The sequence below is a fragment of the Nannobrachium achirus genome, assembly GCF_963921795.1.
Source record: "Nannobrachium achirus genome assembly, chromosome: 2".
Classification (NCBI taxonomy): Eukaryota; Metazoa; Chordata; class Actinopteri; order Myctophiformes; family Myctophidae; genus Nannobrachium; species Nannobrachium achirus.
In genome coordinates this window covers 63,925,854-64,214,211 of record NC_137811.1, presented here as the reverse complement: position 1 = coordinate 64,214,211, position 288,358 = coordinate 63,925,854, and the positions used below count along the sequence as shown (strand labels likewise).

Sequence of the window (288,358 nt, the reverse complement as noted above, 5' to 3'; positions counted from 1 at the left end):
GAACAATAAAAAAAGAAAATATACATAAAGTGTCAAAAAGGCTATCACAACAAAAGAAGAATATTTACATAACGTGTCAAAAAAATACATTCAACGCTCATAAGTGTCACATCACACACAAATAGCAATACTTAAAGCACAACTAAACAATGCAGGGCCAAACAAAAGTGTTCATAACAGTCAATGCTAGTCAGTGCAACACAAGTATCTCACCGCCATGCCAACACAGCAATAGTACTCAATACTGTCAGCATCCCGGTGTTGGCTGACCTGTAAAAAAGAAATCCCTCTCGCCGCAGGCTGCGCGCAGAACGGCGCCTCGCCTGGCCAGCGCAGGTCGTGCTTGCCCGCGCCGTGCCCCAACACCAGCACGGTCAGCCTGTGGAACATACTGAAGAACAACATTGGCAAGGACCTGTCCAAGGTTGCCATGCCAGTTCAGCTTAACGAGCCGCTCAACACCCTGCAGAGACTGTGTGAGGAGCTGGAGTACAGCGAGCTGCTGGACCGCGCGGCCCACACCACCGACCCCTTTGAACGCATGGTGAGAGCACTGCTGACACACACACACACGCACGCACGCACGCACGCACGCACGCACGCACGCACGCACGCACGCACGCGCGCACGCACGCACGCACACGCATACACACACACACACACACACACACACACACACGCACACGCAGGTTTGCAATTACTACTTTGTGGGGACATTACACATAGTCTACTATATTTGTGGAGACATTCCATTCATTTTTAACCCTAATCCTAACCCTAACCCTTAACCTAACCCCTAAACACCTTGTGGGACACTAAAATTTGTCCCCACAAGGTTTTTTTCTCCGATTGTACTATCTTTGTGGGGACATGAGGTCCCCACAAAGTAGTAATTCCCTGTCCACACACACACACACACACACACACACACACACACACACACACACACACACACACACACACACGCGCACACACACGAGGCTATTTGAAAATAGCAGGTCTAAGTGCTAACAGGGCATTGGATCGTAATGTGTTGTGAGCATTTCGATCTTCAATTGTTTTTAACTAATTTACCGCCATGGCCCGAGGAACCCGAAAAAACACAGCTGTCACTCTTCGCCAGGCCCGAGGAAGCCGGAGATTTTATATGATTTAATCGCTAAAAAACAATTATTAGAAGTGTGATCGCCGATCCGCCGTTTTTTTGCTGCCTGGCGCAGACATGCACGCATGGATTATCATGAGGACTCGAAAGCTGATCACGGGATGCTCGCAGAGCGTGCGCGATCCGTGAACCGCCGTGCACGACGGACACGCCCACGTTAAAAGGTAAGGACATCGTGGCAGCAAATGACATACTGTAGGATGACTTTTTAATAGCAGTAAATGAGTTAATAGCCAAAATGGTTATATAAACCACCAATTTAGCTAGGAAACCCTTCAAGGAGCCCTGGGGGTCCCCGGAGCCCAAGTTGAGAACCCCGGCTGTAATGAAAGGGTTGCGAGAGGACAGATACTGGCTGCTAATGGTTTTGAAACATTTTCATGTCAAGGGCCCCCATAATCGAACCTCATTAGACCTCTTCGGTTTCGGTCGCCGACGTTTCGGTCAGCAAGGCCTTCTTCAAGAGGCGTGCTTGAAGAATGAAGGTCTTGGTGACCTGAAACGTTGCCATTAATAAAGTTCTTGTACTGTGCAAGTTCGGGCAGTGTGCAGGTGCCTCCGTTCATTAATGTGTGCTTCACCTACACACCTGTCACAAAGTCGACATATTATTGCCTCGTTTGCGAAAGCCTTGTAACAGTTCTACAGTAGGTCTGTCTGTCTGTCTGTCTGTCTGTCTGTCTCTGTCTTTCTGTCCGTCCGTCTACAAGTGTACACATTCACATCACTGTTGCTGAGGGCAGCAAATCAACCTCTATCAAATGGCTGGAAAATATTGCAGACTGTGAGTTTTGATAAGGTATCCCGCAGCCAGATAAAGGTCAGGCTATATAAGCCGCGAGGAGACAGACGCAAAATGAGCTTATCTGTTAAAAGTCAATGGCGTGTTGACGCGAGGTCTGCAGTCCATGGGATGGAATAGAGGCCAGGGCTTATGTGAGGCCATTAGAAATAAAGAGCTGGAGTAAATGGTCGATTCGGTTCCCTCCCTTCCTGCGCTGCTCCCAAGCCTCCTCCAAAAGCCATCAGAAATAGATTGCTCTGTTGCCAAATGTATTAGCATCCCAGATTTATCCTCCCACTCTTAAAGGGGTATTATACTCTGAAACACTTCTGGGGTCATTTTAAAGTTACTCTGGCTTTTTGCTTGATAGATATTTGATACTAAGTACTTGAAGCTATTACAAAGTGGTAATCCGTATTACTACAGAGCTGTCGGCAGTTTTAGACAGTTTTAGACGTTTTACACCAAAACTATCAATAATGGTTATTCAAAATTACATTCGAAATTAAGGCATCTAGCAGAACAAATCAAACATTTAATTGCCAGGTTGTTGTAAGTACCATGAATGATTTTCAAACAACAACAACAACAACAACAACAACAACAACAACAACAACAACAACAACAACAGGGCAAGTGGCTGAGGGATTAGTTATTAGGCAGTGGTTCCCAAACCTTTCAGGTCGAGACCCAAAAGAGAGATTAGACGTTTACCTGAGACCCAAAATTAGTGAAGATAGCAGATCTACAAGCGCACAATGGGTCGCGTCGCACTGCGTTGCGAGTTTGCAGATCGGCTATTTTCACTACTTCTTAAACAGTATGTCTTCATGATGAGTTAGAGTGCTGAGTAGTATCTTGTAGGACAGGGGTTTTCAAAGTGGGTGACGGGGCACCCTGGGGTGCCATGACGGCAGTCCAGGGGTGCCGCGAGATCATTTGATAATATTTGGAATTTATTTGGACACTTATTGGAAAAACAAATATTTAGTATCATTTTTTCAGTACAAAGTTATTTTCAGTCAGTTCTAACCAAAATGGCTATTATCTCAATGTTTTCCTCGTAACATAATCACTAAAACATTGTCACAGTCGGGCAGAAACCTTGTATTTCCAAGTTACAGGACCGTCGCACAAAACTAGTGAAAACAGCCGATCTACAAGCACAAGCACACAACGCCTCGTGCTTGTAGATCTGCTGTTTTCACTAGTTGCTTTAGCACATATTTTAGATGATAAATACAAAACGAACGGTTTCCACCCGACAATGACGATATGCTATAAATATAAGCTGCTGGGAGTGAAAACTATAATGTAGGGGTGCCTCGGATTAAAAAAAAATATTTATGCGGTGCCCTGATTCAAAAAAGTTTGGGAACCCCGGTTATAGGAGAAGTAAACAGAACACCTAGAGTAGCATAAACAGACAAGACAGTGAGAAGCATAAAGAAACTCTTTGTATTCAGGCTCAAGCCCTTCATTCTGTGTGTGCATGGAGTCTCAGGCAGGAAGGTGACACCACTATATTTTGACAAATGGAGTACATGTGTAAGCCGGGTCATGTTTCACATCTGCTCTCACTTCTGAAAATAGATTTGATCGATGCAATGGGAGCGGACGCAGAGAGGGTCCAATTCCAGATGCCAGGATTCACTGCTACCTACTGTACAGTAGCTGCTAACTGCCTTTTCTTCTAACATCTAAAACTAAGGCTCTTCCATCATTCTAAATAGCACAAGGTGTGGTCACATCATATCCTTGGTTAATGTCTCCTCTACTGTAGAGCAGTGGTTCTCAACCTGTGGGTCGGGATTATTTTGGGGGGTCCACGGATGATTCACTTAATGTGCAACATTGTTTTCTCACTCGACAGTAAACAAACTAATATAAAGTTTGAGTTTAATTGTGAAAATAGCCTATCTACATGCTCACAACGCCTCAGGCGTTGTGAGCATGTAGATCTGCATGTAGATCTGCTAGTCCCCAGTTAAAATATGATTATTTTGGGGGTCGCGGCCTGAAACCACTGCTGTAGAGCAGTGGTTCTCAACCTTTTCAGGCCGCGACCCCACAACCCACACTCTGCACAGTATATTTTGGAGCACACATCTTTGAACGGGTAAGGTCTAGTTCTATATTAATTTGTCATTTTAGAGGTACTAAAAAACTCCTTAAATTCTCACTTAAGAAATGTGCAGCTAGCCTCTATAATCTTAAACTTTATGTTGGTTTGTTTACTGTTGAGTGAAAAAAACAATGTTGCACATTAAGTTTATCATCTGGGGACCCCACCAAAATAATTTGGCGACCCCCCCCTGGGGGTCCCGACCCACAGGTTGAGATCCACTGCTGTAGAGTACTGTGGGTGACTCTCTTTGAGGCAATGCATCTAGAGGGAAATCCAACCAGAGCCTTATATTCAGAAAGAGAGTCGCGTCACTCCCGTTAACTTCATGGGGCCAGGTCTTCTACATACACATCTATTGGCGCATAGTGACAAAGTGCTGAACCAGAAGTTTACAGAATGCATTGGAGTGACATTTCGAGTTACATGAACCACTTGACTGGCGTTGTTTCTGACCCCTCATTAGCAGAACTCTCTATACAAGGCTCTGGGACCAACTATGTGAAGATAGATTGACAATGGATGAAGTCGTCCTTTAAGTGAACATTTTAACACAAATCTTCACTTCTGGGGGTCCCTGGCACAAAATATTTTGAGATGGGCGTCTGCGGACAAATACGTACAGTATCATTTTGGGGGTCCTTGACATGAAAACATTTGAGAACCACTCTGCTAGACCGAGCTGTGCCTTATTAAAAGTAATCAATAAAAGGGGGGCACGGTGGCGCAGTGGTTAGCGCTTCGCCTCACATCTAGAAGGTCCTGGATTCGATTCCCGCCGGGGGACGCTGTGGGTGCTGGGGGCGTGTTTCTCCCTCCGCGTCATCAGCGCCCACACCCTAGGTGGGGTCGGCGATAGGGCCTTTCTGTGTGGAGTTTGCATGTTCTCCCCGTGTCTCCTAGGGTTGATACCCTCACAAAAACATGCAGTAATCTTGGTCTCAATAATGCCTCCCCCTGGCCAGCCGGGGCGCTTGATGGAGGGGAAAGGAACTGGTTGGAATAACGTGTTCCTTCCACGCGCTACGTCCATCCCGGGGAAATCCCCCCTGTCAGTTGAAAAGAAACAACTTGGACTCCTCATGCATTGAAGGAAGTATGAGGTAAGTCCGTTGTCTCCCCAGGTGCGGCAGAGGGAGAGCAGAGCCCAGGATTACATTGGCAATTGGCACTGGGCGAAAATGGGTTGCAAAATCGTGGGATAAAAATTATAATAATAAAAAAAAAAAAGTAATCAATAAAATATTTAAATCAGGTAACCAGTTAGGGCTGAAATGATTGCGATGTGCTCTGCTCTCTTAGTTTCATTTAACAGCCTGGCTGCTGCATTCTGAACTAATTGGTGACGTTTTTTCTCTTCAACAATACGGAGCTGCAGTAATCTAGACAGGAGGAGATGTTTTACAGTATGTGTGGGAGGTGGAGAAATGTGTAGCCTGAGGAGGCGTCTGGTTGTAAAATAACTGTGTTGTTAACCCTTTTAGGTCGGGTACGCATTAATACTTTAACCATTATTTTATGCTTTAACTATTGTCAGTTTGTGCAAGTCTTATTTTGACCCGATTCTATAGGACCCCTAAGTGTCTTCTAAATCCTTCTAAGGTTTTTAGAAAAACCTATGTTTCTATGTCAGTGGTGCTCAAACCTTTTCATCTCTAAATATTAGTTCCAAGGACCCCCAGAAGCAAAACTTTAGTTACAAATGTTCGCTTTAAAAATACATATATTCAAAGATTTGCTAAGAAAATCTTACCTTTTCAAAAAGCTCACAAGCTCACAAGCTTGTATATCTGCTATTTTTCAATAGCTAAAGAGTTAAGAATGGGTTAAGAAGGAGAATCAGAAGCAAGCAGGGGCCTGTGCACATTGTGGAAGTTATGATGAGTGCTCAGACTGCTCACTGCTCCTGCACAGCGGGAGTGTAAAAAACAGGATCCTCACGGTGCCATTTTTATACTCCCAGAGATCAATTCAAACTCTGTATTTTACTGTGTGCACCATGACCATTACGAAAGCACCCAGACTGAAGAACTCTTCACTCATATCAGCCATCGCTTACTCCATTACACACAAGAGGAGAGGAAATTACAACTGCAGGCAATTAAAAGAGATTCCACACTTGGTGATTAGTGGATTTTTATTTGAGTTTTATGGGACTTAAAGTTCTTTGGGACTCATAATATGGGCATGCAAACCCCTCAGTTTTTAATGAGAACACAAATCCTGTCCAATTTGTTAGTTTATTTGTTGGGGGGGGGGGGGGGGGGTGCCTAGAGCAGGGGTCTTCAACAGTGGGGTTTCCCAGAGTTACTACAGGGGGTCCACCAAATCTTTGAGTGATAGCAACTTTTTTTCTCCTTTTTTATAATTAACCACTTGAACCCTAATGTCCATTTTCTGAGAACTTTAGCCAAAAATTGAAGATCTACAAGCTATTTTTGGCAAAGAGCTTTGGTGTAGAGGGGAAAAAGAGAACACTAAGTGCAGAGTGAAAGGTCAAGTTTATTAAGTATTGACAGTTCAAGTGGTTAAATATCTGAAAACACAAATTGACATGAATCCAAAATACACTGATGATTGTGCTGTCAACAATGCTAAGCTATATGGAATCTATGAACAGGTTGTGGGGGTCCCTGCTTCATCTCTCTCTCTCTCTCTCTCCCTGAAAACGTTGAAGACCCCTGGCCTAGAGGGGTCTGGGCTAGGGGTGTGTATGTAGAAGTGTATATGGTAAATGAATACACTGCTGTTTCTTTCTTTTCTGTCAAAGGAAAAATAATCTGACCAAAAAGGTGTATGTAGGCTGAAGCCTAAGTTTATTGTCTGGATGGGTACACTGTCATTATGATATATGATTATGATTATGATATCATACACTTCCTATGCCTACTCAAAACTAAAGAGTGATGTGTGTTTGGCTACGCGGCATGAATCAACTGTCAACAAAAGCGGACCCTAAGGTTAACGAGAATGAATCATTGAGGAGAAAATGATACATTGGTAATAGAGCAGGTGGATGCAGGGATTAAGTACAGCATGGAGCTGGTCATGGATGAAATTGGATGATGAAATTGATGTTATAGGACATACGTTTTCAAGAAAATCCACAATAAATAGTCACACAAGTGGTAATGCTGTTATTTTTAAGTGTGAGTCCTTATGTTTGTCCATGCTGAACCAAGTGTTCTCTGTGTGCAGGTATACATAGCTACGTTCGCCGTATCGGAGTATGCAGCCAGCTACTACAGAGCGGGAGGCAAACCCTTCAATCCCGTCCTGGGAGAGACCTATGAATGTGATCGGCCGGATAAGGGGTTCCGCTGTATCGCAGAGCAGGTGTGTATACGGGGCCAGTCACCGCTTATCATCGCACACACAGAACTGATTTAATTCCCTTTCTCCCAAATTGAATTCCTCTTTCATCCGCAGGTCAGCCATCATCCGCCTATCTCAGCATGCCATGCAGAATCTAAAAACTTCACGTTATGGCAAGGTAGGCAAACTCGGAAATCCTCCGTAAAGGAGTTTTGGAACGGAGCACCACGGTAGTTCAAGCGGGCATGAAAGTCGAGCCGGTCCCACTAACGGCCACGGTTCGAAATGGTTCAATCTATTTGCTCTATTTAAGCAGACCTGATCTATTTAAAGGAGTAGTTCACCCCCAAAATGACTTTTTTTCTATTGATTACTCACGCCATGGAGACTTGAGTTCATTGTTATTTCTTGTTTTTGTCGCATTCCTAAGCCAATTATTTGATTATAATAAATTTACCCCAATTGATTCCGGTAGGGGACCCAAAGTGTCTTTGGGTCCCCTACCGGAATCAGGCTTTATTGGTTTAGGAATGTGACAAAAACAAAAAAATATCCATGAATTCATGTCTCCATGGCGTCAGTGTTGTTTTTGACACCAAATCTTGATTTAGTTTTAGTCATAGTCTTTTGAATAAAATGCTATTTAGTTTTAGTCATAATTTAGTCACCTAAAAAGTTTTAGTTTTAGTCTAATTTTATTCGACTAAATATTACCAGTAAGACTCCCTAATCGGGAGATAAGCGACCGTTGGTCGCTTATCTCCACAAATATAACTGACGAATCTCACTAAGTCTGACCTCACAAGCCCCATATTTGGACACGAACAACATATAACTCCATATATAGAGACATAGCTGCTGACATCAGTATGACATCACACTGCTGACATCAGTATGACATCACACCGTACACAAATGACCCTTATATAAGACCGGCATTATCTACCGACAGATTAGATGCAAGCAGGATCTCGACTCTGACACAACTCATCGGCTCATAAGCTGGTTCTCCCTCCATATATGGAGATAACCGACGAATCTCACTAAGTCTGACCTCACAAGCCCCATATTTGGACACGAACAACATATAACATATATAGAGACATAGCTGCTGACATCAGTATGACATCACACTGCTGACATCAGTATGACATCACACCGTACACAAACAAAGGTGTGACGTGTGACGTGTGACCGACCGACGGCCGGACGGCCGGTGGAGGTTTTGATACTAAACTGCGACCTAACGGTCGCAATAAGATTTTAGTCGACTAAATCTACAGTTGATTTAGTCAACTGAAATGTATTTTGGTAGGCCTTGATGGCATCGTAATGAATGATTTTACACTTGGTTGCATGCTGAAAATAGCAGATCTACAAGCTCACAACGCGTCGCAGCGCGACGCCTTGTGAGCTTGTAGATCGGCTATTTTCAGCATGCAACACCTGAGAGCAACCAAACATAAAATGACTCTTCTCCACTAGTCCCTCCCTAACGTTTTAGTCTAGTTTTTATTTTGTTGACGAAATTGTCAATATATTTAGTCTTAGTTTTAGTCATCACAGCTTACTTTTTATTTAGTTTTTATCAGTGAAAAAAACACAGTCGACAAAATCAACACTGCATGGCGTGAGTAATCAATAGGGGGAAAAAAGCCATTTTGGGGGTGAACTACGCCTTCAAGCAGAATGCCCGCTACACTCCAAATGAAATAAGTCTTGATCGCAAAAATATTATGGGGACAAGAAAACAACCAGCACTCAATGAATGTCCATTTGTTATGCCTCACCCAGACAGAGCAACGGACACGCTTCAACCTATTGGTCTTCCTCCGCGTATATTTAAGCAGACATTCACGACACTATTCTCATGTTCATCATCTCTTGCTGCTGCCACAATGACAGCTCATCAGCGTTCAAACTCCCTCCATCTCCTCCGCCTGCTCCTGTAGCACTTAGGTTTCATGTTGGCAGCATTATGTCATTCAATGCGGGTTCAGTATGTATCGTATCATATTCTTTTAATGTCTGTGTTGGTTTAGGTTCTGCCATAAGAGGGGGGGTTTTATGTCTATTGTTATATGTCATGGCAATAACTGTCGGCTTTGCTTCAGTGGGGTTTGTGATCTCAGCCGTACTTGCTCTGTTTATTCGGTAATACCACACCGACAAAGACAATGCAATATCTTTGCAATAAATTGCTTTCATCTTGTGATGAGTGTCTGACTGAACCCATTTACTGGCCTGAGAAAGAGAGTTGCACCAATTTATGCGTCCAAATGAAAACACTTCACTGTTAAGTATCTGATTCATTCATACAACAAGCTATTTGCTCAAACTGTAAACTGGTCTGTCAGGGCGGATTTTAAAGCTACAATCTGGTACCTATTTGGATGAAAGATTACCCAATCTATTCTGTATGGTAGTCTTTCTATGTTAGTGATTGAAGGTGGTCTCCCTACTCTTGCTCTGAGATATTCTGACACTGGTGTACCGTAGGTTGGTAGGACAACCACTGGCTGACACAGTTAGTTCCCTGTATGTTAAATTGCAGGCTGTGCAGACAGCTGAATAATTGACGACTAGACAAGTCAATGGAGCAGTCTTTTAAAACGGCTTCCCTCAAGAATAGCAGCGCTGCAACTATCGATTATGTTCTTATAGTGATTATTCTATTGATTGTTTTATTGATTATTTTCGACTAATAGAGAAGCACTTTTCTTTTTATATAATTATATTTTTTTTTACATACACAACAAATCTATCAAAATTATGATCTGCATGTTTAGTTCCATTGATCCACCTTGGATCAGTGGAACTAACGTGTATTACTTTAAGTTCTGGTATACATTCGTAGTGTTTTGCCAATTGTGTGGGGGCACACTTGCAGTACCCTCGCGGCCCACAGTGTGGTAAACCAGTGGTTAAACCAGTGGTTCTCAACCTGTGGATCGGGACCCCCAGGGGGGTCCCCAGATGATTAACTTAATGTGCAACATTGTTTTCTCTCTCAACAGTAAACAAACCAACGTAAAGTTTGAGTGTATAGAGGGTATCTGCACATTTCTAAAGTGACAATTTAAGGACTTTTTAATACTTCTAAAATGACAAATTAAACATTGGTCAAACGATCAAAGGCAGAAATTGTGAAAATAGACGATCTACAACACGAGGCGTTGTGAGCATGTAGATCTGCTATTTTCACATAGAACCGTGTTATACAAAATGTACTCAGGGTAGCGGGGTCCCCAGTTAAAATATGATTATTTTGGGGGTCGCGGCCTGAAAAGGTTGAGAACCACTGTGGTAAAGCATGCTGATCATTGTGATGTCCTGGTTGTTGTGCAGACATGAGGTGGAAGAACAAGTTCTGGGGGAAGTCCATGGAGATCGTTCCTGTGGGCACCACTCATGTCACGCTGCCCGGGTGAGTCCATCGTTACACCTCAGTCTCTACAGCAGGGTTCCCCAATAGGCGGCCCGTGGGCCATTTGCGGCCCGCGGGGGGCTACTGTCTGGCCCCCACCAACCCCAGTAATAATGGTGGTATAAGAGCAGCAACAACACTAGTATATTGTTGTTGTTTGGTGGAAACCTCTTATCTCAAAATGTGTACGTTCTTTCACAAAGTAAAGCCCTGCTTCATCATACGAGGCCGTCGCACAAAAGTAGTGAAAACAGCAGATCTACAAGCACTCAACGCCTCGCACCGCGAGGCGTTGGGTGCTTGTAGATCGGCTGTTTTCACTAGTTTAAATAGTTTTTAAAATGATAAATGCAAAACGAACGGTTTTGGACATACAAGATTTTCACCCGACAACGACGATATCTGAACTGTCACTGGAGTAGCGGGAACACCACTGTCTCCCCCTGCAATGTTGTGGCCCTCGGCTTGGTACCCTAGACATAGTTCGGCCCTTGGGGAAAACTAATCGGGGAACCCTGCTCTACAGTGTAGGACACATTCTTTTTTTGTATATCAACTGATTGATTGATTGATTTTCATTATCGACTAAGGCGCTGTTCACAACGCCGTTTCCATGAGAAAACGCACAAATAAAATGTCAGATATGCCTTCCGTTCAGACGACAAATACTTCAAATGCTGATCTACATCTGCACGTTGTGAGCTTGCAGATCAGCTATTTGAAATATAAAAAAACATATGTCTATATAAAAAAAGGCAAAGAAGTTAAGGCATAAGGCATAAGAACTGGATCATAATAGAGCCCTAGGACTCTAGGTGGTTAAAGTGAAGTGGTATTGATGAAGTCCAAATATGATCAAAGTATTCTGAGGCACCCCTGGTGACTAGGGATGGAGCTTGTTAATTTTTATTGATAATGAGCACCTTATCGATCCTGCTTATTGAGCCAGGCTTTTATCAAGCCCACTATTGAGTGTTTTCTAATATTTTGTGGAAAGATGTGAGACGACAAATTCTGAACAGAACTGGTATCTTTTATTATTGGCCAGTTGTTGTGACTGTCAGTTTGTGGCTGACCACCATCCATGAAGATGACAACTGACAAAAGTAACAAATATTATCATTAAATATCATTAAAACAATCATTCATTAGTGTGCAATAAGTGTTAAATGGCTTTATATTATGAATAGTACTGTAATAATGTCTTGATCGCCTCTTGTCTTGATTGTTTAAACATGACGTCATGGGCCGTTATGCTCGATAACCATCTTGATAAGCCCAAAGCTTATTGATTCCGGGTCAGGGGCGTCAATTGGGTATGGCAGGGCCGCAGGGGTATGCAGCTGCCATACCCTGGGTCCAGGGGGGAAAATAAAAGTTACTTTTAAATATAAATACATGAATGTCTCTTTGTCTATCTGTGCTGGTTATTATTTTGTTAAATTACAGTAAAATAACAACAAATGCAAAATTTAACAAAATGGTCACTTTAACAAGGTATTGTGGCACGTTTACTAACATGCCAAGTTTAGCTGCACTTGAACAACGATTCCAGGCTGCCATATCCAGGGAATAGAATGTACTTCTTAAAATAAATGTAGGCTATCAATGCGTCTTGCTACGGTATGGCAACATGACTGGTGTCTTGCACGGCGCGCGTGCAAGACACCAGTCATGTTGCCATACCTTATAGCTTTTTCTGAACTGACGCCACTCTACCGGGTACTCAATAGATCTGTTATCGGGTTATTGAGCTAGTGGAGCTACACTTGTTTAGGGCTCCATCCCTACTGGTGACTGGCATCACGGCACCCACTTTGGGAAACCCTGATTCTAGTGTAATCCCAGCACAAAGAGACCAGCGGGTGCTGTGTTGTCCCTACAGATCAGGAGATCACTACGAGTGGAACAAGGTGACGTCCTGCATCCACAACATCCTGAGCGGCCAGCGCTGGATAGAGCACTACGGAGAGATCTGCATCAAGAACTCCAGCAGTGATATCTGTCAGTGCAAGATCACCTTCGTCAAGGTGAGGAGCATTTGAGCATCTCTCTCTCTCTCTCTCTCTCTCTCTCTCTCTCTCTCTCTCTCTCTCTCTCTCTCTGCTGGGGACTAGAGCCGGGATACCCGACCGAAAACCTGTGGGGCCTGACAGCCCGACGGGTTCGAGCTCGGGCTCGGGGCGGACACATTTTCATAATTAATTGTCGGACGTCGATTCAGGTCGGACATATTGTTGGTATAGCAAATTGTATAACCACTTAAAAGAAAGTGACCCAGATGCACTTCATAACAAGGCACTCACACACAGAGAAACCCTAGAGAGATGCCCCCTCAGCCAACTGGCCCGGGAACTCTGTACACAAACAGAATATGACCAATGATGAAAAACTCCCATACCCGTGGGTGAAGTAAAACAATGTGCAAACACAGCAGCAAGATTCGTGAGCTGCTGTGATAGGAGAAGGATATCAAATGGAACCCAACCACCTTAAAACACATTGTATATATCCCTGCTGTGATGCATGAAAACTGTTTTCACCTGTACATATTTTGTTCTGATTGTATTGTGAATTGAATTGAATTGAATTGTGTGTGGCACTGTGTGTGTGTGCTGCTCGCGCTAATGCTGCAGCCACGGAGATATAACTCTGAGCATGGAGAAAAGTCCCACGCTGAGGTAAACGCGTTGTTGTGGTTTGATTGGAAGTTGCGTGCCGCTGAATGGAGCTCCTAGCTTGTGTTCCCACTCCTGTCCATTGCATTGGATGTTTATTTTCAGGCCAAAGGTGGTACTGCAGCTGAAATGCTCTGAGAGCCATTCAAAAAAAGAGAGGCTCTCTATTCAGGAGTGGTAATTTAGCCTCAAACCTTTTGAAAAACGTTTTTGGGACATAAACAATATGACATAAATACTTTTTAAATGCATGGTGTATCACCTTTAACGTCTAATATTAATTCAGTGTGTGTGTGTCTCTTTCTCTCTCAAACGCATTCACACACACACACACACACACACACACACACACACACACACACACACACACACACACACACACACACACACACACACACAATCCTCACGACTCCTCAGTCCATGTGGTCTCTGTAGTCCAGACACAACCATGCATAAAGCTCATAACTCATACGCACGCACGCATGACGAACGCACATACAATGAATGAACACATGGGACTTACAGCATTATGCCGTGCGCGCGTTACCAAGTTCCTTCTGCCTGTTGCCTTCCTATTATTTCCGCAGTATGGAAGAATAGAATACAGTACACAATTACCACAAGAGCGGGAAGGAGAGCCCACGGGGGCATTCACGCTCGTACCACTTACAGTAATACATAATGACACTACATCAACAGACGAACATGACGCAAATAATCAATTGACTATTCTAAGCAGGGTCTTTTTGCCTGTTCTAACGGTGCTTCTTGTAAGTTATACGGTTATAATAATTTATGGTTATATTAGCCCTTGGTGATTGGCTTGGATCATTTTGATGCCCCCCTTGGTAACGTGGTGCCCTAGTGCCCTACCCACGTGCGTGGTCTGCATGTGCGTATAGCGGCGTCACTGGACGAGAGTGAGATTGTGCTTGTGTGTTTGTGTGTGTGTGTGTGAGAGAGAGAGAGAGAGGAGAGAGAGAGAGATGGTTTCAAGCACCATTCAGACCAAGTCTGTGATGCGTGTGTGAACGCACGCATCCCATTCATTTCCAATGGCGTTATAGTCCATCTAGTGCGATACGGCCAAATTCATGCTGATTGCAAGCATCAGATGGACTGACAAGGACAGATCTAATTTGAATGAAGTTCATCTCAACCGACTTTATTCAAATCTTGTGCGTACGTGAGCTTGTGAAGCTTAGATTATCTTTGGACGAACACACACAAGCACACACACACACACACACACACACACACACACACACACACACACGCACACACACACACACACACACACACACACACACACACACACACACACACACACACACACACACACACACACACACACACACAGGTTTGCAATTACTACTTTGTGGGGACATTACACATAGTCTACTATATTTGTGGGGACATTCCATTCATTTTTAACCCTAACCCTAACCCTAACCCTAACCCTTAACCTAACCCCTAAACACCTTGTGGGACACTAAAATGTGTCCCCACAAGGTTTTCCCCCCCGATTGTACTATCTTTGTGGGGACATGAGGTCCCCACAAAGTAGTAATTCCCTGTCCACACACACACACACACACACACACACACACACACACACACACACACACACACACACACAGGGTAAGCCTCATCTGTTGCCTTCGGCCTGGCAGAGATAACAGAGCAGACATTTGAGCACATATCGTGCTTTCTGCAGTGCACCAAAGGCCAGCGTGTCCACTAGCGAACCATAGCCATTTACCATCCGTCCAAATAAACCTAGCAGTAAGTCGAGTCGTGACACAGCACAGACATATACAGTATCGTCACTTTCGGGCAGAAACCTCTTATCTCCATCTATACTATAATTTTGCGAATGTCTGAGTGAGTGAGTGAGTGAGTGAGTGAGTGAGTGTCTGTCTGTCACAGCGTTTCTCCTCAGTGGCTGGAGCAATTGATCTGAAATCGCATCACCATAAGCATATGAACACACCTGACATAACTGTGAAGCCCGTTTGTCACTTTCACAAATCGTATGCTGTATATTAGCATTTTTATGGTGTATCTATATCTATTTAGCCTACAGTACCTTTTGTGACCACACATGTTAAGGGAGGGGCGCTGTTGTTCAGGCCATGCACAATCACACACAAACCCCCACACACACACACACACACACACACACACACACACACACACACACGGGGGGGGGGGGGGGGGGGGGGAGTGTGTGTGTGTGTGCAGGCGGGCGGGCGGGCGGGGGGGGGGGGGTTCTGGCCCTGTTACAGATGTTGTCCAAAAATCATGCAGATCGGTACACAGTATCTCTGTAGCCGTTAAATGGAACGGGTATTTCTTACATTGATGCTCCTACATATTAGCATGCAAGCACCAGTTAAAGTTACTTTCCATCCCTCATATACTGTGTGCACAGTGCACACCCCATAACCCACACACTGCACATCATTTCGGAGCTCATATCTTTGAACGGGTAAGGGCTAGTATTCTAAAATGATTTAAAGTAGTGAAAACAGCCGATCTACAAGCACACAACGCCTCGCGGTGCGAGATTTCCACCCGACAACGACGATATACCAGTGTTGTTGCTGCTCTTATACCACCATTATTACTGGGGTTGGTGTGGGCCAGACAGGGTTGGTGTGGGCCAGACAGTAGCCCTGGGGAACCCTGCCCTACTTGATCATACTAGTGTCACACAAAAGCTAAAACTTATTTTTATTATTATAATTTTTTTGCTTTTGTGTGACAGACACTGTGCAGATCCACAAGCCTGTAGTGTAGCCAGGATTTACATTTTGGTGGGGGTTCACGCAACGGGCACAGGCTGCTGCTACTAGCAATTTTCTTTATTCAAACCCTGAAAACTAACAGCTTTGGACATACGTATGAGTTTTCCACCCGACGGATCAGTGTGGGTTTCAATAAAAGCATTACGTTGTCCTCGTTAGCCTGCTATGCGGTCTCAGTGGAATATATTGAACACACAGACATGCAGACAGAGTTGTTGTCCTCCCTGCCTGGAGAGAACGGCAGCCTCCATCTGTTCTGCTCCGTCTGTGATGTCTGAGGGCCTAATGATGGTGCTAGCTGTCCTCTGGAGGAGTGGCTTCATTAGCCGTAGCGTGTGAGCAATGAAAAGGCCTTCAGAGGCTGTGCACTGTGTGCAGGGCTGCAGGGTTGCAGGTCAAGGCACGTCAGAGATTGTTAAGCATCCGCCTCCCACACACACACACACACACACACACACACACACACACACACACACACACACACACGACACACACACACACACACACACACACACACACACACACACACACACACACACACACACACACACACACACACACACACACACACACACACACACACACACACACACACACACACATTTGTATTAATCTACTTGTGAGGACATCAACATCTTAAGACAGGGGTCTTCAACATTTTCAGGCCAAGGACCCCTTAGTTGAGAGAGAGATGAAGCAGGGACCCCCACAACATTTCCATAGATTCCATATAGTTTCATCATTTGACAGCACAATCATCAGTGTATTTTGGATTCATGTCAAATTGTGTTTTCAGATATTTAACCACTTGAGCCGTCGTTACCTAATAAACTTGACCTTTTACTCTGTACTTAGTGTGCTCTTTTTCCCCTCTACACCCAACCTCTTTGCCGAAAATAGACGATCTACGAGCGTGTATAGATCTGCCATTTTTGGCTACAGTTGTCAGAATATGGACACTAGATTCTAGTTGTTAATATAAAAAGGATTGGAAGATTTGGAGGACCCCCTGTAGTAACTCTGAGGACCCCCTAGGGGTCCCGGACCCCCTGTTGAAGACGTCTGTCTTAAGACGCTCATTTTATGATTGCCATTTTTATCATTTCTTGCCATTTTTAACCCTCAAAGTAAAGCCAAAAAATCACTCAAACGTGTAGCAGCAGCGCAACACCTCTATCCTACAGCAGTGTTTCTCAAATGGGGTACACAGAGGTACTGCAGGGCGTACGCGATAGATACTGTAGATAGATAAATAGAAGTATAAATCATGATAATGTTATTCATAGTTAAATAATGAACTACTGTTGAATTAGAAGGAGAAAAAACATTTACTGTTATGTTTAATGATGACACGTGGAGAAACTTGTTGTGAGCCTGATAGATGCTAACCCAAATTATATGGTACCAGGCAACTGGGACGTGTTTGAATGTTGTTGTCTCCACCAGCCGAAGGCATGGGGGGAGTATGTTTTCGCCCCTGTCCGTCCGTCCGTCCGTCCGTCCGTCCGTCCGTCCGTCCGTCCGTCCGTCCGTCCGTCCGTCCGTGCGTGCATGCGTGCGTGCGTGCGTCCCTCCAGTTTGTTACCAGCTAATCTCCGGCACCGTTGGCCCGGTCGCTGTCAAAATGAGCACACACACTCCCTGGATGGCAATTCAGAACCTCTGCCCCACATTTTTCAAATGGCCCTGTTCTAGCGCCACCATGAGGCCGATGTTTGCAAAACACATTTCTGTACACTACTCTTAGAGATTTTGTCCACAAATCCTACAAATCGGTAGACAGTATCTCTACAGTCATGTGATCAACATGGATCTGTCTGATTTTCCATATTCCATCCTGATTGGCTACAATTGGCTTCCAAAGTTTGCAAGATTGCTCTGTTTTGAACAAAATGCCTCAAATCATGAACACAGCGTGCAATCTCGGTGAAATTGGGCGCGCACGTTCCCACTATAGGTCGAGGAAGAAATGCCACTTCAAATTTCTCAAATCAGCCTCATGGTGGCGCTATAACAGGGCAATTTGTGTTTTTACCTTTAACTCCACCGATAAGTGGAAAACTTTGTATGCGCACTCCCTAGAGGCTAAGGATAAATCTTTGCCCTGCATTTTTCACATTTGCCTTTTATAGCGCCACCAGGAGGACTATGTAAAACACATTCTTTCCTATTACTCCATAAAATTTTCTCCAACAATCATGAAAATTGGTACACAGTATACTATAGTACACTATAGTCAGTCGTTGGCTAATATTGGCTTCCAAAGTTTGCCGGATTGCTCAGTTTTTGAACGAATGCCTCAAATCATCAACGCAGCTTGCGATTACCATGACATTTGCCACATATATTCCCACTACGTCAAGGAACAAATGCTACCCTTTTCACATTGGCCTGTTATAGCGCCACCAGCAGGTACACTTTAGCAAAACACATTTTTGGAACACAATGACTCAAATCATGCATGCAGCGTCCGACTGCCATGAAAGGTCTAAGTAAGTTTGACATGAAAACTGGACTGAAATGTTATGGCCACGGTGTTGAAAATAAATCTGTTCAGGAGGCACCCTTTGAAACTCTCACTCCCTTTATTATTTTTTTGTGATGTTATATTCTTGAAAAGGGGGGTTAACATAGTATCATATAGCACTAGTTATGGTTTTAATTACAGTTGTATAAGGAAAATGTTGTTGTCGGGTAAAAGGGGTGCATGGATTCAAAGATCAGGGAAAGGGCCAAAGGGGTACTTGAGCCAAAAAAAAAAAGATTGAGAAACACACATAGTCCTACAGTATGCGCCTATACCAGTGGTATTTTTCAGCCAAGGACCCCTAAGCTGACAGAGAGAGGAAGCAGGGACCCCCAATATATATTGTTTTGCTGTACTTAAACACCAGTTTCATATACTTGTTTGACAGCACTATCATGTTGTATTCATGTTATTGTGAATTTTCAGACATTTAACCACTTAAACCCTCAATACTTAGTAAACTTGACCTTTACATAAACTCACTCTTTACATTACGAAAATAGCTGATCTACAAGCTGCGAGGCGTTGTGACCTTGTAGATCGACTATTTTGGGCTAAAGTTCTCCTCCAAATAGGGATGCTAAGGTTAATGTAAAAGAAATAAAATAAAGAAAAAAGGTTGCAATCACACAAAGATTTGGTGGCCCCCCTGGAGTAACTTCGAGGACCCCCTAGGGGTCCCGGACCCCCTGTTGAAGACCCCTGGCCTATACGATAGGATAGAGGTTGGGTTGTGCAGGAGAAGTAAAAAGAACAAAGGATACAAACAGCTCAAATCATCAATGATATACATGGCAAGTGTATGTACAGTATGTAAATGATGACCTGGTGTCTAAATAGCTAAAACCAACTCCACCCAACCTAGTATTTTCCTAATTGTAAGCCTAACTTCCCAACATATTTTAAAACCACTAATTATGTGAGGAAATATTTTGGAATGAAGTCATAAAGTGTATGTCAGGAATCTTTAAAATTACCGTTCCACTAAGTGCTAAGCTCTGTATGCTTGGAATCCACCCAAGGAACTTTATACATTCAGCAAAGCAAACTAAAATCTTTGACTTTGGACTTCTCCAAGCTAGAAGAGCATTATGCTGGAAAAGTGTTGAAGCCCAAACATTGAGGATGTGGCATAGGGAGCTCATGAATTCTATCGGGCTGGAGAGGCTAAGCTATGTGGTTAGAGGTAGACAGAGTGACTTTGACCGGCTATGGGATATGTATATGAACGCCTCCATGGAAACCAGAACCTAAAGGAAATAATGATGTGTGGCTAAAGAGAAAGAGAGAACAGTAGGAGGAAAGGAAAAGAAATGAGAAGGATGATGTGAACAATGTCATTTGATAGACATGTGCAGGTGGTATGTGTATGTGTGTGTGGAATGTGAGTGAATGTGTGTGATTATATGTATTGTGTTGTGTGTAAAAAAAAAAACTATAAAAAAATATATATATAAAAAAAGAATTGTGAGGAGCAGGACGTTTGTTTACCAAATTCTACTATACTTGTGGGGACATTTGGCCCTCACAAAAATACACACTGAGACACACATGCACAACTCAGTTACTCAGGCACTCAATACATACAGTACAAGAGGCAGGCAGCAGACTCCTTCAGTAGAAGGATTACCCACCAGTGCCACCTGCTGGTTGACAGCGGACGTTCACCTTGCCTCTCTTGGTGCATCTCTATCATTGGCTTCCTGTCAGAACATGTCCTTCACACTCCTTATGACACTGTTTCTAAAACACACCCATTTGTGGGTCCCAGACCCGTTTTTATGGGTCCCTTCATTTTTTGGAAAATTAAAGAAATTCTATAAATGAGAAAAAGAAATGTTTAAGAAGTAGGCCTAGAGAAAATAGGCGATCTACAAACTCTCTTTTGGGTCTTGAGCAAAAAGAAAAAAAAACTTGACTGTTGGATGTCTTTCCCCAAGAAATAGTTAGGTTCTCATCTATACAGACTTACTTGACTTTCCATTTATATGCTGATATACGCAACTCAACACAACACAACACAACACACGTGTGACAACCACAGACCACACGTTGCAACAACTAAACCATACTAAGAGATCCAAAATGTTTTTGCATTTATTACATCAGCACTTTGTGTGCACTCGTCTCCCAATACAGGAGGCACATTCTATTTACCCTACAATTGTTTTAGGTAATTACTATTGTAATTTAACATTTTATTTCAATAATTAAAAATAATTTCAAACCTGTGAGCTAAAGCTCTTTTCAACAACCCTCTGCACCAAAAAGAGCTAGCTAGGACAGCGGTTCTCAACCTGTGGGTCGAGACCCCCAGGGGGGTCCCCAAATTATTTTGGGGGGTCCCCAGATGATTAGCTCAATGTGCAATGTTGTTTTCTCACTCAACAGTAAACAAACCAACATAAAGTTTATAGAGGGTATTTCCAAAGTGCCAATTTAAGGACTTTTTAATACCTCTAAAATGACAAATTAAACATTGGCCAAATTGTCAAATATTAGAGGCTGAAATTGTGACAATAGCAGGTGCACTGTTGCGAGGCGTTGTGAGCATGTAGATCGGCTATTTTCACAATAGAACCGTGTTATACAAAATGTAATGCCTCAACTCTTAGTGCTCGTCAGGGTGGGGGAGTCCCCAGTTAAAATATGATTATTTTGTGGGTCGCGGCCTGAAAAGGTTGAGCTAGCTCCCTCGGTGTATAGGAATTTATGGCCAGATAAAGGCAGTAGGAGCGTGATCATTTAGCGACCTCCAAACTGGTCGCAACCTGGTCGGTAGTTTTCACCGACCGGGTCGCTAAATCTACCGACCGGGTCGCTTTTGATTGATTGATTGAAGAATTTATTAGAAGTTTGCAATAGAAAAAAGTACAGTTTCATGACAGTACAAATCACTGGTACAAGGTCAACTAAAAGGAGATCCTAGAAAGCCGAGGCTTATTTCCACAGGAACCACACTTTAAGTATCTCATATAACATTGAAAGACAGACGGATAGAACATAGTACTTTATCTAGGATAATATCAGTTTCAAAAGCATAACATCAAATACAAAAGGCAGAATACAAAGAAAAAGGGGGGGGGGGAGCATGGGGGCTTAGTCTATTTACAAGTCACGGGTAGCTGCTGTCTGAAGGTGACTTTTCATACCAATTTTGAAGGAGGCTAGGGATTTGCTCTCCTTTAGGGCTTGTGGAAGGGCGTTCCACATGTTGATGGTATAGCTACCAACCGGGCTGAAAACTACCGACCAGGTCGCAACCCGGTTGGAGGTCGCTAAATGATCTTGCCCTCTCTCGCTAAAGGGACGCTACACTATTATTACAGGTATAGGCCTATACCTGTTCTTTCAGAAAAGTTTGAAAACTATGCTGTGATAAGCTGCCTATGATGCTGTTATATCCATTTCACCGCATAAGTACTTTTGATACACTTGTATCCAACGTGGATAGAAACAACAACAAACTGAATCATATTGAGATGAGTTAAAGACGGACAACTGTGTTTTTGTGTGCACACTACATAGGCCAAGTACTGGAACTCCAGTATGAACGAGGTGGAGGGCTCCGTCACGGACCACAAAGGCAAGGTGATCCACAGGCTGTTTGGGAAGTGGCATGAGGGGGTTTACTGCGGAGACCCCCCCTCGGCCACCTGCATCTGGAGAGCAAGTAGGCTGCTTTCACTGGAATCTCTTTCTCTCTCTTTTTTGCATTTTAAAGCTGCAATCCCGACACTGTTAACCCAGGGGTGTCCAAACTTTTAACTTTAGAAAAATATTAAAACACCCAAGGGACTTCTCCTGACAGAATGTACTTTGGGACCATAACAAAGTCACATACTGCACATAATGCATCGCATTTAAATTGTATTTAATATCATCAATATTTCATATCAATGGTGTTTTGTCAGCGATGTGCTCTGAACAAAACACAAATAACTTAATTATTTCACATTACGAAATGCAATCAGATGTGCAAGTTAAAAAAAAAAATGCCTTTCTTTGACCCCTTCAGAATGAGACAACAAGGAACAAGGAATCCTGACAAATGATAATAGTTTTCACCGTCAAACTATACTGTACTGACGGGCCGTTTATAATATAATTTAGGAAAGAAGCCACGGGCCGTATAAAATTCGTTCTCGGGCTGCAATTGGCCCCCGGGCCGCACTTTGGACACCCCTGTGTTAACCACTTAGAGAAACAGACTTGTACTTGGACTGCTTTTTGGGGCGAATGTTCCCCCCTCAAGTGGTTAAAAAAACAAAACATTATTTTGTGTAGGAAATTATCTTTGGTCAACTTTATCTTCACGCGATAAGAAATGCTGCACATGAAACATGAAAGTCTACATTTCCCAATGGAAGAGAGCAGACCTCCTCCAACCACTGTAGATGTGCTAGTTATGTTTGTATTAACACACACTCTACCATATGGAAGTCCCGGATCGCAGCTTTAATGGGTTTTTATTCAAACAGTTACATAATAGGTGACCCCCTTCTGCACAGCAAACTTCTTCATGGTAGTTTACAGTAATACTGAGTGTAAACATAAGTATCGCCACTGTCGGGCTGAAACCTCCTATCTCTAAGTTTCACATTTTGTATGTTTTTTTTTTCGTAAAGTAAAGTTCTCCTTCATCATACCAGACTGTTGCACAAAACTATTGAAAATAGCAGATCTACAAGCACACAACGCCTCGCGGTGCGAGGCGTTGTGTGCTTGTAGATCTGCTATTTTCACTGCTTTTAATCTTTTTAAAACGATAAACACAAAACGAACAGTTTTGGACATACAAGGTTTCCACACGACAACGACAATGTATTTGTGACTGACTAGTCGTGGTGTGCATTGCAGACGCCATGCCAGCCGACCACGAACGCTACTACGGCTTCACCCAGTTTGCCATGGAGTTGAATGAGCTGGACGCGTCGCTGAAGCCGCTGCTACCACCCACCGACACCAGGCTACGACCAGACCAAAGGTGACACGCCGCCACACAACTTCATTTCTACTATTTCAGGCAGACAACTCTTGGATTAATTTGGAATATATGTTATTGAGCATTCACTGAGCAATTACAGAGCATGATATATGAAGCATAGCATGAGCATGATATGAAGCATAGTTTGGCGTCAGGACTCTGTCTCTATTCATTCCCTGTAAGTATAAACATTGTAGATACATTATATAGCAAATAGAATTATTTACCAAATAGAATTACAGGGAATGAATTAAGACCCCAAAGGGGGATCTAGAAACAGAACCTACAGGTGGATGCTGGGGAGGTGGTGGGATTGCAAAACATCAGCAGCAGTAGAGAGCAAGCAGAGCAGCAGCAGGGCAGCTGCACAGCCAGGAGAAAAGACAGAATGAAGAGGTAGGCAGAGGGATTTAAATACCCGCCCTGATCAGGTGAAGAGATCATGTGTCTGATGACCTGATCAGGGAAGCACTAGCTACGCAAGCTGCGCCTCATAAGCTTCAAGCTGTTTTTGCTGAAAACTTTTAATTAAAGAAAGTGTTGTTGTTTTTTGTTTGTTAAAAGGTTAAAGCTCTATATTCTTGATAGTATTCTTTGCTATAGACTAAACTACAGTGTTTCGTAAGAGGAGCTCTCTCCATATCTCCAGTCTCTTTAGTAAATAGAAAATGCTTCTCAGGTCGGGATACTAATTTTATCCAATCGGAAGAGAGAATCCCACAAAAAATAGCAACTTCAGTTTTCAAATGTTCCCATTTCACGTGTTTATCCAGTATACTGAGATTATGAGAGCAGTAGGGATTATGATACAGTACAAGACACCACTAGTATAACACCCCGAACTAATTTCGTCTGAATTTGGCCTATCTAATTAGATTTATTTTCTCAACGTTATTCCTGTATGTATGTGCATGCGTGTGCATGCGTGTGTGTGTGTGTGTGTGTGTGTGTGTGTGTGTGTGTGTGTGTGTGTGTGTGTGTGTGTGTGTGTGTGTGTGTGTGTGTGTGTGTGTGTGTGTCAGACTGCTAGAGGAAGGAGACGTAGAGGGAGCTGAGCAACACAAACAGAGGATTGAACAGCTGCAGAGGGACAGGAGGAGAGTCCAGGAGGAGAACAACCAATCACACGAGGCCAGATTCTTCAGGTATACACTTCATCAGGCTCTGCTGTATTAGCCTGGGTTCCAACCTGACTCAACTCCACCCCCTAGTGGTGGAGACGCAGTGAGGAATTAGTCTGAGCAAGTACCATACCTGTGTGGCTGTGTCTTTATTTCATCCTCACTGCGCTGCTGCCATGACAACTCCATTCGAATAAAGTCTGTCTATCAGTCTGTCTGTCTGTCTGTCTGTCTGCGTAAGAATCCAGAATAGTGGTTCTCCAAAAAATGTTCATGTCAAGGACCCCCAAAATTATTATGCGTTTGGCTGCTGACTGCATTTGGATGCTGAAAAAATATTTTTAGTCTTGCTTGTTTGAGCTCGCTCGCTTTGGTTGTGAGGTTGGAAGATTGGCTATTTTCAAATAGCCGATATATACAGTATATAGGTTTAAAAAGTGCTTAAATAGATTCATTAATGCTAACTCATTTTGCTGGGGACCCACTGGAACCCCCTTGGGGATCCCAGACCTTTGTGTGTGAGCGTCCGGAATGCCAGTACTGTATGTTAACACATTTTTTAAAATACTTTTTGAAATATCTAACTCAGGTTTTGTATCGTTCTTGTTGGCTTTACAGGAAGGCGAGAGATGATACGTGGGTTACCAACAACACTTACTGGGAGCTGCGGAAGGAGCCTGGCTTTGCCCACGTGGACTGTCCTGCACTGTGGTGATCCACGCAGGGGTGTCGCACCAAATTCTGGGCCCTGGGTACAAGGATTCACTGCGGGGCCCCCATGAATCTTCTTCATAGGGGGAGGGGGTTTAACCCATTTAGACTGGGAACGCATTATTTTGTGCTTTAACTATTGAAAAATAGCAGATATACAAGCTCACAGCGCGGCACCGAGTGCCGCGCTGTGAGCTGGTAGATCTGCTGTTTTTGAAAAATCTTGAAAATTTGTGCAAGTCTTTGAATATTTCAAATCCTTCTAAGGTTTTTTGAAAAACCTATGTTTCTATGTCCGTGGTGCTCAAACCTTTTCATGTGAAGGACCCCCAATCAATTCAAAGAACTTTATTTTCCTTTCGGAACTTTGTTTGTGCAGTGGTTAAAAAGACAACATACATTCATGGTACATAAAAACAGAAATGTTGCTACAATAAACAAAATGATATTTATTTGGCCACGGACCCCCATCTCAAAATATTTAGTTCCAGGGACCCCCCACAAGCAAAATTTTAGTTACAAATATTCGCTTAAAAAATACATATATTCAAAGATTTGCACACATTTTCACGACTTTTCAAAAACAGCAGATCTACAAGCTCGCAATGTGCCGCGCTGTGAGCTTGTATATCTGCTATTTCTCAATAGCTAAAGTATAAAATAATTAAGGCCCCTCCACCTTGGGCCCTAGTAACTCAGTCCCACTCCCCCCCCCCCTTGTGACGCCCCTGTATCCACGTGCACACTGTGGTGATCCACGTGCACCGTCCTGCACTGTGGTGAGGTGTGGATGGCAGCTCACAGACATGTTGACCTCCTACTAAGAGACTGTGACCCAGGCTGGCTCTGGGGAAGACTCTTTTCCATAGTGTTGTCATCTGCTGTTCCACGCTTAAGCCCCGAGTTATGCCTCAGCGTACGGCAGTGCCGTGTACCGAAAATAGCCGATCTGCAAGCTCTCATCGCTTGGCGTGGTATTTTTGGCCCACGTGGTGCCCTCGTACAACAGAGTATAATGTTAAGCATTTCTGTACAAGCTTGCTGGTTGTCTTCTTTACTGCAATTCACCCAATTATTGCCTTAAAAGTCGATGCTTATCAAAGTTGCGTGATGTATTTATGCAAGCTTGTAATCTGAATGTTGATCACATTTTTATGCAAAGTTTGTGCAGTTTTTCCGCCTGTTGTGTTAACTTTTACGTACCGATGAGAACAAGCACAGGAAACCGAGTTGGTACAAAAGGACAGAGAAGCTCTTGGAAGAAGAGCCCTTTTGTGTGTGTTTGTTGCTGCTCTACAGTGACACCTGCTGTTCACTGTACATCACTGTCGTCTTATCCACAGACATTCTCTACCTCGGAGATGAAATAGCCTTGTTAAACCATTGATTAGGTGTGTACAGTATGTGTCATATATATATATTTATTCTGCACCTTGTCTGATGCCTTACTGGTTGAAATTACACATTTTAAATGTTTTAAAAAAATGTGTAATTTGTAAAAGAGAAAAGGGAAAAGAAGTAATAGTCTCAGAACATTTGCTTGTTTTATCACAGCAGCTGAGAATGTTACTGTTTGACCAGAGTAATAAACCATTGTTACCAATGGTAACAGGAAAAATGTTGATGGATATCATGGAAGATAAAACAAAGGAACGAAAATCATTTTTTCAAATTCAGTCATATTTCTTAAACATGTTTTACCGGGACATGTTACATGAGCTCCAATAAAATCTTTACTGTTGACTTGTGTGGAGTCACTATAGTAGTTTAACTTAAAGGCCGTTGGGTCTGGTCAGTCTTTCAGTGGTCCAGCAAAATGAGTTAATATAGACAAATAACAAATGGATTAGTTACCGGTAATGCTTTGAGGGGAAGGTTTGTCATTTACCAAAACAGTAAAAGGTGTTGTTGTAAATCCAGCATTTATGTCCGGTAAAGTTAACATCAGACGGTTAACTGTAAATGCATCTTAGATATGAGAAGAATGTTGAGTCAAACATGACAGTCCTGTTAAGAGGAACATTCAAATGAATGTTAGTTGTGTGTGTGTGTGTGTGTGTGTGTGTGTGTGTGTGTGTGTGTGTGTGTGTGTGTGTGTGTGTGAAAGCATCGTAGATGAGATATGATAAAAATGTTGATGAAACAGGACAGTCCTGTTCATGAAATGAATGATTGTGTGTGTGTGTGTGTGTGTGTGTGTGTGTGTGCGTGCGTGCGTGCGTGCGTGCGTGTGCGCGCGTGTGTGTGTGTGCAATGAACACTTTGCACTGATCCATGTCAGACGAAGCTCCACCCTTTACCTGCCTCATCTGAACAGAGGTAATAGCACTCCTTACAGATTAGTGATTAGACATTGCCTGGTTACAGACCCTGTATCACTAGCCACACCCCTTTAAAATGTGTCAATTCAGTGTCAGGCTAGATTAGACACACATTTGTTGGAAGACCAACAACCGGATTCAGTTCATTCTGAAATCAATAATCATTGCCATAGAGTATTTTTTCAGTAACAGGAGTCTCACCATCTCTTATACAGAAAATACATTTTCAGGCAAGACAATACAAAACAGACAATACAGTACAGAACAACACAAACCCAAAAGACAAGTTATCAATACAGAAAGAAATCCATCCATTCCTCCTCGGTGGAAATTCCACCAAGGAGGAACGGAGGAATGGAGGAAAGAACGGCCAATCAGCGTTGATGTTAGGGCCTACTGACCGCACGTTCTTTCCTCTCATCTACTTGGATACAAACAAGGCCTTTTAAAGCAAGGCTTTAAAATGTGTTTTATGCTAGTTGCTAGCTGTCAATACATCACCCTTGACCCTATACTTCATCATCATTCATGACAAATGGCAAAAAGAATGTCCTTTGACACCTTTATGAACATTTTCTGTCTTTCACTGTCCACCTAAATGGAAAAACACTTTCAAACTATGAAAAGAAACCTTAAGGCTTCTGAATTGTATTCTAAAGAACTAGCGGGGCAGTTAAGGAGAACAATACTTCAGTTCTGGAAAGAAGCACCAAAATTTGACAGAGTGTACCTCTTGGGTCATTCTTTAGAGAAATCACATTAGACACTTAATTTTCAAAATGGACGCCAGTTTTAAAGATGGCCGCCTTTTCGGATATGTTTTACAGTACGCCAGCCAGTTAATATCGAATTTTCATAATATTAGAGTTGTTTTGTAGGTTTTAAAACATCCTGAGTTCATTTATTACACTTTTAAAGCAGCCAGAATAACCTTTCTGACTTTTGGTTGGGGTCTTTCCTCACCTGGGACCCCCCAGACAGACCCCTGAGCCTATTTCAGTAATCGCTCTGCTCCTGCTCCAGAACAATGTTAAATTAGATCTGAAGTATGCTCTGAAATCAAAAATGACTGGTAGCAAATAACAGAGGTCTTCCACGGGGGTCCAGGACCCCTGGGGGGGGGGGGGGGGGGGGGGGGGTGCTCAGAGCTACTACAGGGGGCCTGCCAAATCTCGATGAGATCTTTTATTTTTTTATTTTTTTATTTGAAACTTCGAATGTTTTTATGTATCCTGGTTTTATGTATTGTACTTTGATGGTTTATTAGTATTCTCAGTATTATTTATAATGTTTTTGTGTTAAACAGTTATGGTTGACAGCTGTTACTGCAGGGATTGCAATAATGAAGGTATTGCAACATTTCGCAGAACAACATTTCCATTTATTGCACTGCACTCACACTGACCACACACACACACACACACACACACACACACACACACACACACACACACACACACACACACACACACACACACACACCTTTGTTATTGTCACCCCAAAACCCTCACCTTATCCTCTTATAAAGCCCATGGTCAATTACGCCCAAAGAGATTCACTACAATACAGTAATTTCAGACATGCAGGATATATTCGTCTTCATCATCATCATCTTCAATGTCCAACCTAATAGTGTTGACACAGTCTCCACCATAGCATAGAGTGAAAGGCCGGTTATTTGAGCAGCTGCACCGTCCCTTACAACCTGCTTTGCAGACACATTTGATGAGCTCAAGTACTGCCTTTGGAGCAGGGAGAGCAAGAAACCTGACTGGAATATACCCTCCACTCTCTGAATTCCATCTATTTTCTTCGATTGGTGGAAGCACAGGGCAATTTGTCAGGTATGATTTATCCTGCATTGTGACAGAGTTGGCACGGAGGTAATGTGGTAGCAGTGCAGCATGAGTTGGAGGTAGCATCTCACCTCCAAGTTCTTTGACAGAAATAGTTCCCATCTGAGTAATCCCAGGGTTGTTGGACCTTTTGAACTGTAAATATGGCATGCAAAATGTTCCGACTGCAATGTTGATGGAAGCTCACCATTTATAAGCTCAGGAGGAATGGCCAATGACCTTGCCAAGGTCCTTGAAGCAGTTAATGGCTTGGTCATCATCATCAAGCAGGCATTGACCCATGTCTTTTTGGTGATTCCAACAAATGTTCTTCCCCAGTCAGCACCTGAAAAACTATGTACGCAAAGGAACCCTTGACATTTGAAACATCCAATAACTTGAACTCACTCGAATATATCAATTTCCTTTTTTTGTACCGGAGGCAAGGACTTGATAAGGAATCTGGGTATCAGCCTCTTCATGTGTTTGCACTTCCTCAAAATCATGTCCCTTGATGAAGGTATCGTATTATGATGCCTACTTTGTTATACCTGACAAATTGCCCTGAGCTTCCATCAATTGAAAAAAAGAAGATTTTGGAATTTGGAATTCAGAGAGTGGAAGGTATGTTCCCGTCAGGTTTCTTGCCCTCCCTGCTGCAAAGGCAGTACTTGAGGGACGGTGCAGCTGCTCGAACAATAACCTGCCTTGCACTCTCCTCCCTGTAAATGCTATAGTGGAAACTGTCAACACTATTAGGGAGGACATGTATAGTAGTGAATTTCTTTGGGTACAATTGACCGTGAGCTCTTTAAAGGACAACTTTAGTTTTTTACAACAAGGGTTCATATTTTAGATTGTAATTAAAGAATATAAAAGATGAGTGTTAAAATGATTTCATTTACTTTTTTCTATTGTTTTAGAGATTCTTATTTCAGTGGTTGGGGGCATGCGTACAAGTGGCTAAATATGTCATTTTACACAGAATAAGCCCATTCCCAAGATGCAACGCAACCTTTCATGGTTGGATGTGACTTATGGGGGCTAGAAGTGTTACTGTAAACAGCAATAAAGAAACTGCTGGCTTATTGTGTCTAAAAAGACATATTTAGCCACTTGTACGCATGCCCCCATGCGTACGCATGCCCCACATTTTAGCATGGTAAACGTGATAAAACAATAGAACGAAGCAAATGAAAACATTTTAACACTCACTTTTTCTTTTCTCTAATTACAATCTAAAATATGAACCCTTGTTGTAAGAGGATAGGGTGCGGGTTTTGGGGTGACGATAACAAAGAGGTGTGTGTGTTGTGTTGTGTTGTCAGTGTGAGTGCAGTGCAATAAATGGTTAGATAATAAATGTTAGACTGCACGCCCAAAGTGAGAAGTTGCAATACCTTAATTCTTGCAATCCCTGCAGTAACACCTGTGAACCTGTCTGTCTAACACAAAAATGTTATAAATGATACTGAGAATACTAATAAAAACTGTTTCAAATGTAAAAAAAAAAAAAACTTCCCCATCAAGATTCGGCAGGCCCCCTGTAGTAACTCTGAGGACCCCCTAGGGGTCCCGGACCCCCTGTGGAAGACCCCTGGGTATTTGCTACTACTCATTTTTGCTTTCAGAGCCCAGTTACAACAACTTTAATGCTTCAGTTATGATCTAATTTAACATTGCTCTGGAGCAGGAGCAAAGCGATTACTGAGATAGGCTCAGGGGTCTGTTAGGGGGATCCCAGGTGAGGAAAGACCCCAACCAAAAGTCAGAAAGGTTATTCTGACTGCTTTAAAAGTGTAATAAATGAACTCAGGATGTTTTAAAACCTACAAAACAACTCTAATATTATGAAAATCGTACATTAACTGGCTGGCGTACTGTTCAGAGGCAGCCATCTTGGAAACATGGCAGCCATTTTGATTTTTCAGTGTCTAACGTGTTTTATCATAGGAACAACCCCTAAGGAGTACTTGTGAAAAGTTTTAGGTTTCTTTCCACTTGTGAAGTATTTTAGTGCAAAAATGCATTTATCTGCCCCGCTAAACCAAAGGTTGGTGGTTTGAGACCAGTGAAAAGCATTTTTGTTGCAATGGCACAGCGCAGAGGCTTTCCACCGAGGAGGAAAGCGGTGGAAAGCATAGGTGGAAAGCCTCTGCGATGTGCCATTTCCTTGGTCAAGTTTTTTTTTTTTTTTTTTTAATAAAGCTTTATTCAAATTAGGCGTGGCACCAATTTCATCCAATCAGGAGAAAGAACCATTGATTTTATACTAGTATTCCAGTGCCAATTTTGTATGCAAATGTTTTTGTTGCATCACTTCTATATGTCACCTGTTTAACTTGTATCCTGTATTCTGAAACCTTTAGGATATCCAAAGCTTAGCTTATGCATACTTATGTTAGTTTGTGATTTTGGACAAAGCAGGCCCAGTCCGAAATCACATACTAACATTTTAGTATGCCAAATTACTTTTTAGGATGTCCGAAGTGAGAAGTGAAGATAATAGAAGGCTGAAATAGAATACTGTGTACTATGTGGTGACCATACAGTATTCACATGTGTTTTTTTATTGCCTGTAACCACCTCTCCAAGTATGGGCATGTTATTTTTAAATAAGCGTTAAATCCCATATTAAAATTCCCTTTTTTTAATAAATAATTTACACCCCCTTTAAACCGAGACATACGGGAGACAGTTCACCGTATATACGATGCATAATAAGATCTTCAACATGTGTCACAGATGGATTTGATCACTTCAACAAAGCATGTTCATTCAAATGAATGTTGCCGGGTCATGTCCTCTCGCTGATATCTAGTCACTTTCAGATATAAAATAAAGGTGTGCATTTCAGTCTGCTGTTAGTGTAAAATACAGGCCTGTTTTTTTAAGGGTGACAATAAAAGGGGTGTGGCTGACTGTTTGTAAATAATGTACATACTGTACCTTTTTTTAATTGGTCCGGTTTCAAACTTATGACCTTCCACTCACAAGGTAGTCACACTTCCCATTCACCTATACTGTACCATAGGCCAAGCCAACAAAACACTAGGGCAGATTCTTTTTGCGATGTGCAAATAGTCTTTGTACAGCGCAAAATAAATCTCTCCATTTCCTGGTGCCAGAGTCTTTGCCAAAGACTCTGGCACCAGGAAATGGAGAGATTCCTCCCCCCTCTCAGATGATGGCCAAACATTTGAGATACTGTAAATTCCATGTTAGGATGGTGAAGCACAAGATAGCAGTGTTCAGTGTGTTCATAATCAGGTTTTCACCCATAGGCTCAATACTGTTCTGCACACCCACATGCAGGCACGCACACACACATTGGAAAAGTTAAAGGGATATTCCACTTTCAACAGGGAGCAGTGGAAGGGCCTCTCTCCACATACACACCCATTGTAACTTCAAACTCCATTTTAACCATGATAGATTCATTAAAAACACCAGTTATTTTTTCTGGTGACTCATACTACCCTCCTAATATGTGAGCAGGCCGTATTTTTTCGATAACTTTTTTCATTTATTAATAATTATTTGGGAAAATGGAAAAAATGAAATATTTATTAAAAATAAATGAAAAAAGTTAGGAGAGTCTGAATCTATCATGGTTAAAATGAAGTTTGAAGTTATAGAGGAGGAAAAAATCCTAAAAAAGAGCCTTAGTTTTTGAGGTACCCCTACCCGGGGTAGAACAAAACGCGACATAGTTTTTTCATATCTTTAGGATGTCCCCTTCATGAAATGGATTGTCCCAAGTTTTACTTTGACTGCAAAAGTCATGAAATTGATCCATGAAGGGACTCATCACATAGGCAAAAAAACGCCTATCCTGAAAGATGGAGTTCCAAGTCAATCCTTTGTCATTTTCTACCTGCAGGTTGTTTTTACCTCATACTTGCACAGATGGTCCACAGGTAGTGTCCTTACATCCCAGAACAATCAGAATGCAAAAATATGGTTCTGTTTTGAATCTGCAGCCTTTTATATAAGGACTTTCTATAGGCGGAAATTACATTTCTAAGGAATGTTCCCCTGTAAGTCTGGTGATAATCTTCTATAAGGGGTAGAACAAAACGCGACATAGTTTTTTCATATCTTTAGGATGTCCCCTTCATGAAATTTACTGTCCCGAGTTTTACTTTTACTGCCAAAGTCATGAAATTGTTCCATGAAGGGACTCACCACATACTGTAGGCAAAAATCGCCTACCCTGAAAGATGGGGTTCCAATTCAATCCTTTGTCATTTTCTACCTGCAGGTTGCTTTTACCTCATACTTGCACAGATGGTCTACAAGTAGTGTCCTTACATCCCAGAACAATCAGAATGCAAAAATATGGTTCTGTTTTGAATCTGCAGCCTTTAATATAAGGACTTTCTATAGGCGGAAATGACATTCCTAAGGAAGAATCCCCTGTGATCCTGGAGATAATCTTCTAGAAGGGGTAGTATAAACCCTGACAGTGTTTTTACTTGTCCTCTTCATGAAATGGATGGTCAGTAGTTTTACTATTACTGCAGAAGTCATGAAATTGATCCATAAAGGTACCCACCATAAAAAAGCTTACCCTGAAAGATGGAGTTCCAAGTCAATCCTTTGTCATTTTCTACCTGCTGGTTGTTTCATCTCATATTGCACAGATGGTCTACAGGTAGTGTCCCTACATCCCAAGGGGGAGGCTCTCTCCATTCCGACATGTCGCCACTCCGAAATGGACTTCTTATTGTCGGAGTGGCGACACTCCCATGGGCCTAAGGTTTAGGGTTAGGGGTAGAGATAGGGTTAGTGTCGGAATGCAGACATGTCGGAAAGGAGACATGTCGGAGTGGAGAGATGCACCCATCCCAAGGCCTAATTCTCTTCACCTCAAAAGCAGCAAACATATTGTTCTATAAGCAGTCTATGGTATTCAGACTTAAATGCAGTACATTATATATGTAAGCCTATATTCAGTAGAATACACTACACTTTGTGCGCCATTCTTAATGCCAAATAATCAGCAGCCTTTTCTCATTTTCATTTATTTCTTTTTCAATCAACAACTATTTTGAGCAGTGTAAGGGAGACTGACCAATGTTTGATTATTTGGCATGCAGTAAGCCAAAGATTCTCAGATCCTGAAGTTCATGAATGTGCTTCGCCAGCTTGTTGAAAGCTGTATTATTGCTTATTCTGAACAGGCTGCTTGTTGCATTGCATCCAGTCAATGCGTGCCATGCTAGAAGACTCTCACACAAAGCCACTCCCAATGTATTTGTAATATCAGACATTGGGATGTATCGTTGTCTATCCCATGACCAGCATGCATGAAAATGGCAGCTATTCCAAGGAGTTGTTGACTGACATAGTAGGCGAGCAACACAAGTATATCCATAGTACTGTACATATAAATTAGGTCAGGGTCTGAGAACCTTTGGCTTGACAGATAGTCTACCAGAGGCTTCAGGATGTTCAAGACAATATGCCCTCACTCTCTATGGCCTAAAAAAGAAGGCAAAGGGCCAGGTGTGTTCTAGTCTTGATGAGCTCCGTTGTATTCTTGCATCAACGACAGACATGCCAGTCTCACACCTGCCTCCCACTGAGGATATTTTTGAATGTTCAACAGGCTATGTACCAAACTGGTACAGTATATGGTGCCACAATCATGTCCCCAAACCCCTTTTGTGGAATCCAGTTGGGAAGGGTTGGATGCTAAAGGATACATCACTAAAGCCTGTCCTGTTCAAAAAATAGCCTGCACCAAGCAGTAAGAGACCTCACCCAACTCTACTGCTATGATAAGGATTGTTGCAGTCAAAGTAGTACGTGCCTCAATGTCTCTCTGTGGGATTGTGTTGTACATAATATTGCTCCTGTATTTACAGTACATTGCCTGTAAACTAAAATAAACAAGAAATGACACAATCCTTTTATACCAGCTTGTGCCTTGTGGACCAGCCTTGACTGTAGAGCATTGTAGTGGCCCTTGGTTGTAATCCACTGGGAACTGAATTCCTTCTTACCGTTTATATTATAATAATATATACCATCATACCATATTTATTACCATAACATAAATAGTAAGACTGAATTCAATTAATCCATTGACCAGCCATTGACCAATAGATACACAGCCGATTACGTCACGAACAAACTCCTGACAAAATTATGTCTGAATTTGGGAGATCACAGCTTTGTATCCATTGACCAGCTTTGCAAATTGGTCAGTCCCCCTCACACTCAAATTAGTTGTTGATATGAAAATATTGAAAAAGAAATAAACTAAATAAATTAAAATGAGAAAAAGCTGCTGTTTGATTATTTGGCATGCAGTAAGAATGGCACACATATATAGAAAAACTCCTGATTCACAATACAAGCATATTATGACATATTCTTCTGGTTTATTTTTGGTTGTTGGTGTATTCCCTATTGACAATCTGAATGGAGTTTGTTAATTTGTATTGATAATGAGCACCTTATCGATCCTGCTTATTGACCCATGGGCTTTTATCGAGCCCACTGTTGAGCGCTTTATAATATTTTGTGGAAAGATGTGAGATGTGAGATTCTGAACAGAACTGGTATCTTTTTGCATTGGCCAGTTGTTGTGAGTCTGAGTTTGTCTATGAGGATGAGAATTGACAAAAGTAAAAAATATTGTCATTTAATATCTTTAGAAAATCATTCATTAGTGTGCAGTAAGTGTTAAATGGCTATATATTATGAATAGTACTGTAACAATGTATTAATCGCCTCTAGTCTTGATTATTTAAACATGATGTCATGGGCCGCTATGCTTAATAACAAGCTTGATAAGCCCAAAGCTTATTGATACCGGGATATCAAGTTTGTAGTAGGCCCTTGTTTCCAGCTCCTTCCCTACCAGTAAGTGGAAATGGTGTATGATTAACTTGTGGGGATATTTCTGCCCTTTCTTGGTAAATCACTTTTTTGCATTCTGATTATTTTGGGATTTAAGGACGCTACCTGTAGACCATCTGTGCAAGAATGAGGTAAAAACAACCAGCAATAGAAAATTACAAAGGATTGACTTGGAACTCCATCTTTCAGGGTAGGCGTATTTTTTGCCTATGTGGTGAGTCCCTTCATGGATCAATTTCATGACTTTTGCAGTAAAAGCAAAACTACTGACCATCCATTTCATGAAGAGGACAAGTAAAAGTTATGAAAAAACTTTGTCATAGTTTGTACTACCCCTTATAGAAGGATTACAGGGGAATTTTCCTTAGGAATGTCATTTCCGCCTATAGAAGGTCCTTATATAAAAGGCAGCAGATTCAAAACAGAACCATATTTTTGCATTCTGATTGTTCTGGGATGTAAGGACACTACCTGTAGACCTTCTGTGCAAGTATGAGGTGAAAACAACCTGCAGGTAGAAAATGACAAAGGTTTGACTTGGAACTCCATCTTTCAGGATAGGCGTTTTTTTGCTTATGTGGTGAGTCCCTTCATGGATCAATTTCATGACTTTTGCAGTAAAAGCAAAACTCGGGACAATCCATTTCATGAAAGGGACATCCTAAAGATATGAAAAAACTATGTCGCGTTTTGTTCTACCCCGGGTAGGGGTATGGTCAACTTCTGGCCTATTTTTTCCTCTACTATTACAATGAGTGTGTGTGGGGAGAGGTGTGCGTGCGCGGTTTCGTGTGTGCTTTTTCACTGATCGACAACAATCAACTATGTAACCTCCGCCCTACCTGAACAGAGGTGGTACTGTATATAGCACTCCTTACTGATGAGACACACACTCAGTACTCATTGGAAGACCAACAAGAGGATTCACGTCAACACAGATAAACTCCAGTGAGGGAGGAGAGACTGCCTTCACACAACTACAAGAGGGAAATATCCACCAACACTGGAACCTCGACCTGCTCCTGACTTCATCAACTGATCAGACTTTTTCAACAAAGATTGATAGTGAAAGTAAACTTCAGGGAACCTTCTGGAAGAGGGAGTGTTACCAGTCCTGACTTCCTGGTCTCTCTTGTCTTAAGCAATCTGCTCAATTTGCTCAAATTGTTTTGGCTTCACTCGGATAGAGAAAATGGCTTCCCACTCGTCATTTTCAGAAGATGATTTCTCCTGTTCTGTGTGCTGTGACATCTTCAAGGATCCTGTCGTCTTGTCATGTAGCCACAGCTTCTGTAAAGCCTGCCTGCAGAAATGGTGGACGGAGAGACCAGTAAAGATTTGTCCACTCTGTAAGCAAATCTCTTCTCTGCCCACTCATCAAAATCTAGTCCTGAAGAACTTGTGTGAGGCCTTTTCAGAGCAAAGAATTCAGAGTGCTTTAGCAGGGTCTGAGGTTCTCTGCAGTCTGCACGCTGAGAAACTCAAGCTCTTCTGCATGAACGACCTACAGCCAGTGTGTGTTGTGTGCCGTGATTCTAAAAAACACACCAACCACAGATTCAGTCCCATCGATGAAGCTGCACTGGATTACAGAGAGGAGATTCAGAAATCACTGAAGCCCTTACTGGAGAAACTGAAGGTCTTTGGTAAAGTTAAAGTGAACTATGATCAAATGGCAGAACAAATTAAGGTCCAGGCCAGGCAAGCAGAGCTGAAGATTAAGGAACAGTTTAAGAAGTTCCACCACTTCCTAAAAGAGGAAGAGGAGGCGAGGGTTGATGCTCTGTGGAGAGAAGAGAAGAAGAAAAGTCTGATGATGACTGTTAAGATTGAGGAGCTTGACAGAAGCATGGACAACCTTTCACACTCAATCAGAGTCATAGAGGAGCAGCTGAGAGCTGAACACATCTCATTCCTGCAGAACTACAAGACCACAATGGCAAGAGTCCGGCAGGACCAGGTTCTGCAGGACCCACAGCCAGGAGTCTCAGGAGCAATGATGAATGTCACCAAACATCTGGGCAACCTGGCCTACAACATCTGGGGCAGGATGAAGACCATTGTCTCCTACAATCCTGTGATTCTGGACCCCAACACTGCCCACCCACAACTCATTGTGTCTGATGATCTGACCAGTGTGAGACGTGGAGAGAGACAGCAGCTCCCTAGCCTCGGAAACCCAGACTTTTATTTTGGCGATAGGAAGAAAAGCAGCTCCCTGACAATCCAGAGAGGTTTGACCACTGGAACACTATTGTAGCTTCTGAGGGCTTCAACTCTGGAACTCACAGCTGGGATGTCGAGGTTGGAGGAGCCACAACTTGGGAACTGGGAGTGATTGCAGAGTCTCATCCAAAGAAGGGAGCAGGTCATGATTTTTGCTGCTGTATGCTGTACGATAATGGTAAATATGTTGGTGCAAACTCAAGCCACCGGTATACAATTTTAAGGCAGAACCTCCAAAGGATCAGAGTCCTGCTGGATTGCAACAGAGGAATGCTATCATTCCATGATCTTGATACCAACACACAGATAATCAGCATGACATGCACTTTCACAGAGAAACTGTTTCCATATATTGACATCGACTCATGGTCAATATACCAGTATGGAAACCGTTTCATCGACACTGAAAATGTTGTCCCTTTCAAGATGTTACCAGAAAAACTTTCTGTGACATTGGCATGAAAAACATACAGTAGCCTATAGATGAGGAGCAGGATGATGATGATAATACTTCATGTGCATATTAAGTTAGAGGTGTACAATTACATCTCTGTAGTCCAAACATCTTGATATTGTATATAATTCATTCAACGATGAACCAGCTTTATATTGTATATAATTCATTCAACAATGAACCGGTTCATACTGTATATGTATTTGCTGAAATGGCACTTTGGAATGACACAGATTAAAAGAGGTCAGATAAAAGACAAATAACTGCAGTGAATGGTTTTCCTTTATACACTGTTGTAAAATTGATTGAAAATGAAAATAATATTGAATGTACTACAATACAGTCACATTATACTTTGAAAAGATACACTGAACTGCACTGTGTTTTTATTATTGATCACATACAAATATAATAATGTGTTGAGTTGGTTTCAAGTAAGGTGTGAGGTTCGTATATTTGACAATACATTGCTCCAAGCAAATCTCAAAGCACATCTCAGTGCATATACCGTAATTACATTTTACAGATAACACCATCATATGTTATTATTGTGAAATAAGAAAAGGATTGGTGACTTATAAAATTATATCGTTTTTCCACCATATATGTCTTTCTTTTCTTTTCTTTTTTTTCAGGTGATTCACAGTCACTGTATTCAAATTTGTAGAACCCAGACACTTTCAGATATAAACTAAAAGTGTGCATTTCAATTCTGGTGTTAGTGTAAAATACAAGCCTATTTTTTAAGGGTTAAAATAAAAGTGAAGGTAATTATACAAGTCACAAATGAGGGCCTCATGCAGCAACATTCTATTTTCTGTTAAGAGGAAAAAAACAAAGGTCAACTCCAGATTACAAAACATTTTCGAATTCCAAGACTGCTTTTAACCAGGTATGATGAATGATGAGTCCCTGGAGGGGTGTGGCAGATTGTTTGTACATACTGTACATACTGTACAGTAGGCAAAGCCAACTAAACACTAGGGAAGACTGGACGCGGCCGTCAGCGGCTGTCTCTCAGGTTCTTTGCTATGTGCAGACTCTGGCAAAAGGAAATGAAAAAGGCTGTGAGATTGTCCTTTAGATTATAGTTTTGTTCTGTAAAAAAGCCCCCTGTATGTGTTGAGAATTAGCCCTTGTGCTTTAACACTCAAGCAATGCATCTGTCTCTCCAATTTTATTGTGATGTCCATGTCGAACAACATTATAATTATAATTATAGTATTCTTAGTTTCACTATTATTAGACGTATATATTTTAATGGGAGTAGGACACTGGGCTGGGCTAGCAAAATCCAGCAATGGTTGGCCAAACATTTGTGATACTGTAAATGCCATGTTAGGATGGTGAAGCAGTATTAAATCACAATCAATGTTGTGATTGACAGCAGTGTTCAGAGTGTGTTCAGAATCAGTTTTTCACCCATAGGCTTGATACACACACACACACACACACACACACACACACACACACACACACACACACACACACACACACACACACACACACACACACACACACATTGTAAACACTGTAACCTTTCACCTGCATCTGACTTCATCCACTAAGATCGATAGTGAAAGTAAACTTCAGGAAGGAACATTCTAGAAGAGAGAGAGAGCGCTGTTATGTGTCATGCCATGCCCCATGAACAGTCAAAGCTCCACCCCTTTCCTGCCTCACAGGCTCACATGAACAGACAACAGAAGTGGTAGTCGGACTTTACTGATTAGACACACACTTAAAGACCAACAACAGGATTCAGTTCAACACGAACAACCTCCAGGGATATATCCACCAACACTGGACCTCCTGACTTCATCCACAGACCTTTACAAGAACCAGGATTGATAGTGAAACTAAACTTCAGGGAACTTTCTAGAAGAGGGAGTGTTTCTAAGTCCTGATTTCATGGTCTCATCTGCTCAAATAGTTTTGGCTTCACTCGGATAGAGAAAATGGCATCTCAGTTGTCATTTTCAGAAGATGATTTCTCCTGTTCTGTGTGCTGTGACATCTTCAAGGATCCTGTAGTCTTGTCATGTAGCCACAGCTTCTGCAAGGCCTGCCTGCAAAAATGGTGGACGGAGACACCAGTGAAGATCTGTCCACTCTGTAAGAAAATCTCCTCTCTGCCCACTGAAAATCTAGTTCTGAAGAACTTGTGTGAGGCCTTCTCACAGCAGATGAGTCAGAGAGCTTTAGCGGGGCCTGAGGTTCTCTGCAGTCTGCATGCTGAGAAACTCAAGCTCTTCTGTATGAACGACCTACAGCCAGTGTGTGTTGTGTGCCGTGACTCTAAAAAACACACCAACCACAGATTCAGTCCCATCGATGAAGCTGCACTGGATTACAGAGAGGAGATTCAGGAATCACTGGAGCCCTTACAGGAGAAACTGAAGGTCTTTAGTAAAGTTAAAGTCAACTATAATCAAATGGCACAACAAATTAAGGTGCAGGCCAGGCAAGCAGAGCTGAAGATTAAGGAACAGTTTAAGAAGTTCCACCACTTCCTAAAAGAGGAAGAGGAGGCAAGGATTGATGCTTTGTGGGAGGAAGAGAAGAAGAAAGGTCTGATGATGACTGTTAAGATTGAGGAGCTTGACAGAAGCATGGAAAACCTTTCACACTCAATCAGAGTCATAGAGGAGCAGCTGAGAGCTGAACACATCTCATTCCTGCAGAACTACAAGACCACAATGGCAAGAGTCCAGCATGACCAGGTTCTGAAGGACCCACAGCCAGGAGTCTCAGGAGCAATGATGAATGTCACCAAACATCTGGGCAACCTGGCCTACAAAGTCTGGGACAAGATGAAGACCATGGTCTCCTACAATCCTGTGATTCTGGACCCCAACACTGCCCACCCACAACTCATTGTGTCTGATGATCTGACCAGTGTGAGACGTGGACAGAGACAGCAGCTCCCTGACAATCCAGAGAGGTTTGACCACTGGAACATCGTCCTGGCTTCTGAGGGTTTCAACTCTGGAACACACAGCTGGAATGTCGAGGTTGGAGGGGCCACAAGTTGGGAGCTGGGTGTGACAGACCAGTCTTATCCAAAGAAGGGAAAACGTTTTGGTTTTGTACTGAAAATGCAGTGCAGTAATGGTAAATATAAAGCAAACGAACCATGTGGTTTATTCACAGTTCTCCCTTTAAAGCAGAGCCCCCGAAGGATCAGAGTCCTGCTGGAGTGGAACAGAGGAAGGCTATCCTTCTCTGATTTTGATACCAACACACACATACACACCATCACACACACATTCACTGAGGAGATCTTCCCATACATTGAAATAGAAACCGAAAGTTCTGTCCCTTTCAAGCTTTTACCAGCAAAAATCAATGTGACATCATCATAGGAAACATGTACAAGTTGGTGATGATGATGGTAGACTGCCTGAACAACACTACTATCACTACTTAAAAGCAACAGAATTATATAGAGTCCAGCAGGATATAGAGTTATATCTGTGAACCATTTTTGTAAATTTTGTCAGACTATTGAATAATGTATACCGTACCTGCTTGTTTCATAGAGCAAAAGTATTATGTGTTGAAATCATACTAATGCATGTTAAGAGGAATGCAACAGAGAGATACGTGTGTTGAGTGGTTTTCCTTTAGCCTACACAATAATACATAGTTAATTTTTTTCCATAGTGTTGGTGATTTTCAGTTAATCAAATTATATGTAGGCCTATACAATTATTTTGGGACTGTTATGTTGGTATGTTTGTGTTAACTAAGGTGCATTTAATTGACACTGTCTTGTAGATCTATGTAAACACAGTACGGACATATTATAATTACATTTTTGTTGAAGACGAAAACAAGGATTTATGACTAATCAAATTAAATGTTGTAATTTAACCACCACATGTCTGTATTCGTTGGAAAAATAAATTGTGATGAAGAAGAAAAAAAAAGTTATCATTATTATTATTTGGCCTAAGTAGAATTCTCTTAGGGGTCTATAACATATCTCTCTGATTGATTAATTAAAAAAACATGGTTGTTTTTTGTATTGGTCACATCACAAGCCTGTCTCCCCGATGTGGCATGCTTGCCTGGTCTGACTTTAACCTCACAAAATGTTCACCTTTGTTTTCCCTTCACTTGCTTCCAGTTGCTATACAACCAATTCAAAACACTGATGTGAAATACCACAGAGGATCTCAAACATGGTTGTCTCAGGGCACCCCTGTAAATAACTTTTTCAACCATGCACCCTGAATTACATTGTTACTTTACAGTAGCTTACCTTACATTTATGTAAATCTTCCCCCCTAAGATACAGTATAGGCTACGAGGAAATCTTGAGAGTAGGCTATATTTGTTTCCATTAGAACAGATTTGAAAATAACTTTTATAGGCCTACTTAAAACCACAGCATTCTGGGGAAAACATTCACCAAAAATAGGCCATCTACAAGCTCACAACGCATCACAATGCAACATGTGAGCTTGTAGATCGCCTATTTTTTTTTTGGTGAAGAGTTTGGTGTACTGTATGCTGAAAAAGACACACGAATATATATATATATATATATATATATATATATATATATATATATATATATATATAGATCAATCTCGAAAAATTATAATATTGTGTAAAAGTACTAGATACATTGCACATTAAGATAATTATTCCAAACCTTTTTTTTTGTTTTTGTTGTTTTTATAGCTCATTAATATCAAAAGTCCATATTTCAAAATATTACAGTATTTACACGAGACCACTCAAAACAAGGATATAGAGAAATGTCAACCTTCTGAAGTCAGTTGCTTGAAGTCCAGTGCAGTCAGTTATGATGATTTGGGGTGCTACTGTATAGCATCAGCAATGCTTTTTCACAAAATATTCTAATTCTTCGAGATGGATCTGTATAAATTGATGAATTCCAAATAATATCAAAGTATTCTGAGGCACCCCTGGACTTGCATCATGGTACTCACTTTGAGAAACCCTGAACTACAATATAGGCTAAATGTATGAACATTAGGCCTATAGGTCTACAGTTATTTACCATTGTTGATACTTCTTGACTTGTATTTGCTTTGAAGGTGAATGGTGTGTTAACACAGATCCTCAAATTGTAAAACCATTTTCCAGTTTACCACCAGAAAGTTGCAGTGGAACAGCCATCAAGTCACTGGCAATAATGATACCCAAGTTTAGGAGTTTCCTGCAAAGTGTGACCCCTTGTGTGTGCTACAGTTTACTGCACCGGATCCTGTTGTCCCTCTCCACAGTCACACCAGTGTTCATTTTGACAACAGATTTAGTCAGTCTTTGGAACAAATTTCCATTTAGTTTAGAGACTTGGAGAAAGACAGCAGCTCCTTGACATTGGAGGAGCCATCTTGGGAGCTGGGTGTAAGGGAGCGGGTTGTGGGTTTGTCATGCATATGCGGTACAATAATGGACGGTAATGCAAACTCAGTCCAAGGATCATATACCATTTTACCTTTTAAGCAGAAACTCCAAAGGATCCGAGTCTACCTAGACTGGAACAGAGAAATGCTATAATTCTCTGATATCGATACAACACACACATACACACCATCACATGCACTTTCACTGAGAAACTGTTTCCATAAATTGACATTGACACTGAAAATGTCCCTTTCAAGCTGTTACCAGTGCAACTTTCTGTGACGTCGGTTGGCATAACAAACATAGATGATTAGCAGGAGGATAATGATCCATGTGCATATCAAATTATAGGTGTACAATGACATCTCCGCGAACCAAATATCATTCTTGATATTGTTTAGAATTCATTCAAAAATAAACCAGCATGGTTCACATCTGTATTTGCTTTAATGGCACTTTGGAATGCACAGATTAAAAGAGGAGCAACAGAGATAAAATACATACTTTTGGTGAATGTTTGTTCCTTTACATTGTATGTTGTAAAATTGATTGAACATGAAAATAATAGTGTACTACGATACAGTCACATTATACTTTTAAATGAATTCTGAACTGCACTGCATTTTATTATTGATCAAATAAAAATCAAATTTCTGTAATGTCATTTTGTAGTTAAGCAATTATTTTATGACCGTGTTGGTTTCAAGTAAGGTGTAAAGTAAATTTATTATAAGTGAACACAGTGCAGACAATTACATTTATATTACATCATATTTAGTTCTGAAATAAAAGGATTGATGACTTATACAATTATATAATTTAACCATATATTATGTCTATTCATTGTCAAAATAAATAGTGATTAAACAAATGTAAATGTTTAGTTTTTTTATTGAGTAGATAAATGTCACTCTAAGATGGTAAAGAGATGAATGAATGTGTTGGTTAATTCAATTGAAATAGATCAACTTCGTTATATATTTTCACTTTTATATTATCAATTTTGGGTGATTATACAATACAAATATGATATATGGCAGTGGCATACCAAGTGCTATTCTCCACATTTATAAACTCCTCAACCTATGGACAATATCTCACAAGTACCCTGATGGTTTCCCCATCCACTGCCATTCATTTGGGTCCCCAACCAGGGCCATGCATTCGGGTCCCCATCCGGAATCAATGGGGGTAAATTTACTATAACCACATGTTTTGTCTTAGGAATGCGACAAATACAAAAAAATATTATTGAACTCAAGTCTCCATGGCACGCACGCACACACGCACGCACACACGCACACACACACACACACACACACACACACACACACACACACACACACACACACACACACACACACACACACACACACACACACACACACACACACACACACACACACACACACACAAAAGAGAGACAGACAGACTGTGTTCTTCTGTTGGCCATTGTGCTGCTTTGGAACAAATGGACTTTGCTCAACGGCACTCAAGGTTGTTGTACATCCAGTCTTTTGGAATTTGTTCTTCCTATTCAGATAGTGGCAGCATTTATACCATCAGTAAAACTTAACGACAGATGGTTTACTGGCATCTAGATACAGTATGAGAAAGTGTTTTGATTCAAACAGGACAGTCCTGTTCATAAAACGAATGATTCTGATTTTGTGAATAATACTAAATTCTTGATGTTTTTTTGCATACTATTTCCTCATATTCCTTGGAATGTTTATAGATTCTGGTAACAGGCTGAAATAAGGTAGCCTCGTAAACCAGACATAAGGTCCTGTGCGCGTGCGTGGCTGCGTGTGTGCTTGAGGGTGTGTACTGTGTGTGCTTTTCACTGATCGCCTACAGTATGTCAGGATGTAAGCTCCACCCTACCTAAACAGAGGTGATAGCAGGGTTCGAGTTATGTGGGGGCCAATGGGGGCTTAGCCCCCATAGATAAAGTCTGGGACCCCATAGTCAAAAACCCCTATGGGGTCTCTTTTTTTTCTCAAGTGTTTTTTTTTTTCTTTTTCTCCCCTGCGCTCTCTGGCTCTCATCAACACAAACGTAACCTCTCAGTGGCATCTAGGTGCTATTTGGCTACTATTTTCCAGGACAATTTCAAAATAAACATGTTGAATGATCGATTGTATAGATGAAAAAATAAAATAAAGACTCTTGTTTTGAAATGCGCTTCTGTGCAGAGAGGAAATGGCTTTCATAGGACGAGCCTTTAAGGAGCCTTTCCACTCTGTCGTGCGTATCTTGCGCCCTGATGGACTCGTGGTGAAATTAACAACACAGGCATAAAGGAATATAACAGAACACCAAGACAAGACCATGTAGGCTATAAAGGCATTAAACATCGTCCTGCTCGTCTCATCGTCACTCAGTCAACAATTGGTGAGTGAGTCGTGGCTTTAGAGTTGGAGTAATGATGGATGCTATGCTGCTAGCTAACACTGTTTTGGCTAGCGTTGTGGACACATTGTATGGGTCCTGAAAATAGCAGATCTAGAAGTTCACAACGCAGCGCGAAGCGACTCCTTGTGAGCTTGTAGATCGGCTATTTTCACTTCTACTTGTTTGGGTTTAGTTTCTCTTGGTTCACGGGCTAAAACGTTTGGGAAGCATTACCATAATGCTTGCTGTAGTAGAACAGTGGTGTAAAATTAAGTAGATAACTGAAACGCTTTTGGAACTGAATGATTATATGATACTGGTGTTGTCTGTCTGTTGGAGTGTTGGTACCAAGAATTCCATCTACTATAACTATATAGACTATCTTGCTGGCTGGTGCATGTGGAAAGGGGCAAAGGGAAAGTGTAGTGTGCCGTTCCCGATTGTTTAGCAAAAAAAAAACAGCGGAAACCCGAATAAAATGCGATAAAAACACGATCAAAACCACGAAAAACCGCCAATTTTCGGGCGCGAGACGTGCACGCGCGCGAATGTAGGGCCCCCATAGCTCTGGGAGTATAACTCGAACACTGGGTGATAGCACTCCTTACTGATAAGACACACACTTTGTACTCGTTGGGAGACCAACAACAGGTTTCACTAAACTCCAGTGAGGGAGGACCGACTGCCTTCACAAACTACAAGAGGGAAATATCCACCAAAAACTGGAACTTTTAACCTGCTCCTGACTTAATCCACTGATCAGACCTTTACAAGAACAAAGACTGATAGTGAAAGTAAACTTCAGGGAACTTTCTAGAAGAGGGAGCTACCAGTCCTGACTTACTGGGTTCCTGCTTAAGCAATCTGCTCAAATTGTTCTGCCTTCACTCGGATAGAGAAAATGGCTTCTCAGTCATCATTTTCAGAAGATGATTTCTCCTGTTCTGTGTGCTGTGACATCTTCAAGGATCCTGTAGTCTTGTCATGTAGCCACAGCTTCTGCAAGGCCTGCCTGCAGAAATGGTGGACGGAGACACCAGTGAAGATCTGTCCACTCTGTAAGAAAGTCTCTTCTCTGCCCACTGAAAACCTAGTTCTGAAGAACTTGTGTGAGGCCTTCTCACAGCAGATGAGTCAGAGAGCTTTAGCAGGGTCTGAGGTTCTCTGCAGTCTGCACGCTGAGAAACTCAAGCTCTTCTGCATCAACGACCTACAGCCAGTGTGTGTTGTTTGCCGTGACTCTAAAAAACACACCAACCACAGATTCAGTCCCATCGATGAAGCTGCACTGGATCACAGGGAGAAGCTCCAGAAATCAGTGAAGCCCTTACAAGAGAAAATGAAGGTCTTTATTAAAGTTAAAGTGAACTATGATCAAATGGCACAACAAATTAAGGTCCAGGCCCGGCAAGCAGAGCTGAAAATTAAGGAACAGTTTAAGAAGTTCCACCACTTCCTAAAAGAGGAAGAGGAAGCGAGGGTTGATGCTTTGTGGGAGGAAGAGAAGAAGAAAAGTCTGATGATGACTGTTAAGATTGAGGAGCTTGACAGAAACATGGAAAACCTTTCACACTCAATCAGAGTCATAGAGGAGCAGCTGAGAGCTGAACACATCTCATTCTTGCAGAACTACAAGACTACAATGGCAAGAGTCCAGCATGACCAGGTTCTGAAGGACCCACAGCCAGGAGTCTCAGGAGCAATTATGAATGTCACGAAACATCTGGGCAACCTGGCCTACAAAGTCTGGGACAAGATGCAGACCATGGTCTCCTACAATCCTGTGATTCTGGACCCCAACACTGCCCACCCACAACTCATTGTGTCCGATGATCTGACCAGTGTGAGACGTGGGCAGAAACAGCAGCTCCCTGACAACCCAGAGAGGTTTGACTTCTGGAATGGCGTTCTGGCTTCTGAGGGTTTCAACTTTGGAACACACAGCTGGGATGTCGAGGTCGGAGGGGCCACAAGTTGGGAGGTGGGTGTGATGGCAGAGTCTTATCCAAAGAAGGGAAAAGCTGCAGGTTTTGTCAATGTAATACGGTACACTAATGGTAAATATGAAGCAGACAACACCGTTCTCCCTTTGAAGCAGAGTCCCCGAAGGATCAGAGTCCTGCTGGAGTGGAACAAGGGAAGGCTATCATTCTTTGATTTCGATACCAACTCACACATGCACACCTTCACAACCACTTTCACTGCGAAAGTCTTCCCATACATTGAAATAGAAACAGAAAGTTCTGTCCCTTTCAAGCTTTTACCAGCGAAAATCCATGTGACATCAGCATAAGAAACATGTAATTGGTGGTGGTGATGATGATGATGTTAGAATGCCTGAACAACACTACTATCACTACTTAAAAGCAAAAGAATTATATCTGTGGACCAAAAAGCAAGAGTTAGCCTATATCTGTGGACCATTTTTGTAAATTTTGTCAGACTATTGAATAATGTATAGGCCTACCTTGCCTGCTTGTTTCATAGAGCAACATTATTATGTTGAAATCATACTACTGATTAATGCATGAGAGAGGATTGCAACAGAGAGATAATTGTGTTGAGTGGTCTTCCTTTAGCCTACACAATACAATACAATACAATAATAACATTCTTTCCCCAGTGTTGATGATTTTCAGTTAATTAATTATATGTAGGCATATACAATTATTTTGTGACTGTTATGTTGGTATGTTATGTTAACTAAAGTGCATTTAATTGACACTGTCTTGTAGTTCTATGTAAACACAGTAGGGATATATTATAATTAAATTGTTGTTGAAGAAGAAAACAAGGAATTATGACTAATCAAATTAAATGTTGTAATATAACCACCACATGTCTGTATTCGTTGGCAAAATAAATTGTGATGAAGAAAAAAAGTTAGCATTATTATTAGTAGGCTAATTCACTTAGGGTTTTATAACTTATTTCGTGTCTCTCTGATGATTGATAAATTAAAAACATGGTTATTTTTGTATTGGTCACATCACAAGATTTGAAAATAACTTTTATATGCCTACTTAAAACCACAGCATTCTGGGGAAAACGTTCACCAAAAATAGGCGATCTAAAAAATCACAACATGTTTTGTGAGCTTGTAGATCGCCTATTTTTGGTGAAGAGTTTGGTGTACTGTATGCTGAAAAAGACACACCAATATATATATCGTCGTTGTCGGGTGGAAACCTCGTATCTCCAAGTTTAAAATTTGTTCGTTCTTTCGCAAAGTAAAGCCCTGCTTCATCGTACAAGGCTGTCGCACAAAAGTAGTGAAAACAGCAGATCTACAAGCACACAACGCCTCGTGGTGCAAGGCGTTGTGTGGTTGTAGATCATCTGTTTTCACTAGTTTAAATCATTTTCAAAATGAAAAATGCAAAACTAACGGTTTTGGACATACAAGGTTTCCACCCGACAACAACAATATACAGATCCATCTCGAAAAATTTTAATATTGTGTAAAAGTAAATTTATATATTCTAGATACATTGCACATTAAGAGAATTATTCCAAACCTTTTTTGTTTTTGTTGTTTTTATGGCATACAGCTCATTAATATCAAAAGTCCATATGTCAAAATATTACAGTATTTACACGAGACCACTCAAAACAAGGATATAGAGAAATGTCAACCTTCTGAAGTCAGTTGCTTGAAGTCCAGTGCAGTCAGTTATGATGATTTGGGGTGCTATAGCATCAGCAATGCATGCTTTTTCACAAAATATTCTAATTCTTCGAGATGGATCTGTATATGTAATTTATGAATTCCAAATATTATCAAAGTATTCTGAGGCACCCCTGGACTTGCATCATGGCACTCACTTTGATAAACCCTGAACTACAATATAGGCTAAATGTATGAACATTATAATAGGTCTACAGTTATGTACGATTGTTGATATTTCTTGACTTGTATTTGCTTTGAAGGTGAATGGTGTGTTAACACAGATCGTCAAATTGTAAAACCATTTTCCAGTTTACCACCAGAAAGTTGCAGTGGAACAGCCATCAAGTCTGAAATACCAGTGCTACACTGGCAATAATGATACCCAAGTTTAGGAGTTTCCTGCAAAGTGTGACCCCTTGTGTGTGCTACAGTTTACTGCACCGGATCCTGTTGTCCCTCTCCATCCGTCCACACCAGTGTTCATTTTGACAACAGATGTAGTCAGTCTTTGGAACAAATTTCCATTTAGTTTAGAGACTTTAAAGACAGCAGCTCCTTGACATTGGAGGAGCCATCTTGGGAGCTGGGTGTGAGGGAGCAGGTTGTGGGTTTGTCATGCATATGCGGTGTACAATAATGGACGGTCGGTAATGCAAACTCAGTCCAAGGATCATATACCATTTTACCTTTTAAGCAGAAACTCCAAAGGATCCGAGTCTACCTAGACTGGAACAGAGAAATGCTATCATTCTCTGATATCGATACCAACACACACACACACACACACACACACACACACACACACACACACACACACACACACACACACACACACACACACACCATCACACCATCACATGCATTTTCACTGAGAAACTGTTTCCATAAATTGACATTGACACTGAAAATGTCCCTTTCAAGCTGTTACCAGTGCAACTTTCTGTGACGTCGGTTGGCATAACAAACATAGATGATTAGCAGGAGGATGATCCATGTGCATATCAAATTAGAGGTGTACAATGACATCTCCGCGGACCAAACATCATTCTTGATATTGTTTAGAATTCATTCAAAAATAAACCAGCATGGTTCACATCTGTAATTGCTGTAATGGCACTTTGGAATGCACAGATTAAAAGAGGAGCAACAGAGATAAAATACTTTTGGTGAATGTTTGTTCCTTTACATTGTATGTTGTAAAATTGATTGAACATGAAAATAATATATAGTGTACTACAATACAGTCACATTATACTTTTAAATGAATTCTGAACTGCACTGCATTTTATTATTGATCAAATAAAAATCGAATTTCTGTAATGTCATTATTTCATAATGTCACTCACATGCACACAAGCGCACACACACACGCGCGCGCGCGCGCGCGCGCACACACACACACACACACACACACACACACACACACACACACACACTTCTTCTGTTGGCCATTGTGCTGCTTTGGAACAAATGGACTTTGCTCAACAGCACCCAAGGTTGTTGTACATCCAGTCTTTTGGAATTTGTTCTTCCTATTCAGATAGTGGCAGCATTTATACTAATCAGTAAAACGTAATGACAGATGGTTTACTGGCGTCTTAGATACAGTATAAGAAAATGTTTTGATTCAAACAGGACAGTCCTGTTCATAAAATGAATGATTCTGATTTTGTGAATGATACTAAATGCGTGATTGTTTTCTTGCAGACTATTTCCTCATATTCCAGCCATATTCCTTGGAATGTTTATTTAAAGATTCTGGTAACAGGCTGAAATAAGGTAGGCTCGTAAACCAGACATAAGGTCCTGTGCACGTGCGTGGCTGCGTGCGTGCTTGAGGGCAGGGGTGGTCCGTGGGGGGGATGTAAGCTCCACCCTACCTAAACAGAGGTGGTGGTAGCATAGGGGATGGTGTTTTTTACTGGTGTTTCAGTCCGAGTGTGGGGAAAGGGTGCGTTCGGAAATGCGCACCGGACTGCGCGGGCGTTTATCGTGGGCTTGCCCAGGCCTTACGGCCTGGGCATAAATATAACGATTGCATTCACCACGGCTTCGTAACTCGCGCGGCGCTCCGCCGGCCGCGCGGCCCTGGCCCGCTCTTCGCGGCCACTCGCGCCTGCGGCGCTCGGGGGCGAAGAGCAGGACCAAGGTCCGCTGGCCTTCGCGCCGCTTGCAATGTCGTGGACAATAAAACGAGCGCACCCTTTCATACACTCTGACTGAATCACCAGTAAAAAACACTCTCTCGGTAGCATAGCCTCGCAACAGCCAGACTGGGAGTCCTCCGTAGACAATGCATTACGCAATGACGTAGTTACTCACTTTGACTGACAGGTCCAGTCAGTAGTCATCAGCGCATCAAAACATCGTCTTTTCCAGACAGAAATTCCAAAGGTGCAAACTGTTGTTCGTTTTTAAGTTATGAGATGCCGTTGATTTCAGATAAAACTTCGCTTAATGCAGCTTTTATTTGCGTTTTGTGAACTCGCATCGGACATGGGGTCCGCCATGTTTGTTGTCAAAATGCGAGAGCTGTAGCAGCCGCTCGACCAATCAGGAGCGGTGTGAGGCGGGTTCGCTTGAAATGCAGCCTTTTGATTGGCAATTGAGAACCTAATTCTCATAAAGAGACTCTATGGGAGCTGCTCTGTATGGGAGGAGTACCAGACCGAGAAAGGAAGCACATTGGTGATGACGTTGCTCGGGATGGCTTGCGAGGCTAGTGGTAGCACTCCTTACTGATAAGACACACACTTTGTACTCGTTGGAAGACCAACAACAGTATTCACTAAACTCCAGTGAGGGAGGACCGACTGCCTTCACAAACTACAAGAGGGAAATCTCCACCAAAAACTGGAACTTTTAACCTGCTCCTGACTTCATCCACTGATCAGACCTTTACAAGAACAAAGATTGACAGTGAAAGTAAACTTCAGTGAACGTTCTAGAAGAGGGAGCTACCAGTCCTGACTTAAACAATCTGCTAAAATTGTTCTGCCTTCACTCGGATAGAGAAAATGGCTTCTCAGTCATCATTTTCAGAAGAGGATTTCTCCTGTTCTATGTGCTGTGACATCTTCAATGATCCTGTAGTCTTGTCATGTAGCCACAGCTTCTGCAAGGCCTGCCTGGATAAATGTTGGACAGAGACACCAGTAAAGATCTGTCCACTCTGTATGAAAAAATCTTCTCTGCCCACTGATAATCTAGTCCTGAAGAACTTGTGTGAGGCCTTCTCACAGCAGATGAGTCAGAGAGCTTTAGCAGGGTCTGAGGTTCTATGCAGTCTGCATGGTGAGAAACTCATTCTCTTCTGTATGAACGACCTACAGCCAGTGTGTGTTGTGTGTTGTGATTCAAGAAAACACACCAACCACAGATTCAGACCCATCAATGAAGCTGCACTGGATAACAGGGAGAAGCTCCAGAAATCAGCGAAGCCCTTACAGGAGAAACTGAAGGTCTTTGGTAAAGTTAAAGTGAACTATGATCAAATGGCAGAACAAATTAAGGTCCAGGCCAGGCAAGCAGAGCTGAAGATTAAGGAACAGTTTAAGAAGTTCTACCACTTCCTAAAAGAGGAAGAGGAGGCAAGGATTGATGCTTTGTGGGAGGAAGAGAAGAAGAAAAGTATGATGATGACTGTTAAGATTGAGGAGCTTAACAGAAGCATGGAGAACCTTTCACACTCAATCAGAGTCATAGAGGAGCAGCTGAGAGCTGAACACATCTCATTCCTGCAGAACTACAAGACCACAATGGCAAGAGTCCAGCAGGACCAGGTTCTGAAGGACCCACAGCCAGGAGTCTCAAGAGCAATGATGAACGTCACCAAACATCTGGGCAACCTGGCCTACAAAGTCTGGGACAAGATGAAGACCATTGTCTCCTACAATCCTGTGATTCTGGACCCCAACACTGCCCACCCACAACTCATTGTGTCTGATGATCTGACCAGTGTGAGACGTGGAAAAAGACAGCAGCTTCCTGACAACCCAGAGAGGTTTGACCACTGGAACACCGTCCTGGCTTCTGAGGGCTTCAACTCTGGAACACACAGCTGGGATGTCGAGGTTGGAGGGGCCACAAGTTGGGAGCTGGGTGTGATGGCAGGGTCTTATCCAAAGAAGGGAAATCGTTTTGGTTCTGTACTGAAAATGCAGTGCAGTAATGGTAAATATGAAGTAGACGACACCGTTCTCCATTTGAAGCGGAGCCCCCGAGGGATCAGAGTCCTGCTGGAGTGGAACAGAGGAAAACTATCCTTCTCTTATGTTGATACCAACTCACACATACACACCATCACACACACGTTCACTGAGAAAGTCTTCCCATACATTGAAATATTAACAAAAAGTTCTGTCCCTTTCAAGCTTTTACCAGCGAAGATCAATGTGACATCAGCATCTTATGCTGATGCCTAACCCATGTATAAGTTGGTGATGATGATGATGATGATGATGATGGTGGTAGACTGCCTGAACAATACTACTATCACTACATAAAAGCAACAGAATTATATATCTGAGTTATATCTGTGAACCATTTTTGAAAATGTCAGACTATTGAATAATGTATGCCATACCTGCTTTTTTTCATAGAGCAAAATGATTTGTTGAAATCATACTGCTGAAACTGAATAATGTCAACTGCATGTTTATAGCCTAGTAAGCCTACACAATAATACATACAGTAGTTAATTTTTTCCCCAGTGTTGATGATTTTCAGTTAATTAATTATATGTAGGCCTATACAATTATTTTGTGACTGTTATGTTGGTATGTTATGTTAACTAAGGTGCATTTAATTGACACTATTTTATGTAAACACATAATTATTATAATTACATTTTTGTTGAAGAAAACAAGGAATTATGACTAATCAAATTAAATGTTGTAATTTAACCACCATGTCTGTATTCGTTGGCCAAATAAATTGTGAAGAAAAAAAAAAAGTTATTAGTAGGCCCTAAGTAGAATTCACTTAGGGGTCTATAACGTATTTCATGTCTCTCTGATGATTAATAAAAAAAAAAATTGTAAAGTGCTACCTTTTTTTGTATTTGTCACATCACAAGCCTCTAGATGTGGCATGCCTGGTCACAAAATGTTCACTTCTGATTTCCCTTCTCTGGCTTCCAGTTGCTATACATCCTATTCAAAACACTGGTGGTGAACTACAACAGTCAAACATGTTTGTCTCAGGGCACCCATGTAAATAACTTTTTCAACCACAGCACCCCTGAATTACATTGTTACCCCCATATTCGTTTCCATTAGGACAAATTGAAAATAACTTTTATAGGCCTACTTTGTTTACTTAAACCCCTAGCATTCTGGGGAAAACATTCACCAAAATTACAAGCTCACAACGCATCACAATGCAACGTGTTGAGCTTGTAGATCGCCTATTTTTGTTGAAGAGTTTGGTGTACTGTAGACTGAAAAAGATGCACCAATATACATAGACATATTGATGAATTCCACATATTAAAGTATTCTGAGGCACCCACTTTTAGAAACCCTGAACTACAATATAAATGTACGAACATTAGAGTCCTACAGTTTGTACAATTGATATTTCTTGACTTGCTTTGAAGGTGAATGGTGTGTTAACACAAATATTGTCAAATTGTAAAATCATTCATTTTCCAGTTTACCACCAGAAAGTTGCAGTGGCCATCAAGTCTGAAATACCAGTGCTACACTGGCAATAATGATACCCAAGTTTAGGAGTTTCCTGCAAAAGTGTGACCCCTTGTGTGTGCTACAGGTTACTGCACTGGATCCTGTTGTCCCTCTCCATCCGTCCACACCAGTGTTCATTTTGACAACAGATTTAGTCAGTCTTTGGAACAAAATTCAATTTAGTTTGTTAAATCAGAACCCATGTGGTACACGCCTGGACCGCTATAGGCCAGCCCACGCCCTAGTTCATCATATTTTAGTCATTAGAATATTTATTTAGTTTTTAATAAATTTCATACGCTTTTTGCTGACTTTGATGACTAAAGTTTTTTTTGGTGGGCCGTGATGGCATCATAGTTAAGTGCCTGATTTACAAACATACATTTATTTATACATAAATAGCCGATCTACAAGCTGACGTGTCACAGTAAGCATAAAATGACTTGTCTTAGTTCTACTGGATCTCTTCTCCACTAGTCCTCCCTAACATTTTAGTGTAGTTATTATTTGTTGATGAAATTGTCAGTATATTTAGTCATTGTCTTAGTCATCATAGCTTTGCTTAGTTTTCATTTAGTTTGTCAGTGAAAACGGCAGCCTACATGTGTGGTCCACACATGTAGGCTGTTCTTCAAAGCATATCACTACAGCAGAAAACGTTTCAGCTTCAGTATCCCCTTTCCCTGATTTCTGAATGTAAGCAGTATCCCGTATTTACCTGACAACCTTTTGCTTAGGAAACTGCAGGAGAAAACCAGAGCTAGCGTAGTTATTCCATACCCTTGTTTTATTTGATTTGCTTTAACACTTTACAGATCATCAGGTTCACACGATTGTCAATTATTCATCATAAACATAATAGAAAATCATTTTCAGACTGTATAAGTACAGCAGAAGATGACCGACCGAAAGCACCGTTATATAACACACACAGCAACATAGTCTGCAGTCATCGAAGTGTACTTGACAGAAAGATACATGCATAAAAAAATACATACAAAATCTACAGTGTCACAAATGTACATACAGATGAAAGAACAAGGCCAGTCCTTCAGGGCCTCACAACTTCCTGTCCTCGTGTGACATCAGTTCCTGTAACTGAGCCTTTTCCTCTTTGAAAGCCGTGCCCTCCTCCTCCAGCGACTCCTCTCCCTCCTCTTCCTCCTCTCCCTCCTCTTCCTCTCGACCCCCCCGTCGGGACGTGACATCATCACGCTGCGCCAGCAGGAAGGCTCTGGGCGTGACATCGTCATCGATGAGCGGAGCCTTCTTCTTCCTCTTCTTGATGATTTGCTGCTTCCTGTGTTCTGCCAGGACAGACAGCTGCTCCTGAAGAGAGAGAGAGAGAGAGAGAGAGAGAGAGAGAGAGAGACACACACGTTTTATTTAGCCTTTATTTTACTTCCAAGTCAGTGGTTCTCAAAGTGGTGGACTGGTGGTCCAGTCCAGGGGGTCCCCGGTTAATTTGTCACAGTGTTGCAAGATGGGAAAGGTTGAATTATCGTACCAGAGGCTTCAAATTATCGTATTTGGAAGAAAACTATCGTACACAGCAAAAAAAGAGAAATCACACATGTAAATAAGCAATAAAAGAAAATGCTTATTTAGGGCAAAAAACAAGCTTGTTTGAGACTCCTGTGTGAGAAAAACACATCACATATGCTGCGTGGAGGCAGGAAACGTCCTGGACCTTACACAAATAAAAGCCTGAAACTGGACTGGAAAGACACGACCAGTGTTTTCAATGCCCCAGAGTACAGATTTAGGGTCAGATTGACTGATTTCCTACTGACTTTGAGATGCCAAAATGGATCCCAGATCAGCAGCCAGGGAATTCCGTAAATTCACGCTCTTTTTTTGTGATATGCCGAAATGATCGTACGTTTGGGCATTTTTGGAATTATTGATCGTTATCGTACAGAGGGTCAAATTATCGTGCGAATACGATAATTATCGTACATCTGGCAACACTGATTTGTCATCACAATCATTTTAACCACTTTATCCATTTATACGTTGGCTATTCAAAAATAGCAGACGCACAAGCTCACTGGGATTTTTGGATAATATCAAAATTTTTGGGAAAATCTTAAAAAAAAACCTTTTCAGACGTGTGTCCGACAAAGACAGTAATCACAGATCACAGGTTTAAACCTGGTGCGAGCTCAATCTCAAAATGGTGTAAACCGGTTTGCAACGTTTTCCTGGGTGAGAGAATTCTTTTCTTGAAATGGGAGACCTGGGTGTTCCAACCAAGTACAGTTTCTGGTTTCAAATGTTTTGCAACGTTTTATCAGGGCTGAACCCGCCCCTGGTGATACAGTATATTCAGTTTGGGCCTACATACAACCAGTTGAGTCGTTCATACCTTACATTTATTGAGTGACCACTTTCGATCGGTCTTCAGTCAATATCTAAATAACCATGCGCAAAATTAAAACAACACAGACGACAAAGTACAAACCTGGCCTCGTCTGGCTAATATGACACTATTTAACACTTCCCTGACAAGCTCCTACCCCATCCTATGTATTCAAAGTGGTTGTCTCTACCTGTGTAAGTTCAGGGGAAGGGGTCTCTTCAAGCTCCTCCCCTTTGGAACGATGCCGCCACTCAGAGATCTGCCGGTTCAGCACCTCGTGGTCGACACCGAACAATGCCGGTTTGGCCACAGCTGAACTCACTGCGCTGACTGTAGACAGTGGAACATGTCTGTACAAAGAGAGAGAGAGAGACACACACATATACTGTACATAACATGGCAGAAAGGCAGTGGGACTGTCAGGCTTGTGTTCCTTAAAAGTAGGGCAAGAGAATTTGGGGGGTTATACCATGTTTTTGGTTAAAATGTTAAAGCTCTATATTCTGATATTAATCATAGCTATAGTGTTTGTTCAGTAACAGGATCTCTCCATCCCTTTAATAAACAGAACATACATGTTCAGGTAGGTAGGCTAAATCAATCAGCACAGAGTACCCATTTATCAGCTTCATTTTTAAAGTGTTCCAGTTCTATTTTGTCTGCTTATTTCTTTGTGTCATCACTTCTGATTTCACTTGCTTAATCTGTATCCTGTCTGAGTTCTCTATCCTGATTGGATAAAATTGGTATCCTGAATATCAGAATAGTTATTTAACACTTATTTTAACCAAAGAAAATCACTTACACTACCTTAAAGTTGGCCGAATAGACAAGAAAAAAAGAAAACCCTTCATGATTTTTGCCCCATCCTACCTGAAAGTCCTCACCCTCATTGTAGTAATAAGATAAGTTAAGATAAGATGCGTTGGACCAATTGCTGGGGTTAAAGACACCTGATGGTAGTTGTTGACAAAGGAGTTTGTCATTTACCAAAACAATCCTTCTTTCTAGTCAGATAAAAAGTGTGCATTTATGTCAGGTACAGTTAATGACTGACAGAACGTAGCTAACTGCAGCTGCATTTATGTAAGGTCAAATTTATGACAAAATGGCTTACTGTAAACGCACCCAAGATAATAAGAAAAGTGCTGATTCAAACAGAACTGTCTAGCTTATGTAAGTGTGTGTGTGTGTGTGTGTGTGTGTGTGTGTGTGTGTGTGTGTGTGTGTGTGTGTGTGTACTTTGCACTAACGTGGTGGTCAGACAAAGCTCCACCCTTTACCTGCCTTGCCTGAACACAGACGGTAACACTGCTTACCGATTAGACACACACTCGTTGGAACTCAACCTCCAGGGAGGGAGGACAGACTGCAAATTACAAGAGGGAAATATCCACCAACACTGGAACATTTAACCTGCTCTCGACTTCATCCTCTGATTTGACAAGAACCAGGATTGATAGTGGAAACTTCAGGGAACTTTCTAGAAGAGGGAGTGTTACCCGTCCTGACTTCCTGGTCTGTTGTCTTAAGCAATCTGCTCAAACTTCAAGTTTCAGCTTCACTCGGATAGAGAAAATGGCTTCTCAGTCATTTTCAGAACAAGATTTCTCCTGTTCTGTGTGCTGTGACATCTTCAAGGATCCTGTAGTCTTGTCATGCAGCCACAGCTTCTGCAAGGCCTGCCTGCAGAAATGGTGGACGGAGACACCAGTAAAGATTTGTCCACTTTGTAAGGAAGTATCCTCTCTGCCCACTCATCAAAATCTAGTCCTGAAGAACTTGTGTGAGGCCTTTTCACAGCATATGAGTCAGAGAGCTTTAGCAGGGTCTGAGGTTCTCTGCACTCTGCACGCTGAGAAACTCAAGCTCTTCTGTATGAACGACCTACAGCCAGTGTGTGTTGTGTGCCGCGACTCTAAAAAACACACCAACCACAGATTCAGTCCCATCGATGAAGCTGCACTGGATCACAGGGAGAAGCTCCAGAAATCAGTGAAGCCCTTACAAGAGAAACTGAAGATCTTTAGTAAAGTTAAAGTGAACTATAATCAAATGGCACAACAAATTAAGGTCCAGGCCCAGCAAACAGAGCTGAAAATTAAGGAACAGTTTAAGAAGTTCCACCACTTCCTAAAAGAGGAAGAGGAGGCAAGGATTGATGCTTTGTGGGAGGAAGAGAAGAAGAAAAGTCTGATGATGACTGTTAAGATTGAGGAGCTTGACAGAAGCATGGAAAACCTTTCACACTCAATCAGAGTCATAGAGGAGCAGCTGAGAGCTGAACACATCTCATTCCTGCAGAACTACAAGACCACAATGGCCAGAGTCCGGCAGGAACAGCTGCAGGACCCACAGCCAGGAGTCTCAGGAGCAATGATGAATCTCACCAAACACCTGGGCAACCTGGCCTACAAAGTCTGGGACAAGATGAAGACCATTGTCTCCTACAATCCTGTGATTCTGGACCCCAACACTGCCCACCCACAACTCATTGTGTCTGATGATCTGACCAGTGTCAGATGTGGACAGAGACAGCAGCTTCCAGACAACGCAGAGCGGTTTGACAGCAGGAACATCGTTCTGGCTTCTGAGGGCTTCAACTCTGGAATTCACAGCTGGGATGTCGAGGTCGGAGAGGCCACATGTTGGGAGGTGGGTGTAAAAGCAGAGTCTCAACCAAAGAAGGGAAAACATTGCGGCGGCGTCTGGAAAATAGAGCGCAATAATGGTAAATATGCCATTCACGGTGTGAAAATGACCAGTCTCCCTTTGAAGCAGAACCTCCAAAAGATCAGAGTCCAGCTGGACTGGAGCAGAGGACGGCTATCATTCTCTGACCTTGACACCAACACACACATACACACCATCACACACACTTTCACTGAGAAACTCTTTCCATACATTCAAATAGACACTGAGAATACGGTTCCTTTCAAGCTGTTACCAGTGAAATGTATGACAAGGACATCCGTAGACAGCGGCGGAAGCTGTATGCCCAAGCGAACAAATGTACCTTGTGCTCAGTACCTGTGAAGATCTCTCTCTCTTTAGATCATTTTGTACACCACTGTATGCTGCCCACCTTTGGTGTCGCTACAGAAAAGGCAGCATCAGACGACTTACAGTGGCTTATAATGACTATTGAGATGTTTGTTAGTGTCGGGGTACCCACCTGCTCTACTGTGCTACGCAACCTTATGTAACGGTTTATGTGCAGGTTATCTAAATTACGTCAGTAAATGATAGTTATGTCAGGTTCTCCTCTAGACTGTGGAACTATTGGCACACATGTTTGTATGTCAGAAACTGAACAATGTGGGCCGTTTGCATTTTATTTAGCATTTTCCTTTCTGTCATTTTATTGTCTTGTGTGGTGTTGTTAAATTGTGATATGGATCTCCCCGAGTCTGAATTAAAGATTGAAATGATATGACTGATATTGGCATAAAACATTTATAGATGAGGAAGATATGATTTGCTGAAATTAGACTTTGGAACGACATTGAGAGGGGAGCAAAAAAGAGAGATAACTGCGTTGAATGGTTTTACAACGTTGTAAAATGGAATGCAAATAATAGCATTTTCCATATCATAGTTCGTATCATACATAATCCTTTATCACACTGAATAGTTGTATAAGATATATTGTAAGATTAAGTTAAGAAAGGGGAGCACCCCTTAACTAAACAGCACACAACATCATTGCCAAGAAAAGGTTTGAATGAAGACCAAAGATCAATGTAACAAATAATGACAATGATAATATTATGATTAGATTATACTACAGTATACTGTACCAGAGGGATATTTGTTTTCACAGCCTAAAGAAACAGTAGCTTTTACACTATACTCTAATACAGGGTTCCCCAATAGGCGGCCCACGGGGGGCTACTGTCTGGCCCACACCAACCCCAGTAATAATGGTGGTATAAGAGCAGCAACAACACTAGTATATTGCCGTTGTCGGGTGGAAATCTTGTATCTCCAAATGTGTATACGTTCTTTCGCAAACATACAAGGCCGTCGCACAAAAGTAGTGAAAACAGCAGAACTACAAGCACACAACGCCTCGCACCGCAAGGCGTTGTGTGCTTGTAGATCGGCTGTTTTCACTAGTTTAAATCATTTTTAAAATGATAAATTCAAAAACGAACGGTTTTGGACATACAAGATTTTCACCCGACAACGACGAAAACTGTCGCTGGAGTAGCGGGAACGCCGCCGTCGCCCCCTGCAATGCTGTGGCCCTCGGCTTGGTACCCTAGACATAATTCGGCCCTTGGGGGAAACTAATTGGGGAACCCTGCTCTAATAATACCTGTCATCCAGAGAGTCTGGAGGATCAGGACCAAAGTCTGCCTCCTGCAGCAGCTTGTCCACCTGAACACAGAAAGCAACACAGTAATACTTGTAGTAGTGGTAATACAGTAATACTTGTAGTAGTGGTAATAGTAGTAACAGCAGCAGTACTGTAGTAGGGACGGGACGATATGAAAACATCATGTCACGATTATTGTGACCAAAGGAATTGCGATTTATGATATTATCACAATAATCAATATATCCCCAACATCCATTATCCCGGGGCAGAACATTTGCCAAAAAATAGCAGACGTTGTGAGCTTGTAGATCGGCGATTTTTTGGCAAAGAGATTTGGTAGAGATGAGTGGAAAAAAGAGTACATTACTTCCAGGTCTGTTTTACCAATAGAGGGTTTAAATTTACCGGATATGCAGCTTGGCAAATAAAAAGGTGAATTGGTCTCAGTGCATGACGGAGGATAATTTCACGATAAATTAAAATCTCCACGATACGATTATTAATTTGTGAGTGTTTTTTTCATCACGATAAACGATTATCGTCCCATCCCTATACTGTAGTAATAACGGGTACAGTAAACAGTAGTAGAATTAGCAGCAGGATGTTCTCTTTTACTTTTTCTTTTTAAGGAGTGATTCAAGATAGCAATATGGGGGGGAGTGTTGGGGAAAGGGAGAAAAAAGCATATCGTCGTTGTCGGGCGGAAACCTCGTATCTCCAAGTTTCAAATTTGTATGTTCTTTCGCAAAGTAAAGCCGTGCTTCATTAGACAAGGCTGTTTCACAAAAGTAGTGAAAACAGCAGATTTACAAGCAGTAGATCGGCTGTTTTCACTAGTTTAAATCCTTTTTAAAATGATAAATACAAAACGAACGGTTTTGGACATACAAGGTTTCCACCCGACAACAACGATATGTGACACGAATAAAGATATTGAACAAAAAGAAAAATAATTAGCAGCAGTTAGCTGTAATAGTAGTAGTGGTAGTCCTGTAGGTGTAATAGTATCAGTGGTAATGCTGTAGTAACAGTATTGTCGCAGTAACACTGTTAGTATTATGGGATTACCTCCACCATGGCAGCAAGCTGTTTGTCTCTGAGGAACACCAGAGGAGGAACGCCACCCATTATCTGTTGAGACATGATCAGATACCTACACACACACACACACACACACACACACACACACACACACACACACACACACACACACACACACACACACACACACACACACACACACACACACACACACACACACACACACACACACACACACACACACACACACACACACACACACACACACACACACAATCAAAATCGACAAATAAATGTAAAGGTTGGGGAGGGGCTCTTCAGCAATATAGTAATAGCTTGTTGTTTGATAGGCATTGCACAGTATGCTACTGTATGTGTGTAAACTGTAAACCACTTGTCTTGTTTTCATATGCACCTATTAATTAACTTAATTAAACTTCAAAATGAAAGAGTATTGTCTTTTCTTTTTGGGAGCCACATTGTTGTATCATCATATTTTATTAAAGTAAAATACCGGTATATAGAATACAGAATAGCGCACATATCCAACACAAACCGGGTACATGTGCAGGACAAAATCAAATACACACCGAATCGAGCTCCCATAAACTCCAAGGCTGCAACGTTTGGACAAGCATAGCAAACAAACATGTTGGCGGTAATGTTACCCATTATAACCACCCCCCAGCACGCACGCACGCACACAAGTAAAGAACATACTGTACTAACTGTACAAGAACATACAGAACAGAATAGTGGTGTGCCGTTCAGTCATATTAGTCCTCCTCCCAAGGAGCTTGTGTTTGAACAGACAAGTTAAAAGCCATTGTTTCATTATAACACATACTGGATTGCAGAAAGCATTCATGAAACAATCTGTTGTGGTTCTGACCTGATGCTCGGGCCGTTTTTGTCAAATTCACTCTGGATCAGCTGGTCTCTCTCTGACTCCCCGCTGCTCTTCCAGAACACACGACAGCTGGAGAAGTCTGCAGCCAGAGACACCTGGTGGAACGTCATTTAGAGATTAGCAGAAAGTAATATGAGACCCTGCTTATATTACTGATGCAAACTATGTACTACAATGTACCGAGTGAGATGTAATTACCTTAGAGATGCATGCGTGTGAGACAGAGAGAGAGATGTAATTACCTTAGAGATCTCAGGGCTGTAGTTGTACAGATCATGGCTGACCTGAGGACAGATAACAGACTCTTTCTCTGATCATGAAAACGAAACGCTGAGTGTAACGACATTTCACATTTCACTCACAAATTACCTGTCCTGAGGTCAGCAGGTCATTCACAGCCTTGAACAGAAGGGAGTTTAGGACCTTAAAGCGATGGCTGTCCTCCTGGTCCCTTTTCCTGGTTGGTCGCACAGCAGCCCAAGGATTGGACGAACCCGTCTGTCCAATCATTAAACACACAGGCGTTTACTAACTGGAGATGCAGTAGCATGTAAATACGTTCACAGTACAGTACATACCAGGGACGTGCAGAGAATATTAGAGAGGCAGGGGCTGAAATTTATAAAAGGGCCTTTTGGTGAAAATATCGAAAATAGCAGACCTCAGCAGAGGCTATTTTCGATGCTTGATTTTTACACAGAGAGGGCAATTCTTTCAACATAAGATGCTGCATTCAAGTTCAGGAGAGTATGGACAAGGCAATTCTCTTGAATACTGCCTTCAGGTATGGCATGGAAAGAGGGCATTTGCATTTCTTTCAGGATAGTAAAAACTGCATTCATGGTCTGGAGAGGGCACTTTTTTAGAGATGGATAAAAGGGCAGGGGCTCAATCCCCATTTGATGTCTATGTGTGCACGTGCCTGCTACATACTGTACTGCAAGTTAATTTTACTCATTAGTTCTCTGCACATTTGGGATGCACATTTTAGGGAATTTCATTAATAGATAGATTTGAACATTATTAACCGATCATCGACTAATTGATCATTAATTATTTTCAGCAATGCAATATAATATAATGGCCACGCCTGGGGAGCCCCGGCTGGCCAGGGGGAGGCAGTATAGAAACCAGGATTACTGCATGTTTTTGTGAGGGTATCTACCTTAGGAGACACAGGGAGAACATGCAAACTCCACACAGAAAGGCCCTTTTGCCAACCCCACCTAGGGTGTGGGCGCTGATGACACGGAGGAGGAAACACGCCCCAGTGTCCCCCTGGCGGGAATCGAACCCAGGACCTTCTAGCTGTGAAGCGACAGCGCCAACAACTGCGCCCCGTACCCCTTGGTTGAAAGGGTTTAATAAAAATGTTGTGTCACTGACCTGTGGTGGAGTCACGTACCACGTCTTCTTCCTGTAAGAACACACTGGGTTTGTGTTATGCATAAATTATACAGTATGCAGGGCCATATTATGGTGAAAGGTTAGTTAGTATGAATTCAAAAGTTCTGCGATTACAATTTACAGTTTAGGCATTTAGCAGACACTCTTAATCCAGAGCGACTTACAATAAGCAAGTTAATACATCAATACATCAACATCAAATGCATAGAAATATCAATCTAGACGAAATAATGTAGGCAGGTAGAACGAGCACCTAATCTGTAAAAAGCTTTATATAAAACCTAAAAAATGCTATCTAGCTTTCATGTATGGTCATTGGGAGTAGACGTCACTGCTACGGTAAGTGCTATGGGCTTAGGTGGAGTCTTAGGAGGTGAGTCTTCCGGCCACGGCGGAAGCTAGGGAGTGAGTCTGTTGTTGTAAGTGGAGTTTATTCCACAGTTTGGGGGGCCAATGCTCGTGGACTGTACAGTGCATCAGAGGTCTTCATGATGCTGCCTTCTCCTGTTCAATGACTTCCTTGGTGGGCAAGACGTTTTTCTCTTGCGTCTCTGTCTTCTTCAACTGGGCCTTGTCAAATCCAGAGATCTCAGCCATATCTGGTTTGTCAGACATATTTGCAGGCGGTTGAGAGTAGGTGGTCGTGGAGCAGAAAGTCCTGATGTTGAAGATGCACAAGATCCAGGGGCTAGGGCCTGTACACTGTGTCGAGGCCAGGGGCTAGGGCCTGTACACTGTGTCGAGGCCATCGTGGCAGAGTCCGACCACGATTACAAATCGTGTAATCGTGACAGGGGCCCTCTATGATGCCACAATTCATAATTTCATCAATTAATTGACCAACATTGTTGTTGTTGTCTTTTTTCTTATAGGCCCCATCTCTATTTGAGACGTAGCCTTTTTTTAACGTATCAATCCCTGGCCAGAAGAATTATTGAGTAGACAAACGGTGACACGATAGTTAAGTAGCCTGCTATTAGTAGCCTTGGGTCAAGACTATGCAAGGTTACTCAAGACTATCATAGATGTATTTTACTCTGACTTTTACTTTTGTATAAACAGGCCTGTGCAAATGTCAAAATCTATAAAATGATACTATGAGAATATGATAGTCTTGATCCGAGGCTACCTGCTTTAGATTGTAATCGGAAAACACTTTTAATGTATACAGGTATACATTGTATGAATTGAGTACAAAGGGACCCCAATGCAAACAAGCCTATAACAGCTTTCTTGTGGTCTTTATCCTTTCAGTTGACCTTGAATCAGTCAACTGTACTGTCCTGTACTTTTTCCTATCCAAACTTCAATCAGTCAGTCAGTCAGTCAGTCAGTCAGTCAGTCAGTCAGGGTTCTGAAAGGGGCTAAGGAAATCTAGAACTTGTGGGTCAGGGGGGGGGGGGGGGGGTCCCCAGATGATTAGCTTATGTGCAACAAACAAACAAACAAACAAACAAACAAACATAATCTTTAAGCGTATAATGACAAACTAGACATTGGCCAAATTGTCAAATATTAGAGGAAGAAATTGTGAAAATAACAGATCCGTGAGCATGTAGATCTATTATTTTCACAATAGAACCGTGTTATACAAAATGTAATCTCTTAGTGCTAGTGGAGTTCTCCCTGGAATTCTCCCTAGCCAGAGCTAGCTCAGGGTGGGGCGGGGGGTCCCCAGTTAAAATATAGATATAGAATAGAATATTTTGTGTCTCGGAGTGGCCTGAAAAGGTTGAGAACCACTGAAGTAGGCTGCTATATCAGACAATCATCCCTCACCTTCCCAGTTGCCATATTTGTAATATTTTTCCTTTGCTGGACAGACTGAACGTGTCGTCCCACATTATAAAACCTATTGTAGGCACTTCATGAAAACTCACTTGGACTTGTTGAGGAACTTCTTGAGCAGGTTGGTAGCTCTGTGGACGGTGGCGGTGTGGACCAGGCGCCTCTGACCGGCGACGAAGCTGCTGCTCCCGGCTGTCTCTCTGAGTCCTGCCGCCGCCGCGGTGACATGATGCCTACAGCAGGTCAGGACACTCGTCGTCCTGACTCTAAAGACAACCAACATCACCTCGGATAAGCACAAGTGTGTGTACAGCACAGGTACAGCACTGGTGTGTGTTCTGGCTGAACTTGAGCCAACAAGAAACAGCTACTGATCGACAATGCGGGCTCTTCTACTAACGCCTGCGCTCAGTGTCTGCGTGCGTAGTCTGAAGGAATCAACTTCAGCAAAGTCGATTGATATTTGTACTAAAAAACACCTTATTTTCATTTTCCATTTTTAACAAATAAACATAGGCCTACGTGTACATCATTTGAATTCGACATGTACTTATTTTTTAATCTAACTATATTTATTTTATTTTATGTATTTTATTATTTATTACTACTACTACTACTACTACTGTTACTAGGCTACTACTAGGCCTACTACTATTTCTACTACAACTACAACTACTACTACCACAACAATTATTAATTTATTATTAATAACTAGAGAGATACAGGCCCCCTTCACAATTTTACATCTACAGATGATTTACAGATTGCTGCACCAGTGATGAATTTATATGGGTTTATATAAGAAGGGGGGCCTCAAGTATAAAACATAATGATGAATAACATGTTAGGCCTATAGTGAAATCAGAAATACAAAATGTTGACCAATTCTGGGTTAAAATGATAATAGTAGGGTGGATAATTAAAGGACTTCTGTGTAAACAATGTTGTCAGTAATGCCCTCATCATTATCCACAAACAATGAAAAGCTTGACAGCGCTGGCTTTCTTTCCTCTTAAGAATGCTGTTGAGTTGGCCGTGAGGTAAGGAGATGCCAACTGAAGGGTTCCTGAAGGGTTCCCAGTTCGATCCCGGGCTCCCCCTGAGTTAATGTCGAAGGGTCCTTGAGCAAGACTCTGACCCCTAGTTGCTCCCACAGTGAGCAGGTTGGTGCCCTGCATTGTTTCCTCCACCATCGGTGTGTGAATGGGTGAATAGCCTATAATGCACAAATATGTGAAGCGCCTTGGATAAAAGCGCTATATAAATGCACCATTTACCATTTAAGTCGATGACAGTGAATATACAAATGACCATAACTTTTTTTCACGATGTTTCCGGCAGAGCAGGCCTCTCATTCTGTGGGTCTTAATGACCAAACTAATAGATAAAACAGAAATAAAAAGTATGGCATCACAGGTTCAACCCCATTCCTTGAGCTTTTGGGCCTGAGGGTCCCTAACTAATTGGTTTAAAGATGGGGACAAGGGGGAGTTAAGATTTCATAATCTCAACAAAAGACACTGGTGTCTACATAACAAGAAAGAGACACTGGTGTCTACTCTGTCTACTATTGACAAGAAGAGACAGAGGAGAAAGTGGTACTGTCAGCTGGGGCATTAAGGCCACTGTGGCCTCAACACATGCCTTTGGTTTGAGGGGCACAAGGCCAAACTGAGAGGCATACATGTGATTAAAATCACAAACAATCTCCTCATGGCTGCTGATGTAGGCAATCAGCTAAAGCGAGCCCACAATTAACACATAAAAGCACCACTCACTTCACAGTGGGTGTTATTTTTAGATTACAATATTCACTGTAGGTGGAACACCCATGGCAATGTATGCAACGCAAGTGAAATAGTCGTAATAAACATTTCTGTTTAGTCCTAGCCTTAGTTGGAATCTGTAGCCTCAGAATGTTACCTCTTTTGTGTGTTGTGAGAAATTAACACTGGATTTGTGTGTTGCTTAAATTTGGACTTTCGTAGATCTAGTCGCTTGTTTCTCTTGCAAAAGCTGACAACACACTGATTCCCTGCATTACACCTGCAGCCTGCGAGGGAGAAAGTGAAGAGATTGAATGAAGCAGCAGCAGAAAAGGGCAATGGTGCCTACGGTAACAGGCTTTACAGTAACACCTCAACGTCATTTCCCGAAAATGCCTGCCTTCCTCATTTAGTTCCTGGCCCACAGCCCAAACCAGTTACATTGCATTGCTGTGCGTTGATAAACGCACAGAAGTTTAATCCTAAGCAGAATGGCATGAGCACATGCAGGTCTCTGCCAGGAATGGAATGTTTGTTGTGGGAGTGCATTGTTTGGTATTGAGTGAGATTTGAGGTGTGTATGTGTACAAGATGTTGAGTGTTAAATGGTGATGAAGAGTTTGTATAGGAATGAAACGTACTGTATTATCCATAGTTAGTGTGGTTGGCAACTACACTATACATTATTTTTATAATTTTTTCATCTCGATTATTATTATTATTGTTTCTAGAGTAACTCCAAATGTCCAATAAGTTTACTGTAAGTACGTCCCCATCCGTACGTCCCTTTTCTGACAATATAATGGCTTTGAGGATTGGTCAAACTTCATGTGACAATTTTAACTCCACATGGCAGTTAAACCATTGCTTATTGTTTTCTTTTCTCAGCCCCCAATTCTTGTTGCCTCTTGGTGGGGGTATTTTCCCTCAGTCACTTCTAACCAGCGGGGAGGCTGGTTGACAGTCACTCACTCACACTGCCAGACCGGGCGGAGGAGAGGGGGAGTAGGGGCTCTTCAGCTCGAGCAGGGCACGCAAGTTGAAAACGCATCAGGTGACAAGCGGTGGCCTTGTCACAATATATAATAGGCAACCACACTTGCAATTTCCCATGAATTGCACCTTAAACTTTCCAGTTGACTCTGTTTGTTATGTAATATGGAAGAAGCTCGTCTGATTCTTTGAAATCACATGACCTACAAAGGGTTTGGAGGTTTTTGAAGAGGGAGGACCAAGCAAGGCCATACCTTTTACTGTAAAGTAGCACCACCCACTGAAGAGTTGACAGCAGATAGTTGCTACAGTATAAAACATCTGTGGAAACATGACCATTATCATTACACCAGTCTCCTCCTGAAGGACACTCGCCATCTCTGGAACTCAGGTATGCAGAACATTTTCCACATTTTACCATCTTTGTGTCATAGTTATAGAAGCTGGCATAAACTCACAGTTCTCTGATCAAGTTACTTATAAGAATAGAAACGTAACCACATATCTTGTCTCGGTCTCAAAACAGGCCGGATTGGAGGTCTGAACACCCCGTTTGACTGCAACACTGAGATCACCTTTGTAACAGGTATGCTGCTTTACAAACTGTTCTATTTATGATGGCATACATTCCAAATTAAAAATAGAATTCATCATCAAGAGATCCTGAGTCTCTGTGGCTGTAAAGGGTACTCCACATTAATAGTTCTAATTAATAGCTTCCTCTTGAGCTGTATTTGGTTATTTGATGATAATAATAATAAGGACACGTTCAAGTACCGGTATATCTGTATAAAGTCAACCCCCCCATTTCCTGAAAAGTTAATATTTTGGACATACAGTAAGTAGTTGGTTTCTGCCCGACAGCAGATATATAAAGGCTTATATTTCACTTCTCAATACACTCAGTGGACAATAGACACAAGATGATAATTAATATTTATTACTGTTAAGCCCCAGGAGGGTCCAGGGGAAAAACCTGCCTAAAATGTATGCCCAAATTGGAACTGTTGTGGACACAAAACTACCATGATTGTGGCTACTCTTGACTCACCAAATGTCAGCTAACCCCTGAAAATTCACAAATGCAGTGTAAAACATCACATTTCTCTCACCAAACTGTCCTGCTGTGATCATTTACCAAGGAAAAGATGATTGAAAAAGACCTCCGCGTATGGAAAGTTTGCCTTTTGAATAGTGAATGAGCCTCAAGACCTCATTGAAAACACATATAGTGAATAGAGAAATTGTTCACCAAGGTGTCGTCAATTGATAGGCAAAATTGTATGAATATATTCCAAACTATGTAAACTCTACAGATGTTTTAGTGAGAGTAGTGCTGTAATATTAGTAATGTTAGGGTGAAAATGATAAAAACGAGTAACAATAAGTAGTAATAATACTGTAATATGAGTAATGTATGGATGGCAGCTGATTACTATGCTGTAGGACCACTGTACCAATAATCAACAAAGAAATTGTAGTTTGATTTGGTGTCTATTGATTTATTGACATTTATTGACAGCTGTTCAGAGGTGAACAACTTTTGCCCCCGCCGGCGGGGGCAATGGGGTTGAACAGATCATCCAAATAGAGCTTCTACCTCTATTTTGACCTCATCTTCTAACTGTACTTTGTAGCTTGCTGGGGCGACACGTTGGAATTGACTGACGGGAGCAGACCAGACACCACGCAACAATGAGCTTCCTCAGTAATATCGTGAACAGCATCCCAGTCGTCGGGCACGCCAAAGGAGCTGTTCATCATTATAATGGAAATTGTGAAGAGACGAACAAAGCCTACCAGGCTGCCAACAAAACCACATCGTATGCTGTTGGCGCGGGGTTTGGAAGCAGAGTAGGCGGTGCTATGGGAGCAGCAACAATAAGTCATCAAGGACGATGGTACACGAAAGAAGAAGAATTTATAAAAAGAGAAGGCGGATCCGAGCACTCAAAAAATAAAAAGGAGGGGAACGGACGTAAAAGCAGTGTACTTTATTTCAAGACATAATAAAAGCCGACATGTTTCGACCCTCTCGGGGTCTTCATCAGGGCCTATATGCCCTGATGAAGACCCCGAGAGGGTCGAAACATGTCGGCTTTTATTATGTCTTGAAATAAAGTACACTGCTTTTACGTCCGTTCCCCTCCTTTTTATTTTTTGAGTGCTCGGATCCGCCTTCTCTTTTTTCAAGTTTTATCCCACTGATCCTGGTAGCACCCGCCACACATTTTTAACTTTGCTGGTACCTCCTGAGCACCTAGTTTTTCTTGTTCTCTGAAGAAGAATTTATGTTGTGTCTGAGCCTGTGAACGACATTATGAACGATTTTACAGTATGTAGGCCTAAAGAATGAGATGGTCCTGTCCAAGGTAGAAGGTAGAAGGTGTGACCATTGATTAGGAATATATGATGATGCATGCCACTGATGATTAATGTTGTTTCGGGGAGGATATTACCTTTGACTTTCAATATACTTGGTTGATTTTCCTGAACAAATAAGTGATAGGTGATATTGACGATTATGATTTTACAATTTCTTTCTTTTATCATTATTATTCTTTCCTTCTTGAAAATATACTTTAATGCTTGTTGAAGAACATGAGTGTTTTCCCCAATCATTAATTTGACCTGTTTGTCATGCATCAATAATTTGCCCTTTTGCCTTATTTTAACTGCTTTGTTTTTACACAACTGAAGAATACAATTGTTTAATAAAGTTCTTATTAATAGTACTGTTAGTAGTCCTGAGTGTATCTCTATTGATAGACCTACTCAACACCTACTCAACACCATAGACTGTAAAAAGATTTGGACTGTGGTAACGACCCATTAGTTTCTATCAGAGCAAAAATGCAGCATTTCTTCCTCTTGGTCTGGGTGTCGCCATCATTGATTTAATGCGAACAGAGGAATGCTATTGGCTGCCAACGGTCACATGCCACCGCAGGGATACATGCATGGGAATTGTCTTGAGCATGCCGAAAATAAAGCACACGAAGAAGAATCATCACAAGCCTATGATCACAAGCCCCTCCTACAGCATACCCTGCTTTAACATGAATTATAACATAAATTGGACCATATTTTCACAAAACGCATTTCATGGTGATTGAAACGAGGCTTTAAACTAGCAACAGGAACCATAACGTATTCATGAAAATGTTTATTAAGGTAAGAAAATCTAATGTAAAAGTTCGGGGGAATAGTGGAATGGAATGGAACATGTTGCTTCTGCTGCCAAAACAGCGCAACAAGCGGCCTGCTCAACACACATAATCTATAATCTATAATGGTGACGTCACCGAGAATGCTGCTTCCCGATTGGCTTTGAAGTTGACCGTAATGAAATAATGGCCGGACTTGGAACAATAGTCTGGTTGGCCTACTGGCAACCACACTAAATTGAACAGAAATATCTTACCTACTCACGAAAACAAAATACAGAGGCTTCCCCTCCTAACCGAAAACCAATACCAAACAATATAATAACCAAAAGAAAACAGCTCCCCCTTTAGCTGAGAACAATAGGCTAGGGATTGTGTGCTGGTCGGCGGCTATAGCCGAGCTACTAGAGAACACAGTCGCGTTAGTCGCTCATGTTTAATCAAGTGTTTCTCAGATCTCACATTAGACTACATAGTATCTGTTCAGATTCACATGCACTTGGAACTTGGGAGTCCGGAAGGAACGGGTTCGCTGTCACCGGCTCACTTACAGCCTTTTAAAGTTGCCGCTGTCCTCTGGGCACCAACCCGGACCGGCTGCTACTGGCACTCCCCTCCTATAATCATCTAATCAAACTCCCATATGCACATCTCCGCACACACGCACACGCAGACACACGCACACGCAGACACACAAAGGAGAGAGCATTTACCCCAAGGCATAATTCATATTCACAACCTTCATAATCCTAATACCAATGAGGGACCAGCATTCTTGGTGACGTCACCATCAACAAGTGCGATCTGATATAAATAAGCAGGTGCAAGTTGGCACCATGACAATGTTCCAATTAACTTGCCCACCCACATACAACCAGAGAGCACCAAACAGCACCGGTCGCAATACCTGTGGCCATACATGGCCACAAGTGCACAAGAGCCAAGTTGGCACCTCGACAGAGTGCAGTCTAGTTGTGGCACAATTTGCTCTGGCAGGCCGCACCTGGCCAGCGGGTCGCCTATATACATGTAGATCCCTGATGCCATCAATATGACGTCATAGACTGGCCTACTACAAGTATACTATGACAATGGGTTTTGCAGTACTCTCTACATAGACTTCTCTACATATGGTAACGGCTCGTGACGTCACAACACGCTAAGAATGATCTGTATATAGAGCCCCACGACCTCACAGCTTACATACCGACAAAGGATTGAAGATACAGTAAGAGGGAAAGGAGTCGTATGTTTTTCTACTGGTGTTGATTAAAGAATCGATTTCTCAGACTTAATGGCGGATCCGAACTATGGTGGCTGTGAGGGGCCAAATTCCATGTTTGTGAAGTTGGTCTCTTCAGATGGCCATGACTTTATTGTGAAAAGAGAACATGCCTTCATGTCCGCGACCATCCAAGCCACACTGAGTGGGCCTGGAGAGATTGCAGCGGATGCAACCAATGAAGTGCAATTGAGGGAGATCCCCTCTCATATCCTCTCTAGGGTCTGCATGTTCTTCTCCTACAAGGTCCGGTACGCCAACCAGCAAGGCGACGATGCCCCGGAAGCTCCTGAATTTGTCATTGACGAAGACATCGCACTTGAGTTGCTCCAGGCCTCAAACATGTTGGATTGTTAGAAAAGACGAAGAGATAAACTAGAAAGGCGCTGAAATATGTCCAGCTGATGTGGACTTTTTGTTATATTTTTATTCGAATGTAATGTTTTATTTGGACTATTATTTGTTGTATTTTTTAGAGGAGAGGGAACCTTCTTATGTCTTGTAAAAACCAAAGGTTAGATTATTTTGCGCTACGGACGCTTCATATCCAGATCATTTCATACACTTAAGAGAAAAGCACAAAGAAGACGGCACCACTGTCTGTATGTTGCACTTCATATACAGTCAATGAACTTACAGTTGGTAAACGAGAAACTGTTTCATTATCATATCAAGCACCAGGTAGACACAACAGTGAATCAAGCAACGCTTCAGGATTATCATTCGCCAAAGGGAAGCACAGCAACTTCACTCTGTAGTAAGACGGTGTCAAGTTCCAAAAAGAACAGATCTACAAGTCATTGCATCGCAATGCAATGCATTAATAGGCATGTTGAGTTATCCTAGAAATCAGTTCTCCGCCTTTCACCCTATATACTTTGTCGTACAACAAATGCAACATGGTGAGCTCACAGATTGGCTATCTTTGTTATATTTGAAAATCATTTTAGATTATTTTTTGCTGGGATTCCAATATTTAATGTGGTTAAACATTTAGTTTGGTGAAAAAAATGTCATGTTTATGATGACTACTGAGAGCACCATAGTTGCCAGACCCATGAAATGGGTAGGCCTACATAAGCAAATGTCTGTCCGGGTTTTCTATATAAAGGGTATATATGATGATGACATGATGATGACATGCCTACAAAAGGCATGATGTCATAAATGATGATGACAGACAGGGGGTCTGGCACAACCAGGTTGACCTGGTCTAGTTTTTTTTCCACATGGAGCTTGCATTCATGTTTGATTTATTTCACGTTTTATATATTATTATGACTTTAATTTATGATGGAAGTGAATGGCACTAAGGTGACTGTCACAGACTGGCCACATGAAGTCTGTGATCAACATGAAGCCACACACTGTTATTGGACCCTGTCTTGTTTTTAAGGGCCGGGCAGCATGCTAGGCAGTAGTATAGGCCTGTGCTGCAGACAGTCCTTGTGTGGCAGAGAGTCTCGCAGGCCCAGCCTGAAGCCTCAAAGAGTCTAGGATCTCCCCCAGGCCAGATAGATGTCTCTTTGATCTAGTGGGTAAGATGTTAGACTCTCACACGGGAGGCCTGGGTTCGAAGCCCAACCGTTATACTTGTATCCTTCTTTTTTCTTCCAGTCAGGAAATCTGCCTTTCCATGAGATTAAACAAAACTTGGCACAGGTCCAGTCCTATGTCAAAATGTCCTAAACTGTCATCGTGGAATAATAGTTCTAATGGTGGTGCTACAGCAACCCTCCAACGTTTTTTGCTCTCACCCTAATCTATCCCCAACTACAAAGACTGCAGGGGTTAATTGATACATTTTTTCCTTTCTTGACTTCCCAAATATGCCATACATGTACTGTACAACGTGTGTAACTATTCCAAAAATATGACCATGTTATACAATGAAATGCCGTTATATGGGACCTGTCTCCGCATTCATATAATCTGCCTGTAAACAAAGATTTTCTTGTGTTTTGTATAACCTGTCAGACTGAGTTGGTAAATATTAAAGTGAGATGATGTCTGAAAAGTAAACTTTAATTCAAATTATGTTCATCCTACAAAGACAATACAGTAAAATCATATTTCTACGGTACTTAATCTGTTTTTTAATAGTGATTTATAAATATTATATTCCACTCAAATTGTGAAGATAAATTGAGCCCAGATAGTATTTGCAGGTAGGCGTGAAAGCAAACACTATATTATCTCCTCAGATTCAAAGGGTTTTATTTGTCTCACAGGTACAAGCCAAGAAATGCTACTCTGTCATCTCATGCTCTGTCCTGACCTCACTCTTGAACAATACTTGAACTCTTTCATCTGGGGTAAGGCCTGTCCATACTCTCTCCTAAACCGAACTTTTCATCGGAAAGGTTCAACTACAAAATGATGTCACTCGCAACTTCTGAAAAGCATTACCCCGAATTAGAGTTTGGAAAGCTGCACGTCAGTAAGTTGGAACTCTCCGACGAAAAGTTCGATTTCGGAGAGAGTATGGACTGGCCTCCATTCCCTACCTGGAGTGGGAAGCAGGAAACAGGGCACTGGTAAAACTGCATATCACCTGTGCAGTGGATATGTGAGGATTTGTACCTAAACTTTAATGGCAAGGGTTAGGGTTATAGTCCACTTGCCAGAATCTGAACCCTGGCATATTGAGTACACCAATGTTTTATGTTATAAATGTTGAGTAAGGGTCCCCAGCATGTAGAAACTGCCGGATGCTAACTTGCATATGTTGAGCAATTTTCATAATTTGCATAATTCAATTTATTTAGCATAATCCCCCATAATAATGGATAATATGTCAAAAACCGATTGGCCGATTTGAACAATATTGGAGTGGTTTTGGGGGTTATTGAGGATGCTGAATCCATTTCTGACATTTTCTAAATTCAAAATGGCCGTTTTAAACTGGAAATGGCCATATACCAACTGGAAAATCAACAAAAAGTATCAAAATAACCCCACTTTAAGTTGATATAAGGCCATTTCCGGTTTAAAACGGCCATTTTGAATTTAGAAAATGGATTCAGCATCCTCAATAACCCCCAAAACCACTCTAATATTGTTCAAATCGGCCAATCAGTTTTTGACATACCGGTATTATCCATTATTATGGGGGATTATGCTAAATAAATCGAATTGTGCAAATTATGAAAATTGCTCAACATATGCAAGTTAGCATCCGGCAGTTTCTACATGCTGGGGACCCATACTCAGCATTTCTAACATAAAACATTGGTGTACTCAATATGTCCGGGTTCACAATGGGGCTCTATGGGCTGACAAGTAGACTATTAGGGTTGGGGTTAGGGTTTTCCATTCTGGACCTGGGAACAATGTGGTGCATCTGGATGTTGTTCACCACTAAACAGCTGTTCTTCTACTGCACAAAATGTTTGCTGTCTTTTCGTGCACCAGGAGACAAGGTCCTCATCCCATGCCCCAAAGCAGACCGCTCGCCCCGGCGCCATTCAACTCGAGCAGAACATTGGGTAACACTGTTCACAAAATAATTGTTCACTAATGTCAAAAAACTATAGGCCTAAATTACGTCTGTGATTCTCAAAGTGCAATATAATCTTGAAGTGTATCATATCAATAGAAATACGGCTCGCAAAAACTCAAATACTGAGGGATTGAATGGGTCGCTCTTCCTCTCTCTCCAGACTCATTTCCCATTGGAAATGCATTGCTTAGAGTTAAATATGTCAAAAACTACAAAAGATTTCATTTGGGTGTTATTATGTATATCAGGTCGCTCTTGTTGGTGGCCCTGCCTTTGTACAGTACTTGTTGTACCGTATGACTGACGTCTTATGGCCACATGAAGTCATGGAAACACATGACAGCATCATGTTATGGTGACGTAAACAACACGTCACAAATTACCCATACATTTAGCGGCCCCCGACCCCACTGACAACACACCCAGAGCCATAAGCAAAGTAGAATCTCTCTTAATAATATATTGATAATTTACCAACAGATTTCCCAGACGTAATGGAAGGTGTTGTAGAGACTCCCTATGGTGGCTGTGAGGGGCCAGAATCCATGTATGTGAAGTTGACCTCTTCGGATGGCCATGAATTTATCGTGAAGAAAGATTATGCCTTCCTCTCTGCCACCATCAAAGCCATGCTGAGTGGGCCAGGCGAGGTCCCAGACGACGAGGTCAATGAAGTGAACTTGAAGGAGATCCCCTCTCATATCCTGTCCAGGGTCTGCATGTTCTTCTACTACAAGAAGCGCTACTCCAACCAGGTCGGCGATGCCCCGGAAGCTCCTGAATTTGTCATTGCAAAGGAGGTTGCGCTGGACCTGCTCATGGCCTCAAACTTCCTGGATTGTTAAACGAAATGAGGAGAACGTCTACGGGCTACAGTATATCTCTGCTGTTGGACAGAAACCAGCTCACTCCAAAATGTAAAATCTTCTGGAAATGAAAAAACAAAACGAAAGCTCAAGAGGAATTAAGGAGGTTTTTATTTTTTACATCATTGATAAGAACAGCTGAATGAACCTCCAAACTCACAATGAGGTTGCCAGTCAAATGTCTGTGTTGCCTGGAGTTAGCAAAACCAGCTAACTCCACCCCGAGTTAGCTGGTTTAGCAGTACGTTTGAGGATCCAATGGAGTTGGCTGGTTTTGTCAGAAGCGCTTTTTATACTTTTGATTGGTTCGATGTTTCTTTGAACCAACACGGACGTAAAATAAAAGCAATGAAGCAGAGAGGGAGGAGATACAGTATGTTTCCCCACGTTATCATGGGTTAATGGAGGTGAAGAAGAGGAGGAAAGGAGGAAGAGGACGAAGAAGGTGGTGGAGGCCCCACCACATGGACCTATAGGCAGTGTGGGGAGGGCCTGAATCAAAACAGCAACACGGGTAAGGCTCGTTCTAGTAAAGGAGCACTTGTTTTCGGTGGAGACAACGGAGGCGTGCCGTCTCAAGCGGACTTGATCCACGTGAGACACCACCGAGCAAAAGCGAGCAAGTCGCCGTTTAGAGCGTTGCGAAGTCCGCGTGAGATGGCTCAGTGGCGTGAGAAGTTGTAAACCAGGGGGCCAGAATAGTAAACCTCGTCCCCCCGACTTTCAGCACCTCCACACGGTCTAAGTGAACACAGCGGAGCGCTCCCTACCTCTTTTTCAGCCGCGGGCGGGTCTTGCCGTACTCATGTTGCTGTTTTGATACACGCGTGGGGAGGGAAGCAGGAAGAAGCAGATGTCAACCGTTTAATGAATGGGAAACCTCCCTCACAGCGTGGACAAATGAGCTCAGGGTTCTATGAGTAATTTGAGTCCTACTAGAGATCATTGTCAAGAATGGTGGGGTTGCACACAGTTTTTTTTTCTGATAATTTTTTTTTTCTTTGCCCATTTAGTCATTATGCCGCAAGTCACCCATGCGTAATAGTCCCCCATCATGAGGGGAATTGACTCAAAGAACTAGAAAAGCAGTTCCTGCAGAAACTGCGTGGGCTCTCTGAAAACATGCACAAATTATATTATGTACAGTAGAAAATGTACACATCCCTGAATTTCAATTTGGCTCAAGCCCAAGCAGAAATATAAATGGTAAGACGGAATTCATTTCCCAGTGGATTCCTCGCTGTGTGTGTGTGTGTGTGTGTGTCTTTTCAAAAAGTTAAGAAAGTATAAAAATCTGTAAAAAGAAAAGTATATAATCAATAATTACTGCGTAAAGCTGAAGTTTGAACTAAATTTCTAGCACAAAGAATGTGGAAGTAGTATAGATGCCAAAAAAAAGCGGTGGAATAATTAAAGAATTACAAAAACAGCTGGTCAGTGGGGCCCGGGGAACTCCAGGGACCTTGAGGGGGTTCTGAGGGGGTTCCGAGGGGGCCCAGCAAAATGTGTTAATAAAGCATCACAATCAGTTTAACCACTTTAACCCTACATTTGAAAATAGCCGATATACAAGCTCACATATTGTTTTGTGATGCTTGAATAATAAAGACTTTGAACCGCACCGAATATCTTCATATGGGGGTCTGAGGCCGTATACATATGCTGTATTATTTTGGCGGTCCTTGATATGAAAAAGATTACTGATGATTACTAGTGTAGACCAGTGATTCTAAAACTTCTCTTCATATCAAGGACCCCCGTTTACCTTCATTTAGGCTAGTTTTGGCCATGTACCCCCATAACTCCTCTGAGAGAGTAGAAATGCAGACTCTCAGAGTTACCAATCATTTAGCAGGAGACCCTCTGGAACCCTCTCACTCAATCCATCCACAGACCCCACTTTGAGAACCACTGGTGTAGACTGCGCTCTCCGAACCCGGTGGGGATTGGCAAAAAAATAACTTGAGCTTTTTCCTGGAAAACCAGGACCAAGATCAAAGACTAAATGCATTATTTTCCTCCTCTTCTTGATTTTCTCTCTTCAACCCATGATTAGATTATGGGCTTCCATATTCAACTTAATTATGCCTTCATCAATATGAATTATAGGGGGACTATAAAAAAATCATACCTAGTGTGAAGTGAGCGGTGACTTAATGTCGTGCAAAGCTTGGCCAATGTGACCCTGGGTGTAAAACAAACTTTGAGCGATTTGTGCCAAGATGTAGGCCAAATGTAGGCCACGCTTCAGAGCCCAGACAAAGCCAGATGTTGGAGTTTAGCTCCTTCCAGGATCACCGCTCAAAAAAGAAAATGCTAGAAGCTGTGTTCTTCCGAGCACAGGTAAGGTAGGTAATTGTGGCCTCCTGGTGGCGCTATAATAGGCCAAAGTGAAAATGGTGCCATGTCTTCTTCGGCCTTTGACGGAAATCTGACGCTGCATTCATGATTTGAGGCATTTTGTTCCAAAAATGTGTTTTGCGAAAGTCAACCTGTTTCTCGAACTAGTGGGAAATGTGCGTGCAAAGTTTCACGGAAATTGCACGCAACATTCATGATTTTCAAGCATTGTGTTCAAAACGGACCAATCCTGCCAGCCTTGGAAGGGTGTTAGCCAATTAGAATGGAATATTATATGTCCGATATTTCATATCATGAAATATTGGACAGATCTGTCTTGATCAGGAGATCCATCTTGATTAGGGAGAGCGCGGTCTAAACCAGTGGTTCTCAAAGTGAGGTCCGCGGATGGATTGAGTGAGAGGGTTCCAGGGGGTCTCCCTGCTAAATGATTGGTTACTCTGAGAGTCTGCATTTCTACTCTCTCAGATAGATAGATAGATAGATAGATAGATAGATAGATAGATAGATAGATAGATAGATAGATAGATAGATAGATAGATAGATAGATAGATAGATAGATAGATAGATAGATAGATAGATAGATAGATAGATAGATAGATAGATAGATAGATAGATAGATAGATAGATAGATAGATAGATAGATAGATAGATAAACAAAACTTTGAATCCAATTGGTCTGAAGGCACTTTGCATTGCTTCTCAAAATCCAACAATCCTACATCCTTGTTGTGAGAGGTTGAAGTAGGAAATGCTGACTAACAGGGCTCTGGAGGATTATTAGCAGAAAACATGGCACAAGGTGACACATTATCAGAAAGTGTTTAACAACTTTGACCATATTTTATACTTTGGCTTTTCAAAAATAGCCAAATCAATGATTGCGATGCTGTGTTATCTACCCCGGGTCCAGGGACCAGACTTTGGGAACCAATAGATCACTTAGTTATTTAAAATAATTTGTCTACTGATGTCAACAAACTGTAACTTAAGACTTCAGTTGTTCTTAGGATCTTGATGTGTATCTCAAATCTATGTACGTCTATCTGTCTGTCTGTGTGTCTGTTTTTGAGCAGTGGTCACACAGTCTCCATAGCGTGGCCGTCAGGCCGTGTGTATCCGTGTCTGTCTGTATGTAGCCAGGCATGCAATACCTTTGAGTGACCAGAGAGGTGCTGTAGAGCAGCCTTGAAATGTACAAGCATGCACACACACACACACACACACACACACACACACACACACACACACACACACACACACACACACACACACACACACACACACACACACACACACACACACACACACACACACACACACACACACACACACACACACACACACACACACACACACACACACACACACACACACACACACACACACACACACACACACACACAGCCTTGAAATGAATGGACACCACCGCTCCATTAACGCTGGTGTGATTTTCTGCATACAGCTATTTATCCATTCTATAAATAGGCGATATGGTATAACATACTGGTCTCGCCTTTCAGCGAGCCCACAAGTAAAGTTTCCCCAGGACTACAGTGTGTTGCCCTGTTAGGCAACCACACTAACTAGAAAGGTGCAATTCTGGGAAATTCTAAGTGTGGTTGCACTGACACGAGCCGCGGCCCGCGAGGAATCCACTGAGAATGAATTCCGTCCCATATGAAGAAGAACGAATATGTGGTAAGCCATTTGCACACTTAATTCCTACAGTAATTCATGGGCTATAGTGCAAAGTTCTGTTCTTGATTAATTCTGTCTTGCCATTTATATTATATTGTGATGTCACATTATATATCGTATGTATATTGTCCATTATATTCAGAAAGGGGATGGAAAATTGACTTTTGGGGTAACAGAAAAGGTTACAAAAAAACATCCATTGAACTCAATGGGTGAAAAAAAAAGGTTAACAAAAAACAGGTTTGCTTTAGCTGGCATAAAAGTTGTCGGACCTACAGTAGAACAATAGTGTGTTGCCAATAGCAACCACACTAATAAACCAATATTCATGCATCAATGTTGATAGTGTTGAGGCAAGAAATATTCACCATAGATACGTCAGGTGACTGAGGTCATAGCCTGGCCACATGAAGTCTGAGATCACATGAAGCCACGGAATTGTTTTATCACTTTCCATATCGATAGACGATACTTTATGGAAGCACATGACACCATAATGTTATGGTGACGTAAACAACACGTCACACATGACCTGTTCATGTATAAACTTCACCTCAGAGCCATAAGACCGACAACAGACTCAAAGCGATAAGCAAAGTAGTATCTCTCTTAGTAGCGTTAGTTTACAAACAGATTTCTCAGACCTATAATGGACGGCGTTGTAGAGAAACCCTATGGCGGCTGTGAGGGGCCAGAAGCCATGTATGTGAAGTTGATCTCTTCAGATGGCCACGAATTTGTTGTGAAGAAAGAACACGCATTCATCTCTGCCACCATCAAGGCCATGCTAAGTGGGCCAGGTGAGTTTGCAGAGAATGAAACCAATGAAGTGAACTTGAAGGAGATCCCCTCTCATATCCTGTCTAGGGTCTGCATGTTCTTCTCCTACAAGAAGCGTTACTCCAACCAGGTCGGCGATGCCCCGGAAGCTCCTGAATTTGACATTGCCAAGGAAATCGCACTGGACCTGCTCATGGCTTCAAACTTCTTGGATTGTTAAAAAGGTGAAGATAAATTAAACATGTATTTTTTTTAAACATTAATTTCGCACCTTGCTTTCCGTTTTCATTTAAGAATTTCATCATTTTAATATAAACAGATATGTCAGCCTGCGCCAATTACCCCAGAGAGTGACAAATATCATCACCCATACAACGTGCCACCCGTCCATGACAAATATCATCAGCTCGATCATCTTTAATATTTGTCGGGTAGAATAGACCAAGTTGGGAATAAGACGAACTAATTGACAAAGTAGTGTAAATGTACCGGTACTTGATTATTATTTAATTCTTTATTACACAGACTAAGGAAGGGAAGTGGGTCAGTAGTGAGTGTGAGGAGGAAATCTAAACAGGGAGAGGTAGAGGACACTCATCATTAACGTTTTTTTGGTTCTTTGAGCATTGAGATTTTAGTGTTCATCATCATTTAGTTTGGGAAGTACCCTACCTTTAACCCCCTCTTTTTGTTTCTCTTTTTTTTTTTACCACCTTTTCTTTCTTTTTCACATTTTTTTTACAGCATAGCCGTAGAGGATCTGTGTGCGTGTTTGTGTGTGTCTGTTCCAGAGCTAATCTGGCAAACCACTGGACAGATCAGCACCATATTTTGTATGCACGCTGACAGTATGCCACAGACATACCTCCACAACTTTTTTTTACACACGTTTTATACTTTTAGAAATATTTAACTTGATTTTACTTTAATAATACAATAATGTTACATGGAAGACAACGGGGTCATCGCGCTGAAACCTTGCCTATTTTGGAGTCATGTCAGATATAGACAATGCCTTGTAGTTAGAGTGTCCGCCCTGAGACTGGGAGGTCGGGTTTGTTCCCAGGCTATGGGTTGTACTTATACATGACCTGCAAGGCCTACTTACTTACTTATTGGTAAGCACTGGTGACAACTTAGTCCAAGGTCCACATTGGAGCCACACTGTTTCGGCGATCTTGTGGATCCTGAGATCGACAATTTGATTTTTTCCCCCCCAATTGGTCGTTCCATTAGTCGTTATCCAATGGGTCCAGAACCACATGGCCCATCGGTCAGGGAAATAGTGAGGCAGCTTGATCTACCGGACATGACGCTAGTATGCAGCAAGGAACTTTGTTGAGTATCAAGCAGGCAGGCATTGGGTGCCATTTGTATTGTCTTTGGTATATGACTCGACTGGGGAACCCTAGGAAATCGATCAGAAACTCCTGCCGGCCCACCAGGCCAGTGAAGAGGGAAACATCCCTTACAGTATGGACAATAGGCTGAGAACCTTGAACTATTTAGTGGGGTCGTGGAGCTCAATATTGCAATATTGTGAGGAAAATAAGATATCGTTTATTTTATATACTGTACAAAAATTGTAATGATTTATATGACTTAGTTTTTTTTCACCTTTTTTAATGGTGCATTTTATATAGCGCCCATTCACACATTCATACACCGATGATGGCGGAGCAAGGCACCAACCTGCTCACCGGGAGCAACTAGGGGTTCAGTTTTGCTCAAGGACTCTTCGACACTAACTCTTGGGGAGCCCGGGATCGGACTGGGAACCCTTTGGGAACCCTCCGTGTTCTAAGGCGGCAACTCTTCCCCTGAGCCACTGCCAGCTTTTCGTCTCCGCCTGACCATATATTTTTTTATATTAATCCTACAGATTTTGTCAGAATTTCCTATTATTATCATGATTGGTAAACACTGGCCTCCAAAGTTAGCTGGAGTGGTTGGTCTGTTTTGAACAAAATGCCCCATATTATATAATGAATGCAGCGTGTGATTACTGTGAAACGTACACGCGCACATCAGGTCAAAGAAGATATGGCAACCTAAAGTTTTCATATCCTCATGGTGTTGCTATAACATGCCGGTTTAAGTTTGTACCTATAACTGCACTGATTGTGTGAACTGTTGCACACACACTCCTAGAGGCCTCTGCCCTGCATCTTTCAACTTTGCCTTTCTGAGCAGTGCTCCATCTTTCTTTGTCCGGGACGTGAAGCTTGGCCTACATCTGGCCTAAAGTGTTTTTGTATGCCCAGGGTCACATTGTTTATTTATAATAATGATAATAATAATATAATGAAACAGTGTGGGCTCGCTGCTCTTTCATTGGCTAAAGGCCCTGCCGTAGTACCGGTATATAAAGATTTGGGAGAACATACTGGAGCCAATCAGATGTGATATCAAGGTATCGTGATGTCTGATTGAGTGATGAGAAACTCCGACAAGTTCTTCAATGGGAAAACCAGGCTTAGAGGAAAAAATCTACCCAATGTGAAGTGAGTGGTCGTCGTGCTTGCATAACATCTTCAGACTAGGATTTGAGTCTAGGATGTACAGGCTATGCTACACACACACGTTTTGCTATGGCAAAACGCTGAGGAAAAAGGCTACAGACATACGACATATGACATCACTAGACAAACATGATGCTACGTACACACATTTTGCTATGATAAAACGCTGAGGAAAAAGGCTACAGACACACGCACAGCCACTTATAGGAGCGGTTTGTACCGCTCAAAAGGTTACATCAAATGATGAGAAAGCTAGACAAGAACTATAGTGTGGTTACCCTGCGGGGCGACCACACTAACTACAGTCTGACCGTATATGCCTTGATATTATGATCTCACTGCTGTGGTTGCCAATCAGTCAGATAGAGGGGAAAGGATGACATCACGATATCAAGGTATCGTGATGTCTGATTGGGTGAAGGGTTACAGCAGATGATGAGCCACACTAATAATAATGGAAGACAACAGTGCTGAAACCATCAATCATCCAAACCGTAAACTAGAAAAGCAGTTCCTGCAGAAACTGCGTGGGCTCGCTGAAAACATGCACAAAGTATATTATGTACAGTATGTACACATCCCTCCTCAGACGGACTTTAGATTCTGCTCAAGCCTGCAAGCAGTTAAGATTTTTTTCTTTTTTTTTCATTTTATTTCATTTTTCAAAAAGTATAAAGAATTGAAAAGAGAAAATAATAACTGTGTAAAGCTGAACAGGTTGAATTTTGACATTTCTGATATGATCTCAAAGGCTGGTGACACATCCGAGATCCACATTCGAGTCACGCTGTTTATGAGGCCATGTTTCACTTGATTTCCCATTCTCTCTCCATTTAGTTGTTATGAATGTTAGAAACCCCCGGCTTCCTCCCAGGTTCATAAGGTCCCAGACCAGTGTGAGGTAAACAGGACTGTTTGTGGGAAACACCCCTCACAGCATGCATGGACAAGGCTATTCTGTACAGAAATGCTGTGAATTATAATTGTAATAATAAAAGTGTGACTGAGTCTAAAGTGAAACTGAGCGGTATTATATTGTGTAGCCTACTTACTTACTTAGTTCCTCCCGTTCCTTTTGGAACATTGGGCGACCCTGACGACCCTTCTCGACTCCCATCTCACTTAGGTCTTCCTTTAATTGCAATTAATACAATTATTATTCCTATTGAGACAAAAATTAAAATCATAGAGGAGAATCCACTGGGAAATGAATTGTCTTACTGCTTGGGCTTGAGCTGAACTGAAAGTCCGTCTGAGGAGGGATGTGTACATTTTCTACTGTACATAATATACTTCGTGCATGTTTTCAGTGAGCCCATGCAGTTTCAGCAGGAACTGCTTTTCTAGTTTTAATAAGTGCTTTGTGCCAAGATGTTAGGCCTGGACAAAGCCAGATGTTGGAGATTATAGCTCCCTCCAGGAGCACTGCTCAAAAATTATCAGCTGTCATCAAGAGATGTATGTTCTCAGTCTGTTTGTAATATTCATTTATATATATATTTCAAAAAGGGAAAACGATCTGCAATAGTGATAATTGCGACCGTTAGGGAGCAGTTTACTATGAAAACCTCCACCGGCCGTCCGTCCGTCCGTCCGTCCGTCACGTTTTGTGACCATCAACAAACGTCACACGGCACCTTTGTTGATGTTTAAATCGAAGAGTCTTGGTCAAATACTTCTGTTGGTTTCTGCACTGATCATTTATACAATTCAGCTGTGTTTGCTCGTGTCATCATGATGAGGTCATAAATCAGCCATGCCCAAATATAGATTTTACGGGTTTACATGCTTACTCAGTTATTCGTTATGTGAAAGTCCTATGACGTCTATGATATCTGACATCATCATACATACATTCCCTTTTATGCCCATAAATGGAGATCCCCTCTGTAGAACCAGCCACTGACATCACTGTAATGTCAGGGGAACCAAATCCCTTTTATGCCCATATATGGAGATCCCTGTGATGCCAGGGGAACCAAATCCCTTTTATGCCCATATATGGAGATATGGAGATCCTCGTGTTGCCAGGGTAACCAAATCCATTTTATGCCCATATATGGAGATCCCTGTGATGCCAGGGGAACCAAATCCCTTTTACGCCCATATATGGAGATCCCTTATGTCATCAATATTAAGCCCATATCTGTGAATATCTTTGGGTACCAGATGTCTCCATATATGGTTAAATGGTCCGATATACATCACTGGCCAGAAGACCAAGAAATGGTGCAACCTCGCCCTTTGCTTTTCTCCCTTAGGCATCTTACTGGTGGAGATAAGCGACCAACGGTCGCTTATCTCCCGATTAGGGAGTCTTACTGGTCTAATACTTGAAGTGATCTTGTAAGCTCCTGCAGAAACTGCGTGGGCTAGCTGAAAACACACAAAAAGTACATTATGTACAGTAGAAAATGTACACAATTTACTCGCTCACTTCACACTGGGTATGATTTCTTTTTATTGTCTTTGCCAAGCCGGATGGGTGAAGGCCGAAGACTTTGAAGCAAAAAATGTGTATAGAGAATAGTACAAGTAATAATAATATATGCTTAATGCTGAACAAGTTGAAGTTTGAACGCAATTTCTAGCACAAAGAATGTGGAAGTAGTAGGATGCCCAAAAAAGTGGCGGAATAAAGAATATAGATTGGGGATAACTAGTGCGTTCCCATTGGAGTGAGCCCACAATAATAATCATAAAAAATAAAAATAAATTGTCCAAGATTAGTTGACTATACTGCCAACTAGTGGTTATAGTAGTCGACTATTCGGTTAGTTGAAACCCCTAGTGTGGTGTGAGTACGTGTGTGTGTGCGTACATGCAAGTATGCGTGCCTACATGCATGTGTGTGCATTGGTGTGAGCGTGCCATCATTTGTCCTGCATCAGAGCGGTGACGTTGACGTTCCATGCGACGGCGCGCCGGTCGAAGCCGCAGGTGAACAGGTTGGCGTTGCCGCAGGGCCCCGAGCTCTCCTCGCTCCAGGCGGCACAGCAGACCATGCGGCGGTGGCCGGTACTCCCGCCGCGGGGCAGCCTGGCCAGCCGTGCCCCGCCCAGCTCAAACAGCCGTACCTGGCGGTTGTCGTGCGGCAGCGCCATGACCCTCCGGCCCGCCCACACGCCAATCCTGTTGATGGGCGAGTCGGTGTGCACCGTGGCGACGGGCGACCGCATGCTCCTCAGGTCCCACACCGCAGCCGTGCGGTCGTCGCTCCCGGACACGACCGCGTTGTCGTCGCCGCCGCCCGTCACCGAGAAAGTGGCCGACGTCACAGCGCCGCCGTGTCCCTGGAAGACGTGGACCGAGTGGACGCACGGCTCCCGGAAGTCCCACAGGCGGAATGTGGCGTCGCGAGACGCGGTGAGCGCCAGCAGCTGGCCGCCGGGGTGGCAGCAGCAGTGCGTCAGCTCCCGCTCGTGCCCGGCCAGCGCGTGGACCAGCTGGCTGCTCTCCGCCTCATAGAGGCGGGCTGTGAGGTCCCAGGAGGCCGTCAGTGCCTGCCGGCCTCCCGCCAGCCAGTCGGCGGCGATCACCACGCCCCGGTGGCCACTCAGTGTCGCGGCTGCCACGCGGACAGTGGGCACTGCGGCTGCGGCCTCCCCATCCCCCGTCTCCCCCTCATCTCTGTCCGACGCATCCCTGTCGTCGGCGTCGGCGCACGGAGGAGCAGTGTCCGGCGCGGGGGCCGTCGTCTGCAGTGCAGCGTAGCGCCAGACGTGTGCCGTGCCGTCGCCCGAGGCCGTGAGCGCCAGCTGCTCCGCGGCGTCGGGGTGGAATTGGATGGAGTTGACCGAGCCGGCGTGGCCAGTGTACTTAAGCAGGCACCTCCCCGTCTCAGCACTCCACAGCATGGCCGAGTGGTCGGCGGACGCCGTGCCCAGGAGCAACGGCAGCTTCCGCGTGACGGCCAGGTCCCAGATGCCGTCCCTGTGGCCCACGTACTCCCTGACCGGCTGGCACGCCGCCCTGGAGCCGCTGCCACCGCCACTGGCTTTGAAGCTAGACGCGATCCTGCTGGTGGAGGCCTTGTACGTGGTCCTCAGCCTCTGAGACAGGTGGCTGCTGGTGCCGTGGCCGGCTTTGGTCTTCGGAGCCCCCTTCGCGGCGGGGTCTCCTCCTCCTCCTCCGCCTTCGGCACTCTGCCCGTCCCCCGCCGGCGACGCCAGTCGCTCGTTCAGGGCGTCGACCTCCCGCCGCAGCTCCAAGTTCTCGGCGTAGAGGTTCTCGAAGCCGTGTTGGATCTGGCCGAACAGATCCAGGAGGCTGCTCCTCAGGGCCGGGGGAAGCCTGGACGACTCCTGGCCCGCCAGCGTGGCTCTTCTGTGGGCCACGACGCGCAGCCTCTCCTCGCCACCCGCCGGAGCGCCGGACCGACAGGCTGTGGAGCCGGTGCTTCTGCTGGGGAGGACGGGCGACCGGGGCAACGCTGCTGCTTCCTGTTACCTCCAAGGGCATGTCCTCCTCTCTCGACTTCCACTCGCCTCACCTGCCCGAGATCTGAAAGTGTACTGGTAGATCTGTTCGGTTCTTTTCTTCCGTAAAAGGTGATAAAATATCTGAGTTCTATGATCTGATGGCTCAGCTCAAAGCCTGGGTGGGAGTGTACGGCTCAATGGTGCGACGGCGTGGTGATCCACAGTCGACAGAAGTTCACAACCTTTCTATTCGAAAAACATATTACATCATAAAGGATAGGCATGATGAAGGCGCTGAGTTATCCGATTAGAGCTCTCCGCTCGCTTCACAACCTGGTGTGTAACCTTATTTATGAGTTAATTTCATTAAAGTCACGCGAAGCCTGGCCAATTTGACCCTGGGTGGACAACAAACTTTTAGTACTTTGTGCCAGGATGTAGGCCAGATGTAGGCCACGCTTCAGAGCCCGGACACTGTTTTTTTGGCATTTGACATTTTATTGGGCCAGGAATCTTTTCTGGGCCCGGACAAAGCCAGATGGTGGAGCTTAGGGCAAAGGGTGATGTCATAATATTGAGGCATATAAAAGGGCCACGTAGCGTCGTAGCCAATCAGATGGGGATATGTCAGAAAGTTTGAGGATTGGTGGAATGGTGAGCTTCACATGACATTTCATCCAATCGGATTATTATGAATGGGCTTATCTCCTAATTCCATGATGACATCATCACGTGACATCATAATTATCTAAAACAGGCGAAGCAGGCGCAAACCTTTAGTCTAAATAAAAGCTCCTAATAGTGTCAAAAAGGTTTCTTGGGATATAATGGACGGTCTTATAGAGACTCCCTATGGTGGCTGTGAGGGGCCAGATTCCATGTATGTGAAGTTGATCTCTTCAGATGGACACGAATTTGTTGTGAAAAAAGATCACGCCTTTCTCTCTGCCACCATCGAAGACATAATGAGTGGCCCATGCGAGGTCGCAGAGGATGAAGTCAATGAAGTGAACTTGAAGGATATCCCCTCTCATATCCTGTCTAGGGTCTGCATGTTCATGTACTACAAGAAGCACTACTCCAACCAGGTCGGCGGTGCCCCAGAAGCTCCTGAATTTGTGATTTCCAAGAAAGTCGTACTGGGCATGATGATTGCTTCAGACTTCTTACAACTGTGAGTTTGATCCAAACGCACAGCAAGGAGGAGGCAGTAGAAGGTTAAAGCCTACCTGGGCGTGTTTATTAACCATGTCAATTGCACAAGGGGGGCAAAAAGGGAGTGGAAAGGTGAGGATCTGGCACAGAGCTTTGTGCTGGCCAGGTACTTGTAGAGTCAGGAGGTGATTGCAGACTCAGCCCAGGTGTGGAGATTGGCAACGGAAGACATGTGCGCAGATGACTGGAACTCAGAGGTATGCAGTGGTGTGCTGTTCCACGAGAGGCCAGGACGTAACAGTTACGCCCTCCAAGGATCGCCACCTGACGATTTACGGGGATGTCGGGGTGCGCCTGACGTCGGCAACGGCCCTCCGGAGGGGAGGGAACCCATAAGGGATTGGCCCAAAAACCCAGAGTGGGAGAAACTATGCCCCCTGGCATCCGTGGAGAGGACACCTTGGAACGGAGAATGGTACAGGAGTGAAGAGTGTGCGCTGAGGCGGCACAATACAAACAGAGCCTGTGTAGGCTGTGGGCGACGCTCACGCTCAGCTGGAGATAAGTGGCCCCTGAGAGTCACACAGATTCGGCCCAGTTGCATGGAGTCCTCCTCTGTGGAACTGGAGAAGGCAGATGATTTTCGCTCGGGCCAAGTGAGACTGGTGGGGACTGAAGAAATGGGCTTGGAAGCAACGTAATGCTTGGACGCCCTGTCGCGGCTTACGTTCACGGTGTCGCTTGTCAATGGAAATGGCGAGAGAGATGGGACAGAGTAGTGGGTCTCTAAGAGCATCTGCTAAATCCCGGAGGAAGCGCTGAAAAGTGCAGGCTCGTTCCAATCACAACAGGCAGCGATGATGCAGAACTCAGTGGCGTAATCTGCTACTGAGCAGGAGCCCTGCTGGAGAGTAGAGAGAGCTGTGTCGGCTTCCTGCCCCTGATTTCGTGGTCAAACACAGCCTTGAAACAAGTCCTTGTAGTTCTGCATGTAGGCAGGTGAACAGGCTAAGAGCTCTGATAAACTGGGCAAGCTAGTCTGCAACGAGTGGAAATGTGAGGATCTGGCATGGAGCTGTGTGCTGGCCAGGTACTTGTAGAGTCAGGAGTTGATTGCAGACTCAGCCCAGGTGTGGACATTGGCAACGGAAGACAAGTGCGCAGATGACTGGAACGCAGAGGTCTGTAGTGAGCACACCACTGCAGACCTCTGAGTGCCACAAGAGGGTGCCACAGCACAATGTGAAGGCCAGGACGTAACAAAACTTCTTGGATTGTTAAAAAGATGAAAATGAAACACACCATTTCATTTTGCACCTGGCTTTCTGTTATCATTTTAAACATGTCAGGGTCCACCAGCTACCCCAGAAGGTGAAATGTTGTTACCCCATAAATTAACTCTCCCTTTGTTTAGTTTATAAAAGATCATGGCAGAAGAGAAGAAGAAAATAATTGATAATGGAAATGCACTGTCATGGTTACTACCTCAGACAAAATGGAGGTATGGGAGTAGGAGAATGAAGGTCGAAGGAAGAAGGAAAGAAAGAGGAGGACATGGTGACAGGGGAGAACAAGCAGAGCTGAAGAGGGCTTTTAGGGAAGACATGTAGATAACAAAGAGAACATGCTGTTGAGGCAAAAGCTAGCAATGAAGAGAGGAGAAATTGGTGGATGTGGGGGAGGACATCCTGGGCAACCCCTGTCCTGAAACAAGGACTATCAGAAACTTGGAAGCCCACCACATAATAGGGGAGAGGAGATTTGAATCGCCATTTGATCATTAGGCCAATTTCCCCATGTAAGTATTTTCAGACTAGTCAATGTCATAGGGGGAATTGGCAAAACATAAATCAAAGCATATAACAAATAACAAATTGTTTCTACAAAAAGGGTAAAAGAAATCAAAGATGTTTGACGTCATAGACCACATGAGATGAGATCACGCCCTGGAGACTTAAGATATAATATATATATATTAGGGCTGGGATGCGATTAAAAATTGTAATCTAATTAATTACAGGCTCTGTGATTAATTAATCGCAATTAATCGCATTTTAATCGCACATCGATATTTGACCTGAGAAGCTTTTTTTTTCAAGTAAAACACATTTTGTTGTACGAGTGAATCAATGAGTGAGTTTTTTTAATCTAAATTTCGCATCCACTGGGCCAAGCAAAGCGCTCTGATCGGCTACTTCTCCCTTTGCGTTTGTTGTCTCTTCTTGGTTGGTGCATCGCTATGATCAGTATGCCTGAAACTGAAGGTTATGTGGTGTAAAAACTAAGTGCGATTAAAATGAGTAAATTTTTTTAATCGCGTTAATTTTCTGTAATTAATTAATCGCAATTAATCAGTTAAAGTCCTAGCCTTAATATATATATATATATGTCACGTTTTTTTTTGCGTCTCAGAGAATTAGAGAAACGGAGCGCTTGCCGTGCCGCACAGGGCGGAACAAGCGGTCGCCACAACAACGTCCTCCAGGCGGAGCCACTCGATTGTCCACGACATTGCAAGCGGCGCGAAGGCCAGCGGACCTTGGTCCTGCTCTTCGCCCCCGAGCGCCGCAGGCGCGAGTGGCCGCGAAGAGCGGGCCAGGGAGAGTTACGAAGCCGTGGTGAATGCAATCGTTATATTTATGCCCAGGCCGTAAGGCCTGGGCAAGCCCACGATAAACGCCCTGTCCAAGTGACTACAATGGAGCTAATGGCTAAGCTAGGCTAGGCTAGGCTAGGCTAGGCTAGTAAATAAAGAAAGAGAGTCGCAAACGAGTGACGTCAGCGCCTTCACTATTGAATGGCTGCGTCGCCATCTGGTGGTGATTAGTGTGTGGTGAACTACAAAACGAGCGCTCTTACCACAGTCTCCCTGAGTTACCCAAAATGACTGTAACATATATATATATATTCTTTTTTTTTCTTTCTTTTTGCATTCCTAAGAAGAGAATATATATATATATATTACAATAAATGTAACTCCATTGATTCAAATTTACTATAATCAAGGAATGTGAAAAATACAAAAAGATATTAGAAATCATTAGAAAAAAAAAAAGTAATTTGGGGGGTGAACTACTACTTTAAGCTTAAAGCTGCAAACTGTCAGTTTTATGTCCATTCTATCCCTCTCCCAACTGAAAGGTACAGTAGCGGCCGTCTATATTATTATTTCTTAATAGAAGGGAAACCACAGCCAACTTCTGAAGACATTTTATTCATATCCACTTAAACCTCAGCATCCGTATTGTGGGGTGAACTTATGCATAAAATAGATCGGCTATTTTCAGTGAATGTATGTGGAGCAAAAGATAAAGCCTGGAGGGACTCAAACGTAAAGTTTACGTTTATACTTTAAACAAAGTATATGTATATTTAAAGGGATATTTCACTTTAAAAAAAAAAAATGGTCATTTTATCTAGTTAGTCTAATCAGGCTTTTGGGAACACCCCAGACACGTTTTAAGTTGCTTGAGTCAGTATTTAGATATTTGATAATAATTTGATCATAATTTGATCAGACACGCCCCCTTCCTATACAAACACATTGTAACTTAAAACTCTATTTTAACCATGATAGATTAATACAAAACACACATTCTTGGTTCTGGTGACTCCTAATACGTGTGCTGCCTGTGTTTCTTCAATTATTTTTTTCATTTATTTGTTATAATTATTATTAATTATTTATTATATTATTATATCAATACAATAAAAAGTAATTGAAATAACACATAGGAGGGCAGTATGAGACACCAGAACCAAGGACGGGTGTTTTTGATGAATCTATCATGGTTAAAATGGAGTTTGAAGTTACAGTGGGTTAGTATAAAATGAATATTAAATATCTAAATACCGAATCAAGCAACTTAAAAACTGTCTGGGGTTCTCCCAAATGCCTGATTAGACGATAAAATTAGCAAAAGTTTTTATTTTTTGGTGAATTATTCCTTTAAGTGGTTAAGATAACAGTAAGTACCAGATTGTAGCCTTAACTCCAACAGTGGCCAACACCAGAAGACTGTGGTGGTGTACTGTATGTGTGAAGAGGCAGAACATTGCTACATAAGAGATTTCTATTAATTCAACAATACAGTGACACTCAAGAGTCATTTATACTTCACTGTGTTATACCACAAAAACCAAGTATTTTCAACCGAATGCTTGAATAAAGTAAAAAAATTAAAAAATAAAGAAGAGAGAGAAAAAAAGGCCTTATGAATGTAATACAAGGGTACGGTCACACCGATGTTGAATTCTACCTGTGAGGGCGCATTCTGCCAATGCTTTTCAATGGGAAAGGAGGAGTGGTTTCTTGCCATTCTCGGATTTCTGGAAATATATGCTCCGTTCCCATTGAAAATAGCATAGAATTTAACTTGTGTGTGACCACACCCTAAATGTAAATGTATGTGGTACAATATAGGATTTGGGCTTTAAAGAGGTGGTGCCATGTACATACAACCTCATGACTGCTCTGTTGGAAATCACAACGGTTCCTTTTTAACAATGTGCAATATGTTTTTTTTTCATGCTTCCAGCAGGGTCTGCTTATGTTTATTCTAATTGTCCCCAAGTCATCTGTTTAACAGAGTTTGAACACATGCTGTTTGCTACTGAAGCATGTTTTGACAGAAATCAACACAGGAGATCTGGTCTCTTCCTAAATAACAGTAAACTCACAGGTTAGTCTGTCAATCAGTCTGATCTGATCTGACCTCATGCTCCAAATACTGAACACAAAGAAAAGAGAAAAAACAAAACAGCAGCATTGCATGTACCTTTATACCCCATCCCCTTCTATTACAATATAATAATAATAATAATAATATCGATATTCATATATAACTCATTTACTGTCCCAACCCGAGAATCCATAGAAAAAGCCGTTGGTCCTTCCAGGCTGCCCCCGTCCGAGAAACCAGAGAATTTTATTTTGTTTATAAAAATAATCCAAAATCGGATCGCCGCGCTCCACATCTCCTATGCTGGTAACCGGAACCGGATCTGCATTTTTTGGGGGGCAGAACAACCCATTTCCTGCTCCATTTACATTACTTCATGCTCCGAGCTCAGCAATGGTAGCATGGATTAAGATAGCCTCTTTTGTAATCGAGAACGGACCGCAGTGAGCACGCAAATCATGCACGATCTGTGCACCATCGTGCACGATGGACACGCCCACTCTAAAAGGTACGAAAATCGCGTCAGGCAACCCGCGAAAGTTGCAGTTTTTTCTTGGCAGTAAATGAGTTTATCATAATATTGATATAATTATTATTATTAATAATAATAATAGTAATAAATTGAGTGAACCATTCCAGTTCGCTAGCTGTTACAATGGAAGAACCGCTCCAGAGTAAAACCTCTATCAGCTCCCAAACTGAGCAGATATTCTCAAGCTCACTGAAGCATTCTAGTGTTGTGACCTGGCTTTGGACACCAACAGAGAGTGGTTGGGTCCTTTTGTCTCGCCCCGGACTCAGCCTCTCTGCCCAAGGACCTCCTCTTTCGTCTGGATCGGCTGCCGTAAGCCTCTGGTCCAGTTCTGTTTAGTGTCCGGCTGGGTTATATGACTGCTGGGTTCTGGATAGGACCGGACGGGGTCTACTGTCTGTCTTCGTCATTTGGGCGATGAGAGTGTTCTGAACCTCAGTCAGGACAGGAACCGTTCTGGAGCGGTTCCTCCTGTTCCCTTTCCAACTCTGTCTTGATTGTAAGGCGTTCTGACGGGTCCTGGTCCTGGGTACTGTCTGGGCTGTGCTTCCCGGTATGCTCTGCGCTCTGTTCTGGCTCTGGCTCTTCTTTTACTGGTGCTGTCGAAGAGGATTCCTCCGTTTTAATTTGTAAGCCTAAGAACAGGAAACCAGGAGGGGTCAGAGTTGTTGTTATTTTTATTTCTGACTTTACTGTATTTGATAGCACAGTAGAGAGAGACAGTAAACGGGCAGACGGGGATTGACATGCAGCAAAAGGGCCACCGGGCTTGGGAATCGAACCCGGGACACGCTATCGGTCATCGTTTTGTTTTTGTCCGTTTCCACAGTGAGTGGATTTCAGTATAGTTTCAATTAGGGTTGTTCGATTAATCGATTTTTAATCGTAACCCGTTTTTTTTCCTTTGGACGATTTAAAAAAATGGAAATCGTAAAATCGATTTTCACTTTAATTAGGGAAATTCTTACTCATTGGAGCCTTGCACGCGCAAAAAGTACACAGCCCCGTCCTCCTAAAGCAGGACGACAAGGTCCGACACCAAATTAATACTACTTTCTATCTGATGTGTAATTTCTTTGATGCGCGTATAGCGCACGTCAGACTGAGCACAGTTCACCACCGCACTGCGCTCACTCGCGATGGTTCAAGCAGCAAACAGAACAAAACGCTGCTGAGCTGTTAAACTTACTTACTTGTTGTAGTTTGAAAGAAGCTTATTAATTCTGTGTTACCCACCTACTGACTGTAGTCTACTCCTAGTCCTACTGTCCCTGTCACTGTGTTAATTTTGCGTCGGGAAGCGAAGCGCTTCGCCTCCGTTTACAATCAGTCAACATCTCCGTGCATGAGTGGTGCAGGGCAGGGGCGTAGCCAGGAATTACATTTTGGTAGGCGAAATGCCTACCAAAATGCCTCACCAGCCTCCAAGAGCTGGCTTGTTTTGGCTGTTTTGTCACTCACTATTGATAATGAAACACTAAGGACGCTAAGTTGTATGTGATTGTTGCACAACTAAAGTTATTATTATTAATACCCTTATTGTTTTATTGCATTTTGCTATTTGGCTATATAAAAAAAATCAAAAAATTAAACAATGAAAAAAAAAATCATTTCCTTGCATTTTTTAAATGAAAACAAAATAGTTGAAACAATGTATTATTCTTTTAACAAAAAATCGAAATCGAAATCGAAAATCGGGATTTCAGAGAAAATAATCGAGATTTTATTTTTTGGCCATATCGAACAACCCTAGTTTCAATAGTATAGTGTCCAAAAAAGTTCAGTTTAAGTTTAGATTTTATTAGTCCAGTATCAGTTTTAACATATTGTATTATAACCAGTAAGACTCCTAATCGGAAGATAAGCGCCCGTCAGGTCACATACACAAACTGTAGAAGGCAATGGTAGCCAATCAGGAGGGAATATGGGAAATGAAGCGTCAGCGTTAGTTTATGCAGGACATGGGAGTCAAGTCGCCGCAAGCTGTAGTCAGATGTCAGTCAGCTTACTCCAATCAAAGCACTCACTCAGTAAGAAAGCCCCTTTAAATACAGCTCGCTTTCTCTGCTTATGCTTGGTTCTGACACCTTAGAACCATTCACTGCTAACTGCTGCCCTCCTCCACCTTGCACGATCAGTCTGGCTAAGCTCAATACTGTGATTGTCCGATTAAGTTGTCTGTCTGATTAAGTTCATGTCATGCACTGTGAAGCTCAAATTCTGACTGTCTTGTTTCATGTCATGTATACAGTATTTCTTGTCTGCTATTGTCTCCCTATGGGGGGTATTGCTTGCATTCCCTGATTTTGCTTAGCATCCTCAGAAAAGCTTGCACAAAATTACAGGGAGCATCTCCTATCGCAGAGCCCTTTAAACGCCAAGATTAACTGTATTCCATTTATGCAATAAATGGTTAAATCTGCTTATTGTGTATTCCATTTTGCAATAAATGGTAAATGACTTGACGTGAATGTTTCTGACTAAAATGGGACAGATCCTTGTTGATGACATGACTTTAGAGATACTGTGTACCGCTTTGCGAGATTTTAGGGCAAAATCTGTAGGAGCAGTGTCCAAAAATGTGTTTTGCAAGAATCGGCCTCATGGTGGCGCTAGAAGAGGGCCATGTGAGAAACGAGGGGTGGGGGCTGTGGTTTGGCAGCCAAGGAGTGTGTGTGCAAAGTTTGGCATGGATAGGGGCAATGGTGGCAGAGATATGAGTAGGGCAAAAGTGTGGCGTGATGTGTGACGGACAGACTGACTGACAGCCAGTGGAGGTTTTGATAGTAACTGTGACCTGACGGTCGCAATAATAATGTAACCAATATTTGTCAGAGAAAGCGACTATTACAGTAATTGGGACTTATGATCAAAATAAGAACGTTATAATGGTGTGAATGAAATAAAATAAAATTTGCCACGGACAAGACCAAGTCTTTGCACAGACATTTTATCTGTGTACAGACATATGCGTGACGCGTTATTTGGAATTACACATGAGTTCTGGGCGGAGCCGTTTGTTTTCACATCCGTCGGCAGGTTAGTTACTCAGAGCGTTAGTTTCACTGAGGTTAAGGTTAGGGTTAGGCATAGTTTTACTGAGGTTAAGTTTAGGGTTAGGGTTAGGTTTAAGTGATCGCACCTTCGTGCGGTCCAAGCGAACAAAAAGGAGCGCTCCCTAGCGCCAGTTCAGCCAATCAAAAGCTTCCATGGGCGGGGTTTGCCCAGAACTCATGCAATTCCAAATAACACATCAGTGACCCCTGATGATCACCTGAACTGGTGGCTCCCGTGCCAGGCAGGTCCATGTCCACTTTCAGTGCCTGGAGGCGGGTGGTGTCGAACCCCAGGAGGACCCTGAACCGGAGACGCTGACAGTCCTGCACACAGCCTCTCTGTCTGCTGGCCAAGTACGACGTCACCTCTGGACGGCTCAGCTTCAGTCGACTCGCCAGTAACTTAGGAGGACATGATTTCATTGAATTAAACGTGTACGTCTACAGTGCTATCACACCAAAGTGTGTAATAGGATGTCCACTTTGACTTGGCTTAATGGGCTGTATTTTGATTGTCTTAAAGGGCCAGTTCACCTCTGGGACAACCAGATTTTATTTTATTGTTGTTTGGGACACGATCAACACAATCCTGAGTAATTTTTTGTGTTCAATCTGTGTTTTGAGATATTTTAGTATTTCAGCATGAATGATGATGCATTTTGCATCATATGAGTCATCATGCTGCATCATATGATGCAAAATGCATCATCATTCATGCTGAAATACTAAAATATCTCAAAACACAGATTGAACACAAAAAATAACTCATGATTGTGTTGATCGTGTCCCAAACAACAATAAAATTAAATCTGGTTGTCCCAGAGGTGAACTGGCCCTTTAAGACAATCAAAATACAGCCCATTAAGCCGAGCCAAAGTGGACATCCTATTACACACTTTGGTGTGATAGTACTGTAGTAGGTCGCGACCGCGACCACACACACACACACACACACACACACACACACACACACACACACACACACACACACACACACACACACACACACACACACACACACACACACACACACACACACACACACACACACACACACACACACACACACACACACACACACACACCTCTGTCTCTTTGCGGCTGGGGTAAGGCTTCCTGTTGAAGTATTGACCTAGGAAGTACTTCCTCTCTTCTGGAGGTCTCAGCTCCATGCCAGCAGGGGGCTCCAGCAGCAGGATGGTGGAGGGGACACTGCGACCATTACGTCCGCAGGTCGACACGGTCCCTCCATCCCTACGGAGGAAGATAAATGTTGACCTCCTGGAGAAGAGTTGTGTCGACTTCCGACTGAACGGAGCTGAGATTGACTACTTGAAACTAGGGATGGGTCGATCGATCGTTATTATCGTTTATTGAGATAAAAAAAAACAATAATTGTACTGTGTATATTTAAATTTGTCGTGAAATTATCCTCCGTCATGCACTGGGATCAATTCACCTTTTATTTGCCGAGCTGCGTATCCAGTACCATTTAAACCCTCTATAATTGCTAAAACGGACCTGGAAATCACTTTTGATACTTTTTACAATCTCTTTGCCCAAAAAACAGCTGATATACAAGCTCACAAGCTTGTGAGCTTGTAGATAGATTTTTTGGCAAATGTTCCGCTCCAGGATAGTGGATGTTGGGGATATTTTGATTATCGTGATAATTATCATAAATCGCAATTTCTTTGGTCACAATAATCTTGACATGACATTTTCATATCGTCCCGTCCCTACTTGAAACATAACATCACTCTTCTGGGGGGAACAAAATATCATATTACCAGCAACATGTCTATCACATTCACAAGCTTGTAGATCAGTGAAGAGATTTAGTGTAGAGGGAAAAAAGAAAGGACCAAGGCGTTCTGTTTGTAGTGCCCACACACATACTGTAGAACGGCACCGTGTGGCTGCTAATAGTTCTAATGAAAACCTATGCAAAAAAAAAAGTCTAAAGAGAAGGGACTGACTAACACGACTATCAGGTGGGTGGGGCCCATTGGGGCATGGCATTTACAAAGTTCCTGTGTTTTGACAAGAGCAAACATGGTAGTGACTTAACTTAGCGTCAAAGAAAATGATAACTGCACCACATTTTGAATTTGAAGCTGATAAAAGTGAGCTGAAAAACACTGTGTAAACACTGCCTGAAAAAAGCAGACGTATTCTATTTATTATTTTAATGTTAAACTTTACAAGTGTGACCCTGAGTGTTCACACTTTTCAGCCCCCACCACAAAATAATGCTGCCATTGACGGAGACAGCATTGGGCCTATGCTGTCTCCCCCTCAGTTTGACTCAATACACAGAGTCACAGGGTTGCCAACATTGGACTGTCAGAATCCAGGAGATTTGCTTTACTTGCATGGGTTGCTTTACTAGCATGGGTACAATTTCAGCCATTAAAACGCCAAATGTAGGTGTACTGAAATTGATTTGATGCCTGAAGCAACGTAAGTCCTCCCCCAGACATTTTGTTAACATGTAATTTCATGTGTTCTGGAAAATGTTGGTAGTTTGATACCAAATCCAGGAGGAATTCAGAAATGACAATTCAGGAGCCCCGGCTGCACCGCAGGAGATGGGGTCGGAATTCAGGAGACTCCTGCCGGATTCAGGAGGGTTGGCAACCCTGGAATACAAAATGTCTCTGTAATAAATTATAATAATCATAATAATCATTATTAGGGCTGCACGATATGGACAAAATGTCATATCTCTGTCATATTCAATATTTTAAATGTTGCAGAAGTGCAAGCTAAGCACTTGATATTGTAATTGTAGCAAAAGGCAACGATATGGGCAACGATAGGAGCGATATAGGCGCTATGGGCAATATATCGGCCAGGGCTATATATCGCAATATCGTTGCCTTTTACGATACTGATATTGCGCATGGTCATACCTCGATAACAATATATTGTTAGGGGTGGGCGATATGGAAAAATACAATTTCACAATATTCTTCCAAGCTGTATCATGCGATCTTATCACGATTCTTTTTCATGTCGATTGTTATGGTTATTTTTCAAGTTACTTAACAGTACAACCACAAGGTAACAAAAACTAAAAGAAAAAGGAGTAACAGACCATTTAGACCAGTGGTACTCAAAGTGGGGTCCAGGGACTCTCTGGGTTCCTTTTGGGGGGGTCTAAATTGATCCTTACAAGTATGTAACTCTGACAGTATACAAGAGTTGTATCACGATATATACAATATCTCTGAAAAGGAATATCGTGGAGACATTGTATCGTCTCAACGATATTTATCGCCATACCGCCCACCCCTATATATTGTGCGGCACTAATCATAATATAATCACACCCACAGCTATAACACCAGAGGAAGCGTACACAACGACCTGATAATACAGCCATTTGGCACAAATATGGGTAAATTCTCCTTCTACAATACTGCTACTCAGGTGTGGAACTCCTTGACTGTTTCCCTTAAGACATGTAGCTCGCTGGGCCCCTTCAAGGCTGCCCTGAAAATCCACCTATCAGGTGGCCATAGGAGAAGGTAGTCACATATCCGGTGTGAACTTGTGAATTTTACCTGAATTTTATCGTTATTGTACAGTGAATGTAATCTTTACTCCGTACATGGGATGTATTTTTTAGTGCATTGAGTGTTGTGCTAGCACTATTTTACGATGAATTGGTATGAAGGGCTTCCAACGTAAACAAGGCTGTAAGAGGTCTTATTGGGATGTTCCTTTTTGGACTGGATGTTTTAACCTGCCTGTGCTGCACTAATGTGTTGTATGTACTTGTCTATGTTATTCATGTTTTTGTCCAAATAAATAATTCAATCAATCAATCAAAAAACATGCAAACCTTGTTTCACTGAGGTTTTGTGTGTCGGGGTTCAACAGCCTCTCGGCATCCTTGACGCTCCTGGGCGCACAGCGACACCGCTGGACGTGGAGGGAGATGGTCTTCCCACTCAGCTTGTCAGTGTAGACGCCCAGACAGAACACGCACTTGAACGCCGGCGTCTTCAGGATGGCGTGGATGGTGGGCAGCACGTGGTGCTTCTGCCGCAGGTGCTGCTCGTACGCCGCGGGGTTCTGTGGTTTCTCCTTGCAGAACAGACAGCCGTTGGGAGGCAGGGCGGGGGCGGGGGGCTTCCCGGGCTCCTCGCTGAGATGTAGGTAGAGCACCTGGACGAGGAGGAGGAGGAGGAGAGAGAAGGATGAAGATCGGGGATGCGTCTAGCGATTATCTTCTTGGCAATAGTACTATTGATTACTTATTTGATCAGCCCCTTAAAACGTTGGCTGCCACGACCCCGTTAAGACGCTCCCAGATGTCTTACCTGTTTACCATGGTTACCAGGTAAACATGTGCTGCTGCTGCCGCTTGTGAGCGAAAAAACTACATATCCCATGATATGGCACGCTACTATCGACTGAATTTCCTCGTTCACATCTATTCATCTGGGCTCGCTAAAATGGCTGTTTCTTTGTTGTTTTTTCCCCCGTTGCTCGTTTGGTCAAAACAACGCCATGTTGGGCACCCGCTGGCCTACTGGTCCAGGCGAATACCACTTAGGCTTTGCCACATAGGCATGGAAGCCTGGCAGCGTAGCTGGTTCGATTCCGATCCGGACAACCTTTGCCGCGTGTCACTCCCCATCTCTCCCCCATTTCCTGTCAGTCTACTGTCCTATCAATAAAGGCATAAAAAGCCCAAAAGGCGAATCTTAAAAAAAAAAGAAAAAAAAAAAAACTTGACTATAGCTCAATCATGTATACTCGCAGGTGGATTTTTTCTTCTCCGCGTGAAAGAAGACACATACGGCGGCCACGTACAGCAGTGGTCGCATGCACAATGGACACGCGCAGCGTGCACGGAGCGATCGAAAATCAGGTAAATAAAATGGATTTAATAGATGGCATCCAAAGCGAAAGTGGTGTCATTTTAGATTTTTGCGTTGGCCATTCAAAAATGGCACATGTACAATCTCACGGCGCGTCACTTCGTGCCGTGCTGCAAGCTTGTACATACATGTTTTTGAACTTTTTTTGAAGAATCTCAAAAAATATTGAATAATTTAGAATGTTTTAACACAAATCTTCTCTTCTTGGGGTCCCTGGCACTAAACAGATGGGGGTCCGTGGCCAAATACATATCATTTTGGGGGTCCTTGGCACGAAGAGGTTTGAGAACTACTGCTTTAGAAGGCATTTGTAGGGTCAGGTCTTAGTTGATTTAGGCCATTTAGGCCTAGAATTATTTAATGCTTTAACTATTGCAAAATAGCAGAGCGCTGCGAGCTTGTAGATCTGCTATTTTTGAAAAATCAAGATTTATTTTGCAAGTATTTGAATATATCTTTTTAAAAGCGAACATTTGTAACTCAAATATTTGAGTGGTCCCTGGAACAACATATTTGAGAAGAACCACTGATTTAGAAGAAGGATTTGGAAGACATTAATGGAATCGGGTCAAAAATATTCAGACTTGCACAAATGTTCACGATTTAAAAAAATAGCAGATCTACATTCTCGCAGCGTGGCACTCTGTGCCGCGCTGTGAGCTTTTATATCTGCAATTTTTTAATAGTTAAAGCATAAAAATAACGGTTAAAGTGGTTCAATTCTAAAGTGACACAGATTTGCGTTCAGGCCTGAATGGATTTTAACCCATTTAGGCCTACGATTATTGACTGCTTTAACTACTGAAAAATAGCAGATATACAAGCTCACAGCGCGAGCTTGTAGATCTGCTATTTTTGAAAAATGATGATTTTTCTTTGCAAGTCTTTGAATATATCTATTTAAAAGCGAACATTTGTAAATCAAATATTTGCTTCTGGGGGGTCCCTGGAACAACATATTTTGAGATGGGGGTCCGTGGCTAAATACCTGTAATTTTGGGGGTCCTTGACATGAAAAAGTTTGAGAACCACTGATTTAGAGGAAGGATTTAGAAGTCAGGTCAAAGATCGGGTCAAAGATATTCATAGACTTGCACACATTTTCACGATTTTTCAAAAATAGCAGATCTACAAGCTTGCAGCGCGGCACTCGGTGCCGCGCTGTGAGCTTGTATATCTGCTATTTTTCTAAAGTTAAAGCATAAAATAATGGTTAAAGTGGTTAAAATCTAACGCGAATTGGGCGCGTTCCAGGTATTTGAGAGTTAATGGAATAATGGAGAGGGCACCGTGCTGCTGCCTGACAGGGACCACATATTGAACCCACAAAGACAGACTCCCCCATCCTGTGTCAACCCACCTTGTTCCCTCTGCTCTCTGTGATGAGAGCCAGTTCTAGTTTTTTACAGCCCAGCAGGTCTTTGGGAAGGGTAGTCTTCATGCTGAACGCAGGTACGGTCAGCCTCCCGTCATCGGTGGTCTCCAGCAGGTATTCCTTCTTGGCTCGCTGTCTGTTCTGCGGGTCTTTCAGGCTGTGTGCCGCCTCGTTGTGAGCCAGCAGTTGTTTGAGAGAGTAGAAGATCAACGGGCAGAACAAGCACTGCAGGCCGTGGAGCAAATGTTGGAATATCCCTTTGTCGGAAAGCAGGGTTTTGCAGCGCAAGCAGCGCACAAATCCACAGTCGGTCCTCACCTAGGAGAGAACGAAAAACAGCATCAATACTAGGGGTGCCACGGTTCGTGTAGTCCACGGTTCGGTTCGTACCTCGGTTTTGGGGTCACGGTTTCGGTACGGTTCGGTACGTGTTTTCCATAAAAAAAACAAGAAGTTTGACTTTCCAAAAATCTCTTTTTATTTTGCTTCTAAGCAAATTTCTTCACTTTTTCTATTTTAAAACCTTTTTTTGGGGTCCCACTGGCACCTTCTATCCTCACAAAGTCCTATTTCTGACCGTTGTGTCTCTGGTTTTGGGCAGACAGAGATGAAAAGCTTTCCACGGGTTCTCAGAACAGTGCTGTTCTGAGAGTTGACGAGAGTGACGTCACTCTCGGATTCCCGTTTTTTTTTCAGAGTAAAAAAAAAAAATTTTTCAAAAAAAAATTTTTTTTCCAAAAAAATGCAATGCAGTCAAAAAAAAAATCTTTTTTTTCAAAATTTTTTTTTATTTCAAAACCTAAAAAAAATATATATTTTCAAAAAAAAAATTCCCTGTCCTAAGAGGTATATATTTTTTTTTTCAAAAAACTTTTTTTTCAAAAACTTTTTTTTTCAAAAACTTTTTTTTTTCAAAAAACTTTTTTTTTTCTGGAAAAACCCCACTAGATGCGCCCCTGAGCAAACAGAGGCCGTTTTGGTATTGCAGCTGGAGAGCCTCATTATAGTAGAGCTAGAACAAACAAAAAGAATGGTCAGAGTGTTTTTTGAGGGTTAAAACCTGTCTAAGACTCAATTTTGAGCATATATTTATACAAAAAATATAGTTTTAAAAGCATGGTGTAGGCCCTTTAAAGGAGCTATAGTCAACTTTTTCATTGTAGGGCCGACACTTTGTTTACATCCTAGTCTATAGACTAGAATGTAAACAAAGTGTCGGTCTGACCATGGCCAAAATGATTATTTCATCATTGTTTTACGCTTTTTGAGGTCATTTTTGAATAGAAACACATATATGAAGCTTATTTTTTTATAAAATATTTTCGAAACATTTATTTTATTTTAGCATCCGTTTTTCAAGAAAAAGTTGACAATAGCTCCTTTAACGTGGGTTAAAAACAATAACAATATAAAATTAAAATAAAAAGGGGGGAAAAATATTTTCTTTTCTATTATCATTATCATCAATATTGGCCATCGTCTTCAGTTACAAGGTGCTTTATTTATGAACAAATTGTTTTGCACACAACAAGAGATACTATAGTAGGCTTCAAGCTTGAGCAAATAGCCTCTGTAAGTTTTCAGTCATTACTATAAACTAGCCCTTACCCGTTCAAAGATATGAGCTCCAAAATGATGTGCAGTGTGTGGGTTATGGGATGTGCACTGTGCATACAGTATATGAGGGATGGAAAGTAACTTTAACTGGTGCTTGCATGATAATATGTAGGAGCATCAATGTAAGAAATACCCGTTTCGTTTAATGGCTACAGAGATACATCCCCCCCGCCTGCATACACACCCGCCTGCCTGCACACACACACACAGAGCTGGTTAAACATGTTGCCTCATGCTAGATGCAGAATAGATGTGCCTCATGCTAATAGATGCAGAATAGATAGTAGATACACCATAAAATGCTAATATACAGCATATGATTTGTGAAAGTGACAAACGGGCTTCACAGTTATGTCAGGTGTGTTCATATGCTAATGGTGATGCGATTTCAGATCAATTGCTCCAGCCACTGATGAGAAACGCTGTTTCAGACAGACACTCAGACAGACAGACAGACATTCGGAAAATTATATGTTTGATAGACGGGTGTGAGTGTGTTCACTGTGTTGCCAAATTTTGCGAGAGGAATAAGCAACCAGGTCTATGAAAACAAGGCTTAAATAAGTGAATATAGGCCACGTGAGGTCTTTAAACCTATATACGTCGGCTATTTGAAAGTGGCCGAGCCGATCTACAAGCTCACCACCGCATCCACCATTATTTAGCATACAAGCAACTTTACATAAAAACAAGCTCAACGTGGCTTATAATAATCAGACATGGCAGCACACCATGCGTTGTCCTCCACTATGCAGCCACTGAGACAAGCGGGTGTCTGACACTGGCTGGGGGCTACGCTACGTTTGGGTTTGTTGCTTGCAAACGCTGCCTGCTATGGCCAGTCTAAAAACAATCTGTAATGATGTATGGGACTAACAACAACAAGCAGATTTCTCCTGGACTTGTTCTCCATGTTACAACAACTAGCCTACAGTGCGTGCGCTCCGCACTGCACAGCTTAGCAACTAACAAGACTGGCTTCGTTTTGTTTTTCCGTCTCTGTGAGGACTCTCAACTGCTCTGCTCTGCTGCGAGTGTGAATGTCGCTCTTGTGAGTAGGTGGGGGTGAGGGCTACGGTGATTGGACATTAGTGCGTGTTTACTCGCGGAGCGGGGTTTAGTGGAGATTGTCTTGTGCACGATGCACAGTGTCTGTCCAGCTGTAAGAAATTAATTAATTGCAAAACCGAAAGTCCGCGGTTCATAAAGGCGTATTGAACCGTGCAGGGCGTACCGTACGGTTCGGTTTTATACCGTGAACCGTGGCACCCCTAATCAATACAGAATATTGCTGTACAACATATTGGAAATATAATGATATTGCAATTTTTATAAGAATAATCATATCTTGTTTTGGCCAAAGGCAAACAAAGTATTGTGTGTAGAATGAATGATCCCAGGTCAAAATCAAGACAATGCAAATGAATCCCGGGTTCACACAATGCATAGAAACACGCCTATTCAAATGAGGAGCGCATTGCGACCGTGCAGATCCAAGCGAGCACACAGATATAGCCTCACTGAAGCCTTTTTGCTGCTCCACGGGTGGAAAACAACCTTTCGGTAATGCCACCTGCCAAGCTAGCGCTTGCACTGTTAACATCAACTGTGCATAGAATACGTTCAGATCGTTCGCCAGTGCAGCGCTCTCTATTGATGGGACACTTACAATCCATGATTTTGGTTAAACCTTGCCACTCACCTTTTGTATTACTCTGCTGGGAACCGAGCTTCCACTTTGTCCTTATAACTGCTCTGCGTTGTCTATTGCCTGTTTCAGTCTTTTATATGGCTCTCTACATTCCCACATGCATCCTTAGACCCTATTGTCCTGGAAGTGTTTTGAAAGTAGTGAGCATACAGGTGGGTCAAAGGTGCTGAGATATTTTAAATATGATATTTTATGTACTTAAAGGACAACTCTAAATAACATCTAGGCATTTTCCTACTTATTTTGATCCCAAATGACTGTACATTCGGTCAAATGTGATTATTATTTTCATGAATGTGTTACTAGTTGTCATTACAAACACATCCATGCCTTGGTTGTCCCACACAAGCCACACTAGTCTGTTAAACAGGTGTTAGGCTGTAGCATGTAATGAACGTTTAACTAAAAGCATTTTTTCATTACATTCAACCGCAACCAAATGGATTTCTCCCACGACCCAAACTTAGATAGCTGTAGTGTAGATACTCAATGTGTACACCCCTGCTCTAGCTTACCAGGTATTGGCTCTTGGTCGCTAGCTGCTTAGAAGGCTCTGCAGAGTTGTCGTTGGTAGATGCTGATGAGCTTTTCTGCCCGACGACAGCCTGTGTTTGTCCAGGTTGCTGGGGAATGGTGACCAGGATGGATTGTTTGTTGATGTTTGTGGTAGAGACTGCAGTTTGAACGTTTGGAACAGCGACCAGAGTGTAGGTTGGCACACCATTTACCTGTAAGCACAAATGAACACAACACAAGAATTGTCATACAAGAAGCAGGGCGAGAGATGGCAGGAGGAGACTAGTCATATTATTGTCAATTAACCACATAAAACTGTAAGTAAAACATTATTAGTGTGGTTGCCCCTGTACTTGTCTTTATTTCCATCCATCCATCTTTCCAGATGAACGTTTCTTTCGCCACGCTACTCCTCCCACAGTTTTGGTGGCACGCGCTTGGGCCATATGTCAAATCGACCGGCTTCATCGGGACACGCAGGGGTGCTTAAAGATTTTACTTTTCCCAAATATGGAGATGACTGACATCATAGTCCACATGAGACATATTGGCTTAATATTAATGACATCAGGGATCTCCACTATGGGTAAAAGGTACAAGGACTGACACAGAGATCTCCATATATGGTAAGATGGAATTCAACGTCATAGCAGTAAAGCCCATGTGCATGTGTTACATTGTGTTAGAATCCCGTAGGACATGAAAGTTACACATTACAGCTTTAAGCCTCATTTTATACTATTCAAAATTTCACAAAAAAAAATAGACGATCTACATATAAGCTCACAACCCATTGCGAAGCATTGTGAGGTTTTAGACCTGCTATTTTACAGTTGCTTTGTGAAAATGTGGGGACATTTTTGTTATACAATGACCAAATTAGGGACACCAGGTTGAAATTGAAAAGTGTGTCTTTTTCATATCAAAGGGGATGGAACAAATGCAAAGGATGAATTTCCCAACAGCGATCAATAAAGTCAAGTTTAACTTACTTTTCCCACCTAGAGATACACACCTATGCATTATATCAAGAGAGGTCAAAGCAGAAGGGATACTGTGTTAATTTATCTCAGGGTTGAAAAATGGATTTCAAAGGCACACCCAAAACCCTATGGTCAATGCAGTAGCCAGCCAGTAGTTTTTTTAACTCTCAAATACCTGGAACGTGCCCGAGTCGCGTTAGATTTTAACCACTTTAACCATTATTTTATGCTTTAACTTTAGAAAAATAGCAGATATACAAGCTCACAGCGTGGCACCGAGTGCCGTGCTGCGATTTTGTAGATCTGCTATTTTTCAAGGACCCCCAAAATTACAGGTATTTAGCCACGGACCCCCATCTCAAAATATGTTGTTCCAGGGACCCCCCAGAAGCAAATATTTGAGTTACAAATGTTCGCTTTTAAATAGATATATTCAAAGACTTGCAAAGAAAAATCATGATTTTTCAAAAATAGCAGATCTACAAGCTCGCAGCGCTGTGAGCTTGTATATCTGCTATTTTTCAATGGTTAAAGTAGTCAATAATCCTAGGCCTAAATGGGTTAATTGGTTCTTGACGGCAAGCAGCACTGTCCTACTCTGGTGTATAAATTAAACCAGTGGTCCACACAGATAAATAATTGATAGCTTGGATGCAAATGGAACCCTTACAGGTCTATACATTTGGAGCTTTGGAACATAATTTGGTTCCATTTGTACACTCTCAGAGTTAAGGGGGTCCTGGGACTAAAAATGTTAAGGTTTTATGTTTCCTGTCGCTAGGGGGTTGAACTTTACCTGGTTTCCAGTTGCTACGAGTCTGACATTAGACTGCGAGGACAACAGCTGTCCACCAGCTGTCACCACAGACTGAGAAGCGTTCATCTGCAAACACAGGAGACACACATGTTTTCATCCAATTAAGAACCTGGGGCACGCATGCACAGCACTTGCTTTTCTCTCCTCTTGGGTATTGTCGTTTTAATTGAAGATCAGGTAGCAGGTAGACACATGAAGAATTCTATAATCCTACTATAAATGTAAGGACCTCCGTCAGTCACTTCTGTCCGATCCGCAATCTTTTCCTCAGCGGACGGGGTGCAATTGATCTAAACTTCCACAAGGGCATTGACCATTATGTAGATAGTGAGGGAGCCCGTGTTTCACTTCCCCCAAATTTAAGCTGTTTAGTTGAGTTTTTGTCTAATCAGAGCTCCTGCGCATGCGTGGCTATGGGCTCTGTTGTCACGGTCATGGTCCCCGCAGGCTATAGGATTAGTAGAAGTCTACGAGTTACTGAGCACTGGGTGGACTTGGCTTCGGGGCTACAGTTTACACAAACACAGTACACATCAGTGCTACAAAATTTAAAGGACCTTGATTTGGCGCCGGGGTCAATATTTTAAAGGCTGGGTGCTGCTTTGGATATCTTGACCATAGATAGCACTCACGCACATGACACGCTTCAACGCCGGGTTGTAAATAACATGCTGTACTGTACTACACACCACGCGCAAATAGGATGAATACAGCAGCGCCCTATAACTACTGTATGCATACACAGTAACCCTGTATAACAGTTTGGGCGAGCACAATCCCGGGGTATGGACAACTATATATTTCAGAGTATACTGTGTATATATTTAGAGTTTAACTCACCTTCCCTCCAACAGACAGGAATTGGCCAGGTCCCACAGTCCCTACAGAGGAACCTTTAACCTGGGCAAACATGTAGGGCTGATTGGTTCGTTGAGCTTGCTGACCTATCACTGTATGCTGGCTGTGGTTAACCTGGGGAAACCGTCACAAATCACTCAACATGTACCTCAGCTTGTTAAGCCAAAGATTTGCGATGAGTGGCTTGCGACATTATAAAACTGGACAATCCACATCCCTCCGGGCAATGGGACATAAAGAGCAGACAGGACCGTCGCTCCTGGGTACGAGAACAAAAAGATGTGCGACAGTATCTGACAGTGTTTCCCTATATGACATCAATTGTGTTTTGTCCTGTATTGTTTTCCTAACCCCTACATGGCTTAAATGTGTTGTGATGCAATTAGGGTCCTCAGTGATCTGCTTTTGGTAAAGTATTCCTTCAGGACATAGTAACAGTTGCAAATCATAATATGACCATGACGTATATGTTCTGAAACTATCTTTTGTTGCTTGAGATTCGACAAGGCAAAACTCAATCAGCCGGCATCAGGTGACCTGCCAGGTTACAGGGTAATTCGGACTGCTGCAATTCTACACTAAGAATCAGGAGGATAAGCTTGTAGTATCATTGTAATATCACGCCTGAAGAGGCGTGATATTGGTATCATTGTTTAATAAGATCAGAGAGGATATTTCTGTCTCACGCTGTCAATGGAAGAGACTGTGCCTATATTGCATTTTCAAAACAAATATGAAAGAGAGAAACCGGGAATAATTATTTTTGTGTTGATTTCATTTGAAAGCTCTTTCTTGACCTTTGAAATTAATCGTATTATTATTCACTTTCAACAGCCAAGAACTTTACAGCAGCAGCGGCTGACAGGAACGTAATGATAAACATAATAATAAAAGGTCGGGCTTGATGGTCGGACCACACAGTGTGGGCACATAAATCGTGGACAATTTACTTGTGGGAGTAGAAATAAAATAACATTTTCAGAAACAGAAATCGAACAGTGTATGCCCAGCTTAATTTAAAAGTAGCTTAAACTAACTTGATGCTATTAGGAATCAACCAGAAAGAAACAACTGCTCGAATTGTCTTCAAGGGGGCAGCCCAACCATCAACAACCCAACAGAAACAAATGTCAGATCAAGTTGAGCAAGCAAAAAGGAAACGAGCTTCACCCTTACCTTGCCCAGGTTTAAGGTGACTCCTGGGGGCAGGACAAACTGGGGACGAGATACGCGGAAAAGCTTCAGTTAAGGATGTCACAATTACACATTTAAAACCCATTCAAAACGGGTACACATTATTGCGTATCATTATTTTATGCTTTAACTATTGAAAAATAGCAGATATACAAGCTCACAGCGCGGCACCGAGTGCCGCGCTGTGAGCTTGTAGATCTGCTATTTTGTCTTTTGAATCCTTCTAAGATTTTTTTTTTATCAATTGTTTTTTATTTTGTTCAAAACATGAATGAAAAATGTACACAAATAAAACATTGATAAAATAAGAAAAAATTTAAAACACAAGATAAAATAACGAACAAACAACACAAACGACAAGACAAAACAAGAAAAGAAAAGAAGGAAAAACCAAACTCATCCACCCCCTTCCCCCCGGACCAACATGAGATTTACAATGGTGCATGCTTGTGCTAGGCTGTCACCACTATGTAGTGATTTCTTGGATCATATCCTTGAGCTTATCTGCAATATCTGCCCATATAATAATGTTTTCCTCTTTCGCTCCGTGGAATCTTGCTATGGACTGTTCTAAATATACTATATCTAGGAAGGTTAGAGCCCACTGACGAAATGATACGGTATGAGGAGGTTTCCACCTTGTGGCAACCATCTTCTTAGCCGCTGTTAATCCAGCAAAGAAGATGCGTTTGCGTATATTGTTCAGATGCAACTGTGAGACGTCATTTAACAGAAATAAGGAAGGAGAAGATGTGATATTGACTCTAAAAAATATTGAAAGTTTGAGGCCACCATGTTCCAAAATGAGGACACATTGGGGCATTCCCAAACCGTGTGAAGAAAGGTACCAACACTATTTGAAGTGCAGAGAGTGCAGTTGGGATTACTCAAAATCCTCATAGCACACAATCTGCGGGGAGTTAAATAAGTTCGATGTACCAAATTTAAATGAATTTGTTGATTTCTAGAAGATAACCTAATGTTAGACCATACTGTGTCCCAACAAAGGTTAGGGTCCAAATTTGGTACATCATTCCTCCACACAGTATCAACAGATAGGGGCCCATAACTACAGTCTAATAAAAAAACATAAAGGGTGGAAACCAAACCTCTTGATCTGTTAACATCACAGATAAACTCATGAAAAAACCTATGCTTCTATGTCAGCAATCTGGCCAGCCATCGTCAAAGAAAAGGTCCTTTTCACTTAACTGGAGCTCACTTAGTCTGTTCTTGAGAGACTACTATGTCAGTGGTGCTCAAACTTTTTCATGTGAAGGACCCACAAAATGATATATATTTGGCCACGGACCCCCTTCTCAAAATATTTAATTCCAGGGACCCCCCAGAAGCAAAATTTGGGTTACAAACAATCACTTTAAAAATACATATATTCAAAGATTTGGACACATTTTCACAACTTTTTCAAAAATAGCAGATCTACAAGCTCGCAGCGCGGCACTTGGTGCTGCGCTGTGAGCTTGTATATCTGCTATTTTTCAATAGTTAAAGCATTCAATAATTAAATGGGTTAAGGATGTCACAATTACACATTTACGTTTTTGGCATTGAACATTGGAACATATTTAGGCTTCGTTATCAAAAGATTGCACAGATAACTTAAATGTAGAAAGACATATTTAATCATTTTATACTTAAAGGAGTAGTTCACCCCCAAAATGAGTTTTTGTCTATTGATTACTCCGACCATGGAGACTTGAGTTCAATAATTTGTTTTTGTTTTTTGTCGCATACCTAAGACAAAAAAATGATTATAGTTAATTTACGGTCTATAAAGGTGTATTGAACCGTGCAGGGCAAACCGCACCTCTAATGTTCAACAACAAAAACAATTAAATCGTTAATCGCAATTATTTGAGGGACAATTAATCGTCACGTACAATTTCATAATCGTGACAGCCCTAATAATCGCAAAAACAATTATGGAGGAGAGCCTCGCCGCAGCCCTACCTGTTGGCCTTGCATTCCAGGTGGCAGCAGCAGCTGGAAGGGCCCACCAGTCGAGGAAGCTGTGTTGGGATTGGCCAGCAGGATCTGCTGTCCTCCAGTCGCGGAGCACATCAGCGCCGTGGTTTGCTGGGGTGCGGCCAACAGGACCGTACCCTGAGACGGGACGGGCTTTCCATTCTGAGGGGCATGAGGAGGATCTTTAGTTGCTGCGTGATTATTATTACTGGAAACCAAGGACACCACCTGCTGCATGGCACGAGGCGGCAGAGTGGGTACCCGGATATTCTGGGGAAGATATGAAGTCAACATGAAATACCAGCCTGTCATTTATCATTTAACGTGTTGCTGCATTCATATTTAGTTATTGTTATTAACAGTTTAACACATTAACACATTTCTAAAAGGCAATAATGTGGATCTCAGGATCCACAGGTGTGCCTCCAATGTGTCCTGTGTGGCCAGCCTGTGACAACAGCCATCTATGACGTAAGTTGTCTATGTATGACATGTATAGCGAATGACATTTTACATTTGGGCAAGGTTTCAGCCCAATCAGAGCCCCTTGACTTCCATTATAAAAATGTAATATACATTTTATCAAGTATAAAACATGACATAAGAAAGTTTGTGAGATTAGCTCTGAACTAATCTCTCAAGACAGACCCTCTTCTAGACGGCTCACCTCTGAGGAGCCACAGAGTAAAGAAATGATTAAATCAATAAAGTCAAGAGTAGAAGCCAGCTCGTCATCATACATAATATTTGTATAGTATGTATTTTACGCTGACAGGCCTTTACCATAGTGTTGTTCTTCATGCTGATCATGTGCTCCACCAGCATGGGGCTGATGTGAACGTTGAGCTCGCCGTGTTTGTCCGAGCTCAGCAGGTGGTACAGGAGATGTTCTGACGTCTCTGCTGGCATCTCACACCCACGACAGTAGAACTTGGACTGGGCCCCGGGCCTTACGCCCCCGGGTGTGTAGGTCCCTTGAACACAAAAGTCCAACGCACATGTTTTAGTATTGATGTAAACTCTGATTTAGTATTGATGTAAACTCTGAGGACGGGACACGTTTATTTTATTGTTAGTCTCAGTTTCACCTCCTTGTTGGTTGCTGTTGGTTGCGGTGCGTATGCCATAGTAGCTCTGCAGTAGTTCCTCACAGTGGGTGACCAGGACATGCTTCCTCATAGCATACAGCAGGCTGTCATGGAAACCACACCTGGTGCACGAGTACTTGTCCCCACAGATCCCTGGCAAGAACACGCGCTCGCCAACCTGGGAGCAGAACACACAGAATCAGTCAGCGTTGTAACAAAACCATTTTTGAAAAGGATCTTGCTGCATTTAGAATAATTAGAGCTAGCTTAATTAAAGGAATTAAAGGAACAGCATTACGGCATTAAAGGAACGGAGACATTGTCCCATTTTCTGGACTGTCCAGCGAAATGCGGGACGGGTGGTCACCCTAACTGAATCCAAACCAGCCCAACTGTAGCCTGGGATTGCTTTACATTTCGGGATTTGATCTGGTCAGGAGCGGAAACCACTCTACATCATGTTGTAGTCCTAAAAGAACTACACTTTGTCCGGAACTATCAAACCGGATGCAGTTTTAACCCAAAATAATTCCCCTGCGCTCAAGGACATACTTTTAGGGCCTACCTAATAAACCCCTTGATACGGCGTAGTTTTGCTTTTGGAAAATCGTTTTGGTATACGCATCTTTTAGTCCAACTTGTAGCGACTGGCAAGACTACACCAGGCTACTCGAGCATTTTAATAGGGATTGGGGAAACAAACGGGGGGAACCAAAACAAAGCGACGCCGCTTCTCCTGCTTGTGGTTTCCGCCTAGACCGGATCAAACGGCACGTTGAAAACGAATACCAGGCTTCCCTCCAAGAAAGCCTGGTGACGCGAGGTTAGCCCACCTGAGAGTCGGGCGTAGCGCTGCTGCTGCTAAAGGTGCTGCTGCTAATGGTGATGCTGCTCTTGTTGGCGCTGGCGCCCCCTGGAGGGTGATGGGGGTGGAACAGCCTGGTGTGGCATTTGACCAGGGCTGGTTGGGAGATGAAGGCGCAGTAGGAGCAGGACGACAGAGAGGCCAGTTTGCTCTCCTCCTCGTGCACGCGGTGCACGTGATTCTTGAAGGAGTGCCAGGAGTGTGTGGAGAACCAGCACAGGGAGCAGCACAGCGTCTCAGTGCGGTACCACCACTGTGCAGCAAGACGAGAAGAGAGAGAGAGAGTTTAGGGTTCAGAAGCCACGGTGTTCCACCGCATGTGTGTGTGTGTGTGTGTGTGTGTGTGTGTGTGTGTGTGTGTGTGTGTGTGTGTGTGTGTGTGTGTGTGTGTGTGTGTGTGTGTGTGTGCGTGCGTGCGTGTGTGCACACGTGTTGAGTTGAGTGTGTGTGCAGTACTGTGCACACGCGTTGAGTTGAGTGTGTGTGCATGCGTGAAAAACAAAGCATATTTTTATCAACAATCTGGGTGATGTTGGTTATTTCACATTTTCTGATTGAGCTATGTAATTAATTCAGACCATAAATTATGTAAAAATAAGGTAATAAAGGACAACATCATGATAAAGGCTCACCACCAGTTATCTGAACCCAAACCGACATAGAAATTGCTTAATATATTTATACACAGCGGTAAAACAAAATATGTTTCAATTGTAATATGAAACAAACAAACACAAGCGTAAAACTTTTGTGTCATAAATAGCATGTTTAAACACATTATTCTATTAATAAACTATTAATGATTACTTTCATGTGGATAGATAAATTGTTAATGCCCCAATGTATTTACCTTCCTCCTCCTTTTAGACTTCTCATACGAGTCTGTGAGGTCTTCCCACTCAGTGTTATAACTGAGCTCACCAGCATCGAAACGCTTAATCTCCTAGAGAGAGAGAGAGAGAGAGAGAGAGAGAGAGAGAGAGAGAGAGAGAATAGGAGAAGGAGAGAGGAAAAGGGAGAGGGTGAGAGGTTAATGATTTTGTGAATTTCCATCAAATTGAACACAAGCTGAATGCATTACTGTTTACTTCGGTTGAAGTTAAGGGGTGTTCTCACCCCATTCCTGTTGTTAGTTTCTTGGCAAAGTAACTTAACGGATGGGTGGATTTTCATGAAACGTGGTGGGAATGATTCTACCAAGTGCGATGGCTAGCAAGACGATGATTCGCTTTTGGGTCAAAACGCTGCATAGATCCGCTATCGCAACCGCACACAAAGCCCAAGCAATACCGTTACGAAGCTCAAAAACCAGGATCACATTAGTAGTTATAGCAGCAGTAGGAGCAGTAGCAGTAGCAGTAGTTGTAGTAGTAATAGTAGTAGTATTTGTAGTAGCTATAGATTAGTTAGTCCCCCCAGGAATCCGCGGAGAAACATTCTTGATTCCGCGGAGAACAATCCTGATTCTGCGGAATTCTGTGGTGAACAATTCTTGATTCCGCGGACATTAAAAAACAACCTAAAATGACCATTTATCAAGCTAAAAATGATATATTTCTAATAATCAAGTAAAACCCTTCATGAAATAGCTACAATTAATTTTAATTAGTGGTTAGAATAATCAAATAATCATTTTTGAGAATATAAATCTAATATTAAATCTATTCTTTTTTTTAATTGTTATTGTTTTTAATAATTACTTTCTGTTGCAAAGACTATATTGTCATGCAAACCCTGCCCATAGTAACCACATTTTAGAGGATAGCCTACCTACTACCTAGTATGGGTGTAATATTTATTTATTCTCTCATTGTTATTGCCAGGACCATAGACATAGAGGAACTATAGTTCAGGACACAGTTTCTGTCAGGAACGAATGTGGGACCGGACCAATACAGCGTCAGTGCCTTTTATACTCACTCTCTATGGTCAGTGCTAGCAGGAGGGAAGCTAAGCTATTCCCCCAGGCTCTGTATGAGGTGGCCACTGACCAGACCGTGTACACATCGTTTTATAATAGTAGTAATAACTACTCCCACCGCTCTGCTGCCACTCGCGACCGTTATTCCGTGGACGTCAGAAAAGTCCGCGAATGGCCGAGAAATCCGCGGGTGGTCGCGAATTCTGCGATAAATTCCGTTTTCGCGGAATCGCGGATTCCTGGGGGGACTACTTAGTAGTAATAGTAGAAGCTGCAGCAGTGGTAGCAGTATCTTTTTTTTTTTTTTTTTAAGATATTATTTGGGGCTTTTTCTGCCTTTATTGATAGGTGCACAGTAGGCTGACAGGAAACAGGGAGAGAGATGGGGGGGATGACAGGCAGCAAAGGTCGTCAGGATCGGGACTCGAACCCGCGACGCTGCAAGGGCTGGATTACCAGCCTACGTGCCTGGACCACTACCCTGTGGCCCAGGCCTAGTTTTAGTAGCAGTAATACATATTATGAATATGGCGTTTTGCAACCTTTTATATAAAACGATTCGTCAAAAAGTCGGATTAAACCTTCGACTCGACTTCGACTGCATGAGTCCTGAGTCAGGGACCGTCCTAAGCAGCAGTAGTTTTGTTAATTGTGTCAGTAGTGTCATAGTAATAGTGTAGAACAGTGGTTCTCAAAGTGGATTCCAGGGACTTTGTGGGTTCCTTTATGGGGGTCTAAATAGACCCATAAAAGTCTGTAGCTCTGACAGTGTACAAATCAATGGAACCACAGGTAGCAGTAATAACTGTAGCAGCAGTAGTTTTAGTAATGTTGTTAGCAGTAGTCATAGTAATAGTGTAGTATCTATCAGAAGTGAGGCTGGGCAATATATCGAAAATGTACCTATATCAAGGTATCAACACGCAAGGTATACATATTAACGAAGACGGCTTGAAATGAGGTATTGGTTTATGTGTCAAATTAATTAACAGACACACTATGTATGCACGTAGCAAAAAAAAAGCAGTCCATCTGTAACCAGGAGAGGTTATTTAAATAAAACCATTGTTGGAAAATGGAAATAAGGCATTTCATTTCTTTATTATATGTGTACTGTGAAGTATGCATGCATGGATATGCTATGCATTATCTGGATTAGGCAGGCAGTGGACCTAAAGCAGAAAAACATTAAAAGCTATAGTTATCAACAACGTTGATAACTAATATCGCCCAGCCTTAATCAGGAGTAGAAATAGTGTAGTAGTAGTAGTAGTAGTAGTAGTAGTAGTAGTAGTAATAATAATGTACCTTCCATAGGTCCTGGCAGGAGTCCAGTCCTATGTCACTAAGGATCTCCTTGACTCTTTTCCTGGATGTTCTGATGTTGCCCAGCTTCTGGACTGGAACCTGGTACATGTCTGCAGGGTCACAGGTGAAAGGTCAGAGGTTGTAAGTAACAATAATAATATGCATGAATTGGGATATGGAGGGGGGGGGGGACTATTCACTTATGAATAGGGATGGAGCCCTAAACAAGTGTAGCTTGATAACCCAATAACATATTTGAGTACCCAGTGTCAATTAGCCAAAAGCTTATCAAGCTTGTTATCGAGAATAGCAACCCATGATGTCATGTTTAAACAATCAAGACAAGAGGCGATCAATACATTATTACAGTACTATCCATAATATAAAGCCATTTAACACTTTTTAGCACATAATGAATGATTATTTTAATGATATTTAGTGACATTTTAGTGACTCACAGTCACAACAACTTGGCCAACTCGTCTCATATCTTTCCACAAAATATTATGGTTCCCCAAATTATTTTGGGGGGGTCCCCAGATGACTTCATTTTCAACATAGTTTTCCCAATCAACAGAAAGCAAACCAAGTAACCAACATAAAGTGTATAGAGGGTTTATGCACATTTCTAAAGTGACAATTTAAGGTATTTTTAATACCTCAGGCTCTAAAATGACAAATTAATCATTGGCCAAATTGTCAAATATTAGAGAGAGAAATTGAGAAAATAGCTGATCTACAAAAATAAACGCCTCATTGTGAGCATGTAGATCGGCTATTTTCACAATAGAACCGTGTTGTACAAAATGTAATTCCTCAACTCTTTCTGCTTGTCAGGGTGGGAGGGTCCGCAGCAGTTAAAATATGATTATTTTGGGGGTCGTGGAATGAAAAGGAAGGCTCACTAGCAGGCCTCTATCTGGAAAACTACTGGCTGGATTGCCATGGAATTTGCTGTCCACCTTCATGCCCCTGGGTATCCAGAGGACAAAAGCTTAGTTATAACCAAGCTTGTCCAAAATAAAATGTGATGTAAAATAATATATATAAACTTGAACTAAAGAAGATACATGAGCAACACATTTATTTCATTACAAAGATAACACTTACAGTAAATTGGTAGGCTACATGGGTTATCTTTTTTTAATCTATTAGGAGATCTACCAGGCTAAATAAAGACCAATACACTTATTTACAGGTGTGTTATATGTTGGACTAATGTCTTCTCTCTGAAGACCAACTAACCAATCAGAGCGCGACTGTCCCTTCGGGCTATGGGGTGTTCCCATGATATTCCACAACGACAACAACCCATATATTCTATGACAACAACACAGCTAAGCTAACTCCTACTAGTAACAGGGTAACAACAACAACAAGCTAATCACACGCCGCTCCCACAATAATAACCATTAGGCCTACAACAGTTCAACCTCCTCCTAACTTGTTAACTGAACAAACACTGACAATGTACGAGTTAGTCTCAAAGACAAGGCAGCAAGCACAACTTTAAACCAGAGTTAACATCTTTCAGCAACAGGGTATATTATGCGTAAAAGGGAGAGACGTGTGTGTGTGTGTGTGTGTGTGTGTGTGTGTGTGTGTGTGTGTGTGTGTGTGTGTGTGAGAGAGAGTGAGTGAGAGAGAACATGAAAACTGTTATACACTCCTTTCACGTGTACATATTTTGTTCTGATTGTATTGTGTAACACTTCTGCTTTGGCAATGTAAACGTATTATGTTTTATCGTGCCAATAAAGCCCTGTGAATTGAATTGTAATTGAACTGGGCGAACAAGCAGGGCAGAGCATATTATACCGTACCGTAGGCTACATTACATACTTTAACGGCGTCAATGCCCCGCTCTCAGCTGTGCGTGCCCGTGTGTGTGTGTGTGTGTGTGTGTGTGTGTGTGTGTGTGTGTGTGTGTGTGTGTGTGTGTGTGTGTGTGTGTGTGTGAGACTGACTGACTGTGTGCTGTGTCCTCCTCCTCTCCTCGGCTCTCTCTCTGTTTTCACCAATCCGGCGCGAGAAGCGGAGCGACTCCGGCGTCACCGAGGGCGCGCGCGTCCAAAAAAAGATGTTTCCAGCTTCCACACACACACTCACTGTTCCCAGCTCAGTTAAGCTGGAGACAGAGCGGCGGCGCGGCTCTCTAGACGGCTCCAGAGCAAGGAGACGATTGTTTGTGTTTGTTCTGCAGCAGCAGCATCACCAGATCAGCACAGCACTCTCTTTTTACAGGGCAATATGGCGGACAGGAAGTGAGGAAGTGACGTCAGAGGCAGTAGTTTTGTCAGGGTCTGTCTGGCCAATCAGGGGCCAGTTGCCATGGCTACTGATGGAGATTGGCAGGGCTGATGTTAGTTGGGAGCTAGTTGGGAGTCACTGGGAGGTGGGATGGATGGATGGATGGATGGATGGATGGGGGTCACCACACCTGTTGAGCCACTGGCACACCTGTGCACTGTACACACGTACACACGCACACACATGCACACACGCACATGCGTGCGCACACACACACGATGCATGCATGCGCACACGCACACACACACACACACACACACACACACACACACACACACACACACACACACACACACACACACACACACATCTGTAGTGTACAGTGGTCAGTGATGTAAAGGTCAAACACTTGTCAGTCAAGAAGGGACCGAGAGAGGGGGCAGATGCTGGGATGGAGACAGACAGACAGACAGAGAGAGAGTAGCCTAAATGCTGAAACGTGTGTGTGTGTGTGTGTGTGTGTGTGTGTGTGTGTGTGTGTGTGTGTGTGTGTGTGTGTGTGTGTGTGTGTGTGTGTGTGTGCGTGCGTGCGTGCGTGCGTGCGTGTGTGCATGTGCGTGCGCATGTGATGGAGAAAGAGACATGGGAAGGCACTAAAGTGGAGAGAAAAGAGAGAGAGAGAGAGATGAGAGGAGGGGGAACACAGAAAGAAAGTTAGATGATGAAGGAGGGGGAGAAACAGAGAGTGTGAGTATGTAGCCTCGGGATCCAGGCATTTCAGTGTGTATGAGATGCAGTATGGTGTATCAATAATGAATTGCCATGAAACATCTGTGAAGATCAGCTCGCTCAGAGTCCTTGGAGTTTATAAATGTTTCCTGTAGTGAGTGTCTGTCTGTCTGTCCTTACTGTATCACCTCTTGTTGCTTATTTTTCCCTATCCACCTGTTTCCGCGGGAGTTTACTGGAGATTATTAGGACCACACTTCCGGTTTAACAGATGCAGCCCGTTGTGAGCTTGTAAATCACACTCGGCTGCGGCGCCGGAAGCTCGGTACAACGTCTGCGCAATGCACTATGGGGCGTTGGAAACCAGTGGATAGCCTAGATCAGACCTGAGCATTGTGCGGCCCGGGGGCCTCTTTGGTTCATTCTGACCGGCCCTTTTAGGGTTAATGGCAAATGACAAAATAAACACATTTTCTAATTTTACCTCATGCATGGACTGAAGCAGCATTTATTTTATTTTTGTTTTTGATTCACGTACATATGGACGCAATGCGTACATCAGCACGTGTCCGTGATCATTCTCAATAACAAGCAGGTGGTCAGACTGGTCACACGTCAAGACGACCTGCCTTACCTTACCCATCAAAAATGGCTAAAGTGGCTAAAAAATGTTGATGCCGAATGCCGAGTTTTCAACAAAAATTTGACTGCTAAGTATTTATTTACTGAAGTCGGAGGTAAAGCTGTGTCTTTTGGCCCGGCCCTCCACAATATTTTCTGTTGTTCATGTGTCCCCATGGAAAAACGAATTGCCCACCCCTGGCCTAGATTGTCTGTCATGGCAAGTGTCCTCTTTTTTGGTATAACATGCTGGGGTGGCAACAACAGAGCAGGTGACACGTTTAACCTGAACAGACTGGTGAGGAAAGCAGGCTCTGTTGTTGGGTCCTCTCTACAGGGGGTGGAGGAAGTAACCAGGGTGCGTACAGCGAGGAAGCTAGATTCCATTTTGGAGAACTCCTCTCACCCCCTCCATCTGGAGATCACCAGTTACTGGAGTAAGAGAGGAAACGACCGCTTTGCCTACTCAGGACGGAGATGTGAGAGACTTTTGTACCGGAGATGTGAGAGACTTTTGTAGCTCTAACAGAAGCAAAGTTGGGGTCTGGTGTAATAGTGGTTTATTGTTGGCGGCCATTTTTAAAATGGCTATAGATAGAAAATGAAGGGTGATCTAAATTGTCTCTTTGGATACATTGTTTCCTATGGCCCTAAGGTACTTCCATACCAAAGGAAAAGTGAATCAAAGTTTAGGGGGAGGGGTGGGGGGGTAGGTTACCCTGTTAAAACGTGTTATTTTTCATGAAATTTGCATATTTTACCCCCCGCTGTCATGTTAATCAGTGAAGTATTGGGTTTTTTGCTTTGAAACCTATTTAATTGAATTCCTAGACCCCAAAAATGTACACTTTGACACCAATATTATTATTATAGCTCTAACAGAAGCAAATATATGGGGTCTGGTGTAATAGTGGTTTATTGTTGGCGGCCATTTTTAAAATGGCTATAAAAAGAAAATGAAGGGTGATCTAACTTGTCTCTTTGGATAAATTATTTCCAATGGCCCTAAGGTACTTCCATACCAAAGGGTACCTTTGCATCATGACTTGAAGTAAAATGTGTCTTACTGCCTCCACTATTAGAGGAGTTGTGTGGAAATAGGAAAAAGGTTCCCCCTCTTCTGTGTTGCCTAGAACTGGAGGATTGATTTTGGGGTTTGTATTGTAAAGTACAACTTGATGACATCACACATTGTACTTTACAATACAAACCCCAAAATCAATCCTCATGTTCAATATTGAAAATGGGTGGTACAACGAGACACATAACGGACGATTGAAAAGGACTTCCTTCCTAACCTAGACTGACGGAACTATTGCTGTATTGACTTTGACCCCTAAGGACCTTCCAGGGAGAGTGCTCATGTGCGTCTTGCGGTGACACGCTCCCTAGTTTTTCTTCTTCTCTGAGCTGCTTTTTTTTTCTTTTTTTTTTTCGCACTGATTCTTGACTTTGCACTATTAGGTTGTGTTGGTAGTTTCTGAGTATTCTGCTTTGTTTAACAATGTCAGTGAGATACTTGTTGCACTAACTAGCATTGACTGTTACGGTCTCTTTTTGTAAGACACTTTATGTATATATACTTATATATTATTCGCCCCCTCTATTGATGCACCTTCTCTTTATTGGTACTGTACTGCTCTTTTTTTCCTCTTATCTATCTTTTTTTTCTTACTTCTCTGTAACTTTGTAAATACTGTATACTGCTATGCTACAACTGGACAACTGAATTTCCCCCTTGGGATAATAAAGGTATCTATCTATCTATCTATCTATCTATCTATCTATCTATCTAGATGCTGGTTATACAGTAATATGCGGATATGTTGGTTACTTGTTACACACTGTTTTGTTGTCCACTGCGTTATTTATATAGCATGTTGTTTAGATAGATGCCACCACCGTTGTTGTATACCAACTCACCAACTTGTTATCTCTCTTTGTCTGTCTGTCTGTCTGTCTGTATTATCTAATGTTTTAAAAACACCAGTCAAAAAGCAGCATACATCTTTAAAAGAAACAACAGTTTTATTCTCAAAGGCCAGTTGGATTCTGACTGAGGATACCAATGTGGACGTGTGTGTTCATGTTAAGACATGTATTATTATTAACATTTATTTACAGGACAACATACAGTATCAGTTATGTATAGCAGTATGGTCAGTGAGTGAAGTAAAAGACCATTATAAATGTAGTCTTACACACCTCCTCTGTATTCAGCAATAAGGCTGCTATTATACAAATAATCAGATATTCACACAGCAAAATCCACTCCAGCTCTCTTATTGTAGGAGAAAAGTGTAAAAGCAGGCAACATAGACAGGGAATGAAGTCATCAGCCTTGCTGTATGTGCACACTGCATACTACTGCACCTATTGCCCCATGTTTATTTCCACTTTTATGATCTTGTTGGACTTATAAGTATATTTCCATAATAGATTTTCTGTGTAAGTGTTAGATTAGAAACTATACAGTAAGTTAACATTGTATTCCAAGATAAACAGAGAATTGACTATCATAATAATAAACATTTCACAACAAAACAGAGATATAATATTTCACAGAGTCATTGAATCACAGTGTATCCGGATAAATCACATCTAGGGGAGGACGGGATACAAATGCTAATTGGGGCCACACACCTTGAGAGAAGAAAATCAAGTAGAAGGCTGTCTGAAACATTTGTCCTTTCAAAGAAACGGCAGGGCCTTGTGATGATACAGTACAAATTGTAATAATCTGTTTGATTTCAATATATTTGTGATATACAGTGCAATCCCAGCATTGTTCTTGTCAAGGCTTCACCTCATCAGGGGGCGTGTCCCCAGCCAATACTGCAAGGGTATTGGCCACCATCTTCTGTACCATGTGACCTGTGGTCTCCAATGTGTGAGTGCCCATGTGGGGCAAAACAATCACATTAGGCAGAGACAGTAGGGGATGGTCCCTGAAACACACACACACACACACACACACACACACACACACACACACACACACACACACACACACACACACACACACACACACACAGCGAATGAGAGTGTGTGTGTGTGTGTGTGTGTGTGTGTGTGTGTGTGTGTGTGTGTGTGTGTGTGTGTGTGTGTGTGTCACCGTCGATCATTCTATTCTGATTGAAAAACTCAAAGCTATTGGTCTTCTTGATAGCACAGCAGTGAGATGGATGCACTCTTACTTGGTGGGGAGGGAACAGATGGTGGAAGTCAACGGAACCCTGTCCCCCCCCCTCCCAGTAAACTGTGGAGTACCTCAAGGGAGTATACTAGGACCACTGTTGTTCTTAATATACGTAAACGACATGTCATCTGCTTGTGACTGCAATCTGTTTCTGTTCGCGGATGACTCGGCTCTCCTAGTCTCAGGCAGAGACATATTGCAGGTTGAAAAGGCCCTTAACTGTGAACTTAACAAGATCTGCACCTGGCTCAATGACAACAGACTCTCAATTCACCTAGGCAAAACTGAATGTATCCTCTTTGGATCTAGTCAGAAACTTAGCCTAGTTGAGAACTTCACAATTAAAGTAGGTGACACTGTGATAGAAAGAAAAAACCACATCTGCTACCTGGGTTGCATCCTGGAGGCTAACCTATCCAGTGAAAAAATGACCACCAAGGTAATCAATAAAGTCAATCAACGAATTCGCTTCTTGCAAAGAGTTGCCCCGCTGATCAATATTAAATCCCGAAAGACACTAGGAGGTGCTCTTATAGGGCCCCTCATTGATTACGGAGTCCTTGTCTGGTATCGCGACGCCCCAGCTGCCTTAAAGCTAAAGCTCCAAACAGCCCAAAACAAACTAATTAGGGTTGTGCTTGGTCTCCCTCCTCTGACCCACCTTACCGAGCATCACCACGAAAGCGTGTGGTGGCTCAAAGTAGCTGACAGAGTACAGCATCTTGCAATGGGCCTGGTGTACAAGATACACTACACCTCCAAGATTCCCATGTACCTGACAAACTACTTCTTAAAGGTCAAGGATGTTCACGATCATAACACCAGAGGCAGCTCCACTAATCATCATCAGCGTAGATTTAACACTAAACAAGGCGCTAACTCGTTCTCCTGCTATACCATCAACATGTGGAACGCCCTTCCACAAGCCCTAAAGGAGAGCAAATCCCTAGCCTCCTTCAAAATTGGTATGAAAAGTCACCTTCAGACAGCAGCTACCCGTGACTTGTAAATAGACTAAGCCCCCATGCTCCCCCCCCCCCCTCTTTGTATTCTGCCTTTTGTATTTGATGTTATGCTTTTGAAACTGATATTATCCTAGATAAAGTACTATGTTCTATCCGTCTGTCTTTCAATGTTATATGAGATACTTAAAGTGTGGTTCCTGTGGAAATAAGCCTCGGCTTTCTAGGATCTCCTTTTAGTTGACCTTGTACCAGTGATTTGTACTGTCATGAAACTGTACTTTTTTCTATTGCAAACTTCTAATAAATTCTTCAATCAATCAATCAATCAATCAATCAATGTGTGTGTGTTAGTGTGTGTTTGCGTGTGCGTGTGTGTGTACATACCGGGGAAGTGGTTCAGGGTAGGTAACATCCAGAGCTGCAGCTTTGATCTGTTTCTTCTGAAGAGCGTCAACTAATGCCTCCTGATCCACCACCATGCCTACACACATTATTATTATTATTAATAATATAATAATACACTAGGGGTGGGCGATATGGTGATAAATATCATTGAGAAGTTACAATGTCCCCACATATTCCTTTTCAGAGATGTCGTATATATTGTGATACAAAGTTGAAAGTTCATTACAGAATGCATTTTTGTCTAAATCAGTAGTTCTCAAACATTAAAATGTCAAGGTCTCCCCTTAACACTGACAGTATACAAATGAAACGGGTCCATTCGGTTTCATTTGTATACTGTCAGAGTTACAGACTTGTAACTGTAAGGGTCAATTTAGACCTCCCACAAGGAATCCCTGGACCTCACTTTGAGGACCACTGGTCTAAATGGTCTGTTACTCCTTTTTCTTTCAGTTTTTGTCACCTTGTAGTAGGTAGCCTCGGAAACCCAGGCTTCATTTGTCGATCTGAAGAAAATGAAGCCTGGGCGATCGCGTTATGATCACTGTTGGAGGAAGTGCAGAATTTCCCTAACCAATCAGAGTGCAGAGAACGTCACACCGAATGTGTTGACGTCATGACATTCTCTGCGCTGAGCAGAGCAGCAGAGGGGGGAGGAGAACACATGCTATTGGTCGGAGACTTGCGGTGAGTGAGACTCGCCGCGGCCGCCCATCTGCCAACACGAACTGGTCCGCGTTAGCCTAGTGTGCCTTGTAGGTGGTTGTTGTACTGTTAAGTAACTTGAAAAATAACCACCAGTAAGACTCCCTAATCGGGAGATAAGCGACCGTAGGTCGGTTATCTCCACAAATAGGGCAAAAATGTGTTTTTCCAAAATCTTCCTGATCCATGTTGATGACATGAGTGTAGACATACTGTGTAGTGATTTTCATGATTTTAGGGCAAAATCTGTAGGAGCAGTGTCCAAAAATCTGTTTTTAAAAATCGGCCTCAAGGTGGCGCTATATGGGGCAGATTCATGTTGATGGGATGAGTGTAGACATACTGTGTAGCGATTTGCGTGATTTTAGGGCAAAAACTGTAGGAGCAGTGGCCAAAAATGTGTTTTAAAAATGGGCCTGAAGGTGGCGCTAGAAGAGGGCCATGTGAGAAATGAGGGGTGGGGTCTCCGCGTTGCCTTGGCGGACGAATAGGTACCGGCCCCGGCTCTCCCGGACGCTCCCAGCCCGAGTTACGGCATTTTATGTGAGCTGCAGTGGAGGGGGTCCTCCACTGGGGGCGTCACCACTTTTGCATCCATTCTGGAGCACCAGGAGTGGGTGGTCCCCAGGAATTCCCCGTGAGCAGCCCCGTTGGGGTGGTCATTTGGTCATTTTTGCACATTTGGTCATTTTTTACACCTGGGGGTCCCCCAGGGACCTGGGGGTCCCTGGATCTCCGGGGGTCCTTGGAGGTTGTAGTTTGGCAGGTAAGGAGTGTGTGTGCAAAATTTGGCATGGATGGGGGCAACGGTTGTGGAGATATGAGCAGGGCAAAAGTGTGACGTGTGACGTGTGACAGACAGACAGACAGACGGACAGCCCGTGGAGGTTTTGATAGTAAATGCTCCCTACGGTCGCAATAAAAACCAACGTGAAAAATAATCGTGGTAAGATGATGTATCGTGATACAGCTTAGAAGAATATCTTGATATTGTATTTTTCCATATCGCCCACCGACTGCAAGCGTCAGACTCTATCACACACTTCACCACTACCAACAGGGGGTGGTGTTGTGCAGTCTGGTTTATTAACCAGGCTAATAATACACCACCATACCCACGGCACATTAATAATAAAATCCAACATGTGTGTGTGTGTGTGTGTGTGTGTGTGTGTGTGTGCGTGTGTGTGTGCGTGCGTGCGTGCGTGCGTGCGTGCGTGCGTGCGTGCGCACGCACACGTACCTCTGCTGACGTTGACAAGGGTGGCAGTGCATTTCATGGCTGACAGCTGCTCTCGTCCAATCAGATGCGTTGTTTCTTTGCTTAGATTGACCACCACCATGACAAAGTCTGATGCATGGAGCAGATCAGCCAGCAGAGGGCAGTATGTTGCACCCACTGCCTGCTCCTCTTCCACAGACCTGGAATCAGTCACTTTCTCTATTATAAAATGCTTTGTGATTTTAAATGCAGGCTCAAGGCCAAACATTCAAACCAGTGTTTCAACACACTTTTATTGTACAAATAGAACCAAATTGTTTGATTTACTTAAATGCAACTGTTCCTGTTTTTGATTCCTGTTTTATATAATTGATGTTTTTATTTTATTTGGACAGTTTATTTTTCATTTACTTTTTATTTATAATTATTATTTTTAGATGACGTGTAACAGATGTAGAATGGTCTGGGATGGTGTGAGAGCTCTTGTTGTTTTGTCGATGTATTGTGGATTGTTATGTGATTGTTTCATTTCATTGTCATTGTTTGTGTGTTGTGCCTGAGGACACCCTGGAAGACGAGATGATGCATCTCTCAAGGGATTAATCCTCTAATAAAATAAATAAATAAAATGTACCCATTTGGTTCTATTCGTACACTCTCAGAGTTAGACCTGTAGGGTGTGTGCGTATGCGTGTGTGTTACCTGCGGTTTCTGTTGTGATAAAGGATCTTCATATCAAAGGCTGCCGCTCTCTTGGCCACTTTGTAACCAATACGACCCATTCCCAAGATCCCTAGTGTCGCACCGCTCACATCTGTTCCCAGGGGAAGGTTGTCTAAGTCTTCTCCGTCGCCATGACAACGAGAGAAATTATCCCCTGATGAGAGGGGACGAGACCAGACAACACAACACAACACTTATTTGTTGGGGTACTATACAAATAAAGTTATTGCGATCGTATGTCGCTACTTAATTAATTGTGTCCGTAGATCGCAGTTTAGTATGTGAACCGTCACAGCTTGACTGTATCTCTGTCTGTAAAGCCTGACACTCTGGTTCCCCTGACACATCACTGTGACATCTGATCACCACACATGGAGCTAGATAGCATTTTTAGGTTTTAGAAAAGCTTTTTGTACTGATTAGGTGCCTACCTATGATATTGTTTTTCTAGATTGATATTTATATGTATTTGTTGTATTGTTGTTGATGTACTGACATATTAGCTTGCTTATTATATTGATGTATTACCTGCTTATTGTCACTAAGTCACTTTGGATTAAAAGCGTCTGCTAAATGCCTGAATTGTAAATTGTACATCACAGGTGATATTACAGTGATGTCAGATCCTCAAAGCAGGGATCTCCAGATATGGGCATAAAAGGCTGACACATCACTGTGACATCACAGTGATGTCAGATACTCAGAGCAGGGATCTCCATATATGGGCATAAAGGGGATTGTATGTATGATGTCAGACAACCATCCATATGGCCAAGACAGATGGCGCACCCTCGCCCTTAGGCGTCTTACTGGTATGAAAACCTCCAGCTCATGTCTGTCTGTCTGTCCATCACACCTCATGCTCTTCTGACATCACAATGACCTGTTCTGACATCACCTCATCCCAGCTCAGCAGAAGGATATAGATGACCTGTTCTAACATCACAATGATGTTGCAAATGAATTCCGTCCTTGTCCCTTTTATGCCCATATAAGGAGATCCCGGATGTCATCAATATTAAGACCATGTGCGTCACAGTGCGTGACACCTCATCCCAGCTCATCCATATTTGCGAAAATATGGCCATATTTTGTCCAGCTTTAACAAACAACCAGGTCTGTGCATTTCTTTTGGTCAAAGTTGATCCCATGCCAAAGCGCCAGCCCAGCGCTTGACCAGCAGGCTGCTGTCACCCAGGAGGATGCGTGCACGCGCCCCTGAGCCCATGCTTCTCGCCCTTAGGGCGTCTTATTGGTTATTATTATTAGTACTAGTAGCAGTAGTAGTAGTAATGCTATAGTAGTATAGTAATGCTAATACGTACCTTCTATGATTCTTCTGGCGGATGCTAACATCAGTCCCATGGCGAGGTCTGCTGTAGCGTTGTCCACCACATGAGGAGTGTTACACACTTTCACACCAAAGCTGTTGATGAGAGGAATGTCTAAATGATCCACGCCCACACCCCCGTTCGCCACAACCTACAGACAGACAGACGGATGAACAGACAGACAAACAGGCAAACAGATGGACAGGTTGAGAAATAGATAATCACTCACAATCAATCAACATAAATAGTATTTTGCAGTTGGCATTCCACTCCCTATAACACTTCCAGTGCCATTATTTTTGTAATCATCCAAACACAGTGTGCCGCCATTCACTGCGCTTTATCTTGAAGAGCCCCGGAGGCCACGATCGTGTCCAAGTTGTGAAAGTTCACGTCTTGTGATGTGGATCAGGATGTTTACTTTCACAGGGAAATGTGTGAAAGTAATTTATTAGTTAATTAATTTTCTCCATTGACTTGAATGGGGAAAATTCTAATGGTAAGACGAAATTCATGTGCAGAATTCACGTCACAGCAACCACACTGCAATTTCCAGTTGCATCTTTCTAGTTACTGCTATTATCTGCGCGTTACCTTCAGGTTGGGGAGGCTCTGGAGCAGTGTGCGGGTGACAGGTGGGGTGCCGTCCCACACCATGACAGCCTGGATCTTACTGCAGAGCTCTGGCGAGGCTCCGATCTTCTGCGGCTCCACCACTGTGAAATGCTCCTCGATGTGAGCAGAGAAGCTGGTGAACATGGACCCCGGAGAGCCCATGTGCTCTCTGGAGGCCAGCACGCATGGCTTCTCCATCTGGAAATAAAATAAATAAGATGATGATGGGGTGATCTTCTGTCTCTTCTTCAGTAGTATTTATTTTTAAAGGCTGATTGAAAATAGATGATTTGCAAGCTCACAAAGCGTTGCAACGCAAGATCTGATATTTTTTGATACATGTTCTGCCCCAAGAAAATGGATTTTGATTATCTAGATAATATCGTAAATCGTGATTTCTTTTGTGACAATAATCGTGACATCATATGTTCATATCGTCCCATCCCTACTAGTTGCTATAGGCAACACACAATTTTTTTCTGCTCAGAAGAAAGGCCAACTGAAGAGAGGATAGCGCCACCCTGTGGCAACCTCTTCAAAACAACTAAATCACTGTTGGTCACGACCAAGACCGGTTAGTTAGAACCAAGCTATTTATTATTACCCAGTAGCTAGTGTCCTAAATAGGCTACTATGTGTCTGTACTTTGCACCTTGGGTCACTCACCATGCATTCTATTCTATTCTATTCTATTCTATTCTATTCTATTCTACTCTAGTCTATTTTATGCACGTTGTTTCTGCCTTAAAATTAGTTTGTAATACATTAACAGACATGCATAATCTAAATACTGCAGTAAGTATTTGAATAATAAGTATTTTAATAACCATGACGTTAGCCTGATCAATACTGTATATCAATGGTCTCTCAGACTCTGGAGCCGGGCTACCATAGTCATATTTGAGGAGTTTATTGCATGTTAAAACGCATCAATGAAAGCTCCTGGCTTCTAATAGACAGAAGTTGACAGCTAGACTGTTTAACCAACCATTTACTGTGCCTGCCTGTACACTCTGACTTAAATATATAAATGAAAGTTGAAACTTGTTTTACCTGCTGCGAAAAGGAACGCGTGGTTGAGAGAAGTAACGTTACTGCTTTCTTCGATCTTGAGATCAAGGAGAACATACTTCTGTCTTAATGTAAGACTGAGTTAATCAAACACCGAGAGTCTCAAACCAGACCGTTATAAGGGACCTCTGTCAAATATTTACCTGCATGGTGCTGTGTGTGTGTGTGTGTGTGTGTGTGTGTGTGTGTGTGTGTGTGTGTGTGTGTGTGTGTGTGTGTGTGTGTGTGTGTGTGTGTGTGTGTGTGTGTGTGTGTGTGTGTGTGTGTGCGTGTGTACTGTGTAAGCTATTTTCTACAGTCTATGGCTGAAAGAGAGGAGGGATCGAGAGAGAGAGAGAGAGAGAGAGAGAGAGAGAGAGAGAGAGAGAGAGAGAGAGAGAGAGAGATAGGCAAACATCAACCCAGTTTCCAGGCTGAAACTTTGTGTTCTACGAATGTAATTGATTGGTGTCAACTAATTAGGGGTAAAATATTGACTGGAAATATTAAAGTGTTAAGGCATAAGTAAGTAGACCTAATGCTTTCAAGTGTTAGAATATCCTAGATTTATTGTTTTTCTGAATAACCCACCACCACCACCAGGTCCACCACACACCAGACTGAGAAATGTAATCAGGTGGCAACTAAAGAAAGATCAATTCCAAAATATAAGATTCAGACAATAACTTAATCAATAAAGGCAATTAACGTTACAAATGATGTATTAATTATTTTCAAGTCACATTTTAGAGTCTTTTAATTACTTCAATATTATTATGATGTGTTGTCAGACGGTGCCTGCTGGTGTCAGGTGCGTCACATCATTCATCATAGCTAACCACTAAACACACATGGTCGGAAGTGGAGAGATTTTGCCTTCAAAATAATTGAATAAATAATAAAGACTGGATAATAACACATTCTGTCTTAAAAGGATAAATAATTAGGGGGCGTATGTTGGACTGTATGTCGAAAATAGCTGGGACCTATCATGGCTGGCTGAGACACCGATGTCACTTCCCCCGATATCCTTTTATATTATATATTCTAGTATAGAATATCTATTCCATTCTATTCTATTCTATTCTATTCTATTGTCCTATTTCACTTTATTACTATTATTTATTTAATTTTTCCCTTGTTATTTTAAATTCTTATGACTGCTTTCTTATTTCCCCCCCCCCTTTTTTTGATACTAGCAGACAATTCCCTATGGAAAGTAGGCTACTGTGTTCTATCTGTCTGTCTTAAAGGGATCCCTGGCTAATATGACAAATATGCCTTAATACATTATAATTGTCCTCTATAACTACAATGTAAAATTAAAAACACCTTAAATATTTTATTTCTTCTAGAAATAGCTAATCTTTCACTCAATAGGGGAAATGCCCGTCGCAAGTTGATGATGTCATACATGTAATTTGTGATCTATCCCTATGGAATTGATGGCATGCATGTGCAAATAAAAACAAACGTAATACTTCCTATGGTTAATATGAGCATCAAATCAATATTTCAAATGTGTTTGTGTTTTGTTTTTTTGCACATGCATGCCATAAAAATGACACATGACATTTATGACATCATCAACTTGCGAGTTGCGACAGGCATTTCCCCTATTGAGTGAAAGATGAGCTATTTCTAGAAGAAATAAAATATTTAAGGTGTTTTTAATTTGACATTGTAGTTATAGAGGACAATTATAATGTATTAAGGCATATTTTTCGTATTAGCCAGGGATCCTTTTAATGTGTGAATAAGCCGAAAAGCTCACTAGGATCTCCTTTTAGTTGACCTAATACCAGTGATTTGTAGGCTATTGTCATGAAACTGTACGTTTTCCTATGCAAACTTCTAATAAATTCTTCAATCAATCAATCAATCAATCAATCAATCAATCAATCAATATTCTATTCTATTATAGAATAGAATATAATTATATTCTATTCTATTGGATGAATAGAATCACTACAACATGTTAACTTAAAACCCCAAACAAACATACTGTAGGCCTATATTCTTGAAGAAACCTTCATAAAAAACACTATCTAAACAACTATTTCATTTTGAAGGAAGTTGTATTTCCCTTTTGACGGTTAACTTGACACTCCACTGCTGTCCTCTCCTCTCCACTAGTAGAGATGGGATTTATGGCTCTTTGAAGTGAGCCGGATCTCTGGGATCCGTTTCTTTCAAAGAGCCGTTCAAAAGACTAGCCGATCTACAAGTTCACAGTGAGCTTGTAGATCTGCGATTTTCAAATGATTTTTCTACATTATATTCGTTGGAAAACTTGTGAAATGGGACATTCTGCATAAATTTGAGTAGGCCTACTTTCTACCATTTCTACTGTATGTTTTTTTTTTTTTTCACTTTTTTTTCCTGACTATATCTACTGTGTCTGTGTTCTATCCGCCTGTCATTCAATGTTATATGAGATACTTCATAAGCTTAGTCTTTTCTAGGATCTCCTTTTAGTAGACCTTGTACCAGTCATGAAACTGTACCTTTTCCTATGCAAACTTCTAATAAAGTCTTCAATCAATCAATCAATCAATCAATCAAAATGGTACAAGTAGGCCTACATTTTGATAGGCCTACCAATAATTTTGTACTTTTCTTTTCTCATCAAAAAGGGAAAAAAGAGGAACGGCTCCTGCGAACCGGATCCCATCGTTCATTTCAAAAGACTGGATTGGTTCGCGAACGTCCCCTCCCTCACCCTCCTCCCCGTCGTCGTCCCCTCCTCCCTCCCTCCCTCCCTCCCTCCCTCGGCTAGGCAGCCATGCCGGTCCGGTACCGACCACCAACAGACCCACCCGTATAGACTGACTGACAGACAGACAGACAGACAGACAGACAGACAGACAGACAGACAGACACGGGCGGCTGATGCACGGCACACGGCGTTCTGATGTGAACAGCTGGTTGGTGGGCGGCGCCGTTGCTACCATAGTAGTGCTTCTTTGACCCATAGTCGTTCGTCCGTTATAGACCGTTGGAAAACAAGAAGCCGTGAATAACGGAACGGTACACCGTGGGCCTGTGGGTGGGTGGGTCGGCGGGTGCAGGGAGGGTGGTCTGGTCTGGTCTGGTCTGGTCTTCATGTCTGGGTTCGGCTCGGTGGGATAATAATGTAGGACAACACGTTGGAATAATAAGACCCTACTGTGGCTGTCTTCCAGTAGGCTAGGAGCAGCCTACTGGGATGTAAACTGTACTGGTGGTACCTGGATGGAGGTTAGTGATGAGATTTAACTCCCTTATTCTGAGTTGCTGTCTGGTGGAGCTTTATATGGGTAGTAGGCTACTGGTGTTGTATTGACTAGACACTCTACTGGTAGGACTGCATATAAAGTGGTTATAGACTAGATATAGGCTATTACTGTTTATGGTAGCCTACTGGTGTTTTATAAAGGAGTACTGGTGCTTTAATTTATCCTGGTGTTATTGTGTTAAGACTGGTTTAGACTAGAAACTGCTGGTGTTTAGTTTAGACTAGATTCTACTGGTGTGTACAGATTAGATGTTAGTGTTTAGACTGTAGTATAGTGGTTCTCAACCTGTGGGTCGTGACCCCCAGGGGGGTCCCCAAATTATTTTGGGGGGTCCCCAGATGTCTACCTTAATGTTAACATTGTTTTGGTATTGGTATTGGTTTTGGTATTGGTATTGGTATTGGTATTGGTATGGGTATGGTAATGGTATTCTACACTGGTGGTGCTAATGCTATACTGTATTACAGTGGTTCTCAACCTGTGGCCAAATTATTTTGGGGGGTCCGCAGATGATTAACTTAATGTGCAGTTAAGTATTGTTTTCTCACTAAACAGTAACAAACCAACATAAAGTTTAAGTGTATAGAGGTTATCTGCACATTTCTAAAGTGACAATGAAGGACTTTTTAATACCTCTAAAATGACAAATTAAACATTTGCCAAATTATCAAATATGAGAGGCAGAAATTGTGAAAATAGACGATCTGAGGCGTTCTGTGAGCATGTAGATCGGCTGTTTTCACAATAGAACCGTCTTATACAAAATGTAATTCCTCAACTCCCCAGATAAAATATGATGATTTTGGGGGTCGCAGCCTGAAAAGGTTGAGAACCACTGTGTATTAGACTGTACCCTATATACTGGGAAAATATATGGATGAATTAACGTTGAGGATATTAGTGTATAGACGTAATACGTTTATATTATTCTGTGTTTGGATGCATTCATGTAGGCTGAATATGAAATGTAATACTGTACATCTTTTTTTGATAATCCATTTATATTCTGTATATTCTATATTCTGTTTATTTGTTGTTTTGGCTGCCACATAGATAATCTACCGTAGTAACTCAGGGAAAGAGCAATTACAAATTGTATATTATGTCGTGTCTATACTAGTAATTCACTACACCAATATCTCTGTATATTGCACACCTGTTTGATCTTCTACAGTTTTTGCACACATTACACTTTATTACTAATTGGATAACTTGCACTACCAACAATTCACTACAATGTACGAGCATGTGATGAGTAAAACCTCTCGAATCTTTTTCTTTTTCCTCTCTCTCTTTTCAAACACTGATTATAGTGCTGTCAAATGAAAGCCTAAACCTGTGGAATACTTTCTCAATAGAGAGAGAGAGAGAGAGAGAGAGAGAGAGAGAGAGTCTACAATACAGTTTTATACAATAAATGTAGTGGGGTGTCCTTGATTTATCTCTCTCTGAGCTAAGAGGTTCTTGGTCTGAAAACTAGATATTGGGAAATGTTTTGTCAAAATAAAGAGATACACTCTACTGCACTGATAAATGGGTATTTCATTATTTGAATGAATAGGCTACAATGTAGATCGAAAAGCATAATAGCTGGCCAGATATACTCTATTGTTGACTACTATTTGGTAGTCAACAATAGTATTCGCACATCCACCTAAGGAAGTATTCGCACATCCACTTAATTTGGATGCGTTGCGTTGGTGCGTTGGACAGTGAAAACTGAAGCAATCATGAAAAACAGTTTCATGAACAAAAATCTTGCACATTGCTCTTGCTCAGCATCTCCTTTTTATTTAAGTTGACAGACATTTTGGTCCCACTGGACCTTCATCAAGAGTGTCTTACATCCATAGTGCACACATCTATATACAGTATATATATACACACTCCCCTTCCTGTTCACACAGGTGTGAGACAATCACACGTCCTCAGTGACCTGTGCGTGTGGTTAGTCTCCCAAACCTGACCAGGACATGTTTCTGTGACATCATGACCTATAGGCCCACCCACCCTGATGACAACCCAAAACACCAAAAGTTACATTATTTACAAAACATGCACAATTCATAAATGTGAACATCGACTTTGCAGCTTTCATAAAACATTCCAACATTCCCACTGCTATTTGCAATATTAACTTTACAGGTTACATAAATACCTTAGGGGGCACCCAGCGCCACAATTAGAATGAGCACGGTGCGTTTGCTTTAATTTAGGCTAGATGTGGGGAGTGGGGACTGGAGCCGTTAGGGGCATATCCTAAACTCCTAAAGGCTCTTTTCACCCAACACGGTTGTATTGAGCCTTGAGGTCTATACGCTTGGTCCTCCTTTTCCCCTCTACACCAAATCTCTTCGTATTGGGGTTCATGAAGTTGTTCAAGTAATGCAGTCTACACAATGTGTATAGCAATGTGTCTTGAAACATTTAACCCATTAAGACCTGAGAGGCTGATTCTACAAATGCCTTCTACCTCAGTGGTTCTCAAACTCCCCCCCTGGGGGTCCCAACCCACAGGCTGAGAACCACTGCTCTAACTCAGTGATTTTCAATGTGCAGTTTGTGCCTTGTTCCAGGGTGACCCCAGCCAAATGATGAGTAGTTTAAAAAAATCACTATATAACTCAATTCCCCTGAAATTATAACAAAACAAAAGACGTGTGACTATTCTAAAAATTATATGACCACTTATGAATCCATTTCCCCTCTGCAATAATTGGCCTATGACATTTAGATAATTAACATACATCTCATCAACATATCAGGGTCCCCTATAGGACAGATTGATTTCAAAAGAAATTCCATGGCCAAATGTAAGTCTGGGGATCCGTGACCTACTGTAAGCTCCTCTCCCCTGTCTCCTCGTTTCCACCAGGACGGAGCCGTGCAAGGGAGGATTCACTAGCAGTGGAGCGAGGCTCAGAAGTACGCAGGCAGGACGGCGGGAGGGAGGGAGGGAGCGAAGGGAGGATAGGAAAGAAGGAAGGAAGTCATTCTTTGACGTTGACGTGTTGATGAATGATGAGTGTCCAGCGGGCAAGGATGAGCACCGACAGACCCAAACGTAACATCATCAGGAAGAGACTGGTGAGTGAGTGGTCTGTTCCTCTTGAAGATCTATGTTAACACACCGGCTGCCGAGGATTATTCAAGATTTAATCGGCAGTTGCCATGGAAACCCGCTTTTTTAACTTGTTTGGGAGCTCCAGGGAAAAAGTAATCAGAGTAAATGTAATCTGAGTATGTCCTGTTTATTTTCGCGATAGTATTTTCTTTCACTCAGGACAGAAAATGAACAATCACAGGCATCAGTGCTTTTCTAACTGCCAGTAGAGCGTTTTAAACATGAACGTGATTTAAAAGTTAGATTAGGAGATAAATGCACTTTTGTGCAGCAGCATAACTGCTACGAGGGAACGGAACTGTGTATGTGTTTGTCTGTGTTTGTGTTTTTACAGGATGACAATGATGGGATGCCATGGTGTGAGGAGCGTTTGGTCCGGAAAGTTCTCTTCCTCTCCCTCAGGGAGTTCAGAGACGCGCGGCGGCACACGCCTACACCGAGAAACGGGCACACGGCGAGAAACACGCACACAAAGAGACACACGCACACGCCCAAGAACACACACTCTCTGAAGAACGCGCACGTGTCAAAACACACTCGCGTACCGAAAAACACTCACGCGGCGAAAAGAGAACATGGACAGAAAAATGCACCGGCGCACCCGCCGCCAAAAGCACACACAGTGAAAAATAATGGACATATGCCGAAAAGCCCCCGCGCGACACAGAACGCACACACGCCACCAAACACACACACACACAGAAACACACAGCAGCGCGAGCGTCCGCAGAACTCACACACGCCGGAAAAGAGACGTGATGTGTCTCAGTGCGCGAGCAAGCCGCAACAAAAACACCCACACAATTCACAGCAGGAGACACGTGTGCAAGAGCGTGCGCGTGCACAGCAAATCAAACCAACTCCCGCCGCCACCACGTCCAGAGTGCTGCGCTCACGCACAACACAGAACGCGCACTCCACAAAAAAGGTACACGCGCTGCAAAATACACACACAACAACGCAAAACACACACACGCCGCAGAAGATACACACGCCACCGAACAACACGCACGCGCTGCAGAACACACCACACACACCCCATAAAACACCTGCGACACTCAATACACGCATGCGACAACACACGATTTTGCGGCAAAACACACCTGCTGTCCTTGGAGCCACTCATTCACTACTGACTGTCCACACTGCGTCTCCAGCCAGCCAGCGCAGAACTCTGAGGTCTCACACACCAGTACCCCGCCTGAACGGTCAGTACTCTATGTCTGTCTGTCTGTCTGTCTGTCTGTCTGAAACCCCTGTCTGAAACCGAACTTTTCGGCGGAAAGGTCCGGTTCGACTACAAAATGACGTCACTCGCGACTTCTGAAAAGCATTACACAGAAATTTGCACGTTAGTAAGTCGCAACTCACCGATCATTTCAGAGGTTTCGGAGGTACTATGGACAGGCCCTTATGCCTCATTCACACTACAGATATATAGTTGAACGTTTAGCTTGATAATTCAATGTAATCTCAATGGAAACCAGCTTTAAAGCTTTAAAAGCTTTGTTTGGAGCATCTCCTGCATCTTTAAAGCTGGTTTCCATTGAGATTACATTGAATTACCAAGCAAAACGTTCAACTATATATCTGTAGTGTGAATGAGGCATTAGAGGGTTAAGGCCATGGCCATGTCCACAGAAAGCGTCTTTTGCCTGGGGTAACCAGTCCTACATTTAGCCGAAAAGACGTTTCTTCACGAAAAAGGGACTTTTTGAGCATTGGTTCGCTATCGCTTCCCGAGTTCTCTTGCTCTAGAGCATACATGGGCAACTGGCGGCCCGGGGGCCACATGCGGCCCCCACCTTCGCTTAATGCGGCCCGCAGGTTAATACCGGAATACTGATATATTATTGATTTCAGCTGTTACAATTCCAAACATGACCTGCTTTAATTCCGTCCAATGACTAGTATAGTAGTATTAAAATGTACGATATCTAAATGCGTTTGAAATTAAATCATAATGTTATATTTCAGGGAAAAAAAGAAGAAAAAAGAAAAATTCCGGATTCCAATTCAAAAGAAGAAAAAATAGCCGATCTACAAGCTCAAAACGCATCGCTGCGCGATGCGTTTTGAGCTTGTAGATCTGCTATTTTTGCTTCTTTTGTATGAGATACTAGCGCACAACTTGGTTGAGAGAGGGCGAGTGCCAAAGTCCGGCCGGCCATCGGCCGCGGCCGGCCGGCCGGTAGTACCTCGGACGGCCGCTAGTACATTCAGACGGCCGGTGCTATATTCGGCCAGCCGGCCGGTACATTCGGCCAGCCGGCCGGTATATTCGGCCGGCCGGTACATTCGGCCGGCCGGCCGGTACATTCGGCCGGCCATGAACTGCATTAGGCCGGCCGGCCGGTACATTCGGCCAGCCGGCCGGTACATTCGGCCGGCCGGCTGTCTTTTCGGGGTGGGGTCCTACTCTGACATCATATGGAGGTCTTTTGGAGGTCTTTTTGGGGTCGTACGTCTTTTCGGGGTCTTTTCGGGGTCGGGTCCTACTCTGATGTCATATGGAGGTCTTTTGGAGGTCTTTTCGGGGTCGTACGTCGTATGGAGGTCTTTTCGGGGTCGGGTCCTACTCTGACGTCATATGGAGGTCTTTTGGAGGTCTTTTCGGCGTCGGGTCCTACTTTGACGTCGTATGGAGGTCTTTTGGAGGTCTTTTCGGGGTTGTACGTCGTATGGAGGTCTTTTGGAGGTCTTTAGGCCGGTACAGGACCCTAACCCTAACCCTAACCCTAAACCCTAACCCTAACCCTAACCCTCCATATGACGTCAGAGTAGGACCCGACCCCGAAAAGACCTCCATATGATGTCAGAGTAGGACCCGAGCCCGAAAAGACCTCCAAAAGACCTCCATATGACGTCAGAGTAGGACCCGACCCCGAAAAGACCTCCATACGACGTACGACCCCGAAAAGACCTCCAAAAGACCTCTCTACGACATCAGAGTAGGACCCGACCCCGAAAAGACCTCCAAAAGACCTCCATATGACGTCAGAGTAGGACCCGACCCCGAAAAGACCTCCATACGACGTACAACCCCGAAAAGACCTCCAAAAGACCTCCATATGACGTCAGAGTAGGATCCGACCCAAAAAAGACCTCCAAAAGACCTCCATACAACGTACGACCCCGAAAAGACCTCCATAAGACCTCCATATGACGTCAGAGTAGGACCCGACCCCGAAAAGACCTCCGAAAAGACGTCCGGCCGGCCTAATGTACCGGCCGGCCGGACGGACGAATATACCGGCTGGCCGGCCTAATATAGTTCATGGCCGGCAGAATCTACCGGCCGGCCGGCCTAATGTACCGGTCGGCCGAATGTACCGGCCGGCCGGACGAATATACCGGCTGGCCGGCCTAATATAGTTCATGGCCGGCAGAATCTACCGGCCGGCCGGCCTAATGTACCGGTCGGCCGAATGTACCGGCCAGCCGTCTGAATTTACTAGCGGCCGTCCGAGGTACTACCGGCCGGCGGACCGGCCGGACTTTGGCACTCGCCCTTACTGGAGAGGTTGGTGAGTTGGTGAGACGAAGGAGAACTCCAGGCAGGAATAACCCCACAGTACTGGAGAACTCTACGCAGTACGCACCTGTGTCACCTCAAGACCTCAGGAGGGACACTCTGCTCTTCAAAAACCACGCTCTTACTAGGGATGTCAAAAATGGACCTTTATCAAAATCGATTATTCTATAGCAATAATCGATTATTAATCGAAAATCGATTATTCATTATTAATATTTAAAAAAAAAAAAAAAAGTTTTTCTTTCTTCTGTTTTTCGTTTTTTTTACTGGATTTCAATGCACATTTACATATGTACAACATGGCTCTTCGGGTAATTGGTAGCCTAACTACTACTCTTCATCTTTCTTTTTAGTGTGTCAGTGCACTGTTCACCTAATCTCTCAAGAACAGATTCTGTGATGCTTACAATACAGAGGACGCTGTTTTCCCTTTTCTTTGATGATGGCTACCAAGTACCAAACAATCAAGCCTGAATCAATCACACCTGTGTCTGAGACAGGGGGGGAGGGGAGTGTGTAGCAGGCAGCTGCCACTCTGCTGTGCTCCTTCACTCTACACAGTTTACAGACCCACCCAATACCTCCCCAGAGGAGCCTCTTGTTGGGAAAAAACAAATAGAGCAGGAGAGGGGAGTTTAGCCTTGGCCAGGAGGAGGAGATGGGCAGTGATTTGGCCACCACTGCCGACCCGGCCATCAGGAGGGTGTAGCGGAGGCGGGTCGAAACACCTGATGATCGATGGTTACCGCCTGAAGACATCAAATTTTCCTGGCCAAGGCTACATTCACCAAACGTGAATGGTGGAGAAGCATCGTTAGATGTAATTATAATCACAAAGTAGGACGTAGCAATATGCATTGTGGCCCTCTGGAGTGAAGGTGGAAATATAGTGGCCCTCGCCATCATTAAAGTTGCCCACCCCGGCTCTAGAGGGCCGGTCACAGAGTTCCTTATGGCAGACAGAAGGACGTGAAGTTAGGAACCGCTCATTTCACTGAACGGGATAATAACAGTAGCGATGTCATGAGATATCGGAAGATCGTCTGCAGGCCTTCAAAAAACGTTGTAATATGTCAGGTATGTGTGCTTGTATAGCTTTAGCATATAGACTTCAGCAAGTCATGCAATGCTAGTGTGCTAACATATAATCTGGTCCGCAGTGGCCGGCCACAGCATTCCTCAGAGTGGACACAGGCGGCTTTTGCTGGCCGGTGCTTGTAGTGTAGATCTACGCCTTTTGGCCTAAAGTGGCGATAGCGCCCATACCGAGACCAGGGATGGCTCGTTGGATCCGGGCTGGCGAGGCACATTCAGCGGTACCTGGACCGAGTCTGTCCGTCGCTGCCTGGCTGCCGGCTGGCCTGGGTGTGAAAAACTGCCTGCTGCGGAGGTCGAGGGACCGCCCTGTTTTCAGACTGTTATCACAGTCAAAACTTGTTTGTTTTTGCGGTGGAGTGCTTAATTTGGAATTTTGGATATCATATGCATTGAGCAAGATGCCTTTGCTCTATGTTTGTGGGGGTGTGACATTTATCCCTGTCTAGCACTGCTAGACAGGGATAGCAGTGCTATCCCTGTCCCCCCCCTCTGAAACCCGGAACACTCTGCTCTTCAAAAACCACGCTCTTACAGTACCTGAGGTAATTTAAAAAAAGGAAATTCCCTCTGTAAGATTTCTCTGTCCTCACATCATCTCATAAATGTTCTTCTCTGCTATCTCTCTATTATGCTCATCCGTGATCGCAGGAACATTGTCAAGAACTATTGATTCACCCTTTTTCAGCTGAATATTGCTTTTTATAGACCTTTTTCCAGAGCGCTACCGTGTAGCTGCGGTGTCGGCGCACCGCCGTGCACACACATACCGTAGGTGCTGCTTGATACCGCATTTATGGCTGCCGCTCTGTGAAATCGGTCTATAGAGCATCGCAGCGGAAGTCGATGCCTGGGGTCACTTTCACTTTCACCATTCATTTTCGCCATAGACTTTTACAAAAATATTTATAACAATTATGTTAAGCCTCGAACCAAGCCATCCAGGATGGAGGTGAATCATGACCATATAACCTTTGATCCTATGTGAAAACATATTTTAATATTACATTATTTGATATACTACATTTAATAACTACCCTTTGTTTAGCGATTTTCAAAATGTTCTTTTCATAGAAAAAAAGGTTATATGATCATGATTCACCTCCATCCTGGATGGCTTGGTTCGAGGCTTAACATAATTGTTATAAATGTTTTTGTAAAAGTCTATGGCGAAAATGAATGGTGAAAGTGAAAGTGACCCCAGGCATCCACTTCCGCTGCGATGCTCTATAGGTGATTGTTCAAACTGAAGCGTATAGTCTACAAGTAGTGGGAGTCACAGAGGCTCAGGACGTAGGTCATTGCAGGGTCTGCAGGAAACATGAGGGTTCCAGGTTCGATCCCTGGCTCTTCCTGGTATCGTGTCAAAGTGTCCTTGACAAACATACAGCAGTGAAACCTTAGCCAGCACACTGAGACAGACAGATCAATTAACCAATAGGGAAGGTTTTGTCCCGGAAAGCACATTGCGTTCCTTCCACACTATACTGAAACCCCAACTGCTACTGACAAGCAGGTTGGTGTCGTGCATGGCTGCCTTCACCAACGTGTGTGAGTGAATGGGTGAATGTTAGGCGTGCCATGTAAGGCGCTTTCAGTGGTCAGAAGACTAGAAGGTCAGATCTGACATCTATAGGCCCCAATACGCGTCAGGGAAATCTATAGGGAAATCTAAATTCTATGTAAAAGCAAGCCTTGTTTTATAGTAGTGTTATGGCATGCTTTATGACCCCTTGTGGTATGTTCTTGATGAAGAAAGAGAAACAAGTCATGTATTCTCATTTAACTGAGATAATGGACAAACAAGATCATATTGAGAGTGACCGAAGGGACAGATAAACTGCAATCCAAATAGGGAACAAGATTTAAGACCTATCAAAGCCATCAACCCAGATGCATCCGTCCATCCATTCTATATCAGCACCAGCAGTATATTTTACATTGAGGACTATGTGATAATAGCCTTTACACGGTGCATGTGGAGGTGGGGAGGTGTAGTCGCATACCACCTGAGCAGTGTGTTTGTCAATGTGTGAGTACACAAAAGAACGACAGCGTATGCTACATGCCTGCCTATCACTTTTATAGCAACAGAAAGCTCCTGTTGTGTGAGTCAAGGGACCTTGTGTTGTTTAAGCATGACATGCAGAATTGTTTTTGAAAGAAAGCGTAGACCTCTAATAACCATTTCATCCGTTGAAAACGCGGTAGCGTATCTCCACGACCATGCGCGGGTAGTTCATCGTATCCCTCAGGAAGAAATCTAGTACACATCTGTGAAGAAGTATGAAAAACAAACAGGTTAGAATTTGCTTAAACGACACGACCAATGTTGTGATGTTGTTCAGTGTCCTCAAAGTAAACCCTAGTGTACAAACAACCTTTCTACATATCGTCTCTGTTTGGTGGGAACCTCATGTGTCCGAAACTGTTACTTTTCAGTTAATTTACGAAAAAGAAAAACACAAACACATATGCCTGTCACAATTATTACATAATCGTCTAATCGCAAATATTTTACATAATCGCAATTATTTTGTCATAATCGTCATAATCGTTTCCATGTTGAAAGACAACATTTTCAAACATTTTCAAAAATAGTGGAAATAGCTGATCTACAAGCTCACAACGTGTCGCGATGCGGCGCGTTGTGATCTTGTAGATCGGCTATTTCCACTATCAGGGTTATTTTTTAAGTGGTCAAATATGTCAGTCATACTAATTTCTTTGTATATTTAGGTTGTGTCATATCTGCATTTAGGCCAGTCAATCTGAGGTTTGACCCAAAAGAAATTGCTTCAATTGGTTCAAGGTTTTTTATGATCCTTAGGGTCATCCAAAAAACATGTTAAAAGTTTCCCATTATATTCTTAGTGGATCAAGGTGAATTCAGAGGGTTCAAGTTTGGGTCCCTTCACTTAATACAGGAAAAAAAAGACCCCCCAAAGAATCTTCTTAGAACGGGTACACATTATTGTGTATCATTATTTTATGCTTTAACTATTGAAAAATAGCAGATATACAAGCTCACGGCGCGGCACCGAGTGCCGCGCTGCGAGCTTGTAGATCTGCTATTTTTGAAAAATCGTGAAAATTAGAATTTTGACCGATACTATAAGTGTCTTTTGAATCCTTCTAAGGTTTTTTGAAAAAAAAAAAAAAAAGTTTCTATGTCAGCAATCTGGCCAGCCATCGTCAAAGAAAAGGTCCTTTTCACTTAACTGGAGCTCAGTTAGTCTGTTCTTGAGAGACTACTATCTCAGTGGTTCTCAAACCTTTTCATGTCAAGGACCCCCACAATGATATTTATTTGGCCACAGACCCCCATCTCAAAATATTTAGTTCCAGGGACCACCCAGAAGCAAAAGTTGAGTTACAAACGTTCGCTTTGAAAATACATATATTCAAACATTTGCACACATTTTCACGACTTTTTCAAAAATAGCAGCGCGGCACTCGGTGCCGCGCTGTGAGCTTGTATATCTGCTATTTTTCACTGGTTAAAGCATTCAATAACTGGGTAACATAAGTGGCATGTGAGGGGTCAAACTAGGAGTTCAAAAAGGACACAAAAAGTTAGAATATGGAGATAAGAGAGGATATAGAGCTGGTGGTCATAATTCTGCAGGGCTGCACCTGGTCTCAGTGGCTGAGGTTGGTTGACTTGGCCTGGGTAAGGAAGGACCCTTAGCAGGGCCCCCTGGAAGTGTTGCTGCTGCCAGCGTTTTGCAAACAGAACAGCGTGTTTCTTTGTACCCGACAACCACGTCCCGGTCCACGCGGACAGCTGCACGAGGCGTCAGTAAATCTTGGCTACAGATGGCGTCGGGTTTGGATAATCCATTGGTAAGGCAGTGTGTCATCATTCTGTGTCATTCCACACACACACTGCTGTTCAGACACGGCCCTGTGTTCAGCGATGTTGTTGGACGGTGGACACTTTGAGAGAAAGCCCAATTCAGCCTTCTTTCTACAGGAGTGATGGAAGCAGCTGATGTCACACTAATTAAACACTTATAAGCCCTGGTGTCCCTATTTAGGCGAAGATAAAAGAAAAACTGCTATCTTCGGGCACCACTATACCTAGTTTTTATTATTATACAAAAAATTCCCCTTTATTGACTGTGACAGTGGAGAGAGATAGGACCCTAAAAATGCTATGAATTTGGCAGCGGAACCCCCCCCCCCCATCTGAAAATGTATGATAGACCCCAGAATAGAAAATAAATCTAAATCATTCAACATTTTCCAAACATTTGAAAGATATTTCTACGTAAAAAATCATAAAGAAATAGCCACGGTATAAAATATGGTTAAAAGTGGTTAATATGATTGTGAGGCTGTTTTAACTCATTTTTATGTGGACCCCCAGGAACCCCTCCCCCAACATGTTGAGAACTACTGGAGTAGGGAAATGAATGGAAGAGGGGACTCTGACTCGTGTTATAATACAGTATGTAATATTATTTTCGGTGTTATCTCTGTGTGTGTGTGTGTGTGTGTGTGTGTGTGTGTGTGTGTGTGTGTGTGTAGGAGCAGTGGTCAATGGGATTGGTCCACGCGTGTTGATACTGTCTTCACTGGGGAGGCGGGGCCAATCACAGCCGTGCCCACCCCAGCGTCGCCATGGCAGCCACCACGGCAGCCACCACTGCGACTTGGATGACCCGGCCATTAAGAGGTCAGCTCTGTGTGTGTGTGTGCGTGCGTGCGTGCATGCGTGTGTGTGCGTGTGTGTGTGTGTGTGTGGACAGCTGGTTGGAGAAAAAGCACACTGCGCTGCCGGCTGCTCCTTTCTGGCAGTCAGACAAACACACACACACACACACACAAATACAATCCACTATCAGATACACAAACATGCTGCTTACAGTACATCTCATAAGACACTGTGTGTGTGTGTGTGTGTGTGTGTGTGTGTGTGTGTGTGTGTGTGTGTGTGCGTGCGTGCGTACGTGCGTGCGTGCGTGTGCGCGCGCACGTGTGTGTGTGTGTGTGAGGAGCGTTTGGCCCATGCACAAAGTTGTAGAGCAGAGGCCTAATAAACGCCTTTGACTCCAGGCTAGGAGAGGCTTTTTCATCAACCATTTCCTTTATTCACTTATTTTTTCATCTCCTTTCCAATTGGCCCATTGGTACCAGCGATATATGAGACGGTTAGTTTGGTTTGTTGACACAAACAGTGAGCTATATTTTCATCCATGCCTCACCCCTTATCCCTAAACTTCTTTGCCTTTTTTTTTACTATTTTGAAAGACATTTTAAAATAATGGAACAAGATGAGCCGAGTGCTTCAGAGGTTTAGCAGCAGGGTGATACCTCCAATCCTGAGGTGTTAAATCGACAAGGGGTCCCATCAAGGGAAACTCTTCAAGCACACTCACAAGCCAAGGAACGTCTAAAAAGCCTTTATTTAGATAGGGCTATATTACATATTAAAAATCCAATAGCGTTAGTGGCTCGGCTCCTTGTCGATATTTTAAAAAAAAAGTTGTCTAGATCGACTATTTGAAGTATTTAAAAATGTTTTTCAAAATAGTAAAAACAAAGGCAAAGAAGTTTAGGGAGAAGGTGTAAAGCATGGATGAAAATAGGGCCCAGTGTCTCAGTTGAAAAATTGCAGTGCCTCCAAAGCACTCCAAAGTGAACTCAAGCACTCCCAAAAGGCCGTTTTAGAAGAGCACCTTGCATTTTGATATACAAGCTCACATCGCACCGCAGAATGCAACCGCTGTGAGCTTAGGAGGTCTGCTGTTCTCGCCCTTAGGCGTCTTACTGGTGTTAACTACTGTACTTGACATTTGAAACTTGTGTGTGTGTGTGTGTGTGTGTGTGTGTGTGTGTGTGTGTGTGTGTGCGTGCATACATGCGGTGTGTGTGTGTGTGTGCGCGTGTGTGTGGTGTGCGTACGTGTGTACTGCGTGCGTGGGTAGGCCAAGGCTCCACGCTCAGAGGAAATTCGCTCAGTCTCCTCCCAGCTCTCCAGGCCCCTCCCACTCCATGATGTCACCAAAAAATAACCACGCCCACAGCTCCGCCACGCCCACCTGTCTCACCAGACGACGACCAAAGACGGAAGACTTCCTGTCTTTTCTCTGCCTAAGAGGTAGAACATGCACGCACGCACACAAATTTCATATCACGATTATTGTAACCAAAGAAATCGCGATTTACAATATTATCATGATAATCAAAATACCCCCAACATATGCAATGTGTTGTGAGCTTGTAGATCGCCTATTTTTTGTCAAAGAGATTTGGTATCGAGTGAAAAAAAAAATACATATATTAAATGTACGATTTACCAATAGAAGGTTTAAATGGTACTGGATATGCAGCTCGGCAAATAAAAGGTGAATTGATCCCAGTGCATGACGGAGGATGATTTCACGATAAATTAAATCTCCACGATACGATTATCGTGTTTTTTATCACGATAAACGATAATATTGATTATCGTCCCATCCCTAACTCTTTTTATGCCACAGACATAGATTGACGAGAATCATTAATTAGGCAACCAGGCCACTGACGTAGATTGACGAGAATAGGCTATTTTTGTTATAAATCAACTCAAAATACATTATTTTTGTCGATTTTATAAAACAGAAACACTTGCTTGCCTCCAGTGGCAGATCATGTGACTGAACGTGAACGCGGAAGTGCATGATCCATTCTGGGTCTGCCTTGTTATGATTCTGGTTAGAATCCATTATAAACATAAACACACTTTTCTCACACTTTTCTCGTAAGTCGGATTTTCAATCCGAAAAAAGATCTGAGCAGCTGGTGGCAACCCGGTTCCGTTACCATCACATGCACGGAGCGTGTGCGTGGAGTGCCCAACGCGAAAGTAGGTATTTGCTCATTTTGTTAGCATGGTTGTATGAGTGTAACAATGGTGGAATTTAGCGTCACCCAGGGTACTGAAAAGAATGGACAGAACGGATAGATGTGTAGACAGCGTTTCCTTGTGGTAATACACACACACACACACACACACACACACACACACACACACACACACACACACACACACACACACACACACACACACACACACACACACACACACACACACACTGGGTGTCTGTCTCAAGCATCTACCGTCCACTTTTCTCTTAAAACACTTCTTTTCTTTCTTATCTTTCTATTTCAGGTTCCGTTGCGTTGCCTAGCAGCATGGCCCTTTTGGGGAGTGGCCGAGAGGAGGAGCCACAAGTCACTCAAAAGACTTCCTGTCTTTCAACCAATCATGGGAGAAACGTGGAAGGGAAGAAGAACACAGCCAATAGAACGACAGGTATTCATTTAACTAAATCTGTCTGTATGTCTACTATAGCCCCGAATTAATACAAGCTCACAACACGTCCAGCTTGTAGGTCTTCTGTTCATGGCATGCGACACCATCACGCAACAAAGCATACATTATGTTTATCTGTCTGTCTGTCTGTCTGTCTGTCTGTCTGCATCTCTAAATTCAATCCTGGGTTCTCTTTGATTTATTGATTAAATACTTTATTAGTAGAACATTATTCAGTATTATTTGCCCTACTGAAACGTGCACGCAAACACAGACGTTACAAACTCGTCAGCTGTAGGGGCGGCTGAGTGATTAACATCATGCTGTTCCACATGGAAAGTCTTCCTGGATTAACTCCTTTCCCTGCTCATCATGTTTCCTTGCTCATCATGCATTTAGCTCCTCAGAGATGTCTCTGAATCCTCGCTCCTCGCTTCTTGGAGCAGGAATAAGAGACTTGGCATCATCATCAAAATGGTGGACAGAGATGGACTTCCGGGTTCAAATGAGGATATAGTAAGGGTATAGTAAGGGTATATTAATAAAAACCTGGGAATAAATTCCTTACCAAACGATTTCTTCACCAATGTGTTCGTAAAGGTGTCTAGTAACATATCTTTTTTTTTTTTTGAAAAGAAGATTGAAATTCAACATCCCTAGGAAAATCTTTGACAGCTAGGGTAATTATTGGTCTCATTCACTCACTATACACTATACTATAAGGAAAAAGATTACTCCCAAAAATATGCTTTAAGTGGGATGTGAGGGGTCTAACTAGGTGTTTTTAATTATTCTGAATCCATTGCAAGCATTTTGTTTTGAACGGAAAGCATTCATTGGGCTAAAAACAATAAATAAAAATGATGGTTTAGTGATGAGTCATCACTTTTCAGTGGTATGGGGGTCCATTTTTAGCCCAAGGAATGTTTTTCGTGCAAAACAAATGCTTGCAATGGATTCAGAATAATTAGATAGGTCTGCTGTTCTCGCCCTTAGGCGTCTTAATAATAATTAGACCCCTCACATTCCACTTAAAGCATATTTTTTGGGAGTAATTTCTTCCCTTATAGTATAGTGTATAGTAAGTGAATGAGACCCAGAATTACCCTAGCTCAATGGTTCTCAACCTGTGGGTCGGGACCCCCAGGGGGGTCGCCAAATTATTTTGGGGGGTCCCTAGATGATAAACTTAATGTGCAACGTTGTTTTTTTCACTCAACAGTAAACAAACCAACATAAAGTTTAAGATTATAGAGGCTAGCTGCACATTTCTAAAGTGAGAATTTAAGGACTTTTTTAGTACCTCTAAAATGACAAATTAAACATTGACCAAATTGTCAAATATTAGGTGCAGAAATTGTGAAAATAGCAGATAATAGAACCATGTTATACAAAAATGTAATTCCTCAACTCTTAGTGCTTGTCAGGGGTGGGGGGGTCCCCAGTTAAAATATGATTATTTTGGGGGTCGCGGCCTGAAAAGGTTGAGAACCACTGCCCTAGCTGACAATGATTTTCCTAGGGATGTTGAATTTCAAACTTTGTTAGATATGTTACTAGACACCTTTACAAACACATTGGTGAAGAAATTGTTTGGTAAGGAATTTATTCCCAGATTTGACAGGTATTCTGCAAATTCTCCCTGACTAATAGAGGAGGCAAGAGACTTGGGCTGCAACCTCTGTCTGTCTGTCCGTCTGTCCGTCCATCTGTCTAACCCATACATGGGCAACTGGCGGCCCGGGGGCCACATGTGGCCCTCACATTCACTTAATGTGGCCCGCAGGTTAATATATATCATTAATTCCAAACATGCAAACATGACCCGCTTTAATTCCTTCAGTCTATATTAGTGGCTTAAAAATTTTACTTTTCATGATTCCAGTTAAAAAATAGCAGATCTGGGGGTGCCCGCTGGCCTAGTGGTCAAGGCTCATACCACATACTAGGCTATGATGCCTGCTGGCGTCGCCGGTTCGATTCCAGATCCGGACGACATTTGCCACATGTCATTCCACGAAAAAGTATATGCAACATGGCCCTCTGGAGTGAGTGTGGAAATAATCAACTTTGTTGATGGAGAGGGCCACTATATTATTGTGGCCCTCTCCATCAACAAAGTTGCTCACCCCTGGTCTAACCTGTCTGTCTGTCCTACAGCTCATCTCAGCTCCAGACCCCTGCGAGGGAAGGAAGCCGTTCCAGTGCCCAGACTAGCAGGCGCCATTCCTGGGTCAGCCAGCAGGGAGCCACCTCCCCCTGGTACCAGCACCACCACGCCCAGGGAACAGAGGATGAGAGAGAGAGAGAGGAGGGAGCAGGCAGAGGAGAGGAGACAGAAAGCAAAGAGAGACGCAGAGAGGAGTGGAGGAGGAGGAGAAGAGAAAAGGGTGGAGGAAGAGACGAGAGAAGGAGGAGGAGAGAAAAGAGACATGGGAAAGAGGACGGAGGGAGTGGAGAGGAGGGGAGGACCTGTGCGCCTCCTCCGGCCGAGACAGCTCTCCCTGCAGGTGAGGAGGACTCAGCAGATCTACAACATCTCTCTCTCTCTCTCTGTGTGTGTGTGTGTGTGTGTGTGTGTGTGTGTGTGTGTGTGTGTGTGTGTGTGTGTGTGTGTGTGTGTGTGTGCGTGTGCGTGTGTGTGACAGACATGGGAGCATTGCTATATCCTGTGTGGATGTATGTGTAGTCTGCATCTGCACCCGGAATAAAAATGACTGTATAACAGATGTAAGGTTTGATCAATAATCGGCAATCGGATATCGACCAAAATGTCTATATCGGAGGGCCTACAGGTCTACAACTCTGACAGGATACAAATGGAACCAACCATTTGTACACTGTCGAGAGTTAAATTAACACTGAGGATTTTACAGTGCAGATTGGGGTCCGAGAGATGAATAGAAATTTGTATCAAATTGGGGGGTCCGTGGCCTAATGCATATCGAACTGGGGGTCCTTGAAATGACAACGGTTGGGAATCACTGCTCTAGCCTCCCCTGTCGTAATTACTCTGTGTTCTTCAGCCTGTCAGTGGGTTTGTGTTTGTATTGTAGGTCTCCATGGTGACCGGGCTGTCCGGACAACCATCCTCTCACACCAAACAAAACCCGGCCCTTAAGTCCAGATCGGCCAATGGCAGCAGACTCCCATCCAAGCCGAGGCCCATTAACAGCCGTCCGCCTCCAAGCCGCCGTCCCCACAGCGGTGCCCGCCACCCGCAGAGAAAGCCTCACCTGCCTAGCAACCAGCGCCCACCTCCTCGCAACAACCGTGGAACAACCTCCTGTCGCCAAAGCAATCACAGGACCCTGTCCGCTCACCATAGCAACCCCAGGACCTCCACCAGTCGTCCCCACATCTCAGGCAGGAGTTCAGCCCCGGCCGCAACCTTATTCGTCAATGGAACAGCAGCTCAAAAAAACCCATTGGCTAAGGGCTCAGCCAGCAGGCGACTGAATGGACTGCTAAACGGGCATCCTGGGAACCAGAGACAGTCCAGGCGGAGGAGGGGGCTCCCGCCGGACTCTAGCCCCGCCCGCTTAAACGCAAGCCCCGCCCATCCAGACATCAACACGTCTGTGAACTGCAGGAGGCTCCTCCAACGCCACGACGGAGAGGTCACACTGGAGAGGATTCGCCACGGGTGTGAGGTCAAACGGGTCATCAGACGGGATCCCAGCGGAGAGGAAAAGGTCAGACCTGTTGGCGAGGTCAGCGAGAGAGACGGGCAGGGAAAACACGGCCCGCTTGAAGAGGCGAAACGAGAGAGGGGAGGTCATACCGGTTGGGTCGTTGAGAAGGAGGAGGAGAAGCATAATGGTGAGGTCAGTCAGGAAAACAGCGGCCATGTTGGCGAGGTGAGGCAGGAGCATGTCGGCCATGTTGGTGAGGTCGAGAAAGACGTTAAAAACCATGCTAATGAGGTTCATGGGGAAAGCAGCGACCGTGCCAGCGAGACCAAACAGGAAATGAACGACAAGATTGTCAGCCATGGTGGCGAGGCTAAACAGGAAATGAATTACAATGGTGAGGTCAGGCAGGAAAATGTCGGCCATGTTGGTGAGGTCGAGAAAGACGTTAAAAACCATGCTAATGAGGTTCATGGGGAAAGCAGCGACCGTGCCAGCGAGACCAAACAGGAAATGAACGACAAGATTGTCGGCCATGGTGGCGAGGCTAAACAGGAAATGAATTACAATGGTGAGGTCAGGCAGGAAAATGTCGGCCATGTTGGTGAGGTCGAGAAAGACGTTAAAAAACATGATAATGAGGTTCATGGGGAAAGCAGCGACCGTGCCAGCGAGACCAAACAGGAAATGAACGACAAGATTGTCGGCCATGTTGGCGAGGCTAAACAGGAAATTAACAACTATGTTAATGAGGCCAACCATGTTGATGAGGTCAAAGACGAGCTCTGTCAAGATAAATGTAACCATGTTGATGAGGTCAAAGATGAGCTCTGTCAAGATAAATGTAACCATGTTGACGACTCCAAGGAGACACCTAGGGTCGTGAGGGAACAGAAATCTCGGCAAACTGAGCCAACCCCGGCCTCAATGCCCAGGACTGTCACCCGCACAACAGTCACCAGGGCTACTGTTGCCAGGACTGCCGTTACCAGAGCCACTGTTGCGAGGACTACTGTTACCAGGGCCGCAGCCAACTCTGCGAGCCCTGCCTGTACAGACTGTGATCCACAAGCCAGCTACTCTGCCAAGCACACTACCACGAGTACCACCACCAAGGGCACTACTGAGGACACCACCAAGGATCCTACACCAGCCAGCAGCAATCCTAATGACACGTGCCAGGGCACTGCAATGGACTCTACCAAGGCTACTACTGAGGACTGTTCTAGCTGTTCTAACAACACTTCCAGGGGCCCTACCAGGGGTCCGAGCCAGGCCAAGTCAACTACCTCAGCCACTAAGACCAGGTGCAGCCCTCGAAACCTTCTGAGGCGTTAAGCCAACACCAGCTCTATCTGGAGAAATGTTGTTTCATATGTGATATGTATGTATGGTTTACTTTGAGGACGCTGAGCAGCATCACAACATGGGCCGTGTCGTCTGAGCAAATTCTACCCGGTTCCTTTTTCTCGTCCTCCTGAGAGAACATTGCACGTACTGTACATGTGAATGATGTGCCATTAGCTCAAGGGCACTTTGACCGCTTTCGTCAGTATTTGATGTTTGTACAACTAATTAGACAACCTGCGGCCATTTGATTTACACAGGAACAGTACTTCATATCCAGTGTTTGGCTCCGATTGAATCTTATCCTCGCTGTCTAAACAGGGACAGTTACATCTACGGCCACTTCTCTTTGTTTAGTCTTTTTATGAGAGCTTTTGTGTCTGTAGGCTTTAAATCCAGCATTAGATACAATGGACATTATTTTACAGGCAATAAGCTTAAAGATCACTCAACCAATACGGCTGGCGGGTCAATAAGCTGTCCTGCTCTTGGAGTCCAGTGTGGCTTCAACTGGTAAAGGTTATATAATAGAAGCCATCGTAGTAGGAGGGACTTTTGTTTGTTTTGTCCCAGTTCCAATATTTTTACTGTAGCCTTCTACCAGGCAACTTAGCTGTTACATTAACAATAACAATGGGCAAAGTTATTTGTATAGCACTTAATTAAAACAGTTTACAAAGTGCTTTAATGGGATAAAACAAAGTAGGAAACTATTGTAGGTAGATACTGTAACTACGTACAGTATGGTCACCATTCAGGTGACGACCAGAGAATGATCAATGAAATTATCATATTGTAGAATAGGTATAATTTAAAACTGGTTTTGCACTGGGTCCTGAATTGACCATCAATAACTATTACCTTGAATATCATTGTTCTTTGTCTGTGAACCTGTCAGAACACCTTGCAGCCCACTCTGGGGTCCTGACTCACAAACTAAGAAACACACTTTCTAAGAGAGATTTTTGGATTGACTCCACTACTCTCTGAAACACGTGAGAACCAACATACACTCACAGACAACCATCCAGGGACATTATGAAGATGATACTGATGATGATGATGATGATGATGATGTCACGACGATGAAGCTCTGTTTCTTGCCAGCTGTTCAGGTTTTCAGTATTAGAATCTTGACTTCATTCTAAAAGAGAAACTGGCGTACAGCTTAAAATGTACCTGATCAAAGCACAAGAGACTCAAATTGAACATTGTATACCAATTCAACACAATATTATTACTTGAGCCAGCAGAGCACGCAAGTACTGCGTTCGGCCGCGTACTGGATGTATGTCAGCGTCCTTCTTTGTTTAAGCCCGTAGCCCAATCAGGGACCAGCATTTCTGGCAACGTCATCATTAACAGCCAATGAAGGACCAGCATTCCTGGTGATACCAGTGGTGAGCGCACCTCATGGCGCGCTCTGCTGGCACACAAGTACTTGTGCACAAGATGCAAGTTGGCACCTCGACAGAGTGCAGTTCTAGGTTAATCTTGTTTCACATGAATGTATTTCTATTTAAAGAAGATAAAGTAAAAGTGTATTAACATCTAGCCCTAATTTAATACTTAGTCTCACAGCGCATTGCATCGTGACACATAGTGAGCTTGTAGATCTGGTATTTTAACTATTTTGTCTGGTTAGGGACATGAATAGGGACGGCAGATTGAAAGAGGTTAAGGCTCGGCAGAACTCTTATCTAGGTCGGTGTGCAAATAACTACGGCTTCATGCACATTCGTAGTGGCATCCTATCACTATAAAAGGCAACAGGTCATCTCAGGGCATGCTCTATCTATACTGTATATCTATGCACTACAGCCAGCGATTCTCAACCAGTGGGTCAAGGCCCAGAAATGGGTCACAACAACAAGCCATTCTCATAGGGATGCAGGGCTCAGCGCAAAACCTTTAGCTCCTGCCGACTGATCCAGGACCAGTCAGTCGAGATGCTCTGCACTAATCGTTCTCTGTGATTGAATGCAGAAATCACATGCGATGTTTCCTGTGAAGAAACTCACCCACGTGCTGCACTGTACATCTGTGATGTTCCTGTGCACTGCTATAGGTACGGACGCTCAACAGAATTCCATGCTGGCATTTACATTGAATGCACAGTTAAATGCCAGGTTATTATTAGGGATGCATGATATATGTTGTTTGGTTCTGATAATCTGATAAATCGTATCAAACCGATATTAGAATAATCCTGATATCTCACATCGACGACACAATTCGTTATGTGCTCAGCAAGGCATTGAGCACTACGTTGTTTGAACTAATTTGTGTGCAACACCTTCAGTAGTGAAAGCAGAAACCTGGAAACGTAGGTGCTACTAAGAATGTGCTGAAGCACAATCATCAGTACTAATAATAAACCATGCTGATATTGCAATATCAGTGATGATCAATCTTTACCACGCAGTTAATCGTGCAATTGCATTTCGTATATTGGCAAAGATGTCAATATCGTGCATCGCCACATATTCTCTTCCACTAAGCTGTAATGCCTGGTTTACGTATACCTGGTTGCGCACCAGTGTCACACAACGAAAATAGCCAATTAACAAGCTCACAATGCATCGCCGTGCGACGTGTGAGCTTGTAAATGAACAATTTTCAGTGCGCAACACGGCGTGCAACAATATCACCCTTAAGTGACTGCCTACAACGAGCTTCCCATGGTGCTACTGAATACCAATACACCTCTGATCAAGACAGGGCCAAAGGCAGGACATTATGGGTGGGAAAAAGTATTTTCTTCTTCAATCTATTATAATTGTGTGTTAAAACGTGGAATAAATGTAAAATAACAATCAACAAGTCCTTGACTAATGTACAGTTTTACTAACAGTATTACTGGGATGTTGACACATACCAGCAGCACCTCAGCCTCATGTCATGTGTTTCATCCGGTGTGCAGACTCCACGGGAGTTGTTGCGGGAATCAAACCTGTGACCTTCCCTTTTTTAGTGACAGTTACTCTAACTCCACATGTCATGGGGAGCCGTGAATTCAGGTTTTCATTCCAGCAGGCCAACAGGCTGCTGCTAGTGCTACACCAGCCAACATCACTTGTTCCCCGCTTAAACCCGGGGAGAGAACATTTTCAAGAAGTATTTTGAAAATAGACTTGTTATTTTGGAAACTCATTTGGAAATCTCTGCAAATTTCCTTCTGCCTAGGACATGCCCAAAACAGGGCTGCCATTAACATACCTTTCACCAGATATAAGGGGCTTAGTGATAATAATCCTTTGTCAGTTTTACATTTTGAATGGAGACCAGTGGGAAGTCCTGCAACTGACTGCTGGCTCAATGTAATCACTTCAACCCTATACTTAGTTGACCGTATTCTCATGGGTTACCCCTGGAATAGGGATGTTATAGGGTTCCAGTGGTTGGTGATTATATAGTGGTACACCAAGCTATATATTCATATTAAATGGTTGTTTGTGTGTAGTGCTGTTGTGGCATTGTCAGGCTAATGAGCAGCATTGTACTGATTAAGTGTCATTTTCAATACATGGGGGAGTTCTTATTTCTTATTACTTTTGTGTCTGTGTGACTAATACACAACACAAGCTGATTGCCCAGATCAGCTGCGTGGCTCGTTACCTATTGTGTGACACGTCTGATTGCCCACAGCTGGGGTGTTACTAGCGTTACTCACTCGCTCGCTCACTCACGGACGGACGGACGGACGGATGTTAGCTGCAGGTTTTCAAAGTAACTGCGACCTGGCGGTCGCAATAAGAAGAAATGTTATTGAATATATTAATAACACTATGGGGAAATTGGGTTGTTCCAGCAGTCTGTGATTGATGGGATTTAGACAATGCTGCTATGGCTGTCCTCCAAGAAATTCTTATTCAAATAAATAATCTACTAATCGATTAGTTTATATACTGTAATTGATAAATCATTAAACTTGCGTCACCGACACGCAATCATACAGAGAGACTATAGAGACATACTATTTTTATGATCTCTAAATGAGATTCACATTTGACGAGCTGACCATTCTAATGATGTCACAATACATACTATTACAGCTACTGGCTGTCAAAGGTTACATACACACTGGTAGAATTCTAGCACATTATTCCAAGAAAAAAAGGTTTTAACAGTTTAAATCTAGAGCTTATGAGATGCGCTTTTACATTTTCAAGAATAAATCATTCAGCAATGCTAAAACAATTAAGTGGGACAGCCCGTAATGTCTCAATACAATAGTAAGAATAAAGATTTAGCAAGCAACAGAGGATAAGTAAAATACACATTTCAACAGAACAGAAAAGTTCTAATATTATATTCTTATTCATTGTACAAATCTTCCATACTTTTTTGTCTTCCTGTTGAAAGTGATTTCTTTCTGCTTACATTTTGCTTTAAGCAAGGCCATGTGACTTCACCAGGAGTCGTTTTTGACTAATATTACACCTGCTTACAACTGGTTCTCTTCTGATATTTGAATATATCATGATGTTCACGGGTTGAAAAGTAACGTCAGATTGTACATTACCGACGACAACAACACAGGTGTCCTTGGCTTTAACCACTTAACTTAATCCCTAAAAGTACGGCAAATAGCAAAAAAGAAAACTAGTTTGTGACACATCGCCAGTTTTTTAAAGTTTAATGCTGTATGTGGTACATTATGTTGTCATGAAGTAGAACGGACCAGGAAATACAGAAATCTGTATGGTTTGTACAAAAATGGTTTGTCCAAAAAGAGCCTGTAAACTCCACAAAAAAAGTAATAAAAGAATAAACCATGTCTTTGCACTGCGTTGTTTTGTACTAATTTTTTCTCATTTTGCCCGCATTTTTGCGAGGGACATGGGAGCTCAATTTGTTATTTAACCTTCATAGTTGACAAAACCACTGAGAGATGGACCTTTGCTCTCGTGGTCACGGAAGTATCGGATTCGCCCCAACTAATGCAGTCATGTCTTTATTTTCACCCAAAATAGCTGATCTACAAGGTCATGATGGGGTCAAAACACGACACGTGACGCTGTGAGCTTGTGGATCAGCTATTTTCAGTGAAGAGATTTGGTGTAGAAGGAAAAAGGATGGACCATGTAGACACTTATTTGGGGGACACCGCTCAACTAAGTAAATTATACAAGGTTTAAGTGGTTAGAACAATATAGAGGTGGTCATTAGCCTACAATAGTACTATAACTTAGTATACTTGACAATGCTGCCGAGTGCCTAGAAAAATCTAACAAAAACTGCATTCAGTCAATAGCCTATCAGTATGAAAATCAACTTGAAACTTGCTTGAGCTTGGTGGGTTGGAGTCTGGTAAGCAGGACCCCAGTCTTTGTCGAAGTGTCCCTGAGCGAGACACTTGACCCCCAACAGCTCCTCCTGAGTGCTCATCATGACCATCTGAGCAGCCATCAGTTGGGTAAAGCTGAAACTGACAAGTCTCCCCTTTGTCCTCCTAGGACCTAGGTATTCCAGACCAACACACACATAATCAATGAGCCGTTTCTTCTCTTTTTTGGTCACAAGTTATTGTTGTTTTAATGCATTTTAAAGCATATTAACCATGCAATTATGTTTGGACAACATTGATTGATATAGTTATTCAGTTACGTTTGGTAATGTTTTAATAACTGTGGACAAACTGTAAACAAATGTGAAGACTAACAATAAAGACATTAATGGGCAAATGTTTACAGTGTATATATATATATATATATATATATATATATACCGGTATATATATATATATATATATATATATAATCGAGTAGCGACCGCATATATGGATATATGAAATATCCAGATTCGTCTGGCCTAGGCCTAATTTACGATAGATATTGTGTGCAGGATACGAGTTGAAAAACACTTTTGTCTGTTGTGGATACAGTATAAATGAACACTTTAGGCCTGGAATTATTTAATACTTTAGATATTGAAAAATAGCAGATATACAAGCTCACAGCGCGGCACCGAGTGCCACACTGCGAGCTTGTAGATCTGCTATTTTTGAAAAATCTTGATTATTTAAGTCTTTAAAGCGAACATTTCTAACTCAAATTTGCTTCTGGTTAAAGTGGTTCACATCTAAAGTGACACAGATTTGCGTTCAGGCCTAAATGGATGAAGACAAAATATATAAATGAATCCAATAATACATTATTTTGTTGCATCTACTCAGGAGTACCTGGAAGAGGAAGTGCGGCATTCTGCTAAGTACTGCGATTGTGATATACACTGTCTGTGATCCATGTGGAATACTCTCTGGAGGTGGAATTCCAAATGTTGCAATTTGCTGAAGGAGTTTGAATCAACTTGAATCAAGACTAACTCTGACATGCAACTTGATTTGCAGTCCTGAAATCCTACACAAAACCACAACATTGTCAGAAGATGGGGAAAAAGAGAATAATAATTGCAACCTCAAGTTAATAAAGATGTTAGTTAATATTGTCATTGTATATGATCTCCAAAATACAGTATGTATGCGGGTGACATCAAGTAATAGCAAACATGGGAGGCATAGCGACAGTAGTAGTTTCATTCCCAGTGTGCAGAGCGGGAATAACAGTTCTATTACCCAGTAGGTATAGGGGGAATAACAGTTCCATTACCCAGAGAGCATCGTGGGTAATAACCGTTCCATTATTCAGGGGCCACAGTGTAGTGGGATTTTGTTATTAACCAAATGTGTTGTCCTTAGTACTCATTGTTATGAAGATAACTGGACTGTTATCTTCACACACAAAATACCTGAATAACTATTGCAGACAGTACGTCAACAAAAAATTAGAGTACAGATTCACAAAGTTTCTTATTGCAATTAAAACAAGGAGAGATACAATGTTTCAGCTTGAAGACGATCTGCAGGCACACTACAGTATGCAAAGAACTAGGAGAGCTCGGGTCAGAGAAACACTTTATCCTTCACTTACAACATTTACATTTACCAACACACAGGATGTGATGGAATGTCCCCTTGTGCTTTCTAGAGCGAGTGCCAGCATAGAAACCTAGTTTAGATGTTAGGGAAGACGGATGGACAGTGAAGGTGGATGTATCACAATAAACGACAACGTGTAGAGCTAGCTACAAGCTGGCTGCAGGCCCTGGGCAGGGTTACACTATCACAAACTACAAAATATAATCAATTCGGCACCTTGTATCACTGCTAGTTTAAGTTGAATGTTTTAATTGCAATTAAGAGCACAGTGTGAGCAAGTCTTCCTTGATTGTGTTTGGAGGGTAAACCACAGGCCTTTACCCAGAGGGGCAGGTCCCCAAGCAGGGGTCTAACCAGAGGGTGGTCCCCAAGCAGGGGTCTAACCAGAGGGTGGTCCCCAAGCAGGGGTCTAACCAGAGGGTGGTCCCCAAGCAGGGGTCTAACCAGAGGGCATTTCCCCAGAGTCACTGTCATCAGAGCACCTCGCTGGACAGACCTCTGGCAGAGCCACCAGAGACGAGTCGGCCTGGATATCCTCCTCGTCCGATTGGACCAGAGGCCCGTCACTCCCCTCGCTGGCGGCCTCTTCCTCCCGACCCCCTGCTGCGTCCTGGTCCTGGTTGGCTGCCGGCCTGTCTGTGGGCGGGGCCTGGCTGGTGGAGCCTCTGGGAGATTCTGAAGACCAAGACTCGGGATCTGGGCCTGTTGGCGCGGAATGCCTGAGTTTAGTAAATTAACTTGCAAGCTAAATATTTCATTGTGAAGTACAGGTCTGCAACCCAACGGGAACCCAATCAAAAACAAAGGGAAACAGATCCATTAGGTTAAGGACAGTCATGAGAAGCAGGGACTTGTGCTTATCACCTGATCACAATTATTTGAGATAATTATTTTTGTATAATCACCACAAAGGTTTCCATCCATTTGTGTAAGTTCATCTGTTCATCTTCTAAATGGACTATTTGATCTCTTTTTGAAAGTATAACATTATTAAATGCATTGCTTGTTTTGGTTGGTTTATTTAGATTATTGGTACCAGTTATTGTCACACCTTTGATTGATTGAAGACTTTATTAGAAGTTTGCATAGGAAAAGGTACAGTTTCATGACAGTACAGTTCACTGGTACTAGGTCTACTAAAAGGAGATCCATGAAAAGACTACGCTTATTTCCACAGGAAACCATTAAAGTATCTCATATAACATTGAATGACAGACGAATAGAACACAGTACTATGCAGTAGATATGTAAAGAAAAGAAATTAAAGAACAAAAAAACAAACAGTAAGTATATACAAAGAAAGGGGAGGGTAGGGCTGGGCTAGGTTAGTTTTTTTTTATCAGTTGCGAACGGCTGCTGCCTGTAAGTGGTTTTTCAGGGCAATTTTAAAGGATGCTAGTGATCCACACTCCTTTATGGCCTTCGGTAAGGCTTTCCACATTTTGGTGGTATAGCAGAAAAACAAGTTTGACCCTTTGTTGGTTTTGACTCTGGGTTGAAAGTGATCTGTGGGGCTGCCTCTGGTGTTGTACTTATGGACATCCTTAATGTTTATAAAGTATTTTGACAGGTACTTGGGTATCATAGTGGTGTAGTGCATCTTGTACACCAGGCCCATTGCAAGTTGCTGTACTCTGTCATCTACTCTGAGCCACCCCACTCTTAACTGGTGAGTAGCGGTGAGGTGAGTCTGATAGGGAAGGTTAAGCAGGACCCTAATTAGTTTGTTTTGGGCTGTTTGGAGTTTAGTTTTTAGGGCTTGCCCTGTGCAATCTCACTTTGCAAAACAGAAATGCTATTATGACGTTCCAATGATCCCAATTAATGTTTGTGTCGGCCCTACTTTCAATGAGTCAATACGTTTGTTGTTGGATGGGCTTCTATTGGAGGGGGGGGGGGGGGTATTGATGTATGCATATATGTATTTTGCATTTGTTTGTTTCTGTATTGTGTGATGTGCCCTGATGGCTGCTTGCGCAAAATAAATAAAAGGACAAATAAAGAATCAATCTATCAATCATGTATCAGTATGCTCCAGCAATGTTGCATGCCCAGTGTTGAAGCAGGACTGTGCAGTGGAAACCTCTAGTGTTTTTTGCTGTATTTATATTAGAACAGCAGAGGGCAGTAGAGGGGCAGGGAAGTTAGGCAGGGGAAAGCTCAGTTCAGAGAGTTCAGTCTCATTTTCAGGGAACATTTTGTCCATGGCTTTAATTATTTGGGTTAGAATACTTTAATTCAATGGTTGTGTGTTGAAGACCTCCACCTCCGCACCCACATGGAACCCCAAGGAGCCCTGGGGTCCATGGGGGAGTTCCAGGGGGTCCTTGGGGGGTTTCCAGGGGGCCCCCAGCTAAAGTAGTTAATACATCATAATTTTAACCACTTCATCAATGTATACCTTGCTTATTCAAAAATAGCAGATGTACAAGCAAAGCGAGCTTGTACATCTGCTATTTTCTCGGGAAAAAAGCAAAGATAAACATTTTTTTTTTTTTATAAAATAAAAAATATATTTAGTAAATATCTTTTCTGGGGGTCCCTGTCACAAAACCTTTTCAGATGGGGTTCCGCGTCCAAATACATACTGTATCATTTTGGGGGTCCTTGACTGAATCAAAAGCAGCATCATGAAGGGTCTCTAATATCACTGTGGCTTCCAGCAGCACCCCATCAAAAACAAATCAACACAAACATGAATCCTAGCAAACAGAGAAGGGTCTTGCCTGAGGTGAGTGATGATGCGGTGCTGATGGTGCTGATATCATCTCCTGTAGAGTTGAGGAAGTCATCTAGAGCTTCCTGGTCAGAGACATCAGTCACAGTCACCTGGTCCAAAGCGCATACCTGACTCCCCGTTGACTCTACACACACGCACACGCACACACACACACACACATTTGTAGACGGCACTTATCTAAACAAAGTTACAAAATGCTTTAGAGCTAAAGAACTTATAAGGAGTGATTTAAAAGAAGATATAATCATCAGCCTGAGCGTCTCAGGTAGGTCGTTCCAGAGTCAAAGACTAGATTAGAGATAGGCACAATAGGGGCGGTCCCTGGGCGAAACACCCAGAAAAGACGGAGTCCCGACCCCCTGATGGCACACCGTTTGGAGACCACTGCCCTATACTATGCCTTTTATCCAGGGACTGACCCTAACCTTTAGGCTCAAAGTCACCTGAGTGATGGACCACCACGATTCCTACCTCTGAGTTGGAGGTATCCAGTAGACAGGTACTGTTCCATATCCTGGTGGAACGCCTCCTCATAGATCTTCTGTCGCTCCTTCAGTTTGTGCTGCGTTGCCTGCTCCAGCTCAGCTACCTTCTGGGCATGCTCTGCATCCAGCTCCACTACAAGTAAAACGGGAAAGACGTCACCCTTCATGTGCCCGTCAATAAAGAACAGAAACTTACTTACTTTTATATCGTTGATGTCGCCTCGTATCTCCAGTTTTCTACTTTTCTTTTTGGTAAATGAATGCCCTACTAGTACTACTTCATCAATCATCAGTATCACACAAAAGAAGCGAAAATAGCAAACGTGGTTTCCACCGGAGAGCGACAATATCCAAAAGTTGAGCTTTTTGTAAATTCATGTCTAATATGCTATCAACTTTCAAATCTCTCTCTACCCTTTTTATTGACGTGGGACTGATGTTCCCAGGTTTGAATGTTTGTTTTTTAATAGTGACAGTGCTAGAAAGACAGGAAAGGCAGAAGAGAGATGGCATGACATGCAGCAATGCAGACCCGCAAAGCTAGGCCAATGTGGGATGGGCAGGGACATACAGACACGGGATAGACGTACATACAAACAAAGCCAGATGTAGGAGCGGTTTTATTTCCGCTCAAAAAGTGAAACGACTGCTGGATGTGTGATGGACGTAGCCGTTGGCTCACCTTTTAGAGACTCCAGCTCCTTCCTGTTAAAACGCAACAAAACAAGTTGAAACAATGTCATGCATACGCGTCTGGGAGGTTAGAACATGTGATGTCAGGACACAAGGTCATTCACACAGTGTTTGGGAGATTAGATCACATGTTATCAGGAGAATGTCATCGTCTTGGAGGTTAGAACAAATGTTGTTTTGAAATAAATTCTAGCTGGATCTCAGGACCTTGTACCTTGCACTACTGTATGTACTGTACATGAACAGAAGAGGATCTTTTTAGGCCAGTAGTCTTAAGCTGACTTTAAAATCCCCATGAGTCCGTGGTTTAAAACCACATGTTCTGAGCAATGCCTTTAGTGTCTTAAAATGCCTTTGTTCTTTTCTGCATTTGGTTACTGTCTACAGCACCATGCATTGCTTGGCATATATCTACTACCTGTTCTTTTCTGCACCTGGCTACTGTCTGCAGAGAAGAACAGGTAGTATTTTCACTGTAAGACTTCATGCATGGTGCTGTAGCGCCAAGCAGCAGGCGGGTGTCAGGTGCACTACCTCTTTTTCTTCTTGTAGTTCTCCAGCTGGTTGAGGTGATGCTGCTTGAATCTCAGCTGGTCACACTGGCAGCACAGCGTCTCCAGGTACACCAGCCTGCTCTCCATTTCCTCAAAGTCCCCTTCTAGATGGGCTGGACACACACACACACACACACACACACACACACACACACACACACACACACACACACACACACACACACACACACACACACACACACACACACACACACACACACACACACACAGTGACACAAGTCAATCACAGTGACACAGCACCCAAATATATCAGGTAACTTTCTGCTTTCTTAGAGTACGAGTACACACACACACACACACACACAAACACACACACACGGTAGCCGACAGAGTAGAGCATCTTGCAATGGGCCTGGTGTACAAGATACACTACACCACCAAGATGCCCATGTACCGTACCTGACGAGATACTTCCTAAACGTCAAGGATGTCCACAATTACAACACCAGAGGCAGCTCCACAAATCACGTTCAACCCAGATTTTACTCAAATTTGTTCTCCTGCTATACTGTAGCACTAACATGTGGAACGCCCTACCGCAAGCCCTAAAGGAGTGTAAATCCCTAACTCAAATTCAGTCTGAAAAGTCACCAACAGACGGCTGCTACTCGAAACTTGTATTAGACTTAGCCCATACTTACCTCCCATTTTCCAATGTAAATATCTTCTATTTATTTGAATTTAATTTTCCTTTTGTTATTGATGACATCCTATGCAAAGTACTGTGTTCTATCCGTCTGTCTTTCAATGTTATATGAGATACATAAAGTGGTTCCTGTGTAAATTAAGCCGCAAAGCTTACTAGGATTCTTCAATCAATCAATCAATCAATCAAAAACACACAAAAGCCAGTGTCCGTACCTATCCTTGTGGTGATGGTTTCTAGTTCAGTGATAAACGTAGGCAAGGTGTGGAGTTGCTCTTGGAGCTGAGACACAGATGTTCTCCTCCTCTCACTGTGAGCCGACAGCATCACCACTTCACCATCTACTGCCTGGACGATGGAGAGAGGGAGAGAATGAGGTGTAGCGAAGCTCCACTTATACTTTGTTACGCAAACGTTTCTCGCGCAGAGAATAGCCGAACCTACAAGCTCAAGTGTCACGGATGAGAGGTCTGCTATTCTCAGCTGTTCTATAAATTAGGCTTGACACTACAAACCATTGTGAAACCATGTATAATAAGATAGGACAGAATAGTCTCCAGACTTTAAAATATACCTCTGCAGCTTGAGCAGAGTCCTTGGTTCTTTTATGGAGCAACATCCAGCTGTCCTCATACCTAAATACACACACACACACACACACACACACAACACACAGCGCAAATTAATTTATCTGGATACAACTGAGGTGGTATTTGTTAAAATGGACTGTGAGTGTGCACCTGTGCGTACACACGTTTGTACATGTCATGTACATAGGTGCGCGGCTGCGCGCGTGTGTGCGTGAAAGAGTGTGTGTGAGGGAAGTAACCTGCTGAGGAGATCGAGTCCAGCAGTCAAGTGAGGAAGATTTTCTTCAAATCTAACAAAGGAACAGAACAATCAGAAACAATTTCCTGCCTGTCATTTCACAGTGACCTGAATTGCGCTCACTTTTTCTCTGCATAAACAGAAACAGTTTATAAATAAGGCCTCTATACTCACCGTGGTGGCCTCCTTTTAACTTTGGCATCTTTAGACTTGTCCCCTAAGGTCTTGATTCTGTGAGGAAGGAATTAAATTACTTCATACATGGAATTTTGTTCTTAGTTTTCATGAGCTTAAACACATACTTCATTTAACCTCTTATAACCCTATGGGGGGTTACTAGGTTGACTGGAGTCCTTCAGGGTTCTATACAAATTACTTTTCTTTTTTTGGCTCTACACATTAAATATCTTCAACGAAAATAGCTGATCTACAAGCTCACAATGCACCCTGTCGGCTATTTTATGTGAAGGTTTTCCCCACAATACAGATGCTGGGCTCAAGAGGTTAAATAAACTGTTAAGTGTAACCTAGTAGTAATTACCCTCATCTTTCTTTTGAACAAGTCACATGAAGAAAACTAAGGTCAGACATTAAACAAAATATGTATTTTATTATTCTTGTCTTGAATCAGCCCAACAAATCAAGTGAATTGTAGTCATTTGATGAAAGGTATGACACTTTCTATAATTAACCAATTACAAAATAGCTGCAATAACCCTGGTTGGTAGAGAGAAACTGGCAGCCCCCCTCCCCTCCCCTCCCTGCAGTACCCCATGACAGTCAGCTGAGACCAATAACTCCTGCTAGTCTTAGCTATAGAGCATGCTAACCCACTTTAGCTGGGGCTAGCCAACACTTACTGAACGTCCAACGATAATAGCAATGTATAACTTTCAGTTACACACATAAACCTTAATCCTCACTTAACTAATCAATTCACATGTTTACACAGGGATATGCTTGGCCAACTGCCATGAAGCTGACAAACTCAATGTGTGGACAAACCTCAATTAAGCTACTGTAAACTAGCAACAGCAATGAAACTGAAAATACGTTTACATTTTAAAATAAGTGTACACTGTTAGGCGTCAATAAAGGGAATACAAACCCAGAGGTGAAATCCTGTTGGACCGTCTGAAGCCTTTCTCTGAAATTCTCAAACATATTCCTTCCTCTTTTTCTGGCTGCTTGTTTTTAGAGAGTAGAGACGAATGTTAGCTAATGATAACCATCTTAGCATGTACTAAAGTTAAAGCATCTTTAACTTCAACATGCGTACTATTACTATTAGTCGTGGTAAGAGTAAAACATAGTGTTTGATTATTTATTGAAGAGTCTGCAGTGTTGTTGGTTATCTGGAACAGTTTTCGTCAGCATAACCTGCACTAAAGGCAAAGATACTTCCGGACTGGACATTCAAAATAAAACCATAGTTGATAAGTTTATACGTCAAAATAAAAGTATTGTTGAAATGTGTGTGTGTGTGTGTGTGTGTGTGTGTGTGTGTGTGTGTGTGTGTGTGTGTGTGTGTGTGTGTGTGTAATCCTTACTAATCAATTTAATACAACAAATATCTGTCTGTCTGTCTGTCTGTCTGTCTGTCTGTCTGTCTGTCTGTCTGTCTGCCTATCTAGTATCCATTCATATCCTCAGTATGCTGATCTGTTACGGCAAGCTAGCCTAAGCCATCAAAATCATAAAAAATTGAAAAAATTGATGACAATAACTTGAACATAAAACTCCCTGAATTTATGGTCTTGAAATATAGTACAGTGACATATAGTACAAATAAATAAAACATTTCAATAAATTAAATTAAACACGCACATTTGGAGTCTCAACTTAAGTCAGATGATGGTGGGGTTAAGGATAAAAGGTTGAGAACCACGAAGGCATATCTTATTTATTTATATTTTTAATGATCTTAAAGACAGATTTATGGTTAGTTGCATGCCAGTGACACACAAAAAGAAAACAGGTCTACAAGCTTGTAACACAGCATGCTGTTATTTTCAGTGCACAACACCACCCACGACAAAGTCAATCTGCCTAAAAGAATTGAGAGATTGATCAAGCTGATATTTTTCAAACAAATAGCAAATAAACACATTAAATCACCAAACTCAGAAGGAAACTAATGTAGGCTACGCTGGCTACACTCACACTGGCAAAAAAAACGGAAGTGTAGTGCAGGAGACATTACAGTGTTGACACATTTTCCCAAACATCCATATCATATTGCTGTCAGTTAGACCTTGTATTTCCACATTTCAAATGTTTATGTATTTTCATTAATTAATACATTTGATTCTTTTTGCGGGATCCATTGGCACAAATGTTATTTTTTCCAATAACATTTGAGTAACATGTTGCACTCGAAAGCGATGAAGTAAAAAAGTATCACCTCTCCTGAACCTGAAGAGAGACAATGAAAATAAAACGAGAATCTTACAACATAAACATGAGATTTTAAAGGGCTCTCCTCTTCCTCGTGCTTGTAGTTTTTTTCTTTTTTTACTGAATGGGACCATACTAGTCTCCTAGACTAGTGGTAGACTTCTATTTTAGCAATATCAAAATTTCAGAATGACTGCCAAGAATCTGATGAATGCTGTAATCATCTTTACCATCCAACCAGAACCACTGGATTCATGAGCCCTGATTAAGTACGCAAACATCACCTTGTTTCATTTGTAGTACATCAAAGAACTCACTCAAATCAGTACATTAAAGTATCAACACAAAGTATTCACATCTTAGGTTATGTGTAGAAATTGTACAAATTATAGGATTTGTAATACATTCAAGTACTTCTCACAAAATGTATGCTCTTGTAGTACGTATAGAACATTCAGGTACTCACGGCCAATATTAATAAACACTCCCTACAGTAACTTTAAAAAAAAAAGAAATATCATGGATCAATTTTGTTCCTGTCAGGCTTCCGCAACTCCACAGTTTAATTTTTAGTTTTTTCATGAATGTATACACTACTTGGTCACATGAGCACAAGTAGCAAAGAAATCAGATCTTAAATCTCACGTTGCATTGCGGTATTAGATTGAAGATCAGCTACTTTCGTAACTTGTGAAAGTAACTGGAGAATTGAAGCCATTGGAACGCTGGTTCTTTTTAACCATTTTCTGAACAATAACTGTTTTGGACATACCGGTACAGTACAAGGTTTCTGTCCGACAGGAAGGATAACGCTTGGTGATGCGTTGTGTAGAGGGTGTTGTCTTCACATCTAACTGTGGTCTTCCAGAGAGACACAGACCTTCCCAGTTAACACCTTAAGAGGGGCTTTGCCACATGCAATGTATGGAAAGACTCTCTCAGTGAAGGTGTGTGTGAAGGTGTGTAGTAGTGCGTTAGAATCAGGATCATAGAAGGACAGCTTTCCTCTCTCCCAGTCCAGATGGACTCTGATCCTTCTGGGTTTCTGGTCCACAGAGAGCTCCGTCTCTGACTCTGATGAGGAGACTGCTGTGGAATTACTGAGATCCATCTCTGACTCACCTGGTGAATAGAATGCTGTGAATTTACCGTCATCATTAAGCACTAGTCTCCAGTGTTTCCCCATTTTCTCCTTTCTCTTTAAAGGCTCTTCTAACACACCCAGGTCCCAGTAGTCATTGTCTCCAACCTCAACATCCCAGCTGTGAGAGCCTGAGCTAAATCCCTCAGAAGCCAGGACAAGGCAAGACTCAGATAGGTCAAACCTCTCTGGGTTGTCAGGGATCGTTCCACATTGTGTCCATTCACAGTGCACACCGGTCAGATCGTTGGACACGATGAGGCCTGGATCAGCTGTGTTGGGATCCAGGATGATGGGTGTGTAGGAGACAATGTCCTTCATCTTCTCCCAGACTCTGAAGCTCAGTCAGGTTCCCCAGGTGTTTGGCCACATCTATGAGTGTTCCTTCTGGGAGTGGCACTAGATCCGGTAGGCTGCGCTGGACTCTTTCCACTATGGCCTTATAGGCCTAGTATAGGGATGCAACACTTAGTCAAACTAATCGATTATAAAAACATACAGTAATCATCATTCAATGCAACTTTGAGTAACTAGAAAAAAAGCTTGAATGAATCGGAGATATAATAATGAAACTATTTTGTGTATGTCAATATACAGGTGAAAACGTTCAAATAATTTACTTCTCAATTAATCTGTAAAGTCGATGGAATAATTGCTATTTCTAACAAATTAATCGACAGTTGCAGATTTACCTTGTAGTTCTGCATGAATAAGATGTTGTCTTCCTCGACATCTTTGAGTGTGTTGGAAAGGGTCGTCATCTCTCTATTCTGCCTCTCAATCATCTCCATCATCATCTGACTCTTCTGCCTCTCTTCTCCCCTCACTGCAGAGATCCTGGCCACTTCTTCCTGATGCAAGAACTGTCGAAGCTTCTTGAACTGTTCCTTTATCTGCATCTCTGTGTGCTTGGCCTGCTCCTTAATGAGTTCTGCTGCATGATCAGTCATTTCCCATATGGTCTAGTGGTTAGGATTCCTGGTTTTCACCCATCATAGTCATCTTTATCATTCTCTTCTCATTCCGCCATTCTGTCCTTTAAGGGCTTCAGGAGCTCCTCTCTGACTTCGTTGATGGATTTGAACGTGTGTCCAGCATGCTTTTCTGAATCTTGACACATCAGACAAGCTAACTGTTCATCCTCCAGACAGAAGAGCATAAGTTCCTCTTTATGCAGAGTGCAGCGAGAACGGCGCCTTTTCTCCTCTAGGAAGTCCTCACATGTGCTCTTCAACATCCAGTTTACAATAGGTTCATTATGTGAGGATATAGTTTTGCAAACAGGACAACAAACCAACAAGGGCGTATCTGGCCACCATGGCTTAGATGTCCATCGCTTCAGACAGGCTTTGCAATTCTGCTGCATGATCATAGTCATTTCCCATATGGTCTAGTGGTTAGGATTCCACATGAGAGGAAAATAGGACGTTGAAAGATGTCACTGCACACAGGACAGGTGAGTAAGGTGAGCGGCAACTGCATCAATGGGATGCCACCTCGGGAGGCCATCTCGTCTTGTCACCTCTCTCTCGGTTGCTTTCTGAGCTTGACTGGGCCGTGAGTCACTGTTGTGATTCAACTTTCCAGCAGTTCTAGTAGAGGAGAAAACAGAGTTAGTTTTATGAGTAGCAGTGATGCTAGTAGTACAGTAATATTAGGCTGGGTCTATACAGTGAAACAACTTCTGTAGTTTGACATTTTTGTTGGAACTATGTTGGACTTCAGTTATAGAGAAGAGCTGCCCAATGAATATTCTAGATTTGAAATGCATATATTTGAATATAAAAAATGTTCAAGTATAAAAGTAAGTGTTCAAATTAAAATAAGAACATAATCAGCCTTTTTTTTGAATAAGCCTGAGCTCTGACCAACCACTTTCAAGGCAAACTCTACGTTGCCAATACACATCCTTTGCATTCATTTATGTGCTACAGTGACTTTGAGACCCCTTTCACTGTTCAATCATGCAAGTAAATATGGGGACTATTTGGGATTATCAATTTCTAATCCTCAGAGCAACTATTGAAGATATCTCACAAATATATGGAGTATGGCCTACATCATGGATAGGAAACACAACCCAAACCGATACGAATTCATCATTGTACTTACTGTAAGCTTATTCTTAATGGTAGCATGGCATTAAATCCTTAGCTCAATTTAGGGGAGCCTTTCTTGTGTTTTCATCCTTGATGATGAATTGCTCTGTCCGTATGTGTGTCTCAAAGAATAGATGTATTTTATCGATTTGAGTCAAAGTCAGAATCGATAAAATACATCTATGATCTGGAATTACATGTAGGGTTGCCAACATTGAACTGTCAGATCCAGGAGATTTATTTTTTGGGGGGGGTGCTTGGAACTCTCCAACCGGGGTCTGGGGGTCCCAAAACTTCTTAACAGATAGGCCTATACATTTTCCTGTGTTCTGTTGAATTTTGTGCATGTTTGATACCTTTATCAGGCTTGCTTTACTAGCATGGGTACAATTTCAGCCTTAAAATGCCAAATGTAGGTGTACAGATAGTGGTGGACTTCCGTACTTCCAAGAGAGTCCCCCCGGTGCCAAGCACCATTAACGGAGAGGTGGTTGAGCTTGTGGATAACTACAAATTCCTTGGAGTACACCTGAATAGTTCACTGGACTGGTCGGACAATGCGCAGTCGATTCACAGCAAGGGGAAAAGCAGGCTGTTCCTCCTGATGCGCCGTCCTATATCCTAGAGTCCAGTTATGAGACGTTACACAGGAGCACCAGTTCAGCTATTAAACTCAGCATTGTTTAATGATTACACGGGAGTATTTCCCAAATCATGAATATATGAACAGCAAATGCATAAAGGTAACACAGAATACAAGCCTCTATTTTGCGATGTTTTAAGTCGCTCCACGACAGGCAGGAATCAGTATCCAGCCAAAACAAGCTTGGCTGCACACCGGAGAATTCTGAGGAGTTCCTTCTCTAACCAGTCTATATATCATTTCAGTCCAGCATGTCTGCTGGAGCAGCCCTTCTTTCTCTGATTGGCCAGTAGTGCTCAGCGCACACTCTAAAGAGATAGGGTTGTTTGAAGCTTAAAGGAATAGTTCACACATTTTTACACATTAATCCCTCCTTGATCACTCTTAGTGATCACCCAGTTTAAAATGTTGAACACAGTTTTATCATGTCGTGTAACATGCTGAGTATTGAATAATAACATTGTTTTGCTAAATCTTAGGTAATCATTTGGGTTGGTCCCACAGATTCCTTTACAAGCTTTACAGAATAAAATTAAAAATGTGTAACATTGAATATATTTTTCTTCGTTGCATCTTCAGCGAGACAGCCAGGTCACGTGCTGGTCCCTAGATTGGATTCCGTACCCCAATATTCCAAAATATCACCCATTGCCACTTTAATATTTTACATGGCATTGAGACAAAATAAATAAGGGTTCCCTTCCAGAGAACACAGCTAGCCCCATCTCCCTCCTTGTATCCTCCACACCAGGACTTGGTGTGTGTGCGTGTGGGGGTGTGTGTGTGTGTGTGTGTGTGTGTGTGTGTGTGTGTGTGTGTGTGTGTGTGTGTGTATGTGAGCTCCATGTGCAAAGGGGACTGCACATTGTGTATTGCCCCTCCTTGATCAGAGATAACATGTATAAGTCTAGAGAGTGTTTGAGCCATTGTTTTGTTCAGCGGAATCTTTAGGTGCTATTACTATGATAGGGGTGACAAAATGTGATGTGATGAGTGAGGAGTGTCACTATGTTAAAAACTAAGGCAATAGACTGTGAACTTGAACTCTTTTAACCCCCATGTCCTCTCTATGGTCCTCTATATATTCGGGACTACAAACTCCAGCTGGACTGTAATACTTAACAAAAACAAAACCACAAAATATGGACAGAGGAACAACAAGGCTGTATTATCTACTGATATAACGAGAAAGTAGGGAGTAAAAGATTACAGGAAGGCAAAAAGTTTAACCCCCCCTTTTATGACTCACATAAAAGCGAATAACAAGACTTGTTATTCTTTACCCCAATTAAAATATTCATAGCTGGGGAATATTGTATCTTTATACCTCCCTCCTTGACATGCCAGTAATGGCATGGCACATGTATAAATATATTACTTTGTTTAACTCATAGAGCACATAGTTTTGTTTACCCCATCATCGAATAACTAACAAAGTACAGGGAGACACCGCACCATGGGTGAACCTATTGACAGGGTCACGAATGCACCTGTCAATAACAACATTATCAATTATTGTCCTCAATGTGAAAACAGCACAAATCCAAGTTAACTATAGGCAACCGACACAATGTTGTACCACAAACCTGCATGGGACCCTTCAGGATTTAGCCGTAAGCTGGAGGGCTTTTTTATGATTATACCTGTAGGGCCGTTGTATTCTCTGAGAGACCCACCGCACACCCACACAACCAAGGCGTATATTCCTTATCAAATTGCACTGAAGTTCTTTAATTTAGCCTGTACACTTGAGTCCTTATAATCACGGCCTAAGCCATCAGAGCGTACGTTACGCCTCAAGCAGTTGTTGGGACATTTTTGGCTCCCAGAAAGAAGAATGGCACGGTGACCAATGCTGACCATGGCCAGACAACAGCAAACCTCACCAGCTTTTTTTCCTGCACAACCAGAACAACGGCAGCACCAAACAGCCTGATAAATTGAATAATAGTTGGCTGCCAAGTGAAACTACAATTTGTACTGTTACACTTAGGACAAAAATAAAAATAAGATCTTTTAAAATAACCCAACATGGTGTGTGTGCCTACGTAATCCTTCAGATCTGTCCATAAATAACTGACTACAACCAGAATTAAATAAATGACTGCAACTAGAATTATCCCAGAGGTAGGCAACCTTAGAGCATTTCATTACAGTTCCGGAATTGTTTTCTGAAAAACAAAAAATAATAAGTAACATAACTTACAGGAAATGGGTGTTCTCACATGCCCTCATTGGCAGCAACAATACAAGTTTAAAAGACATTTTCCCTAGACCCATTGTAGTGGCAAGCAGAACAGTAACGACCAGTGTTGCCAGATTTTGCGAGAGAAATAAGCAACAAGGTGTTCACAAATACACTTGAAACTAAGTGATCTTATACGTATAACGGGAAAAAAAAAAAAAAATCTTTGAGGTGTCAATAGAGGAATCGGAAATACTAATTAAAAGAACACTATAACGTAACACTGGCATGGCAATGTTCTATATATATATATTCTTAAGGTAGCCGAAAACGTGCAAGCACTTACTCAAAACAACTTATGTTACAATATGTACAACAAATACTCATGAGACACAGAGGTCACACCCGGCTTGAAAGGTCCATAAAATAAATGGGATACATAGATGCATGCTAAACTCAGGAAGAAACACCATTTGGCCATGCATACATCAGGAGGAGAGCGCCATTTCTCACTCTTTCTTACTTATAGAACAGCGTATACCAAACTACCGCACTTAAAACTAGCAGATCATATAAATGTCTCAATTCATTACGTTGCCCATCAGGACTATAGTATATTGACCCTCCTGGACAAACAAGTAAAATAAAACAATAAAAAAAACAAAAACAAAAAAACACCCCCTCCAACTGTGGTTCATGACATTTCAGTTATATATAAAATAAATGTCGCCATTCAAACATCTTATTTTTCATCAGTATTGCTCATGTAACCTGGTGTGGTTCGGCTTATCCATTATAATTATAAAATCTAAATGATTTATCACACATTTTCCACCGCGGATCACTTCCTCAGTTAGCCTACTCAAAGCAGTCATTCTTCCAGAGGACTGGAGATGAGATTTATGGCTCTTTGAAGTGAGCCGGACCTCTGGGATCCGTTCCTTTCAAAGAGCCGTTCAAAAGACACTCTCATTTTAGTTATTTAGTTACTTTAGTTATTCACCCCTACATTGCAATAAAAGAATGTTTGTACTTTTTCCAACTACTCATTAGAAAAGAGTGGCCCCCTATGCTGCGAACCAGATCCCAGATCCCATCACTCGCAAAGAGCCTTTCTAAAGACTCAACTTGTCCGCGAACGTCCCATCTCCAAGGAGAACCTGGTGAAAATTTACCGGGGGCACAGAATGTCAATAAAACCCTGACCTCTGGCCGGGGACTGAGGAGGGAGTCGGGGAGATGGGTGGGTTATTGCTCCGAGTCTAATGATCATTATAACACTGTCCCGACATCAAAACATGAGAGATTTTTTACTATGGGGTGTCATTAAAACTTTGTTAACACGGCACATCTGAAAAAGAAAAAGATGGCCCTACTTTTTCAACTAGGTTACAGACACCCTCCTTTATAAAATTCAATGAACTCAAATTATCAACTGGGTTACAAAAACAAACAAACAACAACAACAAAATAAAACAATAATAATAATAATAAAACTTAAAACTATAACAGAAATATCGTGTCATTGTCATTAGCAGATCTATGCATATACTGTAGTTGTAATCATCATAGGGAGAGAGAGCTTTTGCAACATCTACAGGGGGGGGGGGGGGGGGGGGGGGGGTCATATAGCCTAAGAGTGGGCATTTTTACCATGTTCCCTCCACTGTCCGATGCTGATTAAATGACACAAGCTGAAAAGTTGGGAGACAGCAAACCCATGGATAACTGGCCACTTAAGTTGAATAACTTCTACACAACGGTTAGGGCTCATAAATACACAAACAAAATGAAACAAAATACAACAATACAACAATTGCCAAACAAAAACAAAACAACGTAGTCAGATGGTCCAACCAGGCATGTGTACGTAACTTACACATTTCAAACACACAGGACATTTCACTATAATAAGCCCTTGGCTTCTACACGTCTTCTTTTTTTTTTTTTTTTAGATAGATATCCATTCACATTTGTTATGTTGTTGATGATGTACTGACATATTATCTTGTTTATTATTGCGACGTTATCTGCTTATTGTAAGTCGCTTTGGATTAAAAGCGTCTGCTAAATGCCTAAACTGTAAACTGTAAATTGTACACTCTTCTGCACCATAATAGTACATATAACCCCTCCGATTGGACAAACACAAGTACATAGATGAAATAAAAATAACAATAAAACCTTGTATATGATAGTAAGGAACCACAGTAAGCAACATAGGTATATAGCCCACAATACAGTACAGTCACTGCTGTGCCCAGTACTTGTCTTCATGGCAGTTGTAAGCGCCTCTCCCCTATTCTAACTTATCTGCCTGTACACTGTGGAATGCAGGGAGTAGGGACTACATGTGCGTGGGAACACAACAGGGAAGGAAAACATTAAATAAAAATAAAAAGGTGATTGCCCTCAACAATACGGCTCTGTTTGCATCGTGGGATTCATATAACACTTGACTGACAATTAGATACAAACAGTACAGAAAAAGCATAGAATGTCACTAAATAACTCAATACAATACAGAATAATAAACTGGCATAAAGCCTTCAATCTAGGCTGGGGCCTTTACACGTTAAAAACTATATGTTGTTGAATCACATGAGTTATTTTTCATCATTATGGGGAATTATGGGGAATGACACTACACATAAGCTGAGCAAGTGGTTACAATGAGGGGGGGGGGGGGGGGGGGGAGAGGTCACTTATAGACGTACCACTACAAGGTTTTAAACCACATAAAGCTCATTGGCTTGTTTGCATTGGGGTCCCTTTGTACTTGATTAAAAAAAAAAAAAAATTATAAAAATAAAATAGAACCGAGTATCAACAAGGCACAAGGGCACACTTTGCACGGCGCCAGGACCCGCAGTAATAAAAATGTTGTATTGTAACTTTTTTTTTTTTCTCACACTAATTGTGTGTGGCTTTCCCCTCCTCCTGCAGCAAGTCTCTCAGTTTTATGATAAGGGGTGTCCCAAAACAAAATCAAACATGGCCCCAAATGGCCCTCTGACCAACAGAGCACTCAGGTATTCTAAGTGCGGGGCACACCTTGTTATCTATGAAGGGTAATGGGTGAGGTTTTTTCAAATAATCATCATTATTGCTGTCACTGCCGTCCTTATGCTAGGCAGTTACATAGATCATCATACTCCTCGCACCCGACACAGACGTACACACATCCTGACCATTCCTCACATACACAGACAAAGACAAACACACTTCCCACTAACTGACTAACAGCTGACAGTCATGTTACAATCTCTCATATACACACACTTTATCAATCAATTCCCAGTGATATATGTTGTGGCCTGCAGTCCCCAACACTATAACACCCTTCATTCAATCTATAAAGTATAACAGTTGTTATGCTGTTTGAAGTGTACTCAATCATGCATTAACACTACACATACAAGGTTTCGTTAGTGACAGGAGGAATGCAGAGGAATCTTCTCCTGCCCTCCTTCTCACACACATGCACTCTCCCACACAAACATTACTACTGAGTTTCGCTCACCCTCTCTCTCTCTCTCTCTCTCTCATGTTCTCTCTTTCTCTCTCTTTCTCACTTTCTCTCTCTTTCTCTCTTTCTCTCTTTCTTTCTCTCTCTCTCTCTCTCTCTTTTTCTCTCTCTCTCTCTCTCTTCACTCACTCACTCAAACACAAATACACACTCTCTGTAGGCCTACACACACAAACATTTAACACTTAACAAGACTTTTGACAAACACATGTATTTTGTGTTCACCGATCTTCAAGATTCACATGTGAATTTCAGTTCAGATACCCAAAAAACCATTCTCAATCATTTTCAAAACGCAACAACACAACAGATCCGGTGGCATTTGACCTTGTTCTGGACAGCCGCATTCACACTGGTTTGGACTGCAGATTAACGCACCCTTTAGGCTATTGCCTTTCCCTTTCTATATTAAAAAACATTTCGTCACAGTCATGTCATAAGAGTATCCTGTTCTTCAAACGTATGTTTGTTTTCACCATAAGGGTGGTGACGTGGAAATCCTACATAATTTCCCGCCTTTACAACTAGAACGCAGCGGAATTGAAGACTCACAAAAAAATCTGTTCACTTTGCTTCAGATGCAATATAAAATGACACAAAAAGCTTATGTACAGCGCTATAACATTCACACATCAGCAAAGCAAAAAGATAGATTTCCCTGCCCCCCTCTCAGTTCATTATTAAATTACTAAAACTCTCCTTATCTCCTGTGCTCATTAAATGCCAAAGACCTTATCTCTTACCACAGCAATAACACAAAGAGGCCTCTATGCCCTTCTTGCCTGTCCTCCCCAGCAGCTGCGTCTCAGGGCCATACACCTACGGTACAGTCTACTAAAACAAACAAAAAAGAAAAATAATCACACCCAATGTGAAGCGAGCGGTGTTCGTGCTTGCATATCATCTTTAGACTTGGATTTAAGTCTAGGATGTACAGACTACAGGAAAAAGGCTACAGACATACGCACAGCCTCTTATAGGAGCGGTTTGCACCACTCAAAAATACCAAATTCACTTCATAACGGTTACAAACTTTACATGATGGTCTTGCCTTCAGTTTGCCCTTATGGTCACTGCCCAAAAAGGTTGACCTTACTCAGCAGCAGTACATAGACATAGTTATAGTTCTCCTGTTGTACTCTACAAACTCCTGTTGTACTCTACAAACTCCTGTTGTACAATAGTTTAAATCGGGCCACGAACACCTGTCGTGACCCACCGTTTCACCGTCTCAAACGTAAAGAGCTAATCGAGCCAGAAACACCTGTTCTGACCCACCGTTGTCACATCTCAAACGTAAAGAGCTAAATCGAGCCAGAAACACCTGTTCTGACCCACCGTTGTCACATCTCAAACGTAAAGAGCTAAATCGAACCAGAAACACCTGTTCTGACCCACCGTTGTCACATCTCAAACGTAAAGAGCTAAAACAATATATTATTGATACAGGAAGATTAAATGCCTTAGGTTTGCACAGAAGTTATTCAAATGCTGTAAAATAAAATCTATACCACACCTTGTCTAAGCATTTAACTCAAATTTGACCTTTATCTCAGACTTCACCAGGCAAATCTACACCCTACGACCTCAAAGCATTACTGGTAAATGTGCTCTCAAACTTCACTATCCAAATCCACACAAGAAATCAGATGCTGTTCATAATTCATGTCATTATCTTTACACTTTAATAATAACACTATCATGACCTAAATTTGGTATAATGCAGTTTTCGTACAATACTTTACATGGTACAATTAACTATATAAGCATATAACATGCATTTTTTTTAGGGATCCCTAAATTGTACCATCAAATATTGCTAAAAACCTGCGTGTGGGTCCCCAATGGACCGAAAGTCTCCTGGACTGGACGCCTGGACTCCGAACAGGATAGACGTCGAGGGTCACCAGCTGATGCGCCGTCCTATATCCTAGAGTCCAGTTATGAGACGTTACACAGGAGCACCAGTTCAGCTATTAAACTCAGCATTGTTTAATGATTACACGGGAGTATTTCCCAAATCATGAATATATGAACAGCAAATGCATAAAGGTAACACAGAATACAAGCCTCTATTTTGCGATGTTTTAAGTCGCTCCACGACAGGCAGGAATCAGTATCCAGCCAAAACAAGCTTGGCTGCACACCGGAGAATTCTGAGGAGTTCCTTCTCTAACCAGTCTATATATCATTTCAGTCCAGCATGTCTGCTGGAGCGGCCCTTCTTTCTCTGATTGGCCAGTAGTGCTCAGCGCACACTCTAAAGAGATAGGGTTGTTTGAAGCTTAAAGGAATAGTTCACACATTTTTACACATTACTCCTGAGAAGACTGAGATTGTTTGGTGTGTGCAATAGGATGCTACAGATGTTCTACCAGTCTGCAGTGATGTCATTACGTGCGCATCCCGCATCAAAAACTCATTCAAGTCACCCAGGGACTCATTCATGTCATGGTCCTGGGGTCCCGGGGATGCGCCTCCATTGGAGTCCATGTTAAAATAATTTACCGCGTCGCGGTAAAAGAAAAAAAAATGTCCACAGACACCACCATTGTTCATGGGTGAAAGCATCCTACTTTACCATACGTTAACACAAATAAAATCCACGTAGAAAGTCTTAAACAGGCGATAGAAACGTCAATGTTTTGATTCCACCGACGCCCGACTTCATTTTGCGTGCGTAAACTTTATATTGAGGACTCATAAAACTTTTCTGGGACCCATTTGAATGACCACCTGTGGGTCCCGGGACCCATTACATTGAAAACCTAGTAACATCACTGAGTCTGTCATGGCAAGTGTCCTCTTTTTTGGTATAACTTGCTGGGGTGGCAACAACAGAGCAGTTGACACATTTAACCTAAACAGACTGGTGAGGAAAGCAGGCTCTGTCGTTGGGTCCTCTCTGCAGGGGGTGGAGGAAGTAACCAGGGTGCGAAAAGCGAGGAAGCTAGATTCCATCTTGGAGAACTCCTCCCACCCCCTCCATCTGGAGATCACCAGTTACTGGAGTAAGAGAGGAAACGACCGCTTTGCCTACCCAGGACGGAGATGTGAGAGATTAGGAAAATCTTTTGTACCGGCTGCCCTTAAGATGTACAACGAGACACATAACGGACGATTGAAAAGAACTTCCTTCCTAACTTAGACTGACGGAACTATTGCTGTATTGACTTTGATCTCTAAGGACCTTCCAGGGAGAGTGCTCATGTGCGTCTTGCGGTGACACGCTTCCTAGTTTCTTCTTCTCTGAGCTGTTTTTTTTTCTTTTTTTTCGCACAGATTTTTGACATTGCACTATTAGGTTGTGTTGGTAGTTTCTGAGTATTTTGCTTTGTTTAACAATGACAGTGAGATACTTGTTGCACTAACTAGCATTGACTACTATTGTCTCTTTTTGTAAGACACTTTATGTATATATACTTATATATTATTCGCCCCCTCTATTGATGCACCTTCTCTTTATTGGTACTGTACTGCTCTTGTTTTTTCCTCTTATCTATATTTTTTCTTACTTCTCTGTAAGGTATCTATCTATCTATCTATCAACCTGTACATGTACCACTGGTGGTACTTGAACACCCCCCCCCCCCCCCCCCCCCGGTGGTACTCAGAGGAGTCTCCCAAAAAAAAAAAATCTTGAGTCCCTATTCTATTTGATTTAAAAGGGGAGGGGATTTTAAATTTGAAATTCCCAATCACAAGAGATCTGGTGGGAGGGGTTGTGTTTGACTTGTGTACACAAAACATTCCCCTCTCCCTGTATGACAGGAATCAAGTTGTTGTCTTTGATGTTTCATTGATTAGAGAGAAGCACTAACAAGCTATTTACACTTGTATGGCTCAATCAATGACTGCAGTTCAGAACCCCTTTGAAATTTTCTGTGTCCCCTTTTGGGACTGCTATTTACCTTAGCATGTGGCAGGCACACAGGACAGGTGAGCTCCTGTTCCAGTCGAGTAGAATGGGAGGCCATGTTGTCTTGTCTGCTCTCTCCTCTGAAATGCTCTCTGAGGTTGACTGGGCTGTGAGTCACTGCTGTGATTTAACTTTACAGCAGTTCTAGTAGAGGAAAAAGTGATAGCATTATGAGTAGCAGTGACGCTATTAGTAATATTAGGCTGGGTCTATCTATCTATATATATTGAAACAACTTTAGTTGTTTGACACTTTGTTGGAACTAATTGAGTTCGCTGTTAATGAATACTAACTACATTCAAATATTAAAACATTTAAAGTTAATATTTAAATGAATGAATTGCAGCATAGATGCAGAATATCATTATATCAGAAAGTGAAACACATTAAGAGATAGCCCTGAATGACCATAACAGGTCCCCTTTTTGTACACACTCAGTGTTATGTGTGTGACCTGGTGCGGCTTGCATTTACTTTCAATTTACCAGACAACGCCACCTCGATCAAATCGAGGACATGAATACTCAGTACACGTTTAAGTTAGGTTCCCCAACAACAGGCTCGACAACAAGGCTTTGAGACAGAAGTTTCCTCAAACAACTGGAGGATTTTATTTAAATTTCAGGCAACATATTTTAATAGCAGTCAATAATAAAACTAACTCAATAAGCACTCAGTGTAATACATTCGATATCAGGCAACAATATAATCAATAAATAGGCTTTATCTATTGGCTGGAGGGACAATAAATAGCAGAACTACTCAACAGGGGGGGGGGCTAAGCTGAGGTAGCTAATAGGACACCAACACTCGCCAAAACTAAAGAAATAACCACACTAAAAAGTATAACACACACACACAGCATGCAAGGAAAACTGGCAACACCATAAAAAGAGGTAATCGCCTTCACACAAAACCATACTAGTGGGCTATATTAAATGTCCTATATAGTGAACCCCTAAAGCCAGCCTGCTGTCAAGTATTTAGTTTTCTTGTAGCATTGAGGATAAATTATATTATAGAAACTATTACTAAACAAGAAATGGCTCAAAACAAAATCATAAACTTTAAACTAAACAAAACAGCAGAAGGTGATCACTGAAATGAATAAAAACACAACTTTAGTTTAACAAAATAAAGCTAAGGAATCAACGGATCAAACAAATCTCAAACTCAACATTGATTTATACCTTGAGTGTGTCTTTCGTATCCCCACGGATGGGAGACATGGACTGTTCGTAACATCCCCTCAACACCACGGGACTCTACCTGGGTGAGTATAACGAAAATATTAATACAAATCGGCATTCTAAATGCACACAACCAAACATAAAACGACATTAACTCACCCAGGCATGGAAATAAAAACACATTAAAAGGACCCAGGTCATGAAACCCTGCAGCCAGCAGCCATCCAGCAGTCTAGTGTTTGTTTGACTGCATGGCTTTTAAATACCCTCCCTGATTGCCAATGAGGAAGTGGCTGTGCAGCTGCCCTACGGTGGCCTCCAAGTTCAGCTCACACCTAGCCGGCCACATGTGTGTGTCCTTCCTTGTAAATAAATAAAACGTTTGAGAACCACTTAACTAGTGGACTCCTAATATACCATTGTGTCATAGTAAATACTGTAAGTGTCATACATATTCTGAAGAAAACCTGGAGACTGACAGTGACATTCAGTTATTCATGGGTCTTGTTTTGTAAAAAATTAAATCTAGAATTTGCCACGGACAAAACCAAGTCTTGCCACAGACACATTTTGTGTGTAAGAACATGTTGACCCCTGAACAAGTGCATAAATTATGTCGGAGTGCTGACATGTAACCATTGAAAACTACTCACTTGACAGTTGACACGCAATTTATTTGAACTATTTCTTGGATGGTCGGTGTGGCACAATAAACGCGCGAGATCAGAACTCGGAGCCGGGGGTTTATCGGTGTTCATTTCAAACGACAGCGATCCTCTTTCTTGAATTCGGGCCCGGTATATCCCGCTGTGCCAAGTGAAATATCTGAGACCATTACAAATGAGCCAGATATCCTGGATGACTACCCCTACCGATCTCGGGCCAGAGTTGATTGGGGAAAAAGTTTTATTTTATTTTTTCTGGCAGTTGATTGAATAAAGAAACAAGGCTCCAGCCTGATAGTACAATATGCTATTGTTGTTTAACATGGTATAGATATCATTCTCAGTGTTAAAAGTCAATGCCATGATGTTTTGATCTGATAACTAATGCACGAGACGAGAATCTGCCCCACTCCAGGGACAGAAAGATTGACCAGCGAAATGTCAAAGTGTCCCGGACACTGGATAATGAGAAACCAAAACATTCTACATCCTTGCTTCTGAGTTCACGAGACTCAGTCACAACACCATCTCATGATCCATTGTTATGTTTAATTGTCCAATCATAATGTGACTAATGTATTTTATGCTGTACACATTCAACTATATATGTGGAATCATTATGCTTTGTACTCAGAGAGCTTACGATGGGTGATTTTGCTATACTGTACTTGTACAGTACTTTGAACTCTGACTATGCTATTGTTGTTTAACATGGTATAGATATCATTCTCAGTGTTAAAAGTCAATGCCATGATGTTTTGATCTGATAACTAATGCACGAGACGAGAATCTGCCCCACTCCAGGGACAGAAAGATTGACCAGCGAAATGTCAAAGTGTCCCGGACACTGGATAATGAGAAACCAAAACATTCTACATCCTTGCTTCTGAGTTCACGAGACTCAGTCACAACACCATCTCATGATCCATTGTTATGTTTAATTGTCCAATCATAATGTGACTAATGTATTTTATGCTGTACACATTCAACTATATATGTGGAATCATTATGCTTTGTACTCAGAGAGCTTACGATGGGTGATTTTGCTATACTGTACTTGTACAGTACTTTGAACTCTGACTAAACTTCAACACAAAAACGCATATTCTCCGGTGTGGTCTCATTCATTGTGTGGAGTATTTTATTATGATTGGGGAAAACTGTTTATCCATATGGAATATGATCCAAAATTCCATCAAATGGTCCATTCGATTGCCGGATTAGCTCCGAGGAGATATTGGTCTCTTCCGCTGCTAGAACCAGTTAACAACCAGCCGGGGATATTATCAGACGTTTCCCCTGACTCCCACGGAAAGGACTATCTCCCACACGTTTTTTCCTCCTGCGCGAGGAGAAATTACCTTGGGACGCCCCGAGCACAGGGAGGCAGAAAACACCTGCCGAAATCTAAACAACCTTTTAACAAACGGAACAATTGCACCATTTTTGAGCTTGAAGCCTCTCTCCAAAGCTTGGGGAATGAACTGATAACAGCTTTAATGGCTAAGATAGACAATGAGGAAATGAAACCGGTTGTTTCTAGGTGCCCCACAATTGCACCATTTTTGCCCATATGGAGAAAGGAATTCGGATATGATGACTCTCTCCCACATCAACATATCGATAAAATCTCACAACGGTCTGAAGAAAGCCGAAATGGAGGCAGCCAGGGTTGGCTCTGGCACAGCGTTCCACACCAGGGACCGGACACAGACAGTTTCTCTCACAGAGACTTGAGAGGCGGGCTTCATTCTCACACACTGTCCTAATTCAACAGAACCCAGGTCATACGTTTATACCTGCTGTCTTAAGAGTCTAGCTAGCTCTTAACACAGCTGCATTTTTATTGTTTAATGTTTTGTAGTCTATTGTTTTATCGCTTTTCGTTGCACGTTTGAGTAACAGAATAGGGACTGCGGTTTCCTGTTCTGAGGACATAGCAGACTGTTGGTCACAGATTCATGCTTGTCCATATTATTAGTTGGTGTTATTTAGCACGAGACTCCAGTTTAGTGTTGCCAGGACGAAAGTTATTTCTGTCCTGAAGGAAATCTTTACACGATTTTGTTTAGTGTACCCAGAACAAAAGCAATTGTTCTGAAGGGAGAATCTCTTGGCCAGTGCATAACCCAGCCACTTAACCACATAACAAATCGCGTGGTTATTTTATTAATAATAGCTGTTTCCAGCTACTTAATCACATAAGAAATAGCGTGGTTATTTTAATTGGTAGATTTCCTTTATGTTCCAGAACAGAACGTTCTGACGGAAATCTTCATGCTTTACGCTTACACGTCTTTGTTTTCGTCTCAGTCTTATCTTATTTTATTTTATTTAATTTCCGTCTCAGGCGACTCTGAGATGTTGAATACAGGAGCTTTTTATCTCAGCGCTCCTAAGAACATTTTTAAGAAACATGACCATTCAAGCTAAAAAAGCCCCCTGCTCCGAGAAGCAGTGTTTTTATCGTGTAAAACCTGGACCCACACGGATGAAAGGTTACAATCTAAACCCAGAACCTCTTTTTAACCCGGACCTCAAGTCATTCTGGAAGATCATCGGGGACTCCCAGTTATCAACACTGCCTAAAACTTTTCCTGGAACATGTCAATGGATATGTGCGGAGCTGTGGAGAAATCGGACATTATTTGCCACTGGATGTTCGAACCTCATCAGGAAGGAACAGAGGACGCAAGCAATGTTTTCAAGATGCTGAAGGGCTTGACAGAGCCCCCCCCCCCCCCCAGCCGAACCTGGCTGGCCTTTCACTCACAACGCGATGGGACGCGTTGTGAGCTTGTAGATCTGCTACGTGACTTTCATGGATTACAATGTCCCGAAAAGAACAAACACTCTTGACCCTTGGGACGCCCCGAGATAATGGTACTATATATTTTGTTTACTTTTGACTAAGAACGACTTCTGGAAAGAAAAAAAAAGAAAAATCAAGTTCTGACTGACAAACCTGTGTGTTAAATGTTTTTGATAATCTATCTCTGTCTAATCATCTCTAATCCAATTTTCCTCCCCTGGTTACATTTCGGTTTGTCTATTATGAAAGCAAGAAAATCAAACCAAGTATAAAGTGAGCGGTGCTACTTCTGTGTACAATATGGTACAATATGTGCTTGGCTTATGCTGCTTGCTTGCTGCTTGCCCGCGCTCGCTTGACCGATGCTTACATTTTGGTTTATTATTGTTTTATTTTGGAAAAAAAACTATGAGGGGATTGCTGGAATTGTTTTTTTATTTCATTTTTCTTATTTTTACCTTGAGAGGCCACGAGCCGATTCAGTTTCTGTGTGACCTTGCTCTCTCTTTCTCTCTCAAAAATGGGTTTCATTCGCTCTTGTTCTGTATAATCTACTGTTTACATTCTAATACAGGGCTTGATAACAATGTGCTGGGGTTATATTTGAATCTGTCTTGGGTTTTTCTCCCTCTGTATTGTGTTCTAACTCACTTGCCTGGTTTGCAAAACTAGGAATTATTTACACATATGACTGTCTCTCCCTCTCTCTCTCAAAGGGGATCTCATTCGCTCTTGTTATGACTACACTCGTACTGATAACAACCAACGCTTGGGTTTATTTGAATGTTTCTATGTCTTAATAATTTTTTTCTTCCCATCAATGACAGGTGGGCTTTATTTTATTTTAGGGGACAGGACGGACTAATGACATGGCAGAACAGGTATAGTGGAACTAACTCCACTAACTCGCTACCAACTTAACTGACTGATTATCAGTGACTGACTGACTGACTGTTTTATTTCAATTTTATTTTAACCTGTTTAATTTCATGACTGTTTATTTTATTTTAACCAGTTTTCTCCTGTCCTCCTGTTTTGTCGTGAAAAACACTATTTCCTGTGTAACAACTGAACGTTGTTCTTTCAAACCACATCTTATGGACATGAACCAAAAACATTTACTTTTACCATTCTTAACACATAAACTGCAGTATGGGTTAAGGATGGAAGAGGCCTAGCCCTGCTTTACTCAACCTTTAATTTCTCATGTTGGTTTATTTTTGGTAATACTTTATCCTCTTTACTTGAGTAAAAGCAGGCTGAGACGGTTCCAAAAACAATTTAGATGGCTGGGCTCCATTCAAACCCGTTCAGTCAAATTCCACAATTATTACAACCCTACTGGGCTTATACGGGATTACACATTATGAAAAAAAAAAAAAAAAGACATTATGATTATGTTATGTGTTTCTATTTAATTTTTCTTATTTTTATTTCTTTAAAGTTTCATTCATTTTCTGGTTAGAGAGGCTTTAAACAGGCCTCGCTAACTATTGTATGGTACACTTCCCCCCTCACAGGCCTGGAAGCTCACTCTAACTCTGACAGTGAGCAGAGTCATTGTCCTTTACTGTACCTCGGTACCCTACTGTACCTCGGTACCATCTGTTTCTCATTTAACCATATTTTAACAAATTATCCTCCAAACAAAACAATTTTTGTCACACCCAATATTTTTGGCTGTGGCAAACGGGAGGGAATGTGTTTGGAATTAATATTTAGAATTAATATTTTCGAATTAATATTTTTTCATTTAATTTTATTGCTTTCATATTTTCATTTTCTGAATTCATATTTCATTTTCTGATTTCATATTTTCATATTTCATTTTGTTTTCATTTCATCCCATTTAAATATATTTCATTTTGTGAAGTTGATTCCAATCAATACAGGGTTAATCTGTTTCCCCTAACAGAACAAACTGACACAACTTGTGTCCTCTTTTGGTGATGTATCTAAACATTTCAATTCAATTTCTATATATAAATACCTTATTGCCTTACATTATGGATTGATTTGTCCCTGTCTTTTCCCTTGTCTTACAGATAAAGATATTTTGAGATGATAATTGAGAATGAGTTGACAGACACATACTTCACTGCATGTCTGTCCAAAGTGGAAATGTCAAAAAGGATGAGTGAAAAATCCATATGTATTTCGTGAGTATGAAACTGCATCACACACGTTTTCCCGCTGTAAAGTTTTCTTCCAGACCTTGACTCGGACAAAAGCCAGTAAGGAGGAATAGACAGTTGGCTTTAAGGCGGCTCCGGTTTGACACCTCACTATAAATGTCCCCAACCTGCAGGGACAATTAAGACCACTCATTACCTAAAGGTAACCTCGGAGGTGTACGAATTATGACCGCCAAACGGCTGATTTTCGGATGCTGTCTAAATACATTTTGAATGCTTTTGTCTTTAACCTAAATTATGGTAAAGAGTCAAGTTCGTCTTGTTTTGACTAAAATCGGCCCCAAATTGTAATAACCACCCGGGAGCGTGATGCTGATGTGTTTTTATCTTGCTTGACATGGATAATTTCCAATCAATCTTCGACACATTGAACCTTTGTAAAATACATATAGGTCTATATAATAATTAATAATTAAGACAATAAAAATCTTTTACCTCTACTTAAAAAACAAAAACAAAAACAAAGTTCAATTATGATATTCTGATTTAAATACCTTTGGAAATATACAGTTCTTTTGACTCTACTCTTCAAAAACTATCGAAATGTTTTTGACTTAAATTGTTCAATTATTATGTTCTGTTTCAAATACCTTAAAAAAAAGTTTAACCCATGTTTTCTTCCCTTGTTGTTTATGCTGCCTTGACATTTAACACTTCAAATGCTATCTCAGGAGGGAATTGATAGTACAATATGCTATTGTTGTTTAACATGGTATAGATATCATTCTCAGTGTTAAAAGTCAATGCCATGATGTTTTGATCTGATAACTAATGCACGAGACGAGAATCTGCCCCACTCCAGGGACAGAAAGATTGACCAGCGAAATGTCAAAGTGTCCCGGACACTGGATAATGAGAAACCAAAACATTCTACATCCTTGCTTCTGAGTTCACGAGACTCAGTCACAACACCATCTCATGATCCATTGTTATGTTTAATTGTCCAATCATAATGTGACTAATGTATTTTATGCTGTACACATTCAACTATATATGTGGAATCATTATGCTTTGTACTCAGAGAGCTTACGATGGGTGATTTTGCTATACTGTACTTGTACAGTACTTTGAACTCTGACTAAACTTCAACACAAAAACGCATATTCTCCGGTGTGGTCTCATTCATTGTGTGGAGTATTTTATTATGATTGGGGAAAACTGTTTATCCATATGGAATATGATCCAAAATTCCATCACAGCCTCGATCGGTTCTCAAACTATGTGTCCCGACCCAACGTGGGGTCGCGGAAGGTGCCATGGGCTCGCACATTGACGACCATACTACTGTGTATAAAGTCTATTTGCCCTTCAACTATAAAATATATATTGTTTTTTATGAGACACGCATTGTAATTAGGCTATGCTCCCAAATCCATTTTATTACCTTCTGTTTGCATATGCAATGAGTCCTGCAGTGCTGCCAATCTGTTGAAGGTGAAAATCATGGAGGTTTTTTAGCGAGGTGAAACGCCATCAAAAGCCACCTCGAAGATGCAGGTTGGAACTCACTTATGGAGCTCAAATTAATCATTACATCATTGGATCATTGCGCGAAACTAGGTCAGATAAATAATTAGCGCATCAGTTCCAGGTGGTGGTCCGCTCTCAAAAGTGGCCAAGCTTCTCATCATTGAGAATGCTTGCAGGTGTGCATGTTCAATATAGGAAATTGCCCATTACATCAAAGTGAGCCTTTCTCCGCACAAAAAAAGAAAGAGAGGTTTAAACTTGAACTCAGTCTGTGACTGTCCCACCTTAAGCGCCTTCAACCAACACTGTCAGAGTAGCACTTGTATAGGTCGATTTAGAACCCTTTTAATTTATTAATATATTAGGCTGAGTCGTGAACCTTTTTCATGTAATATCCATCTTCGCGTTCGTTGATAGCCAAAAAAGCAGATACAAGCTCACAATGCACTGTGCCATGGCTGGATGTCTACAGAGAACAGATCTGTTATTTTGGGAACATAACCATGCTGCGCATTTTGATGACCAAATAATCCTGTGTGCACTGTAATATTACGTGGGAATGATAGGTCTATACCTTTTTGAACAATAGCCTAAATTGCGTGGTGTTAATGAGTTGTGGTCATACAACACCAAACAAAACAAGAAAAAAGACTGCACGTAGTAAAAAAGAAAAAAAAATCCCAAGGAATGTATGTCTCTCTGACTTTGAGTATGATGACATTATATGAATAATAATGTGACATATAGCATCAACCAGCATTTTAACGTCAACCAGCCAGACATTAAACAGACATGAGCTTAATCAGCTAATAGCAATTATGAATGTCCAAACCTGCGTGCAGTCGCAGAAAAAAAAAAGTTTAACCTCTCGCTTTTTTTTACTGTCCCACCACCTCATCCAAATAGGGACAGGCCTAGGTTCCTCAATATCATTTAGCTGGGGACCCCCTGGAACTCCCCAAGGACTTGTTGATTGTTTTGTCTTAAGTGTTGGGTACTTATTGTACTCTGAGTTAAGTGTTTTGTAGTGTATTGTCTGTTTTTTAGAGAAAAAAAAGCAAAAAAGAAAAGCATATTTTTGTACCCATTACTCTGCCCTACTACACTGTTTGGATGAATGCTGAATAAAAATTATTATTAAAAAAAAATCACACCCGTGTGAAGTGGAGCTGTGTGTGTGTGTGTGTGTGTGTGTGTGTGTGTGTGTGTGTGTGTGTGTGTGGATCATGTGTACCGATTTTTGTGACATTTGAAGAAAATATGTAGGAAAAGGAGCAAAAAGTGTGTTTTGGAGAAAATTCAAGATGGCGGAAAATCTATCATGGCGCAAATGGGCGTGGCCTATATGGGGAGATGCGTCATGACCCAAGGAATCCAGGGAAAAAATATTTTTAATTTTCCGACCTACGGTTCAAGAGTTACAGGCCAAAACGTAAAGTGGGGTGTTATGGCACCACCATGTGGCCAAATGACACAATTATTTTTTATTTAATCCTTGAAATCATTATGAACCTCCTCTCCAAGTCTTGAAACTCTAGCCCCTATGGTTTGCGAGAGACAAATAATTGAATGTGAGTTTTTGCAATTCCCATTATAAGTCAATGGGGAAAATTAATTCACTAATAAATTAATATCAATTAAACTATAGAACCTTTCTCTTAGAAAAGTAATAGCCCACGATTCCCGAGTAAGCCGGTCGATTTGACATATGGCGCGAGTGTGTGGTGGCAAAACTGTGGGACTAGTGGCGTGCCGAAGTTTAGGAAGTTCAGGCTACATACACACACACACACACACACAGACAGACCCACACGGCCACGTATAGGGAGCCTGTGCTTCACACAGCTCCAAAAACAAAACAAAAAACAATGCCATAACTCGGGCTAGGAGTGACTGGGAGAGCCTAGTGGTGGACCCCCGCCACTGCAGCCTGCTAAAAAGTCTGTAACTCCAATGGCACCTACAGGCCTCTTTGTGTGTACATGCGAGATGACGGTCGTTTATCTCCCGATTAGTCTTATTGGTTTTTTTACTGTGCAATTCTAATTGGAACATCCTCATCCAGTAGGCCTATGCATTTTCTACTTGATGCTCATGCTCTTCCATAAAGAGAAATCTGGTTTTGATGACATGACTGTAGAGATACTGTGTACCGGTTTGCGTGATTTTAGGGCAAAATCTGTAGGAGCAGTGTCCAAAAATGTGTTTTTCAAAAATCGGCCAGATGGTGGCGCTAGATGGGACAGATGCATTTTAATGACATGACTGTAGAGATACTGTGTACCGGTTTGCGTGATTTTAGGGCAAAATCTGTAGGAGCAGTGTCCAAAAATGTGTCTTGCAAGAATGGGCCTCATGGTGGCGCTAGAAGTGGGACATGTGAGAAATGAGGGGTGGGGGGCAGGGTTTCCGCTAGGCATTTTTGGGGCCGGCCACCTTGGCCGGCAGGATTATATTTTGAGAGAGTGTTTTTTACTGGTGATTCAGTCAGAGTGTATGAAAGGGTGCGCTCGTTTTATTGTCCACGACATTGCAAGCGGCGCGAAGGCCAGCGGACCTTGGTCCTGCTCTTCGCCCCCGAGCGCCTGCGGCGCGAGTGGCCGCGAAGAGTTACGAAGCCGTGGTGAATGCAATCGTTATATTTATGCCCAGGCCGTAAGGCCTGGGCAAGCCCACGATAAACGCCCGCGCAGTCCGGTGCGCATTTCCGAACGCACCCTTTCCCCACACTCGGACTGAAACACCAGTAAAAAACACCATCCCATTATATTTTACCGGCCAATCAATTAATTTATCGGCCATATTATAATTAATGAACGTCACATAAGTTTGCAGATGAGATACTGTATGTGCATGGTGCACCGTGCACCCAACTGATAATTACACCATGTTATGTTTGCGCTGGGCTTCCTTCCTCTTTATCACAGATGCAATTGCAATATGTTCCAACAAAATAATATCCTATTATCTACTTATGTAGAGGTATCGCTTGCCAAAAAAAGAAGTGAATAGGTTAAAGTGGGCGCGCAACTCAAGCAAACCGTTTGCTCGCCCTGCCACACAGTGGCCTACAAATTAATAAGTTAATAGTGGACCTATATGATTTTGGCTTCACGTCTCATTAAACCTTTTACACACAACATTTGTTTTATTTTGTTAATGTTATGTTATGATGGCGCAAGGAAGGTTGACTTGCCTCTGTTGCTTTGACCACGATGGCATCACATCCATGCGATCAGAAAGTCATGTGCGTGCGTGCTTGTATAATATCCATGATTCCACAGAGTTCGGGTCCCTTTTTTATTATCGTCTAGGCCTAGGCCTACTGGGTCCAGCTTAGTATAGATTACCTCGGAAGAACCCCAGTTCTGTTCTGATTATAACACTAAAACCACGCTGTATTGCGCTGATTGTTATACAAGGTGCTGGAACTGTCAGCTGTGAAACGTAATGTGTGCTTCTCCGTAAGGCCGTGTGCGTGTCTAAAATAGCAGACATACAAGCTCAAAGCGCGGCGCGTTTCGCCTTGTTGTGAGCTTGAAGCTCTGATTTTTCCAATGCTCGTAACCATCGTACGACGAAGACTGATCTAATGCCCACAGCGCAGTAGAGATGGGATTTATGGCTATTTAAAGTGAGCCGGATCTCTGGGATCCGTTCCTTTCAAAGAGCCGTTCAAAAGACTCATTCTAGTAGTTACTTTGTAGATGTTGATTATAATTACAAATAACTTCAATCCTATATTACATTTATTTCGGACATATATAGGTACATATCTGCCATTTGAAAATAGCTGATCTACAAGCTCACAATGCTATCGTTCATTTCAAAGAGCCGTTCAAAAGACTCGATTCGTTCGCGAACGTCCCACCTCTACAGCGCAGCATGAAGAAGCAGCAGTGGCTCCGCTGCATAGAGTATATATAAAATAGAGAGCGGACGAGCCCCGCCCCCACTATCATTTCAATGCAAGTGCTCAGTGGCGTTTTGAAGCAACGGCTACGTGCTAGCATGTAGCTAATCCAGGTGCATTCTGGGGGAAATTGGCCACTATTCGAGACCACAAATGACGTCACGCTGCTCTCCGCTCACAGTCTGGAGTGGAGGGGCGGGGCCAAAATGCGTGTTTAGGCTGCAGTTCCAACTTTGGCCACCATCGGGGCTGCTTCAAATCTAGCCCTGGGTTCTGGGGGCTTGCTCCGCTGTCGTCAGACAGACTCACAGACACAGAACATGATACAAATTTAAAATTATGATAGGTTTTAATGGTTGTAGCTTTACTACTTTAGACAAATAATTATGTGTACAATAAGATTAAATGATAAAATAGCCTAAGAGGCATTTTCCCAGCCGGCCACGGTGGCCGGTGGACTTTATAATTACCGGCCAATTAAACATTTAACCGGCCAATGGCCGGTAAATACCGGCTAACGGAATCTCTGGTGGGGGGTTGTGCTTTGGCAGCCAAGGAGTGTGCGTGTGAAAAGTTTGGCATGGATCGGGGCAACGGTGGCAGAGATATGAGTAGGGGGAAAGTGTGACGTGTGATGAGTGACGTGATAGAGGGAGGGACTGACAGCCGGTGGAGGTTTGGATAGTATACTGTAAAGTGTAAGAAACTGCGACCTAACGGTCACAATAAGTAACTGCGACCTAACGGTCGCAATAAGTAACTGCGACCTAACGGTCGCAAAAAGTATTTCACACATAAGAAAAATGCATTTAGAGCTCCATCTCAATCACAGAGACAAAATGCAGTTACAGTATGTTGCAGAAAGATGTTTAATGTATTTCTTGATGAACATCAATAATCGATTTCATGTACTAGTGACACATTCTCCCCAGAATAATACTTGATTTATATCAAATTCAGGATTGCAATAATTGTAATGTAATCCTAAGTAACAAGAAATCTTGTGAAATACAATGTTGTCAACCAATCATCAATGACGATGATACACGAAAGAAGAAGAAGAATCCTAAAAAAATGCATATCACCAGTAAGACTCCCTAATCGGGAGATAAGCGACCGTAGGTCTCGCTAGAAGAGGGCCATGTGAGAAATGAGGGGTGGGGTCTCCGCGTTGCCTTGGCGGACGAATAGGTACCGGCCCCGGCTCTCCCGGACGCTCCTAGGCCGAGTTAGGGCATTTTATGTGAGCTGCAGTGGAGGGGGTCCTCCACTGGGGGCGCCACCACTTTTAACTGTATATATATGTGTATATATACTGTATACTGTATACATGCAGTATAAGGCATAGCAGCGTCATTTTGTGGTGCGACAGCTACAAACAAAACCCATACTTTTCCTCAGAGATTTCTGAAAATATTTATATAATCAAAATGTGATATCAAATGTTTTGTGGTCATGATTCACCAGGAGACTGGATGGCTTGGTTCTAGGCTGAAAATACTTGATATAAATATTTTCAGAAATCTCTATGTATGCGTTTTCTAGCTGTGGCACCACAAAGTGGCCACCACTACTATGCCCTATATACTGTGTATTGATGGATCAAGGTTTAAATTAACTTCAAGGATTAAATTAACTTTGGAAAAAAAAGGGGAAAAAAGGAAAACACTTTTAACTTTGAAAGTTAAATAATTTAAAGCACACCTGATCGAAGAAATGCAGTCAAATATCACAAATCATTTAGACAGATTATTGTTTACGTATTGTCTGGACATTTTGGATTAACCCATAATCATTTTAACCCTTGTATTCTTTTTCAAGAGGCAAAAAAAAGGTAGAGTAAGTGTACAACTATCATACTGTATACTGTACGCATAACTATGTTTTTTCCACAAAGACCCCAGATGATCTACATTCATACGTATCAGTTTATCAGCTTATCGCTACTATAGTAAAGATAGCCTACTGTCCTTGCTTGCTACTTCATCCTTTAAACACACCTTCCACAACATTCTTTATAGCGCCAAAGAGTGAAAACCCTTTTTTTGGGGAATAACAGCACCTCTTGCCCTTCCTCATGCCGCACTTCTTATTCCCTTTACAGGGTTTGTCCCTGCAGGACACCGTACCCCCACGGCAAACACAGAAGCGCTGGCAGCCGGCATCGGCGTAGAAATTCTCCCCGGATGGAACATAGCGCCCCTCGAACTGACAGCCGCACTGTGACAGCCTCACACAGCGGTCCTGAAAGAGCAAAGAGCAGATGTGCAGTTGTTTTATTTAAAATTTACTATAGTCATTTTTGGAATGGCCTTTTTTTAAAGTTATTTTAGGGGCCTTTCATGCCTTTATTGATAGATTTACAGTAGACTGACAGGAAGTGGGGAGAGAGATGGGGGGTGACACATAGCAAAGGTCGTCAGGATCGGGACTCTAACCTGCGACACACTGTCAGGCGTATTACCAGCCCAGGTGCCCAGACGGTTACACCAGCAGCCCGGAACAGCCAATTTTAATAGGAACACCAGGTTGAAAGTGGTTAAGATAAGAAGAATAGAAGTTTATTGTCATTGTAACAATGACAATAAACCTATACAGTACAGGTACAGGCACAGTTTCATTGTCAACGATCGACTCATTTCCAAAGCACAGTACACGTACAAGCACATACACAGTACAACAAAATTTGTTTTTGTGCATTTAAGGGTGCACGGCTGCTGCCATCTTTACGGCGCTGCCACTGGCCCTTTCTTGCTGAAGAGAAAAAGATTTGGATTTAGAGAGTAGAGGTGGGTGCTGGGTGTGTGTGGGGGTGAGGGGGGATTTGCAGGAATGCTTGGGTAAGGAAGTCCATATTAGCATGGGTATTGGGTAAGTGTCATGGCTTGGTACCTGGCTCAGTAAGTAATTGTTGTTACAGACACAGCCTTCAGAGGGCAGCACTCTGCACTTAGAAGCTGGAATGGAGCAGGTAACAGGACAGCCTGGAGCGGCCAAACTGTACTGACTGTTGACTGGACACTTCATCCCTGAAACGCACAGAATACATTAATCACTAAACAACAAGACATTAATTGCGACCGTAGGTCGCAGTTACTTCTATACTATCCAAACCTCCACAGGCTGTCAGTCCGTCCGTCAGTCAGGTCCCTGGGGGACCCCCAGGTGTAAAAAATGACCAAATGTGCAAAAAAGACCAAATGACCACCCCAACGGGGCTGCACACGGGGAATTCCCGGGGACCGATTTTTTAAAACACATTTTTGGACACTGCTCCTACAATTATTGCCCTAAAATCACGCAAATCGCTACACAGTATGTCTACACTCATCTCATCAACATGGATCTGTCCCATATAGCGCCACCTTCAGGCCGATTTTTTACAACACATTTTTGGACACTGCTCCTACAGATTTGGCCCTAAAATCACGCAAATCGCTACACGGTATGTCTACACTCATGTCATCAACATGGATCTGTCCCATATAGCGCCACCATCAGGCCGATTTTTTCAAACACATTTTTGGACACTGCTCCTACAGATTTTGCCCTACAATCACGCAAATCGCTACACAGTACGTCTACACTCATCTCATCAACATGGATCTGTCCCATTTAGTGCCACCTTCAGGCCGATTTTTTTAAACACATTTTTGGACACTGCTCCTACAATGTTTGCCCTAAAATCTCGCAAATCGCACAGTATCTCTACAGTCATGTAATCAAAACGCATCTGTCCCATTTAGCGCCACCATCAGGACGATTTTGGAAAGACATTTCTTTTTGCTTATTTGTGGAGATAAGCGACCAACGGTCGCTTATCTCCCGATTAGGGAGTCTTACTGGTATACAATACACCACTGAAACACAGACAATTATAAGCACCCTTTTCTTCCCCGTTAAAGTGTCCTCGAGCAAGCATTCAAACAAATTCACTGCTCTGATTGTAAAGCACTTTTAGTTGCTTTTATGTATTTAAGGTGCTATACGATTAAACAATATTGTTTTATTCTTATTCGTATTATAACTTACAGCAGAAGTCCTTGGTCCTCCAATTTTCTACCTTCCCTCCCACTTCCTGACACTCTTGCACATAGTCAGCGATGATGTCACAGGCGGAAGCCTCCTTCCCATTGGTCTGCATCATGTCGTAGATACAGTCGCTGCGGAATTGCTCTGAGTCGACGCGGCTCACACAGTCTCGCAGGGGGCCGTCCTTTGACACAATGACATCACAGACCGCCGTGAAAGCGTGTGGTTTGACACCACGTAGGAGTGCAGGAGCGCAGTCTTTACCTACAATCACAACATACACAAGTACACTTCAATTTTCATCTTATAAACTAGTACCGCACAAATTCTACAAATCGAAGATTGTTCCATCGCGGCACTTGGACAGTACAGTATGTAAGTGTGTTTAGAGCAGTGGTTCTCAAAGCAGGGGCCTTGAGGGTATCCCCAGCAAAATTACTTAATAAAACTTCAAAAATTAAATCAGTTTAACCACTTTAAAACAAAACATACATCAGCTATAAGCCCACAACCCCCGCGTGACATGTGGTGAGCTTGTAGATCGGCTATTAAAAATGTATGTTTGAGGGATCCCAGGCGCAGATGTTTTTCAGATGGGGGTGTCTTAATTTGGGCGTGCTTCACCTGGAAACGTTTGAGAACCACTGAGCATACTTGACGCAGTCAAACATTTTAACATGAAATTAAGTGCATTTCAACAAAACTTTCCGACTTACACTCATGAGAGCAGCTCGGCACGTTGGCCAGCCATTGGCTCACTCCAAACTCCCTGGCGCTGGAGGCTGCCTTCCCATTGGGCAGCGTGAGGTCATCTCTAGGATCACCATTGAGGTTGCCACAGAGGCCGCAGAGTGTGTTCTGATAGGTTGATGCCACCTGCACCCTCACCAGACTGCGCCAATCATAAGAGACCTGTAACAGTAATAGAATGATGAAGAAAGTCAAGAAACATTAATAATGGTTTCATGGCCAAGTATATGTGAGATACAATCACACCGTATATCACCACTGTCGGGGAGAAACCAAAAGTAGCTCACTGGACACATGTCAGATTGTAGATAGGCTATTTCCGCTATTTGTTAAACATTTTGAAAGTGAAACTTGGGTTAAGTCTGTCTGTGGGTTTTATAAATATTTAGCCAATGTATTAACAAAAGATTGTGTCTAGATTGGGTGCACTGGGACACTAGCCTGGTTTCCAGCCTGTTTGTGCTCCGTTCGGCAATTTGTTTTCTCTCTCCGCACCACAGTAGTAGTGCGGAGAGAGAAAACAAATTGCCGAACGGAGCACAAACAGGCTGGTAACCAGGCTACTGGAACACTGTTTCTTTCTTTTTTCATTTCCTGAAAAGTGACGGTTTTGGACATACAATGTATAAACATATGTATTCTATATGCATGCGTGTATAAGGCTAGCTGCGTGTCTCCATGTCAGAATGTGACCTTCAGGAAGTGGGTCTCAATAACAGCCAATCGGTTTCCTCGATGAACCCGGACCAGCGACCGATTGGAAGAGTACGGAAGATAGACAGCCTCTCCATCCACCTGCACAGCACATCACATGCACACGCGCGCAACCCACACACACACACACACACACACACACACACACACGCACACATGCAAACAGACAGACGCATGTAGACATGAGAACACATAGCTATAACTTTACAGTACTCAATAGTTATCAATTTATATATATATATATATATACACACACACACACACACACACACACACATATGGTGCATGTGTGTCGTGTGTGTGGGTGCGTGTGAGAGAGAGAGATATCCTCACCAGTACTTGTCCTGGGTAGTCCAGAGCCAGTGTAAATGATTGCCCATAGACGTTAACAGTCACCACTTTAGCATAGGACACTCTGGTGCTTCCACGATTATTGTTCTCCAAGCTCACCTACAAGAGGGGAGGATAGGAGAGAGGAGAGGAGAGGAGAGGAGAGGAGAGGAGAGGAGAGGAGAGGAGAGGAGAGGAGAGGAGAGGAGAGGAGAGGAGAGGAGAGGAGAATGATATAATACAGAAAAGAATAGAGGAGATAAGGAAGTAATAAAATGTGACAAATAACTGCATGAGATGGAGTTGCATTAAGAATATTAATATTTGTCTTGAATTTAGTTGGCTGAACAAGGTGAACTGCATTCCAAGATACATCTCTAAGTCTACCTCACTAATTGTTTTATACTCAACCACTTGATCTTTGATTGTTTTGTGAATGTAATATTGTACCTTTTTTCCCCCTCACACGTTTCCTAAATATAAGCTGTTTATTAGCCTTTTTGCCACTGGCTATGGGATCTGTGTTCACATTTGCAGTCTCATTGTCCAGACAGATGGCCATGCTATATTGGTTATAGATTCGTTGTCAGGGTGATTGTAGTAGGGGTACAGTATGTGATTTGGGCTCTGCTGTGGTTGAAGATGAGTGGAGTGAGTCATGGTTGCTGATTGATTGATTGAAGACTTTATTAGATGTTTGCAATAGAAAAAAGTACAGTTTCATGAGTACAAATCACTGGTACAAGGTCAACTAAAAGGAGATCCTAGAAAGCAGAGGCTTATTTCCACAGGAACCACACTTTAAGTATCTCATATAACATTGAAAGACAGACGGATAGAACATAGTACTTTATCTAGGATGATGCCAGGGTTAATTGATCAGGTGTAATTGATCAGGTGTTTCCAATTGTTCTCTTTTTTCTTTTTTTGATCACCACAACAACAAATAAAATCTGTGTAGACCAGTAAGACTCCCTAATCGGGAGATAAGCGACCGTAGGTCACTTATCTCCACAAATAGGGCAAAAATGTGTTTTTCCAAAAACTTCCTGATCCATGTTGATGACATGAGTGTAGACATACTGTGTAGTGATTTTCGTGATTTTAGGGCAAAAACTGTAGGAGCAGTGGCCAAAAATGTGTTTTAAAAATCGGCCTGTAGGTGGCGCTAGAAGAGGGCCATGTGAGAAATGAGGGGTGGGGTGTCCGCGTTGCCTTGGCGGACGAATAGGTACCGGGCCCGGCTCTCCCGGACGCTCCTAGCCCGAGTTACGGCATTTTATGTGAGCTGCAGTGGCAGGGGGTCCTCCACTGGGGGCGCCACCACTTTTGCATCCGTTCTGGAGCACCAGGAGTGGGTGGTCCCCGGGAATTCCCCGTGAGCAGCCCCGTTGGGGTGGTCATTTGGTAATTTTTGCACATGTGCTCATTTTTTACACTTGGGGGTCCCCGAGGGAGCTGGGGGTCCCTGGAGCTCTGGGGGTCCTTGGAGGTTGTAGTTTGGCAGGTAAGGAGTGTGTGTGCAAAAGGGGGCATGGATCGGGGCAACGGTTGCGGAGATATGAGCAGGGCAAAAGTGTGACGTGTGACGTGAGTCACGGAGGGAACTTTTTTTACACCAGGGGGTCCCCCAGGGACTTGGGGGTCCCTGGAGCTCCGGGGGTCCTTGGAGGTTGTAGTTTGGCAGGCAAGGAGTGTGTGTGCAAAAGCTGGCATGGATCGGGGCAACGGTTGCCGAGATATGAGCAGGGCAAAACGTGTGTGACGGACGGACGGACAGACGGACACCTGGTGGAGCTTTCTGTAGTAAGTGCGACCTACGGTCGCAATAACACCAGCAGCGCCGCAGTATTCCAGTATTATTCACCAGTAAGACTCCCTAATCGGGAGATAAGCGACCGTAGGTCACTTATCTCCACAAATAGAGCAAAAATGTGTTTTTCCAAAATCTTCCTGATCCATGTTGATGACATGAGTGTAGACATACTGTGTAGTGATTTTCGTGATTTTAGGGCAAAATCTGAATCGGCCTCATGGTGGCGCTAGAGGGCCATGTGAGAAATGAGGGGTGGGGTCTCCGCGCCGCCAAGGCGGACGAATAGGTACCGGCCCCGGCTCTCCCGGTCGCTCCTAGCCCGAGTTACGGCATTTTATGTGAGCTGCAGTGGCAGGGGGTCCTCCACTGGGGGCGCCACCACTTTTGCATCCGTTCTGGAGCACCAGGAGTGGGTGGTCCCCGGGAATGCCCCGTGAGCAGCCCCGTTGGGGTGGTCATTTGGTAATTTTTGCACATGTGCTCATTTTTTACACTTGGGGGTCCCCGAGGGAGCTGGGGGTCCCTGGAGCTCCGGGGGTCCTTGGAGGTTGTAGTTTGGCAGGTAAGGAGTGTGTGTGCAAAATCTGGCATGGATCGGGGCAACGGTTGCGGAGATATGAGCAGGGCAAAAGTGTGACGTGTGACGTGTGTGACGGACGGACGGACGGACGGACGGACACCTCGAGCAGCTTTCTGTAGTAAGTGCGACCTACGGTCGCAATTATCCCTATTTCTGGAAGAATCCACACATTAATACAGTGACTGTTTCTCTGTTAGTAGTAGACTCTGGTTAATCGATCTGAAATTGCACATGGCCATTGACCTTCACTTTTCCCAAATCCCCAAAACGTCGCTCAGATTGTAATCATAGTGCACATAGTTTGGGTGTGCGCACTCCCCATGTGTGGACAAAATGAATTGAATGCAGAGTGTTGTTCTTCTCTACTCTGGTATCTTGTACTACCCGACTTCTCCGTTGACCATTTTACCTCAAAGTGCTCCAATCCTTCTGTCTCTCTGCATACGCTCGCAAGACGGTACACGCAGTTGCCCTGGAAATCAAACTTGCGACCGTCAAAGGTCTTGAAGTGCGGGTCTCCCTGGGCTTGGCAGGTGTGGAAGGTGACCGGGTAGCAGTCCTGGACCCCGTCCACCACAGAGCAGTGTTCTCCGGCCTTACATCCCCACGGCTCGCACTGCACCTTATTGGCTGCCGCGTTGCACAGGCACTTTGACCGGCACTGTTTGTCCGCCCAGAACACCTCGCCAGGCAGGTAGTATCGATCCTCATGGTTACAACCGCAGCCCTTCTCCCTGATCACACACCTGGGGATGATCAACGCCAGGAGTCAGTGAATGTGCCTGCCTCTGGTGGGTCCCCTGCATGATGGGCCACACCAATGCACTTGAAAGTTCTCTTGAGTACTGTAGGAAGCTCAAGAGAGCTTTCATCAGGGTTTCACACTACCAGGAGCGCTAGTTCTGCTGGTTTCCTGTCTAACTAGGAACTACATTACAGCTGACTTTCTATCCTACCATGAACTATATTACTGCTGGTTTCATATCCTACCAAGAACTCTAGTACTGATGGTTTTATATCATACCAAGAACTCTAGTACTGATGGTTTTATATCCTACCAAGAACTCTAGTACTGATGGTTTTATATTCTACCAAGATCTCTAGTACTGATGGTTTTCTGTCCTACCAGGAACTCTAGTACTGATGGGACCCCATGGACGTGAAGTAAGTAACCTGACCAACTCACAAACCATTATTTCGATGTTCAGCGTCCTTCTCGTTTGTTCTGTGTTCTGCAGCACTATCTATTGCTTCAACTGACAACATTGGTAATCAACAACAAAGAGGCAAAGTCCTTTATAAATATCCGGAATTATCTTTTGCGTGAACAATAGCAATCTTTAGACGTTGTCGGACAGTCAAATGAAAAATAATCAAAAAGTTCAACTGACTTCTCTCCACTGAGGACATATCCCTTGTCACAGAAGCAGCCCTCCACACAGATCTTGGGGCAGGTCTCAGGCTTTGGACCACAGGTTTCTGGACATGATGTTCCACAGGATTCATAATGGCTATTAGCTGGGCAGACCAGGGCTGGAGGAGAAGAGAGGAGTAAATAAATATGTATGTAGATAAGTAGTATGTATGTATTTTATGTACAGTATGTACACTAGTACCACTGCATATAATTAACGTACGGCAGTTAGCAGTTTCTCTCCATGGTGGCACATTGACTCCAAGCTCCTGGCACTCTGCAACGTAACTGGTCAGAACTTCGCACAGCACTTCCTGTCTCCCATCGTTGACACACAGGTCATACAGACAGTCCTGGGCAAACTGCTTCACCGGCACTTTACCATGGCAACCAGAGAATGGACCCGTCTTATTGGACAGAACACCACAGTACTGTGGACCGGCAAGTCTACAGTAGACAACAGAAACAATATATGGTTTTTGTATAGGCTACTTGTATCTTGTATACTTGTTTCTCAAACTAACTTTCAAATTTCAAGGTCTCCCCTTAACTTGTAGCTTGTAGTTTGGCTATTTTCACAATATTTATCTATGGAACCGAGTAACGCTAAATGTAATACCTACAATTCCTACAATTGCTTGTCAGGGTGGGGGTCCCCAGTTCAAATATGTTTATTTTGGGGGTCACAGCCTAAAAAGTTTGAGAACCACTGATCTAGGGTTATGGTGGTTTGATTATGATGACTTTATTATTTTAAACAGTACCGTAGACGGTCTTGAGTGGCGCACTGTTGGCACTTCCCTTCACATTGATGGTAACAGAAAACATCATCATCGGCGACGCTCCACGACTTCGCCCATTCCATCACGCTGGTTGCCGCGGTCCCCGTGGGCGTGGCCAGCTCGTCATCTCTGTCTCCGTTATAGTTGCCACAGAGACCGCCCAGGTTGCCATGGAAACTGCTGGACATGGACACCATGATGAGCGTGGACCAATCAAAAGTTACCTCTACTCCAATGTTGGCCTGGAGTGTTCCCCTTATTCCAGACTCTGTTATAGAGATGCTTCCTCCGTCTAATATGATTGGCAGGTTCATCCTGATGCCATCCACCTAGACAGACAGACAGACAGACAGACAGACAGACAGACATGGGACATGGTTATTGATATGTAATGGTCATGATGTAATGTTTTTCATACAGTACAGCCATACTATGGACAAGCTTTCAAATCATTCAAAAAGCCTAGAACTATTACTGGTTTTCATTCCAGATACTGCAACATAACACATTTCCTTGTGGTGAAATAAAACAACACTGTTTGAAGGACAAAGGACAAATTACTGCAGCAAGTATCTATAAATATAAGTGTGCAAGGGAATGGTAAGCTCCTGCATGGCACGTGCAACAAGGAACAGATCGAAGGGACATCCTTGTCAATTTTGTCTTGTTACAACAACTGGAACAAAGAGAGGGAGTTAACTCTCCAAGTTACTGTAAATGAACACTGAGGATTTTATGGTGTAGATTAAATTGTTTAGATTGGATGGATATTCAAAAATAGCAGATGTACAAGCTCACTGCCCATCACTTGATGCCGCGGTGCGAACTTGTACATTTTCTATTTTTGAACATTTTTGAAAAATCTTGAAAAGTGTTTTTTGTACTATTGATTTAGAGGGCATTTGTAGAAACGTCTCAGGTCTTAAAACTCATTTCGTGCCATTTTGAATGCCATTTTTTCAGGTTTTCCTGCCAGAAGTCTCCATAGACTTCCATGTAATTTATAGTGAACGGATCATGCACGCCCATGCACATATCATGCACCATGTGTGTGCAGGATGTTCACAGCTTTCAAACAAAAAAACTTTTTTTAGGTCAAACTCGTCAAACTCGTCATAGGCAGAGTGGACCCATAAATATAACTCGTCAAACTAGTCATAAGCAGTACATGAGTTAATGGATTAATAATGCATATCAAACAGGGTCTCCTTGAAATGAAAAAGCACCCACCTCCACAGTGCCACTCTGTCCTCTGGGGATGTTGATACGGTGGCCCAGAAGGTCCACGCTAGCTGACCGCGTGAAAGAGCCCACGTCGTTTCCGCGCAGCTCATTCTTAACTGTCACAGTTACCTCGGGAAGACTGGGGTCGCGGCCTGGTGGGGATATCATATAAAATGGGTTGTTGTTCATATGCTTTTTAACTTGAAAGATTTACCAAGCAGTCAAATGTATCAATTATTTTGGGGGCCCACTTGCAATATCCTCACCAGCGAGCCCCGAACCACAGGTTGGGATTCGCTATTGTACAGTCTTCGTCTTAGTACTGCTTTGATGCATAGTTTATTAGTTTAGATCAGTGTTTCTCAAACTTTCAAATTTCAAGGTCTCCCCTTAACTCTGGCAGTGTACAAATGGAACCAAATGGACCCGTTAGGGTTCATTTGGTTCCATTTGTACACTGTCAGAGTTACAGACTTGTAAGGGTAAATTTTTCCCCTAAAGCCCCCTTTCGACTGCAGCTTTAGCACCACACTAAACGACACTACACCGCACCATGTACAAATATATACATTTTCCATTACAAAAATGTACCCCTATTGGTAAAAAAACAATTGACCCTTTTAACTGTGATTGCGACCGTCAGGGAGCAGTTTACTATGAAAACCTCCACCGGCCGTCCGTCCGTCGGTCGGTCACACGTCACACGTCACACCTTTGCCCTGCTCATATCTCCGCATCAGTATATAGGGCTTGTTTGTTTATTGTATGACATCACGCCACATCATCAGCTGTGGACTCTGTGATGTCATCGTATCGCATCAGTATATAGGGCTTGTTTGTTTATTGTATGACATCACGCCACATCATCAGCTGTGGACTCTGTGATGTCATCGTATCTCCATATATGGCCATCTCCGTATATGGAGATATAAGTCGTCCATGCCCAAGTATGGGCTGGTGAGGTCAGACTTTGTGTGATGCGTAGGTTATCTCCATATATGGAGATTCAACATTCCAGGCAATGCTCTCTTCCCTGGTGAGAATTGCCCCTTTATATAGGGCTTGTTTGTGTATTGTATGACATCACGCCACATCATCAGCTGTGGATTCTGTGATGTCATCGTATCTCCATATATGGCCATCTCCGTATATGGAGATATAAGTCGTCCATGCCCAAGTATGGGCTGGTGAGGTCAGACTTTGTGTGATGCGTAGGTTATCTCTATATATGGAGATTCAACATTCCAGGTGTAACTATGGCTACCCGTATGACGTGAGAGGTGGAGGTTGTGATATTTGTGGAGATAAGCGACCAACGGTCGCTTATCTACCGATTAGGGAGTCTTACTGGTTATAACACAATATAAAGTAATAATGTATTATGATAACTATAATACACTATAAGCGATTATATTTAAGTGGTTATAACAAAATAGAATCTATTATCATGTATTACAACTATATCCTGGTCTGGTGGTCTAAATGAAAAGGCAGTGAGTGATCAGTCATTATGAAGTGTTTGGCCTAGCTCAGACCTACTCTGTATTGGATACTTTTTAGGACCACGTTTAGTACCACTTTCACACCACTCTACCCAGGTCCTTGTAGTGGAAAATGGGCTTTACAGGAACCAACAGAGTCCCTGGAATCCACTTTGAGAACCACTGGTTTAAATTATCATTAACTTTTTATTTTCTGTTAGTTTTATAGCTTTATAACCTGTGGTGTTGACGAGAACGTAGGAGCAGGTTCCCTGGAATGAGTAGCTCCACCCGTCAAAGGTGGAGTAGTGTGGGTCACCAAAGCCGTAGCACACAGCCTTAGACTGGGCTACACACATTGCCTCCCCCTCCTGCACCTCACAGCTCTCCTTCTCACGACACTCCACCTCCGCACAGGGGTCTGGAACGCACACACACGCGCGCGCACACACACACACACACACACACACACACACACACACACACACACACACACACACACACACACACACACACACACACACACACACAGGTTCGATACATGTTATTTATACAGGTTCACACCTGCACATACTGTAAGCACTCACACACACAGGTACGCACATGCAAATGCACTCAAGCACGCACTCAAGCACACACGCACGCACACACACAATCAAACATACACGCACGCACAACACACAGTATAATTACCTGTGGTGTGGCATCCTAGGTTCCCATCTTTCACACCACACTCCTCCCCCTCCTGGCAGCTGTGTTCTTTGCAGCTGAAGCGACCAGACTGGCACTCACAGCTCTCTGAGCAGTCGTCTCGTAATACCGAAACACCTGACTGAGAGAGCAATGGATTCATGAGCAGTGATGTCTCCTATCCACATGGATTTACTAGTAGCCTACACAGGCTAATAAATAATAATAACACACTTTATTTATAAAGCACTTTTCGAAAACAGTGTTACAAAGTGCTTTACAGTGTCCAGATTAAAAAAACATCTATAGGGATGTCAGTTAAGTTAACAGTCAATGTTAAAAAACCAAAGCATAAACGTACATACATACAAATACTGTATACATAGTTTGGCGTGGCCAACAAATATCACTGCAGAGGGCAATCTTTTTTTGTGAAAGTTGTGCAAATCCTTCTACGTTTTTTTTTTTTTTTTTAGCTATCTTTCTATGTCAGTGGTGCTCAAACTTTTTCATGTGAAGGACCCCCAAAATGATATGTATTTGGCCACGGACCCCCATCTCAAAATGTTTAGTTCCAGGGACCCCCCAGAAGCAGAATTTGAGTTACAAACGCTTAAAAAATACATATATTCAAAGATTTGCACACATTTTCACGACCTTTCAAAAATAACAGATCTACAAGCTCGCAGCTGCTATTTTTCAATAGCTACACAATAATTAAGGCCCCTCCACCTTGGGCCCTGGTACACTCAGTCCCACTTGTCCCCCCCCCCCCCCCCCCCTTGTGACGCCCCTGACTATTACCTTATAGTACACTCCATCCACCATGCAGCCACATTTCTCCACAGGAACACAGCGTCCTCCGTCGAACGCCAGGCCCTCGTCACACTGACAGCCCTCGTGGCACCGCGGGCAGCGGCCAGGACTCAGCAGGAAGGAGCAGGAGGAGCTGCAGGTGTCTGCACACAGCTCATAGTGACTCCCTGCCGGGCACGTCAGAGCTGCAAGGACAGAGGGATCGGGTACACATTATTGTGTATCATTATTTTATGCTTTAACTACCTGTATTGAAAAACAGCAGATATACAAGCTCACAGCGCGGCACCGAGTGCCGCGCTGCAAGCTTGTAGATCTGCTATTTTTGAAAAAGTCGTGAAAATGTGTGCAAAACTTTGAACATAATGTATTTTTTAAAGCGAGCGTTTGTAACTCAAATTTTGCTTCTGGGGGGTCCCTGGAACGAAATATTTTGAGATGGGGGTCTGTGGCCAGCTACATATCATTTTGGGGGTCCTTCACATGAAAAGGTTTGAGCACCACTGACACTCAAGAACAGACTAACTGAGCTCCAGTTAAGTGAAAAGGACCTTTTCTTTGACGATGGCGAACCAGATTGCTGACATAAAAACATAGGTTTTTAAAAAAACCTTAGAAGGATTCAAAAGACACTTATAGAATCGGGTCAAAATTCTAATTTTCACGATTTTTTCAAAAATAGCAGATCTACAAGCTTGCAGCGCGGCACTCGGTGCCACGCTGTGAGCTTGTATATCTGCTATTTTTCAAGCATAAAATAATAATACACAATACTGTGTACCCGTTCTGAAGGGGTTAAACCTATTGAATTTCAAGGACCTCCAGTTTGGTATATGCATTCGGCTACAGACCCCATAGCTCTGAGAGTGTACCGGTCCATTTGGTTGCATTTTGTACACTATCGGGCCTCTTTTCCACCTGTGTTGAACCGGTTCTGTTCTTTTTTTCCCCAGCCTAATTTTGAACCCTTTCAGTGTTTTCACTGAAAATGAATTGGTTTCCGAACCCTTCTTGACCTGAACTTGGGAATCAAAGTGGGCGTGTCACTATTGTACATGTTGGAAGATGCAGATGCAATACAAACGATGGCTTTAAACAAAAGGGGAAAAAAAGTGAAACTGTAACTGCCATTGACGACTGAATTTCCCCCTGTTAAATGGACCTGGGGCAACTGGGGACTCCTGCCCCCAAATTAGAATAGTGCTTTAAACTGGGGGAAAACGCCAGCCGGTTTGCGCCTGGTTCTGTTAAAGCACCAAGTTTCCAAGGGTCTAGAACGGAACCATTTCTAGAACCAAAGTTCTTTTGGTGGAAAAGGGGCCTCAGTGTTATAGACCGGTAAGGGTCCATCAGTTAGCTGGGGGGGGGGGGGCTCCTCGAACAACCAATGAGATAAGACTTACGACAAAATGTGTCTGTCCTCCAGCTGGATACACTGGCACCAGCTGATTGACAGGAGGAGACGTAAGCCTGGATGTGACGACACAGGATGTCCCGCCCTCCTCCACCTGTGGACATCTCCCTGGTGACATGATGAAACCACAAACCAGGCATTTCATGATGTGTCATATACTGTAGTTCAAATAAAAAGGTGCACCGGCAAAGGTTTTGTATTTTTTTCTACATTGAATTAGGCGTGTTTTCACCGTTACATGAATTTAATCAAGCACCTGCTATTATACCTTTAACCCGTTTAGACGTGGTACGCATATCCGTGCCACCACTTTAAACATTATTTCATGCTTTAACTAGATCTGCTATTTTTGAAAAATCTTGAAAATGTGTGCAAATCTTTGAATGTATATATATTTTTAAAGCAGACATTTGTAACGCAAATCCTTCTTTCTCTTGGTCCCGGGAACTAAATATTTTCAGATGGGGGTCCGTGGTCAAATACATGTAATTCTAGGGGGTCCTTGACATGAAACAGTTTGAGAACTACTGACAGAGAAACATAGATTTTTCAGAAAACTGCTAGGATCTAGAAGACTTTTTTTTTTTTTTTTGTCACAAAATGTCACAAAACGTGACAGTGTATGTCTTGGGTTAAGTCACAGACATAACATGCCAATGTATTGTATGGAAAGCACTTGAAACTGGATTTTCAGGACGTTTTTTGTGGCCTGAAAATCTAGGTGCGAAGGCCACGTAGCAGCCTATACATTTTACATGAAAGATATACTACATTTCTATTCAAATTAATATTTTATGAAATTGTATTTGTTTATTTCATATTTAGCTCTCTTCCTTACTTCACACAGGCATCATAGCGGGGAGTAGGCGGTATGGCCGCGTGGCAGCCTGCAAATGGACCCTGGCGAGCTTTGATGACGTCACATTCCGGAGCTTTCTGTCCACTTGGTTCGGGACAGGAAGAGTCACCACATCCTGTCTTACAGACGACACCTGTCCGCTGGACAGTCCAGGCCGCGGTAAACACCTCCAGCGGCACAGGTTCCGTCTCATTGGGTACAACAAAGTCATCTGAAGATTTGTCGTTGTAGTCGCCACACAGGCCGCGTGGTGTGCTACGATAGGTGGATGGCAGCTGTACGACCACGCCTGCTATGCTGTCATAGGTCACTGTCAGGCCAAAATCTGTCTCCACGACGATGTTGATGCCATTCTGGTTAACGCGCACTTTCCCCTCACCCAATGAGAGAGGAAGGCTGGCTCTGACATCATCAAGCTGTGACACAAGAGGAAAACACATACACAAACGAACACACACAACGCTTACAAACATGCTCATGATTGGCTGAACCTTTTGCCACACTAAAAGAACAATAGTTGGCAGTGGTCAATGTCACTGAATGGCTGTGGTTTTTCGGGAAGTAGTAGTGTGCGCTTCTGAGCAGAGGGCCTGAGCACTGCGAGGCAGTCCTGAGTGAGGCCAAAATAGCGCTAAGTTCGAGTCACATAGCTACTGAGTGGAAATCAATTATAATGTGTTTCGAAATTGCATATCCTCTCATTGCAGAAACCTCTCATCTCTATATTTTAAAATTAATGTCCCTACTTGAACCTACAACAGTGACACACAAAATTCGCAAAAGTAGCAGATCCACAAGCTCGAAACACCAGTTTTGGGCTTGTAGATCTGATACTTTTGTTACTTTTAAACTTGAATCCTGAAAAAGTAACAGTTTTGGAGATATGCGCTTTCCACTACTAGACAGAGACTACTCAGTACTTGAATATTGAAACATTCAGTAGGTTTGGTTAGGAGAAAAGTACAATGCTGATGTTTTCTAAGCTACGTATCTGACGTGGGAATGACTCTAGGTTTGTGGAAGGCTTACAGCAAACCTTCTCCAATACCTTTCTGCTTTAATCAGAGAACAGAAGAAGCCAATGACATGACACAACCAGGGCTTCATGGTTACATGATCAGCAGTTCAGCACACAAACAAACAAATCCACTAGGACAGAGACTACAAAACGAACTATCTGAACGAATATGTACCTTGACCTCCCAGAGAACGCCAGTTTCCATGGCGATCTCATAGTCGTAGGCCTGGATCTCCACAGAGCGTGTGACACCACCGTCCTTGGCGACATGTTGTCTTAGCAACACAGAGAAGGCTGTCAGTTCTCCATTGTTCTCCTCCACCTCCGAAAGGGTGAAAATACAGTCTCCCCAAAGAGGATAAACCTAGAGAGGAGAAGAGAGATAATTTACTTCATAATTATGAAGATAAAAAAATAAAATAAAACATTTTGTATTACATTAAAAAAATAAATGTCCACATTCCACGATCACATTTATTTTCATGCACCTGGTACAATAGCATTGTTTTTCATTTTGGGGCTATATTTTCATTGTCTTAAGTACCAGCTCTTATGCCTTAAATTAAAGGCCTGTCCATACTGTCTCCGACCACTAAGTCTGAGAGTTCCGACTTGACTTTCCAATGTGCAACTTTCCGAACTCTAATTCGGGGTAATGCTTTTCAGAAGATGCGCGTGACATCATTTTGTAGACAGTATGGACAGGCCTAGGTTAAGGCATAAGAGCTGGTACATAAGACAATCAAAATAGAGCCCATATGAGTGTGTGTGTGTGTGTGCGCGTGCGTGTGTGGTTATTGTTGCACAGTCTGACTGTTTAAAGGATGGTTTTCCGTTACCTGTCCATCAAATGACGTCACTGTCCTGGCCCCGCCCACAGAGCAGGACCCTCTGCTCTTGGGAACACAGGTGGGGACGCCCTCTGACACGTCACACTTCTCATTGGCCGAACAGGTGAACGCATCACACTTCATCTGTCCATCATCCAAGCATGTACACTTTTTGCTGCAACCTCGTCCTGGATAGACCACCTGAGAGGAGATAACCATGTATAACCTATTATTATAATTTATAATAATAATTATTTGTCATATTTGTCTTATCGTCTTGTTTTTATTGATTGACAATTCTCTGTCCTTGTATCCCCTCACCTTTTCTTTCAATAAATGCTAGTTTCGCTATGCAGATACAGTATATCTTCTCTTGGTCAATCGTTGGCATGTTTTTGTTACTTTACTTACTTACTTTTTCTTGACCACAAATATTAGGAATGTTATTTAGATAGCATTTTGTTTATAGACAGATGCTAGGTTAATTTTGTACCTGGTATCCTATTGTCTTTGAGGCACTACATTGTTTTCTCTACTTAGCGTGACTACCGGCATTTACAGTTGAGTTCATGGTTACTACTACTATAGTCTCGCCGCTCTCACCTGGCCAGACTGTTGACTCCGCGATTTGCAAATGCTCCCGTCATACAGTCTGGGGCGACAGAAGTTCTTATGATGAGTGCCCGGTTAAAGCGGAAGTGAAGCCTCCTCCCCACTTCTGTTTCGTTAAGATCGCGCACATTTATCCCAATATAAATAAAAATCATCTAAGCATATTTAGTTTGCTGCTTATCAGAAATGACATTTTAAAATATATTTTCATGAACGGAAATGCCGGCTTCCATAACTCGCCGTTTAGGAGTTGTAGTTCCAGACTCTATGGGTGCGTTCGGAAACCCGCACCGGGTGTGTGCTCAGTGTAGTGAGTGCAGTGGGCGTGACGTTGGAGAGTGCGTTCAGTGTGGCTTATTTACGAACGACCAGTTTTAACAGGCAGCTGTGTGCTTTTTCACTCTTAACTCTGACTGCAAACTTTCTGAAAAGCAGCAGTTGCTAAGTATGCTAAAGTAAAGTTGATATTGAAAGGAGATGTAACATTGGCATACCTGCTGTTAGTTTACACGTTAATGCGTGTGAAACTATCAAGGCCAAACGACCAATTAAGCTGCAAATGTTGCATTTTGCGGTAATTTCCTCCATTGTTCACAGCTGAGAAGCATTCGAGACACGGCCATGAAAACCAACCAATCAGAACACCGCACCACCGCACCACACTGCCTAACCCCATCCTCTGAGTAGGGTTGGTGAGTGCGTGCACTCAACACACCAGTGCGCCGCGCACTGGATTTCCGAACGACAACGCACCGAATAAACGAACGACAACATGGCACACCAGTGCGTTGAGTGCGCATTTCCGAACGCGCCCTATGTAGCATTCAGAGATTGTGGAATAGTTGTCTGGCTATGCGAGACTACTACTACTATTACTACTACTACCAGTAGGACTACTACTACATACTGTACCTGTCCTTTGTGGTAGTATTGCCCTTCATACTGACAGCCACACTCTGCCACTGGAACACACGTGTCGTCACTGAGCACAAAGCCATCGTCACAAACACAGCCCTCAGTGCAGACGCCTGCCTCCTCCTCCTCCTCACAGCCCTGAGGAGAAACCAGACCACTGCACGTCTGAGGACACGGAGCCGCACACGTCTCATAGTGACTGTTAGGACCACATGATGGAGCTGAGAGACAAAGAGACAGACAGACAGAGAGAGACACAGAAGACAGACAGATGTTGTGATAGAGAAGAAGGGGAGAGACAGACAGAAAGACAAAACGAGAGACCAAAAGAACAAGGAGAAAGATTAATTGAACTAGCCCTTACCCGTTCAAAGATATGAGCTCTGAAATGATGTGCAGTGTGTGGGTTATGGGGTGTGCACACAGTATATGAGGGATGGAAAGTAACTTTAACTGGTGCTTGCATGATAATATGTAGGAGCATCAATGTAAGAAATACCCGTTTCGTTTAATGGCTACAGAGATACTGTGTACCGATCTGCATGATTTTTGGACAACATCTGTAACAGGGCCAGCACCCCCCCCCCCCCCCACACACACACACACACACACACACACACACACACACACACACACACACACACACACACACACACACACAGAGCTGGTTAAACATGTTGCCTCATGCTAGGTGCAGAATAGATAAGCCTCATGCTAGATGCAGAATAGATACAGCATAAAAACGCTAATATACAGCATACGATTTGTGAAAGTGACAAACCGGCTTCACAGTTATGTCAGGTATGTTCATATGCTAATGGTGATGCGATTTCAGATCAATTGCTCCAGCCATTGAGGAGAAACGCTGTGACAGACAGACACTCACTCAGACAGACAGACAGACATTTGGAAAATTATATGTTTGATAACAGACCTTGAGTGAATGTGTGTGTGTGTGTGTGTGTGTGTGTGTGTGTGTGCGTGCGTGCGTGCGTGCGTGCGTGCGTGCGTGCGTGCGTGCGTGCGTGCGTGCGTGCGTGCGTGCGTGCGTGTGTGTGTGTGCTTCTCTTACGACAGAAATCTTTAGTCCTCCAAGTGTCCACAGTAGCTCCCGCCTCCTGGCAGGCGGTGCTGAAAGCTGATAGGCTACCACACAGGGCAGAGGCGTGTCCTTTGTTCGCACACATGTCATATACACAGTCATGGAGGAATTCAGTGTGGTCCAATTTGGCATGACATTGTCTGGGGGGAGGGAGGGAGGGAGAGAGAGAGAGAGAGAGAGAGAGAGAGAGGGAGAGATTTAAAGGAAGACAAAGTTATATACTATGAGGATAAAGATTGTTTGTGTATTTCTGAAAATATTACATGTGAGATGTGATGATCACCTACTTAAAAGGTCCAGCCTGGTCAGAGATGATGCCACAATACTGCTTCTTCTGGTAGAGTACAGTTTTTGCAGGCTCACACTCGGGGCATTTCCCACCAGGACAGTCACTGGTACAGCCAAGACCCCCACCTGCCTGCAAAGATACATGCCACAATACACCATGTGATTACATTCAATTCAATATAATTCAATTCAATTCAAAGGGCTTTATTGGCATGAGAAAACATACATTTACATACGTTTACATTGCCAAAGCAGAATTGTACATAATACAATACAATACAATACAATACAATACAATACAATACAATACAATACAATACAATCAGAACAAAATATGTACAGGTGAAAACAGTTTTCATGCATCACGGTTACGTGCAGGCAGAGCAGGGATATATACAATGGTTTTTAAGGTGGTTGGGTTCCATTTGATAGCCTTCTCCTATCACAGCAGCTCACAAATCTTACATACGTGTGTACACACACATAGATTGCATGCACTACAGTATAGAAGATTACACATACAGTACCGGTATGTAAAGATTACATACACATGTGTATCTACTGTATGTAGATGTGTATATATTTCATACAGCCCTCCATTCATCCCTAACTCCATCCCTGCCTGTCTTACCTTCCAGCTGTGTCCAAAAGTGTTGGTTTTTTTAGCCTGGGAGCCGTCAGGTTTCTGGAAGTCATCTTTACGATTTTTATTATAGTTCCCACACAGACCTGCCAGGAAGAATAAGGTACATTTAGCATCACTCAAAACTAAAACAGTAAATAAATGTAAATATTTGACTTGATTTAAAAGACACACAACAAATAAATTATGATTGAGTCTGGGCCCCGAAGGCCCGAATACATTTATCTCAGGTCTGAACAGTTAATTTTAACTGTGTTTGTCTTGATGCTTTAATCATAAATTCCAATTCAATCAAGTGGAATGTTTGTCTTGACACATAATAATTGTACAACCACACCATACTGTTGGATTATGTCAGTGAATCATCAAAATCTCAAACCTACCAGCGACAGCATTAGAATAAATGCTGGGTAGAGTCAGGCCCACATGGCTTCTCCAGTTAAACTTCAGTGTCAAACCAAAAGCGGTCTGCACAAAGCCGAAGTAACCACGCCGATGTATGGACAGCTCTTCACCTGGTGTGGTGTAGGGGAGGTTGACATACCGACCGTTGACCTGAGAGGAGGAACCAGAGAGAGACCCAAGCTTGTAGTACAGGCAGATACAGTAATGGAGACCAACTTGGGAATTAGATATAAACCCATTTAGGTCGATTCTAAAAACGCCTTAAAAAGGATCTGGAATTTCAAATTCAAAACATAAAAAAAAAGAAAATCCCCAAAAAGCTTTTCTTGAATAAAAAAAAATGCAATGATAATTTCATTAATGAATAAAAGAAAAATCAAAGAAATTCCATAAATTAGAAAACAAATGTTTAAGAAGTAGTGAAAAGTGTGTTTTCTATGTTATATTTTTTATTTTTTGTAATGACTCTTCATATTACAGAAGCTGTTTTCTAGGGTTACAATAATTGATAATTGTAAATGTGTTGCTTTAAGTAAAGTTAGTTTATGGTCATGGTTATGTCTATGGGAGGGTATATACTTACACTACCTCTACTATCCCATAGATGTGAACACTCATAATGATAGTATAGTTAAAATACAGTGACAGAAATATACCCAATGTTGCATGGATTAAAATGAGGGTATAGAGCTAGGTTAGAGACTGAGGTACTAGATATTTACCAGAACTTTCCCTGGGTTGTCACTGCTCATGCTGATGGTGTTGTTATAAACAGTTATTGAGACAGACTTGGTGTAAGACACAGCCTTGTTCCTCCCTCTGTTCTCGTTCTGGACCAAAACTTGGAACGGAACCAGATCTGCAAAACAATTCATAGAAAACATAATATAATATTTATAATATTGAAAGTGTCCATCTGTTCTACTGTATGTCTCAATACCAAAACTAGAAGCAGTGCTCTTCCGAGCACAGGTCTATCAGGTCAGGTATTAGTTATTGTGGCCTCCTGGTGGCGCTAAATGTGAAATGGGTGCCATGTCTTCTTTGGCCTTTAACACTGCATGCATGATTTGATCCAAAATTGGCAAAAGTCGACCTGCTGGTGGCACTAAAACTAGTTGCTTGTCTCACACGTTGGCAATAAAGTGCCTTTAAGTTCTGATCATACTGACTGTAGTTATTTATTCCATGGAAAATAATATAATAGCAGCATTCCTAAAAACATAATAAAAGAACAAAGCAAGATGTAACTTCAGATGAACCAAGCCTTTGTTAGATTGTCATCCACACACTATACCTCATACTGTAATGTTTATGTAATATTTATGATCATGTGATACTCTCCGGGTACAAATTAATGTTTTACTCAATGCTTATACTATGCACTGGTATATACAGTAGAAGACTAATTAGAATGGTAAACTAGTTCGACCATCTGCATTCCAAGTTCTCTTTTGTTCTGTATTGTTACGACTCAAATAATATTACTGCTTTAATTATTACAGACATTTCTGTAGATCGTGACAGTTTGGTGTCATCTGTGTTTACTGTTTACAGATGGTATTAACTAAGTGTGATGTGGTTAAATCAACAGTACCAGACCTGGGTCAGAGCCCTTGACCAGCTGGGACAGTACGTAAGTACAGGTGCCCTGGAAATCGAACCGACGGCCGTCAAACGTTCGGTAGTGCGGGTCTCCTGTGCCTTGACACGTTGCAAAGGACACTGGGTAGCAGTTCCTGACTCCGCCCTTCACGGCACAGCGCTCATTCTTCTTACAGCTAACTGCCTTGCACGTGACCTGAAGAGGAGAGCGCACATTAATAATGAACCAGTCAACAAGAACATTCTTTTTAAACAATAAGTATGTTTATTTTGTTTTTTTTTCCTTTTTTAAAGACACACAAAACCACAATCAAAATTCAGACAAAACAAAAAAGCATACAATATACAAAAAAAAACACAAAAAACAAAACACCTGACATCAACACGACACATAAGAATATAAAATACAACAAGAACATTTAGTGTTTTACTGCATTTTAGTCAGGAACACTCACGTCAAAGTAGATTTATTTATTGCATATCTGAAATACAGTTAATCTTGGTGTTAAAGGGCTCCGCGTTCAGAGAATCATTTACATGCATACTTGCTAAGCAAAATCAGGGAACGCTAAGCAAGACCCCCATAGGGATACAATAGCAGAACAATAGCAATACATTGACACACAACTTATATCAACGGACGTAGTCACAAGTATTTGAGCTTAGCCAGAATGATCAAAGGTGGAGGCTGGGGTGGAGGAGGCAGCTAGCAGCGCATATCCGAGGCTTCGGATAACCAAGCATAGGTAGAGAAAGCGAGCCGTATTTAAAGGAGCCTTCCCTACTGAACGAGAGCTTTGATTGGAGTATGGCCGTGTGACAAATGACCAGCAGATATGTGCATGAGGATTAGGAAAATAACTGACTGACAGCTGACTACAGCTAGGCGGGGCTAGACTCTTGTTTCCTGCATAAACTAAGCTGAAGCCTTCATTTACTATAACACATAATATTTGTTATATATAATATACCTGTATACTGTATGCACACAAACACACACACACTTCCTCCCTACCTTTCCACGGTTACAGCTACATTTGGTGGTGCAGCTGTTATCAGCCCAGAAGGTGGTTCCTGGTGGGTAGTACCTGCCCTGGTGCTGACAGCCACAGCTAGACTTAGGTACACACCTGCACATGCACGCACGCACGCACACACAGAACACGATTAATTATGTTTAGTTAACATGGTACCACCCTAGCATCTGCCCCTTACAACTGGCTCTCAACTGTTTTTACAACGGGACCCAATAATTATGTATGACCCTTAAAGGTGCAATCCGTAACTTTTAGTTAGCCTTAGCCAGGAGTTGAACCCCGGTGTCCTGTGTGAGCGACCAAACATCTACCACTCAGGCAAGAGGCAATCCCCGCTTGGCCTGGGGAGATATTCTACGTATGAGCTTCAGACAGTACCTAAAGTATCTAATGAAGGATAAATGATAAGTAATTTCCTGAAACGTACTTGTCTCCACTCAGCACCCGTCCCTCATCACACTGGCATCCCTCCACACAGCGGGCTCTGCACTGCTTCTCCGTGTCCAGAGAGCCACAGGAGGACGGACACGCTGAGCCACAGGCTTCATAGTGACTGCCAGCTGGACAGGACAGAGCTGGCAAGAGAGAGAAAAGAGAAATCATCATCATCATCATCATCATCATCATCATCATCATCATAAATATAGGGAGTCTGGGTGGTGCTGGGGTAAAGTACCGGCTCAGTGTTTGCTTTATTTTTATTTTTATATATTTTATAGCAAATCTCACATTAAGTCTAGCAAATCTCACATTAAGTCTCTTATATGATGTCCTTACTTTTTGGTGTGAAACTCCCAATAAATAAAAATCGCACCTGTGTGTGTGTGTGTGTGTGTGTGTGTGTGTGTGTGTGTGTGTGTGTGTGTGTGTGTGTGTGTGTGTGTGTGTGTGTGTGTGTGTGTGTGTGTGTGTGTGTGTGTGTGTACAATATACATATAAAAACATAATAATAATATCTAAACCAGATATTAACTACCAAGATTTTAAAGTTAGAGCACATTCCTGATTAAAAACTGATTAAAAACTCCATTTGCAGCGGCTTTAGGAAAACTTAATGGAACGGGACAGAATAGATTTACTAGACTTACGACAGTTGGCAGCCATCCTCCACTCTGGGTTGACTTTCACTCCCTCAGATAGACAGGCATCAGCGTAACTCTTCAAGTTATCACAGAGGACTTGTCTGGCACCTGGACAGAAAGACAGACAGACAGACAGACAGACAGACAGACAGACAGACAGACAGACAGACAGACAAGTCCAGTCCAGTCCAGGACAACAGCCACGTGGTAAGAGAGCAATCAGATTAAACACACAACATTTAGACGCTGATGTGACCCTGTTATAGTTATCGCAAAAATAAAATAATACTAATACATTAACACAAAAGCGAGCAGACATTGATTGAACAAAAGAAAATATCTCAGCAAGTTTGCAAGTTGCACGTTTTCTTTGCTGGTAAACACATTTACAAGATTTACAAGATTACTGATATTACTGTTTGATTTGAGCGACTATACATTCTTACCAATGTCTTCATGTTCTCCCTGGTATCTATATTCTTCACAACATTCGTTATAACATTTATTTGGCAGAGCCTGGTCCCACTAACCACATACTTGCAACATCCTGTGTTCAAATTCCATTCTCTTCCCTCACAAATGTCTCAAAATACTAATCTTTCAAATATCGAATGCCAATATTTGTCCATCAATCCATCAATCCCATCTATCCATCCCGTCCTTTTTAATCATACCATGCTTCCTTCCCTTATCTGTATTAATCTACATTTTGTCTTCCTACCTTTATTGATACAGACATCATAGACACAGTTGTCCAGGTACATTGCAGGGTCCACTGCTGTGTGGCAGGCTGAAAAGGGACCATCTTTCTGGACGAGGACTCCACACAGGCTGGGTTTCTGGTAGTGAGTCTGCTGCTTGGGTGAACAGTAAGGACAGCTCCCCCCACAGTTATCAGTGCAGAAGCGGTCTGAGTCCTTCACCTTCCACTGCTGGATCATCTTCAGAACAGCAGATAGACGTTTTCCTGCAGGGGAGAAAACACAGACAACTTAAAGAGTTAACATTAGGGGTGTAACGATATAGTAACTGTATCTAAATATTGTTTTTAAATTAAAAAATCGAAGTATATCGAAATGAAAACAGCTAAAATCAAATCGTATCGTTTTATTTTGTATCGTATCGAATCGGCAGCGCAAAGAATCGATTTTATCGATACTACCTACTAAAAAAAGAAGAAAAAAAAGAATGCAGCAAGGGAAAATACATCAGGACTCCAGTCCCACATACCGTCTACATATGCACTTCATGTATTGAAGTGATAATTATAATGAGATAGACACTTTTAAGTTATTAGTGCTTATTAAACATAACTCTTTTATTGCTTCAGTCATCAAAGCTAATTCTGTGGGATTACTTTTAGCTTTTTCATGGACCCTATAGTAAATCCTGATAGAAGTATAAAAATATTTTGTGTGTTTGTCAGGCTGCTCCTCGCCTGTCTGTATGTGTGTCTCGTAGATGTCTCATTCACAAAGCTTTTCACGTTAACAACAAGGCGAGAGTTGCTAGATGGGAGCGGCGCTATGCGATCCTCTAGTATAGCTACACTGGTCTATCGATAAATGTGTGTAATCTCTGGGTTCATGTCTTTTGTCAAGGTGCAGGTTTGTCAATATACAATGTCCATGTATTTGGCAGATAATCACTGTGTTTACTTATTTATATCCATAATAATACATGTTTCCCTTAAAAACCTGCTTTACACCTTTCACACAGATTTAATTTCTTTGCTAAATAGTTACTATAAATCGATTTTAAATAATTAAATCGAATTGTATCGTATCACCATGAATGAACCAATATCGTCCATGTATCGTATAGTCAACCATGTATCGTGATTAAGGCTGGGACTTTAACTGATTAATTGCGATTAATTAATTACAGAAAATTAACGCGATTAAAAAAATTAACGCATTTTAATCGCACTTGGTTTTTGCACCACAGAACCTTCGGTTTCGGGCATACCGATCATAGCGATGCACCAACCAAGAAGAGACAACAAACGCAAAGGGAGAAGTAGCCGATCAGAGTGCTTTGCTTGGCCCAGTGGATGCGAAATTTAGATTTAAAAAACTCACTTGTTGATTCACTTGTACAACAAAATGTGTTTTACTTGAAAAAAAGTGCTTCTCAGGTCAAATATCGATGTGCGATTAAAATGTGATTAATTGCGATTAATTAATCACAGAGCCTGTAATTAATTAGATAAAAAAAATTAATCGCATCCCAGCCCTAATCGTGATATGTATTGAATCGCTATTACAGCCCTAGTTAACATACATTTGATTAATTCATGAATGACTTCATTCATTCGTTCGGGCGGGAGCTTAGAGGCATTTATTCTCACTCATACAGTCAGGCAGGCCTAAATATTGGTGTGGCATCATGTTACGCAAGACTGTGTAACAATAACAATGAACACTGTATTACAATATTACCACTGGGTTCAGGCAGGTCATCTTTCCTGTCTCCATTGTAGTTTCCACAGAGACCCCCTAGGTGGCGATAGTAGGAGGAGGGCACAGTGATGTAAAGCCTGGAGTTCCAGTCATATTTGACATTGAGGCTGAAGTCAGTAGTGAGAACGGCGTAGGAACCGCTGCGCTTCACAGACACTTTACCACCTGACAGACTGACAGGCAGATACACCAGTTCACCATTCACCTGAAAGGGACAATGTTATGATAATGTTATGTACCAACAATATAAAACAACAGAAGATGAGTGAAACTAAAGGAAATTAAATTAACCCAATATACAGTACTTAGTTGACCAGGGTCCCCCAGAGCAGAGGTCTACTAGGCTCTTCTTTTTTCCTTCTACACTTACAGTACTATCCTTGCCAAAAATAGCCAATCTACAAGCTCACAGCATGTTGCATTACACCGCGATGTGAACTTGTAGATCTGCTATTTAGTTATGTTCACCTCAGAACAGCTAGGGGCACCACATTTCAGGTGGTTACAGTAAGACCAAGGGAAGAACACGTAATGGGTCCTCCTGAGTCCTGACAATGAAAATGTTTTACTGAAAATCTGGCACTGACGAAACTAGACCTTGTAATGCGATGTGATCTAGCTGATGTCAGTGTGATTTTACGAACCATTCAACACCAAAAACGTAAAACCAGTAGGGCAGGAGGGTAAGGTAAGAAAATCGAAGAGAAGAGAAGAGAAGAGAAGAGAAGAGAAGAGAAGAGAAGAGAAGAGAAACTATTAAGGACATTATATTACCTGGACTTTCCCTCTGTGTCTGCTGATGGTGATTGTCTGGTCGTAAACGCTGACTGTTACAGTCCTGACGAAAGACACTCGGCGGTTACCGCGGTGATTGTTCTTGGTTGTCACGGTGAAGGGAGTCAGGCCAGCAGCCTTCTCAGTAAGCGTTGTCATGGTGTAGGTACAGGTTCCCTGCAAATGAACAGAACCTATGACTGTAACCCCAGTGGATCATATATATTTTTGCCCTTGGCTCAAACTAACTATTGAATTGCTGTGAGAAGATTTGCAGTAAAGTTCATTGTTACAGAATCAAAATAATGAATGCTATCTATGAAAGCAGTTTGCTCAGCGAACCCGTTTTACCAGCTGGTGTAGTGACAAGTGACAACCAAACAGTCTACATCAGTCAGCAACCTTTTTGAAATGAAGTGCCATGTTTTCATTTTCTATTATGTCAACATAAATTTGAATTACACCCCAGGGGGGGTCCCCAAATTATTTTGAGGGTTTTGCCAGGTGATTAACTTAATGTACAACAACAATGTACAAAATTGTCAAATATTAGAGGCAGAAATTGTGAAAATAGTAGATCTACATGCTCACAACGCCTCGCAGATCTGCTATTTTCACAAGAGAACCGTGTTATACAAAATGTAATGCCTCAACTCTTAGTGCTCATCAGGGTGGGAGGGGTTAAAATATGATTATTTTGGGGGTCACAGCCTGAAAAGGTTGAGAACCACTGGATTAAGGTGTGTCGATACTGCATAGTGCTGGGCACAACTAAATCTAACAGTGCAGTAAGTACTGGGAGCTGAAGTTAGGTGTGGACCTCCAGCCCTCCATCTCCCAGGGGTCCTGGTTAGCTAGTTGGAGAGCGTACCTGGAAGTCGTAACGTCGACCATCAAAGGTCTGGTAGTGGGGGTCCCCTACCGCCCGGCATGTTGCAGTGGAAGTGTGCACGCACACACCTTTCACACACTTCTCCTTCTCCTGACACGTTATTCCATCACAGGGGTCTGGAGCGGGCGTAGGGAGAGCGACTCCTATGAGAAACACACACACACACACACACACACTTGTAAACTTTCTACAGAAGATACATTCAGGCAGAATATAGTTTTGTGAATGTGTGTGTGTGTGTGTGTGTGTGTGTGTGTGTGTGTGTGTGTGTGTGTGTGTGTGTGTGTGTGTGTGTGTGTGTGTGTGTGATATTAGACAATTTAGGAGGAGTTAGGAGGACAGGGTGGAACGGTGACATGAAAAGTTGGTTTTAACATAAATTATAGTAAGACATGACTATGCAAATGTATGTGTGTGTGCGTGCGTGCGTGCGTGCGTGCGTGCGTGCGTGCGTGCGTGCGTGCGTGCGTGCGTGCGCGTGCGTGCGTGCGTGCGTGCATGGGCACACACATACCTTCAGTACACACTCCAGCAGTGCCGTAACCATGACGACTCTTCCCACCGTAGACGTACACCGCCATGCGGGCGTCGCCCCCCACGGTCACGTGACCCTGGCCCGTCCCCAGTGGCATCTGTGACCACACCCACTTCCCGTCAGACACGAAGCCCTGCCACTTGGGGGACGAACAGCTTCCTCTGGAGCACACCTTAACGATATGGAAAAATACAATATCACAATATTTTTCCAAGCTGTATCACGATACACTATCTTATCACCATTATTTTTCATGTTGGGTTTTTATGGTTATTTTTCAATTTAATTAACAGTACAACCACCTACAACGTAATAAAAACTAAAAGAAAAAGGAGTAACTGACCATTTAGACCAGTGGTCCTCAAAGTGGGGTCCAGGGACTCTCTGGGTTCCCTATAGCCTCCTTCAAAATTGGTATGAAAAGTCACCTTCAGGCGGCTGCTACCCGTGACTAAGCCCCCATGCTCCCCCCCCCCCCCCCCCCCCTTTTCTTTTTTTCTGCCTTTGTATTTGATGTTATGCTTTTGAAACTGATATGATCCTAGATAAAGTACTATGTTCTATCCGTGGTTCCTGTGGAAATAAGCCTCGGCTTTCTAGGATCTCCTTTTAGTTGACCTTGTACCAGTGATTTGTACTGTCATGAAACTGTACTTTTTTCTATTGCAAACTTCTAATAAATTCTTCAATCAATCAATCAATCCCTTTGGGAGGTCTAAATTTGACACTTACAAGTATGTAACTCTGACAGTAAACACGTGAAACCAAATTTGGTGTCATTTGTATACTTGAGTTAAGGGGAGACGTGGCCATTTTTTAAGTTTGAGAACTACTGATTTAGACCAAAATGCAGGTCTAAATGGATTCTGCAATGAATCTCTGTATTAACAATTCAACAGGATTTTTTAATAAGGCTCCCTCTTTGTATCACGATATATACGATATCTCTGAAAAAGCATATCGTGGAGACATTGTATCGTATCAACCAGGGCAGGAATTTCATGGAGGCCATGGAGGCAGTTGCTCCTCAGTTTGGTCTTCTGCCCCTCGAACCAATGGCATGACCTGAAGCCACAGCTGACTGTACCATTTTCTCCTCTGTCTCTTTCTGGTCAATATGTAGACGGTAGACACCATCTCTTTCTTGTCATGTAGATGCAGTGTTTTTTTGTTGAGATTCTGAAATCTTAACCCCCCCGAATTCCATCTTTAAACCAATCCAGTGACTTTGATTGATGCACGGCTGAGCATGGATCAGATTGTAAATACCATCATTTATCTATTTCACTGCAGATTAGGTTATCATAACATCGTGTTTTATTTGACGGCCTTCCTGCCTGGGCATTTGGCCTTTATGGACACAAGAAATTGACAACATCAAAGGTCAAGAGTCCTTGCCCCTAAAATGACGAAATTCCAGGCCTGGTCTCAACGATATTTATGACCATATCGCCCAGCCCTACCTTGACGCTGCCCGCCCCCTCTCTCTCGGACACCAGGAGAGCATGGCTCTTCATCCCACCCAGGTTCTCCACGGACCAATCAGAAGCCAGCTGGCAGGAGGGCACCAGGGTCATCAGGAAGGGGTCGAAGGGTTGGTTGTTGTTAAGGAACAACACCATCACCTTCTTGTTGCTCTTGACGATCATGGGGTTGTTGCTGTTGCCAACCACCGCGACAACCTGCCCGGCCTTCAGCTTCCTGTTGATGATGGAGGTTCCGAATAGCATATAGCAGTGTTTCTTAAACTTTTATATTTCAAGGTATTTCCTAGGGATGTCACGATTAGGACATTTTACATGACGATTAATTGTCACTCAAATAATTGCGATTAACGATTTAATTGTGTTTTTTTCGTTGACAATTACATTTCTGTTTGGCTTGTAGGCTTTGATGTGGCACATGGTAGATATGACACATAACCTAAATATACAAAGAAATTACTGACATATTTGACAACTTTATACTTAAAAAAGATCATTGATAGTGGAAATAGCCGATCTACAAGCTCACAAGAGTCGTCACTGTTGAACAATTTGATTGCAGGTGCAACAGCTTAGTTACAACTATTAGTTCAGTGCACTAAAGCTATTACAGTAAAGAATCTCCATAACTATATAAGAATAATTTAGAAGAAATTGAGACATTACAATGCATAGGCCTAATGAAAAACAAAGAAAGGCCTTTTGAATAAAAAGAAAAAAAGAAATATAAAGTATGAAAACTAAGGTGAGAGTAGCCTACAATCTCTTATCTCTGTCATAAAATAATGAACTTTACTTATACCACTAACCTTTGTATGGGTTTGTTGGTTCTATGCAATGAGACCTCCGTGTTGTCCTCGGCAGCCACTATGATGGCCCATTCTCGGACCCTACGTTGGCCTGTGCTGGGCACCAAGTACTCTTTACCCCATCTGGAAACCGGGGGGAGCTGCTTGTACACATGTTCGCATTTCTTCCCCAGGGACAGGCACTGGTGGCCGGCTAAAACCGCCACCGGCTTCTGGGATTGAATCCGCGTCCCTGACAAGTTTTGGCGAGTCCGCACCAGGTACGTTTGGTACGGCGCTAACGCGACGCGCTGCTCCTTTCCACGGGGCCATGACGCCCCTCCTAAGGGCCACCACCCCGATCCTTGCAGCTTGACGTTCTGAGCAGGGGTGAAGGTGATCTGGTTGGGGCTGTCTCCGTTGGTGACAGCGACCAGCTTGTCCATGATGCGAGGGCCTCCTCCGGGCGTGTAGACCACGTGGTCCACGCCCAGCTGGGCGACAGGGGCCACCACCGTGCCGCTCGACGTGGCGTGCGCACTGTTGAACGCCACCACGGAGATGTCCGCGCTGGAGGAGACCCTGACCGCAGCGTTGGCCGCAGCGCCGCCGCGCACCAGCTGTGATGTGCATGGCAGAGACACCCAGTGGGTTTGATGTGCAGATACGGTCAGCTTTTTGGAGAATTTCACTGAACCAACCTGCAGTGCAGACGTAATAGAAGAAAACTTCTTTTAGTATGTGGTTCTCAAACTTTGAAACTTGGAAGGTCTCTCTTTAACTTTGACAGTGTAACGGCTAACGGGTCCAGACCATTTGGTTTCATTTGTACACTGACAAAGTTACACACTTCACTTGTAAGGGTCAATTAAACACCCAAAGGAACCTAGAGAGTCCCTGAAATCCACTGGTAGTAAGACTCCTATACTACTTACAGTATATTACTAAGAAGTAGGACTATTACTGATGATGACAAGTAGACCTACTCCTAACTGTAGTGGAGAGTAGCCAGCATAGGCCTACAGTATAGTCATCATCAATATTATAGGCCTATTCAATGTCCAATCAATCAATAATAATCATATCAATAATAAAAATAGGCATTTGCAGGAGTAGGCCTGTAGATAAGTGGTAGAATGTAGGGATAGGGATTGTTCACCCCAGAAAAAAAAAAAAAGGTTATATCAATTAGGCCTATACTTGCCCCATGGAGATTTTAATTCATACCATGAATTTCATGGTATTTTATTGTTTTTGTCACATTCCTATTAAATATAGCCAATAATTTGATGACCAGCAGTGGTTCCCTATGGAAACAGTCTCCTTTGTTCCATATGGAGACACAAAGAGCCTCCTCAAATTATTGGCTTAGGAATGCTACAAAAACAAATAAATATTCATGAATTCAAGTCTCTATAGCGTTGGTCATAGAAATAAAATACATTTTGGGGGTGAACTATCCCTTTTAAGTAGATTATTAGGCAGCTGTTTCAAAGTCTGTTTTTTGGAGGGGACAGAATTAAGACCTGCTAGTTGCAAGGTCACCAAACTTTGTACAAGACAATAATAGCAACTAGAACTGCACTCTGTCGAGGTGCCAACTTGTGCGCCAGCAGAGCGTGCCATGAGGTGCACTCACCACATCGCCACTGTCATCACCAGGAATGCTGGTCCCTCATTGGCTGTTAATGATGATGAAATGCTGGTCCCTGATTGGGCTACAGGCTTAAACACGGGCAGACACCAACATGCATACATACATGTACCGTACATACTGTAGGCAGCCGAATGCAGTACTTGCTCGCTCTGCTGGCGCAAGTAATAAGCCGCTTTAAAGTGTGCGTTAAAGGTGGTGCTTGCTTCATCATTTCCAATTTCACTTGTTTATCCTGTATTATTATTTTTGAGCGGTGCAAACCACTCCTATAAGTGGCTGTGCGTGTGTCTGTAGCCTTTTTCCTCAGCGTTTTGCCATAGTAAAATGTGTTTGCGTAGCATCATGTTTGTCTAGTGATGTCATATGTCGTATGTCTGTAGCCTTTTTCCTCAGCGTTTTGCCATAGCAAAACGTGTGTGTGTAGCATAGCCTGTACATCCTAGACTTAAATCCTAGTCTGAAGATGTTCACCGCTCACTTCACATTGGGTGTGATTTTTTAACTTCTAATCACCTGTATGTGAACGTTGGCTTCAGAACCCTGGGCAGTTAGCACCAGCTGGAGTTTATGATCTCTCAATTTGCCTTGGAAGTTTGGAAGAAATGTTGTGATGAACTCTCTACCGACAGAGCAACTCTGACACGCTGCAGGAGAGGAGAGGAGAGGGTATATTTAAGCTATAATGTAAGGGAAATTGAATATTGAGGTAAGCTTGTCATTCTTGAGAAATAAACCCAGACAGTCTTGAGGGACAGTCTTGAATCACCCTGAAAAGGTTTACTTCTCAATAATTACCACCTCGCTGTTAATTTACTACACAGCTACTAGCCAAAGAAAATCATTATCATCGTTCATTTAAATGTAGTTCATTGCTTCTGCTCAAGAAGATAGTCTGTTAGATTATCTAAATGAGCTGAGGTCTATCGATTGTAACACAGATGCATGCTTGCAGAACTCTTGTCAAAAATATCAAACTAGGCACTCCTGATCAAATATGAATCAAGATTCTGTTGTTACTGATTGTCTATTCCTCGCCTTCAGAAACATACTGTAGGGTCATAGCAGTGGTCTCCTATCGAGAAATTATAGAATGCCTTAATTAACCAATCAGAATAATAGAGCATTCAAGTGCCATGTAAAAAGAAATGTTAGTACATTTACAGCATGATAGACAGTATGAAATATCAATAAAGGTCATTTTGTACCTGCCAACAGTGTTGCAGCAGCAACACACAGTAGGAGAGGCCTTGTGCCCATGGCTGGGATATGAGCAGAAAGCGATACAGACAGACAGACAGACAGACAGACAGACAGACAGACAGACAGACAGACAGACAGACAGACAGACAGACGGTGATTCAAATTACTTCAAATTGTCAAACTAACATTATCATTTGTCATTGTTTATGTAGCCCTAGACTCAGAAAGAGCTACATATCCACATTTGAAAAAGTAAACAAATGACACCCCCTGCCCTTAATTCGGGTGAGGAAAAACTCTCAAGAAATACCTTTGACGGAAAAATAAAAGTAAAATAAAATGTTTTAATTTAAAAATCTGGAACTACCGCAAAAGAGGACCCCAATATCCAAGTGGTAACTAGAAATGACACAGTCCTTTTATACCAGCTTGCGCCTTGTGGACTAGCCTTGCTAGTGGTGCTATTTACGAGTTAATTTCATTACTGTAAGCACTTACCCAGTGTCAAAAACATTGTCTGTTATAAAACTACCACCTCCCACTGTCGCTCAATCAATAAATAACCACTTTAAGGGTTCTCCGATCCATTACAACTGTTCCAGTTGTCGCCACCACTATTATCACCATCAACAATTATAGGCTTACTGTACCTGCTCCCAAGTTTGATGAGATGAACAGAGTGACAGGATGGTTGGAGGCTTATATTAGAGGGAGAGGGAGGTGGAGAGATGATGTAATTTAGGAGGGGGAGAGAGAGGGGGTGAGGGAAGTAGGGGTGAGAGGAAGGGAGAAAGGGAGAGAGAATATAGGGTAATGTAAAGATAGTGTGACAAAGAATTAACAGGTGGTTCTGGATGATTGAAATGCATATAGAAGAATGGTGTGTTAGTTATTACAGTGACAGTCAGGCGATGCTCTTTACAATAACAATCAGGTTCAGATGTTGATGAATGAGAATGATATCACACTTTACACAACAGCTGGTTCCAAGTAACCGCATTGCAAATTGTAAAGTGGCATTCGGTGCTGTGCCAAAAATCACAATACACCATAGGTGACTCACCGGTATTGTAACATTGTGGACAAGTTCAGTTCATAGTTGCCTATAGCAATGGTAAACAATGGGGAACAATTTTTGGATGACACAGCGATGAAAGCAACACAATTTAGCAAAAGTGCTAAAGCCATATCTTCCCCCAAAATTGAATCATGTGGAACTTGGGTTACACATGTGGCTCCCCTATGGCGGAGGATTACGAAAGTCCAAAAGAATTATAACTAGACTGCACTCTGTTGAGGTGCCAACTTGCCACGTGTGCACTTGTGGCCATATATGGCGCACTTGTGCGCCAGCAGAGCGCGTAAGTACTACGTTCAGTGCTGCTCTGTATGTACCGGTACGTGGGTACCGGTACGCACTCTGCGAGGTGCCAACTTGCGCCTTGTTATTTAGGTCACACTTGTCGACCAAGAACGGTGCTCCCTCATTGGCTAAAGGCCCTGCTTTTATACTGTCAATCAGAAACAGACGGCACCGAAAGTAGTACTTGCGCACTACACTGGCGCAAGTAATAATCTTTTTAGTTTGTTTTTTTACTGAATGGCTTCCCAGATTATATGACGTACCATATGTACAGAATGACTTGTTGGCAGCGGATTCATCCTTGTTTCCCTTGGATGCTTTGCTCTCGGGGGCTCTTCTTCTTGCTCAGTTTGCCTCCCATGGTTCATGTCTCTCTGGAAGACAAGGACAAGTACAGCAGATATGAGACAGCAGGAACGCGGTACGATCTGTAGGTCCTATGATGGATCCAGCTGACTGTATACACTAATTACATCCACATGTTGGACACCACTACAATGGTCTGGTCTCTAATTGACACCAGAGGCACTTCTCCCCCTGTTTCACACCACTCTGCCAACATCATAGAGGCAAAGATTTTTGTATTTGGGGGTGAAGTTAGGGTGGGGTAAAGGGTACTACCAGAACTCCATCCGAGTGTTTGACACAGAGACCAGCTGGCTGAAGATGCCTTATACTGTATAAAACTTCTTCCAGAAGTGCGCTGTGATCATTCAGCCTTTGTCTACAATGGTAGCTACAACAACGATCTGTGGAAATTCAATCCAGAGACCTTCTCTTGGAGGAAGGTTCAGCTCAAGGGGAAAGGCCAGGATTCAATGACTGAGATGTGCTTTTGCATGATGGGAGATCGTATCATCCTCTTTGGAGCAACAAATGCACATGACCTGTACATCATGACCTGTACATCTTAAACCCAATCCAGTATGAAGACGTTATGCAATAGCTACTGTAGCAGTTATTCAGTATGGTCTGGATCTGTCAGGAATAAGTTGAATGCGACTCATCCCTTAAACAACACGCCGTCCCCCCAAAAAAGATGAAGAAACTATCCACAACTTTCCAACATCCCATCGTGCATTGCGCAGAAGGCATGCGGCATTTCCGGCGCCGCAGCCGAGAGTAATCTACAAGCTCACAATGGTTGCATCTGCGACGCGATGCGAGCTTGTATGTCTGCTGTGAACCGGAAGTGTCTCGCAGATAATGCTCCAGTATTCTCGCGGAAACAGGTGGATAGAAGCAGTGCTCTTCTGAGCACTGCACTGTTGTGCAAGACAGCTCCTGGTGTGAGGGGAGCCCACATCCTGCTACGCATTTGCGAGTGGTGCTGGTGCCCAGCCTGACAGAACACTTTCAATGGAGTTGTTATAGTAGCCTACAGCCTGAGGTTGGGAGGGCTCGCTCCGAACTTCATCAGGCGACAAAACGAAAATAGTCTCTTTTGAACTAATACTCAAATTTTTACATTCAGGGTTTTGCTGGGTGGGCCCATACATACTGCTATAAAACCCAAACAAAGGACAAAAAAAACAAAAACTGTGAAGGATACTATGTGGGAAAAGCTAATGATGAACTTGTGGTAGCAATAAATGTGGGTAAACATGATTGAAACAGACTGATTTCATTTCCCATTGGATTCCTCGCGACTTGCATCATTGCAAGCACACTTGAAATTTCCCAGAATTGCACCTTTCTAGTTGGTTTTGAGTTCAAGTGAAATTGAGGGTCTGTATCAGTTAAATGTGTCCTTGTGTTATAGCTATGTTTGTTTGTTTTTAGTAAAAACACTTGCATGTAGGCCTATTGTATTTCCAAAGTGGTCCGCAGGTGTTTTAGGTTGTGCTTTTCAGTGAATTCTATTGCCTCGTGTTGAAATGAGATCAATCAATTAATCAGGTGATACAAAGGCTTCATTCAGGCAATGACAGATCCTTGTCAAAACCGAGAGTGCAACACTCACATGGGTGGGGAAGATTAGTGTGGTTTTCTCAGCTAATCCACACAGAGAACATTTTAATTGCAGAGAATAAACAGTTAACCGATGGATGGAAGAGAATAAACATCAAACATGGTACAACCAGCAGGATGAGAGCTGCTTCTCCCGGATGGCAAGATCAACAGTGATCACAATATATTTGTACAAAAGCTTTCACTTGGATTCAGCTGGTCAACCCCTTGACATTGGAGGGTGGCTACTTGGGTATGTTATTTTAGGCAAATGTGCAGTTTATTTTGTGGCCAGATCAGCAGCAGGTTAAATATTTAACATGGATGGAGAAGACTTGTGCAGCAAGATACTCTCATACTGGCATGCAAGCCAAGGCTACAGTACTGTAGTGCAGTTAAATTCCTTGTTCAGTGAAGAGGGAATTCCCTGTAATTAATCACTTAAAGGAGTACTTCACCACTTTTCAACCTATCTTCATATAATTGGTCCGACTCCTCACTAAAAAATAGCTTTTCTTTTCTTTTTCTTTTTTTTTCTCATTGGAGGGTTGTGGGCAGGTCAGAAACCCATCGTCTTGTGACATCATCGATTGGGAATCCAAGCTAATAGAAAATGCAGGCTTTCTACTCCTGAAAAGTTGCAATGTTAAAGGAAATCGAAATATTTTTTTCAAAAATATTGATAAATTTTTTTGGGGGGAAAATGATGATGTCACAAGACGATGGATTTCTGAACTTCCCACAGCTCTCCTAAGGCGTCCCACACACAGCTGCGTGAAACATCTTCTCCGTATCGGCTGAGAATGGCCACTGGGGGCGCCGTACTAATGCATTGTCAATGGAAGGTTGTTTGGTGTTTTGTCGTTGCCGTGTCTCTTGGGCGCACCACAGACATATGCGTGAAACATCTTCTCCTTATCGTCTGAGAATGGCCACTGGGGGCGCTGTACTAATGCATTCTCAATGGAAGGTTGTTTGGTGTTTTGTCGTTGCCGTGTCTCTTCAAGAGCGTACAGGCTGCGGTTGAGCTAGAGACACGGCAACGACAAAAAACCAAACAACCTTCCATTGACAATGCATTAGTACGGCGCCCCCAGTGGCCATTCTCAGCCGATACGGAGAAGATGTTTCACGCAGCTGTGTGAGTCCAGCCTTGGCCAAAAGACAGGCTGCGGTTGAGCTTGAGACACGGCAACGACAAAAAACCAAACAACCTTCCATTGACAATGCATTAGTACGGCGCCCCCAGTGGCCATTCTCAGCCGATACGGAGAAGATGTTTCACGCAGCTGTGTGAGTCCAGCCTAAGAGACTTGGACCGAGTAGATTTTTTTTTTTTTTGCTATTTTATTATGAACATTAGTGAGGACCTATTATATGAAGATGGGTTGAAAAGTGGCAAAGTCCTCCTTTAAGGCCCATACATAGCCAATTTACAAGCGCACAACATTGTGAGCTTGTAAATCTGCCATAGACGGGTTTCTTGTTTACAAACATTGAGACTAAATGCACAGCTGACTGTATCATGTAATCAATTCCCACCAATCCCCAAACCTGTTGTTTTGGGGCATGGTTTCATTGGCTAATTTTGGTACGGACCCTGCGCACGCATCTTTACTTTACTTTACTTTATTTGTTTATTTAGACGGGACAATGCATATTAATGAACACTACATGAATGCAATGTAAATAAGCCGGAATTAGCAAGAATGCTAAATTTCATCCGTAGTCCCCACATGAAGACAAAACAATACATACCAACAAACAGTAACCCTACATTAGGAGAGGGCGCCTAAGAACATACATACAAATACTATTTTTCCTGAACCAAGAAAAAAACAACAAAACAACACATATTACTAACAGTACCCTACATTAAAAAAGGATAGTTAAAAATATACGTACATGGCATGAGCTGTACTCTTAGAACTATACATGGTCACAGGTTTGATTGTCAACTAACCATTTTTTTAGATTGAACTTGAAGGATGGAAATGACAAACAGTCTCTTATTGTTAGAGGTAGGTCATTCCAGATTGTACATCCCTGCACTGAGAGGGTGTTTTTTCCAAAAGCGGTTACCCGGTACGGTACTTCGCAATCCCCTCTAGTGATTGCTCTAGTATTGAGTCCTCTATCAGGCTTCCTTTTTATGAATTCCTTTAGGGGAGGTGGGCATAGACCATTTAGGGTCTTATATATGATACTGACCTGTTTAAAAACCTTAAAATTAGCGAAACTCAAAAAACGGTACCTCTGAAGAATATTACAATGGTGATATGAGTGGGGTTTCCTATCGAATACCTTAAGCGCACTCTTATATAGCTGTTCAATGGGTTTGAGAGTCGTTATACCTGCGCAAGACCAGTTTGTGAAACAGTACTCAATGTGTGATAGGATCATGCATTGGAGATACGATTTAGCAGCACTAACTGCCAAAAAAGGTGTAATTTGTTTAAAGTTCTGAAGGTTGAACTTGATCGTGTTTGTAACCTTTTTTACATGTTTTTTAAAGGTTAGGGTTGAGTCTAACATGACCCCGAGGTACTTGAACTCTGACACAAGTTCAAGTTCCTCTCCACCCAGAAACACATTTGATGACTCCATCACAACTGGTCTTTTGGAAAAAGCCATGCAGACCGTCTTTTTTGCATTCAGGAGCAGGCATGAGTCTGTAAGCCAGTCCTGAACGCTGGTCAGAACAGAAGTTAAAACCGTTGACACCTCTGCATAGCTCTTTCCATGAGTCAGTATAACAGCATCATCTGCGTACATCTGAATATGTACATCTTTACATACATCAGGTAGATCGTTTATAAACAGAGAAAATCTAGTTTTATCAGTGTAACGTGGACCAGAAACCCGCCCATAGACCCGTTTCTTGTTTACAAACATTGAGACTAAATGCACAGGTGACTGTATCATGTAATCAATTCCCACCAATCCCCAAACCTGTTGTTTTGGGGAGCACTGGTTTCATTGGCTAATTTTGGTACCGACCTGCGCGCGCATCTAGTTCCATCAGTGTAACGTGGACCAGAAATGTTTTCGTTTAATGTCATGCCCAAAAGAATCATAGGGGAGAGCGGGGTAAACTGAGACACTTTTTACATTTGCTCCCCTCTAGGCGAACTAAAAGATATATCAGTAAAAATTTACACATTTCCCAGTAATTTGGGATGTTTGTTTCCTAACAATGGAAGATATCAGAACATATTCAAGACAAAAGGCAGAGAAAATATGATTGTTTTAAAAAAAGTGGTCTTGTGTCTCAGTTTACCCCAGGACCGGGGTAAACTGAGACAGACCAGAGAAATCAACGGGGTAAAGTGATCACTTTTTTCACTTTAAAACTATCATAAAAACACAAAAACCCGGTTAACCGGGTTAAATATGCGCAATACAAAAATGTACATAGCAGACATTCTTTTAATAGGCTTTGTCCTGTCATTTCCACCCATGTGTCAAATAATGTGACACATGGGCAGAAGGAAAAAACTAAAAACCCTATAAAAAATTGATAGAAGGGTTTACCAAACTTTCCTCAGTTGATCAGAGGCAAGTAATTTTTCCTGTAGAATCTATTTCTGCAAAGTATATTGTTGTATTGTGCATAACTAATGAAATAATTCGCATATTTAGTCAAATGTAGTCAAATATGCTAATTATCTCATTAATTATGCACAATACAAAGACATATCAAAAATGGATTCTACAGGGGAAAATACATAAGAATCAACTGAGACTAGTTTGGTACACCCTTTAATCAGGTTTTTACAGCTTTCTCCCTGTCTTTCATGTTGGGATAATGTGAGATAGTGTCTCACTTTACCCCGAAGCAATTGTCTCACTTTACCCCACAGCCACATTTTGGGAAAAGGGATATTTTTATCAATTCAGGGTAATCTTCAGCTAGCATCTATCACATGGATTTATAAATTGGTAGTTCATCAACATGTATGATATAAAATGTTCTCCCTGCATCAATTTGCTTTGACACAACAGCTGATTATGTTGACAGCAAGAACATTTTTGTGAAAAAAGGATGTTTTCTACAGCACTATCAGGTCTCTCTTTTCATGATAAGTGGGAAATTCAAGGGGCTTGAAAATATAATGGTCACATGACCACAAATGTGTTCCATTGCCAAGATAAATGGAGCGTCTCAGTTTACCCGGTGTCTCAGTTTACCCCGCTCTCCCCTACGAGATTATGATCTTCTTCTAGGCTATAGGCCTATAGTTTTTTTTTCTGTACAAAGATTGGTTATTTATTCTATGTGAAAAAGGTTTAAAGGTACGTTTATCCAGATCTGTAACATTGAGCTTCAACTAGTGTGTGTGTGTGTGTGTGTGTGTGTGTGTGTGTGTGTGTGTGTGTGTGTGCAACAGCGCCCCTCCCTTAACATGTGTGGTCAGAAAAGGTTACTGCAGGCTACAGACAGACAGACACGGAGACAGACAGACAGACAGACCCACACACACGGCCACGTATAGGAGCGTTGTGACCACCGCTCAAAAAAAACAACAACCAAAAAAACAGTTTTTAAGTATCAACACAATACATTATAATAAATAGCATTTTCCAATACATTCTTGTGTGTGTCCTTACACTTGAAATATGTTGTTATTTTGTATGATATTATTTTTACCTGCTATAGGGTGCCAAAATCGGTATGAAAAGTCACCTTCAGGCGGCTGCTACCCGTGACTTGTAATTTACAAGTTGTAAATAGACTAAGCCCCCATGCTCCCCCTCACCCTTTTTTCTGCCTTTGTATTTGATGTTATGCTTTTAATGCTTTTACTATGTTCTATCCGTCTGTCTTTCAATGTTATATGCGATACGTAAAGTGTGGTTCCTGTTTCATGAAACTGTTCTTTTTTCTATTGCAAACTTCTAATAAATTCTTCAATCAATCAATCAATTAGAAAATAAAACGATTGAATTCCTGATGGAGTGGATATGACGTCAGAGTTGTGCGACATGCGCCGGAAGTAAAATACGATATTTGTGTGAAGCATTCCTGTTGTTGAGCAAACGTCCAGAAAGAAGCAAAGGCTGGTGAAAGTATCGCACTTTAAAGTAAGATTATTTTGTTTTTATTCGTTTCTTCTTCGCATTAACGGTTCACTCTCACTCACTGCAACCACATCTCATCCGTTGCGATTACAGGAATTTACCCTTGAAAGGACAGTACAGTGAAGAAGTGAAGAACTAGCTAGTAAAGCTAACGGAGAAGAAAGCTAATCATGCATTGGAGGTGTTGTTGATGTTTAGGCCTTCAGAAGGACATGAGTGTTTAACCACATTAATTTGGGCATGTCAAAGGCAAAATGTTTTATTTTTGTGTTTTGAATACGGCTTGAGTGAGTGGTTAACGTGGTTAACTATGTTCTATCCGTCTGTCTTTCAATGTTATATGAGATACTTAAAGTGTGGTTCCTGTGGAAATAAGCCTCGGCTTTCTAGGATCTCCTTTTAGTTGACCTTGTACCAGTGATTTGTACTGTCATGAAACTGTACTTTTTTCTATTGCAAACTTCTAATAAATTCTTCAATCAATCAAAAAAACGTTCATCTAATCCTCCACGACCTAAGTTACTAGTTGTAATGTTACTAGTGTTGTAATGACAACTAGTAACACATTCATGAAAAATAAAATCACTTTTGACCACAACAAATAGTGTAAAAGCGATAGGCTTATAGGCTCCACTCTATGCTATGAGAGCTGCTGGGGAAACTGGACAACAGAAGCATTTGTGCCTAATAGACCCCATGGACAGTAATTTTGGATCAATATAAGTAGGAAAATGAGCCTAGAAGTGATTTAGGGCGGAGTTGTCCTTTAACTTCAAGCTTGTAGATCTAATTTGCCAAATATTGACCTAATATGATTAGGGGCCATGTGCCGGTTAAAACATTTATTTTTCTCAATCTATGAAACTTCTATGAGACTGAAGTATCTGTGAATGTTTTGTTTCTGCATTTGAGTGCATAATGGTCTTTGAATGAGTTGAGTATATGATAACACTTTTGTCTCTATCTCTAACACAAAAGAGTTAAAATTTCACTCCAATCAGGATTAGATGAATTAAAACACCACTTTTTATGTGTTTTAGGTTAATGTGTTTTTGTGAGGCATATACCCATGGAGCAACTGGTGGTTTCTTGCACTCTGCATAACTCTAAAGTATTAAAATAGATTCCTTTTCAACCTAAACCAACCAAATCAATGGTTTTCAGATCAGATCAGCAGTCATGGAAATGTGGTTTGCTGTGGTGTGATATTATTTAGGCTACACTATCAAAGACACGCATAAACTCCTTGTATGTAGATAGCCACAAGCAAGATAGATTCTATTTTTAATATCTGGAATCTAGAGTTGCAGTACCAAACCATTCATCCTGCTTTGCAGCTGTACAGAAAGCTTGAATTATCTTTTTTCTATCTGCATAAGAATTTTATGAGGTGCTTTCTGTCAAGAAATTCCAAGTGTAACTTTTCCAAATGATGTGTTCGAGTTTGCAAGTGCTCGTGGGAAATCACTCAACGGTCCTTCATACCACCTTTTTCGAAATTGCACAAAATGCAGGAGGCAGCACTGCAGCTATTGAAAACGAGCGCTTCTTAACTCCAAAATAATCACTTGTATGGAATTTATTGCCCGAAAGTAGCACATAACATGTCTATGGTGGAATTTTATGAAACAAACTTTGGCGGTAGAACGAGGATAATTCAAGCTTTACGGACAGCTGCAATGTTGATGAGTTTAACGTTGTTAGGTCAGATAGTTTGGATGTATGGGCTGTCAAGGGTTGGTAATACTATTGCACCTCTAAATTCCAGATATAAAAAATACTGCAGAATCTGTGTCGATTGTGGCTAGTATGTAGTAGGGCTGCAACGTTCATCAATTAATCGTAATCAAATCGATTATTCAATTAGTTGCCAACTAATTTAGTAATCGTAAGTGAATACCGTGCAGGAATATAGGGTCAAGAACAAACAAATAGGACTTGAATATTTATTTCTAAATGACCTATTTGAAAAGAGTACTGTTACCCTTCAGCCTGACAAATGTGTAGCTTTTCTTTAATCAGTACTATGCAGTTAGAAAAAGGTATGTGTAGCTATTCTTTAATCAGTACTATGCAGTCAGAAAAAGGTATTTATCTTTTGTCTGTTAGTATATTATTTTATTTTTGTATGCCAGGTGTCGCACTTTTTTGGGGACTCATTACATTTCCCTGGGACTAATTCAGATGACCAACTGTGTGTCCCGGGACCCACTACATTGAAACAGCACTGTCACAGTGACTTTATGTATCACAAGCACTTCTGTTTAGCAGGAATGTTACAAAAATGGTTTTATGTTCAGTTATAAACGAGGACCCCATATTTACAAGTAGAGTGTATCTGTTTGAAGGGACTCCTGTATCCTTTCTGTGTTTTTTCAGCATGGCGCTGAAGATTGGAGAGGAGCGTCTGAAGGAGATGGAGGCTGAGATGGCTCTGTAAGTACAAGACATGAAATAAAATAAAGCCAAAACCCTGCTTCAAGCCAAAGTGTGTCCCTAGACTAGTACTGTCACGATACAAAAGAAAAGTGACATTTACATTATGTCATTGATGAATTAAGAGTTATTCCAACCTCCGGTGCAGACTAAAATGCTGGATCCAAACCATGATTGTATGCACTGGTCCCATATCATGTGCTACGAAGGCAAACATTTTGTCGAACACAAGTCCTTGTAGAGGACCACAGGTTCTGATTGTAAATTTGACCTCTTGTAGCCTATGTGCCAGAAAACACAATAAGCCCCCAGCATTTGTGTTAACAAACCGTTCAAATCGTGATGTAACGTTACACCATGAGGCATTGTGTGCTTGTAGATCAGCTGTTTTCACTAGTTTAAATCATTTTTAAAATGATATATACAATACTGGCTTTCAAGCATGTTTCAAGGGGCACACTTGACCCTTCTCAGGGGCACACCGAAGGTCCACAGGCACAGTGGTTGAGAAACACTGGTCTAACGTCTCTCTCTCTCTGTGGTGTAGGTTTGAGCAGGAGGTTCTTGGCGGTCCCGTAGCGGTGGCAGCAGGTGGTGCTCCTGCTGGGATGGACGGCGTGCCGATGCCTCTGGCTGTCCCACCGGTGCCCACTTTACCAGTGATCCGAGCCATCATAGGAACCAACACCTACAGACAGGTTGGTGTCCACGGTCCATGTATGGAATTATATGTTCAACAACCATCCTAGACAGGACCGCTTAGACCAGGGTTCCCCAATAGGCGTCCCGCGGGCCATTTGCGGCCCACGGGGGGCTACTGTCAGGCCCCCACCAACCCCAGTAATAATGGTGGTATAAGAGCAGCAACAACACGTATATCGTCGTTGTCAGGTTGAAACCTCGTATCTCCAAGTTTGTACGTTCTTTCGCAAAGTAAAGCCCTGCTTCATCATTCAAGGCCGTCTCACAAAAGTAGTGAAAACAGCAGATCTACAAGCACACAACGCCTCGCGTTGTGTGCTTGTAGATCGGCTGTTTTCACTAGTTTAAATCGTTTTTAAAATAATAAATGCAATAATAAATTTGGACATTCAAGATTTTCACCCGACAACGACGATATCTGAACTGTCGCTGGAGTAGCGGGAACGCCACCGTCGTCCCCTGCAATGCTGTGGCCCTCGGCTTGGTACCATAGACATAATTCGGCCCTTGGGGAAAACTAATTGGGGAACCCTGGCTTAGACCAACGGCTTCTCTCTCTCTTTCAGGTCCAGCAGACATTGGACGCTAGAGCAGCTACATTTGTTGGGCCTCCACCTCCTGCATTTGTTGGACCAGGTGACAGTAACACACACACACACACACACACACACACACACACACACACACACACACACACACACACACACACACACACACACACACACACACACAGTCACACACACACACACACACACACACATACATTTGAAAAGATGAATCGACCGATAACCTCATACCAGTAAGACTCCCTAATCGTTGGTCGCTTATCTCCACAAATAGGCCAAAAGTTTGTTTTACCAATTATCAAGACATACGGGCAGTTGACAGTTTGCCATGGTTACTCATTGAAGTTGAATCTCCATATATGGAGATAACCTACGCATCACACTAAGTCTGACCTCACCAGCCCATATTTGGGCATGAGCAACTTATGTATCCATATATGGAGATATGATGACATCACACAGTCCTCAGCCGATGATGTGGTGTGATGTCATACAATACACAAACGAGCCCTACAGTATAAAGGGGCAATTCTTGCCAGGAAAGAAGCATTTCTTCGACTCAGACCTTATCGCCAGGGTTGGCTTATAGCAGCTGTCGGTAGATAATGCCGGTCTTATATAAGGGTCATTTGTGTACGGTGTGATTTGCCATGGTTACTCATTGAAGTTGAATCTCCATATATGGAGATAACCTACGCATCACACTAAGTCTGACCTCACCAGCCCATATTTGGGCATGAGCAACTTATGTCTCCATATGGAGATATGATGACATCACACAGTCCTCAGCCGATGATGTGGCGTGATGTCATACAATACACAAACGAGCCCTACAGTATAAAGGGGCAATTCTTGCCAGGAAAGAAGCATTTCTTCGACTCAGACCTTATCGCCAGGGTTGGCTTATAGCAGCTGTCGGTAGATAATGCCGGTCTTATATAAGGGTCATTTGTGTACGGTGTGATTTGCCATGGTTACTCATTGAAGTTGAATCTCCATATATGGAGATAACCTACGCATCACACTAAGTCTGACCTCACCAGCCCATATTTGGGCATGAGCAACTTATGTCTCCATATATGGAGATATGATGACATCACACAGTCCTCAGCTGATGATGTGGCGTGATGTCATACAATACACAAACGAGCCCAGATATGAGCAGGGCAAAGGTGTGACGTGTGACGTGACGGACGTGACGGACGGCCGGTGGAGGTTTTGATACTAAACTGCGACCTTACGGTCGCAATGAATGATTGGTTAAAGCTGCAATACAGAACAGCAATGCAAGGTGAACTGCAGAATATTACAGAACTGTTCAGATAGAACTTTTATATTGATATAGAAATGATGATGGTGAAATATTAAGTTGACACCTTTTGATAACAGGTTCCTAAACAAAGTATCAGTGTTATTATCATCATCGAAGACATTTTCGTAAACTAACATAAAATGCAATGCGAAAACTAGAAACGTTGCCTCTGAGATGAACTGAAATCACCAGATATGAATTATTTACCTATTTCTTATTTTTATTTTAGTTTTCAAGGGTGAGAATGTAATGAAATAAAACCCACACTGTACTTAGAAAAGCACTATATAAATCTGAGTTATTAAGTTGAATTTGAGTGTGAATTTTATATGGAAATTGAAAATAATATAGCATAAATTAAGCATGAGACTATGTCTGTCTGTCCCTCCAACAGTCCCCCCTGTTCGCCCCCCTCCGCCCATGATGAGACCAGCCTTCGTCCCCCACATCCTGCAGAGACCTGGTAAGGTCACAATCCAATGGTTTTCCTACAGATGTCAGCTCTGCAGCTCTGCTTTTATTGCTGTTTCTAGGCCAGGCTCATGATGCCTTTCCCGGCTCATAAACATAGCTTTAAAGTTTTGTAGGCTATACTAGGCTTAATTTACTAGATTATAGTGCCTCAAAGTGTGCTACGACTAATGTACTTTGCTAATTCTCTTACTATATATTCTTAAAACATATTTGCTTAGCATTTAGTCCTGTAGTTGAAACCGAATAGAACTAGGCCTATTGAATGTACGTGTTAACACGAATGATCAGATAATATTTATGCTCAATAGTCCATTGCGAACCGGTGAAATAAGAAGTGCATAGGATTGGAGAAATAATAGATCTACATGAAAATCACTGAAATTGTTTGTTTTATTTTGTTGTACGGTCAGCAAGTAATTAAATGATTTGTTTTGTTGACTAAAAGTACTCATGGATGATCAGGAAAATCTTCCAACGCGTAAGGCTTTGTTCAATATGCAGCGAAATGCGATTTGTTTCTCAAATACGATTTTTAGGACGGACTCTTTCCACACTTGAGTAATGCGTAACCTACGCATTACTATTGTACACACAGGCTGATGTGTGTGTGTGTGTGTATAATTTTGTATGATGCATGCATCTATGTGTGTGTGTGTGTGTGTGTGTGTCTGCAGGTGGTCCGAGAATGCCAATGATGCGTGGCCCCCCGCCGCAAGGAATGATGGCCCCCCCTCTCCCTCGTCCACCCCCGCCCCCTCCTATGATGATGCCCCCTCACATGCAGGGCCATGGTCATGGCCATGGCCCCCATGGTCATGGTCCTCCCCAGGCAGCTCCTCAGGCCATGCCGCAGGCCCAGCATCCACAGCATCCACAGCATCCACAGCATCCACAGCACCCACAGCATCCACACATGAACACAGCACCCCGGGTCAGTTTGGAAACTCCTTTCCTTTCACTCCCTCTGGATACTCCTCCTTCTCTATTACTGTCTCCTGCTCGGTAACGGACTCTTCACTATCAGCCACGCACACATTTCTAGAGCAGTGTTACATTTGCTAATTAAAAGACTTAAGGATTTTGATATTTAGTCGACTAGACTAGAATAAAACATTTCAGAAGACTAGATTTAAGACTTAATGTGTGTTATTCAAAAGACTAAGACTAAATCACTAACACTGTTCTAGAGAGAGGTTGACGGCATAGCCATTGTTTGCCTATGGTACTGAGGGCCTGGCATGTGCTCCTCCCTTTGGCATGATGTGCTCCTCCTTTGCACACTATTTTGTGTTCCCCAGCTTTAAAGCGCAAGGTCCAGAGTCGTACCACTCTGCCATGTTGCCATGTTTTTGAAGTGTCTGCACCTGTAGTGGCATGTCTCTGTCTGTGTGATGATCACCCTCTTGTTCTGTAACATCAATCTTTCTCTCTGTAACTCACACCTTTTTCACTCTGAAGCTCAATCCTCTTTCACTCTGTAACTCAATTATATTTTACACAGTAACACATTCCTCTCTTTCACTCTGTAACTCACACTTCTGTTTCACTCTGTAACTCACCCTTTTCTCACTCATTAACTCAGTGACTCCCATCTTCTGTAAATCTCACGCTCGTGACTCTCGCTCACTCTACAACTTACCGCTCTTTGTCTTACTATGTTGCAGGTTAATGAAATGGCTCCCATGGTGTCGGCTCAGCCTACTAGACCAGTCGCCCCGCAGCCCCCTGTCAAACCCACCCCCTCAATCATCCAGGCAGCGCCAACTGTCTACTCTGCCCCCCCTGCCCCAGCCGCTGGACCCAAAAGACCTGACATCCGGGCTCAGAGACAAGCTAGGATGGTAAAGCATGCACGCACGCGCGCGCACACACGCACGCACGCACGCACGCACGCACGCACGCACGCACGCACGCACGCACGCACGCACACACACACACACCTCTGTGCAGGATCACTGGTTCAAATTCCTTGATAGGCTGAGAACTTGAAGTTCCATCACACAATCTGTTCTGTGGTGAACACAGTGCAGGTATCATTTTGATGAATGATAAGAAACATTCAGTGTTAAGTGTTAACACGTTGAACGTTGAAGATATTCTTTGTATCTTTAAATGGGGAGAGATTAAATCATTTGCCAAAATTGATTGGCAAATGTCGTCCAAAATGATCAGTGTCTCTCCGTATCAGCCCTCCATTAGTGCATGTGTGGCCCCTGGCTCTGTGGAAGACAATGACATCAGCAGACATAAAAACATAAATAGCAGCAGAACATTCAGTATGTGTGACTTATCCAGATTTAAACACCCAGATCTGTCCTTGATGTTGATATGATATTCATGATCTGGTCTATGCAAATTAAGGCAGATCACTGCAGACAGTAGGCACAGGTTGTCGGATAGGGTATATCATTGTATACAATTTACAATTTAGGCATTTAGCAGACAGTCTTAAGTCTTAATCCAGAGCAATTTCCTGCTAGCTAGGTGAACATGTAATGTAATCAAACGCATAGAGACAGTGTTTTGCCTCAGTAATCTAGAATCATGGTTTAACCAAGAACCTATAATCAGTCTAAACATAATATCAAAATATAAGTAATATGTACATTGAAACTATAGGATGCCAGGTGAAGAAATGGACCTGGCATCTGTCTAATTTCTATGATCACAAGACTGAATGGTCGTCAAGGCTAGGGCAAGTGCTACAGGCCAAGGTGGAGTTTGAAGAGGCGAGTTTTCAGATTACATGGTGTAGTGCACGTTTCACATATTTATAGGCTTTTTTCCAAAATAATGCTCAAAATATCAGTAAGCGGTCATTTAATCTGTAATTAAATGTGTAATGAGGAGTTTTTTCACTGTCTTCTATTATGTTTAAGGTTTTGACATTGTATTGTGTAGAGAAAACACAAGTGAAGAATGTTAGGTTTAAAACTGTCTTTAAACTGTGCGTGCGTGCGTGTGTGTGTGTTTTCAGGAGGAGTTGGCAGCTCGAGTAGCAGAGCAGCAGGCTGCAGTCATGGCAGCAGGTCTGTTGGAGAAGAAAGAGGCTGAAGACAACAGCGCTGTTATAGGACCCAGTATGCCTGATCCTGGACCAGCTCCCACCGAGGTACAGTACACACACACGTTCACAAATCCAGGACCAAGCTCTCACTGCGTAATATACAGTACACACTAACATTGAATCTAATATGTTTGTATGAAGTATCTTTACCAAAGAACAACATTACTTCCAATGTCCCACTGCTTTCCATAATAATACATCTAATGTAAAAGCACTGAAAACTGGTCTTGTTGCGTATTCTTTGCTTGGGTCCAGCAGCCCACGGAAGCCGCTGCAGAGGAGAAAAAGAAAGGGAAGGGGGAGAAGGCGAAGAAGTGTATTCGTACTGCAGCTGGAACGGCCTGGGAGGACCAGAGTTTACTGGAATGGGACTCTGGTAAAATATACTCACTGGATATGACTGTCTCTCCTACACTGTGTCCTTCTCAGCTTTCCTACTGTCTCTCTCAGCTTTCCTACTGCCTCCTATACTGTTTCGCTCCTAGCTTTTCTACTGTCTCTTTCCTACACTGTCTCCCTCTTAGCTTTCCGACTGTCTCTTATACATTCTCTCCCTCTCAACTTTCCAACTGTCAGTGTCGATCTGTGGTGTGTTCTAGACTTTTTTTTTTTTTAGGGCATATTATAATCTATGATCCGCGGTTATTCGTGTGGCCAGCGCATACGCCAGTGCATAATGCCTATCAGATACACTACTTTGAAAGGTTCACAAGGGCATACGTTTTTTTTCAACAAAATAAATCTTCACAGCATATTCCGTATACCCGCGTGACAGGTAGAACACAGCACTGGTGTCGATACATAATAATAATACATAATGGCCTATCAGTGCCCACTATACTTTCTTATACTGTATATTGTTGCTGTTGGGTGGAAACCTTGTCCAAAACAGTTCCTTTTTTATTATTATTTTTAAATAGTGAAAATAGATACCGGTAGCTATTTCCACTACTTTCGTGAAACACTCTTGTATGACGAAGTAAGGCATTCATTCACAAAAGAAATCATAAAAAGTTGAAATATGGAGTTACACAGTTTCTGCCTGGCAGAAACGATATGCTGTACACTATATAGCAATATATTAACATGTTATTGAAAACATATTCTCTGTCTATACTTGTGTGTGTCTGTGCAGATGATTTCCGTATATTCTGTGGTGACCTGGGTAATGAGGTAAATGATGACATCCTCGCCAGAGCGTTCAGTCGATATCCCTCATTCCTCAAAGCTAAGGTACCATTTCTGGTTATTAGTTGTTTTATTTAAGAACAAAGAGTATTTGAAGTGGTCCAACTAGCAATAGAATATTGATTGATTGATGATTGAATACTTAATTGTAAACTGTACAGAAATTAGAATTACGCAAGGAATTCTAGAAAGATAACTAAAAAAAGCCCTGAGGGTGTGTTTCCATTGCGGTCCTGTCCTTCTGTAGTATATCATGTGTATGTTCAGATTCAGAAGCAGCTTCCATAAACATGAATGGTCCCAGATAATAAGACTGTAATTAATATTTTTCTTTTTACCAAAAAAAAATAGAAAAAAACAGCAACATGGATATTATGATAATAACTAAACATTATAATGTTACATACTGTGTTAATTGTTCAGGAAACAGAGCGTGCGCGCGTGCGCGCGTGCGTGCGTGCGTGTGTGTGTGTGTCTCTTTTCATGCTGTGACAAATCGCAGATTAGGATGAGGCCTAACAATTTTGCTTTATTCCATATGTTGTTATTACTTCCAGGTGGTGAGAGACAAGCGTACCGGGAAGACTAAAGGTTATGGCTTTGTGAGCTTTAAAGATCCCAACGACTACGTCAGAGCCATGAGAGAGATGAACGGTGAGAAATAATTATTACTGCGTGGCTGAAGGCAAAGCTTTCTATAACAAGTCAGATAGAGAGTTGTCACCTGGGAAAGGCAGGTTCGATTCCCGGCCCCGGCACTGTGTCGAGGTGTCCTGAGGCAAGATGTGAAGATTTGTGTAGTGCATCCACAAACAAATGGCAGCATCAACAAAGAAAGAAACACTGACCATCAACTGTTAGTCTGTTCGTAGTTCGTTCATAGTCTGCTGTCAAGAAAAAAAAAACATAATGCATACAATTCCTGAAAATTCTTTATTATTAAACTATAAAAATAAAAGATATAAAGTAAGGGGCGACCCCGGGGAATCCTATCCTATCATATCATATCATATAGTGTATTGCCCAGGATTCCCTGTAGGAAAAGTCCAGGTGGTAGGCTAGGGGGGGGGGGGGGGGACTCTTTAATTCTTAAATCTTAGATTCATTAATTAGATTAAATGAATTCCCTTAATTTTAATTCTTATTTTTGCCCTCAACATAGGAGGAGAAGTTGCTTAAACAAACACAAACGCAAAAGTATAGTTTGTTTTGCACGTTTAGGAGGATTCTAGGCTGGGTGCTACAGATTTTAGGCTGGGTGGCCCGCTTGGCCAATAAAGCGCTGCAGGAAACCCTGTTGCACTTGCCCACTATGCCCATATTGCATTTGGCATAACGAGGGATGGCCAAATGGAGATTATACAATTCCTGAAAATTTTTGATTATTAAACTATAAAAATAAAAGATATAAAGTAAGGGGCGACCCCGGGGAATCCTATCATATCATATCATATAGTGTATTGCCCAGGATTCCCTGTAGGAAAAGTCCAGGTGGTAGGCTAGGGGGGGGGGGGGGGGACTCTTTAATTCTTAAATCTTAGATTCATTAATTAGATTAAATGAATTCCCTTAATTTTAATTCTTATTTTTGCCCTCAACATAGGAGGAGAAGTTGCTTAAACAAACGCAAAAGTATAGTTTGTTTTGCACGTTTAGGAGGATTCTAGGCTGGGTGCTACAGATTTTAGGCTGGGTGGCCCGCTTGGCCAATAAAGCGCTGCAGGAAACCCTGTTGCACTTGCCCACTATGCCCATATTGCATTTGGCATAACTAGGGATGGCCAAATGGAGATTATTTTTCTTAACCAATGACCGTAAGGCCTTATCGGTTAATTAACCGTTAACCGTTAAGGACGTGTTCAAAAATGCGCTATTTTAGCGATTTAAAAAAGGAAAATACACCTGTTTTTCCCCATAATAAATTGCCATATTTACACATTAAAAACAATGAAACTAGGAGAAACAAGAATACAAATGTTTTCTAAAAGAAATTTGTTTTTGCTAAGAAACAGTGGGATTGAAATAAAAAGTCTGTAATGTGATTGTGATGCGGCTTTCGCCAGGCACGTGCACACATAGACAAAGGGGTCTTGAGCCCCTGCCCTTTTTTTTTCCTTTTTTTTTATCGGTCACCATTAACCGTTAGTGCTTACCGGTAACCAATTTCTTATCGTTTAAACGGTAACGGTTAACCGTTGGCCTTCCCTAGGCATAACCAGAGAGAACAGAGTTTTATGTGTGAGTGTTTGTGTGTGCGTGTATGTTTATCCAACAGTGATTTCACAGCTTTTGGGTGATAAGCATATTTTTCCACACAAACTCACATCTTGATTTTTTATAGAATAATTACTTTGAGTATAAATGACTGTCTATCTGTCTGTCTGTCCAGGGAAATATGTGGGGAGCCGGCCCATCAAACTGAGGAAGAGCATGTGGAAAGATCGCAACATGGAGGTGGTCCGCAAGAAGCAGAGAGAGAAGAAGAAGCTCGGCCTCAGATAGTAGTGTGCATGCGTGTTTCTTTCCTCCTTTTTTTTTTGTCTTTTTTTTTTTTTTTATGTATGCGTGTGAGTGAGAGGCTACCTTCAGGACACAGGTTTTTGACCATATACAGATCCATCTAAAATAATAGAATATTGTGTAAAAGTATATTTTCTTGAAACTTTTATATATTTTTTTGAAACTTTCATATATTCTACTAGATACTTTGCACATTCAGTGAATTATTTCAAACCTTTTTTGTTAAAAGGTTTTCATGAAGATCAAAAGTCCATATTTCAAAATATTACAATATTACAGAAGACCACTCAAAACAAGGATTTATAATAGAGAAATGTCAACCTCCTGAAGTCAAGAGTTGCTTGAAGTTCAGTGGGAAGTTTCCGCTGCCAGTTATGATTTGGGGTTCTATGGCATCTGCGATGCTTTTTTACACAATATTCTAATTTTCTGAGATGGATCTGTAAATCAGTAAATCTTTTACAATGGACATTTTATGTCTATTGTCTCCCTCTCCTGACGGATAGAGATAATTGCAACAGATTACAATAAAGATGGAATCTAGTGTCCAATCTAGTACACAGTCTGTTTCAGATCAACTGTATTGACATTGTCAACATTAGGTGTCCTGCCCAACACCAGAGTCTAAATGTCTCTTGAGTATCAGCCACTGCAAATGTGCTAGTTATATTGCATTACCATACATATACCATACAGATTGGTTAAGGTGTTTTATTCATTAACATAAGTTCCGGAATGTAGCTTAAAAGGATTCCTTCAACCGCTGTAGATTTTTCTTTTTTTACCTCCAGACAGTAAAACCATGTGACATCAGATCAATCCAGATTTACAACATTGTACAGTTACAAAATATGAAAATAAATCATTTTCTGCTCACTTACACTCTAGTCTGACACAATGTATGTGTAGGTGAACAAAAATATATCAGGATGCCTTGGATTTTTTTTACTTAAGGTTTGTTATTATGTGAGCCATAATACATCTGAACTTCTCCAGTGTAACAGGTACTGTCATTTGTTAATAACTATGTTGTAATGCTTGTTTTTTAAATACATTCATTCTAAGGATTTTAATTGATTGAATACTTTATTGACATGATTAGTAACAGCATAGGTAGTACAGTCAGAGAGGTTACGCTAAAATAACACAAAAAGACTCATTGTCAAGTCATTGTACATCAGTAATACATAATACAATACAAATGCAACATATTGGAATAAGAATCACATGGTATATTTACAGAGGGGAAGGTAGGTCAGGATTCTACTATCAAGGTGTTCAATGAATTCAACTATCTTCACTGTATTTTGAGGACAGGCATTTTTATAGGTTAGTTTTACGTTTGGCTAGGGAGTCGAGAGCCTTCATGTTATTTAAGATATTTAATAAATATTTTGACTAAATCAGAGTCCCTCTGATTTGATTGTCTAGTAATGTAATTAATAGTGCTGGGATTTCATCATGCACTGTCCCCCATGTCCACTAGAGGGCACTCTAACATCGTGCCCTGGCCACAGCCAGTTACCATAATGAGATGGGTCCATGTCGGATTTGTGTGTGACAGACAGTCTGACTGGGGATTGAAATATCTGGAAAGCAGAGGGAATGGAATGCGATAGTCTGGTTATTATCTGTCTATAATGGGAGCAAATAATTAGATTTCATACATCAGCAATGCACAAAATAAGATTGTCACTATGATTCCATTGTTTCTGCCCAATTACTTTTATTTAGTAGTAGCCTAGCCTAGGCCTACATCACAAGTTCACAACTGTATGAAATGTAGACCTAAATGTATAATGAACATCACCCCCCCGTACTGCTCTCTCTTCACGCATGTTCTGTCTCTTTCGACGTTTTTGTCCACTGGGGTTCATTAAGGGACCAATTATAGGCTATTACCGTGTCAGTTATATTTCTGAAGACTTTAAATGTTCCTTTCTTGACACGACATTCGCAGCCCATGTTTTGTGAGGTAATTAAACCTCTGCACATCATGTGTGTGTTTTAACAGACGGTTTATAGAGAGATACAACCAGGCCAATTTGTAGAATCAAATTCAATTTCAATTTTCAATTCAAAGGAGCTTTATTGGCATGAGAAAACATACGTTTACATTGCCAAAGCAAGTGTCAAAAAATAAAAACTGTTGAAAATGGGGAGCATTTACAGTATACAGTTGGTGGGGGTACATCATTGTGTTTAACAGAACTATGTCACATTGTGTCATTTTATACACTGTACAGGAACACATTTGGAACAAATAGAATCAACACCCCATGCATCTTTACATTAGGCTATTAAAACAAATCTACACTTGTCTTCCTTTCCCTCCCCCCTTCTTTTTTAGGAGCGTCTGTAGAATCAAAACTGTTTTTTGTATGTCATATACACATACACATACGCACATGTATACACATACATACACGCGCACACTGTGCAGCGCGCGCGGCGCACGCACGCACGCACACACACACACACACACACACACACACACCTCCCTCTTTCCTTCCATCTCCTCCCACAGTTCTCTCTCATCTGCGAGTGTGTGTCTCGGTTGAGAGAGAGACGCTCGATCCTCCTATTGAAAGAAAATCACGTCAGAATAATGAGCATCATCAACACACAGAAGAACGCTGCCCGCTACAAAACAACAACGGCTCGAATGAATGAATGAATGACTGGCTGATTGAACGTGTTGTTGTAGCAGCCAGGAAATCATCGTGGATCTATACTATAATAGAGTGGATTATAATCTTCATTCACCACGGCGTCCATCCGTAACGTTCACCCAGCCTGTCCACCGACCCACGACTTCGGAATGGTGGTAAGAATAAGATAGATTTTTAACAAAACACTAACCTTTTACTGCCTTTTATGTATTGTATTCTTACGTAAGGGAGAGAGCTTGGGGGGGGGGAGAAAAACAGCAGTCGGGGTTTTTTAACCGTTTCAATCTGGCTGTTTCATTTATTGCAACACAAAGTTGTATTTTTTCCAGGTTAATTGATAGTTATACGCTGAAGATGATACGTATTGTATCGGCACACTTGTTGTTCAGGCCGTGTGATTTTTATATATATAAATTAAAATGTAATTTATAAATTATAGATTAATCTTACATTTAATGAGATGTATAGACCGGTGTTTATACTTCGTCGTAGCACGGTGTACAAGTGAAGCCCAGTGTTCAAGTTGTTCGACTTTATTATTATTTTGTCAGGTTCTTTTTCCCCATTTGTTTTTGACTAAACTAAAACACCACACAAATCGCAATCTTAAGGAACGTTAAGCTCACGTCAATACCAATGGAGTTGGTTAATTGTTAACAGGGAATTTTACAGTACAATGATGCAATATGTTACTGTATTTTAACAACATTAAACGTCAACACATGTTGTAATAGTCATTTCGGTTGTTGTTGTGACAGCGGCTGTTAGCTGGACTGGTTGTGTCGTGAACACTTTGATTTAAAGGCGTTACAACCACAATAACGTTACAGTGGTTGTGTTGTTAGCTATTGTTAGCATTGGGTGCTAACCCAGCTAGCCACGTCCTCCTGAAGCCAAACGGAGATGCTTCTTGGCGCCGTTGTTGCCATTAGTAACGTCACTGTTACACTGGCAACGGTAACCTGTCGATTGCTGCGACTCTCGTTCAGCTGAGGGTCTCTGTTCTGGTTTGTGGTCAGCACAGCAGCAGTGGTGTAAAGTAACTATAAGTACATTTACTTTAGTGCTACTTGAGTACAGATTTGAGATGTCTGTACTTTACCTGAGTGTTTCCAATCTCCAATACGTCTTGGAGAGTTCATTTTGACAGCAAAGATGTACTTTTGTTTTGAATAACACACATTTGTCTAACACTAGCACTGCACTGCTTTGCCATGATGTAGGCATTCCCCTCTGCATTAACCATTAATCAGATGCAACATTCATAAAATAACATGCTTTATTTCAACATTTTAACATTTATTTCAACACTTTGACAGGATGTCAAGTTGAACTTATCACCTATTGCCACCTTAACTGTGATTGTAATGTAAACATGTTTTGTTGCCTTGACTATGTTACCATCATGTTATCTACTGTATCTACTTTCTTTCTCCTTGTCCTGTAACCTGTTTTTGACTGTCTGGCGCCTGAATTACCCCAGCGGGATCAATCAATACGGTCTTATCTCACCTCACCACTCACAGTTTTAATCATTTAATCTTGATTAAATCTTCTAAAGTAATAAATAATCTTCTAAAGTAATAAATAAAATCAACCAACGAACTCGTTTCCTACAGAGGATCGCCCCGATGGTCAATTTCAACACACTGAGTGAAGACCATAGCTGGTGCAATAATCCAGCCCCTCTTTGACTACGGAGTCCACGTATGGTATCGTGACGCCCCACAAGCCCTGAAAACTAAACTCCAAACAGCCCAAAAAAATCGAACCTCTGTTCGAAGTGGAGCTGTGTGTGTGTGTGTGTGTGTGTGTGTGTGTGTGTGTAGCACCTCTCTGGTCACCCAGGATCATGTGTACCGGTTTTTGTGACATTTGAAGAAAATATGTAGGAAAAGGAGCAAAAAGTGTGTTTTGGAGAAAATTCAAGATGGCGGAAAATCTATCCTGGCGCAAATGGGCGTGGCCTATATCGGGAGATGCGTCTTGACCCAAGGAATCCAGGGAAAAAATAATTTTAATTTTCCGACCTACGGTTCAACAGTTACAGGCCAAAACGTAAACTGGGCTGTTATAGCGCCACCATGAGGCCAAATGACACTATTATTTTTTATTTAATCCTTGAAATCATTATGAACCTCCTCTCCAAGTCTTGAAACTGTAGCCCCTATGGTTTGCGAGAGAAAAATAATTGAATGTGAGTTTTTGCGATTCCCATTATAAGTCAATGGGGAAAATTAATTCACTAATAAATTAATATCAATTAAACTATAGAACCTTTCTCTTAGCAAGTTACTAGCACACGAGTAGCGTGCCAAACTTTAGGCTACATACAGACACGGACGGACGGGCGGCCACACACACGGCCACGTATAGGGAGCTTGTGTTCCACACAGCTCCAATAAACTAATTAGGGTCCTGCTTAAACCTTCCCTATCAGACTCACCTCACCGCTACTCACCAGTTAAGAGTGGGGTGGCTCAGAGTAGATGACAGAGTACAGCAACTTGCAATGGGCCTGGTGTACAAGATACACTACACCACTATGATACCCAAGTACCTATCAAAATACTTTATAAACATTAAGGATGTCCATAATTACAACACCAGAGGCAGCGCCACAGATCACTTTCAACCCAGAGTCAAAACCAACAAAGGGTCAAACTCTTTTTTCTGCTATACCACCAAAATGTGGAAAGCCTTACCGAAGGCCATAAAGGAGTGTGGATCACTAGCATCCTTTAAAACCCATTCAGGCCGGGAACACATTTTGCTGTTTGGGAGGGGCTTACAGTACATGTACAGTATGTAGCAACATATTTGTTTTGTAGGCTAATTTCTGATTTAGCCCTATTCTATAGGTTAGGCCTTAATGGGTTAAAATTGCCCTGAAAAACCACTTACAGGCAGCAGCCGTTCGCAACTGGTAAAAAATGAACCTAGCCCAACCCTACCCTCCCCTGCCCCTTCTTTGTATATACTGTTTGTTTTAGACTTACTGTCTTCTTTTTTGTTTTTCTTTACATATCTACTGCATAGGACTGTGTTCTATTTGTCTGTCATTCAATGTTATATGAGATACTTCAATGGTTTCCAGTGGAAATAAGCTTAGTCTTTTCATGGATCTCCTTTTAGTAGACCTTGTACCAGTGAACTGTACCGTCATGAAACTGTACCTTTTCCTATGCAAACTTCTAATAAAGTCTTCAATCAATCAATCAATCATCATGAGGATCAGGATGTAAACAGAACAGTGACCTCCGGAGGTCACACAATTCGATAGGTCCACCGCTTTGGCGTAACACTTCTCCTCGTGCCGCTCAACTTGGTGACAAATGGCCATTGTCTGTTTTTAGCAGCCAAAAGTAGCGTTAGCCGGTTAGCTCCGACAGGTCTGTCTCCATCAGCAGTCAGAACTCAGAACACAGAGCATAGTTATATTAATAGTAATAAATCATATTCATATTATATTATAGTCATGTTGATACATGTCTGTTCGACCAGACAGACTAGCCAGCCGGCCCCTCCCTGGCCTGAATGAACATGTCTTCATCATGGCTTCACCCAGCTGAACAAACCATCAGCTGGCTTGTCTGTCTGTCACTTCACTTTTCTTCATTTCAAGGACCCCTGATTTGATGTCCATGTGGCCACAGACCCCCTATTGATGAGATTTCCTTATTTACATTTTTGGGACCCAACTTTTTATTTAATTTTTTACTGTTGATTCCTGATTTTGGTCAGATATGGTGTCATTTGGTCCATGACCCCTTTATTGTCTGTCAAGGGTCTTCAACAGGGGGTCCGGGGGGGTCCTCAGAGTTACTACAGGGGGTCCTCCAAATCTTTGTGTGATAGAAAGACAAAAAGAAAATCTCCTTTTTAGCCGGTTTCTTCTGAGAACTTAAGCCAAAAATAGCAGATCTACAAGCTCACAACACCTCGCGCTGCGAGGCGTTGTGAGCTTGTAGATTGGCTATTTTCAGCAAAGAGGTTTGGTTTAGAGGGGAGAGGTATTGACAGTTCCAGTGGTTAAATATCTGAAAACACAAATTTACATGAATCCAAACTACACTGATGATTGTGCTGTCAAACATTGAAACTATATGGAATCTATGAAAAGGTTGTGGGGGTCCCTGCTTCATCTCTCTCTCGACTAAGGGGTCCTTGGCCTGAAAACGTTGAAGACCCCTGGTCTATGTGGTTAGCCTGGGATCAGTAGCATTTTCTGGTTTCTGATCGGGTTTCTGATCCGGTCGGGAGCAGAAATAACCTATATGTCATGTTGTAGACGTCAGGCGGACTACAGGTTTGCCGGAAACCACCAAACCGGAACCAGAATCCCAAATGTTTAGTTTCTTTTGGTATAATAATCCTTTGGTATGTTGTTCATCTTTTATTCTAACTTGCAGTTCGACTAGCAAGAATATACGAATTGATTCGCATTATTACGAAAATAACATTACGACATGTTGTAGTTTGTTGTAGCCATCACGTGGCCGGAATCAGCAAACCGGAACCAGCAGTTTTTTTCTTTTCTTCCCTTTTTCCTTTCTGCTATTCTTCTTTATGGTTTAGGCCACACCTAGACCGGATCACACAGGCCAGTTTAGAACGAGGGTTAGGCTTTCCTCCAAGGTGGAAAGTGACGCGTGGTTAGTGGTGGCCTACAGATAACGGTCAAACTGAATAATCAATAGGCTTCATTTTTGTACGCATTCTACTTGTATTTGCTTGTTGGTGAAGATGAACTATCAGTCATTTAGCTGGGGACCTGCTGGAACACCCTCAAAGACCCCAAGGGGTTCCCACAATTTAGGCATTTAGACAGATGCTCTCAATCCAGAGCGATTTACAAAAAGCAAGTCCCACTAGACCCCATGCCGAGAAGAACCACGTGGTCTACACAGCCAACAAAGAGCAGATGATATTATTTATTTAATTAACAATTGAGAGTTTTCATCAGTGTATAAATAACAGCTGTAGATTTTCACTTCCCCTCTTCTGAATAGCCATAAGCGGAGCTCATCTGTCCACATTGACCCAAGCATCTGTTCTGAGTGAATACATGCTAAATGGTCGATTTCTACAGTCAATTGAATTGATTATGGTAGATCATTTTGCTTACCAATTAGGTTGACCTAATTATTGACTGGTTGGTTACAGTGAGACTGCCTGAGATACTGAGCATCTTTTGTCTTTGCCTCTCTCTCTCTCTCTCTCTCTCTCTCTCTCTCTCTCTCTCTCTCTCTCTCTCTCTCTCTCTCTCTCTGAGGAAGAAACAAGCCTCTTTACATGACCTCCTTTCTTCGTTTCGCTCTCTTCTCTCCCGTGTGAGCATCCCTCCTCCTCTCTCTGACTCGTCTTATCTCTCCTCTTCTCCATGTAGGGTAACAAAGCAGAATATGGTGACACTTCTTGAGGTGGCTGAATCATTTCACAACAACCACAAAGCCTGCCTTAAAACAGATCTTATATGAAGGCTATTAGTTTTATATTATTTTCAAATGTCATTACGATCGTTTGATTACTCAGGGATCAAAATTCCTTTTAATATTCACGTTTGATTGTTTTCACATACTGTATCGGCCAAGAACAAGGGTGTCTGTCCCCTTTTCAGTACGCTAGCTAGACCACTGGGAGATGGGTTGCTCAGGGGGAGTGCAACACGGGGAAATCCCTCTAAGTCAAACGTTGATAAGGCAAACGCAAATGTACTGCCCAGGTCTCCTACCGTAGTGATCTTCTGCCGTCTCGTTAAGGAAACAGAGTAGCCTCCTTATTTTTAGCAATACAATGGTTTATGTCACAGTTATTGTCCACGACATTGCAAGCGGCGCAAAGGCCAGCGGACCTTGGTCCTGCTCGAAGAGCGGGCCAGGCCGGCCGCGCGAGTTACGTAGCCGTGGTGAATGCAATCGTTATATTTATGCCCAGGCCGTAAGGCCTGGGCAAGCGCACGATAAACGCATGAATGGAATGAAACGCGATGCAGGTGAGCTCACATTTCACCATAACAAAAGGAGGTTTTTTATAAAAAAGGAGTTTGGCCTATCAGCGTTTGCCTTATCGGCGTTTGGCTTATTAGGACGTGCCCGTGCAACACTTACCATCGGCTCTTATTACAGTGTCTTTATTGTTATATCTTGTGTACAGGAATATCATTATTTAGTTCTGATTCCTTAGACATTGTAGCAGCAATAATAGTAATAGTGATAGTAAACATTTTACTAGTCTCCCCAATGCCCATGCCTTCGGCCTGGGGGAGACAACAACAAAACAAGTTAAAATAATCAAGAATCAGAGTAGCAGCATTAACGAAAACAGTTTGACCATTGGTTCTTCTAGCTCTTAAAGGGGAAGACCACCCATTTTCAATATTGAACTATGTCATTAATATACCTTAGAGGAGTTGTGTGGAAATACAAAAAAAAGTTCCCCCTCTTCTGTGTTGCCTAGAACTGGAAGATTGATTTTGGGGTTTGTATTGTAAAGTACAATGTGTGATGTCATCAAGTTGTACTTTACAATACAAACCCCAAAATCAATCCTCCAGTTCTAGGCAACACAGAAGGGGGGGAACTTTTTTTTATTTCCACACAACTCCTCTAAGGTATATTAATGACATAGTTCAATATTGAAAATGGGTGGTCTTCCCCTTTAAGGTGCTTGGACTTTTAAACTATAGACCAGGTCAAGACCATAACGAGTATAGTCTTGATCTGCTCTGTAAAGTGTGATGAGATAACTTCTCTTGTTATTGAATGACTTGGTACGACTAGACAGGTCCATAAGATTGGAACTCTCTTGAGTCTACAGAACTGGTTTCTAGTTCTTTATAAAGTGAATGATGTCCTGCTGTACAGTATATTGAATATAATAGGTTCACCGATATTATATCTTTACTGCTCTAGGGACGAGGGATTTACTTTCATACAGAGAACTGGTCTCTAACCACTTCACAACAACAGGGACAGATATAGGAACATAAAGACGAGACCGGAACATACAGACAGACAGACGTCCTTTTCATCAGCCTCTCTCTTGTTCCCCATTCAAACAGGTAGTATGTGGTCTCATAGCAACAGCAGTAGACATGGCTTGCACTTCCCACAAGTATCTGTTTAGTAAAAGAATACGGAGGTGCCCTTTCGACATGGAGACCAGACTATGTCTACGCGACTACTCTGTCAATGTACAGAGACATCTACATGGAATAATGGCTTGTCTATAGACCTGACCTTGCCATGCTTCTAGAGTAAGTGGTGTCCGGTGGCCCGCGGCCAATAAAAAGTCACGTCAGGCCAGGGAAGCAATCAGTCACTGTCCCAGTTGGAAGCAGCACTTGGCAGGGCCTCTGAAGTGCTCACATCCGCCCCTGAGTGAGATTATTAATGCGCAGATGAGATGTTAAATTTAGGAGCACAGTTTTCGCAAGCGATGGTTCAACCCATTTTACACCAGCAGCAGCAGATTGTAATGGGACCTCTGTCTTTATATGTACTAGAGGTCTGATTAGGGCTGTCACGATTATGACATTTTACCTGCCGAATAATTGTCACTCAAATAATTGCGATTAACGATTTAATTGTGTTTCTGTCATTGACAATTACATTCCTGTTTGGCTTTTAGGCTTTGAAGTTGCACAAGCAGATATGACACATAACCTAAATATACAAAGAAATTACTTACATATTTGACAACTTTATACTTGGAAAAAGAACCCACTACTTTTTGAAAGTGTTTGTAACTATATTAACATTTCTCAACATGGAAACGATTATGACGTTTATGCAAAATAATTGCGATTACCTCAAATTATTGCGATTAGACGATTATGTAATAATTGTGACAGCCCTAGGTCTGATACCCACTTTCAACCTGGCATCCTTATTTGTCATTATAGGTGAAATGTAAAAATAAAAAAACAGATCTATAAGCTGGATCAGCAATGTATGACCAGGCTTTAGTTTAGGTCATTCATAATAAGTAAATTAGATAGTATGTTTAGGAGCACAGCTTGCAAGTGATGCTCTAAGCCACTTTTTTTTGCTCAAGACAAGACAAAGACATACCTTACACAATCTTTAGGCAATACTTCACACAGTAGCAGAAACAAAACGATGCTTTGAGCCACTTTCCACCAGCAGCAGCATGTAAATGGGAGTGCTGTCTAGTGTGTGCGTACGTGTATGTGTACTAGAGGTCTGATAAGGTGCGTTTGCATGCAGCCACACAGCGATAGCAGAGTAGCCTGTCTGACTAGCTGAATAAACCCACACGAGACAAGACAAGACGGGACATGAATCTAACTAACCTCTGTCTACACAACATGTGTACTTGAGAATCAATTTACTTTAATTACTACTGTGAGCACTTTAACACCTGTCGCCAAATATTATATTTCTTTATATTGCCGTGTCACTATGGCAATGGTGTCCTCCTCTCTATAACTCAGCTTCAACTTCAACTTTATTGTCACGTCAGATGTTTACAGGGTGAAATTATTTTTCTACAAGCTCCCAACATTTTGCAGTCAAGAAAAAGGAGAATGGGGAACCAAGGCGGATAACAAGAAGACACTATAATATCTATTATAAGCTGTCAAATAGTGCATGTCAGAATATGCCTCTTGTGCAAGTAGAGACAACATTTGTGGCACATAATACATGGCAGCAGATATAGAAATCACTGTGTATTGTGCAGGTCAGAGACATTCACTAGCAGCAGTTATAAACCATCTCTATACATATTAAGGAGTAAGGACATATCCTTGATTCCTTATGTTCTTGTGTTCTTATGTATCAACATGCTTTCAGAAGAAAGCAGGGGAATCCTGTTGCTCCTCCTCACTTTCTAAGCGGTTATTTTAGGATTAGCGTTAGGGTAAGGTTAGGCCACTGGGTCAGGTGGTGAATGCTGTCAGACAGTGGAAAGTAACCAGTCTAGTGACCCTTACAAATAGCCTGGAGAGACGCACAAGCATGTGTGCTAGCTGTTAGCAATGCTGGTGGTTTGGTTTTGCATAAAACAAACACAGAGTGGATCAGCTTGTTGAACTAGGGGTGTGCAGTCAGTTAGACATGACAGAACTCGTGCTTTGCTGTACATGGACGTTTGGTGAAACCTAATAATAAGACCTGGAATAAACCGCAGAGCCAAGCTCACACACTCATACGCACACACACAGTTGGCCTGTCAGTGTCACAGCCCTGCTAACTGGCTTTAAAAACCAAGGGAACGCCCGTTGCTCATACAAATACTTGGTTAGTAAACATGATAAAACGATTAAACGAAGCAAATCAATTAGATGTTTGTTGACTTTAGGTCAAGCCGGTTTGCTATCCATGGGTTCGGTTGCGTAAATAGTGAATGCTAGCTATATTTGTTTCTTTCAGATGCAGTAACTAACGGGAATGCAAAACATCTGTAGCTAAACATGCATGTCTTGAGTGTGAAACAGTAGTGGCATTAGAGGACAAAGTCTTTAATGGTTTCTAAATAATTCAGCCTTTATATTGGCATGTGTTGCTGTTTGACTTTGAACTACCTCATACCATTGCCATTTCTCTAAAATTGTATGTATGCATAATATATATAGGCTACAGTATTTGACTTTTATCAGGAATACCGGTATTTGAATATCTGAACTGTTTTCCTTGTTCTTTCTTTCTACCTCTAGTCTTCATCCCTTTCTGAAAATGACATGATGGGAACTTGTGCGAAGAATACTTTCACTCGCTTTTTTACACCTGTGTTCTATGATGAACATGAACCATAAAGTTGAATATTGGATATCGGCAGCTGATTCTTCTTCTTTTTTTAACCTCTTAAGCCATATTTAATTAATCACATGACAAATAGTAAACATGGCCAATCTACAGAGCTCAGAACTGTTGATAGCTTATAGATCGGCTAATTTAATTGTAACTTCCCCATGGCCAAAAGAGGGACGTCAGGTTGAAAGTGGTTAAGACCTTGTGTTGTCTAGTCAGGTAAAGGTGTCTGACTGTCTGTATGTGGTGTTGTTCAATCTGTTCACTGTCTGAGGGTGTATGTGTATTGACTGTTGGGACACGGTGTTAGGAGAGGACAAAGGCTGGACCGACAGATGGGTTGAGCCGTGCGTCCCACAGAGTCAGACCAACGTCCTCCTGGACTGTTTCATTACAGTCTCACCACTAACAACCTCCACCCTGGAGGAGGGAGGGAGAGAGGATCATTTACTGCAGAGTTTCTCAACCTTTTCAGGCAGAGACCCTCATAATAATCATATTTGAACTGCGGACCCCCCACCCTGACGAGCACTAAGAGTTGAGGCATTACATTTTGTATAACACGGTTCTATTGTGAAAACTAAGATATACTGCAGAATCGTGCAGATCTACTGCTCACAACGCCTTGCCTTGCGAGGCGTTGTGAGCATGTAGATCGGCTATTTTCACAATTTCTGCCTCTAATATTTGACAATTTGGCCAATGTTTAATTTGTCATTCTAAAGGTATTAAAAAGTCCTTAAATTGTCACTTTAGAAATATGCATAGGGCGCCTGCTGGCCTACTGGTCCAGGCACATACCACATAGGCATGGATGCCTGGCGGGTGGTCGCCAGTTCGATTCCCGATCCGGACAACCTTTGCCGTGTGTCACCCCCCATCTCTCCCCCCATTTCCTGTCAGTCTACTGTCCTGTCAATACAGGCATAAAAGCCCCCCAAAAAATAGAAAATGTGCATAAACCCTCTATACACTTAAACGTTATGTTGGTTTGTTTAATGTTGAGTGAAAATACAATCTTGCACATTAAGCTAATCATTTGGGGACCCAACCCACAGGTTGAGAACCACTGATTTACTGGTTTGTGTGTTGGTTAACTGGGTGGGAGATGGAAGGGGAGAGAGAGACGGCGCATTTGAGAGATAGCGCATGAATGTGTTTTTGTTTAGTATTCTGCCGGTGGCTATCTGAGATGGAGAGTGTGCACTGTGCATTAGTCCATTGCTGCTTCTCAGTTATCGTTGTATCTTAATGGCGTCTCTTTGCTGCTGATCGATACTACACAGACGGAACACGACAGCACTTTGTCGGTAGCATTACAAACCACACCACACACACACTAATGTCAACATGACGAGACCACACCTTTCACTCTCCGACCAACGTCAGGCTCGGGTCAGCTGGTTTAGATTGTATGTAAAAAAAAAAATAATAATAATAATTTTGGTATTTATTATCATTTCGTTTCATATTATCATTTTATCTTTTACAATTATGGTTTGACGTGCCTTGTTCTTGATGATTGCAGAGAGATGGCCCTGGCTGAGAGAGCATCAACATACTATTACATTAGCTTCTATGCTGAGTGAACGAACCATTTAAAATGCATCCATGGGGCATAAATTAGGCATTATCAGTTGGAGAGAGGGAGAGAGGAGAGGTGGGCTAACAGTGGAATGCCTTATAATTATCCTGGTTTCCTGTTTATCTCTCCATCCTTCCCCTACATCTCCTCCTCTTTGCTCTGCCTCCTGGAGATGGGGGGGGGGCTTTGTAGTTATATAACACCAACAGCCTCAACAACACAGAAAATAGATAACATGCTCTGTGCAGGGTGCATGTTTGTGTCTTTGTGTGCACACACAGGCATATGGGCACGTGTGCCTGTGTGTGGGCTATCTGTGTGCGTGAGCGTGTATCCTTATATCTGTGCATGTGGGTCTGCGTGTGTGCGTGCAAGACAGAACCAGGCTTCAAATGGCTCTTTTAACCAGTTCCATTCCAGCAACTGCAGCGGCAGCCCCAATGTGAAAATAGCTGTGCCCCTCAGTGATAATAAATGTGTTTTGTCCTGTTATTGCTCCAACTGTTTTATTTTAGTTTTTGCTCACATTTACTCCCCAATATAGTACCAAGATGTCACTGCCGACCCCCGCGGTCAGTCTTGGGGTACAATCACGACTCTTCCCATACCCAGTGACTGGAAACTGTGTTTTCAGTTCCAGATTTCAGCCGGAAACACATACACATTGGCATTTGTTACCAGTTCAAATCTGCAGCTGAGCCTATGGAAAAATGAAAATGCTCTGGTGCAGGAAATGGTTCTAACACCTTCTGAAAACCTGGGACTACAGTTATGCACTGAGTAGTCTCGTGTGACCAGACTGTTGACTCCCGCGATTTGCAAATGCTCCCGTCATACAGTCTGGGCCAACAGAAGTCTTATAACGAGTATGGGATAAAGCGGAAGGGAAGCCTCCTCCCCACTTCCGTTTCATTTTTAACATTTTCTACATTTATCCTAATATAAATAAAAAAGCACATTTAGCTTGCTGCTTAGCAGAAATTACATTTTATGAATGGAAATGCCTGCTTGCATTACTCTTCGTTCGGGAGGTGTAGTTCCAGACTCTATATAGCTTTCGGAGATTGTGGAATAGTTGTCTGGCTACGCAAGACTATGCATTGAGCCTATGTATGTCGGCCGTGTTGGCAGGTCGGAAGCCAGGCGGAGAGGAGAGGGCATGTCTGTCACCGCACTAGTGACTCCTCAGGTTGGTCGAGGGCTTCTGTTCAGCAGGAAGCAGAACTAGGAAGAATAGCATGTTCCTCTACCTGCAGTCACCAGTGTACCAGCCCCCCTTTAAATGACATTTAACACTCAGTTATAGGTGAATGAACACTGAGGATTCTATCGTCTGCCTCAATACTGATGCTTGCGTGTCTCAAGTGCTCAGACACCCAGGCAGCGTGTCTGTACTGGTCTCATTGAGTGAATGAAGATGAAGAAGATTTCCCTGCAAAACATTTCTTTGTTGCTGTAAACTCGGTTGGTTGGAGGTGGTGGTGGTGGTGAGGTTAGTGGTAGTCTGAGAAGTAGAGGTCAGAGAATTCTCTCTCTCTCTCACTGCTGGACGATTCTGTGGTTCTGGCCTATTTAATTCTGGTGTGGTTATAGAGCCGAGCGTCATTCTTGCTGTAAAAGCAGATTTGGTGAAAAGATGGCAGTTGGTCCAGGATGGTGGTAATCGAGAACTCATTTGAAAGCTTGAACAACGCTAGCAGCACACTGACAAACACGCACATGTACGCGCGCATCTGACAGCTTATGTCTGTCCGCGTGTGCGCTCTTCCACTGTTCCACACACTGTCAGTCAGCATCTCATCACAGTGCCACACCCAGAGCTGTCTCTCGTTAACCGATTCTCCAGCCAAGCATTTGTGTTGAAAAGAATTATGGTGTGTCACAAAAAAAACTCAATGGGGAAAGGCTTTTATCAATAAATCTTCCTCTGCTGTGCAGTTTTAAGCTGCGACCACACTGCTAGTATGTAAGCCACACTGTTGGTTAGTCTGTCTGTCATTTTCAAGCGCAAACCAAGCTTGCGCTGGTGGTAGCACTAGCTGCTTATAACACATTCCATGCTTGTTCACACATATTTCAGGCAGGATCCTTTTTTTTTGTGATAAAGAAATGAAGCAATATGAAGTGGTGGGAAGGCCAACTTCCCAACTAAGTAATCCCAAAGCGATTGACGTTTATTATTTCTATCAAAGTCAACATTTCAGAATGATGACTGACAAAGAGGATCCATACGTTGTTGGCGGAGCCTCTCAACTTAACATCACTCAATGAAAAGAGTGTATGTTCAACTGTTGCAATTGTTGATATGTCGTTTTTGTTAAGTATAAATGACAGTAACCAATTAACAGTTTGACCCTATTTTATGTGTGTGTGTGTGTGTGTGTGTGTGTGTGTGTGTGTGTGTGTGTGTGTGTGTGTGTGTGTGTGTGTGTGTGTGTGTGTGTGTGTGTGTGTGTGTGTGTGTGTGTGTGTGTGTGTGTGTGTGTGTGTGTGTGTGTGACATTTCAAATAGTTATATACATTTTGAGAAAATGGCAGATCTACAAGCGCAAATTGTGTTACGACGTGTAGTGAGTTTGTACTAGGGCATTCACGAATAGTGATTTTTAGTATTCGAATTATTCTACCTCAAAGTATTCGAATAGTCGAATATTCGATAGGACTGGCCAAACTGTCAAATATTAAGTAAGCAAGAAGCGAACATTGTGAAAATAGCCGATCTACATGCTCACAACGCCTCGCGTTGCGAGGCGTTGTGAGCATGTAGATCTGCTATTTTCACAATATTTATCTGCGGAACCGAGTCACATTAAATGTAATACCTACAATTCCAAGTGCTTGTCAGGGTGGGAGTCCCCAGTTCAAATATGTTTATTTTGGGGGTCAAGGCCTAAAAAGGGTTGAGAAGCCCTGGTATAGAGCATTAACACATTCATCCACCAGGGGCATAGCATTGACGACTCATTCTTATGACTTCCTATCTAGCCAAGCTTTATAAACTATATGTTTTTTAAAGAGAAAACAATAAAACAATAAAAAAAAAGCGAATATTCGACTTCGGTGAACAACAACATCGAATAGTGACTTTGATATTCGAATATTCGAATATTTGGTGAATGCCCTAGTTTGTACCGTGCTATTTTGGTTGCGCATTTATTGACATCCCTCCCTATACACACGCACACTGAGCTGCAAATGAGCGGTTGTGCCTCTCTCTTTCTCTGCTGGCATTGAGGGTGTGTGTGATTGACTGTTATTCATTCTTTCTGTCTGTTTCCCTTTCAGTTGGCATTGAGGCTGTGTGTGTGTGTGTGTGTGTGTGTGTGTGTGTGTGTGTGTGTGTGTGTGTGTGTGTGTGTGTGTGTGTGTGTGTGTGTGTGTGTGTGTGTGTGTGTGTGTGTGTGTGTGTGTGTGTGTGTGTGTGTGTGTGTGTGTGTGTGTGTGTGTGTGTGAGAGAGTGTGTGTGAGAGAGAGTGACAGCGTTTGTATGGAGAGTGTGACTGTGTTTTTCTTTCTCTCAGCTGGCATTGAGGCTGTATATGTGTGTGTGTGTGTGTGTGTGTGTAGTATGCTTAGTATGCTGTTGGCGTATGTGTGTGTGTCCTGTGGTGTGGAAGAAAAGGGACATACATCAAGTCTGAAATGTCTACTTACCAGTCTGTACAAATGACAGTGTTTCAGTAACCGCTACACGAAAAATCCATTGATTGATCGAAGAAATTGATTTTGTTTTAACAAGCATCATGTAAAAACGACTTAACGTGTGATACTTAAGCCTACGTGTTCACCAAAATGTGAATGTTTGTCTTTATTCTATCTTTATTTAATTGTTAGACAAAGCAAGGAGCCAACACCGATGTTGTGGCCCTGCCAACCATGAAAGCAGTCACTCACTCACATCCTCAATACAATGCAACGTTATTGAGAATAAATATCACCATTGTTTCGTACTATTTTGCCTTATTTGCCTTGCGGTTGTCATACCAGCAGGTGCTGTACATCCTCAACATTGTAGCAGCAAAGCAATAACAATAATAATACATAATTAACAAAGACATAATTGAATAATGGCAACAATAAGTAGAAAGTAAAGAAAGATAGCATGGTAATGTACTTAAATCAGAGCACAATCTTAGGTGGTTTGCGGTTACGGAATGTGTTTGGTTGTGAATGGACCAAATTGTATGTTTTCATCAGACGAGAAGCGAGGGCACGGCCCTTCTGGCTTCTGATGAGATGCGGTGTGACACGCTGTTGACTTAGTGTTAGTTTGATGCACCTGGTTTGGTGTCTACAATACACAGACCTCAGTACTTTCTCAACCCAAAGCCTCTAGCAGGCCCAACCTTGAACTCGGTTATTGGACACTACTTGCACGTACAGGGATATTTCTCTTTTCTATTGGCGCAATGAATCCTCCTTTTGGAAGTCTTAACAAGAAGCAGTAGAATTGAAGCGTGTGTGTGTGCTCTGGAATCTATAGCTGTAGCATTCCTTTCCAGAGTACGGTATCCCCTCAGTTACTGTCTCCGTAAATATAAAAGGAAGTGAACTCTCTCTCCTTTAACCCATTTAGGCCTAGAATTATTTAATGCTTTAACTTTTTTTATATCGTGATTTATTTAGTTTTATATTGTGCAAGTCTTCAAATATATATTTTTAAAAGCAGACATTTGTAACTCAAATATTTGCTTCTGGGTGGTCCCTGAAACAACATATTTTGAGATGGGGTTTCACGGCCAACCACTGATTTAGAAGAAGGATTTAGAAGACATTTATAGTTTCAGGTAAAAAATATTCAAAGACTTGCACAAATGTTCACGATAAAAAACAAACAAACAGCAGATCTACAAGTTCGCAGCTGAGAGCTTGTGTATTTGCATTTTTTTAATAGTTAAAGCATAAAATAAAGGTTAAAGTGGATCAAATCTAAAGTGACACAGGTTTGCGTTCAGGTCTTTTTACTGGTGGTAATTCTATGGGAGCGTTGACAATCCCAGTATAGGAGCTGCTAGGTAGTGGTTGTTGTTTTCACCAGACCACTGTTTGTCTCTGAGGTGGTTTACGAGGAGAAAACATGGAGGGGAGGAGCAGGACAGAGAGAGAGAGAGAGGGAGGAAGAGGAGGAGGAGAGGAGGAGGGGAAGGCTGGTGTGAAAGAGGGGTTTCCAAGGGAGACCCTCTGGAATGTCAAAGGATCTAACCTCCTCCTCTCCTCTCCTCTCTCCTCTCCTACATTCAAACGGTTAAATAAATTATTGTGGTAATAATTAGTACTAGTTCCTTGTCGTACAATCAACAACGGGTAACAATTTACAGAAAACAATAAAATAGTCTAATGTTTTAAAAACGTAGTTACGGTGTTGTTGTTTTTATAAAGAGTCTGGATATAATGTTTGTAAAAAAAAACTCTAGCCAATTAAAATAGGTTGTCTCGTCTAGGTCAGTCTGGCAAGCCATCGTCAAAGAAAAGGGAACGCCCACTTGGGTTGTCCGTCTTCCTTTCAGAAGCGTAAGCTATCATGACTCTGTCTCGAGAGAATGCGTATAGGTTAACTTGTCTTCCCTTTTCTTTTTTTCGCTGCTTCGCTTTTCTATCAAATCACAGCTTCGCTGAACTCCAAACTCCATATTGATTTATGATACAATGAACAAGGCAAATGTGTGTTGTTTTCAAGCATCATTTGGATTTTCTCAAATTTCTCAGATCAAACATTTGCAAACAATCACAGAGAGGGATGGGTAAACAAGTCATGTATTTCACACAATCTGCCCTACAAAGCCAAAGTGCAGTAACTACTGTAAGTCTTTGGACACACTGACTTATTTTTGTATCCCAAAGCCAAAGGTCAAATTAGTCTTCATGATATGGAGCGGCAGTGGCTCAAGGGTAGATGAACCATCATTAGAACACAAAGTGTTCCCAGTTCGATCCCAGGCTCCCCCAGAGTTGGTGTCGAAGAGTCCTTGAGCAAGACTCTGAACCCCTAGTTGCTCCTGGTGAGCAGGTTGGTGCCTTGCATGGTTTCCTCTGCCATCGGTTTATGAATGTGTGTGTGAATGGGTGAATGTAATGCACAATCTCTGTAAAGCGCCTTGGATAAAAGGCGCTATATAAATGCACCATTTACCATTCATATTGGGGGATGAACAATTACCTCAAGATATACAATCAGTGTAATATCACTTCAGTGAAATCTTTTCAGTCATTTTTCAGTCAAATCTTTGTTCGTAGTTACAGGAGTACTGACACACTACATCAGTGGTTCCCAAACGTTTTAGCCCGTGACCCAAAATAGAAATTAGACGTTTGCCCGGGACCCAAACTAGTGAAAACAGCCGATCTACAAGCTCACAACGCGACGCTTCGCGGCGCTTTGGGAGCTTGTAGATCGTCCGTTTTCACTACTTCTTAAACATTTGTTTTCTAATTTATGGAATTTCTTAGACATTTATATTATGTATCAATGAAATTACTTAGAAAAGTCATTGCATTTTCTTTTTATTGATTGAAAATCTTCGATTTTCTTTTGGGAATGTTTTTTGAAAATGTTTTGAGATTTTGAGTAATAATCGCTTATCTCCCGATTTAGGGAGTCTTACTGGTAATAATTACAATCAAAATGTAGGAAACAAAAATTAAGGGACCCATAAAACCCCATAAGACCCCATAAAAATGTGTCCGCGAGCCATTTTTATGGGTCCCGACCCGGTGCTTGGGAACCAGCGCACTACATTGTGGACATTAGTACTGACACCTTCATGGACACAGAGTAAACATGAAGTGGTGTTTGTCACTTTGCTCCCTGTCTGTCCTTTAATCCTGTGTGCTGAGCCTGTGTAGAGATCAGTTTGTTGGCGCAGCTCGCCACTGACACAGCAACCGCATCCCCATAAACCTGCTCTCAACTCAACCCCCCAGCGTGCACACACACACACACACACACACACACACACACACACACACACACACACACACACCCCTAATAAAAGTACATAACAATAGGAAAATGTGGCTTGATGGTGTGAATGTGCTTGGATCAATCTTGTTTTCAGACATAGACTTAACACATCGTTGTCATAATTTGTCATTTGTCGGGTTCTGTTTTATGAACAAGCAGGGCTGCAAATCCACCAACCAGATGACAACGTTTCCCTTTTAAAAGAACAAGTTCCTTGTCTCATCAAAGTCCTGGTTGTTATTAATATGCGTTTGGTTGCACAATGCTAAATAACTCACACAAACACATGCATGGACATGTTGTGTACACATGCTCAAGCCTCACAATCTGTTGTGCAACATCCTGGATCCTGTGTCTTTGTGATGGTGGTAGAAGTGTATTGGTTATTGATTGTTTGCAGTATTACTGTGTCACAGTTCACTGGTTGTTCATTGATCGCTGGTCGTTTATACTTTGAAGTTAATCATGTATTGATTGTTTGTGGTTTACGATTTTACAGTAGTCATCATGTATTGATTGCTGATCGTTTATACGTTGACGGCAGTCATGTATTTCGCTTGTTGATTGCTTTAACGGTTGCAGGGTTTGACATTAAGGCTTGTCTTGTTGTCCGGGACAAGTAATAAATCCTCCCGGACAAGCTCATTAAAAATCTACTTATCCGTTGGCCAAGTGGCTCTTGGTTTCACTTTTTCTGTGACACTCCTAGCAGATGTTGTGCTGTATGCAGACTATGGACTGCCCATAATATGGAGTGGAGGGAGCAAAGGAGGCCGTTTGCAGTCCTTTTGTTATTTACTACAAATTACCGTGAAATGTCAAATTTTTATCCGGACAAAGTGACTTTTGTACCCTGACAAGTGAATGGGAAATATACTTGTCCAAAGGACAAGTGCCTCAAAAAGTTAATGTCAAGCCCTGGGTTGGTTTTCTCGCAGCTTTCTTCTGACTCTGGATCTGTCTTCCTACAGTATAGCCATGGGCTTGGCAGTAACCTACTTGGCTGTATGTAGGACTGCTGGGCGCGCACGCTTCTTGCTGACCTGGCCTTGTTCAAGGTGTTTACACGCATTCATGTGCTTCAAGCTTCCTCGGCTGTGTGGATGACAATAAAATAAGAATAAAAAAATAGAATAGATGAAGATCTGTTTGTCTAACACAGTGGTTCTGAACCTGTGGGTTGGGACCCCCAGGGGGGTCCCCAAATTATTTTGGGGGGTCCCCAGATATGATTAGCTTAATGTGAACCATTGTTTTCTCACTCAACAGTAAACAAACCAACATAAAGTTGTATGTGTATAGAGGGTATCTGCACATTTCTAAAGTGACAATTTAAGGACTTTTTTATACCTCTAAAATGGCAAATTAAACATTGGCCAAATTGTCAAATATTAGAGGCAGAAATTGTGAAAATAGCCTAGAAATAGCCTGAAAATAGAGGCAGAAATTGCTCACAACGCCTCGCAATGCGAGGCGTTGTGAGCATGTAGATCGGCTATTTTCACAATAGAACCGTGTTTACAAAATGTAATGCCTCAACTCTTAGTTCTCGTCAGGGTGGGGGGTCCCCAGTTAATATATGATTATTTTGGAGTTCACGGCCTGAAAGGTTGAGAGCCACTGGTCTAACAGCTCACCTCCTGAAGACAATAAAATATGTCATTTCTGCTTTACTGACCTCCTTGCGTCTGTCCGTCCACCCCTCCTCCACCCCAATTAACCATTGAGTTGACCCCACTCCTCTCTCTGTACCGTTCATCTAGCCATGCTTCCTTCCTTGTAAAACTCACTCCCATCCATCCATCCATCCATCCTCCATTTATTTCCATTTATCCCTCTCTTCCTCAACTCCAGCCCCCCCCCCCCCTCCACCCATCTATCTTGCATTGTCTTATAATGAACTGATGAGGGATAGAAAGACGAGTGGAAGACAATGAGTGGCAGCATCTCTTCTGCTTCACTGACTGAGTACCCCTCCTGCCTTCTCCTCTATTGTCTTCTGGAGGGAGGGAGGCAGTGTGTGATTGTGTGACGTGTATTAGTTATCCTGGGATTGTGTAGTTATTGTTGTGTGTTTGAGTTGTGCTGTCGTGTAGTTATTATGGTGTGATTGCACTTTTGCGGTGGTGGTTATTGTTGTGTTAGAGCAGTGGTTCCCAAATGTTTTAGCTTGTGACCCCAAAAGAGAGATGAGATGTTTGCCGGGTACCCAAGCTATAGTGAAAACAGCAGATCTACAATCTCACAACAGCGCCGCGTTGTGAGCTTGTAGAGCTGCTGTTTTCACTACTTATTAAACATTTGTGTTCTATTCTAATTTATGACATTTCTATGATTTTTCTTGGATTTCTTCATGATATTACTGGGAAAAAAAACATTGCATTTTATTGAAGCTTTTAATTCATGATTTTTTTTTCTTAGTGTTTATTAAATAATGACATAATAATAATTAAAAACAAAATGTAGGAAACAAAGAAATTAAGGGACCCATAAAAAAATGTGTCTGCGAACCCCAAATGGGTGCCCACCCAGTGCTTGGGAACCAGTGGTGTAGTGTGTAACTATTGTGTGGAGTCGGTGTGCGATTGTGTTGTGTTTGTATTGTTGAGAATGGGGTTAGGAAGAGGACCACCTGCTGCTCAGGATGACTGACAGTTAACGACACGCTCACAGAGATGTGATTGTTTTGACGTCATCGTCGTCACGCAGCTTTCTGTCTGTTTAGAGATATTCCTGTCAGTGTTGATTTCGTCGACTAAAACTAAGCACGCCGTCTAAAAGTGGTCTAATAGTGGTATAGATTTGAAAGTTTTTTTGTTGTCTAAACTTAAACTAGACGACTAATAGACGTCTAATAGTCGTCTAAATGCAGACCGTCTATATTTAGACGACTATTAGACGTCTATTAGTCGTCTAGTCTAAGTTTAGACGACAAAAAAACTTTCAAATCTATACCACTATTAGACCACTATTAGACCACTTTTAGACGGCGTGCTTAGTGGGTATGACGAAAAATGTTTGTCGACTGCGTTTTTTTTTTCACTGACGAAAACGTAATAAAAACGAAATAAAAACTAAGCTGTGACGACTAAAACTAAGACTAAATATATTGACAATTTCGTCAACAAAATAAAAACTAGACTAAAACATTAGGGTGGAGAAGAGTCATTTTATGTTTGGTTGCTCTCAGGTGTTGCGTGCTGAAAATAGCCGATCTACAAGCTCAGTGCGACGCGTTGTGAGCTTGTAGATCGGCTATTTTCAGCACACAACCAATAGTGTAAAATCAGTCATTACGATGCTATCAAGGCCTGCCAAAATACATTTCATTTGACTAAATCAACTGTAGATTTAGTCGACTAAAATTAGACTAAAACTAATACTTTTCAGGTGACTAAATTATGACTAAAACCAAGTTACATTTGATTCAAAAGACTATGACTAAAACTAAATCAAAATTTGCTGGAAAATAAACACTGATTTCAGTTAACCACCATTCTTTTTATGATCGATCGCACAACGTTTCCACGCAAAAGTAGAAAATAAATATCCAAAAATAGCCGATCTACAATGCACTAGCTAACTGGTTCCCAAACACTGGGTCGGGACCCAATTGTGGGTAGTGGACACATTTTTATGGGTCAGTTAATTTTTGGTTTCCTAAATCTTCCTTCAAAATCCCCCAAAATCATGAATTAAAAACAAAATTCAATGATTTTTTTTCAGTAATTTCATAAAGAAATAAAATAAAAATCCAATAAATTACATAAATTAGGAAAACAAATGTTAGTATAAAAGTATTGAAAATAGCTACAAGCTCACAACGCGGCGCGAAGCGACGCGTCAAGGTTGTGAGCTTGTAGTTCTGCTTTTAGGTCTGCTTGTAGGTCTGCCTTTTTCACTAGTTCGGGTCCCGGGCAAACATCTAATAATCTCTCTTTTGGGTCTTGAACTAAAAGGTTTGGAAACCGCTTCGACTAGCTTGTTGATCTGATATTTATTTATAAAATGTTTGCATTTATTTTTTCCATAATCACTTGCCCAGAATAGGGACGTTGTCAGGTTGAAACTGGTTTCCTTTGTGCAGGACCTCTGACCTAGTTGTGGGTTCCTCCATCATGCCCAGGTGTTGTGTTGGGTCCTCAGACCTGCTTTACATGGTGACTACCAGACTGAAGATGACCTAGTTTGCTAGAACACCTTCAGGCATGGCAGTTAATGACCTCTCTCTCCCTCCTTCTCTCTTCCTGTCCCCCCTCTCTTTCTCTGTCCCCCCTCTCTCTGTCTCTCTCTCTCTGTGTCTCTCTCTCTCTCTCTCTCTCTCTCTCTCTCTCTCTCTCTCTCTCTCTCTCTTTCAATTCAAAGGAGCTTTATTGGCATGAGAAAACGTACTGTATGTTTACATTGCCAAAGCAAGTGTCAAAACATAAAAAAGAAATGGGGAACATATACAGTTGGAGGGGGTACAGCATTGCGTAAACAGAGCTCTTTCACTATAGACCTAACTCACTCTCTCTCTCTCTCTCTCTCTCTCTCTCTCTCTCTCTCTCTCTCTCTCTCTCTCTCTCTCTCTCCTCTCACCGTAGACCCGACAAGAGTTTTTAATAAACTTGAGCTGTTTTTGTGTCATTTCCTGTTTTCTTTCCAATGGAGAGAGAGTAGAGAGGTCTGGACCAAGACGGACAAACTGACAGGCAGACAGGCAGACGGACTGCTACCAGTACAAATGTTAACTGGTACGGACAGACAGACTGACACACTGACTGCACTCACGTGTGTGTCAACTGAAAGCCAACTAGCCTATCAATTCCTGTTTCTCTGTGTGTTGTGTTTGTGTGTGTGTTTCTCTCTCTCTGTGTTTGTGGGGCGTGTGGGCTGTGTATGTGTTTGTGTGTGTGTGTGTGTGTGTGTGTGTGTGTGTGTGTGTGCGCGCGCGCGCGCGTGTGTGTGTGTGTGTGTGTTTCTCTGTGTTTGTGTGTGTGTGTGTGTTGAGGGAGGACCTGTAGATTTGTATAGGCACTGTAAGCTGGACACGACTGTCTGGTAAGTCATCATAATATCTGTCAGTCTGTGTGTCTTCTTGCCTGCCTGTCTGCCTGGCTGTCTGTCTGTCTGTCTGTCTGCCTGCCTTTGTCTACTTTTATGTCTGCTTGTCTGTGTGTGTACACACAGGTTCCCTGAGTTATGTGACCGATCAATGCATCAGACAGTAATACATACTACTGGATGGAAACCCTGCTACAATGCTTCTCCGTGTTCTGTTGTATGTACGATATGCGGCCGAAGCTGTGCGTGGATGTATTGATGACGGTGTGGTCCTTTTTAAATGTGAGTGTAAGTCTGGAGAACTGGAGAACTGAGAGAACTGGTTCTGAAAATACTGCTGGTTTCCATTTTATACACCAGGGACAACAATGTCTGTCTGTTAGGGCTGTCACGATTATTACATTTTACTTAAATAATTGCAATTAACAATTTAATTGCGTTCCTGTCGTTGAACGTAATGAATAAAAGTTACATTTCGGTTTGGCTTTTAGGCTTTGCAAACAAAGGTGCACAGGGCAGATATGACAAATATGTACATCATTTAATAACTACACAAAAATAGTGGAAATAGCCGATCTACAAGCTCAAAATGTATTACGATTTGATGCGTTTTGAGCTTTTAGAGCTGCCATTTCCATGTAACTTCTATGAACATTTTTCAACATGGTAAATGATTATGATGATTATGACGATGATAAAAAACATTGTGATAATCTCAAATGATTGAAAGCAGGTGATTATGTAATAATTGACAGGCCCCGCCTAACTGTCTGTCTGTCTTAGGGATGGGACAATAAGCGATATTATCATTTATTGTGATAAAAAAAAACACTCGATATCGGTATTGTGTAGATTTAATTTATCGTGAAATCAGTCCTCCATCACGCACTGGGATCAATTCACCTTTTATTTGCCAAGCTGCATATCCAGTACCATTTTAAACCCTCTATTGGTAAAACATACGTACTTGATACAGTCTTTTTTTCACTCTCTACCAAATCTCTTTGCCAAAAAATAGCCGATCTACGTTGCAACGCGACGCGTTGTGAGCTTGTAGATCTGCTATTTTCTTTGGCAAATGTTGTGCCCCAGGATATTGGATGTTGGGGATATTTTGATTATCGCGATGACATTGTACATTTCTGTGGTCACAATAATCGTGATATGATATTTTCATATCGTCCATCCCATCCCTAGTCTGTCTGTCTGTCTGTCTGTCTGCCTGCCTGTACCTGGATGAGCTCACCTGGTCCAGCCACTCGGTGTGCGGTGAACTCCCTCATGTCACACAATGGACAATAATAATCATCCTAAAGGATTCACAACAGAATCAACCTTTCACGGTCATCATGTGTTCAACTCTGACTGAAAGTCCCAGCTGCTCCAAGACGACCTGTTATATGCTGCCAATTTGACACACAGGGCCAAAAGACGGGAAAGTCAGCTGTATAGCGCTGATAATACTGTTATCTCCCTGTCCCAAGCCCTGAATACACCGTGCTCTCTGTGTTTATAGTGTGTGTGTGTGTGTGTGCGTGCGTGCGTGCGTGCGTGCGTGCGTGTGTGTTTGCTTTAACCAGAGATGGTTCAGAAAGGCGACGGTGCACTTATAGAGTCATTTCCTGTGTCTGTGTCACATGAGTTTTGCCACTGTCTGCCCTTTTGTCCCGTACACACATCATTTTGGATTTTTTGCGTTGGCTATTTCTGAACATTTGGGGAAAAATAGACATTTATTGAATGGTCCTCAGGTTCTTAATCGGTTAAGGAGACCGGTGGCAGTGGTAGTACTAAGTAAAAGTATGCCGAATGTCCCATTTCAAGTTTTCAAAATGTATGAAAATCTTTTGAAAATTGCAGATCTGGGGGCATGGTGGTGCAGTCGGTCGGTAGAGCTGTCGCCTCACCGCTAGAAGGTCCTGGGTTTGATTCCCGCTGGGGACGCTGTGGGAGCTGGGGGTATGTTCTCTCCTCCGCGTCATCAGTGCCCATATCTTAGGTGAGGTTGGCAAAAGGGCCTTGCTGTGTGGATTTTGCATGTCCTCCCTGTGTAGATACTACCCATAACAAAAACATGCAGTCTCTAATACAGCCTCCCCCATGTCAGCTAGGGCCTGATGGAAGGGAAAGGAACTGGTAGGAATAACGCGTTCCTTCCACGCGCTACGTCCTACCGGGAAACTCCCCCCTTATTAGTTCAGTTGAGGGTTCTCCCCAGGTTGGCAGAGGGAGAGCAGCGCCCAGGATTACAGCTTAGGCAATTGGCACTGGGTAAAAAATGGGTTTTAAAATCGTGGGATAAAAATGTAAGAAAGAAAAGAAAATAGCAGATCTACAAGCTCACAATGCGTCGTGATGAACATTTAGGTCGGCTATTTTCAAGTGACCGAAATGTATAGAACTAATATTTTTTGCAATAATCAAAATCTAAAAAGTAACTAGGAACATAAGTTTTCATATTATTGTAGTGGAGTAAAAGTACAATATTTACCTATGAGATGTATTGGAGTAGAAAATTGGAAATACTCAAGTAAAGTAAAAATACCTAAAAGTTTTACTTAAGTACTGTACTTGAGTAAATGTATTTATTTACTTTACACCACTGACCCGTGGAAGGTCGGAAGGTCGTCCTGAGTCTATTCACTCCAATGGGAGAAGTGAACATGAGAACAGATTATGACCGATCCTTTCGCCCCATCAAAGTAAACATTGCAATGAATTATCATGACCCCAACAAACAATCAGGGATGTTTAATTTGTCACTCATATAGGCACAAGCAGGGAGTGACATAGTCTGGTTGGCCGTCAAGAATCGAACCAGGCACCCGCAATCAGGCATAAGAGCCTATGTGAGTGCTGTAATGTATGCGCTCTAACCATTCCACTATCCGGTCACACACTCAGATCTCAGATGACTTTTCCTCTTTTTTTTAATGCTGAGATTACTTTCTAACCCGTTACCCCATAAAATAAATAAAAGGGTTTACTTTATGTGAAGCCATGAATTAAAAATTATATCTGAAATAAAAGTAGTTTTATACACTTATACTATCGTTAATATTATTATTGAGAATTCTTGGACAGGGAATAAATAGGACATACAATATTTATTGGCTGATATGATTGCACTGGGTTGAAGATATGAACCTAATAGATAAAATGAGCTGCATTTATTCATGGCGCATCTTTGGTTTTTAAGCAGAATGTTGATCAGGATTGAACTGACTGATAGCATGATGGACACGGTGACATCAGGAGCAGGGCTTATGCCTCATTCACACTACAGATATATAGTTGAACGTTTTGCTTGGTAATTCAATGTAATCTCAATGGAAACCAGCTTTAAAGGCTGGGCATGTCGGCTGTCCTTGGAATCCAGCCTTTAAAGCTGGTTTCCATTGAGATTACATTGAATTACCAAGCAAAACGTTCAACTATATATCTGTAGTGTGAATGAGGCATTAACCATGGGTGATGCCTCTCAACCTGCCATCTCTATTTTGGGCATGACATTATAGGCAAAACATTTCTGTTTTTTTCTCTGCCATTTCTTTGGAAATAGCAGATATACTGGGCAAGCTCTTTTCACTGTGCAACACCATCGTACTTTGAAGTTAATATAGTGCTTTTACCCCGTTAAAACTGGGAAAGCACTTTCATTTTAGATTTTTTGTGTTGGCTATTCAAAATGCGAACTTGCAAATCTTGAACTACTGAACATTTTAGAAGGCATTTGTTGACTAGGCCTCTTAAAGGAGTAGTTCACCCAATTCTATTGATTGCTCACACGATGGAGACTTGAGTTCAATAATATTTTTTGGTTTTTGTCGCATTCCAAAGACAAAAATGTTATTACAATACATGTACCCCCATTGATTCCTGATCAATGGGGGTACATTTACTATAATCACATTTTTGTTGTAGGAATGCGACAAAATATTCTTGAACTCAAGTCTCCATGGCGCGAGTAATCAATAGAAAGATTTTCGTTTTGGGGGTGAACTACTCCTTTAATGTGTTAATGCTAGAAAGAAACGCCCCTGGGCATTGGATACCGTGGTGCTCACTCCAGAGGTCGAGTGGTTCGGTTGAACGCAGGGTTGGTGGTTCAAACCCCGTCTGCATAGGTCACTGCTGGTCATGTGACTGTGACCAACACACTGGTCTGTTCTATCTATACCATGACTTTTAACTGACGCTCTGAGTCTTTATCCTTCTGACAAACTGAGATAGAGCGAAGCTGACAACTGTGACCCATGCTTCTTGTACTCTTAACAACATCAAATATTCAACACTGTGTGTGTGTGTGTGTGTGTGTGTGTGTGTGTGTGTGTGTGTGTGTGTGTGTGTGTGTGTGTGTGTGTGTGTGTGTGTGTGTGTGTGTGTGTGTGTGTGTGTGTGTGTGTGTGTGTGTGTGTGTGTGTGTGTGTGTGTGTGTGCTTGGTCTCTGGTTACCTGCCTGAGTACACAGAGGAGTGAGAGCAGCAGGCAGACATGGAGGCTCGTTGAGAGATAAAAAGACATGACAAACATAATACAGACAGATAAATGGACAGACAGGAAGGCAGGTGGAAGAAGACATTGTTGAGTGAGTGAACGTACAACGGACAGACAGACAACATGTTTAAGAAGAGGAAGATGCAAAAGGTATGGCAGGTGGACAGTACTGTTGTAGGGGTGTGTGTGTGTGTGCGCGCGTGCAACAGGTAGTTCTACATCTATAATATTGGAACGATAGTTGTATTGGTTGATGTGCGGCTATTGTTATTGTGTCAAACGGACAGTTACTTAAATAATATGATTCATAAAAAGGCCTAGTTAGCAGGTTAGCTTAGCTATTTGAGCTGTGGCTAGTAGTGAAACGGCCAGTTAGTTGGCATTAGCAGTTTGACTTTAGGTGTCTAAAAGCTAACTCATCTTGTACTAGTCAGTGACAGCCAATCAGATGCTTGCTTAACTTTTCCTTTTCCCTTTGACTGGTCT

General features: G+C 42.3%; 15 protein-coding genes and 1 pseudogene across 23 annotated transcripts in view; 10 read left to right on the top strand and 6 right to left on the bottom strand.

Moving 5' to 3' along the window:
- Positions 1–25,654, top strand: part of osbpl3b (oxysterol binding protein-like 3b) — a gene marked incomplete at both ends in the record, with an annotated part of 82,834 nt that extends 57,180 nt beyond the window's left edge. Inside the window, 9 exons of the mRNA XM_080746854.1 lie at positions 300–544; positions 7,273–7,410; positions 7,504–7,567; positions 10,738–10,816; positions 12,702–12,846; positions 22,360–22,504; positions 23,692–23,818; positions 24,841–24,963; positions 25,558–25,654. Of these exons, the coding sequence (XP_080602980.1) occupies positions 300–544; positions 7,273–7,410; positions 7,504–7,567; positions 10,738–10,816; positions 12,702–12,846; positions 22,360–22,504; positions 23,692–23,818; positions 24,841–24,963; positions 25,558–25,654 (1,163 nt within the window). The remainder of the gene's footprint in view (positions 1–299; positions 545–7,272; positions 7,411–7,503; positions 7,568–10,737; positions 10,817–12,701; positions 12,847–22,359; positions 22,505–23,691; positions 23,819–24,840; positions 24,964–25,557) is intronic.
- A 12,217-nt stretch (positions 25,655–37,871) lies between these two features.
- Positions 37,872–42,724, top strand: LOC308299681 (E3 ubiquitin-protein ligase TRIM35-like; annotated as a pseudogene). The gene is made up of 4 exons: positions 37,872–38,501; positions 38,601–38,816; positions 38,871–39,072; positions 41,293–42,724. The product of its transcript is annotated as an E3 ubiquitin-protein ligase TRIM35-like (transcript).
- A 14,699-nt stretch (positions 42,725–57,423) lies between these two features.
- Positions 57,424–68,671, bottom strand: rbfa (ribosome binding factor A). The gene is made up of 9 exons (XM_080748664.1): positions 68,423–68,671; positions 66,522–66,552; positions 65,505–65,633; positions 65,378–65,419; positions 65,118–65,230; positions 64,253–64,337; positions 63,182–63,243; positions 59,051–59,210; positions 57,424–57,827 (listed from the first exon to the last, which is right to left on the bottom strand). Exons 1-9 carry the CDS (start codon positions 68,611–68,613, stop codon positions 57,558–57,560), a joined length of 1,083 nt encoding a protein of 360 aa, XP_080604790.1. The 5' UTR covers positions 68,614–68,671; the 3' UTR covers positions 57,424–57,557.
- On the top strand, positions 60,439–61,896 carry LOC308308241 (nuclear factor 7, ovary-like; the record flags this gene model as incomplete). The annotated part of the gene is made up of 1 exon (XM_080753619.1): positions 60,439–61,896. The coding sequence occupies one exon, from the start codon at positions 60,439–60,441 to the stop codon at positions 61,894–61,896; it is 1,458 nt and encodes a 485-aa protein (XP_080609745.1).
- LOC308294525 (thymosin beta-12-like) lies at positions 67,029–67,157 on the bottom strand (the record flags this gene model as incomplete). The annotated part of the gene is made up of 1 exon (XM_080737258.1): positions 67,029–67,157. One exon carries the CDS (start codon positions 67,155–67,157, stop codon positions 67,029–67,031), a length of 129 nt encoding a protein of 42 aa, XP_080593384.1.
- Positions 68,672–75,550: 6,879 nt separating the features above from the next.
- Positions 75,551–75,895, top strand: LOC308299669 (elongin-C-like; the record flags this gene model as incomplete). The annotated part of the gene is made up of 1 exon (XM_080743460.1): positions 75,551–75,895. The coding sequence occupies one exon, from the start codon at positions 75,551–75,553 to the stop codon at positions 75,893–75,895; it is 345 nt and encodes a 114-aa protein (XP_080599586.1).
- Positions 75,896–79,585: 3,690 nt separating this feature from the next.
- Positions 79,586–79,885, top strand: LOC308303541 (elongin-C-like; the record flags this gene model as incomplete). Its single annotated transcript, XM_080747930.1, has 1 exon — positions 79,586–79,885. The coding sequence occupies one exon, from the start codon at positions 79,586–79,588 to the stop codon at positions 79,883–79,885; it is 300 nt and encodes a 99-aa protein (XP_080604056.1).
- Positions 79,886–84,617: 4,732 nt separating this feature from the next.
- LOC308305531 (elongin-C-like) lies at positions 84,618–84,968 on the top strand (the record flags this gene model as incomplete). The annotated part of the gene is made up of 1 exon (XM_080750335.1): positions 84,618–84,968. The coding sequence occupies one exon, from the start codon at positions 84,618–84,620 to the stop codon at positions 84,966–84,968; it is 351 nt and encodes a 116-aa protein (XP_080606461.1).
- A 5,175-nt stretch (positions 84,969–90,143) lies between these two features.
- LOC308299658 (WD repeat-containing protein 37-like) lies at positions 90,144–91,962 on the bottom strand (the record flags this gene model as incomplete). Its single annotated transcript, XM_080743450.1, has 2 exons — positions 90,144–91,671; positions 91,958–91,962. 2 exons carry the CDS (start codon positions 91,960–91,962, stop codon positions 90,144–90,146), a joined length of 1,533 nt encoding a protein of 510 aa, XP_080599576.1.
- A 556-nt stretch (positions 91,963–92,518) lies between these two features.
- On the top strand, positions 92,519–92,869 carry LOC308299647 (elongin-C-like; the record flags this gene model as incomplete). Its single annotated transcript, XM_080743439.1, has 1 exon — positions 92,519–92,869. One exon carries the CDS (start codon positions 92,519–92,521, stop codon positions 92,867–92,869), a length of 351 nt encoding a protein of 116 aa, XP_080599565.1.
- Positions 92,870–96,103: 3,234 nt separating this feature from the next.
- Positions 96,104–124,247, bottom strand: adnp2a (ADNP homeobox 2a). 4 transcript variants are annotated; one of them, XM_080720565.1, is made up of 17 exons: positions 124,218–124,247; positions 122,251–122,360; positions 119,872–119,964; positions 118,990–119,274; positions 118,157–118,334; positions 117,852–118,042; positions 117,054–117,338; positions 115,065–115,103; positions 113,871–114,002; positions 113,010–113,096; positions 111,230–111,442; positions 107,372–107,704; positions 104,967–105,292; positions 103,651–103,758; positions 102,202–102,370; positions 101,335–101,518; positions 96,104–98,695 (listed from the first exon to the last, which is right to left on the bottom strand). In XM_080720565.1, exons 2-17 carry the CDS (start codon positions 122,356–122,358, stop codon positions 98,496–98,498), a joined length of 2,931 nt encoding a protein of 976 aa, XP_080576691.1. In that variant the 5' UTR covers positions 122,359–122,360; positions 124,218–124,247; the 3' UTR covers positions 96,104–98,495. The 4 variants fall into 4 exon arrangements, with proteins under 4 accessions (XP_080576691.1, XP_080576692.1, XP_080576693.1 ...); XM_080720566.1 differs by having other exon boundaries at positions 117,054–117,299; XM_080720568.1 differs by having other exon boundaries at positions 98,561–98,695; positions 102,198–102,370.
- A 3,608-nt stretch (positions 124,248–127,855) lies between these two features.
- On the bottom strand, positions 127,856–136,200 carry LOC308301663 (putative 2-ketogluconate reductase). 2 transcript variants are annotated; one of them, XM_080745730.1, is made up of 7 exons: positions 136,069–136,200; positions 134,995–135,213; positions 134,395–134,551; positions 133,049–133,223; positions 132,368–132,546; positions 130,399–130,495; positions 127,856–128,798 (listed from the first exon to the last, which is right to left on the bottom strand). In XM_080745730.1, the coding sequence occupies exons 1-7, from the start codon at positions 136,141–136,143 to the stop codon at positions 128,645–128,647; spliced, it is 1,056 nt and encodes a 351-aa protein (XP_080601856.1). In that variant the 5' UTR covers positions 136,144–136,200; the 3' UTR covers positions 127,856–128,644. The 2 variants fall into 2 exon arrangements, with proteins under 2 accessions (XP_080601856.1, XP_080601857.1); XM_080745731.1 differs by having other exon boundaries at positions 127,856–128,724.
- A 2,724-nt stretch (positions 136,201–138,924) lies between these two features.
- On the top strand, positions 138,925–164,236 carry jarid2a (jumonji and AT-rich interaction domain containing 2a). 3 transcript variants are annotated; one of them, XM_080720432.1, is made up of 7 exons: positions 138,925–139,305; positions 142,219–143,675; positions 151,631–151,778; positions 153,031–153,203; positions 154,257–154,400; positions 156,561–156,910; positions 157,457–164,236. In XM_080720432.1, the coding sequence occupies exons 2-7, from the start codon at positions 142,772–142,774 to the stop codon at positions 159,368–159,370; spliced, it is 3,633 nt and encodes a 1,210-aa protein (XP_080576558.1). In that variant the 5' UTR covers positions 138,925–139,305; positions 142,219–142,771; the 3' UTR covers positions 159,371–164,236. The 3 variants fall into 3 exon arrangements, with proteins under 3 accessions (XP_080576558.1, XP_080576560.1, XP_080576559.1); XM_080720433.1 differs by lacking the exons at positions 138,925–139,305; positions 142,219–143,675; positions 151,631–151,778 and adding exons at positions 154,800–154,916; positions 156,054–156,186 and having other exon boundaries at positions 153,082–153,203; XM_080720434.1 differs by lacking the exons at positions 138,925–139,305; positions 142,219–143,675; positions 151,631–151,778 and adding an exon at positions 153,851–153,950 and having other exon boundaries at positions 153,081–153,203.
- A 1,124-nt stretch (positions 164,237–165,360) lies between these two features.
- Positions 165,361–173,642, bottom strand: dtnbp1a (dystrobrevin binding protein 1a). The gene is made up of 10 exons (XM_080748832.1): positions 173,395–173,642; positions 172,461–172,517; positions 172,288–172,338; positions 172,033–172,093; positions 171,674–171,806; positions 170,772–170,904; positions 170,227–170,249; positions 169,531–169,677; positions 169,046–169,183; positions 165,361–167,021 (listed from the first exon to the last, which is right to left on the bottom strand). Exons 1-10 carry the CDS (start codon positions 173,448–173,450, stop codon positions 166,759–166,761), a joined length of 1,062 nt encoding a protein of 353 aa, XP_080604958.1. The 5' UTR covers positions 173,451–173,642; the 3' UTR covers positions 165,361–166,758.
- A 71,363-nt stretch (positions 173,643–245,005) lies between these two features.
- Positions 245,006–258,263, top strand: rbm42 (RNA binding motif protein 42). 2 transcript variants are annotated; one of them, XM_080748088.1, is made up of 12 exons: positions 245,006–245,073; positions 247,450–247,506; positions 248,054–248,204; positions 248,775–248,844; positions 250,481–250,549; positions 251,235–251,491; positions 252,225–252,401; positions 253,538–253,672; positions 253,886–254,003; positions 254,763–254,860; positions 255,373–255,469; positions 257,205–258,263. In XM_080748088.1, exons 2-12 carry the CDS (start codon positions 247,451–247,453, stop codon positions 257,315–257,317), a joined length of 1,341 nt encoding a protein of 446 aa, XP_080604214.1. In that variant the 5' UTR covers positions 245,006–245,073; position 247,450; the 3' UTR covers positions 257,318–258,263. The 2 variants fall into 2 exon arrangements, with proteins under 2 accessions (XP_080604214.1, XP_080604213.1); XM_080748087.1 differs by having other exon boundaries at positions 253,883–254,003.
- Positions 258,264–287,995: 29,732 nt separating this feature from the next.
- Positions 287,996–288,358, top strand: part of arhgap33 (Rho GTPase activating protein 33) — a gene marked incomplete at both ends in the record, with an annotated part of 47,362 nt that continues 46,999 nt past the window's right edge. The window contains one exon of the mRNA XM_080743430.1: positions 287,996–288,022. Within this exon, the coding sequence (XP_080599556.1) occupies positions 287,996–288,022 (27 nt within the window). The remainder of the gene's footprint in view (positions 288,023–288,358) is intronic.

What these genes read in the sequence shown, in the direction of transcription:
- dtnbp1a (XM_080748832.1), bottom strand. Translation starts at nt 173,450, where the DNA reads ATGTTTGAGAATTTCAGAGAAAGGCTTCAGACGGTCCAACAGGATTTC. An exon ending in CAACAGGATTTCACCTCTGG is followed by an intron (nt 172,518 to 173,394) that starts GTTTGTATTCCC and finishes CCTTCCTCACAG; the next exon opens with AATCAAGACCTTAGGGGACA. An exon ending in GGACTCGATCTCCTCAGCAG is followed by an intron (nt 172,094 to 172,287) that starts GTTACTTCCCTC and finishes GTGTGTATTTAG; the next exon opens with GTATGAGGACAGCTGGATGT.
- LOC308301663 (XM_080745730.1), bottom strand. Translation starts at nt 136,143, where the DNA reads ATGTTCTCCTTGATCTCAAGATCGAAGAAAGCAGTAACGTTACTTCTC. An exon ending in CGCCAGAAGAATCATAGAAG is followed by an intron (nt 133,224 to 134,394) that starts GTACGTATTAGC and finishes CCCTCTCATCAG; the next exon opens with GGGATAATTTCTCTCGTTGT. An exon ending in TACCCTGAACCACTTCCCCG is followed by an intron (nt 128,799 to 130,398) that starts GTATGTACACAC and finishes TGTGTGTTTCAG; the next exon opens with GGACCATCCCCTACTGTCTC.
- rbm42 (XM_080748087.1), top strand. Translation starts at nt 247,451, where the DNA reads ATGGCGCTGAAGATTGGAGAGGAGCGTCTGAAGGAGATGGAGGCTGAG. An exon ending in ATGGAGGCTGAGATGGCTCT is followed by an intron (nt 247,507 to 248,053) that starts GTAAGTACAAGA and finishes TCTGTGGTGTAG; the next exon opens with GTTTGAGCAGGAGGTTCTTG. An exon ending in ACATGAACACAGCACCCCGG is followed by an intron (nt 251,492 to 252,224) that starts GTCAGTTTGGAA and finishes ACTATGTTGCAG; the next exon opens with GTTAATGAAATGGCTCCCAT.
- adnp2a (XM_080720565.1), bottom strand. Translation starts at nt 122,358, where the DNA reads ATGTACCAGGTTCCAGTCCAGAAGCTGGGCAACATCAGAACATCCAGG. An exon ending in TCGTAGCAACTGGAAACCAG is followed by an intron (nt 111,443 to 113,009) that starts GTAAAGTTCAAC and finishes TTGTGCTTACAG; the next exon opens with GTAAATGGTGTGCCAACCTA. An exon ending in CACGGGAGCCACCAGTTCAG is followed by an intron (nt 98,696 to 101,334) that starts GTGATCATCAGG and finishes TCCTGTTCTTAG; the next exon opens with GCTTACAAATTAAAACGGAG.
- rbfa (XM_080748664.1), bottom strand. Translation starts at nt 68,613, where the DNA reads ATGTTGGTTGTCTTTAGAGTCAGGACGACGAGTGTCCTGACCTGCTGT. An exon ending in GGTACGTGACTCCACCACAG is followed by an intron (nt 65,634 to 66,521) that starts GTCAGTGACACA and finishes ATGATTGGACAG; the next exon opens with ACGGGTTCGTCCAATCCTTG. An exon ending in ACCTGCTGACCTCAGGACAG is followed by an intron (nt 65,420 to 65,504) that starts GTAATTTGTGAG and finishes ATCTGTCCTCAG; the next exon opens with GTCAGCCATGATCTGTACAA.
- jarid2a (XM_080720432.1), top strand. Translation starts at nt 142,772, where the DNA reads ATGTGTTTGTCTGTGTTTGTGTTTTTACAGGATGACAATGATGGGATG. An exon ending in ACCAGTACCCCGCCTGAACG is followed by an intron (nt 143,676 to 151,630) that starts GTCAGTACTCTA and finishes GTGTGTGTGTAG; the next exon opens with GAGCAGTGGTCAATGGGATT. An exon ending in GATGACCCGGCCATTAAGAG is followed by an intron (nt 151,779 to 153,030) that starts GTCAGCTCTGTG and finishes GTGCGTGGGTAG; the next exon opens with GCCAAGGCTCCACGCTCAGA.